We start from the raw sequence: 218,987 nt of genomic DNA on the forward strand, positions 1-218,987 counted from the left end.
TTACCCCCACATATGGGGTATCAGCGTACTCAGGAGAAACTGGACAACAACTTTTGGGGTCAAATTTCTCCTGTTACCCTTGGGAAAATAAAAAATTGCAGGCTAAAAAAAATCATTTTTGAGAAAAGAATTTTTATTTGTTATTTTCATGGCTCTGCGTTATAAACTTCTGTGAAGCACTTGAGGGTTCAAAGTGCTCACCACACATCTAGATTAGTTCCTTTGGGGGTCTAGTTTCCAAAATGGGGTCATTTGTGGGGTATCTCCAATGTTTAGGCACACAGGGGCTCTCCAAACGCGACATGGTGTCCGCTAATGATTGGAGCTAATTTTCCATTTAAAAAGCCAAATGGCGTGCCTTCCCTTCTGAGCCCTGCCGTGCGCCCAAACAGTGGTTTACCCCCACATATGGGGTATCTGCGTACTCAGGACAAACTGGACAACAACATTTGTGGTCCAATTTCTCCTATTACCATTGGCAAAATAGGAAATTCCAGGCTAAAAATCATTTTAGAGAAAAGAAAAATTATTTTTTATTTTCATGGCCCTGCATTATAAACTTCTGTGAAGCACCTGGGGGTTTAAAGTGCTCAGTATGCATCTAGATAAGTTCCTTGGGGGGTCTAGTTTCCAAAATGGGGTCACTTGTGGGGGAGCTCCATTGCATAGGCACACAGGGGCTCTCCAAATGCAACATGGTGTCCGCTAACAATTGGAGCTAATTTTCCATTCAAAAAGTCAAAAGGCGTGCCTTCCCTTCCGAGCCATGCCGTGTGCCCAAACAGTGGTTTACCCCCACATATGAGGTATCGGCATACTCGGTAGAAATTGCTCAACAAATTTTAGGATCCATTTTATCCTATTGCCCATGTGAAAATGAAAAAATTGAGGCGAAAAGAATTTTTTTGTGAAAAAAAAGTACTTTTTCATTTTTACGGATCAATTTGTGAAGCACCTGGGGGTTCAAAGTGCTCACTATGCATCTAGATAAGTTCCTTGGGGCGTCTAGTTTCCAAAATGGGGTCACTTGTGGGGGAGCTCCAATTTTTAGGCACATGGGGGCTCTCCAAACTTGACATGGTGTCCGCTAAAGAGTGCAGCCAATTTTTCATTCAAAAAGTCAAATGGCGCTCCTTCCCTTCTAAGCCCTGCCGTGCGCCCAAACAGTGGTTTACCCCCACATATGAGGTATCAGCGTACTCAGGACAAATTGGACAACAACTTTCGTTGTTCAGTTTCTCCTTTTACCATTCGGAAAATACAAAAATTGTTGCTGAAAAATCATTTTTGTGACTAAAAAGTTAAATGTTCATTTTTTCCTTCCATGTTGCTTATGCTGCTGTGAAGCACCTGAAGGGTTAATAAACTTCTTGAATGTGGTTTTGTGCACCTTGAGGAGTGCAGTTTTTAGAATGGCGTCACTTTTGGGTATTTTCAGCCATATAGACCCCTCAAACTGACTTCAAATGTGAGGTGGTCCCTAAAAAAAATGGTTTTGTAAATTTCGTTGAAAAAATGAGAAATCGCTGGTCAAATTTTAACCCTTATAACTTCCTAGCAAAAAAAAATTTTGTTTCCAAAATTGTGCTGATGTAAAGTAGACGTGTGGGAAATGTTATTTATTAACTATTTTGTGTCACATACCTCTCTGGTTTAACAGAATAAAAATTCAAAATGTGAAAATTGCGAAATTTTTAACATTTTCGCCAAATTTCCGTTTTTATCACAAATAAACACAGAATTTATTGACCTAAATTTACCACTAACATGAAGCCCAATATGTCACGAAAAAACAATCTCAGAACCGCTAGGATCCATTGAAGCGTTCCTGAGTTATTACCTCATAAAGGGACACTGGTCAGAATTGCAAAAAACGGCAAGGTCTTTAAGGTCAAAATAGGCTGGGTCATGAAGGGGTTAAACCTTCTTTCCTCCAGACGTAGAGGATGCCCCCTTGTCCCTGTCTCAGGTCTATGATTAAAAAGATCATCAGAGAGGTCTTTGTACTGTCCCCTCATATATTTATACATTAAAATAAGATCACCCCTTAGTCTTCATTTTTTCCAGACAGAAGGAAAACTCACGTGAATGTTTTACTACAAGCTCATGGGGCACCTGAGCTGCCAAAAGATGCCGACATCTCTGCCTCCTATATCACTGGGGCTGCCCTCAGTCAGTATGGTGGGGTGTAGTCATAGAAGCAGGCGTCACTGTAAGTACCTGTAAGTCATTTCCTTCATTAGCCAAATTTTTGAATTCTGACCAATGTCACTTTATGGGGTAATAACTCTGGAATGCTTCAACAAATCCAACTGATCTTGAGACTGTTTTTTTTCGTGGCACATTATAATTTCTAATAATGATAAATTTAAGTTGATATGTTTTGTGTTTATTTATACAAAATATCAGAAATTTGACAAAAATGTAAAAAAAAATTCAAACTTTGAATGATTATTCCTTTAATCCAGATTGTCATACCACAGAAAAATATTAACAAATAAGATTTCCCTCATTGTTGTGAATTCTGTGGCTGAATTCACTCCTGTGGTCACAAGTGGTACTGCAGCTTCTGAGCTTCCTCCCTCAGGTGTTCTGGTGAGCTCGTTGGCTGCTTTGTTATTTAACTCCGCCTGATTCTGTCTTCCTTGCTCCTGGTCAATGTTCCAGTGTTGGATCTGAGCTTCTGGATCTTTCTTGTGGCCTGCTGCTCTGCTTAGATAAGTGCTTCTTTGTTTTTGTTGCTACTTTTTCTGTCCAGCTTGTCAATTCGTTTTGCTGGAAGCTCTGAGACGCAAAGGGTGTACCGCCGTGCCGTTAGTTCGGCACGGTGGGTCTTTTTGCCCCCTTTGCGTGGTTTTTGCTTTAGGGTTTTTTTGTAGACTGCAAAGTTCTCTTTGCTATCCTCGCTCTATCTAGAATATCAGGCCTCACTTTGCTGAATCTATTTCATCCCTACGTTTGTCTTTTCATCTTGCTAACAGTCATTATATGTGGGGGGCTGCCTTTTCCTTTGGGGTATTTCTCTGAGGCAAGTCAGGCTTGTTTTTCTATCTTCAGGCTAGTCAGCTCCTCAGGCTGTGCCGAGTTGCATAGGTAGTGTCAGGCGCAATCCACAGCCACCTTTAGTTGTGTTTAGGATAGGTTCAGGTTTGCGGTCTACAGAGATTCCACGTCTCAGAGCTAGTTCTATTGTTTTTGGGTTTTGTCAGATCACTGTATGTGCTCTGATTTTTAGCACACTGTGTCACTGGATTGCCTTCATAACACCTCATGTCTGCTTTACATCAGCACCATTTATAAAATGTTATTATGGTGCTTGAACCTCCTAGGTTCAATCACCATATTGTAATCCGATTTCTTATATTTATAGTGCTTTGGCACAAAGCACTATATTGTTATTCCACCGTGGTTAACTTCTTATTCTTATTCAGTCCGCAATTAATGCGGCCCGAACCGCTGCACGCACAGACTCCAGTGAGGTGTCATTTCGAAGCCAGCGTCCCCAAGAGGTGTGCTAAGTATTTTTCGTGTCGATCGGATTTGTAGTTTTGGCGCAATTGGCGTTTGAAAATTTTGTCTCAATGCATTTCAATGCGGAAATTGTTCCAATAGGGTGTAATGGCTGATTTCTGAGGCAATTTCAAAATAACTGCCAACTGCCACCTGGCTGATTAGCTCATTGATATGCGAAGTCAGACCCAGTTACTATGCCAATGCCTACGAACTCTACATGACCCCACCAGGACAGTTTTGCCAAATAATATCAGCTCTTAAAGTGACCCTCGCACCAAATTGGCACCTGAGGTGCCCCGTCCACCAAATTGGACCGAGAGTGACCCCGTCCACCAAATTGGACCCTGAGGGGCCCCGCCAACCAAATCGGCCCCTGAGGGGCCCCGCCCACCAAATCGAACCCTGAGGGGCCCCGCCCTCCAAATCGGACCCTGAGGGGCCCCTCCCACCAAATCGGACCCTGAGGGGCCCCCCCACCAAATCGGCCCCTGAGGGGCCCCGGCCACCAAATCGGCCCCTGAGGGGCCCCACCCACCTAATCGGAACCTGAGGGGCCCCGCCCACCTAATTGGACCCTGAAGGGCCCTGCCCACCAAATCGGACCCTGAGGGACCCCGCCAACCAAATCGGACCCTGAGGGGCCCCGCCAACCAAATCGGCCCTTAAGGGGCCCCACCCAACAAATCGGCCTCTGAGGGGCCCCGACCACCAAATCGGACCCTGAGGGGCCCCGCCCACCAAATCGGACCCTGAGGGGCCCCGCCCACCAAATCGGACCCTGAGGTGCCCCGCCCACCAAATCGGACCCTGAGGTGCCCCGCCCACCAAATCGGACCCTGAGGTGCCCCGTCCACCAAATCGGACCCTGAGGGGCACCGCCCACCAAATCGGACCATGAGGGGGCCCACCCACCAAATCAGACCCTGAGGGCCCCGCCCACCAAATCGGCCCCCGAGCGGCCCCACCCACCAAATCGGACCCAGAGCGGCCCCACCCACCATATCGGACCCTGAGGGGCCCTGCCCACCAAACCAGCACCTGAGGGGCACCCAAGTGTGAAATTCTTGCAGGGGCAGCCCGCTCACCATTCCAAAGCACTATCTATAGTTCCTTCAGGAAATACCCATCTAGTTTATTATTCTTCTTCTCCATATTTTCCGCAATGAATGCGTCCCGAACCGCTCGGCGCAGAGACCCCGTTCAGGCGGCGTTTCGAAGCCCTCGGTGGGGAGAGGTGTGCTATGTATTTTTGGAGTCAATCCGATTTGTAGTTTTTTTTTTAAATCGCATTTAAAAAAAAAAATTTCCCATAGGAATTAATGGCGACCTGTCCATTACTCCCAACTTGACCTTCCAAAGATGGCAGCTATGCAAATGTACGGTGTCCATTTTAGGACATGATCATTTATCAAAGTCAAACATCAGAATAAAGTGACTGACACCCGACACCCAACATTTCGACACTAAGTGCCCCCCGATCCCGTGTGTGAAAAGTAAGTGCACCCCCGGTCCCATGTGTGAAAAGTAAGTGACCCCCCCGGTCCCGTGTGTGAAAAGTGCATCCCCGGCCCCGTGTGTGCAAAAGTAAGTGCGCCCCCGGCCCCATGTGTGCAAAAGTGCACCCCCCGACCCAGTGTGTGATAATTAAGTGCTGCTGTAAAGCTAGCAGCTCTGTTCAAGCACCATGTATTTCCTTCAGGAAATGCCCATCTAGTTTTATTTTGTTAGCCTTTTAGGAAGTTTTAAAATGTAAAAGCAATTTTTCATTTTTTCATGGAAATTTATAAAATTTATTTTAAAGGGAACCTGTCACTCCAAAAATCCAAGATGAGCTAAGCCCACCGGCATCAGGGGCTTATCTACAGCATTCTGTAATGCTGTAGATAAGCCCCTGATGTAACCTGAAAGATAAGAAAAAGAGGTTAGATTATACTCACTCAGGGGCGGTCTCTCTGCGGTCCAGTCCAATGGGCGTCGTGGGGCCTCCCATCTTCCTAGGATGACGTCCTCTTCTTGTCTTCACGCCGCGGCTCCGGCGCACTTTGTCTGCCCTGTTGAGGGCAGAGCAAAGTACCGCAGTGCGCAGGCGTCGGGGCTCTCTGACCTTTCCCGGCAACTGCGCACTGCAGTACTTTGCTCTGCTCTCAGCAGGACAAACGAAGTATGCCTGCGCCGGAGCAAGAAGATAAGAGGACGTCATCCTAGGAAGATGGAAGGCGCCGGACAGGACCGCGACCCCCATCAGATCGGACCACACCCCCAGGTGAGTATAATCTAACCTCTTTTTCTTATCTTTCAGGATACATCGGGGCTTATCTACAGCATTACAGAATGCTGTAGATAAGCCCCTGATACCTGTGGGCTTAGCTCATCTTGGATTGTTGGGGTGACAGAGTCCCTTTAAGTGACTTTGGGGGTCCTATCTATTGGAAAAACCCCAAAAGTGATACCATTTTGAAAACCGCACCCCCCGATATATATTGAAAACTGCTGTCAGGTAGTTCATTAACCCTTCAGGTGGTTTTAAGGAATTAACCCCTTTACGTGGGCCAATTTTTACAATTCTGACCACTGTCCCTTTATGAGGTTATAACTCTGGAATGTTTCAACGGATCCTGATGATTCTAACATTGTTTTCTCATGACATATTGTACTTCATGATAGTGGTAAAATTTCTTTAATATTACTTGCGTTTATTTGAGAAAAAAAATGGAAATTTGGCGAAAATTGTGAAAATTTCAATTTTCCAACTTTGATTTTCATGCCCTTAAATCACAGAGACATGTGAGTCGCCCCACGGGCAAGGGGTACTCACTACCGGGTCCAGCAGTTCACAGGGGATGTCACGGTGGTGACCCGGTCCGTGGCCCTGGGCGCCCATGTAAAAAGGGGAAGGTCTTTAAAGGGATAAAGTTTATGTTTGTGATGCCACCTGTGGTATTCTGTCAGGGTGACCGACTCTGCTTTAAGGGGTCCTCTGGGGTGATGTTATGGCAGCTAGATGGTATACCTTTCCACAGGTGAAGTATGTCCCCAGGGCTTCCCAGTATGTAGATGGCAGAATGGTGAGAGGTGCAGTGAAGAACGAGGACACAGGTTTGCAGTCTCTTTACCTTGTTTACTGTTGGTTTCAGCAGCCACAGTCCAAGGCACCGGCAAACGGATCCACTTAGAAGTCCGGACAGTCCAGAAACAAGCAAGTTCCCCTGGGTACGTCAGGTGGGAGCCTACCACTCTGCGCTCTCTGTCTCCAAGTCCCTGCTGCCACTAAGTGTCCCAAAAAGGTCTTTATTCGTTCTGCTGTCCTGGGACAGGTACCTGTATGGCAGGCAGCATGAGCCGTGTGTTCTGGGGTCCGTTCTCGGGGACTCCAAGTTCCTAGGTGCTGCTGTGCCACAGGTGATTATGGGCAAAGTCTTGGTAGTACAATGCCCTCCGGTTCTGCTCCGTGTCGTAGAGTCCACGTAAGCCTCGGGCTCCCGGCTACTTGCACTATAATTCTTTAGAGGCCTGCTCGTGGCCTCCTGGAGCTCTCACTTTCCTCTGTGCTCCACTCCTGTCTGTCCTCGCACACAGACTCTCTGCACTAACTGACCTTACTCCGCCTCCAAACCAAGATCTTTATGGAGGGAAGCTGCCCTAAAACAGGGCTTGGAGCTCCCTCTCCTGGCCTGGAATTGGAAGTTGTGTGTGTAACCTTACCAAAGGAAATCTCACTTGTCTCTGGACATAGCACTACTATGGTACCCGAACTCCTGGGGTGCCACACATGTTAGACAAAACACTTAATAAGTAACATTTCCCACAGGTCTACTTTACATCAGCACAATTTTGGAACCAAATTTTTTTTTGTCGGAGTTATAAGGGTTAAAAGTTGACCAGTGATTTCTCAATTTTACAACACCATTTTTTTTAGGGACCAAATCACATTTGAACTCACTTTGAGGGGCCTATATGATAGAAAATAGCCAAAAGTGACACCATTCTAAAAACGGCACTCCTCAAGGTGCTCAAAACCAATTTAAGAAGTTTATTAACCCCTCAGGTGCTTCACAGGAATTTTTGGAATGTTTAAAAAAAATATATGAACATTTAACTTTTTTTTCACAAAAAAAATTACCGTATATACTGGAGTATAAGCCGAGAATTTCAGCCCATTTTTTTTAGGCTGAAATTGCCCCTCTCGGCTTATACTCGAGTCATTCCCAGGGGTCGGCAGGGGAGGGGGGAGCAGCAGCTGTCTAATAATACTCACCTTGCTCCTGGCACGGTCCCTGCACGTCCCTGATTCTACGGGCGCCGGTAGCTTCTTCCTGTATTGAGTGATCACATGGTACCACTCGTTACAGTAATGAATATGGACCTGGAGAACCTGGGACTGCACAGCGCCAGGAGCAAGTGAGTATAATGGGGGCAGTGCGTGATATTCACCTGTCCCCCGTTCCACTGCTGGCCGCTGCTGTATCTTCCCCGTCCTCTGAAGTGACGCTCAGGTCAGAGGGCGCAATGACGCGATTAGTGTGCGCACCGCCTTCTGCCTGAACGTCAGTGCAGAGGACAAGGAAGACGCAGCAGTGCCCGGCGGTGGAACGCGGACAGGTGACTATAGCAAGTGCTGGGGGCCTGAGCGACGAGAGGTATGTGATTTTTTTTTTTTAAATCGCAGCTACAGCATATGGGGCAAATGTCTCTATGGAGCATCTTATGGGGCCATAATCAACGTTTGTGGAGCATTATACGGGGCAAATGTGTCTATGGAGCATCTTATCCATAATCCGCATTTGTGCAGCATTATATGGGGCAAATGTCTCTGGAGCATCTTATGGGGCCATAATCAGCATTTGTGCAGCATTATAGGGGGCAAATGTCTGTATGGAGCATCTTATGGGGGTTTGACATGAGCGATTCCTCATAAACTCATGCTGATATGGAGTTAAACAGTTAATCTCATTGAGATAATCCAGAATAACATCCCTATGAAACCCTTCAAATATTTTACCAACAATAGAGGTTAGACTAACTGGCCTATAATTTCCAGGTTCACTTTTACAGTCCTTTTTGAATATTGGTACCACATTTGCTATGCATGTATGTGATTTTTTTTCTTTTGTTTTTTTTCGCAGCAACAGCATATGGTGCAAATGTTTACATGGAGCATCTTATGGGGCCATAATCAACATTTGCACAGCTTTATATGGGGCAAATATCTTTATGGAGCATATTATGGGGTCATGATCAATATTTGTGCAGCATTGTATGGGGCAAATGTCTGTATGGAGCATCTTATGGGGTCATAATCAACATTTGTGCAGCATTATATGGGGCATATTTTAATATGGAGCATCTTATGGGGACCATCAAACTTCATGGAGCATTATATGGGGCTCCTGATTCAATATGGATATTCAAAAACACAACCTACTGATGTCTCAATTAATTTAACTTTTATTGGTATCTATTTTTATTTTTGACATTTACCGGTAGCTGCTGCATTTTCCACCCTAGGCTTATACTCGAGTCATTAAGTTTTCCTAGTTTTTTGTGGCAAAATTAGGGGTCTCAGCTTATACTCGGGTCGGTTTATACTCGAGTATATACGCTAATCCAGATCCAATTTGTTTTATTTTACCAAGGGTAACAGGAGAAATTGGACCCCAAAAGTTGTTGTGCAATTTGTCCTGAGTACGCCGATACCCCATATGTGGGGGTAAACCACTGTTTGGGCGCATGGCAGAGCTTAGAAGGGAAAGAGCACCGTTTGACTTTTTCAATGCAGAATTGGCTGGAATTGAAATCAGACGCCATGTCACGTTTGGAGAGCCCCTGATGTGCCTAAACAGTGGAAACCCCCCACAAATGACCCCATTTTGGAAAGTAGACCACCTAAGGAACTTATCTAGATGTGTGGTATGCACTTTCAACCCCCAATTGTTTCACTAACGTTTATAATGTAGAGCCGCGAAAATTAAAAAATATATTTTTTTTTCTCACAAAAATGATATTTTAGCCCCCAATTTTTATATTTTCCCAAGGGTATCTGGAGAAATTGGACCGCAAGAGTTGTCCAATTTGCCTGATTGCGCCAACACCCCATATGTGGGAGAAAATTACTGTTTGGGCACACATCGGGGCTCGGAAGGGAAGAAGTGGCGTTTTGGAATGCAGACTGTGATGGAATGGTCTGCGGGAGTCACGTTGCAGAGCCCCTGATGTACCTAAACAGTAGAAACCCCCCACAAGTGACCCCATATTGGAAACTAGACCACCCAAGGAACTTATCTAGATGTGTTGTGTGAACTTTGAACCCCCCAAGTGTTTCACTAAAGTTTATAATGCAGAGCCGTGAAAATAAAAAATCATTTTTTTCCCACAAAAATGATTTTTTAGCCCCCAAATTTTTATTTTTCCAAGGGTAACTCAGCGTACTCAGGACAAACTGAACAACAACTTTTGGGTCCAATTTCTCCTGAGTACGCTGACACCCCATAAGTGGGGGTAAACCACTGTTAGTGTTACCCTTGGGACAATACAAAACTGGGGGCTAAAAAATAATTTTTGTGGGAAAAAAAAGGATTTTTTATTTTCACGGCTCTGCGTTATAAACTGTAGTGAAACACTTTGGGGTTCAAAGTTCTCACAACACATCTAGATAAGTTCCTTGGGGGGGGGTCTGGTTTCCAATATGGGGTCACTTGTAGGGGGGGGGGGGTTTCTACTGTTTAGTTACATCAGGGGCTCTGCAAATGCAACGTGACGCCTGCAGACCAATCCATCTAAGTCTGCATTACAAATGGCGCTCCTTCCCTTCCGAGCTTTGCCATGAGCCCAAACGGTGGTTCCCCCCCACATATTGGGTATCAGCGTACTCAGAACAAATTGAACAACTTTTGGGGGTTCAATTTCAACTGTTACCCTTGGAAAAATACAAAGCTGGGGGCTAAAAAATTATTTTAGTGGGAACATTTTGTTTTTTTTTATTTTCACGACTCTGCATTATAAACTTCTGAAGCACTTGGTGGGTCAAAGTGCTCACCACACATCAAGATAAGTTCCTTAGGGGGTCTACTTTCCAAAATGTTGTCACTTGTGGGGGGTTTCAATGTTTAGGCACATCAGTGGCTCTCCAAACGCAACATGGCGTCCCATCTCAATTCCAGTCAATTTTGCATTGAAAAGTCAAATGGCGCTCATTCCCTTCTGAGCTCTGCCATGCGCCCAAACAGTGGTTTACCCCCACATATGGGGTATCAGCGTACTCTGGACCCCAAAAATTGTTGTACAATTTGTCCTATTTCTTCTCTTACCCTTGGTAAAATAAATAATTAGGGGCGAAAAGATCATTTTTGTGAAAAAAAGATTTTTTATTTTTACGGCTCTGCATTATAAACTTCTGTGAAGCACTTGGTGAGTCAAAGTGCTCACCACACATCAAGATAAGTTCCTTAGGAGATCTAATTTCCAAAATGGTGTCACTTGTGGGGGGTTTCAATGTTTAGGCACATCAGTGGCTCTCCAAACGCAACATGGCGTCCCATCTCAATTCCAGTCAATTTTGCATTGAAAAGTCAAATGGCGCTCCTTCGCTTCCAAGCTCTACCATGCGTCCAAACAGTGGTTTATCCCCACATATGGGGTATCGGCGTACTCAGGGCAAATTGTACAACTTTTGGGGTCTATTTTCTCCTGTTACCCTTGGTAAAATAAAACAAATTGGAGCTGAAGTAAATTTTTTGTGAAAAAAAATTAAAATGTTCATTTTTATTTAAACATTCCAAAAATTCCTGTGAAACACCTGAAGGGTTAATAAACTTCTTGAATGTGGTTTTGAGCACCTTGAGGGGTGCAGTTTTTAGAATGGTGTCACACTTGGTTATTTTCTATCATATAGACCCCTCAAAATGACTTCAAATGAGATGTGGTCCCTAAAAAAAATGGTGGTGTAAAAAAATTAAACATTGCTGGTCAACTTTTAACCCTTATAACTCCCTAACAAAAAAAATTTTGATTCCAAAATTGGGCTGATGTAAAGTAGACATGTGGGAAATGTTACTTATTAAGTATTTTGTGTGACATATCTCTGTGATTTAATTGCATAAAAATTCAAAGTTGGAAAATTGCAAAATTTTCAAAATTTTCGCCAAATTTCCGTTTTTTTCACAAATAAACTCAGGTAATATCAAAGAAATTTTACCACTATCATGAAGTACAATAGGTCACGAGAAAACAATGTCAAAATCACCAGGATCCGTTGAAGCGTTCCAGAGTTCTAACCTCATAAAGGGACAGTGGTCAGAATTGTAACAATTGGCCTGGTCATTAACGTGCAAACCACCCTTGGGGGTAAAGGGGTTAAGTCCGAGTCACGTGGTGTTCTGTGCCTGAGTATTTTGTTCTGCTGGCTCCTGAGCATCTGCCTGATTGCTGGTTAACTCCCTGCTTCTGCTGCTCACTACTCGGTGGTCTGCCTCACCTCATTCAGCTACCTCTCGCCTCTGGAACTGCTGTGACGGTCAGCACACTAGTGGAAGGATCTCCTTTGTTTTCAAAACTTTTCCCAGTGTTGTGCCTCTTTGCACAACCACACCAGGACGTCATTCACATTACGCACCATCTGTGAATCATTGGACTCTTACTAACAAGTACTGTGCACACGTGTGATCAAGTTTTGCTGGACTTCATCATTTAAGTACTGTGTGCATTCGCACTAATAATCTTATTGGACTTCCTCTTTTAAGTGTCTTGTTTGCTTCCACGTCATTTCTTTGCTGGACTGGTTCACATTAGCGGTCGCGCCCCGCTACTCAGTTTGCTGTGATTTTCTATATAGACCTCAGTACAAATATTCCTGCAATAGTAACATGTTTTGTTCGGTATCCTGTTGGCTATTTTCTATACAGAGCTGATGACCTCGTTACAATTTCAGAAATATCTGTGTTAGTTCTGTTTACATTTCTGTTTTTGAGTAAATACATCTTTTGCTGCAACTTTGCTCTCAGACTGGCTTCATCTCATGCTATCAGATTCCATAGTACGTTTTTTACTGCGGAACCGCAGCGTTTTTGCCGCTGCGGTTCCGCAGCTGTTTTCCATGCAGGGTACAGTACAATGTACCCTATGGAAAACAGGAACCGCTGTGCACATGATCCTGAATTTAAAAAAAAAAAAGCCGCGCTGAATAGCTGCGGGAAAAAAGAAGGAGCATGTCACTTCTTTTTTCGGAGCCACAGCGGTTCTGCACCCATAGACCTCCATTGTGAGGTCAAACCCGCAGTAAAACCCGCAGATCAAAAATATATCTGCGGGTTTTATTGCGGTTTGTGGTGCAGAACCGCTGCAGCAGGAAGTACGGGGAAGCGGGCGGAAGTGCGTGGGCGGAGTGTGGCTGCCCCGATCCCACCCCCCATGCTCCGATGCCCCCTCCCGTGCTCCGATGCCCCCCCCCGTGCTCCGATGCCCCCCCGTGCCCTAATCTCCCCCCCCCTTATATTTACCGGGACTCCCGGTGTCCGTCCGGCCGTCTTCTCCCTGGGCGCCGCCATCTTGCGCCGGCAGATTCGTTCCAAAGTGCATTTTGATCACTGAGATATAACCTATCTCAGTGATCAAAATAAAAAAATAGTAAATGACACCCCCCCCCCCCCCCCCCTTTGTCACCCCCATAGGTAGGGACAATAAAAAAATTAAGAATTTTTTTTTTTCCACTAAGGTTAGAATAGGGTTAGGGTTAGGGTATTTTCAGCCATTTTAACCCTAAAAAACTTCCTAGAAAACACACAGACTCTGCATAGAAAACTGCATAAAAAAAAGGATCAAAAAACGCATAAAAAAACGCACCAAAAAAGCACCAAAAAAAGGACCTGCGTTTTCTGCCAAGAGCTGCGGTTTCAGTCCTGAAAAAAAAAAAGAGGGAAATCAGGAACGTGTGAACATACCCTAAGGGTATGTTCACACGTTCCTGATTTCCCTCTTTTTTTTTCAGGACTGAAACCGCAGCTCTTGGCAGAAAACGCAGGTCCTTTTTTTTGGTGCTTTTTTGATGCGTTTTTTTATGCAGTTTTCTATGCAGAGTCTGTGTGTTTTCTAGGAAGTTTTTTTAGGGTTAAAATGGCTGAAAATGCCCTAACCCTATTCTAACCTTAATGGAAAAAAAAAAAAAAAAAAAAAAAAAAATTCTTAATTTTTTTTTATTGTCCCTACCTATGGGGGTGACAAAGGGGTGGGTGTCATTTACTATTTTTTTTATTTTGATCACTGAGATATAACCTATCTCAGTGATCAAAATGCACTTTGGAACGAATCTGCCGGCCGGCAGATTCGGAGGGCGCACTGCGCATGCGCCCGCCATTTTGCAAGATGGTGGCGCCCAGGGAGAAAACGGCCGGACGGACACCGGGAGGCCGGGTAAGTATAAGGGGGGTAGATTAGGGCACGGGGGGGAGGGGGGGGCATCGGAGCATGGGGGGGTTCATCGGAGCACGGGGGGGGGGGGGGGGGCGCATCGGAGCACGGGGTGGTGGGCATCGGGGCAGCCACACTCCGCCCACGCACTTCCTGCTGCAGTGGTTCGGCACCACGAGCCGCAATAAAACCCGCAGATATATTTTTAATCTGCGGGTTTTACCTCACAATGGAGGTCTATGGGTGCAGAACCGCTGCGGCTCCGAAAAAAGAAGTGACATGGTACTTCTTTTTTACCGCGGCTATTCAGCGCGGCTTTTTTTCCCGATTCCCGCATCATGTGCACAGTGGTTCCTGTTTTCCATAGGGTACATTGTACTGTACCCTGCATGGAAAACAGCTGCGGAACCGCAGCGGCAAAAACGCTGCGGTTCCGCAGAAAAAAACGCACTGTATGAACATGGCCTTACACCCACATGACTCTTCTAGTCTTCTTCCGGGACAGGTCCTGTTTGTACTGCACATGGCAGCCATTTTAGCGCATGTACAGTACAAACTTCAGGGGTGGGGAAGGAAATTCACTGGACGTTGTTTATTTACGCTACAGACGGCAGAGAAAAGCATCAGGTTTTTATGGACTGTCCGTAAATTTACAGACTGTTGGCAACTATGATGACCTTGGTGCAAGCTCAATAACTGAGCCCACGTCTCTGCCAGCAGATGATGGATGATATTCAGAAATCATCTGCCTCTAAAATTGCAAAACTGGAAAAAAACAGCTCACCCCTGCTATACGAGTATGATACGAGGGGAAGCCACTCTTGCTACACTCCATGCTGTACAGATCTAAAAGAAAGAAATCCTCCAGACAGATAATCCAGGTATAAAATAGAAATTTATCCCAGTGCGGTTAAAAAGTGAATGACATCTTCAATTCCATCCAGCAATATAGTATAAATTTCCTACGCATTTCTGACTATACACCAGTCCTTAATCATGGATACTAAAATTAAATAAACTCTATTAGGGTTGGGTGAAGCCATTTATTGTCACACTACTGTGTTTTCTCTTTCTAAATCAGAATGACAACTCAAAACATCCTAATGACCCTGATCAAAAGTTCACATACCCCATTTCTTAATACCATGTAGTGCCCCCTCTAACATCAATGACAGCTTGAAGTCTTTTGTGGTAGTTGTGGATGAGGGTCTTTATTTTCTCAGCTGCCCACTCTTCTTGGCAAAAAGCCTCCAGTTCCTGTAAATTCCTGGGCTGCATGAACTCCCACATTCCAAAGACATACTGATAGGGAATGTAGATTGTGAGCCCCATCGGGGACAGCAATGATGTGTGCAAACTCTACAGCGCTGCGGAATATGTTAGCGCTATACAAAAAACGGTAATTAATCTTACCGATAATTGTATTTCCAGGAATCCATCCTGACAGCACCATGGAGGACTTCCTTCTTATCCACAGTGGGACAGGAAACCACGAGAGTTTAAAAGGACCCTCCCCCTTCCACCCTTCAGTGATTTTCCAAAGTAACACATCTGGATGGATGCAAACAGAAAATTTATTTTGAACATAGCAAGATTAATATAAATGTTACTTCACATAAGTATAACACATATTTGCATTAGGGAGGGAACTATCCGTGCTGTCAGGATGGATTCCTGGAAATACAATTATCGGTAAGATTAATTACCGTTTTCCAGGTCACCACCTGAAAGCACCATGGAGAAGTACCAAAGGAGACTTCCTGGTTTAGGGTGGGACTACCGCTTGAAGCACCTTCCTGCCAAAAGCTAATTGGGAAGAGACATCTAATTTGTAGTGTTTTGAAAAGGTGCTAATGTTAGACCAAGATGCTGCCTTGCAAATTTGATCTATCGAGGCCCCCCCTTTTTCTGCCCAAGACGCGGCCATAGCCCTAGATGAGTGAGCTTTAAGGCTATCTGGAGGATCTTTTCCCTGTGCCTGATAGGCTAGGCTAATAGTGGATCTAATCCATCTGGCAATAGTGGATTTTGATGCTTTCTTCCCCTTATTAGGACCCCCGTACAAGACAAAGAGATTATTATCCTGTCTCCAGGCCCTAGTCATGTCCAAGTATTTAAGTACCGTCTCCCTGACATCTAAGTTATGGAAGAAAGATTCTTTTTGATTTCTAGGGAACTGGCAAAAAGACGGAAGAACAACATCTTGGTTAATATTTGAAACTGAAGCTACCTTGGGAAGAAACCCTGGGTCAAGCCTTAAAACCAACCTATCAAATATCTGTAGATAGGGGTTCTGGATGGATAGGCCCTGAAGTTCCCCCAATCTCTTGGCTGATGTAATGGCCACTAAAAAAACTGCTTTTAGGGAAAGATTAGCAATATTTATCTCTTTCTCTATATCAAAGGGCTCTTTACACAATTCATTAAGAACTAAATTAAGGTCCCAAGGGGGGACAGTCTTCCTGATTAGAGGTCTCAGCCTCATAACTGCTCTAGAAAACCGAGCGATCCAAGGGTGAGCAGCAAGGGAAGAGTCGTAAAATACGCTGAGGGTTGCTATCTGAACCCTCAAAGTACTCGGTCTGAGCCCCTTCTTGAATCCCCGTTGTAAGAAATCAAGAATCCTAGGTATGTTAGGGTGATCAACATCGATTGTTGTGTCTCCACAAAAACTGCAGAATTTCTTCCAGATTTTGAGGTATATTGTCGAAGTCACCGGCTTTCTACTCGCTTGTAGGATGGAAATCACTTCTTCTGATAGGCCTCTTGCCCTTAGGATCTGCCGTTCAGGATCCACGCTGCTAACCGCAGCTTCTCTGGGTTCTGATGAAGGATCGGGCCTTGAGAAAGTAAGTCCCTCCTGACAGGAAGATGGTAAGGACTGTCCACTGCCAGCTTCCTTAGAAGGGGGAACCAGCTCCTTCCGGCCCAGAAAGGGACCACCAAGGTCACCCGAGCTCTGTCCTCGCAAATTTTTCTGAGTACCCTTGGTACTAATGCCAGAGGGGGAAAAGCATATAGCAGACCCGTGCTCCATGACAGAGAGGGCATCTACCCCTGCCGGATTCTCCTGAGGATTTAGTGAGAAAAAGGTTCTTATTTTTGCATTTCTTCTGGTTGCGAATAGGTCCACAGTCGGGGTTCCCCAGCGCTGACACAGTGTATCGAAAATTTTGCTGTTCAGTTCCCACTCTGTGGGTGATAGTTTTTTTCTGCTCAGAAAATCCGCAACCTGGTTTCTTGAGCCTTCTAAATGAACAGCCAAAATCGAAAGTACCGATCTTTCTGCCCATGCGAAAAGTAGCTTCGGATGCCTTGGGCCCCCCTGATGGCGAAGGAAAACTACCGCTGTCCGATAAGATCTTTAGATGTTTGTTCTTTAATAGGATCCGGGCTGAACACAAAACCTTCCAAACCGCCTGTAGCTCTCGGTGGTTTGAGGAATTGTTGCTCTCTTCCGAATTCCAGTCCCTGGTAGTATCTTCCGAGTACCTGGCCACCCCAACCTTGTTGACTTGCGTCCGTGGTTACCATGACTGCTGGGGTCTGGATCCATGGGACCCCCACCTGAAGGTTCTCTGACACCGTCCACCATCGTAGGGATTTCCTGACTCGATAGGATAGGACAAACTGTCCAACGAAGACTGTCTTCTGTCCCATGTTGTTAGAACCGCTCTCTGTAATTGACGGGAATGGAATTGGCTCCAGCTGACGCATGGGATACAGGCTGTCATTAGGCCTAGGATCTTCATTGCATCTCTTATTGTTACCCGAGTTCTTGCAAACTGTCGAACCCTCTTTATCAGGTCTGACCGCCTTTTGTCCCTAAGAAACGATTTCCTGATCTTCGAGTCTAGTATTACACCTAGAAACTATCTCTTTGATCTTGGGGTTAGGTGTGATTTTTCCCAGTTCAACACCCATCCTAATTTCTGCAGTGTGGAGATCACCAACTGAGAATCGATCTTGAGTTGCCCCACCGAGTCTGCCACTAACAGGAAATCGTCCAGATAGGGTATTATAATGATATCTCGCTTCCTTGAATAAGATACGATCTCTGTGATGAGTTTTGTAAAAACTCTTGGAGCCGACACCAATCCGAATGGAAGGCAACGAAACTGATAGTGGAAGATTGAACCCTCCTTTTCTATTGCAAATCTTAGGTATTTTTGATGGTGTGAAAAAATTGGCACGTGATAATTTGCACTTTTTTAAGTCCAAAGTGCACATTACCACGTCTTTTCCCAACAGGGAAATTGTGAAGCGAATGGACTCCATCTTGAACTTTTTGTACAACAGCCATCTGTTTAGCGCTTGAGATTTATAATGGTTCGGGATTCTCCTGACGGTTTTATTATAGAAAAGAGACCCGAATAGTGACCTGTACCTATTTGTTGAGGAGGTACGGGAGATATTGCCTCCATCCGGAGGAGATCCTGAATGTCTGACCACATTGGTGAGATCGAAGAGAGACGGGCGTTGGAAATGACATATCTTTCTGGGGGAAGGGAGTCGAACTCTATCCTGTACCCGAGATATAACCTGAAGGACCCATGGACTTGAAGTAATTTTCCTCCACTCTCCCAGGTAATTCAACAACCGGCCCCCTATCCTGGTGGCGTCATTTCCTCCGGAACTCAGACCTAGGATTGGAGGGACCTGGATCTCTATTTCGGTTCCTATTTTCTCCCCCTTTCTGATAACTCCATCTCCCTTGTTTACCCTTACCCCTATAGTCTGATCTCTGACTGTAATAGGGTCTACAAAAGGGCTGGAATTTTTTATTTTTTCTCTTCTGGAAACCCCTTTTCATCAGAAGCTTTCTCCAGAATATCATCTAATACGGGCCCAAAAACTCTGCCTCCTGAAAAGGGAATGGAACATAATTTGTTCTTAGAAAGAACATCTCCCGACCAGCTTTTTAACCATATGGCCCTACGGGCTGCATTTGATGATTGACCTCTAGCTGTGAACCTGACAGATTCAGCAGTATCATCTGCAAGAAAACCCGTAGCTAGTTTTAGTAAAGGGATAGCATTGATAATAGTCTCCCTAGAAGTTTTGGCTGACAATTGATCTTTTAAGTCGTCAACCCATAAATGCATCGCTCTCGCCACAGATGTCGCCGCTATATTTGTGCGGATCACTGCGGCCGAGCTTTCCCAAGCTTTCTTTAGGAGACCATCTGCCTTTCTGTCCATAGGCTCCTTTAAATTCGAGGAGTCCTCAAATGGTATGACAGTTCTTTTAGACACCTTCGCTAGTGGGATGTCAATTTTCGGTATATCTTCCCAGTCTTTAACCTCCTCATGGTCAAAGGGAAGACGGAGCCTAAAGTCTCTCGGAATCGATATCCTCTTCTCTGCCTCCTCCCACTCTTCCAAAATCATTGAGCTGCGGGAAGAGGTTTAGAAGGGGTTAACAGCTGCAATCTATGAGCAAAGCCGAGACTGAACTCGGACTAACCGAATGTGGGCATTAACCAGAAAGACCTTTGAAGTCTGCGAACGCAGCCCCCCAAACATCTCATCTTGGATAGACTGAGAGGTCGAAGGTTCTTCAATTTGCATAGTTTGACCGCACCCAGCAGCTCATCGTTATCGTTGGAAGAAAAATACTTTTTCCCCTTATGAGGAGGGTCTCTACACACTTCCTCCTCTTCCTCCATATCAGATTCGGACGGACTGTCTTCAGATGACAGATCTGACTCCCTCTGCCTTTTCCTAGACCTGGGAGGATCCTGGAACTCAGACTGGATCGACTGGGAGGCAGATAAGTTAGATATTGAAGCCAGCACTTCTTCTCTAACCATAGCTCTCATGCTTGTTATTAGGGAGGCCTGTTCCTCTCCTACAATACAAGCGGTGCAGGACTCGCAAAGAGGCTTTTGCCATGAGACATTAAGCTTTGTGGCACAGATAGGACACCTCTTAGTCCTGCCCGTCTTCTTATCCCCAGATGAAGGACGCCCCTGGAATAGATAAAAAGACCGCTGATGGTACCTTTAACCCCTTCACGACATGCGCCGTACTAGTACTGCGCATGCCGTGAATCCCCCTTTGATGTGGGCTCCGGCAGTGAGCCCACATCAAAGTCGCGACATGTCAGCAGTTTTGTACAGCTGACATGTGCGCGCAATAGCGGCGGGTGAAATCGCTATTCACCCGCCGCTATTAACCTGTTAAATGCCGCTGTCAAACACAGACAGCGGCATTTAACTACCGCATCCGGCCGGATATGACGTCATCGCCGACCCCCGTCACATGATCGGGGGTCGGCGATGCATCAGGAAGGTAACCATAGAGGTCCTTGAGACCTCTATGGTTACTGATGCAGGCCTGCTGTGAGCGCCCCCCTGTGGTCGGCGCTCACAGCACACCTGCATTTCTGCTACATAGCAGCGATCTGATGATCGCTGCTATGTAGCAGAGCCGATCAGGCTATGCCAGCTTCTAGCCTCCCATGGAGGCTATTGAAGCATGGCACAAGTAAAAAAAAAATGTTTTTAAAAATATGAAAAAAATATAAAAAATATAAAAGTTTAAATCACCCCCCTTTCGCCCCATCCTAAATAAAACAATAAAAAAAAAAAATCAAACCTACACATATTTGGTATCGCCGTGTTCAGAATCGCCTGATCAATTAAAAAAAAGCATTAACCTGATCGCTAAACGGCGTAGCGAGAAAAAAATCCGAAACGCCAGAATTACTTTTTTTGGTCGCCGCGACATTGCATTAAAATGCAATAACGGGCGATCAAAAGAACGTATCTGCGCAAAAATGGTATCATTAAAAACATCAGCTCGGCACGCAAAAAATAAGCCCTCACCTGTCCCCAGATCACGAAAAATGGAGACGCTACGGGTATCGGAAAATGGCACTTTTTTTTTTTTTTTTAGCAAAGTTTGGAATTTTTTTTCACCACTTAGATAAAAAATAACCTAGTCATGTTAGGTGTCTATGAACTCGTAATGACCTAGAGAATCATAATGGCAGGTTAGTTTTAGCATTTAGTGAACCTAGCAAAAAAGCCAAACAAAAAACAAGTGTGGGATTGCACTTTTTTTGCAATTTCACCGCACTTGGAATTTTTTTCCCGTTTTCTAGTAAAAGACATGGTAAAACCAATGGTGTCGTTCAAAAGTACAACTTGTCCCGCAAAAAATAAGCCCTCACATGACCATATTGACGGAAAAATAAAAAAGTTATGGCTCAGGGAAGGAGGGAAGTGAAAAACGAAAACGCAAAAATGAAAAAGGGTCGCGACTTGAAGGGGTTAATAGGGCTATAGAGAATCGCACCACTTAGAGGGGACTCACATGTGCCAGGGAGTCCTGCTTTCCCGGGACCTCCGTGCTGACTGCAGGTATAGAGCTTTGTTCCTCCATCCTAACACTGCTGCTGCGGTGCCTGGTGCATACTACCTAGCCCCCACATACCTTTTATTATTTGCTCTGTGTCCCAGCACTCCCACAGGAGCGAAGAAGATGACCGCCCCTTGCTGCCGACCGCGACCCGGAAGTGACGCGGCAGCGGTGAACCGGAAGTTCATTGCACCCATGCTTGCCGCCGAAATACCTGATGTCCGGCGTTCTCTCTAGCGCTCTGCCGAACCTGCTTCCTCCTGGCACCGGAACACCTGCGAAGGGTGCACTCTTGCAGGGACAATAGGCAGGTACGTCTGGGCCGTCATCCAAGGTCGAGAGCCCCCCCCCCCCCCCAGGGTGAAGCGACCTTAGGGTACCGTCACACTATACCATTTTGATCGCTACGATGGTACGATTCGTGACGTTCCAGCGATATCGTTACGATATCGCTGTGTCTGACACGCAGCAGCGATCAGGGATCCTGCTGAGAATCGTACGTCGTAGCAGATCGTTTAGAACTTTCTTTCATCGCTGGATCTCCCGCTGTCATCGCTAGATCGGTGTGTGTGACACCGATCTAGCGATGCGATCCAGCGATGCGTTCGCTTGTAACCAGGGTAAACATCGGGTAACTAAGCGCAGGACCGCGCTTAGTAACCCGATGTTTACCCTGGTTACAAGCGTAAAACTAAAAAAAAAAAAACAGCACATACTTACATTCTGGTGTCCGTCAGGTCCCTTGCCGTCTGCTTCCCGCACTCACTGACTGCCGGCCGTAAAGTGAAAGTGAAAGCACACCCGCTGTGCTCTGCTTTCACTTTACGGCCGGCAGTCACAGTGCGGGAAGCAGACGGCAAGGGACCTGACGGACACCAGAATGTAAGTATGTGCTGTTTTTTTTTTTTTTAGTTTTACGCTTGTAACCAGGGTAAACATCGGGTTACTAAGCGCGCTCCTGCGCTTAGTTACCCGATGTTTACCCTGGTTACCCGGGGACCTCGGCATCGTTGGTCGCTGGAGAGCTGTCTGTGTGACAGCTCCCCAGCACCCCACTACGATTTACCTACGATCACGGCCAGGTCATATCGCTGGTCGTGATCGTAGGTAAATCGTATAGTGTGACGGTACCCTTACTCACCAGGAGCAGCGCTGCACTGGTGCTGCTGAGGGACCCGATTACTAGGGTGTCAGCAATACAGAGGACATCCAGTGGGAAGGAAGAGGCCGAGCCCCCCCGATCCGCACACTCTGCAGGGACAGCGAATCTCTCATCGTTCCCATCCACAGTGGGACAGGAAAAACACTGAAGGGTGGAAGGGGGAGGGTCCTTTTAAACTCTCGTGGTTTCCTGTCCCACTGTGGATAAGAAGGACGTCCTCCATGGTGCTGTCAGGTGGTGACCTGGAAATAAAGATTATTATTACCGTATATACTCATGTATAAGCCAAGTTTTTCGGCACATTTTTTTGTGCTGAATATACCCCCCTCAGCTTATACACTTAAGTCAATTGTCCCAGAGTGCTGGGGGGGCTGCAACGACGGAGCAGCAGGTCACAGAGGCAGGAGCCGGCGGCTGTAACTGTGCTCGCTGCTAAAGAGAAGTGAATATTCATTTCACTTATAGCGCACAGTGACAGCCGCAGCCGCCGGCTTCCAGAAGGCATCCTACAAACCTTCCTGCGTGCCCTTGCTGCATCTCGTTGGTTAAGGCGCCAGCAGCATTTGCGGCCGAGCGTTCACATGGCCCCCACTCATTCAGGTAATGAATATGAATGCCTCTCCACTCCCATAGGAGTGGAAAGCATATTCATTACCTTAATGAGTGGGGCCAAGTGTTCCCTCGGCAGGAAGAGCTGCGGGCGCCGGAATGAGATGCTGCGAGGGCGCGCAGGCAGGTAAGTAGGATGTTTGTTTGTTTTTATTAATAGAAAACATGCATACAAGGACAAGGACGGGGAGCCATGCATACCAGAACAGCGACGGGGGAGCCATGCATGCAAGGACAGGACGGGGGAGCCATGCATGCAAGGACAGGACGGGGGAGCCATGCATGCAAGGACAGGACGGGGAAGCAATGTATACAAGGACAGGACGGGGAAGCCATGCATACAAGGACAGGACGGGGGAGCCATGCATACAAGGACAGGACGGGGGAGCCATGCATACCATGATAGCGATGGGGGAGCCATGCATAGCAGGACAGTGACGGGGGAGCCATTCATACAAGGACAGGAATGGGGGAGCCATGCATAGCAGGACAGTGACGGGGGAGCCATGCATAGCAGGACAGTGACGGGGGAGCCTGTTATGATCTGGTGGTTTAGGAACAATATGAGACAAGCTCTGAAGGAGGTGGTATCTGTACTGACCGCAAACCCTGAACCTAGCAGCGCAACTAAAAATAGCTGTGGGGGGTACCTGACGCTCCCTAGACCCCTCGGCACAGCCTAAGATCTAACTTCCCCTAAAGATGGAAACGGAAACCTATCTTGCCTCAGAGAAAATCCCCAAAGGAAAGATAGCCCCCCACAAATATTGACAGTGAGAGGAGGGGAAAACAACATACGCAGAAATGAAATCAGATTTTAGCACAGGAGGCCAGTCTAGCTTGATAGATAGGACAGGAAAGGATACTGTGCGGTCAGTATAAAAACTACAAAACAATCCACACAGAGTTTACAAAATCTCCACACCTGACTAAAGGTGTGGAGGGTAAATCTGCTTCCCAGAGCTTCCAGCTAACAGAAAAAATCCATACTGACAAGCTGGACAAATATAGAATGCACAGAACAATAAGTCCACAACATGTGGACTGAAAAGAGCAAAGCCAGAACTTATCTTTGCAGAAATGGTCAGGAAACCAGGAGAATCCAAGCAGAGATGTGAATCCAGCCAGGAAACAATGACAAGTGGCACAGGCTGAAGATAGAGCCAGACTTAAATAGCGGACGATAAGTGGAGGCAGCTGATGACAACTAACTCCAAGGAGCAGCCATGCCACTAGAAACCACAAGAGGGAGCCCAAGAGCAGAACTCACAAAAGTGCCACTTACAACCACCGGAGGGAGCCCAGGAGCAGAATTCACAACAGTACCCCCCCCCCCCTTGAGGAGGGGTCACCGAACCCTCCCCAGAGCCCCCAGGCCGATCAGGACGAGCCAAGTGAAAAGCACAAACCAAATCAGTAGCATGGACATCGGAGGCAACAACCCAAGAATTATCCTCCTGGCCATAACCCTTCCACTTGACAAGATACTGAAGCCTCCGCCTCAAAAAACGAGAATCCAAAATCTTCTCAACCTCATATTCCAACTCTCCCTCAACCAACACCGGGGCAGGAGGGTCAACCGAGGGAACAACGGGCACCACATATCTCCGCAACAAAGATCTATGGAAAACATCATGAATGGCAAAAGAGGCAGGAAGAGCCAAACGAAAAGACACTGGATTAATAATTTCGGAAATTTTATAAGGACCAATAAACCGAGGCTTAAACTTAGGAGAAGAAACCTTCATAGGAACATGACGAGAAGACAACCAAACCAAATCCCCCACACGAAGCCGGGTACCAACACGCCGACGGCGGTTAGCAAAACCTTGAGCCCTTTCCTGAGACAACGTCAAATTGTCCACCACATGAGTCCAAATCTGCTGCAGCCTGTCCACCACAGAATCCACACCAGGACAATCAGAAGGCTCAACCTGCCCAGAAGAAAAACGAGGATGAAAACCAAAATTACAAAAGAAAGGTGAAACCAAAGTAGCCGAACTAGCCCGATTATTAAGGGCAAACTCAGCCAACGGCAAGAAAGACACCCAATCATCCTGATCAGCAGACACAAAGCATCTCAAATAGGTCTCCAAGGTCTGATTAGTTCGCTCAGTTTGGCCATTAGTCTGAGGATGAAACGCCGAAGAAAAAGATAAATCAATGCCCATCCTAGCACAAAAGGCCCACCAAAACCTAGAGACAAACTGAGACCCTCTGTCAGACACAATATTCTCCGGAATGCCATGCAAACGAACCACATGCTGAAAAAACAATGGAACCAGATCCGAGGAGGAAGGCAACTTAGGCAAAGGTACCAGATGGACCATTTTAGAGAACCGGTCACAAACAACCCAGATAACAGACATATTCTGGGAAACAGGAAGATCCGAAATAAAATCCATGGAAATATGCGTCCAGGGCCTCTCAGGGACCGGCAAAGGCAAAAGCAACCCACTAGCGCGGGAACAGCAAGGCTTGGCCCGGGCGCAAGTCCCTCAGGACTGCACAAAAGCAAGCACATCGCGCGACAAGAAAGGCCACCAAAAAGACCTAGCAACCAAATCTCTGGTACCAAAAATCCCAGGATGACCAGCCAACACTGAACAATGAACTTCAGAAATTACCTTAGGGTACCGTCACACAGTGCAATTTTCATCGCTACGACGGTACGATCCGTGACGCTCCAGCGTCGTAACAATATCGCTCCAGCGTCGTAGACTGCTGTCACACTTTGCAATCTACGACGCTGGAGCGATAATTTCATGACGTATGTGCGATGTAGAAGCCGTTGGTTACTATGCGCACATCGTATACGATATATGTTACACCATGCAATCATGCCGCCACAGCGGGACACTAGACGACGAAAGAAAGTTTCAAACGATCTGCTACGACGTACGATTCTCAGCAGGGTCCCTGATCGCAGGAGCGTGTCAGACATTGCGATATCGCTCGAACGTCACAGATATATCGCTCGAACGTCACGAATCGTGCCGTCGTAGCGATCAAAATTTCACTGTGTGACGGTACCCTTACTTGTCCATCTATCAGGAACAAACAGCTTCCCCACTGGACAGCGGTCAGGCCTATCAGCCTGAAATTCCTGAAGCACCCACCGCAAATCGGGGAGATAGCAGAAAGAATCACCCCCTCCTTAAGAATGCCAACCGGCTCCAGGAGTCCAGGAGAATCAGGCGAAAAACTCCTAGAGAGGGCATCAGCCTTAACATTCTTAGATCCCGGAAGATACGAGACCACAAAATCAAAACGGGAGAAAAACAGGGACCATCGAGCCTGTCTAGGATTCAGTTGCTTGGCCGACTCGAGGTAAATCAGATTCTTATAATCGGTCAGGACCACAACACGGTGTTTAGCTCCCTCAAGCCAATGTCGCCACTCCTCAAACGCCCACTTCATAGCCAACAACTCCCGATTGCCGACATCATAATTGCGTTCTGCAGGCGAAAACTTTCTGGAAAAAAAAGCACACCGTTTCATCAAAGAACCATCAGACTCCCTGTGAGGCAAAACGGCCCCTGCCCCAATCTCAGAAGCGTCGACCTCAACCTGAAAAGGAAGAGAAACATCCGGTTGACACAATACAGGGGCAGAAGTAAATCGGCGTTTAAGCTCCTGAAAGGCCTCAACAGCCTCAGAGGACCAATTCATCACATCAGCGCCTTTCTTCGTCAAATCAGTAAGGGGCTTAACCACACTGGAAAAGTTGGCAATGAAACGGCGATAGAAATTAGAAAAGCCCCAAAATTTTTGAAGTCCCTTCACAGATGTGGGTTGGATCCAGTCATGAATAGCTTGGACCTTAACAGGATCCATTTCTATAGACGAGGGAGAAAAAATAAAACCCAAAAAAGAGACCTTCTGAACTCCGAATAGGCACTTAGACCCCTTCACAAACAAAGCATTATCACGAAGGATCGAACGCCATCCTGACCTGCTTCACATGAGACTCCCAATCATCGGAAAAAATCAAAATATCATCCAAATATACGACCATGAATTTATCCAGATAATTGCGGAAAATATCATGAATGAAAGACTGGAACACAGATGGAGCATTAGAGAGCCCAAATGGCATCACAAGGTATTCAAAATGGCCTTCGGGCGTATTAAATGCAGTTTTCCATTCGTCACCCTGTTTAATACGAACAAGATTATATGCCCCTCGGAGGTCAATCTTAGTAAACCAACTAGCCCCCTTAATCTGAGCAAACAAATCAGTAAGCAGAGGCAAGGGGTATTGGAATTTAACCGTGATCTTATTAAGAAGACGATAATCAATACAGGGTCTCAAGGAGCCATCCTTCTTAGCAACAAAAAAGAAACCCGCTCCCAATGGTGACGAAGAGGGCCGAATATGCCCTTTCTCCAAAGATTCCTTAACATAGCTCCGCATGGCGGCATGCTCAGGTACAGACAGATTGAAAAGTCGGCCCTTAGGGAACTTACAACCAGGAATCAAGTTAATAGCACAATCGCAGTCCCTATGTGGAGGAAGGGAACTGGACTTGGGCTCATCAAATACATCCTGGAAATCCGACAAAAACTCAGGGACCTCAGAAGAGGGGGAAGAGGAAATTGACATCAAAGGAACGTCACTATGTACCCCTTGACAACCCCAACTAGTCACCGACATAGTTTTCCAATCTAGCACCGGATTATGTTCCTGTAACCATGGAAATCCCAGCACAACAACATCATGCAGGTTATGCAACACCAGAAAACGGCAATCTTCCTGATGTGCAGGAGCCATGTACATAGTCATCCGAGTCCAGTACTGAGGTTTATCCTTGGCCAAGGGTGTAGCATCAATGCCCCTCAAAGGAATAGGGCTCTGCAAAGGCTGCAAGGAAAAACCACAGCGCCTGACGAATTCTAAGTCCATTAAGTTCAGGGCAGCGCCTGAATCCACAAATGCCATGACAGAAAAGGACGACAATGAGCAAATCAGGGTCACAGATGAGAGAAATTTAGGCTGTATAGTACTAATGGTAACAGACCTAGCGACTGTCTTAGTACGCTTAGGGCAATCAGAGATAACATGAGCCGAATCACCACAGTAAAAACACAGCCTATTCTGACGTCTGAATTCCTGCCGTTTTATTCTAGTCAAAATCCTATCACATTGCATAGGTTCAGGACTATGCTCAGAGGATACTGCCATATGGTGCACAGTTTTGCGCTCGCGCAGACGCCGATCAATCTGAATGGCTAAAGACATAGATTCGCTCAAACCGGTAGGCGTAGGAAAGCCCACCATAACATCTTTAAAGGTTTCAGAAAGACCTTTTCTGAAAATAGCAGCCAGAGCCTCTTCATTCCATTTAGTGAGCACAGACCATTTTCTAAATTTCTGGCAGTATAATTCTGCCGCTTCCTGACCCTGACACAGGGCCAACAGTGTTTTCTCAGCATGCTCTACAGAGTTAGGTTCGTCATACAATAATCCGAGCGATTGAAAAAATGCATCTACATTAAGCAATGCCGGATTCCCTGACTCAAGTAAGAATGCCCAGTCGTGAGGGTCGCCACGCAGTAGAGAAATAACTATCTTTACTTGCTGAACGGGGTCACCAGAGGAACGGGGTTTCAGAGCAAAAAACAATTTGCAATTATTTTTAAAGTTCAAAAACTTAGATCTATCCCCGTAAAACAAATCCGGAGTAGGAATTCTAGGCTCTAAGGCCGGAGTCTGAACCACATACTCTTGAATACTCTGTACTCTTGCAGCCAGTTGATCCACACGAGAAAACAAACCCTGAACTTCCATGCCAAAACATATATCCTGAACCACCCAGATATCAAGAGGGAAAAAAAAAAAGACAAACCAAAGCACAGAAAAAAAAAAAAAGGTTCAGAACTTTCTTTTCCTTCTTTTGAGATACATTTAATTCATTTTCGGCCACTTGTACTGTTATGATCTGGTGGTTTAGGAACAACATGAGACAAGCTCTGAAGGAGGTGGTATCTGTACTGACCGCAAACCCTGAACCTAGCAGCGCAACTAAAAATAGCCGTGGGGGGTACCTGACGCTCCCTAGACCCCTCGGCACAGCCTAAGATCTAACTTCCCCTAAAGATGGAAACGGAAACCTATCTTGCCTCAGAGAAAATCCCCAAAGGAAAGATAGCCCCCCACAAATATTGACGGTGAGAGGAGGGGAAAATAACATACGCAGAAATTAAATCAGATTTTAGCATAGGAGGGAGTCTAGCTTGATAGATAGGACAGGAAAGGATACTGTGCGGTCAGTATAAAAACTACAAAACAATCCACACAGAGTTTACAAAATCTCCACACCTGACTAAAGGTGTGGAGGGTAAATCTGCTTCCCAGAGCTTCCAGCTAACAGAAAAAATCCATACTGGCAAGCTGAACAAATATAGAATGCACAGAACAATAAGTCCACAACATGTGGACTGAAAAGAGCAAAGCCAGAACTTATCTTTGCAGAAATGGTCAGGAAACCAGGAGAATCCAAGCAGAGATGTGAATCCAGCCAGGAAACAATGACAAGTGGCACAGGCTGAAGATAGAGCCAGACTTAAATAGCGGACGATAAGTGGAGGCAGCTGATGACAACTCCAAGGAGCAGCCATACCACTAGAAACCACAAGAGGGAGCCCAAGAGCAGAACTCACAAAAGTGCCACTTACAACCACCGGAGGGAGCCCAGGAGCAGAATTCACAACAGGAGCCATGCATAGCAGGACAGGAATAGGGGAGCCATATATATCAGGACAGGGACAGGGGAGCCATGCAAGCAAGGACAGTGATTGGGGAGCCATGGATACAAGGATAAGGGCTAAGGAACCATGCATACCAGGACAGGGATGAGGAGACAATGCATACCAGGCTTATACTCAAGTCAATAAGGTTACTCAGTTTGTCGAGGCAAAATTCGGTGCCTCGGCTTACACTCGAGTATATACGATATTTTCATTAGCTCCTATTCATCAAAACCAGCAATTTTCTCTCTGATCTTGATGAGTGGGAGAATTGGAGCAAACGCTCCTGATTCATTAAGGGGTGTACTTCATAAATCAGGCGAGGTGCGTAGCAGTGTGCACCTCACTGCAAATCTTACTCCAGTCCCTGCTGGAGTAAGACTTGTGGTGAAGCGACCACTACAAGTCATGAATTTGACGAGTGGGAGCAGCCACGTCCCCACCCAATCCCACTTTTTTTTTTTTTTTTTTTTAGAGCTGGGTGACAATGGAGTGAGGACGCCAAAAGTCGTACGTTTTTTTTTTCTTGAGCAACCGTTTTGTGACAAAACTTTGATTAATCGTTCCCTTTGCTTGAGAAGCCCATTTGAGAGACCTACTTTGATGCGGTCCCCAGCCTGATCCAGGTGATTGACAGGTCTCTTGTGCGTACATAGGGAGAGACCTGTCAGTCATCTGAAGCCGGGTGAAGTCAAACTAGATTTTGTCAGAAACGCAGCAGCATTTTAGAGTAAAATATACCTGGCTGCACAAACAATGCAGCGAGGTGCCTTGATGTGAATACACTTAAAAATAACTACAAACATTATAAAACTGGCACAAAAACGGGCATCAACGTGGGCACCAAAGGGCATTAATGAAAGGGTTAAATGCCTTTTGGCCACGGATACCACACTGCAGACATATAGAACATGGAGCCCCACAGCAAAACCAGGTCCCTCCAGCCTCGCCCAAATAGGTTCGGAGCATCAGAACTGGCATCAAAGTGGGAAAACAGACAATTTTTACAGATATGAATAAGTAACTGAAGTTTTAAGAGGTTAAATGACTTTGTGCCACTGATATCACACTGCAAACATATAGAAGAGGGAGCCCCATATAAAAACCAGGTCTCTTCAGCCTGGCCCAAATGGGTTCAGGGCATCAGAACTGGCATCAAAGTGGGCAGTCGATTTTGGCCATGTGAATAAGTAGCTGGTGTTTTTAAGTGGTTAAATGACTTTGGGACACTGATCTCACACAGATAGTGATGCCCTACATCAAACCCAGGTCCTGCCAGCCTGGCCCAAAAGGGTTCTGGCATCAAAGTGGGCAAAGAGACATTTTTTTACAGATTTTGAATAAGTAGCTGTTTTTAAGGGGTTAAATTACTTTGGCTCACAGACATTGATGTCGCGCATCAAACCCAGGTCCCTCCATCATGGCTCAAATTGGTTCTTGGCATCACAGTAATCAAACAGCCCATTTGTAAGTAACTGATAGCTGATGATTTAAGGGGTTCTATGACTTTGGGCCACTGATCTCACACTAAGAACACACAGATAGTGATGCCCCGCATCAATCACAGGTCCCGCCAGCCTGGCCCAAATGGGTTCTGGGCATCAGAACTGCCATCACATTGGAAAAACATCTGATTTTCACAGATTTGAATAAGTGACTGCGGTTTTAAAGGGTTAAAGGGACACTGTCACCTGAATTTGGAGGGAAAAATCTTCAGCCATAGGGGCGTGGTTTTCGGGTGTTTGATTCACCCTTTCCTTACCCGCTGGCTGCAATATTGGATTGAAGTTCATTCTCTGTCCTCCATAGTACACGCCTGCGCAAGGCAAGATTGCCTAGTGCAGGCGTGTACTATGGAGGACACAGCATGAACTTCAATCCAATATTGCAGCCAGCATGCAGCCAGCGGGTAAGGAAAGGGTGAATCAAACACCCGAAAACCACGCCCCTATGGCTGAAGATTGTTCCCTCCAAATTCAAGTGACAGAGTCCCATTAAATGAATTTGGGCCACTGATCTCACACTAAGAATATACATCTGTATATTCCTGTGTGAGATCAGTGGCCCAAAGTCATTTAACCCCTTAAAACATCAGTTACTTATTAGTGATGAGCGACTATATCCGCTGCTCGGGTTTTCCCAAGCATGCTCAGGTGGTCTCCGAGTATGTGACTGCTCGGTGATTTAGTTTATGTCGACAGCAGCAGACAGCTTGAATACATGAGGGAATTAACTAGCAACCCGGGAACCCCCACATGTACTCAGGCTGGCTAGCAGCCGTCAATCATGCAGCTGCTTGGACAAAAGCTCTCTAAGCACTCACAAATACTCAGAGACCACCTGAGCGTGCTGGGGGAAACCAGAGCAACAATGCTACTTCTATATGTCTGCAGTGTGAGATCAGTGGCCCAAACTCATTTAACCCTTTCCTTAACGCCCTTTGGTGCCCACTTTGATGCCCATTTTTGCACCACTTTTATAGTTTTTGTAGCTGTTTTTAAGTGTATTCACATTACGGCACCTCGCTGCATTGTATGTTATATTGTGATGCTTATTTTTTGTCGTTAAACCTATAACAAAAATACAGAAAAGAAAAAAAAACTGCCGAATAAGAAACCAACTTCAGCCTCATTAACAACTCACTATACGAGTGGTTGTAACCATGGATACTTAGGCTAGGGTCACATTGCGTTAGTGCAACCCGTTTAGCGCTAGCGGGTTGCGCTAACGCAATGTTTTTAATGTGGCCGCGTCCCGGTAACGTCCCCGAGCAGCGTCCGCGGCGCGCCAGGAAACACCGGCGCGTCGCGTTCCCATTGCCATGAATGGGCGCGCTAACGGACGCGTTGCACGGCGTTAATTTCGCCGTGCAATGCTGTCCGTTAGCGCTTTCCCATTAACGCAATGGGAACCAAGCCTTACACTACTGCAATGCCTGCACATGAGGTATGCCCTGCGACATAGCTAATCAGAAGAACTGTACTATATGTCTAACTGGAGGTATTAGCTAATATTATTCCATACTGGGGCAGGATCTCGGAGCCGGAATACCCCTATAATCAGGCTCTAGCCCCCCACATGGAGAATACATTACTAGCAGATGGCCGCAGTGTATGGGGCACAGAACAGACGGTGACAACTGGAAACATCACTAGAAACAGCACAAATCCCCGCTAATATCCGCCCACAGCTGTGAGGAGAGGCCTCCAGATTAGATGGCGCTTATTACTGCAGCATTTCCTTCTTCACACTATGAGGAATACAGCGCCATCTAGTGGGAGCAGCGCGGTGTGGGGGGAGATCCGGCCAGGAGGCCCGGGCACCGGCCCGGGCACCGGCCCCAGCACGTCCCCTGTACAGCCGGGCAGGATGGTGCTGCAGCCCCGGGGAGAGCTCCGGCCTCACGCCCGCCCGCTCAGCATTATCACATCATATGGGGACGAGAAACAGAAAATCCCCGTCACCCCCAGAAGGCGCCATTCACAAATCTCACCGTGGTGATCACCGCATAACTACAGGCCGACACTCCGCCCCAGCACCAGAAACGGACACTGGAACCTTCCGCCGTCTTCCGCGCAGCACACATCCCAGAAGCCTTTGCGCGAGTGACGAGATCTTCTCTACATCCCAGATAAAACCTTCCAATCTAATCGCTCATAATGTAATAATAACCCAGATCGCTGATAATAATCGTCACCATCTCCGTAATTCGTACGTTAAACCTCTGCAGTAAAGCGATTTGCATTGGGAGGGACTATATTGTGTAGCGGATGGATACTACTTGTAGGAACATAACTATAGATTGTCTTATGATGTCAGCAGCCTGCGACGGCAGCGTCAGAATGACGTTCTGCAATCCCAATGGCTGTCGCCGAGTCTGGTTAGAAAGCGCTAATAAAGCTTGGTTGCAGAGTCATAAAGTTCTTTATATAATCTATCTACCTATATAATTGTCTAAGGGTCACTTCCGTCTTTCTGTCTGTCACGGAAATCCCAAGTCACTGATGGGTCGCGGCAAAACAGCCACGACCAATCAGCGACGGGCACAGTCCGGTGGCAAAATGGCGGCTCCTTACTCCCCGCAGTCAGTGCCCGCTCCATACTCCCCTCCAGTCAGCGCTCACAGGGTTAATGGCAGCGTTAGCAGACCGCATTATGCCGCGGGGTAACGCACTCCGTTAACGCTGCTATTAACCCTGTGTGACCAACTTTTTACTATTAATGCTGTCTATGCAGCAACAATAGTACAAAGATCTAATGTTAAAAATAATTAAAAAAATAAAAGATCATTATATACTCCATACCTCCCAACTTTTGAAGATGGGAAAGAGGGATAAAGTTTGAGGCGCGCAACGCGCGCCGCGGCAAATTTTAGGCCACGCCTCTGACCACACCCATTCACTAGTCACACCCATATCCACGTCTCAACCACACCCATTTAGCACTGCTGATCAAACTGTTCATAAAGAATAATTATAAACAAAAAAATATGGCCACACAGGATGCTCCATACTGTATAATGGCCACACATGATGCTCCATACTGTATAATGGCCACACAGGATGCTCCATACTGTATAATGGCCGCACACGATGCTCCATACTGTATAATGGCCACACAGGATGCTCCATACTGTATAATGACCGCACATGATGCTCCATACTGTATAATGGCCGCACACGATGCTCCATACTGTATAATGACCACACATGATGCTCCATACTGTATAATGACCACACATGATGCTCCATACTGTATAATGGCCACACATGATGCTCCATACTATATAATGGCCACACATGATGCTCCATACTGTATAATGGCCACACATGATGCTCCATACTGTATAATGACCACACATGATGCTCCATACTGTATAATGGCCGCACATGATGCTCCATACTGTATAATGGCCGCCAGGGCCGCCATCAGGGCATTACAGCCATTACTGCTGTATGGGGCCCGGTCAGCAGCAGTACACAGAGGGGCCCGCAGATCCGGGGCCCCACTGTTGTGCTTCTACTGATCGGGCCCCATCATGCAGTAAAATACTGTGCACTGCGGCGCTGGGGCCCGGGAGCCTTTTTGGAGCTGTGCACGGCCGTCTCACCTAGTCGGCTGCACAGCTCCTGCTCGGCTGTGGCTAGAATGTATGGGCTCCCTGCAGGTCCTGACTACAGCCCATACATTCTAGCCGTCTCAGTAGTGAATGTGCTAGAATGTAGGGGCTCCTGTCAGGTCCTCTCAGCAGCCCATACATTCTAGCTGCTGCTTCACTGCTGGAAACACTAGACGCCCCGGGAACGACTGAGGTAAGTATAAAAAACATTTTTGTTTTTTTAATAGGTGAGGTGAGGTGGGGGGGAGTGAGACTGCAGATGATGGGGTGTGTTTTAGGGAGTACTGTACATGATGAAATAATAGGGGGCTGCAAATGATAAAGTGTATTTGAGGGGGTACTACACATGAAATGATTGGGGCTGCAAATGAAGTAAGGGGGACTGCAGATGAAGTGAAGGGGGGATAGGGGACTGCAAATGATGATGTGGGGGTGATGGGGACTGCAAATGATGTGGGGGGACTGCAAATGATGATGTGGGGGTGATGGGAACTGCAAATGATGTGGGGATGATGGGGACTGCAAATGATGATGTGGGGGTGATGGGGACTGCAAATGATGATGTGGGGGTGATGGGGACTGCAAATGATGATGTGGGGGTGATGGGGACTGCAAATGATGTGGGGGTGATGGGGACTGCAAATGATGTTGGGGGACTGCAAATGATGTGGGGGTGATGGGAACTGCAAATGATGTGGGGATGATGGGGACTGCAAATGATGATGTGGGGGTGATGGGGACTGCAAATGATGATGTGGGGGTGATGGGGACTGCAAATGATGTGGGGGTGATGGGGACTGCAAATGATGTTGGGGGACTGCAAATGATGTGGGGGTGATGGGGACTGCAAATGATGTGGGGGTGATGGGGACTGCAAATGATGATGTGTGGGGGATGGGGACTGCAAATGATGTTGGGGGACTGCAAATGATGATGTGGGGTGATGGGGACTGCAAATGATGTGGGGGTGATGGGGACTGCAAATGATGTTGGGGGACTGCAAATGATGATGTGGGGGTGATGGGGACTGCAAATGATGTTGGGGGACTGCAAATGATGATGTGGGGGTGATGGGGACTGCAAATGATGATGTGGGGGTGATGGCAACTGCAAATGATGTGGGGGGACTGCAAATGATGATGTGGGGGTGATGGGGACTGCAAATGATGTGGGGGTGATGGGAACTGCAAATGATGTGGGGGTGATGGAGACTGCAAATGATGTGGGGGTGATGGAGACTGCAAATGATGATGTGGGGGTGATGGGGACTGCAAATGATGTTGGGGGACTGCAAATGATGATGTGGGGGTGATGGGGACTGCAAATGATGTGGGGGTGATGGGGACTGCAAATGATGTGGGGGTGATGGGAACTGCAAATGATGTGGGGGTGATGGAGACTGCAAATGATGATGTGGGGGTGATGGGGACTGCAAATGATGTTGGGGGACTGCAAACGATGTGGGCGTGATGGGGACTGCAGATGATGATGGGGGGTGATGGGGACTGCAAATGATGTGGGGGGACTGCAAATGATGATGTGGGGGTGATGGGGACTGCAAATGATGTGGGGGTGATGGGGACTGCAAATGATGTGGGGGGGATGGGGATTGCAAATGATGTGGGGGGGATGGGGATAGGTAATGATGTGGGAGTGATAGGGACTGCAGATGATGAAGTGTGTTTGAGGGGGTTCTGCACATGATGAAATGATAGGGGGCTGCAAATGATGAAGTAAGGGGGACTGCAGATGAAGTGACGGGGGGATAGGGGACTAAATGATGATAGGGGACTAAATGATGAAGTGGGGGTGATGGGGACTGCACATGAAGTGAGTGTGAGGGACGTGGACAGCAATTGAATTGAACTTGGGGGTGGGAAGAGCAAATGATGTATTGAAGGTGGGGAGAGCAAATAATGAATTTTGAGGGTGGGGAAGATCAATTGATAATGAATAGAGGGTGGGAGAGAGAGAAGACGTGGCAATGAATTGAGGCAGAAGGGGCATGTAACTATAATGAATTGGGGTAAGGGTTAGAGCGGGAGGTACATAGTGGGTTCGTTGAGGATAAAGTAACTGGTAATAAATTGGAAGAATACAGGTGCTAATTAATTTATATATTAAATGAGGAAAGTGGCTATATACAGATAGTGGGGGCACAGTGGCGGATTATAATTTATATTTGGAATGGTGGGTTGCATAATAACCAATTATATATTAATGGTGGGTGAACGTCTGTAGTCAGATGTGTAGTGTAGAAGAAAGGGAAAAAATGGGGAATGTGCTCTGGAAGCGGTGCTCTAGATAACTGTGTTATTTTATGCAGATGAGACGAGTCCTGGCAGAAAGAAGTGATAGCGGTCTGCGCTGGATTAAAAAGAAACGCAAAGATGAAGGACTTTAGCTAGAGACGTCACTGGTGAGTATGTTACCTGTACACTGACACCATACACTGTATACTGTATACAGTGCTCCTGTGTATAATGTCACTGGTGATCACTATACTATCTGTACACTATACACTATATACAGAGCTCCTTTGTATAATGTCACTAGTGATTGCTGTATTACATGTACACTGTACCCTATATACAGAGCTCCTGTGTATAATGTCACTAGTGATCACTATATTATCTGTACACTATACACTATATACAGAGCTCCTGTGTATAATGTCACTAGTGATCGCTGTATTACATGTACACTATACACTATATACAGAGCTCCTGTGTACAGGGCCGCCATCAGGGCATTACAGCCATTACTGCTGTATGGGGCCCGGTCAGCAGCAGTACACAGAGGGGCCCGCAGATCCGGGGCCCCACTGTTGTGCTTCTACTGATCGGGCCCCATCATGCAGTAAAATACTGTGCACTGCGGCGCTGGGGCCCGGGAGCCTTTTTGGAGCTGTGCACGGCCGTCTCACCTAGTCGGCTGCACAGCTCCTGCTCGGCTGTGGCTAGAATGTATGGGCTCCCTGCAGGTCCTGACTACAGCCCATACATTCTAGCCGTCTCAGTAGTGAAATGTGCTAGAATGTAGGGGCTCCTGTCAGGTCCTCTCAGCAGCCCATACATTCTAGCTGCTGCTTCACTGCTGGAAACACTAGACGCCCCGGGAACGACTGAGGTAAGTATAAAAAACATTTTTGTTTTTTTAATAGGTGAGGTGAGGTGGGGGGGAGTGAGACTGCAGATGATGGGGTGTGTTTTAGGGAGTACTGTACATGATGAAATAATAGGGGGCTGCAAATGATAAAGTGTATTTGAGGGGGTACTACACATGAAATGATTGGGGCTGCAAATGAAGTAAGGGGGACTGCAGATGAAGTGAAGGGGGGATAGGGGACTGCAAATGATGATGTGGGGGTGATGGGGACTGCAAATGATGTGGGGGGACTGCAAATGATGATGTGGGGGTGATGGGAACTGCAAATGATGTGGGGATGATGGGGACTGCAAATGATGATGTGGGGGTGATGGGGACTGCAAATGATGATGTGGGGGTGATGGGGACTGCAAATGATGTGGGGGTGATGGGGACTGCAAATGATGTTGGGGGACTGCAAATGATGTGGGGGTGATGGGGACTGCAAATGATGTGGGGGTTATGGGGACTGCAAATGATGATGTGTGGGGGATGGGGACTGCAAATGATGTTGGGGGGACTGCAAATGATGATGTGGGGTGATGGGGACTGCAAATGATGTGGGGGTGATGGGAACTGCAAATGATGTGGGGGTGATGGGAACTGCAAATGATGTGGGGGTGATGGAGACTGCAAATGATGTGGGGGTGATGGAGACTGCAAATGATGATGTGGGGGTGATGGGGACTGCAAATGATGTTGGGGGACTGCAAATGATGATGTGGGGGTGATGGGGACTGCAAATGATGTTGGGGGACTGCAAATGATGATGTGGGGGTGATGGGGACTGCAAATGATGTGGGGGTGATGGGGACTGCAAATGATGTGGGGGTGATGGAGACTGCAAATGATGATGTGGGGGTGATGGGGACTGCAAATGATGTTGGGGGACTGCAAATGATGATGTGGGGGTGAGGGGGACTGCAAATGATGTGGGGGTGATGGGGACTGCAAATGATGTGGGGGTGATGGGAACTGCAAATGATGTGGGGGTGATGGAGACTGCAAATGATGTGGGGTGATGGAGACTGCAAATGATGATGTGGGGGTGATGGGGACTGCAAATGATGTTGGGGGACTGCAAATGATGATGTGGGGGTGATGGGGACTGCAAATGATGTTGGGGGACTGCAAATGATGATGTGGGGGTGATGGGGACTGCAAATGATGGGGTGATGGGGACTGCAAATGATGTGGGGGTGATGGAGACTGCAAATGATGATGTGGGGGTGATGGGGACTGCAAATGATGTTGGGGGACTGCAAATGATGATGTGGGGGTGATGGGGACTGCAAATGATGTTGGGGGACTGCAAATGATGATGTGGGGGTGATGGGGACTGCAAATGATGATGTGGGGGTGATGGCAACTGCAAATGATGTGGGGGGACTGCAAATGATGATGTGGGGGTGATGGGGACTGCAAATGATGTGGGGGTGATGGGAACTGCAAATGATGTGGGGGTGATGGAGACTGCAAATGATGTTTGGGTGATGGAGACTGCAAATGATGATGTGGGGGTGATGGGGACTGCAAATGATGTTGGGGGACTGCAAATGATGATGTGGGGGTGATGGGGACTGCAAATGATGTGGGTGTGATGGGGACTGCAAATGATGTGGGGGTGATGGGAACTGCAAATGATGTGGGGGTGATGGAGACTGCAAATGATGATGTGGGGGTGATGGGGACTGCAAATGATGTTGGGGGACTGCAAACGATGTGGGGGTGATGGGGACTGCAGATGATGATGGGGGGTGATGGGGACTGCAAATGATGTGGGGGGACTGCAAATGATGATGTGGGGGTGATGGGGACTGCAAATGATGTGGGGGTGATGGGGACTGCAAATGATGGGGGGATGGGGATTGCAAATGATGTGGGGGGGATGGGGATAGGTAATGATGTGGGAGTGATAGGGACTGCAGATGATGAAGTGTGTTTGAGGGGGTTCTGCACATGATGAAATGATAGGGGGCTGCAAATGATGAAGTAAGGGGGACTGCAGATGAAGTGACGGGGGGGATAGGGGACTAAATGATGATAGGGGACTAAATGATGAAGTGGGGGTGATGGGGACTGCACATGAAGTGAGTGTGAGGGACGTGGACAGCAATTGAATTGAACTTGGGGGTGGGAAGAGCAAATGATGTATTGAAGGTGGGGAGAGCAAATAATGAATTTTGAGGGTGGGGAAGATCAATTGATAATGAATAGAGGGTGGGAGAGAGAGAAGACGTGGCAATGAATTGAGGCAGAAGGGGCATGTAACTATAATGAATTGGGGTAAGGGTTAGAGCGGGAGGTACATAGTGGGTTCGTTGAGGATAAAGTAACTGGTAATAAATTGGAAGAATACAGGTGCTAATTAATTTATATATTAAATGAGGAAAGTGGCTATATACAGATAGTGGGGGCACAGTGGCGGATTATAATTTATATTTGGAATGGTGGGTTGCATAATAACCAATTATATATTAATGGTGGGTGAACGTCTGTAGTCAGATGTGTAGTGTAGAAGAAAGGGAAAAAATGGGGAATGTGCTCTGGAAGCGGTGCTCTAGATAACTGTGTTATTTTATGCAGATGAGACGAGTCCTGGCAGAAAGAAGTGATAGCGGTCTGCGCTGGATTAAAAAGAAACGCATAGATGAAGGACTTTAGCTAGAGACGTCACTGGTGAGTATGTTACCTGTACACTGACACCATACACTGTATACTGTATACAGTGCTCCTGTGTATAATGTCACTGGTGATCACTATACTATCTGTACACTATACACTATATACAGAGCTCCTTTGTATAATGTCACTAGTGATTGCTGTATTACATGTACACTGTACCCTATATACAGAGCTCCTGTGTATAATGTCACTAGTGATCACTATATTATCTGTACACTATACACTATATACAGAGCTCCTGTGTATAATGTCACTAGTGATCGCTGTATTACATGTACACTATACACTATATACAGAGCTCCTGTGTACAGGGCCGCCATCAGGGCATTACAGCCATTACTGCTGTATGGGGCCCGGTCAGCAGCAGTACACAGAGGGGCCCGCAGATCCGGGGCCCCACTGTTGTGCTTCTACTGATCGGGCCCCATCATGCAGTAAAATACTGTGCACTGCGGCGCTGGGGCCCGGGAGCCTTTTTGGAGCTGTGCACGGCCGTCTCACCTAGTCGGCTGCACAGCTCCTGCTCGGCTGTGGCTAGAATGTATGGGCTCCCTGCAGGTCCTGACTACAGCCCATACATTCTAGCCGTCTCAGTAGTGAAATGTGCTAGAATGTAGGGGCTCCTGTCAGGTCCTCTCAGCAGCCCATACATTCTAGCTGCTGCTTCACTGCTGGAAACACTAGACGCCCCGGGAACGACTGAGGTAAGTATAAAAAACATTTTTGTTTTTTTAATAGGTGAGGTGAGGTGGGGGGGAGTGAGACTGCAGATGATGGGGTGTGTTTTAGGGAGTACTGTACATGATGAAATAATAGGGGGCTGCAAATGATAAAGTGTATTTGAGGGGGTACTACACATGAAATGATTGGGGCTGCAAATGAAGTAAGGGGGACTGCAGATGAAGTGAAGGGGGGATAGGGGACTGCAAATGATGATGTGGGGGTGATGGGGACTGCAAATGATGTGGGGGGACTGCAAATGATGTGGGGGGACTGCAAATGATGATGTGGGGGTGATGGGAACTGCAAATGATGTGGGGATGATGGGGACTGCAAATGATGATGTGGGGGTGATGGGGACTGCAAATGATGATGTGGGGGTGATGGGGACTGCAAATGATGTGGGGGTGATGGGGACTGCAAATGATGTTGGGGGACTGCAAATGATGTGGGGGTGATGGGGACTGCAAATGATGTGGGGGTTATGGGGACTGCAAATGATGATGTGTGGGGGATGGGGACTGCAAATGATGTTGGGGGACTGCAAATGATGATGTGGGGTGATGGGGACTGCAAATGATGTGGGGGTGATGGGAACTGCAAATGATGTGGGGGTGATGGGAACTGCAAATGATGTGGGGGTGATGGAGACTGCAAATGATGTGGGGGTGATGGAGACTGCAAATGATGATGTGGGGGTGATGGGGACTGCAAATGATGTTGGGGGACTGCAAATGATGATGTGGGGGTGATGGGGACTGCAAATGATGTTGGGGGACTGCAAATGATGATGTGGGGGTGATGGGGACTGCAAATGATGTGGGGGTGATGGAGACTGCAAATGATGATGTGGGGGTGATGGGGACTGCAAATGATGTTGGGGGACTGCAAATGATGATGTGGGGGTGAGGGGGACTGCAAATGATGTGGGGGTGATGGGGACTGCAAATGATGTGGGGGTGATGGAGACTGCAAATGATGTGGGGGTGATGGAGACTGCAAATGATGTGGGGTGATGGAGACTGCAAATGATGATGTGGGGGTGATGGGGACTGCAAATGATGTTGGGGGACTGCAAATGATGTTGGGGGACTGCAAATGATGATGTGGGGGTGATGGGGACTGCAAATGATGTTGGGGGACTGCAAATGATGATGTGGGGGTGATGGGGACTGCAAATGATGTGGGGGTGATGGGGACTGCAAATGATGTGGGGGTGATGGAGACTGCAAATGATGATGTGGGGGTGATGGGGACTGCAAATGATGTTGGGGGACTGCAAATGATGATGTGGGGGTGATGGGGACTGCAAATGATGTTGGGGGACTGCAAATGATGATGTGGGGGTGATGGGGACTGCAAATGATGATGTGGGGGTGATGGCAACTGCAAATGATGTGGGGGGACTGCAAATGATGATGTGGGGGTGATGGGGACTGCAAATGATGTGGGGGTGATGGGAACTGCAAATGATGTGGGGGTGATGGAGACTGCAAATGATGTGGGGGTGATGGAGACTGCAAATGATGATGTGGGGGTGATGGGGACTGCAAATGATGTTGGGGGACTGCAAATGATGATGTGGGGGTGATGGGGACTGCAAATGATGTGGGGGTGATGGGGACTGCAAATGATGTGGGGGTGATGGGAACTGCAAATGATGTGGGGGTGATGGAGACTGCAAATGATGATGTGGGGGTGATGGGGACTGCAAATGATGTTGGGGGACTGCAAACGATGTGGGGGTGATGGGGACTGCAGATGATGATGGGGGGTGATGGGGACTGCAAATGATGTGGGGGGACTGCAAATGATGATGTGGGGGTGATGGGGACTGCAAATGATGTGGGGGTGATGGGGACTGCAAATGATGTGGGGGGGATGGGGATTGCAAATGATGTGGGGGGGATGGGGATAGGTAATGATGTGGGAGTGATAGGGACTGCAGATGATGAAGTGTGTTTGAGGGGGTTCTGCACATGATGAAATGATAGGGGGCTGCAAATGATGAAGTAAGGGGGACTGCAGATGAAGTGACGGGGGGGATAGGGGACTAAATGATGATAGGGGACTAAATGATGAAGTGGGGGTGATGGGGACTGCACATGAAGTGAGTGTGAGGGACGTGGACAGCAATTGAATTGAACTTGGGGGTGGGAAGAGCAAATGATGTATTGAAGGTGGGGAGAGCAAATAATGAATTTTGAGGGTGGGGAAGATCAATTGATAATGAATAGAGGGTGGGAGAGAGAGAAGACGTGGCAATGAATTGAGGCAGAAGGGGCATGTAACTATAATGAATTGGGGTAAGGGTTAGAGCGGGAGGTACATAGTGGGTTCGTTGAGGATAAAGTAACTGGTAATAAATTGGAAGAATACAGGTGCTAATTAATTTATATATTAAATGAGGAAAGTGGCTATATACAGATAGTGGGGGCACAGTGGCGGATTATAATTTATATTTGGAATGGTGGGTTGCATAATAACCAATTATATATTAATGGTGGGTGAACGTCTGTAGTCAGATGTGTAGTGTAGAAGAAAGGGAAAAAATGGGGAATGTGCTCTGGAAGCGGTGCTCTAGATAACTGTGTTATTTTATGCAGATGAGACGAGTCCTGGCAGAAAGAAGTGATAGCGGTCTGCGCTGGATTAAAAAGAAACGCAAAGATGAAGGACTTTAGCTAGAGACGTCACTGGTGAGTATGTTACCTGTACACTGACACCATACACTGTATACTGTATACAGTGCTCCTGTGTATAATGTCACTGGTGATCACTATACTATCTGTACACTATACACTATATACAGAGCTCCTTTGTATAATGTCACTAGTGATTGCTGTATTACATGTACACTGTACCCTATATACAGAGCTCCTGTGTATAATGTCACTAGTGATCACTATATTATCTGTACACTATACACTATATACAGAGCTCCTGTGTATAATGTCACTAGTGATCGCTGTATTACATGTACACTATACACTATATACAGAGCTCCTGTGTATAATGTCACTAGTGATCGCTGTATTACATGTACACTGACACTATATGAAGAGCTCCTGTGTATAATGGCATCGGCGACCACTGTATTACCTGTACACACACTGCATACTAAGTACAGATCTCCTGTGTATAATGGCACTTATGGTGATAGTATTTTTTTTTTTATTAATGATCAGTATTGTACTATTCAGTCACAATGTGGTGGTAATATGTTGTCCGGCCATGGTGTAGCGGTATTTGTTCCTTGTATGTGCTATTATTCGGTCACTGTGTGGTGGTAATATGTGGTCTGTTCATGTTGTGTTGGTATTTGTTCCTTGTATGTAGTTGGTCACCATGTGATGGTAATATGTGGTCTGGACATGCTGCGGTGGTATTTGTCCCTTGTATGTGATATTGTTCAGTCACTGTGGTGGTAATATGTGGTCTGCACATGGTGTGGCGGTATTTGTTCCTTGTAGATAGTATTATAGGTCACTATGTGGTGATAATATGGTGTCTGGTCATGGTGTTGTGGTATTTGTCCCTTGTATGTGGTATTATTGGTCAATTGAAAAATAAATAAAAATACACCTAAATTGTATTGCATATTTTAACAAATGTTTAATAGATTAGAGTAGAGTAGTGCTCGGCCAAAAGAGTCTACCTTGTTGTCGTCTCAAATTTAAAAAAACCTTTTGGCCAAAACAAAAGCTGCTGGCTATGTGTTTGATCTGGTAATGGGAACTGTTAATGTGTGATTTGTGAGAAGTGGAGTTTTGGCAAGAGACAGCGGTGGGGCTGTTGACAGTTCGAGGGGTGGAGGCGGGGCTGGGGTGGAGCCTGGGCGGAGTCTTAAGGGGCCCTGAAAATTTTGCCAGTATGGGGCCCTGAAATTCCTAGTGGCAGCCCTGATGGCCGCACATGATGCTCCATACTGTATAATGACCGCACAGGATGCTCCATACTGTATAACGGCCACACACGATGCTCCATACTGTATAATGGCCGCACACGATGCTCCATACTGTATAATGGCCACACAGGATGCTCCATACTGTATAATGGCCGCACACGATGCTCCATACTGTATAATGGCCACACAGGATGCTCCATACTGTATAATGACCGCACAGGATGCTCCATACTGTATAATGACCGCACATGATGCTCCATACTGTATAATGACCGCACAGGATGCTCCATACTGTATATTGGCCGCACATGATACTTTGTACCGTATAATGGCCACACATAGCTACTCCTACACACACGGCTCCGCTCCATACATCTCGTACACACACGGCACTACTCCGTACACCTCGTACACACACGGCTCCGCTCTATACACATTGCACACGCTCCGTATACTTTGAGCACGCATGGCTCTGCTCTGCACACCTCATACACACGTGGCTCTGCACTGTACACCTCGTACACACGTGGCTCCGCTCCATACACCTTTCACACTCTGCTCTGATCCGCACACCTCTTACACACATGACTCCGCTCCGTACACCTTTCACATGCTGCTCCGCTCCGTACATCTCGTACACACCCGGCTCAGCTCCGTACACCTCGTAAACACGCGGCTGTGCTCCGTACACCTCGTAAACACGCGGCTGTGGTCCGTACACCTCGTACACACGTGGCTGTGCTCCGTACACCTCGTACACACGCGGCTGTGCTCCGTACACCTCGTACACACGGCTCTGTACACCTCTTACACACGATTCCGCTCCGTACACACGCGGCTGTGCTCCATACACCTCGTACACACGCGGCTGTGCTCTGTACACCTTGTACACATGGCTCCGTATACCTGTTACACACGACTCCGCTCCGTACACCTTTCACATGCTGCTCCGCACACCTCGTACACACACGGCTGTGCTCCGTACACCTCGTACATATGGCTCCGTACACCTTTCACAGTACGAGGTGCACCGAGCGGAGCCGCGTGTGTGTACGAGGTGCACCGAGCGGAGCCGCATGTGTGTACGAGGTGCATCGAGCGGAGCCGCGTGTGTGTACGAGTTGCACCGAGCGGAGCCGCGTGTGTACGAGGTGCACTGAGCGGAGCCGTGTGTGTACGAGGTGCACCGAGCGGAGCCACGTGTGTGTACGAGGTGCACCGAGCGGAGCCGCGTGTGTGTACGAGGTGCACCGAGCGGAGCCGCGTGTGTACGAGGTGCACCGAGCGGAGCCGTGTGTGTACGAGGTGCACTGAGCGGAGCCGCGTGTGTGTACGAGGTGTACCGAGCGGAGCCGCGTGTGTACGAGGTGCACCGAGCGGAGCCGCGTGTGTACGAGGTGCACCGAGCGGAGCCGCGTGTGTATACGAGGTGCACCGAGCGGAGCCACGTGTGTGTACGAGGTGCACCGAGCGGAGCCGCGTGTGTGTACGAGGTGTACCGAGCGGAGCCGCGTGTGTACGAGGTGCACCGAGCGGAGCTGCAGCTTGTAATTAGCACATGATGATACAGTGACTGACTGTCATAGGGGCTTAGGCTTAGCACTTTTATGCCTGGGGAAATAAAGCAGCCACATTGATGTGTTGTCACTCTCTCCCAGGAGGCTGCAGCTGCTCCTCCTCCACAATGCACTGGACGGAGGAGTCATCCCTGCGACATCCACTACTCACTGATCTGCATCTGTCCCGTTAGCAGCCCCAGTCCTCTCATGGTCTGCTGCTTACATTGCCCCCGACACCCAGGCTGTGTCCGGCTGTGTTATGTCCCCTCAGGTGTCCCCTCTCTCTGAACTGTGAGGCACACTGGAAGACTCAGGAACGTACCGACGGGGAAGGGGCGTGGCCTAAGAAAAGGGGGCGTGTGACAGCAGCTTCAACTGTTCTGTCTGCGGGAAGCTCTGCGTCCCGGGCAGGACAGACGGGGCAAGCATGAAATCCGGGGCAGTCCCGCACAATGAGGGACGGTTGGGAGGTATGTATACTCACCCTCCGTCGGCCCCCGGATCCAGCCGAGGCCTTTCACGCTCCACGTGACGTTTCGGTGACCGGTCCATGCATTGCGGTCTCACGAGTTGATGACGTAGCGGTCTCGCAAGACCACTACGTCATCTCGAGAGACAATGCACTCTTGGGAGCGACAGGCAGAGTCCGGGCGCGAAATGGCCGCTCCCTGCACTCAGTACCTATTCTATACTCCCCCCCCCAGTCAGCGCCCGCCACCCACATAGCGTTGTAGCAGTCCGTTAAAGCAACTGCGTTACACCGCGGCATAACGTGGTGTAACGCAGTGTGTTAACGCTGCTATTAACCCTATGTGACGAACTTTTTACTATTGATGCTGCATCAATAGTAAAAAGATGTTAAAAATAATTAAAAAAAAAAAATCGTGATATTCTCACCTTCCGTCGCCTCCGCAGCACCTTTTCCTGCAGCTCGCGATGCTCCGATCCCACCGCTTCGCTGATTGGTCGCGGCCAGCTGGTGCGATCAATCAGCGACATTGCCGCAGGATTTAAATCACACTTCGCTGTTGGTCACGGTCAGCTGGCCCGACCAATCAGCGACATTGGCGCGGGATTTAAATCACGCTTCGCTGATTGGTCGCGGTCAGCCGGCCCGACCAATCAACGACATTGCTGCGGGATTTAAACCACGCTTCGCTGATTGGACACGCCAAGCCGGCGCGATCAATCAGCGACATTGCTGCGGGATTTAAATCACACTTCACTGGTTGGTTGCAGCCAGCCGGCACGACCAATCAGCGACATTGGCGCGGGATTTAAATCCCGCAGCAACGACCAATCAGCGACGGGCACGGTCCAGCGGCAAAATGAACGCTCCATACTCCCCTCCAGTCAGCGCTCATACAGGGTTAATGATAGCATTAACGGACCATGTTATGCCGCGGTGTAACGCACTCCGTTAACGCTGCTATCAACCCTGTGTGACCAACTTTTTACTATTGATGCTGCCTATGCAGTGCTATATACTACATCTCTGTGCTGTATACTATGTGGCTGTGCTATATACTATGTGGGCTGTGCTATATACTATGTGGCCTGTGCTATATACTACATGGCCTGTGATATATACTACGTCTTTGTTATATACTATGTCTCTGTGCTATATACTACGTGGCTGTGCAATATATTACGTGGCTGGGCAATATACTATGTGTATGTGCTATATACTACGTGTCTGTGCTATATACTACATGGCTGGGCAATATACTATGTGGCTGAGCAATATACTACATGGCTGGGCAATATACTACGTGGCTGGGCAATATACTATGTGGCTGTGCAATACACTATGTGGCTGTGCTATATACTATGTGGGCTGTGCTATATGCTATGTGGGCTGTGTTATATACTATGTGGCTGTTATAAACTACGTGGCTGGGCAATATAATACGTGGGCTGTGCTATATACTACGTGGCTGGGCAATATACTACATGGCCTGTGCTATATACTACATGGGCTGTGTTATACGCTACTTGGCTGTGCTATATTTCTCTGCTGTATGTGTGCATCATGATTCGTGGTATGTGTTAAAGAGGGGGACCCACAGAGAGCGAGACCGCTACATCATCACGGGTTATTGCCGCAAGGCATTACTGGGAACGGAGCGTCGCGAGGAGCATCGCTAAAGGCCTGGGCTGGATCCAGGGGCCGCCAGAAGGTGAGTATATAACTATTTTTTATTTAATTCTTTTTTAACAGGGTTATGGTGCCAACATTGCTATATACTACGTGGGCTGTGTTATATACTACGTGGCTTGTTATATACTGCGTGGGCTGTGTTATATAAGTCGCTGTGCTCTACACTACGTGGGCTATGCTATATACTACGTGGCTGTGTTTTATACTACGTGGGCTGTGTTATATACTGCGTGGGCTGTGCTATATACTACGTGGGCTGTGCTATATACTATGTGGACTGTGCTATATACTACGTGGGCTGTGTTATATACTGCGTGGACTGTGCTATATACTATGTGGCTGTGCAATATACATGGCTGTGCTACATACTACGTGGTTGTGTTATATACTACGTAGCTGTGCTATATATTACGTGCCTGTGCTATATACTACATGGCTGTGCAATATCCTATGTAGGCTGTGCTATATACTGCGTGGGCTGTGGTATATACTATGTGTCTGTGCTATATACTACGTGGCTGTGCTATATACTATGTGACTGTTATATACTATGTGGGCTGTTTTATATACTGCATGGGCTGTGCTATATACTATGTGGGCTGTGTTATATACTGCGTGGGCTGTGTTATATACTGCGTGGGCATGCGTTATATACTGCGTGGGCTGTGCGATATACTACGTGGGCTGTGTTACATACTGCGTGGGCTGTGCTATATACTACGTGGCTGTGCTATATAATACGTGGCCGTGTTATATACTACGTGCCTGTGCTATATACTACGTGGGCTGTGCTATATACTACATGGGCTGTGTTATATACTGCGTGGGCTGTGCTATATACTACGTGGCTGCAATATACTACATGGCTGTGCTATATACTACGTGGCCGTGTTATATACTACGTAGCTGTGCTATATACTATGTGCCTGTGCTATATACTACGTGGCTGTGCAATATACTACGTGGGCTGTGCTGTATACTGCATGGGCTGTGTTGTATACTGGGTGGGCTGTGCTATATACTACGTGCATGTGCTATATACTACGTGGCTGTGTTATATACTACGTAGCTGTGCTATATACTACGTGCATGTGCTATATACTACGTGGCTGTACAATATACTACGTGGCTGTGTTATATACAACGTAGCTGTGCAATATACTATGTGGGCTGTGTTATATGCTACGTGGGCTGTGAGACTCTTTTGCCCGGGACCCTCAAAAACCTGGAGCTGGCACTGGCTTCACTGATTGGTCACGCCTGGCCGGCCGCGAACAATCAGCGACTGGCGCAGTACAGCCGCGGATTGGTGCGGGATTTGAACCACGCTTCGCTAATTGGTCTCGCCCGGCCAAATCCTGTGTATTCATTGCATTATTCTGAAATCTTCATAAATAAACTACATACATATTCTAGAATACCCGATGCCTTAGAATCGGGACACCATCTAGTCAGAGATAATCGAGAATGAAAAGTCATTAATAATATCGCGACCAGACACTTTTTTTCTATTTTTTAGATTTGTTTTCTTAAATCCTTTTTTTTAATAGCTCTAAATGTTTTCTCATTTCAGTACCCAAATAATTTTTGTCTTTTTTCAGTGACTCCTTGTTTGAACTTTAGTTTTATGCTTTTTTGTCATTTTTATATTCTTATCTTTTTTAAATATTTTTTTCTTTGATATCAAGGGAAAGTGTGGAAAAAAAAATATCTGGCTTGTTCTCACGCATTTTTTTTTTCAGTATTTTTTTCATATTTTTTCTTAATTTTTTTCATTATTTATTTATTTTACTTGCGAATATCACGCCTTTAATTCCACAGCACTTTACAGACATTATCATTTTTTTCATACATTGTACCCCACTGAGGTCATAAAAGACCTTTGGGGGGTGGTCAAGTCAATATTTATACATTTCAATTAATTGGTAAACATATAACCCCAGCCCATTCTCCTACACATAGGGTGGGCAACACTCCGTCAAATATGTAAACATACTGACCATTTGGCCATTAAACCAAATTATAACAAGAAGTGTCATTAATTTTTTTTCCATTAAAAAAATCAACCTTTATTTACACATTTAAAAAAAAATATACACACAATAAAATAGTGCCTCCAAACCAATGACTACTATCTCTTAAAGGTCAGCTGAGCCGTATGCATATAAATATCAATAAAAAAGAATTGGGACCAAATAATTCTTTACTGCCCCTACAGTCATTTCATGATACTTATTGACAATATTGGTGATATTCATCTACTATAAATATTGTTTATGAATTGTTCATAAAATAATCCGTATTTCTGAAAATAACTACTTGAAATAAACTGTCTATCATAAGGAGCAGACAAAAAACATTGAGAATGCAATATATGCAGAGCAAATATACAGTATACCAATTATGACAAAATCATGCTAATATGTGGCAACTCCAATGCACATGTGAACCTGCTCCCAAACACCTTTGATACACTGCAACCACGCCGATCACAGACTATACTGAACGGCTTGCTAGGGAAAAATAACCCCAATCGATCCACTACTACATCTCACGGTGCACCGCATCATCACTGGTCATGGAAATGCTAGAAAGTTTAGCAAGATAAAGAATCCCAATCAATACATATTACCTTAATAAATGCACGGCTTCCCGAATAAAGTGCCAAGTGACACGCTGAACCTCCTGCTGCCCGACGCGCGTTTCGCATGTGCTTCTTCCTGGGGCCGTGTCTATGGATAGGACGTCATGGAATTTAGCTACTCATATGACCAATCCCTAAGCGCATGCCACAGCGATTAGGGATCAGCTGACACCACACAGTCTGAAGGAGGAGGGAGATGAGTGAGAGGCGAAGATATGCACTGCGCATGCCTATGAATTCCAGCCACGCAGTGTGAATAAATCAGAAGACACTGCGGGGCGGGATCACGGGCAGCGCAGCTGCACAGGCGCAGTCAGCCTAATATCAAATGATGTCAGAAGACGGGCAGCGCTAACTGCGCATGCCCAAGGGATAACACAACAGCGCAGGCTCCGGGACAGATTCAAACAATGCTTCGGAAGCCGCGCCCGGCGCCAAGGGGGTATGGTATGAATGACAGCTGTGGTGCGTCTCATTAAGGAAAGTCCGACTTCCGGGACGGGTTGACGGTATGAGGGGGCCCATTTTATAAGTATTTACTTCCCCGTGTGCCAGGAACATGATTAAATGAGCCACCTTTTCCTTGTGCAGCATTAGTGCTGCACAAGGTTGCTCTTTTAGTTACAAACGCCTGGGTGGTGAAAGGTTCCCTTTATACTTGCGCCAATGAGGCCTCTGCCTACACTCTGTTTCTCTTGTAATCCCTGGGCTCCAACACCGCCAGCTGCTGCTCGGAAGTGCCGTCTGCACAGTCAACACATGCTCCAATGTTTTGGGGTTCAGTAACATAAGCTGATCCCCAGCGGTATATGCGGCAATTTCTCCTGCTCCCTCCACATTGACACTACTACAGATTTTAAACTTGCTCCAATTAGGCCTCAGCCTACACTCTGTTTCTCCTGTAATCCCTGGGCTCCAACACCGCCAGTTGCAGCTCAGAAATGTCTTTGGCACAGGTACTACCTCCTGCCCAGCCTGGTTCCAGGACGCCAGCTGTTTCCGGGTACTGTCAAGGTCACTTTGCCTCCAATACGTTGTCCTGTCAGGTTGCGGTCGGGTTAGCCAACTCTATGGTGCCTGCAGTTTAGGTGCTTCCTATGTGGGCTGCGGGATCTGGCAATCAAGGCTGGTTCCATAGTGCCAATAGGACAAGCTCCCCCTGTAGGACTGTGGGTTTCGGTAACTGCGGCCGGCTCGCGGCCTTGCTTTTTTTTTTTTTCATGTGGACCTTCTGCTGACTATCTGAGTTCCAGCACCATTAGCTGGTTCTTTAAAAGTCAATCTTGAATAGGTCCTCCTGGGTTCCAGTACCGTCAGCTGGTTCCAGGCAGAGCCTTTAGCTTAGGTGCCTCCTTCTCGGTATCCGAGTTCCACCAACGTCTGGTGGTCCTTGGTTGTGCTTTCTGGCACGGGTACCTCCTGCTTAGTAACCGGGTTCCAGTACCATCAGCTGGTCCTCGGTAGTTCCATTGGCTCTTGTACCTTCTGCTACCCATCCGGATTCCAGTACTGTCAGCTGGTTCTCGTCAGTGTCTTTTGCTCTTGTACCTTCTGCTACCCATCCTGGTTACAGTACCGTCAGCTGGTTCAAGGCAGAGCCTTTGGCTTAGGTGCCTCCTCGGTATCCGAGTTCCACCAACGTCTGGTGGTCCTTGGTAGTGCTTTCTGGCACGGGTACCTCCTGCCTAGTAACCGGGTTCCAGTACCGTCAGCTGGTCCTCAGTAGTTCCATTGGCTCTTGTACCTTCGGCTACCCATCTGGGTTCCAGTGCCGTCAGCTAGTTCTCGGCAGTTCTTCAGCCTTCTTGTACCTTCTGCTACATTTCCAAGTTCAAGCTTTTTGAAATAGTTTTTGAGTGGGAATTGGAGTAATTACTGGGTCTGTATTTGTTTTCTAATACAGACCCAGTAATTACTCCAATTCCCACTCAAAATCGTTTTGAGGTACTCGACACGATAATAGAGCAATCATCAGGTAACAACAACACCCCAGAACCCCAGGCTAGCACGGCAGCCAGAATACAAAGCAGTGCCATCACTAGAAATCAATCAGGAGGCCGTAATAATACCCATCCGTTTTTTCAGTTAGGCCACAAAAGAAACGGTTCAGAGGGTGTAGGGGTGGGAAACTCACCCAAAAAAAGAAGACCCCTAAAGAAATAAACAGTGAGAACCAAAAAATCTTCAACCTCAGCACATATACACTAAAAGACAATGAAACAAAACTACTACAAAAGGGACTGAAATTTGCACCAGCCGTCAGATTTAACAAATTTCAAGCATTTATTGGGGTCAAGCAATTTATGCGCAAACTAGCTATTAAAAAGTACTTTATAAAGAAAAATTTAGACAAACAACCCAATATGAATACAGTAACTGAATCGAATGAAATACAACCTAATGGTTTCACTAACTTAAGGGCCAAATCTAAATTTAACCCACTTAATGAGTACTCAGAGTCATTTGAAGCTTTTCAGAGAAATGTGATAGCGGATATAAAAAAAGTCAGTGAGAAAAAATGTTCAAAGTTTAGATACAATCTAGTAAAAAAAGAGAGGGACGCTATCCGCTCACTACAACAAAAGGAGGGGATCATCATCCGCCCCGCGGACAAAGGAGGGGGCATTGTGGTTCTTGATCAATCAAATATCGAAAAGAGACGCAACGCCTCCTAGGGGATGTCAGAACTTATATGAAACTAACTAGTGACCCCTCGGCTAAATTTACCGAGGACCTAAAAAACCTATTAAACAAAGGTCTGGATGAAGGACATATCAATAAACAGGAATTTGAGTACATATACACACCGCACCCAAGGATGTCTGTTTTTTATTATCTTCCTAAGATCCATAAGGATACTAACAACCCACCAGGCCGCCCGATTATTTCGGGCATTGGTAACCTGACATCCAACCTGTCGCATTATGTGGACTGTTTCCTACAAGATATAGTCCCCTCTTTACCTGCCTACCTGAAGGATACGAAACATATCTTACAAATACTAGGGAACCTCCAATGGCAAAACCATTATATTCTGGGGACTTTAGATATTGCATCGTTATATACGGTATTACAACACGACAAAGGGACAGAGGCAATGGGACACTTTTTAAATAAGTCCCAGAATTTATCACAAAACAAAGTGAATTTTACTAAAGAGTGTGCCACTTTTATTCTTACTCATAGTTTTTTTTAAAAACGAGACGGACTACTACACCCAGCAATGGGGTACAGCCATGGGGACCAGATTCGCGCCCAGCTACGCTAACCTGTACATTGGTAGATGGGAAGAATTACATATCTACCCGGGAGGTGTGCTGCGCGCGGGTCTGGCCCTATGGCTGCGCTTTATAGACGATATTTTCTTTATTTGGGAAGGGAGGGATGAGGATTTGAAAGATTTTTTAACGGATTTAAATAAAAATGAATTTTATCTATTATTTACCGCCCACATTAGCAAAGAAAGGGTACAATTTCTAGATCTCAACATCACAGTCAGCGAGGGCATACTACAGACATCTACATATACGAAACCAACAGATTCCAACAGTTTTATTTCCATGAGTAGTTGCCACCTGCCCAGATGGTTACTTAATGTTCCCCGCAGTCAATTCATACGTGCCAACCGCAACTGTACAAATAGTGCGGATTATGATAAGGAAGCGGATGTACTGATCCAAAAATTTCTAAACAAGGGATATGACCAGGAATCATTGCTTGTGACAAAAAGGATGTGCAAAAAATCCCCAGAATTAAACTTCTGGAAGAAAATGACAAAATCAAAGATAAAGATAAGAATACAACAAAAGATAGCTCTCCCTCCGACCTACAAGTTCAGTGTGCAATACCAATCATCACTCAGTATAACTCAAATGTCTATATACTGAGGAAAATTATCAATAAACACTGGGGCATTTTAAAGGATGACAAAGTAATAGGAGATATCTTACCAAATTATCCGTGCTTCGTTTTTAGGAAAGCGCGCAATTTAGGTGCCATCATTGCCCCTACGGTACGTAATCCCAAACCCGCAGGTAATGAAAAGGGCCCCTTTAAACAAATAATCTAGGGCTTCTTTCCTTGCAAGAAATGCAGTATGTGCAAATCAGTACAACCAACAAAGCAAAAATGTGTAATATCAAAGGCAGGCAAAGAAATCCGCATCACAGATTTCATAACATGTAGGACACAAGGGGTCATCTATGTTCTGGAATGCCCCTGTGGGAAACAGTACGTAGGGCGCACCAAACGTCCCCTATATATAAGGATCAATGAGCACCTTAGGAACATACGCAACAAATATGACGCACACCCATTATCTAAACATTTTCTTATTCATCACGAAGGATCTGTACGGGGCATTAAGGTCATGGGAATTAAGGTAATTCAACAGGACTGGCGTAATGGTGACTTTATCAAGCAAATGTCCCGGGAGGAAACCAGGCACATCTTTGAACTGGATACATTAAAGCCAAGGGGCCTGAATAATGAGGTGGAACTCTTTGCATTCAACTAAACCTATGGGATAGGAGACCATCGCTATAAAAAGCCAGCACGCGCAGAGGGAGCCAACCCTGATGAAGGAAACCGAAGCTTTTCCGAAACGCGTTGGTTTTTGGCTCCCACAGCGCACCATAGCATCACCCAGTGCACCACATGACTCATGAGCACGTGACCCGAACTTCACCGCAGGTCCTGCACAGCATCGTACAGGACTCTACACAGGCAGCGCGAGCGCTCGTCACCGGCCGGGACGGCGCCTGCATAAGCTGCCTGAGGGCTGCTCAAGATAACGCTCAACTAAGCTAAGTAAAACGCCTCTACTCTGCTACCATACCAACAAGTTACGGACATTTTTAGTGCTATTTTGTACCTGATTCCTCCCTGTGGTAACTCACATGACAGGTACTGGATTTTTACTTACTATATACCTGAAGCACTTATTGGAGCTACGTATGTACATACACCATCTATGTCAGGTTGTGCACTGCCCGGGGTGGTAGTTCACTAGCCCCCCCACCCCTTTATGTTTTATAGCTTTATATGAGAGACTTGCCATATAGGCACCATATAGTACTGCAGAGCGCAGACTTTTTCGATTGTGCTTTTAATATTAGTATCACTATACTATTTTATTCATAGTGGCCCATTATCTGTGATTTTATTTATATACTTTGACATTATTACAATTCTTTGTATTATTCCCCACTCTAGTCTCTACATACGAGCAATCCCAGCTGTGTCACGCATGCCCTAGACGGACTCCCTATTATTCTCTTCACCTACCAGGTAATCACCAACCGTGTATGTTTACTATAGAACACTGTTAGGTTAAGCGCAGGTACATACAGGTCCTTCTCAAAAAATTAGCATATAGTGTTAAATTTCATTATTTACCATAAAGTAATGATTACAATTAAACTTTCATATATTATAGATTCATTATCCACCAACTGAAATTTGTCAGGTCTTTTATTGTTTTAATACTGATGATTTTGGCATACAACTCCTGATAACCCAAAAAACCTGTCTCAATAAATTAGCATATCAAGAAAAGGTTCTCTAAACGACCTATTACCCTAATCTTCTGAATCAACTAATTAACTCTAAACACATGCAAAAGATACCTGAGGCTTATATAAACTCCCTGCCGGGTTCATTACTCAAAACCCCCATCATGGGTAAGACTAGCGACCTGACAGATGTCAAGAAGGCCATCATTGACACCCTCAAGCAAGAGGGTAAGACCCAGAAAGAAATTTCTCAACAAATAGGCTGTTTCCAGAGTGCTGTATCAAGGCACCTCAATGGTAAGTCTGTTGGAAGGAAACAATGTGGCAGAAAACGCTGTACAACGAGAAGAGGAGACCGGACCCTGAGGAAGATTGTGGAGAAGGACCGATTCCAGACCTTGGGGAACCTGAGGAAGCAGTGGACTGAGTTTGGTGTGGAAACATCCAGAGCCACCGTGCACAGGCGTGTGCAGGAAATGGGCTACAGGTGCCGCATTCCCCAGGTAAAGCCACTTTTGAACCATAAACAGCGGCAGAAGCACTTGACCTGGGCTACAGAGAAGCAGCACTGGACTGTTGCTAAGTGGTCCCAAGTACTTTTTTCTGATGAAAGCAAATTTTGCATGTCATTCGGAAATCAAGGTGCCAGAGTCTGGAGGAAGACTGGGGAGAAGGAAATGCCAAAATGCCTGAAGTCCAGTGTCAAGTACCCACAGTCAGTGATGGTGTGGGGTGCCATGTCAGCTGCTGGTGTTGGTCCACTGTGTTTCATCAAGGGCAGGGTCAATGCTTTATGGTGATGAAGATTTCATTTTTTCAGCATGACCTGGCACCTGCTCACAGTGCCAAAACCACTGGTAAATGGTTTACTGACCATGGTATTACTGTGCTCAATTGGCCTGCCAACTCTCCTGACCTGAACCCCATAGAGAATCTGTGGGATATTGTGAAGAGAAAGTTGAGAGACGCAAGACCCAACACTCTGGATGAGCTTAAGGCCGCTATTGAAGCATCCTGGGCCTCCATAACATCTCAGCAGTGTCACAGGCTGATTGCCTCCATGCCACGCCGCATTGAAGCAGTCATTTCTGCCAAAGGATTCCCGACCAAGTATTGAGTGCATAACTGAACATTATTATTTGATGGTTTTTTTGTTTGTTATTAAAAAACACTTTTATTTGATTGGATGGGTGAAATATGCTAATTTATTGAGACAGGTTTTTTGGGTTATCAGGAGTTGTATGCCAAAATCATCAGTATTAAAACAATAAAAGACCTGACAAATTTCAGTTGGTGGATAATGAATCTATAATATATGACAGTTTAATTGTAATCATTACATTATGGTAAATAATGAAATTTAACACTATATGCTAATTTTTTTGAGAAGGACCTGTATACTGTATAATACAGTTCTTTTGTGTAATCACTCTGGATCTCCCTGACGACGACGACCCTAAAGATGACGACCCTGAAGACCCCCCGAAGAAGACGACGACCCCGGAGACGACGACCCTGAAGACCACCCCGAAGAAGACGACGACCCCGGAGACGACGACCCTGAAGACCACCCCGAAGAAGACGACGACCCCGGAGATGACGACCCTGAAGACCACCCCGAAGAAGACGACGACCCCGGAGACGACGACCCTGAAGACCACCCCGAAGAAGACCAAGAAGCAGAAGAACAAAAAGCAGAAGAACATTAAGCATAAGACTAAAAATCAGAGCAAAAGATAGTATCTAAATTATAAGCAGAAGAAGACTAAGCAGTGTATAGGGGTGAGGCCGTTCCTCCTCATGGTGCCCCTGGATAAAACCTGCTGCTGTAGGTCAAACTGAATGCGGACAAATCCTGTTGTAAATCTTTTGTGACAGGCCGAACGGAAGGTGTAATCTTCAAAGTTTTATAGATAACAACTACGGGAATGCCTGTCACAAATAAGAATATGATGAATAAGAATATGAAGAAGATGAAGTAGAATATGAAGAATAATAATAGTTGAATAAGAAGAATATGAAGAATGTAAAAAAAAGAATAATAGGAAGAAGGTGAAGAAGAAGATGAATAAGGTGAAGAAGAAGTTGATTAAAAAGATGCTGCTGCTGAGGATGATGAAGGAGAAAGTGTGGGAGAAGTAAAAAAGAAGGTGAAGAGCATGGAAGTAGTGAAACATAAATATCTGACAAAATATAAAAAAGTTTAACATAGTCAATATTTTTGTAACTCCGAACGTCTTAAAAAAAATAAATTACTTCCTGCTACAAGGGTTTATTTTAATTCCGATATTTGTGTCCCATTGACTTGCATTGGTTTCCGGTATCGGCGATATCCGATATTTTTTGGATACTGGCCGATCCAATCCGATAACGATATTTTCGGATATCGGAAGGTATCGCTCAACACTAGTAGTGATAGAAGACACAAAAGAGCATAAAAAAAACAAAAATACTCAGTTTAAAAAAATCACAGTAATCCGCAAGTGCTAGTAAAAAGATGTAAAAAACAGGGTATTTGGTTGATACGTTTTTTGCAAAAAATGTATACTAAGCTGCTCCACCAAACGTCAAGGTATACCCATATAGAGCAGTCCTAACTGATGTATGCAATCCCTATCTGATGTATTTAAAAACCTGATCATCTGTATATTACCTTTGTGAACAGGGTTCAGAGAGGAAATGTTCATGTGGACACGCAGAGTGGAACAGCCTTTGTGCAGATAGCCCACAAGGAGTGGTGGGTAACTCCCTAGTCTTGTAGACACAAGAGAACAATTTGGAAACAGGAACACATGGGCTACTTGCACAGTGAACAAGTCTGTAGGAACATGTTCACACACCACCAAGAATCTTGAAGACACAAAAGAGCATAGTAAAACCAAAAATACTCAGTTTAAAAAAATCACAGTAATCCGCAAGTGCTAGTAAAAAGATGTAAAAAACAGGGTATTTGGTTGATACGTTTTTTTTTGCAAAAAATGTATACTAAGCTGCTCCACCAAACGTCAACGTATACCCATATAGAGCACTTGCGGATTACTGTGATTTTTTTAAACTGAGTATTTTTGATTTTACTATGCTCTTTTGTGTCTTCAAGATTCTTGGTGGTGTGTGAACATGCTCCTACAGACTTGTTCACTGTGCAAGTAGCCCATGTGTTCCTGTTTCCTAGTAGTGATAGAAGCAGGCATCACTGTAAGTAACTGCATGATGGCAAAGTCATTTCCTTCATTAACCCCTTAGGCTACTTTCACACTAGCGTCGGAATCTGCCCGTCGCAATGCGTCGGGCTGAGATTGCGACGCTAGCGTTTGATGCGCCGCACAATGGGTGCAGCGGATGCATTTCTCCGGCGCATCCGCTGCCCCATTATGAGGTGCGGGGAGGTGGGGATGGAGTTCCGGTGCGGTCGGAAAACGGTCCGTCGGCAGCAAAAAAAACGTTACATTTAACATTTTTTTGCTCCCGGCGGTCCGCCACAAAACGGCGCAACCGTCGCACGACAGTTGCTACATGTGGCAATGCGTCACTAATGTTAATCTATGAGGCAAAAACGCATCCTGCAAACAACTTTGCAGGATGCATTTTTTGCCATAAACGACGCATTGCGACGTATTGCAAAAAACGCCAATGTGAAAGTAGCCTTAGTGACCGGGCCAAATTTTTGAATTCTGACCAATGTCACTTTATGTGGTAATAACTCTGGAATGCTTCAACAAATCCCACTGATTTTGAGACTGTTTTTTCGTGGCACATTATAATTTATAATAATGACACATGTAGGTTGATATACTTTGTGTTTATAAAAAATATCAGAAATTTGACAAAAATGTAAAAAAAAATTAGCAATTTTCAAACTTTGAATGATTATCCCTTTAATCCAGATAGTCATACCACAGAAAAACATTAATAAAAAATATTTCCCACATGTCTGCTTTACATCAGCACTAGGGTTGAGCGAAACGGATCTAACAAATTCAAAAATCACGCCTTTCGGTAAAGTGGGGTTACATGAAACCCGACCCGATCCAAGTGTGGGATCGGCCATGAGGTCGGCGATCAGCGCGCCAAAGTCGCGTTTCGTTTGATGCTTTCAGCTCCATTTTTCAGACAATGAAGGAGGACGCACCTGAATTTGAAACTGGTAAAAAATAATAATCAATAATTCTGTGAAGTGTCTGGTGTGTGCTGAAATACTGTACATATATTTTAATAAAGCAGGAGGTAAGGTCCTGGATGGCAGATGCATGTCACCAATGTGGTTGGTCCCGTGAATGTAAAGTCTGTACCAGTTCACTGGGCTACTGAGAGTTTTAATCATGCTGGATTTTGGGTCCTGGATTTAGGAGCAACGAAAATATCCTGGGCGGAACAGCTCGCTCCTATACTCCAGCCAGGGTCTTACAAGCCTAATAACAGAAGCTGGATTAGCTCAGCAAAGGTAAGTTATGAAGTTTGTGCTGGAGCTGAACAGAGTGTGTTTGTTTGGTGACCATGCTTAAAACAGCTTGATCTGCTATTGCCTGGAAAACAGAGATTGGTCTGGTTGCTACATTTAATTTGTTTCATTGTGCCTGAAGAAAGGACTGTTTATGTTTTTCACTTGTACTTTAGAAAAACTGTTTACGCAGTTATGGTCGAAAGTGTTGAAAATTTCCAGAAACTGCAGTATTTCTCCCAGAAAATTAGTGAAATTACACATATTTTCAGTCAAGTAAATAAGGCAGCACACTGCAGCACTGAAACATGCAAACATGAAACATGAAAATTGAACTGCATTACTGCACTAGAAATATGAAAAATGAGAGCGTTTAGCGCAGAAAAATGGCCAATTTTATGTGTACCTGGTAACCACTTTAGGGCATCTCTCGTATACCATGACCTACACTTTCCTTTCCTCGCTGAGAATAAACGTCTCCATCTGAATGGGTACCTGTGAAACCTCTTCTTAGACTAAAATGCTCTCTCTCTGGAGGGGTAATGGACCTGTTGCGATTAAAACATCTCTCGTATACCATGACCTACACTTTCCTTTCCTCGCTGAGAATAAACGTCTCCATCTGAGAGGTTTGGATGTGACGGTCAGTATTTTGAAATGTATTCTTTAGCCTTCTGACCGAGCACTCCGCCTCTTAGCTACAGGTGTTTTAATCGCAACAGGTCCATTACCCCTCCAGAGAGAGAGCATTTTAGTCTAAGAAGAGGTTTCACAGGTACCCATTCAGATGGAGACATTTATTCTCAGCGAGGAAAGGAAAGTGTAGGTCATGGTATACGAGAGATGCCCTAAAGTGGTTACCAGGTACACATAAAATTGGCCATTTTTATGCGCTAAATGCTCTCATTTTTCATATTTCTAGTGCAGTAATGCAGTTCAATTTTCGTGTTTCATGTTTGCATGTTTCAGCGCTGCAGTGTGCTGCCTTATTTACTTGACTGTATACGAGTTGGTGACTCTAGGTTCACACTTAGTCTATGTTTGGATGTTACGGTCAGTTTTAAATTAATTACACATATTTTGCCATACACGGGTTTATTTCCTTTATATGCATTGGAACAACACAAAAAACAAGGTAAGAAAGGCAAATTGGACATCACTTCACACAAAATCTAAAAAATGGGCAGGACAAAATTGTTGACATCTTTCCAAAATTGTTTGTAAACAATTGTGTTTCAAGCATGTAATGCTCGATCAAACTCAACTGTGGCAAGTAACATGTGTGGGCAATATGAAAATCACATCTGAAAACAGATAATAAGGGGAGAAATTGACTCAATCTATGCATTGTGTCTTTCTTTGCCACATTAAGCGAGAAGAGAACTGTCTGAGGACTTGAGAACCAAAATTGTAGAAAAATATCTCCAGAGATATTGATGTTCCTTAGTCCACGGTGCGCAACATAATCAAGAAGTTTACAACCCATGTCACTGTAGCTAATCTCCCTGGACATAGAAAGAGAAAATTGATGAAAGGTTGCAATGCCGGATAGTCCGGATGGTGGATAAGCAGCCCCAATCAAGATCCAAAGAAATTCAAGCTGTCCTGCAGGCTCAGGGTGCATCAGTGTCAACTATCTGTCGACATTTGAATGAAATGAAACCCTATGGCAGGAGACCCAGCAGGACCCCCTGCTGACACAGAGACATAAAAAAGCTAGACTACAGTTTGCCAAAATGAACACAAGTAAGCCAATTCCTTCTGGGAAAGAATCTTGTGCACAGGTGAAACCAAGAAAAAGATTTTTGGTAAAGCACATCATTCTACTGTTTACTTAAAATTGAATGAGGGGTACACAGAAAAGAACACAATAACTAAAGTCAAATATGGTGGAAGTTCAAAGATGTTTTGGGGTTGTTTTGCTGCCTCTGGCACTGGTCACCTTGACTGTTTGCGAGATATCTTGGAATCTGAAGATTACCAACAGATTTTAGGTCACAATGCAGTGTCAGAAAGCTGGGTTTGAATCCAAGGTCTTCCAGCAGGACAATGACCCCAAACATACAATTATGAGCAAAAGGGTAACAATGTTTTGAACTTTTGACTTTCAGGCTCCATATCTCACCATCCAATACTACTTTGAATGTGAGACAACTATCATTTTATACACAATCATCTTGGCTATCTCATACATAAATTTAACTTGCAATTATTTAGCATATGATTAGTTATGCAGATTCTTGTCATGTCACTGCATTGTTACTGTTTTGCTTCTGAAAATCTAAATTGCAATCTTTGTTATATTGTAAGTAGTTCATAACTTCACCTGTGGCTTTCAACACTGCCTGCATCCTTCTGGGCATGGTCTCGATCGGATTCAAACATGTCTAGACCGAAATCTGATCTAATCTACACATTCCCAAAGTTGGTGCATACTGGTCAACTCACGTGGGTATGTATACAGTTTTTTATTCAACTCTATCCACAAGTGTTTCATTGGGCTGAGGTCTGGTGACTGGGGAGGGGGGGCAATCCAGCACCTCTACTTCATTGTTTTAGCTTTCAAAAAATATTTATATATCACCTTTGATAGAACAGCTAGCTGTGTCAATAAAGTGGTGCAAGCATGTCCTGATTGCCACAATAAAGAACTTTTAATCCTGGAAACGGTGAGTACTGCTTTTTGTCTTTCTGTGGAATGGATCAACCATATTATCAGGCTTCCTCCACCAAACTATACAATTCCCTCAATTTCTCAATCCGTTAGCCCCTTTTTCCCTTGTTACCTCAGAAAGTGGCACTGGTCAGAATTGAAAAAAAAAATGTTCTGGTCAGGAAGGTGAAAACAGGCATGTGGGTGAAAGGCTTAAAATAGCACCCCTTTAAGAGGAATCCCCAATATATTAGCCCTTCAAAGTCACTTCAAAACTGTGAACTGCGGCATATGTGGAGGGAGATCCCCGACGGTCCAGCGGTGAGTTCATCAGATGCTGCAGCCGCCTTGCACGGCTCCCGGGCTTCCCTCCTCCTGCTGAGCGCTCACCCTGCCCCCTTCCCCAACGCCTGGAGCATCTGAGCCATGGACTGCTCATTGCCTCTGTCCCCGTGCGGTGCTCCCCCCGGGTGTACCACCCACCCTCCTCCAGCCATAAGCAGCATACCTGTCCAAGATTGGTCTCATGAATCCTCTGTGCTGAACGTGGTGGTTGCTTCTGCTCGGATCGCTCATTTCGGTGGTAGCTATGGTGTTGTGGGGCTGGCGCCCTGTTCGGCTTCCCCACGTGCTGGATGTCCCCTCCAGCGCCATTTTGGAGGGGGTGAGTGAAGCCATTGCCGACCTGTTGAGATCCGGGAGGGGGCGGCAGAGGTGCACTGGGCTAGAAGAAACAACCAGCTAGAACTTCAGTTTTCAGCATAATTGCTCTGGTGGCGCTCTACTGACATCTGATGACTGATTAAAGGGAACCTGTCACCCCGTTTTTTGAGATTGAGATATAAATACTGTTAAATAGGGCCTGTGCTGTGCATTACTATAGTGTATGTAGTGTACCCTGATTCCCCATGTATGCTGAGAAATACATTACCAAAGTCGCCGTTTTCGCCTGTCAATCAGGCTGGTCAGGTCGGGTGGGCGTGTTCACAGCGCTCTTTTCTTCCCCAGATTTCCGTTGGTGGCGTAGTGGTGTGCGCATGTCCAAGGTCCGGATTCCCTGCGCCCACGTGAAGACACAGCGCGCGATCTGCGCTGTCATCCCTTTCATCGGTGGGGGCGGCCATCTTCCTGGGGCCGCGCGTGCGCAGATGTAGTGCTCTGCTGCACGGGGCTTCAGGAAAATGGCCGCGGGATGCCGCGCGTGCGCAGAAGAGATCGCGGCGGCCATTTTCCCAAAGCCGAGATGCAAACTCGGCTTTGGGAAAATGGCCGCCGCGATCTCTTCTGCGCACGCGCGGCATCCCGCGGCCATTTTCCTGAAGCCCCGTGCAGCAGAGCACTACATCTGCGCACGCGCGGCCCCAGGAAGATGGCCGCCCCCACCGATGAAAGAGATGACAGCGCAGATCACGCGCTGTTTCTTCACGTGGGCGCAGGGAATCCGGACCTTGGACATGCGCACACCACTACGCCACCAACGGAAAGCTGGGGAAGAAAAGAGCGCTGTGAACACGCCCACCCGACCTGACCAGCCTGATTGACAGGCGAAAACGGCGACTTTGGTAATGTATTTCTCAGCATACATGGGGAATCAGGGTACACTACATACACTATAGTAACGCACAGCGCAGGCCCTATTTAACAGTATTTATATCTCAAAAAACGGGGTGACAGGTTCCCTTTAATGTTACTGCTCTCTATTAAAGCTCCTCTAACTGACCTAATGACAACTTTGCATTAAACTTAAATTAAGCTACCTAATTGGAGCCGCAGGCTTGGAATCCTGAGAAAGTTTTGAACAACTCCCTGGTGCTAGCTAAAGGGTTAAAATCCTACGGACTTGCAGATTATAACGCACTGCTGCCACCTAGTGCCCCCTTTTGAGAACTGTGCCTGTTGCACGCAAATATGCAGGAAAAATAGAGGAATGACTTGGTAATCCTTTTTGCTATTAATATCGGAGCCACTACCACTACTTTGTGAAGGCATACTGAATAATCAGCCATAAGACTTATCCTTATATTTCATACATATCTTGGGAAGACATCATGAGTCCTGGCAAATCGCAATCTGCAGCTGACAAGCTGAGGGTCTACGCCAGGGGAGCAAATTCAACGACCATGTAGAGACCCTCAAATAAATCAACTCACAAAGAGGCATCAATGTTACAGGAATCAGAGAACATGGCTCTGGAGCCCACTCTGAAACAGGTATCTGCACAACTACTAATGCCCATCCAAGGCAGTACAGCTTCCCTAACTGGGAACATTGAAAAGGTCAAAACTGACCTGGGACTCCTTCGCAATAACATGTCTAACCTGGGAGAGAAAGTCCGACAAGCGGAGGACAAAATCTCGTGTCTGGAGGACCAAACTGCGCCTCTGCCTGAGCGTATCAGAGTGATAGAACAAAAACTGGAACTATGCGTACAAAAGCATGATGACCTGGAGAATAGACTGAGGCGGGACAATGTCTGTATAATTGGATTGCCGGAAAGGGCAGAAGGAAAAAACGCTAGCGACTTTGTGGAAAGATGGATCCACAATCTATATCCGGAAGCCACCTTCTCTGCCGCGTATGCAGTGGAGAGGGCACACCGCGTACCTTGGAAACCAAATCCTCCAGGAGCTCCTCCTAGGCCCCTACTTGCCAGATTTCTTAACTGGAGAGACAGAGACTATATCCTGAAATTGGCACGAAAAGCCCAAGTAATTAAACATGAAGGCGTCACTGTAATGTTGTTTCCAGATTTTTCAGCAGATTTGCAGAAACGAAGAGCCTCATTTACTTCGATTAAGAGACGCCCGAGAAGTTCCAATGTGGTTTACTCAATGGCGTACACTGCCAGACTTAGGGTGGTGGATGGTGAGAGGGTAATTTTCTTTCAGAACCCAAGGGAAGCAGAGGAGTGGATATCTGTTATGATGCGGTGGTCTAGGAGCAACATGGAACGAGCTCTGAGGGAAGTGGTAACTGTACTGACCGCAGACCCTAAGCTCAACACAAAACTAGAAGCAGCCGTGGAATGCTCCTAACTCTCCCTAGGCATCTCGTCACAGCCTAAGAGCTAACTACCCCTGAAGACAGAAGCAGGAAAACTATCTTGCCTCAGAGAAAATCCCCAAAGGATAGATTAGCCCCCCACAAATAATGACTGTGAGTGGAGAGGGAAAAACATACACAGAATGAAACCAGGATGAGCACAGGAGGCCAGTCTAGCTTGATAGATAGGACAGGATGGAACACTGTGCGGTCAGTATAAAACACTACAAAAATCCATGCAGAGTAAACAAAAAATCTCCACACCTGACTAAAGGTGTGGAGGGTCACTCTGCTTCCCAGAGCTTCCAGCAAGACAGAAAATAATTCAAACGGATAATGCTGGATAAACAAAGAGAGCACAGAATGGATAAGTCCACAAACTATGGACAGAAAATGTAAGCAAAAACTTAGCTTAGCTGAACTGGTCAGGATAACAGGGAACTCCAGAGAGATGTGAATCCAACCAGGAACCATTTACAAGTGGCACTAGCTGAAGGAACAGCCAGGCTTAAATAGGCGAGAGAGGAGACGATAAGTGGAGGCAGCTGAATACAGCTAACTCCAAGGAGCAGCCATACCACGTGAAACCACCAGAGGGAGCCCAAGAGCAGAACTCACAAAAGTGCCACTTACAACCACCGGAGGGAGCCCAGGAGCAGAATTCACAACAGATCTCCAAGAGAAAAATACCCCAGCCAAAAGTGGTAATGATGATGCATGTCAATATGGGATTTTTCAAATATGATTTTGTGCGCAGGAAATTTTACACTCCTGATTGTGAAGCTTTGACTTGAGCCTAACATACTGTGGCTCTTAGTCTCTAGCTATATTTGTGCTCATGCCCGGACTAGGTCACTGTAATGGTTAATTGTTACACTTTCATTATTACTTGTTCCCATGTTAAATTGTTACTGATCGAGCTGATGTTGTCATATCTTTCCCCCTTCTGAATAGACTTCCCTGTGGGGCTGTGGTAATATCCTGAGTATATAGCCATCCAAGCCCCTGCCCCTAGGGAGGTTAACAGAAAATCTGTATTGGAGGGATGACGGGGCGCCCATCTCTGGGCGCTAACGTCAGGCTTCTTGGCCCGAAAACCTGGTTACCCTTAGGGTTTAGTAAAAACTAGGGGATTGGACCAATAATTCTTTGAGTATCCTCCTCGGTATGAGAGGGAGAGATGGAGGGGGGGGGGGGGGAGGGAGTTGGGGAAATTACTTTAAGGTATGCACTACATCCGATACATTTTCTATTGGTGGTTCGGATTGATTTAAAAGAGTATAAGACTTCTCATTATGCCTGTGCTTCAGTTTGGAGACGTTTATAGGCATCTCTTGTTGTACTTTTATGATCATTACTGGTCAATGTTTCTTAATTCAATTGGAAATTTAGTTAATAACCGGCATTGCACTTATATTTTACCGTCCGGGAATGGTTTGTATGTGATGGATCTGACCATTCTAAAAGTGAATATTACTTTTGATAAGAATTTTCTACAAAATCTACATGGCGTCATTTAAACTCCTATCATGGAACATTAGGGGACTGGGGACCGCTAGGAAACGAAATATGATATTCCCTCAAATAAGTAAAACACAGGCGCAAATAATATGTCTTCAAGAAACCCACCTAACACCAGACACTATATCCAGAATGAATAAACCATGGATTCAATGGCAGAAATATGCTACACACACGTCCTATTCTAAGGGGGTGGTCATTATGGTACACAAGTCTTTGAGATGGTCGGCTCAAATGGTTAAAAGAGATCCGGAAGGTAGATTTATTTTTATTTATGCATTTAGAGATATGGTGCCTTATGTATTGCTTAATATTTATAATCCGCTGCCAGCTAAGATGAAGGTACTTCATCAGGCTGCGATTTTTGTATCGCAGTATCCTGATGCTGAGATGTTATGCATGGGTGACTTCCATATGGTGCTTAACCCCTTCATGACCTTGGGATTTTTCGTTTTTCCGTGTTCGTTTTTCACTCCCCTCCTTCTCAGAGCCATAACTTTTTTATTTTTCCGTCAATTTGGCCATGTGAGGGCTTATTTTTTGCGGGACGAGTTGTACTTTTGAACGACATCATTGGTTTTAGCATGTCGTGTACTAGAAAACGGGAAAAAAATTCCAAGTGCGGTGAAATTGCAAAAAAAGTGCAATCCCACACTTGTTTTTTGTTTGGCTTTTTTGCTAGGTTCACTAAATGCTAAAACTGACCTGCCATTATGATTCTCCTGGTCAGTACGAGTTCATAGACACCTAACATGACTAGGTTATTTTTTTATCTAAGTGGTGAAAAACAATTCCAAACTTTGCTTAAAAAAAAAAAAATTGCACCATTTTCCGATTCCCGTAGCGTCTCCATTTTTCGTGATCTGGGGTCGGTTGAGGGCTTATTTTTTGCGTGCCGAGATGACGTTTTTAATGATAGCATTTCGGTGCAGATATGTTCTTTTGATCGCCCGTTATTGCATTTTAATGCAATGTCGCGGCGACCAAAAAAACGTAATTCTGACGTTTTGAATTTTTTTCCCGCTACGCTGTTTAGCGATCAGGTTAATGCTTTTTTTTAGTTAATAGATCGGGCGATTCTGAGCGCGGCGATACCAAATATGCGTAGATTTTATATTTTTTTTATTGATTTATTTTGATTGGGGCGAAAGGGGGGCGATTTAAACTTTTATATTTTTTTTATTTTTTTAACATTTTTTTCAACTTTTTTTTTTTACTTTTGCCAAGCTTCAATAGCCTCCATGGGAGGCTAGAAGCAGGCACAGCACTATCGGCTCTGCTACATAGCAGCGATCTGCTGATCGCTGCTATGTAGCAGAAATGGAGGTGTGCTGTGAGCGCCGACCACAGGGTGGCGCTCACAGCCACCGGCGATCAGTAACCATAGAGGTCTCAAGGACCTCTATGGTTACAATGGAGACGCATCGCCGACCCCCGATCATGTGACGGGGGTCAGCGATGACGTAATTTCCGGCCGCCCGGCCGGAAGCGGTAGTTAAGTGCCGCTGTCTGCATTTGACAGCGGCATTTAACTAGTTAATAGGTGCGGGCAGATCGCGATTCTGCCCGCGCCTATTACGGGCACATGTCAGCTGTTCAAAACAGCTGACATGTCCCGGCTTTGATGCGGGCTCACCGCGGAGCCCTGCATCAAAGCAGGGGATCTGACCTCGGACGTACTATCCCGTCCGAGGTCAGATAGGGGTTAATATCTATTTGGATAGATTGAGTGCTGCAGACTTGAGGTCTAATAGCCAGGACATTACTATATTGAAGGCTTTTAACGGAGATGGGCTGGATTGATTTGTGGAGACAGTAACATCCGCTTAAAGAGAATCCTGTATTCGGGAGCAGAGACTGGCTGAGGAATGTAAATTGTTCGAAGTTGAATATATCAATAACCCCTCTGATGATTTATTGCATAGGTGGCTTGGTAGAGGAAAGGAGTACCTGACGCATTTGAAGGAGAAAGCCCAGAGAAAACTTTTTTTCTCTAAACCGGCATATTTTGAATTGGGAAACCAATCGAGTAAATTCTTGGCATATATGGTCCAACAAAATCAAACGTCCCCATCCATTCTTGCCATCAATGCGGTGGAAGGAACTCCACTGCTTAAGTCTGACCAAATTGCAAACAAATTTGAAGAATATTTTAAAGAATTATATAGTTCCCAACTAAATCATACTATAGGAGAAATTGACGAATATTTGGACCATATACAGTTTCCTAGACTTTCTTATGAAGATTGGGCCTTTTTGGATAGAGATATCATAGACATTGGAGGAAATTCGGGAGGCAGCCATGTCTCACTCTAGTGGGAAAACTCCAGGCCCTGATGGCATATCCACAGAACTATATACAAGATATCTAGATCAGATAGGGCCGGTTCTGATGCAGACCCTTACTGAGGCACTTGCAAGACATTCACTCCCCCAATCCTTTTGATGCCACCATAGTGGTAATACCAAAGCCAGATAAAACTGTTGAGGAGTGTGGCTCTTACTGTCCTATATCTCTGCTCAATACATATTATAAAATACTCACTAAACTAATAGCCAACAGCCTTAAAGCAGTAATATTAAGCATAGTACATGAAGATCATTCTGGCTTTATGCCAGGAAGATCCACCTCTAATATTAGAAGGGTGCAGGTTCTAACTCAGATAGGGCGCAAGTATGAGAAGTCTTGGGCGATAACCTCTCTAGATACTGCGAAGGCTTTTGATTCAATGGAGTGGAAGTTTTTGGAAATTTGGTTTCTCAGACAAATTTTGCAAGTGGATTGAAGTACTTTATTACATGCCCAGAGCTAATATTCTTGTTAATGGCTTGCTGTCGGGTTATTTTGACCTTGGTAGGGGAACTAGACAGGACTGCCCACTATCCCCAATGCTCTTTGCTCCTGCAATCGAGCCAATTGCGCTTGCAATTAGACAGGATCCTATAGTGGAGGGAATCAATATCAACTCTAGAGTGGATGAGGTCGGATTATATGCTGATGATCTAGTGCTCTTTCTGGATAACGTACAGCAATCTCTTCAAAGAGCAGTTGATCTTATTAATTATTTTGGGGAACTATCTGGTCTTAAAATTAATTGGAGTAAGTCTGTGATCATGCCATTAATAGAGAACATAACTGAACCCGTGCTATGTGGTTTAAAGGTAGTACAAAATTTTAAATATTTAGGCATCGTAATTAATTAAAATCTGATTAAAGACCTTAAAGATAATTATATACCCTTTGGAAGATCTGATGAGGAATAAGTTTGGTATCTGGTCCCGAATTCCCTTATCTGTTGTGGGAAGAATTGGATTAATTAAAATGATAATTCTTCCTAAATGCTTATATATACTGGAACACACATCATTAACGGTCCCTAAAACTTTTTTTTTTTTTTAGAAAAATGCATAGTATGATGGCAGCATTTATATGGAGTCCGTCAAGACCTAAATTAAGTATTGGATCCCTGCAGAGGCCCAAAAACCAAGGTGGATATGCGGTCCCTAACTTATATTTGTATTATCTGGCTGGTCAGCTGCACTACTTAAAATGCAATACAGGTTTGGAGAGAAAGTAAACACATTTTGAAATTTACTGATCAAATTGGGGAAAATCAGATATGTGATAATCCCGAATTCCCGCACCTTCAAAATTTACAGGACCCGGTTTTCTGGAAACAAAATGGAATAATAACACTTAGTCAGTTTTTTGAAAATGAAACTTTATTATCGTTCAAACAAATCCATGTCAGGTTTGGAATTCCCCACAGAGACTTTTATGGATATTTGCAATTAAGACACACCATAATGTATCAGTTCCCATATCCTAGAATGAGAATATCTAAATACCCACTGATAGTAATACTTTCGACCCAAGGACCCACATAAGTATTTTCCTCCTTTTATACCTTTTTGTTAAACTTTAAAATCGCATCCACTCAGCTCGCTGTGGAGAGTAAGTGGTGACACCTAATCCCCTCTATCACTGATGATTAGTGGAGCGATATCCTAGAAGCACATACGATGGTGTCACCTGCTGCAAATAATAAGTTAATACAGTTGTATATTCTTCACCAATCCTATCTGACCCCAAGTAGATTGTCTAAATTTGTTAGAAGGGCGACTGATGAATGTCACAGATGTAGGGAATCCGGGGCTGATTTCTGGCACCTTATTTGGAACTGTAGGATTATTCGGAGATACTGGAGTGAGGTCGAAGCTACAGTGCCTTGCAAAAGTATTTGACTCCCTGGAACATTTCAACCTTTTCCCACATATCATGCTTCAAACATAAAGATAGTAAATGTAAATTTTTGGTGAAAAATCAACAAGTGGAACACAATTGTGAAGTTGAACGACATTTATTGCTTATTTAAAATTTTTGTGGAAATTGAAAAACTGAAAAGTGGGGCGTGCAATATTATTCGACCCCTTTAACTTAATACTTTGTTTCACCACCATTTGCTGCGATTACAGCTGCAAGTCGCTTGGGGTATGTCTCTATCAGTTTTGTACATGGAGAGACTGAAATTCTTGCCCATTCTTCCTTGGCAAACAGCTCGAGCTCAGTGAGGTTTGATGGAGATCGTTTGTGCACAACAGTTTTCAGCTCTTTCCACAGATTCTCGATTGGATTGAGGTCTGGACTCTGACTTGGCCATTCTAACACCTGGATACGTTTATTTGTGAACCATTCCATTGTAGATTTTGCTTTATGTTTGGGATCATTGTCTTGTTGGAAGATACATCTCCATCCCAGTCTCGTCTTTTGCAGACTCCAAAAGGTTTTCTTTAAGAATGGTCCTGTATTTGGCTCCATCCTTCTTCCCATCAATGTTAACCATCTTCCCTGTCCCTACTGAAGAAAAACAGGCCCACACCATGATGCTGCCGCCACGTTTGACAGTGGGGATGGTGTGTTCAGGGTGATGAGCTGTGTTGCCTTTACGCCAAAGATATCGTTTGGTATTGTTGCCAAAAAGTTCGATTTTGGTTTCATCTGACCAGAGCACCTTCTTCCACATGTTTGGTGTGTCTCCCAAGTGGCTTGTTGCAAACTTTAAACAACACTTTTTATGGATATCTTTGAGAAATGGCTTTCTGCTTGCCAATCTTCCATAAAGGCCAGATTTGTGCAGTGTACGACTGATTGTTGTCCTATGGACAGACTGTCCCACCTTAGCTGTAGATCTCTGCATTTCATCAAGAATGATCATGGGCCTCTTGGCTGCATCTCTGATCAGTCTTCTCCTTGTTTGAGGTGAAAGTTTATAGGGACGGCCGGTTCTTGGTTGATTTGCAGTGATATGATACTCCTTCCATTCCAATATGATCACTTGCACAGTGCTCCTTGGGATGTTTAAAGTTTTGGAAATCATTTTGTATCCAAATCCGGCTTTAAACTTCTCCACAACAGTATCACGGACCTGCCTGTTGTGTTCCGTGGTCTTCATGATGCTTTCTGTGCTTGAAACAGAACCTTGAGACTATCACAGAGCAGGTGCATTTATAAGGAAACTTGATTACACACAGGTGGATTATATTTATCATCATTAGGCATTTAGGACAACATTGGATCATTCAAAGATCCACAATGAACTTCTGGAGTGAGTTTGCTGCACTGAAAGTAAAGGGGCCGAATAATATTGTAATATTGCACGCCCCACTTTTCAGTTTCTGAATTTCCACAAAAATTTAAACTAAGCAAAAAATTTCGTTCAAATTCACAATTATGTTTCACTTGATGTTGATTCTTCAGCAAAAATTTACATTTGGTATCTTTATGTTTGAAGCATGATATGTGGGAAAAGGTTGATAAGTTCCAGGGAGCGGAATACTTTCGCAAGGCACTGTACATTGGAGCGGATAATGGGGATACCGATCCAATGTGGACCGGAATTGTAAATTCTGGGGGTCGTGGATGAAGAGATGTGGGTCCACCATGATGGAATATTTCTTCGGGAAGCTCTATTTATGGCTAGAAAAGCAATAGTATTGAGGTGGATGGAGGGAAATCCCCCACCTATGTGTACCTAGGTGTATGGTATTTAGGGATTTAAGCAAAGCTGTACATAAGATCCCTTGAATAGGACAGCTTCTATGGTGGCGAATAGAGAAATATCCACCTAGTTGACTACATAAGTATATGGCAGCGCGAACTGTGCACTGACCGTAGCGCCTAGTGTACTGTTGGGGATCCCGTGACCCTGTAACCGGACACTGCGCAATTGAGCTAGCGCATTGCCCTGTGCGTGTCAGCAACAGGCGATGACGCGAGCGTTCCAACACTCACTGTTTGCGGCCCAATAGCCGGAAGTGACGTGGATGCAAACATCACATGATGCGTGTGTACCGGAAGCGATTTACCGGCGTCCGGAACTACGCGTCTTAGAGACATGGATTCAGTCTATATAAGGCAGGTAAAGAGAGGACTAGTTTAGCAATGCTCGCTGAATGATGATTGTCGCTATCCCCCTGATGATTCAAATGATGAAACGCGTCAGGAGACATCAGTTTCTGCTAGGATGAGACGGCATGGTAACACTGAAAACGGCCGGTCATGAGATCCTGGACACTCTGAAAAGGCACCGCTTAAATACCTGGTCCCATAGATGAGTATAAATGGGTTTCTTTTTATTAATGCCTTTTTGAGTCACACACTGAACATATGCAAGTATGGACAGTTTCTGAGGGGAGGCATATATGTATTCTGGTGAAATCTTTGGGCAAAACAGTTTGTTATAGAGACTTGTTGAGCTTGCTGCTAAATTGTACTACGGCTTTTCTGCTATGTTGATGGAGGTTATGGTGGCTAATCGCCGGGCTATCAGTAATTAGTATAAGCTCTTGGTGTATGGTTGGATTGCACTGAGCTTTAGGTCTTGGGTGGGATTGGCGTCTGTCCTCCCCCTTGGCATGTTATAAAATAAGCAGTAAATATACCAGTGGATGTTTTCATTGTATAAACTTGATACGGGAGCATTCAATACATATAGGTCATAGACCTGTTCGAACTGGTATAAATCCCTCTAAATTGGAGGGTCAGCGTGACAATACATGATAGCTACATAATATTACCTCTGAAAGGCAGACACAAGTGGTATGTACAAGTGTGTGTGGTCTGTCTTTTACTTGCACTATGTGGTCTTAGCACAAGCACTTTTCTGCACCTATCTTGCACTTTATAGTTTTTAATAAATAGGTTAAAGGTTAAGTTTTATGGATATGCTTCCAATCAGCTGAGAGTTACAGATTGAAGGTTGGTTTTTGTGATTTGTCCTTGCTTAAAAATGCTATGGTCTCTTCAATCTTGCGATATGGTCCCTAATGCGTAATATCTATTCTGGATTATGAATGTCATGATCTATGTAGGATTAATAACATGTGTCTATTATAACCTGATCTGATACAAGCTTTAAAACATTTATAAAAACTTTGCTGATTATCAAGTGCAATGCTCGGTAAAATATATTATACTGAAGGTTATGTTTTATTTGTATACTTTATTATTGAAGGTATTTTGTCATATCTATGTCAATGTTGATATATGGATTATTTTGACGTTATGATATCATATGTTTATCTTATTTTGTGGAATCCTTCAATAAAAAGTGTTTAAAAAAAAGAGACTGACACCCTGTGTCTCTGGCTGTCTTAGGCTACTTTCACACTAGCGTCGGAATCTCCCCGTCGCAATGCGTCAGGCAGAGATTCCGACGCTAGCGTTTGACGCACTGCACAACGGGTGCAGCGGATGCATTTCTCCGCCGCATCCGCTGCCCCATTGTGGGGTGCGGGGAGGTGGGGGCGGAGTTCCGGCCGCGCATGCACGGTCGGAAAAAGCGGTCCGTCAGGAGCAAAAAACGTTACATGTAACGTTTTTTGCTCCCGGCGGTCCACCTCAACACGGCGCAACCGTCGCACGACGGTTGCGACGTGTGGCAAAGCGTCGCTAATGTTAATCTATGGGGCAAAAACGCATCCTGCAAACAACTTTGCAGGATGCGTTTTTTGCCATAAATGACGCTTTGCGACGTCTGGCAAGAAACGCCAGTGTGAAAGTAGCCTTATGTTTACCCGGCTGCAATCAGGAGGATCTACAGTCATGGCCAAAAGTTTTGAGAATGAGACAAATATTAATTTTTCCAAAGTCTACTGCTTCATTTTTTCTAATGGCAATTTGCATATACTCCTGAATGTCAGAGTGATCAGCTTAACAGCAATTACTGTACTTGCAAAGTCAATATTTGCCCAGAAAATGAACTTTAACCCCCAAAACACATTTCAACATCATTGCAGTCCTGCCTTAAAAGGAGCAGCTAACATAGTTTTAGTGATTGATCCATTAACACAGGTGTGGGTGTTGATGAGGACAGGGCTGGCGTTCAATCAGTCATGATTAAGTAAGAATGACATCACTGGGCACTTTAAAAGGAGGCTGGTGCTTGGTATCATTGTTTTTCTTCAGTTAACCATGGTTATCTCTAAAGAAACACGTGCAGCCATCATTGCACTGCACAAAAATGGCCTAACAGGGAAGAGTATCGCAGCTACAAAGATTGCACCTCAGTCAGCAATCTATCGCATCATCAAGAACTTCAAGGAGAGAGCTTCCATTGTTGTCAAAAAGGCTCCAGGGTGCCCAAGAAAGACCAGCAAGCGCCAGGACCGTATCTTCAAACTGTTTCAGCTGTGGGATCGGACTACCAGCAGCGACGAGCTTGCTCAGGAATAGCAGCAGGCTGGTGTGAGTGCTTCTGCATGCACTGTGAGGCGGAGACTCTTTGAGCAAGGCCTGGTTTCAAGGAGGGCAGCAAAGAAGCCACTTCTCTCCAGAAAAAACATCAGGGACCAACTGATATTCTGCAAAAGGTACAGGGAGTGGACTGCTGAGGACTGGGGCAAAGTCATTTTCTCTGATGAATCCCTTTTTCGATAGTTTGGGACATCTGGAAAACAGCTTATTCAGAGAAGAAGAGGTGAGCGCTGCCACCAGTCTTGTCTCATGCCAACTGTAAAGCATCCTGAAACCATTCATGTGTGGGGTTGCTTCTCAGCCAAGGGAATCGGCTCACTCACAGTCTTGCCTAAAAACACAGCCATGAATAAAGAATGGTACCAGAATGTCCTCCAAGAGCAACTTCTCCCAACCGTCCAAGAGCAGTTTGGCGCCCAACAATGCCTTTTCCAGCATGATGGAGCACCTTGCCATAAAGCAAAGGTGCTAACTAAATGGCTCATGGAACAAAACATAGAGATTTTGGGTCCATGGCCTGGAAACTCCCCAGATCTAAATCCCATTGAGAACTTGTGGTCAATCATCAAGAGACGGGTGGACAAACAAAAACCAACACATTCTGGCAAAATGCAAGCATTGATTATGCAATAATGGACTGCTATCAGTCAGGATTTGGTCCAGAAGTTGATTGAGAGCATGCCAGGGAGAATTGCAGAGGTCTTGAAGAAGAAGGGTCAACACTGCAAATATTGACTTGCTGCATTAACTCATTCTAACTGTCAATATAACCTATTGGTACTCATAATATGATTGCAATTATATTTCTGTAAGTGATATAAACATCAGACAAACACTAATAAAAACCAGAGGGCAGCAGATCATGCGAAAATATAATTTTGCTGTCATTCTCAAAACTTCTGGCCATGACTGTAGCGTGCAGTCCACGGCATGAGTAAAGAGACTTGGTACCGGCATGCGGTCACCCAGGGAAACTGGACAAAGGGAAGTCAGGCCTGTTTAGGGACAGCAAACTAAAGCCGTATACTTGGTATTTATAATGGACTGTGTGAAGACGCCATGTACTGTGTATTTCCAATGGTCTGGGTGAAGAAGCTGTGTATTGTGTATTTCTAATGGACTGTATGAAGTAACATATTAATGGAACGTTTTGTTTGAACTTGCTTGGGTCACTGCCATTTCACTGCGAACGGTGCTACCGCAGCATCACAACATTCAAAGCTGGAATATTGCATATTTTTATTTATTACATTTATTACCAAAATAAAGCACAACATAAGGAAAAACATTTTTTCAGAATTACTGGGATATGAGACGTTCCATCGTTATTACTGCAAAAAGTGACATGTCAGGTTTCAAAAATTAGGTTTGGTCACTAATTGATTACAATGCCTTCTTCCCCAATGAGAGTTCTCTCATGTCTAACAAGTTGAGACTTAAATAAAAAAATATCCCACATTCAGGACTTAAAATGGCTTCTCTCCTGTGTGAACTCTCTCATGTGTAACGAGATGTGGTTTTTGAGCAAAACATTTTCCACATTCTGAGCATGAAAATGGCTTCTCTCCTGTGTGAATTCTCACATGTCTAACAAGATGTGATTTATCTGAAAAACATTTCCCACATTCCAAACATGAATATGGCTTCTCTCCTGTGTGGACTCTCTCATGTGTAACGAGATATTTTTTTTGAGCAAAACATTTTCCACATTCTGGGCATGAAAATGGTTTCACTCCTGTGTGAACTCTCTCATGTGTAAAAATATGTTGTTTGTCTTTAAAACATTTTCCACATTCTAAACAAGAAAATGGCTTCTCTCCTGTGTGACTTCTCTCATGTTTAACAAGATATGATTTTTGAGCAAAACATTTTCCACATTCAGAGCATGAAAATGGCTTCTCTCCTGTGTGAATTCTCACATGTTTAACAAGAGCTGATTTATCTGAAAAACATTTCCCACATTCCGAACATGAAAATGGTTTCTCTCCTGTGTGAACTCTCTCATGTGTAACGAGATGTGGTTTTTGAGCAAAACATTTTCCACATTCTGAGCATGAAAATGGTTTCACTCTCGTGTGAACTCTCTCATGTGTAAAAATATGTGGTTTGTCTTTAAAACATTTTCCACATTCTAAACAAGAAAATGGCTTCTCTCCTGTGTGACTTCTCTCATGATTAACAAGATATGATTTTAGAGTAAAATATTTTCCACATTCTGAGCATGAAAATGGCTTCTCTCCTGTGTGAATTCTCGCATGTTTAACAAGAGCTGATTTCTCTGAAAAACATTTCCCACATTCCGAACATGAAAATGGCTTCTCTCCTGTGTGAATTCTCACATGTTTAACAAGAGTTGAGTTCAATGAAAAACATTTCCCACATTCCGAACATGAAAATGGCTTCTCTCCTGTGTGAATTCTCTCATGATTAACAAGATATGATTTTAGAGTAAAATATTTTCCACATTCTGAGCATGAAAATGGTTTCTCTCCTGTGTGAATTCTCTCATGTGTAACAAGAGTTGATTTCTCTGAAAAACATTTCCCACATTCCGAACATGAAAATGGCTTCTCTCCTGTGTGAATTCTCTCATGTGTAACAAGAGTTGATTTCTCTGAAAAACATTTCCCACATTCCCAACATGAAAATGGCTTCTCTCCTGTGTGAACTCTCACATGTTTAACAAGAGCTGATTTCTCTGAAAAACATTTCCCACATTCCGGACATGAAAATGACTTCTCTCCTGTGTGAATTCTCACATGTTTAACAAGAGTTGAGTTCTCTGAAAAACATTTCCCACATTCCGAACATGAAAATGGCTTCTCTCCTGTGTGAATTCTCACATGTTTAACAAGAGTTGAGTTCAATGAAAAACATTTCCCACATTCCGAACATGAAAATGGCTTCTCTCCTGTGTGAATTTTCTCATGTGAAATAAGAGAAGATTTCTTTTTAAAACATTTTCCACATTCTGAGCATGAAAATGGCTTTTCTCCTGTGTGAATTTTCTCATGTGAAATAAGAGAAGATTTCTTTTTAAAACATTTTCCACATTCTGAACATGAAAATGGCTTCTCTGTGTGAATTCTCTCATGTTTAACAAGAATTGATTTTAGAGCAAAACATTTCCCACATTCTGAACATGAAAATGGCTTCTCTCCTGTGTGAATTCTCACATGTTTAACAAGAGTTGATTTCTCTGAAAAACATTTCCCACATTCCGAACATGAAAATGGCTTCTCTCCTGTGTGACCTCTGTCATGTGTAACAAGTTGTGATTTCTTTGTAAAACATTTCCCACATTCCGAACATGAAAATGGCTTTTCTGCTGTGTGAATTTTCTCATGTGAAACAAGAGCAGATTTATTTATAAAACATTTCCCACATTCTGAACATGAAAACGGCTTCTCTACTGTGTGAATTCTCTCATGTGTAACAAGATTTGATTTCTGTGTAAAACATTTTCCACATTCTGAGCATGAAAATGGCTTTTCTCCTGTGTGCATTATCTCATGTCTAACAAAAGTTGTTTTTTCTCTAAAACATCTCCCACAATCTGAACATGAAAATGGCTTCTCTCCTGTGTGAATTCTCACATGTTTAACAAGAGCCGATTTATATGAAAAACATTTCCCACAATCTGAACATGAAAATGGCTTCCCTCCTATGTGAATTCTCTCATGTCTAACAAGATATGATTTATCTGAAAAACAATTTCCACATTCCGAACATGTAAATTGCTTCTCTCCTGTGTGAATTCTCACATGTGTAACCAGATTTGATTTTAGGATGTAACATTTCCCACATTCTGAACATGAAAATGGCTTCTTCCTTGTGGGAGCTTTTTTATTTTCCAAACTTCTGTGACTTTTATAATGTTTAACAGTCAGTGATGAAATAGGGCATTGTACTTTAAAAGGATCCATGTCTGAGATGTTAGCATGTTCTTCATATGGGTCTTGTGCAATGCTTTTTTGGATTTTGGAGCTGCTGGTACGACCATCTGTCAAGAATATAACTGATGTGATTTTTGAGTCAAATAACCTTAATACTTATATCTATCTAAATATAAAAAGTAAAAATAAAAAAAATACATAGAAATTGAAAAGTGTGTAGCAAAGTGCTATTATTAACTGACTAACGGTGTAATTTACATGATGTGATGATTTCACAAAGAATCAATTGTGCTAATGTTAATTCCCAATGGTTGGCCAGAGGAAACATCAAAAAATAAAACATTTGTCATTGGTCGCATATTTTATATGAAAATAAAAACGATCGTTGTTGACAGCACATTATCCCCTTTGTGTGAATTGAGGATGCTCTGCAATAATAAAAAAGCCAAGAGATAAGGAAACAAATCATCATTCCTTCATCAAAAAGAAAGCTAATAAGCTGCAATCACCTTTTATACCATCAATCACTGCTCATTGTTGAAATTATATTCTACTTGCAGCTGCTGGATTTTATTCTTCAGGGGACCTAGAGGGTTGTAGCAGTCACCTCTCTGTGTTAAGAGCTTCATGCACCACCTCAAGCACTTTAAGCGAGCGGCTGCAAGGGATATATTTCAATTTCACCTGGTACCTGCTCTCCCAGTAAAACAGCCTAACATGCTTTAAATGCTATTTAAATACAGGTTACCAATATATGTGAATGTAAATAGCATTTTTGTAGCTGACAGGTTCTCTTTATGACTTACACCGGCAGATATTGGCCTGTAACAAGCACCGATTCATGATATGGGAGCAGCTTTGTTCTCTCTCCCCATGGAAAATAGATGAATGATTGGCCGAACCGTCATGGCTATGGTGGATTTCGGAGACAGTGCAGTCAGCAGACTGAGGTACAAGTAATGTCTATACTAACATCTATAATTACTTGTCTATGTCTGTGGTCTGTACTTGTTTTAGAATAATAAAGCATAATTGGTTTCCATACTGCTTCCTCTAATGAGTGCTATGGAAATTATGTCTATTCTTCACTGAACACTTCACATCGACCACTGGCACACAATCCTCCATGTGAAGAGCGCAGGACTTGCTCATATTGTGTCAGAAATGCTCAGGTGTCAGTACTACTAGGTGGTGTCTGTCTCACACAATCGCTGACCGCTACATGCAGAACAGAGGAGCCGTATGGTTGTGTGTTAGGAAGTCATGGCCATGGAGAAATATAAAGATGGATAAGCACAGGCAATTCTCTGCTTTCTCTTATAATCTACTCCTGGCTGTGATTATGAGACAATTACCTTAAAACTGTTTTTTTTCTAATCTCCAGCTAGTTCAGTATATCAAATAGGTTACTTAGGTTATATATTAATCCTGGAACCAGAACCATGATGGATATGATGTAAAACACTAAATTAGCTACTTTGCCAATGAGGTTTGTCATGCTTCTTTGATGATCTATCATCGCAGTCTTTTCTTAAATCCATATTATAGATATACAACCAGTCTTATTACATGTTGCAATATCACAATGTCAACCCTATGTAATCTGTATTTTAACCGAATGGGGAAATCTGTGGCCAAAAAAAAGCACACAAATTGTCTCTTCAGAGAGGAAGAGAATTAGAACTCTAATGCCACCTATTGGAAGAAGCAATCCTAAAAGTCAATGTCGACCCTTTAATGAGCCTTGTCACACGACTTAGGATAATAGCCAAACAAGAATCTCAATTTGCAGATACTGTGTTTCAGGGTACTGAAGTCATGTGACGAGGCTCGTTAAAGGGTTGACATTGACTTTTAGAATAACTACTTCTAATAGTTAGCAAGATAAGTGAAAGCAGTCAGAGGGGAGCGCAGAGGAATCGACCCAGGGAAGGGGAGATAAAAGGGAGTTGTCGAGCACCACCGCAGCTCCAGCTGAATACCTCCAAAGGAGGATAAGAGCATGTGTCAAACAGAAATCAGTCCCAGGAGCGCTGAAGGAAACTCAGACAACATATGCCGTTTGCCACAACGCGTATCGACGGTAAACACCGTCTTCTCCCACCTGAAGAAGACGGTGTTTACCGTCGAAACGCGTTGTGGCAAACGACATATGTTGTCTGAGTTTCCTTCAGCGCTCCTGGGACTGATTTCTGTTTGACACATACTTCTAATAGTTGGCACTAGAGTTCTAGTTCTCTTCCTCTCTGAAGAGACAATTTGCATATTTCCAGGAGGAGCATTGCGGCTTTAAGTCTCCTCATCTCGGCATGCTTAGCATGTCAATGTCCGCAAGGAGAAACGATACTTCTTGGATATAAAAAAAAACACATAACATAAAACTTCAATTGTTCGGTCCGGTGAATGAGGAGATATTGCGTCTTCTCTGTTTTATTTAGTGGTGACTCCTCACTGGGGCAGTTACCTGTAGGAACGTCCTCTTTGCACCACTCATCATCCCGCACATCACTTTCTGATTTCTCCATTACAGCATCAGCTTTGATATTCTTCAGATATTTTCCTGGATGTCAAAGCTGTGAAAGTAATAATAATTTTTAATAATAATTTTTATTTATATAGCGCCAACATATTCCGCAGCGCTTTACAAATTATAGAGGGGACTTGCACAGACAATAGACATTACAGCATAACAGAAATAGAGTTCAAAACAGATACCGGAGGAATGAGGGCCCTGCTCGCAAGCTTACAAACTATGAGGAAAAGGGGAGACACGAGAGGTGGATGGTAACAATTGCTTTAGTTATTCGGACCAGCCATAGTGTAAGGCTCGGGTGTTCATGTAAAGCTGCATGAACCAGTTAACTGCCTAAGTATGTAGCAGTACAGACACAGAGGGCTATTAACTGCATAAAGTGAATGAGAACATAATGCGAGGAACCTGATTATGTTGTATTTTTTTTTTGTTTGTTTTTTTAATGGGCCACACAGGGATCATTAGGTTAATGCATTGAGGCGGTAGGCCAGTCTGAACAAATGAGTTTTAGGGTACACTTAAAACTGTGGGGATTGGGGATTAATCGTATTAACCTAGGTAGTGCATTCCAAAGAATCGGCGCAGCACGTGTAAAGTCTTGGAGACGGGAGTGGGAGGTTCTGATTATTGAGGATGCTAACCTGAGGTCATTAGCGGAGGGCATGGGTAGGGTGGTAGACTGAGACCAGAGAGGAGATGTAGGGTGGTGCTGAGCCATGGAGTGCTTTGTGGATGAGGGTAGTAGTTTTGTACTGGATTCTGGAGTGGATGGGTAAACAGCGTAATTACTGGCACAAGGTAGAGGCAGAGGTATAATGCAAAAGTCACAGACAGAAGGAAAACTCACATGGAATGTTCTAGATGGAAGCTTTTACTACAAGCCCATGAGGCACCTGAGCCGCCAAAAGATGCTGACATCTCCGCCTCCTATATCACTGGGGCTGCCCTCAGTCAGTAAGGCGGCTTGTAGTGATACAAGCAGGCATCACTGTAAGTAACTGCATTATTACAAATGTACAAGCATTTTTATTTTTGCATTATTTAAGCAATGTTTTGTCTGGAGATGTTGTATTTTTGGGATTCATGCTATTTTTTGTGAGGTTGGAAACATTTTTTATTTTTATGGCATTCATTTCTGATATACCGTATATACTTGAGTATAAGCCGACCCGAGAATAAGCCGACCCCCCTAATTTTGCCACAAAAGACTGGGAAAACTTAATGACTCGAGTATAAGCCTACTCGACTATAAGCCGACCCGAGCATAAGCCGACCCCGCTAATTTTGCCACAAAAAAACTGGGAAAACTTAATGACTCGAGTATAAGCCTAGGGTGGAAAATGAAGCAGCTACCGGTAAATTTTAAAAGTAAAAATAGATACAGTACCAATAAAAGTAAAATTAATTGAGACATCAGTAGGTTAAGTGTTTTTGAATATCCATATTGAATCAGGAGCCCCATATAATGCTCCATACAGTTCATGATGGGCCCCATAAGATGCTCCATATTAAAATATGCCCCATATAATCCTGCATAAAGGGTAATAAGGGCCCCATAAGATGCTCCATAGAGATATTTGCCCTATATAGTGCTGCACAAGCGTTATGGCCCCATAAGATGCTCCGTACAGACACTTGCCTTATTATAATGCTGCACAAGTGTTATGGCCCCATAAGATGCTCCGTACAGTCACTTGCCCCATTATAATGCTGCACAAGCGTTATGGCCCCATAAGATGCTCCGTACAGTCACTTGCCCCATAGAGTGCTGCACAAGTGTTATGGCCCCATAAGATGCCCCGTACAGTCACTTGCCCCATTATAATGCTGCACAAGTGTTATGGCCCCATAAGATGCTCCGTACAGTCACTTGCCCCATTATAATGTTGCACAAGCGTTATGGCCCCATAAGATGCTCCGTACAGTCACTTGCCCCATAGAGTGCTGCACAAGTGTTATGGCCCCATAAGATGCCCCGTACAGTCACTTGCCCCATTATAATGCTGCACAAGTGTTATGGCCCCATAAGATGCTCCGTACAGTCACTTGCCCCATTATAATGTTGCACAAGCGTTATGGCCCCATAAGATGCTCCGTACAGTCACTTGCCCCATAGAGTGCTGCACAAGTGTTATGGCTCCATAAGATGCCCCGTACAGTCACTTGCCCCATTATAATGCTGCACAAGTGTTATGGCCCCATAAGATGCTCCGTACAGTCACTTGCCCCATTATAATGTTGCACAACCGTTATGGCCCCATAAGATGCTCCGTACAGTCACTTGCCCCATAGAGTGCTGCACAAGTGTTATGGCCCCATAAGATGCCCCGTACAGTCACTTGCCCCATTATAATGCTGCACAAGTGTTATGGCCCCATAAGATGCTCCGTACAGTCACTTGCCCCATTATAATTCTGCACAAGTGTTATGTCCCCATAAGATGCTCCGTACAGTCACTTGCCCCTTATAGTGCTGCACAAGTGTTATGGCCCCATAAGATGCTCCGTACAGTCACTTGCCCCTTATAGTGCTGCACAAGTGTTATGGCCCCATAAGATGCCCCGTACAGTCACTTGCCCCATTATAATGCTGCACAAGTGTTATGGCCCCATAAGATGCTCCGTACAGTCACTTGCCCCATTATAATGCTGCACAAGCATTATGGCCCCATAAGATGCTCCGTACAGTCACTTGCCCCATTATAATTCTGCACAAGTGTTATGTCCCCATAAGATGCTCCGTACAGTCACTTGCCCCTTATAGTGCTGCACAAGTGTTATGGCCCCATAAGATGCTCCGTACAGACACTTGCCCCTTATAGTGCTGCACAAGTGTTATGGCCCCATAAGATGCTCCGTACAGTCACTTGCCCCTTATAGTGCTGCACAAGTGTTATGGCCCCATAAGATGCTCCGCACAGCCACTTGCCCCTTATAGTGCTGCACAAGTGTTATGGCCCCATAAGATGCTCCATACAGTCACTTGCCCCTTATAATGCTGCACAAGTGTTATGGCCCCATAAGATGCTCCGTACAGTCACTTGCCCCTTATAATGCTGCACAAGTGTTATGGTCCCATAAGATGCTCCGTACAGTGACTTGCCCCTTATAATGCTGCGCAAGTGTTATGGCCCCATAAGATGCTCCGTATAGTCACTTGCCCCATTTGCTTTTGCTGCGATAAAAAAAAAATCACATACTCACCTCTCTTCGCTCAGGACCCGGGCACTTTCAATATTTACCTGCTCCTCGTGCGTATCCGTCTTCGGCACTGACGTTCAGCAGAGGGCACGCACTGACTACGTCACAGCGCCCTCTGACCTGAGCGTCACAGCCAGAGAACGCTGAAGACGGAGCCCCACTGGAACGAGGAGAGGTAAATATCGCGCAGCGCTGCGCTCCCCCTCCCCGTATACTCATCTACTGCTGGCGCTGTGTCCCTGCTTCTCCCGTCGCTGCATCTTCTTCCTGTATTGAGCGGTCAGTTACCGCTCAGTACAGAAATGAATATGCGGCTCCACCTCCCATAGAGGTGGAGCTGCCTATTCATTTCTGTAATGAGCGGTACCATGTGACCGCTCAGTACAGGAAGAATCTGCAGCGCTGGAAGAAGCAGGGACGTCCAGGGACCGCGCCGGGAGTAGGTAAGTATAATTACACAGCCCCCGCTCCCCTGCCGACCCCCGGGTATGACTCGAGTATAAGCCGAGAGGGGGACTTTCAGCCCCAAAAAATGGGCTGAAAATCTCGGCTTGTACTCGAGTATATACGGTAAATGTCATATGTCAATGTCTGGCCTGCGGGCTAAATCTGTTTGGCAGGGTGATTATATTTGGCCCACGATGTTCGCATCACCCCCTCTCCGGCATCACTCCAACTGTTCAGCATCCTGGATTCTGATACAGTTGAAGGTAAAAATGAATGAGGGATCTCAGCCATAATTCTCCTTCTGCATCTAATGTCTCAGCGCAGCAGGTGCAATAACTTCACTATTTCGCTCCAGCTGTGCTGAGCAGTGACGAGCTTCAGAGTACTCGCTGTCGAGTCTGGAGCACTTGGGATAGCTGAGTATTTTTAATGTGGGAACCATTATGTAATATGGAGTATTTCTTGGGGCCATTATACTGTATGGAGGACTACATGGAGGTATTACACTGTATGAAGGACAATTTGGGGCCCATTATAATGTATGTAGGTGTCACGCTAAGACAGATGTAAGGGAGAGGGGCCTAAAACAGTCCCTGGAACTGGGTCCCTAACTATCCCTGTCTCAGGGGTAGTCTTGATGTTAGGTAGAGAGGCCTGGGTCTCCAACATTACTATGATCTTGTCCAGCAAGGGCCACTGGTGTAGATGGCCTTGACAGTACAATGGAACGGGAAACAGTGGCTATCCTGGAGGAACTTTAAAGGGAGAACACCACCCCTGCCCAAGGTACCTTTCCTGCATCCATTCTGTCTAGGTCTACCACATTCTCCTTCTTTTCTTTATGTCCACATATCGAGATTTGTGTTGGCAGATATTCAAAATATCCCGAGTTAAAGGAGGAGGGACAATTTAACTAGGGCACATCGACAGGTTCTGAAGGAATTAAAATTGATGAAGGATGTGGTTATTAAGCCAGCGCACAAGGAAGGGGGGGGGGGGGGTTGAATGTGGTCATCTAGCTGACAGATGTTAGGTGTCGAGTTCCCGCCTCTGCACAGGGGGAATATCAACCGTCTCCGCTGCGGTCTCCCATTCTTCTCCTGCCGCAGTGGAGTCTGCTCAGCAGAGACGTCGGTCCCAGCGTCTTGCTCAGTCTCACTCTGTGCATAGGGTTACTGCTGCTTTTCCAGCTTCTGCCATTGAAGCCAATGCTAAGCAGCGGCGAGCAGACGCTTTTGGGACTAAGTCCTGCTTTTCCCCTTCTGAGCATGCCCAGGGCAAGATCTCCCATTGGAGATCGAAGGTCACATGCTCAGATACTGCAGCAGATCCCATTGGTCCTCCAGGAAGGTCCTGAAGGTGCTCAACTTCTGTGGCAGCTTCCCATTGGTCCTTCTCGGAAGGTCCTGTACATGCTGCATCTATAAAAGGTTCGCATGACCGCACGGCCATGCGCTAGTGTACATTTGTATACGTGTGTGTGTTGATGAGTGCAAGTCATTCTTAAATATCCCCTCCCTTTTGTATGACTGCTCGCGAAACGTGGATGCTTGCTGTCTAGCGCCCGACTAAGCTGTCAACATAAAGACACACGATACAGCGTCTACTGCTGTTGCCGCCAGTGTGGTGCCGTGCGCTTATAGAGTGCTTCCCTATCCCAAGTCTGGGTGGTTAGTGGCGTCCGCCAAAGCGGCACAGCACGCACTCTTGTGCTTTAAGTTATATTTTTCTGTTACTTTGACACCCCAGTTGCGGTGTCGAGCGCAAGTGGTCTGAAAGTATTCTAATCCTGTGTCTTGGGATAGAGTCCTGAGACTCCTTGCTTGCGCTCTTGGTGCGGTACCACGGCCCTGTGACGCAACAGGGTTTGCTTCCTTCACACAAGGTGAAGTTAACCCATGTGTGTATCCACACTGTACCGCCATATAGTCCGTCATTACTCAGCAGCAGGTTCCATCACTGCACAGTGGACCCCGGGCTGCGAACGCACCTTATACTATCTCTCTTATAATTTGGTGCGTTCCGCTAGCCCTAACAGACAGATCTGTATGAAAAATGAGACATTTCATTATCTAAAAATCCTGTTGGTTATTTCCCTGCAATCCTTAGTGGGATATTGGAAAAAGCTTTTCAACAGGGCATCATCCCCAAGAAAATCTGAGGGCCTTGTTGTCAAAAATACGGTTATCCCTACTTTTTACTTGCTGCCTAAGATCCACAAGGATCCCCTAGTTCCGCCAGGGCGGCCTATTGTTTCTGGCATCGGAGGGCTATGTGATCCAACATGTAAATTCATTGAATATTACCTTCATCCATTGGTGGAGATGCTGCCCTCCTATATCAGGGACACTACAGACATCCTGGTGAAATTAAGTGGCTTAACCCCTTCATGACCCAGCCTATTTTGACCTTAATGACCTGGCCGTTTTTTGCAATTCTGACCAGTGTCCCTTTATGAGGTAATAACTCAGGAACGCTTCAATGGATCCTAGCGGTTCTGAGAATGTTTTTTCGTGACATATTGGGCTTCATGTTAGTGGTAAATTTAGGTCAATAAATTCTGCGTTTGTGATAAAAACGGAAATTTTGGGAAAATTTTGAAAAATTCGCAATTTTCACATTTTGAATTTTTATTCTGTTAAACCAGAGTTATGTGACACAAAATAGTTAATAAATAACATTTCCCACATGTATACTTTACATCAGCACAATTTTGGAAACAAAATTTTTTTTTGCTAAGAAGTTATAAGGGTTAAAATTTGACCAGCGATTTCTCATTTTTACAACGAAATTTACAAAACCATTTTTTTAAGGGACCACCTCACATTTGAAGTCAGTGTGATGGGTCTATATGGCTGAAAATACCCAAAAGTGACACCATTCTAAAAACTGCACCCCACAAGGTGCACAAAACCACATTCAAGAAGTTTATTAACCCTTCAGGTGCTTCACAGCAGCAGAAGCAACATGGAAGGAAAAAATGAACATTTAACTTTTTAGTCACAAAAATTATCTTTTAGCAACAATTTTTTTATTTTCCCAATGGTAAAAGGAGAAACTGAACCACGAAAGTTGTTGCCAATTTGTCCTGAGTACGCTGATACCTCATATGTGGGGGTAAACCACTGTTTGGGCGCACGGCAGGGCTTGGAAGGGAAGGAGCGCCATTTGACTTTTTGAATGAAAAATTGGCTCCACTCTTTAGCGGACACCATGTCACGTTTGGAGAGCCCCCGTGTGCCTAAAAATTGGAGCTCCCCCACAAGTGACCCCATTTTGGAAACTAGACGCCCCAAGGAACTTATCTAGATGCATAGTGAGCACTTTGAACCCCCAGGTGCTTCACAAATTGATCCGTAAAAATGAAAAAGTACTTTTTTTTCACAAAAAAATTATTTTAGCCTCAATTTTTTCATTTTCACATGGGCAACAGGATAAAATGGATCCTAAAATTTGTTGGGCAATTTCGCCTGAGTACACCGATACCTCACAGTGGGGGTAAACCATTGTTTGGGCACATGGTAAGGCTCGGAAGGGAAGGAGCGCCATTTGACCTTTTGAATGAAAAATTATCTCCATCGTTAGCGGACACCATGTCACGTTTGGAGAGCCCCTGTGTGCCTAAATATTGGAGCTCCCCCACAAGTGACCCCATTTTGGAAACTAGACCCCCCAAGGAACTTATCTAGATGCCTAGTGAGCACTTTAAACCCTCAGGTGCTTCACAAATTGATCTGTAAAAATGAAAAAGTACTTGTTTTTCACAAAAAAATTCTTTTCACCTCAATTTTTTCATTTTCACATGGGCAATAGGATAAAATGGATCCTAAAATTTGTTGGCCAATTTCTCCTGAGTACGCTGATACCTCATATGTGGGGGTAAACCACTGTTTGGGCACACGGCAGGGCTCGGAAGGGAAGGTGCGCCATTTGACTTTTTGAATGGAAAATTAGCTCCAATTGTTAGCGGACACCATGTCGCGTTTGGAGAGCCCCTGTGTGCCTAAACATTGGAGCTCCCCCACAAGTGACCCCATTTTGGAAACTAGACCCCCCAAGGAACTTATCTAGATGCATATTGAGCACTTTAAACCCCCAGGTGCTTCACAGAAGTTTATAACGCAGAGCCATGAAAATAAAAAAATAATTTTTCTTTCCTCAAAAATTATTTTTTAGCCTGGAATTTCCTATTTTGCCAAGGGTAATAGGAGAAATTGGACCCCGAATGTTGTTGTCCAGTTTGTCCTGAGTACGCTGATACCCCATATGTGGGGGTAAACCACTGTTTGGGCGCACGGCAGGGCTCGGAAGGGAAGGCACGCCATTTGGCTTTTTAAATGGAAAATTAGCTCCAATCATTAGCGTACACCATGTCACGTTTGGAAAGCCCCTGTGTGCCTAAACATTGGAGATCCCCCAGAAATGACCCAATTTAGGAAACTAGACCCCCAAAGGAACTAATCTAGATGTGTGGTGAGGACTTTGAACCCCCAAGTGCTTCACAGAAGTTTATAACGCAGAGCCGTGAAAATAATAAATACGTTTTCTTTCCTCAAAAATAATTATTTAGCCCAGAATTTTTTATTTTCCCCAAGGGTTACAGGAGAAATTGGACCCAAAAAGTTGTTGTCCAGTTTCTCCTGAGTACGCTAATACCCCATGTGTGGGGGTAAACCACTGTTTGGGCACACGTCGGGGCTCAGAAGAGAAGTAGTGACTTTTGAAATGCAGACTTTGATGGAATGGTCTGCGGGTGTCACGTTGCGTTTGCAGAGCCCCTGGTGTGCCTAAACAGTAGAAACCCCCCACAAGTGACCCCATTTTAGGAACTAGACCCCCCAAGGAACTTATCTAGATATGTGGTTAGCACTTTGAAGCCCCAAGTGCTTCACAGACGTTTACAACGCAGAGCCATGAAAATAAAAAATCATTTTTCTTTCCTCAAAAATGATGTTTTAGCAAGCATTTTTTTATTTTCACAAGGGTAACAGGAGAAATTGGACCCCAGTAATTGTTGCGCAGTTTGTCCTGAGTATGCTGGTACCCCATATGTGGGGGTAAACCACTGTTTGGGCCCACGTCGGGGCTCGGAAGTGAGGGAGCACCATTTGACTTTTTGAATACAAGATTGGCTGGAATCAATGGTGGCGCCATGTTGCGTTTGGAGACCCCTAATGTGCCTAAACAGTGGAAACCCCTCAATTCTACCTCCAACACTAACCCCCCCACACCCCTAACCCTAATCCCATAACTGTAGCCATAACCCTAATCACAACCCTAATTCCAACTCTAACCCTAAGGCTATGTGCCCACGTTGCGGATTCGTGTGAGATTTTTCAGCATCATTTTTGAAAAATCCGCGGGTAAAAGGCACTGTTTTTTGTGCGGATTTCACCTGTGGATTCCTATTGAGGATCAGGTGTAAAACGCTGCGGAATCCGCACAAAGAATTGACATGCTGCGGAAAATACAACGCAGCGTTTCCGCGTGGTATTTTCCGCACCATGGGCACAGCGGATTTGGTTTTCCATAGGTTTACATGGTACTGTAAACCTGATGGAACACTGCAGCGAATCCGCTGTGGATCCGCAGCCAAATCCGCACCGTGTGCACATGGCCTAATTCTAAAGGTATGTGCACACGCTGCGGAAAACACTGCAGATCCGCAGCAGTTTCCCATGAGTTTACAGTTCAATGTAAACCTATGGGAAACAAAAATCGCTGTACACATGCTGCAGAAAAACTGCACGGAAACGCAGCGGTTTACATTCCGCAGCATGTCACTTCTTTCTGCGGATTCAGCAGCGGTTTTACAACTGCTCCAATAGAAAATCGCAGTTGTAAAACTGCAGTGAAATGCGCAGAAAAATCGAGGTAAAGCCGCCATAAATCCGCAGCGGTTTAGCACTGCGGATTTATCAAATCCGCAGCGGAAAAATCCGCAGAGGACCAGAATACGTGCGCACATACCGAAACCCTAACCCTATTCTAACAGTGAAAAAATAAAAAAAAATACTTATTTTATTATTGTCCCTACCTATGGGGGTGACAAAGGGGGGGGGGGGGGGGTCATTTACTATTTTTTTTATTTTGATCACTGTGATATAACCTCAGTGATCAAAATGCACTTTGGAACGAATCTGCCAGCCGGCAGATTCGGCGGGCGCACTGCGTATGCGCCCGCCATTTTGGAAGATGGCGGCGCCTATGGAGAAGACGGACGGACCCCGGGAGGATCGGTAAGTATGATGGGGTGGGGGGGCCAGGATCGGAACGCGGGGGGAGGGGGGGATCTTTACGCGGGGGGTGGATCGGAGCACGGGGGGTGGATTGGAGCACGGGGGGGTGGATCGGAGTGCAGGGGGGTGGATCGGAGTGCAGGGGGGTGGATCGGAGCACGGGGGGTGGGATTGGAGCACGGGGGGAGCGGACAAGAGCACGGGGGGAGCGGAGCACATGACGGAGGGGAGCCGAAGCAGTGTACCGAACAGATCGGTGGCTTGGGGGGGCGATCGGTGGGGGGGGGGGCAGACCAGTGTTTCCAGCCATGGCCGATGATATTGCAGCATCGGCCATGGCTGGATTATAATATTTCACCAGTTATAATAGGTGAAATATTACAGATCACTCTGATTGGCAGTTTCACTTTCAACAGCCAATCAGAGCGATCGTAGCCACGGGGGGGGGGGGGGGGGGAGGGGGTTTGAAGCCACCCCCCTGGGCTGTACTACCACTCCCCCTGTCCCTGCAGATCGGGTGAAATGGGAGTTAATCGGATTGGCACCGACTTTCATGACGCCTATGTGGCGTCAATGGTCGGGAATTGGTTAACTATGGAACCAGACATGCTCCTGGCCACAACTGATGTGGAGTCGCTCTATACGAGTATTGGACATTCGAATGGCTTAACGTCAGTAAGATTTTTTCTTGAAACCAGCAATCTAGACCCTGATCTGTGCTCTCTCGTCCTGGAACTGCTGGAATTTGTGCTGACACACAATTTTTTCACTTTTAAGGACAGGTTCTTTCTCCAGCAACGCGGCACTGCGATGGGCACGGAGTGTGCACCATCGTACCTCTTTCTCGGATTCTGGGAGAGGGAGGTTCTTGGTGATGGAGCTCGCGCTGCTTCCCATGCACAGTGCTGGTATCGGTATATAGATATTTTCATCGTTTGGTAGCGTCCCGAGCCTGGGCTTCGTGATTTCATCCATGAGCTAAATCAGAATCACTATAACATCAATTTAACGTATAAAATCTCAGTAAAACAAAATTGATTTTTTTGGACATCAGAGTTATGATTGATGATATGGTGCAGACCGACGTATTCCGTAAGGAATTCATTACTACATGTGTCTAGTGCACGTCTCCTCTACAATACGAGCTGTCCCAATCGGGCAGTTCCTACGGATGAGGATTTGCTCAGTGGATGGGCAATTCGAGGCCTAGGCTCATGACCTCTCCAGCAGATTCCGGGATCGAGGTTACAGCAATAGGAGCATTAAACAGGGTTACCAATGGGCCAGGAAAGCACCAAGAGATCAACTTATCTGTTCAACAAAGACCAGCACTAAAAAAGGATCTGCCTTTGCATTTTAATACAATTAACAATCAATGCAAACTGTAAAGCGCTGCGGAATATGTTAGCGCTATATAAATTAGCGCTATATATTATTAAGGTGCATTGTGGTACGAGAGATGGGATTTGAAACGGGTCCTGGCGCAGCTTGAATGCCATTGAGAAATTATCCTTTGTTCCTTTTTTACACTGCTGCATTTCCTTCATGGCCTGTCACTAGTTAGCATTATTTATGCTCACATATGTAGCTCTTTCTGTTTTTGGTTTATAGATGGTTTTTGCATTTCCTTTTTCTTTTCTCCCCCACTGTGTTTTTATTTTTTCTCTTTTTTATGTTCTTTTTAACAGTGTTATATCACTAGGAACATCTAGGGGATTTTCACCACATCATTAGATGATTCTCTATTCCTAATTATTGAAAGGACTTCAGTAATCATGTAGTGGACAGACATCGTATGGAACAGTGAAGAAGATATTTATTAATTTATGTGCTGAGGACTTTATCTTCTGTCTTTCATGATCTATGTTCATTATATTGTTGTTCCTTCATTAATTGTTGTTCCTTCATTAATTGTTTTTTAACTTTTTCATATATATCCTTCGCACACTATATTAATATACTTACCAGACATGCTTTAATTTATTGCCCACACTCAAAACGGCGCAGCATTGAGCGCATGAGCGGTGGGTCCCTTGCCGCCTCGCGTCATTGAAGGCGTCCTGTTGGCTCGGCCCGGGTAGATGACGTCGCAGGAAGTTTTCTCCTTACACTCTCCATAGCCTGGACAGCCGGAGGTGATGTGCTTTTCGGCTGGGACCACACTGCGCATGTGTTAAATATTAATTATTCTTATTTTTATTCTGTACTGAGCACATTGCTTCTTGCTGACACTATGAAAAGCTATTTCTGTGTATGTAGCTCAGAGTATAAGTTAACTCCATATACAGAAGACACGTGATCTGTAGAAACCATATAAATAACATCTCTAAGGAGGGTGGGGGGCTTTTTGTCACGTGGGACGGTCACCTCCCTTCCTTCACCATCATTCTCCATGGACATGAGACAAGACACGAGGAACAACAGCTGTTAGCTACTCCACGCCATGATGACTTCAGACTTTCACACAGACAGATGACTTCTACCATTCAGGACCTTGGAAAGATGAGTAACAGGAGAAGCGCTGATATCTACACATGGACACTCTGTTTGTAATTGTTTCATCTACCTTTTATGTTTTTGTTGCGATGGTGGATAACTCAATAAACCACTATACTTTCGTCAGAATATCATGACATTTTTATTTTAAGAATAACGCACCTGGTTAAGTCTTGATGAGATATTTTTGCTCAATAACGATTTTTAACATTTGGCCTAGCCAGCCAGTTTTGATTTTTTGTGCTATTTTTGCGTGAATTTCCTTCTTCTTGCACACGGGGGAAGACAGAAGAGTTCTGCTAGATTGTGCAAGTATTCAGGAATTCCACTTCAAAATTTCAAGTCACAAAGATCTCACAAGAACCTACGAATGACGGAGACTAACAGGTGTTGTACGGATTGACAGCAAGCACTGGTAGTGCTGAAGATAGATGAGCTAAAAATAGCCGTGCTGAAGTCCGGAGCCCAGCGTTGTAAAAGCAAAGGGATTACAAGCTGAGATTTCAAGGTAAGACAAATGGATTTGATAAATTCATATGCTAAATCAAGTCAGATAGACTTTGTAAGTTTGTACGGATCTAGCTTAGAAATATTTTGGTCTAATTTATTTTCAGAATGCAGAACCGCGAATTTGAATTTAGATTGTAAGCTAATGTCTAAGAAAAAAGAAAAAGAGCAACTTAAAAATATCTTACATATGGTTTATGTATTTAACGAGTTTGTCATAGAGAAGTCCAAAAAAGACAGTGTAGAAAGAATTTCTAAGGAAACGAATGATGTTCCCAAGATTGACTGTAATGAGAAGAGTGAGAAAGATGTGACGCACGTATCTGTAATGACGATGACCACCCAAAGTGACATTGACTTTGTGACACAAGATGAAAAACAAGATGGAGGAAGTGAAGGAGACATGACAATTGACAAAGATGATCTACGAGGGACAGATGTACCATTGCCCTTAAAAATAGACGACTCAGAGGCCCAACTCCAACTTAAATCTAGGAAAATCCTGCTAAAATTATGCAAAATCATTCCTGCATATGATGACAAAATCCATGTGTACAGAAATTCAGAGATATTTGAAAGTTTTGCTGATAAGTTTGATTTGACTAATCAGGAGAAAAATAATTTGTTTAAAATTTGGCTGCCAGTAACTTTTATGAGAAGATATTCATTAGAAATGCAGGATGAGTTCCACGAAAAGATGACTGATGTAGAAAGATTAAGAATTTTGATTTTCTGTGGATTGAAAGAAAATTATCCAGATCTTGATATTCTTCTAAAATTGAAGATTGGCCGGGAAGAATGTACGTTTACTTTTATGGCCATTTTTGAAAGGATTTATAAATTGGTCTGTACGAATTTGAATCAACAATCCATGATAAATTGTTTTGTAAACAAATTTAAATTCTTAAATCCTGTATCTCGTATAATTGCTACACAGAAAAATTCTTTATACGAATGCGCCCAATCCCTTGATTTTTCTAGAAAACACGAGAATCTTGAAAGGAAAACACATTTTACTAAGTTTTTGAAACCAGTCAGAATTCAATCTTATCAAAAGCCAAAATCAAAATCTTCAAATCTGATCCAAAATCAAATCTATGAAGTACGAAGAAAATTACATATTTGTTACAAACTGTATGAAAAGATTCAGGAGTCTATTAAAGAAATTTCTCTGAAAGATTTAACCCCTTCAAGACCCAGCCTATTTTGACCTTAAAGACCTTGCCGTTTTTTGCAATTCTGACCAGTGTCCCTTTATGAGGTAATAACTCAGGAACGCTTCAACGGATCCTAGCGGTTCTGAGATTGTTTTTTCGTGACATATTGGGCTTCATGTTAGTGGTAAATTTAGGTCAATAAATTCTGCATTTATTTGTGATAAACACGGAAATTTGGCGAAAATTTTGAAAATTTCGCAATTTTCACATTTTGAATTTTTATTCTGTTAAACCAGAGAGATATGTGACACAAAATAGTTAATAAATAACATTTCCCACATGTTTACTTTACATCAGCACAATTTTGGAAACAAAATTTTTTTTTGTTAGGAAGTTATAAGGGTTAAAATTCGACCAGCGATTTGTCATTTTTACAACGAAATTTACAAAACCATTTTTTTTAGGGACCACCTCACATTTGAAGTCAGTTTGAGGGGTCTATATGGCTGAAAATACCCAAAAGTGACACCATTCTAAAAACTGCACCCCTCAAGGTACTCAAAACCACATTCAAGAAGTTTATTAACCCTTCAGGTGCTTCACAGCAGCAGAAGCAACATGGAAGGAAAAAATGAACATTTAACTTTTTAGTCACAAAAATTATCTTTTAGCAACAATTTTTTTATTTTCCCAATGGTAAAAGGAGAAACTGAACCACGAAAGTTGTTGTCCAATTTGTCCTGAGTACGCTGATACCTCATATGTGGGGGTAAACCACTGTTTTGGCGCACGGCAGGGCTTGGAAGGGAAGGAGCGCCATTTGACTTTTTGAATCAAAAATTGGCTCCACTCTTTAGCGGACACCATGTCACGTTTGGAGAGCCCCCGTGTGCCTAAAAATTGGAGCTCCCCCACAAGTGACCCCATTTTGGAAACTAGACGCCCCAAGGAACTTATCTAGATGCATAGTGAGCACTTTGAACCCCCAGGTGCTTCACAAATTGATCCGTAAAAATGAAAAAGTACTTTTTTTTCACAAAAAAATTCTTTTAGCCTCAATTTTTTCATTTTCACATGGGCAACAGGATAAAATGGATCCTAAAATGTGTTGGGCAATTTCTCCTGAGTACACCAATACCTCACATGTGGAGGTAAACCACTGTTTGGGCACATGGTAAGGCTCGGAAGGGAAGGAGCGCCATTTGACTTTTTGAATGAAAAATTATTTCCATCGTTAGCGGACACCATGTCGCGTTTGGATAGCTCCTGTGTGCCTAAACATTGGCGCTCCCCCACAAGTGACCCCATTTTGGAAACTAGACCCCCCAAGGAACTAATTTAGATGCCTAGTGAGCACTTTAAACCCTCAGGTGCTTCACAAATTGATCTGTAAAAATGAAAAAGTACTTTTTTTTCACAAAAAAATTCTTTTCGCCTCAATTTTTTCATTTTCACATGGGCAGTAGGATAAAATGGATCATAAAATTTGTTGGGCAATTTCTCCCGAGTACGCCGATACCTCATATGTGGGGGTAAACCACTGTTTGGGCACTCGGCAGGGCTCGGAAGAGAAGGCGCGCCATTTGACTTTTTGAATGGAAAATTAGCTCCAATTGTTAGCGGACACCATGTCGCGTTTGGAGAGCCCCTGTGTGCCTAAACATTGGAGCTCCCGCACAAGTGACCCCATTTTGGAAACTAGACCCCCCAAGGAACTTATCTAGATGCATATTGAGCACTTTAAACCCCCAGGTGCTTCACAGAAGTTTATAACGCAGAGCCATGAAAATAAAAAATAATTTTTCTTTCCTCAAAAATGATTTTTTAGCCTGGAATTTCCTATTTTGCCAAGGATAATAGGAGAAATTGGACCCCAAATATTGTTGTCCAGTTTGTCCTGAGTACGCTGATACCCCATATGTGGGGGTAAACCACTGTTTGGGCGCACGGCAGGGCTCGGAAGGGATGGCACGCCATTTGGCTTTTTAAATGGAAAATTAGCTCCAATCATTAGCGGACACCATGTCACGTTTGGAGAGCCCCTGTGTGCCTAAACATTGGAGATCCCCCAGAAATGACACCATTTTAGAAACTAGACCCCCAAAGGAACTAATCTAGATGTGTGGTGAGGACTTTGAACCCCCAAGTGCTTCACAGAAGTTTATAACGCAGAGCCATGAAAAAAAAAAAAAAAATTATTTTCTCAAAAATGATCTTTTAGCCTGCAATTTTTTATTTTCCCAAGGGTAACAGGAGAAATTTGACCCCAAAAGTTGTTGTCCAGTTTCTCCTGAGTACGCTGATACCCCATATGTGGGGGTAAATCACTGTTTGGGCACATGCCGGGGCTCGGAAGTGAAGTAGTGACGTTTTGAAATGCAGACTTTGATGGAATGCTCTGTGGGCGTCACGTTGCGTTTGCAGAGCCCCTGATGTGGCTTAACAGTAGAAACCCCCCACAAGTGACCCCATTTTGGAAACTAGACCCCCAAAGGAACTTATCTAGATGTGTGGTGAGCACTTTGAACCCCCAAGTGCTTCATAGAAGTTTATAATGCAGAGCCGTGAAAATAATAAATACGTTTTCTTTCCTCAAAAATAATTATTTAGCCCAGAGTTTTTTATTTTTCCCAAGGGTAACAGGAGAAATTTGACCCCAATATTTGTTGTCCAGTTTCTCCTGAGTACGGTGATACCCCATATGTGGGGGTAAACTACTGTTTGGGCACATGCCGGGGCTTGGAATTGAAGTAGTGACGTTTTGAAATGCAGACTTTGATGGAATGCTCTGCGGGCGTCACGTTGCGTTTGCAGAGCCCCTGATGTGCCTAAACAGTAGAAACCCCCCACAAGTGACCCCATTTTGGAAACTAGACCCTGAAAGGAACTTATCTAGATGTGTGGTGAGCACTTTGAACCCCCAAGTGCTTCATAGAAGTTTATAATGCAGAGCCGTGAAAATAATAAATACGTTTTCTTTCCTCAAAAATAATTATTTAGCCCAGAATTTTTTATTTTCCCAAGGGTTACAGGAGAAATTGGACCCCAAAAGTTGTTGTCCAGTTTCTCCTGAGTACGCTGATACCCCATATGTGGGGGTAAACCACTGTTTGGGCACACGTCGGGGCTCAGAAGGGAAGTAGTGACTTTTGAAATGCAGACTTTGATGGAATGGTCTGCGGGTGTCACGTTGCGTTTGCAGAGCCCCTGGTGTGCCTAAACAGTAGAAACCCCCCACAAGTGACCCCATTTTAGAAACTAGACCCCCCAAGGAACTTATCTAGATATGTGGTGAGCACTTTGAACCCCCAAGTGCTTCACAGACGTTTACAACACAGATCCGTGAAAATAAAAAATCATTTTTCTTTCCTCAAAAATTATGTTTTAGCAAGCATTTTTTTAGATTCACAAGGGTAACAGGAGAAATTGGACCCCAGTAATTGTTGCGCAGTTTGTCCTGAGTATGCTGGTACCCCATATGTGGGGGTAAACCACTGTTTGGGCACACGTCAGGGCTCGGAAGTGAGGGAGCACCATTTGACTTTTTGAATACGAGATTGGCTGGAATCAATGGTGGCGCCATGTTGCGTTTGGAGACCCCTGATGTGCCTAAACAGTGGTAACCCCTCAATTCTAACTCCAACACTAACCCCAACACACCCCTAACCCTAATCCCAACTGTAGCCATAACCCTAATCACACCCCTAACCACAACCCTAATTACAACCCTAACCCTAAGGCTATGTGCCCACGTTGCGGATTCGTGTGAGATATTTCCGCACCATTTTTGAAAAATCTGCGGGTAAAAGGCACTGTGTTTTACCTGCGGATTTTCCGCGGATTTCCAGTGTTTTTTGTGCGGATTTCACCTGCGGATTCCTATTGAGGAACAGGTGTAAAACGCTGCGGAATCCGCACAAAGAATTCACATGCTGCGGAAAATACAACGCAGCGTTCCCGCGCGGTATTTTCCGCATCACGGGCACAGCGGATTTGGTTTTTCATATGTTTACATGGTACTGTAAACCTGATGGAACACTGCTGCGAATCCGCAGCCAAATCCGCACCGTGTGCACATAGCCTAATTCTAAAGGTATGTGCACACGCTGCGGAAAACGCTGCGGATCCGCAGCAGTTTCCCATGAGTGTACAGTTCAATGTAAACCTATGGGAAACAAAAATCGCTGTACACATGCTGCGGAAAAACTGCACGGAAACGCAGCGGTTTACATTCCGCAGCATGTCACTTCTTTGTGCGGATTCCGCAGCGGTTTTACAACTGCTCCAATAGAAAATCGCAATTGTAAAACCGCAGTGAAATGCGCAGAAAAAAACGCGGTAAATCCGCCATAAATCCGCAGCGGTTTAGCACTGCGGATTTATCAAATCCGCAGCGGAAAAATCCGCAGAGGACCAGAATACGTGTGCACATTCCTAACCCTAACCCTACCCCTAACCCTACCCCTAACCCTAGCCCTAACCCTAACCCTACCCCTAACCCTACCCCTACCCCTAACCCTACCCCTACCCCTAACCCTAACCCTACCCCTAACCCTACCCCTAACCCTAACCCTACCCCTAACCCTAACCCTATTCTAACATTAGTGGAAAAAAAAAAATTTCTTTATTTTTTTATTGTCCCTACCTATGGGGGTGACAAAGGGGGGGGGGGGGTCATTTATTATTTTTTTTATTTTGATCACTGAGATAGATTATATCTCAGTGATCAAAATGCACTTTGGAACGAATCTGCCGGCCGGCAGATTCGGCGGGCGCACTGCACATGCGCCCGCCATTTTGGAAGATGGCGGCGCCCGGGAGAAGACGGACGGGACCACGGCTGGATCGGTAAGTATGATAGGGTGGGGGGGGACCACGGGGGGGGGGATCGGAGCACGGGGGGGGGGGATCGGAGCACGGGGGGGGGAATCGGAGCGCGGGAGGGGTGGAACGGAGCGCGGGGGGCGTGGAACGGAGCACGGGGGGGCTGGAATGGAGCACGGGGGGGTGGAACGGAGCACGGGGGGGGGGGGTGGATCGGAGTGCAGGGGGGGTGATTGGAGCACGGGGGGGTGATTGGAGCACGGGGGGAGCGGACACGAGCACGGGGGGGAGCGGAGCACAGGGCGGAGGGGAGCCGGAGCAGTGTACCGGCCAGATCGGGGGGGTGGGGGGGCGATCGGAGGGGTGGGGTGGGGGCACACTAGTATTTCCAGCCATGGCCGATGATATTTCAGCATCGGCCATGGCTGGATTGTAATATTTCACCCGTTATAATGGGTGAAATATTACAAATCGCTCTGATTGGCAGTTTCACTTTCAACAGCCAATCAGAGCGATCGTAGCCACGAGGGGGTGAAGCCACCCCCCCTGGGCTAAACTACCACTCCCCCTGTCCCTGCAGATCGGGTGAAATGGGAGTTAACCCTTTCACCCGATCTGCAGGGACGCGATCTTTCCATGACGCCGCATAGGCGTCATGGGTCGGATTGGCACCGACTTTCATGACGCCTACGTGGCGTCAAAGGTCGGGAAGGGGTTAAAATCTGAAGGCTCAGATCTGTCTCTAAAGATGGCGGAGACTGACAGACGGAAGCAGGTGAGTATCCCAGGGGGAGCTCAGCTGAACACTCCATTATCACAGCAGCTCTTCAAAGAGTCCATAGGGTTAAAACTGACCTTACTAAATACAGCATTTCAGATAATCGACAGAGAGTTACATTTTGGGATAGGAATTGGCTAAATATGTAATTATATTATATGATGAGTTATACAATGTATTATTTATTAATATGTAATTATTTTATTCAATATAATTCTGCAGATATATATATTAATATAGTATACAGTAAATACTGTAGCATATTTGTATAAATAGAGATTATATTAACTGCATTTTTATATATATAGCGAAATAATTAAAATATACTCCAGTAAAAAATATTTAGAATTACAATTAAATACATTTATTAAGTATATACATATGTATAAGATATCTAAATTATTTTGTTTTGAAATAAATATGAAAATAACCTTTATCTTTTATTTTCCCTTAGAATTTTACTTTCAAAGTGAGGATTGAACAAAAAATACCTGTTTCATGAATTTATGTCTTATTCACACAGGAAGCTATATTAACTGCATGATTTATATATATATATATATATATATATTTAACACTTAAAATAATATATCTAATAACCTAAAAATGTGTGTACTACATGTTTTTCTGTAACATTATGGTTTTTTTCCTCCCACTGCATGGTGCATGACGTGACAGCTGTGAGTTAAGGAATATCATATAGCCTTGTTTTATTTTAGTTTTAGGAATTTTCCTCAGCCTATACATTCAAATGGTTTCAGTAACAGGCTTGTACCGAAATAGTGTTAGAACATTCAACTCAAGTTTCTTGTAAATGAGTCCAGTCCTTTCTATAGTTTAAAACATACTGATACTGTTAAATAATATTTGGGGAATATTCAAAGGAATATTAGAATACTAAATTTAATAGATTACAATGCGCATTGATTGATAATTAGGATACAATATTTTGGGTTAATATACATGTTTTTTATTCTTTGTATGTGAAATGTATTGTGAACGTCTATGTGAGTCACATGTGACAGGTGAGAGAACATATGAGCAGCTGCTGAGTGAATTTGACATGAGATGTGATGTAAGAGTGACCAGAGCGTGGTATGTGGAATGTGGAATGTGGATGCACAGTTTGACTGAGGCCTCATGATTTATGGTATGTCAGAAAAAAAAAAAAACCCAACAACTGTGTGTTTAAAAAAAATAATAATAATAGGATTCAGTTAAATTATTAGAATATTAAGATATATTTAAATATTATTATTCAACATGTAAGCAACATATATTTCTTTAGTTATTATTATTATTTAATAAGTACAATAACACATCAATATGGTTTATCAAGGAAACCTACATTTAGAACATTTTTTCCTAATGATAATTTTTTCATATTTCAGTGTTTTTTTATATTTACATAGATGAGTATACATCTTCAAACAAATATATGGCACAAGTTGATATGACAGTTATAAAAAATAATGATTTTTCACTTGGGTTTTTACAAATTAATTTTTTCATAAAATAATATTTTTTGATATTAAGGGGGAAATGTGTTTTTGATCCTGATCACATCATCACATTTCATCAATACCTCTTCTTCACACATTTTAATAAAGAAGAAATATTAATAAGGTATTATTGCGTATAATAACAATAAATATTATAAATATCATTTTTTTCTCTAATGAAGGGTATTATATGCAAAGCTGCATAATTTCAATATTTTGGTAATCCAAGGTTATGACAACATCTACATGAGGAAAATATTAAGGAAATGTGTTACTGAGACATAATCTCAGCATTTGTCATCAACATATAAAGGCCTTATTTTTATTTTTTATTCTCATTTTTATTTTTCATTTTTTTTCCACTTTTCTTTCAATTTTTATTTTTCATTCTTATTTTTCATCAAGGAAAAATCAATATTTAATAGAGTAATGTCTACAAGCATATTGCTTTATCAAATATAGTGATCATATGGTTTCATTATATAAGAAATGTTTCAATTCCTGAGTTAAATACAACAATTCTTTCACTCATTCATTCATTTATTCATATATATATTCTTATTTTGGTTCATGACTATACATACTTACATATTATTGGTTTACTGAACATAAATTAATAAAGTTTTAATAATAAATATCAGCACTTGTTACATAAAAGACATACTGACATCTATGGGTTCAAGAAGAAATTACACCTGTGACATAAAAATGTCCTATCACATGAAGAATATGGTTAATAATATACTATCATTTATCATTATTATTATTATTATTATTTTATTTTTTTCAAATATAAATTCCATTTTAATATCATTTAATAATTATATGGATATTATTGATTGCTATGGTACGCTGTGATATTATAAGTTAGGGAAATTACCAGATTTGGTATAGAATAGGGAATGAAGACTTCAATCAAGATACCGGAGATACGTTAATAAAGATTTTATATTTTTCTAAATTCAATTGATTCTTAAAAGTTGCAAGAAGAAAAGCCTTTATCCAGAAGTTCCACAAGGTAACAATGCTATGATTTCTGAGTAATAATAGACTGTGTCAAATACAATTCATGTCACCACTGACAACAACTACAGCATCCATCACTGACTATGAGTACAGTATCAAAGATGAACTGTGTTATTACGTTCCAGTGGTTTCCTATCACCTGTAAGACTTCCATGAAAGCTGGTGAACACTCAGGTAATTGTCAGGACGCTACAACCCTGACATGTGTCCTGTGCACTAAGGACTGGTTATGGTGCTATGTTTGGCAAGGAAGAGTCAATGTAACCCTTGCTGTGCTGACCAAAGAGATCACACCTGTCCCAAGACCAGTGCGGACGATATGAGGATTCCAGATGATTTCCAAGGCGAGCCAATGTAAGTCCAGGTCTCTAAAGGTGACACTGCACAGATATTAAAGCGACATTTCATCTATGGACTTTGTTTTCTTATCAACATTTGAATTTATGGACTTTGATTGACACATGACACACGGTCTCTACATATCTACATGTTATCATCTATTACAAAAGACATATTAAAGATTGTTTGAAAGAACCAAGAAGAAGAACCAAGATGAAGACCAGATGACATCAGATGACATCACACCTGAGATGCTTCAAGTAGATATAGGGAAGTATAATATATATTTTATATGAATATTAGTCACGGCCTACCATGACATGAATTTACATATCATTATATTATTGAGAACATATAACAATATTATTATTGATATTATTTATTACATCATTTTGCCAAAGAAGAAAAGAAGATTCTATTATTATTTTAATTTGAGGGTTCCAATCAATGTCTGTCACCCTCAAAAGGGGGAATTGTTAAATATTAATTATTCTTATTTTTATTCTGTACTGAGCACATTGCTTCTTGCTGACACTATGAAAAGCTATTTCTGTGTATGTAGCTCAGAGTATAAGTTAACTCCATATACAGAAGACACGTGATCTGTAGAAACCATATAAATAACATCTCTAAGGAGGGTGGGGGGCTTTTTGTCACGTGGGACGGTCACCTCCCTTCCTTCACCATCATTCTCCATGGACATGAGACAAGACACGAGGAACAACAGCTGTTAGCTACTCCACGCCATGATGACTTCAGACTTTCACACAGACAGATGACTTCTACCATTCAGGACCTTGGAAAGATGAGTAACAGGAGAAGCGCTGATATCTACACATGGACACTCTGTTTGTAATTGTTTCATCTACCTTTTATGTTTTTGTTGCGATGGTGGATAACTCAATAAACCACTATACTTTCGTCAGAATATCATGACATTTTTATTTTAAGAATAACGCACCTGGTTAAGTCTTGATGAGATATTTTTGCTCAATAACGATTTTTAACAGCATGCACCGCAATTAATGCGGTGCTAATTTCGAACACTTGTGACTATATATATCTCGCATGCACAGGTGGTCTATACCGCCCCCTGAGGAAGCCAACTACATGAAACTCACGTCCGGGTTAGCGTGCACTCCTCACTCGACACATGGGTAAGCACTATAGCATCTCATGCAATGTGAGCAGCTGTTTCTTTCCCTGATCGTATCAAGCATACGGCAAATGGGATTAATACCCCTTACACGTCCATATAATCTTTACTATATCTGATTGGGGTAAGTTCTTTTTGTGACATTTTTCCCTGTTCGACAATACTTCTCTCTGCAGTTTTACTACACACGCACAGCGTTCATTATTCAGCTTAATCCTCATTTGCTATCTTTGTATGTTGTTATGGAGGTCTCCTGGTTGTAGTGACACCTGGTTTCCTTTTCCTTCCTCAATTTTAACTTGTGTCATTTTTGTTGTTAGTGGGCTATATGCCCGATTAATTTATGTAAGTGAGCTGTTTTGACTAATAAAGACATTTTGTATTTTAATATAACTGATTGTTTCATCTCACTTTCATGTTTCACTCAGAGCTGTTGCTCCTTTTTCTTTGTAGGATCATACATATGATCCTGTTAAATCCTAATCTGTCCCCTCCCCCACCCCATGTGGCTTGGTACAGAAATGTAAGGGAAAAAAAAGACACAAATACAAAACAGGGATAACTGAATACCACTATCATACAACAGCACTTACCAAAATAGGCAGGAGGATAAGGAAAGGGAGGAATACACAAACCATCAGATTGATCCATCAATCTAATCCTTATTCAGACCAATACTACATCCACCATGACTGCAGTTTATGGGTTAGAGTCTCTATCCCTAGGATACACACTCATCACATCTGCGATCTAAAACTAACACATAGCTTCCCCAACAAGTTTTGCCTAACATGCTTCCTCATAGGGTTGGGGCTATACATTTTTTTTATAGAGATTATAATAGTGAGATTGTATTGATTGAGGTGTTTATTAATTTATGTACCACTATTTTTTTATCAAAGTATAATAAAATCCATGTTTTAATGCCTCCTTAATTTGGGCTTATTTACTCTCTGGGTAATTTGGTATTATGAATTCTCAATCCCCATGGGTCACATATAATGTTCTATACAGAATAATGGCCTCATACAGTTGTGCTCAATGTGGTACACACAAGGACACAGGACAGAGGTTGAGTCAACTTTAATCCATGTCAACTGGCTGCAAGTGTGATTTAGTTATTGCCAACACCTGTTAGGTGCCACAGGTAAGTTACAGGTGCTGATAATTAAACAAATTAGAGAAGCATCACATCATTTTTCGAACTGTGCCAATACTTTTGCCCACCCACTTTTTATGTTTGGTGTGGAATTATATCCAATTTGGCTTTAAGACAATTCTTTTTGTGTTTTTTCATTTAAGACAAATTAAATGAAGATAATAATACCAAACAATTTGTGATTGCAATCATTTTCAGGAAGAAACTGAGTATTATCTGACAGAATTGCAGGGGTGTCAATACTTTTGGCCACAACAGTATAATGTTCCATACAGAATAATGGACCTCATATATTGCCCCATATAATGTTCCTTAAAGTATAATGGCCCCATACATTTCTCAACACAGAATAATGGGCCCCATATATTGCTCCATTTATAAAAAAAAATACTAATTTCTCCCATACAATGCTGCATACAGTATACTGGCCCCATATAATGTACCACACAGTATAATGGAACCCATATGAATCTACATACAGAAAAATGGACCCCCATATAATGTTCCATACAGAATAATGGACCCCGTATAATGCTGCATATATTATAATGGCCCCATATATTGCTCAACACAGAATAATGGGCCCCATATATTGCTCCATTTATAAAAAATAAATAAACAAATACTCCTTTCTCCCTGTTGTATTCCCCGCTACCAGTGCTCCAGAGTCCACTGCTCCGGTCCGGTCTCCTCAGCACATTCTACGTTCTGACTCCCTGTGACGTCTCAGCACAGAGAACGCGCTGTAGTGACAACAACGTGACCTCTGCACTGAGACGTCTCAGATAGAATGACGCTAAACAGACTGGAACAGCGGACACCAGCGCGCTGGCATTGGATTAGGGCCCCCTACCTGTAGTGCACCGAGTCCCAGATCATCAGCCCCCCTAGCCAGGAGCAGCAGCAGGAAGGTCTGCAGCAGAATTCTGCCATTTTCTGCCACCACCCTTCAGGCTCCCACATGACTCTTCTAGACTTCTTCCAGGACAGGTCCTGTTTGTACTGCCCATGGCAGCCATTTTAGCGCATGCACAGTACAAACTTCAGAGGTGGGGAAGGAAATTCACTGGATGGTGTTTCTTTCTGCCTGAGGCAACGGACAGCAGAGAAAAGCATCAGGTTTTTATGGACTGTCCGTAAATTTACAGACTGTTGGTAACTATGACCTTGATGCAAGCTCAATAATTGAGCATCTCTGCCAGCAGATGATGGATGTGAGATTCAGAAATTATCTGCCTCTAAAATGGCAAAAATAGAAAAAAACAGCCCACCCCTGCTATACGAGTACAATTCTCAGTGCAGGGGAAGCCACTCTTGCTACACTCCATGCTGTATAGATCCAAAAGAAAAAAAAATCCTCCAAACAGAAATTCCAGGCATAAAATAGAAATTTATATCAGTGCGGTAAAAACTGGTCCACCATCCCACAACCTCAACTGCTACCCTACCTCACATCAAAACCATTCTAACCTTATTAATATTACTTGCACTCCCTCATCTCCTTCTTTTAATTGTGCCCTTTGGAATCCACGGTCTGTATGTAACAAGCTTCCTTTCCTGCACAACTACTTTCTGAACAACTCTCTAAATCTATTGGCCCTCACTGAAACCTGGATCCAGGATTCTGACACGGTCTCCCCTGCTGCCATTTCCCATGGTGGCATACAATTCTCCCATTCCCCGAGACCCACAAACAGACCTGGTGGTGGAGTCGGCATACTCCTCTCCCTACAATGCACCTTCCAGGTCATCCCACCAACTCCTTCACTTTCATTCCCTTCTTTTGAGGTCCACACCATCAGGCTCTTCCGTCCCCTCTCCCTAAGAGTAGCGGTCATATACCGGCACCCAGGCTCACCCACCCACTTCCTGGACCATTTCTCTGCCTAGCTGCCGCACTTCGTGTCCTCTGAACTCCCCAACCCTTATCCTGGGAGACTTCAACAGAAACAACATCCCCATCAACAGCTCCACTTCTACATCTGCATCCCAGCTTCTATCACTAACCACTTCGCTCGGCCTCTCACAGCTCTCAACGTCTGAGACACACAAAGACGGTAACACCCTTGACCTGGTCTTTGTCCGGCTGTGTTCAATCTCCTACCTAAATAACTCACCACTTCCCCTCTTTGACAACAACATTCTCTCCTTCATGCTCACAAATCCTCGCTCACCCCAGGACCCTCCCACCTACCATTCAGTCAAAAATCTACAAGCCATTAACCCTCATACACTTTCAGACTCCTTACACTCATCACTGTCCCCAATCTCCTCTTTTTCCTGTCCTGATCTTGCGGTACATCACTACAATGACACTCTTAGAAGCACCCTTGACCAAGCAGCTCCCCTCACCCTCAGAGCCTCCAAACACAGAGTGAAACAGCCCTGGCTCACATCACAAACCCGATTTCTCCAGCGATGCTCTAGGAGTGCTGAACGCTTATGGAGGAAAACTCGCACACCAGAAGACTTCATACACTTCAAATTTATGCTAAAAACCTATAACTCTGCCCTTCACATCGCCAAACAGACCTACTTCACCACTCTGATCTCCTCACTATCCAACAGCCCCAAGAAACTTTTTGACACCTTTCACACCCTCCTCAGGCCAAAAGCTCAAGCCCCTATCACAAGACATTTGTGCTGATGACCTGGCCTCCCACTTTATAGAGAAAATAGACAATATCCGTCAGGAAATCCGCTCCCAATCACCAAGTTCAGTGACTCCCATCCCTCCCTGCATCTCCCCTGGCTCACTCTCCGCATTTGATCCCATCACAGAAGTCTACAGGCTCCTCTCTTCTTCTCGTTCGACTACATGCACTACCGACCCCATTCCCTCACACCTCCTCCAGTCGTCACTACTCACCTAACTACAATCTTTAATCTCTCACTCTCCTCAGGCATTTTCCCGTCCTCCTTCAAACACTCTATCATTACTCCATTAGAAATCCGCCCTCGACCCATCCTGCACAAATAACTACAGCCCAGTCTCTCTCCAGTCCATCCAGCTAATCGTTACTCAAACGCGTCCGCTCTTCGCCAGTCATTACACTGGCTGCCCATTCATTACAGGATACAATTCAAAGTACTTGTTCTCCCCCACAAAGCTCTCCACAGTGCGGGCCCCCCTTACATCTCCTTCCTCATATGTTCAGAGCGGCCTATCATGTTCCCTAATCAGTTATTTTATGTTTGTGTGTAGCCCATTCACTACTTCCATCTATCCCCCACTCCCTGAAGATGGCTGGACCATCATTGTAAATACATCATTGTAAATACACACCTGTACTTTGTATCTCCCCCACCTCAATGTAGATTGTAAGCTCTCACGAGCAGGGGCGGCTTATGTTGCTTTAATTATTACCGTATATAATCGAGTATAAACCAACCCGAGTATAAGCCGACCCCCCTAATTTTGCCACAAAAACTGGGAAAACTTATTGACTCGAGTATAAGCCTAGGGTGGAAATGCAGCATTTACCGGTGAATTTCAAAAATAAAAATAGATCATTATTTCCCCATAGCTGTGCCATATAGTGCTCTGCACCGTTCATTATTTCCCCATATCTGTGCCATATAGTGCTCTGTACCGTTCATATTGCCCCATATCTGTGCCCCATATATGCTCTGCACCGTTCATTATTTCCACATATCTGTGCCATATAGTGCTCTGCACCGTTCATATTTCCCCATAGCTGTGCCCCATATAGTGCTCTGCACTGTTCATATTGCCCTATATCTGTGCCCCATATAGTGCTCTGCATCATTCATTTTTGTCCCATAGCTGTGCCCCATATAGTGCTCTGCACCGTTCAGTATTGTCCCCATAGCTGTGCCCCATATAGTTCTCTGCACCGTTCATATTTCCCCATAGATGCTCCACATAAATCTGTGCCGCTGCTGCTGCTGCTGCAATAAAAAAAAAAGCCATACTCACCTCTCTTGATTGCAGCTCCCAGCGTCCGGTCCCGGCGTCTCTCCGCTCTGACTGATCAGAGGGCGGCGCGCACACTATATGCGTCATCGCGCCCTCTGACCTGAACAGTCAGAGCGGAGCAACGCTGGGAAGATGGAGCGGCGCCTGGCGGCTGGAACGTGGACAGGTAACTATGCGATACTTACCTAGTCCCAGCGATCCTGGCGCTCCCCTGCTGTCCCACGGTCTTCTGTGCTGCAGCCTCTTCCTCTATCAGCGGTCACCGGCACCGCTGATTAGAGAAATGAATAGGCGGCGCCACCCCTATGGGAGGTGGAGCCGCCTATTCATTTCTCTAATGAGCGGTCCCACGTGACCGCTGAAGAGGGGAAGAAGCTGCAGCACAGAAGACCGTGGGACGGCAGGGGAGCGCCAGGATCGCTGGGACTAGGTAAGTATGCCTCAGCGCCCTCTTCCCCTCACCCGCCGACCCCACCGCTACCGTGACTCGAGTATAAGCCGAGAGGGGCACTTTCAGCCCAAAAATTTGGGCTGAAAATCTCGGCTTATACTCGAGTATATACGGTATATTGTTAACATTGTTACTTATGACTGTTGTGTTTGAAGCTGTTAAATTGTAAAGCGCTGCAAAATATTCTGGCGCTACATAAAGATTATTATTTAACGGGTCATAAGCATTGAGAAAGCTGGACCGCGAAACGCGCGTCAGGGAGTTCGTGGGATTCACTCCAGAACATGGGTAAGCCTCTTTGATCACTTCACTGTATCTTGAGACAGGCGGTATTTTATTATTCATGCAATTGTGCAATAGACTTATTGACAGGCTGTGTCTCGTTCATTTTGTGCAGTGGCACGTAAACCAGGCTTTTACCATGACGAACTTTACCTCTGCTCCCACCTACTCCCTGATAAACCACTAGTTTGTTCCTTGAATTTTTCCTGTATTTATTGTATTATGTTTATTGATATATATATAACACGTTTGTTACATTTACTAAATAAATGAAATCTCTTATGATTCGTGAGATTTTGTGCTTACTCCACGTGTTTGCTTTTGAAAGATTATTATTATTATTAAAAGTGAATGACATTTTCAATTCCATCCAGCAATATAGTATAAATTTCCTACGCATTTCTGACTGTACACCAGTCCTTAATCATGGATACTAAAATTAAATAAACTCTATTGTGGTTGGATGAAGCCATTTATTGTCACACTACTGTGTTTTCTCGTTTTAAATCATAATGACAACTCAAAACATCCCAATGACCCTGATCAAAAGTTCACATACCCCATTTCTTAATACCGTGTATTGCCCCCTCTAACATCAATGACAGTTTGAAGTCTTTTGTGGTAGTTGTGGATGAGGGTCTTTATTTTCTCAGCTGCCCACTTTACTTGGCAAAAAGCCTCCAGTTCCTGTAAATTCCTGGGCTGCATGAACTCCCACATTCCAAAGACATACTGATAGGGAATGTAGATTGTGAGCCCCATCGGGGACAGCGATGATAATGTGTGCAAACTGTACAGCGCTGCCGAATATGTTAGCGCTATATAAAAATAAAGATTATTATTAGCTCCGATTCATCAAAACCAGCCATTTTCTCACTGATCCTGATGAGTGGGACAATTGGAGCAAACGCTCCTGATTCATTAAGGTGCGTACTTCATAAATCAGGTGAGGTGCGTAGCGGTGTGCACCTCACTGCAAATCTTACTCCAGTCCCTGCTAGAGTAAGACTTGTGGTGAAGCGACTGCTACAAGTCATGAATTTGATTAGTGGGGGGCAGCCACTTTTTCAAAGCTGGGTGACAATGGAGGACGCCAAAAAGTCACAATTATATTTTTTTGAGCAACCGACTTGTGAGAAAACTTTGACGAATCGTCTCCTTATCTAACAACAGGTTCTCTTTAACCCCTTTCTGCCAGCTGACGGGATAGTACGTCGGCTGGCAGACTCCAGCAGTGAGCCCACCTCAAAGCCGCGATGTCAGCTGTTTTCAACAGCTGACATGTGAGCGCAATCGCTACACTACTGCAATGCCTGCACATGAGGTATGCCCTGCGACATAGCTAATCAGAAGAACTGTACTATATGTCTAACAGGACGTATTAGCTAATATTATTCCATACTGGGGCAGGATCTCGGAGCCGGAATACCCCTATAATCAGGCTCTAGCCCCCCACATGGAGAATACATTACTAGCAGATGGCCGCAGTGTATGGGGCACAGAACAGACGGTGACAACTGGAAACATCACTAGAAACAGCACAAATCCCCGCTAATATCCGCCCACAGCTGTGAGGAGAGGCCTCCAGATTAGATGGCGCTTATTACTGCAGCATTTCCTTCTTCACACTATGAGGAATACAGCGCCATCTAGTGGGAGCAGCGCGGTGTGGGGGGAGATCCGGCCAGGAGGCCCGGGCACCGGCCCCAGCACGTCCCCAGTACAGCCGGGCAGGATGGTGCTGCAGCCCCGGGGAGAGCTCCGGCCTCACGCCCGCCCGCTCAACATTATCACATCATATGGGGACGAGAAACAGAAAATCCCCGTCACCCCCAGAAGGCGCCATTCACAAATCTCACCGAGGCGATCACCGCATAACTACAGGCGCGACATTCCGCCCCAGCACCAGAAACGGACACTGGAACCTTCCGCCATCTCCCGCCCAGCACACATCCCAGAAGCCTTTGCGCGAGCGATGAGATCTTCTCTACATCCCACATAAAACCTTCCAATCTAATCGTTCACAATGCAATAATAACCCAGATCGCTGATAATAATCGTCACCATCTCCGTTATTAGTACGTGAAACCGTTGCAGTAAAGCGATTTGCATTGAGAGGGACTATATTGTGTAGCGGATGGATACTTCTTTTAGAAAATAACAATAGTAGTCTTATGATGTCATCAGCCTGCGACGACAGCGTGACAATGAGGTGCTACAATCCCATTGGCTGTCGCTGAGTCTGGTTAGGGAGCGCTAATAATGCTTGGTTGCAGTCGTCGTTATGTAACCGTTTCGGAACCAGACACTTTTTTTTCTTCTATTTTTTTAGATATTTTCTTTAATAGCTCTCAAATATTCTCTAATTTCAGCACCCAAATAATTTTTGCCTCTTATGAGAGATCGACATAAGAGTATCGCAATAATTACAGCAAAGCAGTGCAGTGTACAAGCCATCGATGGATCGCAGGTTAGAGGCCCATTTTGTGATCCAATAAAAACATACAAAGAACAAACAAAGAAATGTTTTACATTTTTTTTTAGATATTTAGTATCACCATATATACAAGTTCAAAAGAATAAAATATAATATTTATCCCATAAGGTGAGCGCCAATAATAAAATGAATACAATGAAAAATAAAATTGAAACCACTATTTTTCGGTCATTTCACCTCCCCTAAAGACAAAGCAGTAAGAGATAAGAAAGCTCATGGGCCCCAAAATGGTTATAGTACAAACTACAGATTGGGCCTAAAAAAAAAATCAAGCCCAGATGCAACTCTATGGAACAAAAAATGAAAAAAGGTACAGATGTCGGAAAACAAGGAGGAAAAATCAAAAGTGAAGAGGGGCCCAATGGGACTTATCAACCTGAAAACTGTAAGTTAGGAAGCCTCAAGTTTTCAGGATCTGCTCTTGGGGCCAGATATCACGGGACACCATGAGACGTCTGGTGGAGTCCCTGCCTTGATAGATCACAGCAGTTTTCGGAGCATTAGGCGGACCTACACAATATTAGTCAGGTGGTGCTAATGTTGTGACTGATCAGCCTTAGTATTGGTTTACTTTGCCCATGCATTATCATTGGCAGTCCCGCCTCTGAGGGGTCTTACCACCATTATATATGTACTATAATGCAGCTCACTTTATTTATATTTTTATGAAATTAACTTTTTTAAAACCTGATCAACAAGATTATGCGGTGGGAACCTCATTGCGGCATATTAAAGTTAAAAAAAAAAGAAGTTATTACAAGGAGTTTTGCCTCTGTCTCAATGTCTCTGTGCAGTTCCACCTACTTCCACTAGAGGGTGACAGCACCCTGGTACAGAGGAGGAAGATGATGCTGTCATATTATGTGACTGCACAAAGCTGCTCCTGATCTTCCCTGCTCCCTACATAGGGGTGTCATGGCCTCCAGCTTCACGCCTGTGATCCACTGCCTTCTTTTCCTGACTGCTGCCACGTTTGGATGTAAGTAACCCATTGATACCCTGGGGATGCGTTACTGGCTGTCGGGTATATTGTAGGGGCTGTCACTGCTGTATCTGGGAATGGCCATGTCGTGCAATTGTATTTGTAGGGAGAAAATCTAAGTAACGTAAGATCGGGTAATTACAAATATTCTGCCCCCCGAGGGCCGGGGATGTGTGGAAGATTTCATTGGCATTTTAATGCATAGTTCGGCCTGATGTGGGAATATCTCAGCTGTCATTGATATATTGCAGTATCATTTATCTGTTGACATTTTTAGGGACTTTTTGTTTCTTAAAGGGAACTGGCCAGGTCCCCAGACCGCCCCCGTAGGCTGCACAGCTTTAGTCCTGCATTATAATGATGTGATTCTTGCATTATATAAATTCACCTCCTTGTGTATATAGCACGCAGACGTTCTGTGGACTAGTCCGGGGGGCGTTTACTCCCCCAAATTAACCCTTCCATCAGTAGGTTCATCCACACCCCAGTGGGCCTGATTGAGGTTCCTTACTCCGCCTGCGTCCTCTCGTCGGCCCCTGTATACATATTACTATGATATTTGTATACATAGAAGGGAACACTAGTGGCTAATTAGTGGCATCAGCACCAAACACGTTTTACGAGACCGTTGACTTTGGGTTGAGAGACCCGCGACCGGTCCGTACATCACCGTCCGTTCTGTTTTATGCTACATTGAGACTGATGTATAACTATGAACCTATACTGAGAGACAAATATATTGGAAAAATAAGATATGCAAAGAAAAAGTTTCACTTCCGTAGAACTCATAGGGAATTTGTCAGCAGGTTTTTGCTATGTATTCCGAGAGCAGAAAAATGTAGGGTCTGAGAGCCTGATTCCAGCGATGTGTCACTTTTAGGGCTACTTGCTGCAGTTTTGATAAAATCAGTTTTTTTTCTGCGGCAGATCTACCAAGTCTCTATATAACGCCGCACACACCACTGATTGGCAGCTTTCTGCCTATGCACAGTGTACACAGAAAGCTGACAATCAGTGGTGTGGGTGGGGTTATACAGAGCTTAGCATTCCGAGAAGGCGGTTCCCCAGCCCGGCTCTAATGGCATATATCCAGATCTTAGGATCTATGGATACGTCCTTTCTATACGCTGGTTGATTTTCCCGATGTATATGTTGGATGTACAGTATACACCAAGCAGCCTTAAAGGGTTATTCCCAAAATATTACTTTACCTCCAATCCATAAGATGGTGGCTAGCTTACTAATCACTGGTGGTCTGACCATTGGGACCCCCAGTGATCCTGAGAACCAAACAGCCTTAACCCCTTCATGACCTTGGGATTTTCCATTTTTCCGTGTTCGTTTTTCACTCCCCTCATTCCCAGAGCCATAACTTTTATTTTTCCGTCAATATGGCCATGTGAGGGCTTATTTTTTGCAAAACCAGTTGTACTTTTGAACGACATAATTGGTTTTAGCATGTCGTGTACTAGAAAACAGGAAAAAAATTCCAAGTGCGGTGAAATTGCAAAAAAAAAGTGCAGTCCCACACAGGATATTAATTTGGCTTTTTTGCTAGGTTCACTACATGCTAAAACTGACCTGCCACTATGACTCTCCAGGTCATTATGAGTTCATAGACACCAAACATGACTAGGTTATTTTTTATCTAAGTGGTGAAAAAAAATTCCAAACTTTGCTAAAAAAAAAAAAAAAATTGCGCCATTTTCCGATACCATTCCCATTTTTCATGATCTGGGGGTCGGGTGAGGGCTTATTTTTTGCGTGCCGAGCTGGCATTTTTAATTATACTATTTAGGTGCAGATACGTTCTTTTAATCACCCGTTATTGCATTTTAATGCAATGTCACGGCGACCAAAAAACTTAATTCTGGCGTTTCGAATTTTTTTTCTCACTACGCTGTTTAGCGATCAGCTTAATGCTTTTTTTTATTGATAGATCGTGCGATTCTGAACGCGGCGATACCAAATATGTGTAGGTTCGATTTTTTTTTTAATTATTTTGAATGGGGCGAAAGGGGGCTGATTTAAACTTTTCATATTTTTTTACTATTGCCATGCTTATATAGCCTCCATAGGAGGTTAGAAGCTGGCACAACGCGATCACTGCTATGCAGCAGAAATGCAGGTGTGCTATGAGCGCCGACAACAGGGTGGCACTCACAGCTACCGGCGATCAGTAACCAGAGAGGTCTCAAGGACCTCTATGGTTACTATTCAGAAGCATCGCTGACCCCTGATCATGTGACGGGGGTCAGCGATGCGCTCTTTTCTGGCCGCCCGGCCGGAAGCACCGGATAACACTAGAAGTCCCAGAACTTTCGAGCTCCAAAGGTTCCAAAGGTAGAAATGTTAAATGACCCCCTCTCTGGGACTTCTAGTGTTAAATGCCGCTGTCAGCGTTTGACAGCGGCATTTAACTAGTTAATAGCGGCGGGTGAATTGCGATTTCACCCGCCGCTATTGCGGGCACATGTCAGCTGTTCAAAACAGCTGACATGTCCCGGTTTTGATGCGGGCTGACCGCCGGAGCCTGCATCAAAGCGGGGGTTTTGACCTCGGACGTACTCTCCCGTCCGAGGTCAGAAAGGGGTTAAAGGGTTATTCCCAAGATATTATCTTGCCTCCAATCCATTAGATGGTGACTAGCTTGCTAATCACTGGGGGTCCGACCAATGGGACCCCCAGTGATCCTGAGAACAGTCCTCTTGAACCCTGGAACCAAACTCTTCAACTCTAATGAATTGGAATAAGGAGGAAATCAGCTCCTCCATCCAAGAATAGATAAATTTATTAAAAATGTATTGGAAAATTTTTAAAAAACATGGATTCCAAGCTGCTTTTCCAGGTTTGTGTCGGCCAGGAGAGGAGAGCAGTCAACTTTTTGTCATAATAAGTTTTGTAAATCATATACATTACATAGGAGACGCTGAGACAGCTGTAAATACACCACATAGGAGACGATGGGACTGCGGTATATACGTCACATAGGATACACTGTAACTGCTGTCTATATATCACATAGGAGACCCTGAGACTGCTGTATCTATATCACATAGAGCAGGGGTGTCAAACTGCATTCCTCAAGGGCTGCAAACAGGTCATGGTTTCAGGATTTCCTTGTACTGCACAGGTGATAATTTAATCACCTACACACATAATGATTACAGCACCTTGTGCAAAGCTAAGGAAATCTTGAAAACACGCATGGTTTGCGGCCCTCGAGGAATGCAGTTTGACACCCCTGACATAGAGGATGCTGAGACAGCTATATATACATCACATAGGAGACGGAGGGACTGCTGTATATACAGTATATCACACAGGAAACACTGCTGTTCAAAAAGACAAATAGCGCTGCTTCCCTTGCGAGCCCTGCCATGCACCCAAACAGTACTATTCAATCACATATGGGGTCTAGGCGTGCTCAGGAGAAATTGTACAACACATTTTGGAGTGCATTGTTTCACTGTTAAGGTACCGTTACACTAAGCGACGCTGCAGCGATATAGACAACGAGCAGATCGCTGCAGCGTCGCTGTTTAGGTCGCTAGGAGACGTCAAACACGGCAACAGCAGAACGATGCAGGAGCAATCCAGTGACGTACTTATCGTTCTCGCTGGTTGTTAGCTCCATGAAAAAACATTGCAGGCATCGTTGCTTTTGCTGTCAAACATGACGAATCACGCCGACCTGACAACGAAATAAAGTTCCGGACTTCTAGCTCCGACCAGCGATGGCACAGCGGGATCCTGATCGCTGCTGCGTGTCAAACACAACGAGATCGCTATCCAGGACGCTGCAACGTCACGGATCGTTGTCGTTCTCGTTCTAAAGTTGCTCAGTGTGAAGGTACCTTTACCCTTGTGAAAATAACATTTGGGTCTAAAGTAACATTTTTGTGAAAAATTTTAAAATGTTCATTTTTTACTTCCACATTCCATTAATTCCTGTGTAGGTCCTGAAAGGTTAATAAACGACTTGAATGTGGTTTTGAGCACATTGAGGAGTTCAGTTTTTAGAATGGTGTCACTTTTGAGTAGTTTCTGTCATATATACTCCTCAAAGTCACTTCAAAGGTGATGTGGTCCATAAAAAAAGGTTTTGTAAAATTTATTGTAAAAATTAGAAAATCGCTGGTCAACTTTTAACCCATCTAACTTCCTAACAAAAAAAAAAAAGTTTCAAAAATTGTGCTGATGTAAAGTAGACAAAAATCTTTATTTATATGGCGCCAACATATTCCGCTGCACTTTACAATTAATCAATAATAAGGTAATGAGTGCAGAGTAAGAGGGATTCTTAAAGAAAAGTGAACAGATCTGTGAGAGACAGGCTGGCAGGTAGGTGATCAAACGCTTATTTTATGCAATAAAATGCAATTTAAATATTTAAAAATCATTCAATGTCATTTTCTGGTTTTTATTTTTAGAATCTGTCTCTCACAGTTGAAGTTTACCTACGATAATTACAGACCTCTCCATTCTTTGTATGAGGGAAAACTTGAAAGATCAGCAGTGTATCAAATACTTATGTTCCCCACTGTATGTCAGTATGTCTCAGAATCAGTGGGATCCATTGAAGCATTCCATTATTACCTCATAAAGTGACACTGGTCAGAACTGAAAAAAAATTGTTCTGGTCAGGAAGGCGAAAACAGTCATGTGGGTGAAACGGTTAAAATAGCATCACTTTAAGAGGAATCCCCAATATATTGGTCCCTCAAAGTCACTTCAAAACTGAATAGGTCCCTAAAAAAAATTGAACTCTGCACATTGCCTTAAAATAATGAAAAATTATTAAACTACTAAACTTTTAACCCTTCAAACAAAATAAAAGGATGTTTGAAAAATTACTGACATCGAAGACAAAGTAAATGTTTCTGTAAATTTTTTTATGTAATATAAATATACGGTTTACAGGTATAAACATTCAAAGCTGGAATATTGCATATTTTTACTTACATTTATTACCAAAATAAAGAACGATATATATGGAAAAAAATATTTCCAGAATAACTGGTATATGAGACTTTCCATAATTTTTTCTTACTTTAAGTGAAAAATATACATAAGAACAAACACATTTCCATGTCCATAAACAGGAGAACACTTTGTTATTACACTGGTTTATAAAATTAAAAGCAACATTGTATGAATCAGTAGCGCTCATTCCCATGTCTGGTCATAAACAGTCCAGCAATGTTACACTGTGGTTATATATTTCACATACATCTAACCACACATTCTACCTTGGTATCTCAGGATACATTTATTGGATCGCATATAACGTCGACCTTGAAACTTGATCTCAGTGTTGGGTGTGAACTACCCATCCATCTCAGAGCAATTAATTTCCTGGCCAAAAATAGAATCTCTTGGAGAAATATTTTAATATAAATGGTCCCAATTATCTTCTTCCACAACCCCAAACAGGCACACCAAGGGATCCAGTAGAATTGGTATTGCTATTAGGGATGACAAGAAGGTGGTAACCTCCTACCAGAATGTATATATTACTGGACACATCCACATCATGTGTATGAAGTCGGCCTCCAACTCATGACACCTCGGACATTCTGAGGTGTGAGAACGGCCCATTTTATCTAATTTAGCTGGTGTAAGATATGCTTGATGGATTATATATAATTGGGTCATTTATTTGTTAGCTGATGGGGAAACCTTGATTTGAGGACTGCAGCATCTCCTCCCAGTCCTCCTCCTGAATGTTAGGAATCAAGGGTTGCAATTTTGCCTTAACCGCCAAAGGGGTAGAGTCCATGTTTGCTGACAATAGATAGGTGTATAGAGTGGAGATAAGACCTTGTGGTCCCTGTGATTTAAGAATGCCGATCAGTGGGAGAGAAGATATGTGTGCCTTTACCTATGTGGGATTGGATCGCTGACCCAAGTTGTAGGTACCTGAAGAATTGAGCTCTTGGGACTGCGTACTGATTCTGTATCTGTTCAAAAGACATTAGAATGTTTTGATTATATAAGTCTTTTACTTTCACTACATTTCTGGAGCTCCAGAAAGCAGAGGAGGGATGTTCTTGTAGAGAAGGGAGGTATGTGTTGTGCCAGAGTGGCATTTCTGCCACAACATCAGTGAAATCACCTACTTTTTTAGCTTGTCTCCAGATTGTGCGGGCAAGCTTAAGAGGTAACATTCTAGGAACGTTTGGTTTATGTATCCAGAAATCCCAATAAACAGTTCGTCCCTGCTGCTTGTGCCAAGTGATTCTCTGAGTCCAGTGATTAATGAGCTAAGAGTTGAAAAGAACTTAGGACTGGGTACCCCACTATGCTGAAATATATAGCTAAATTAAGGAGTAGAATCATTTAACTGGATTTATCCTTCCAGTAAGTGAAAGTGGTAATTTGCTCCATTGTGTGAATTTAAGTTTAGCGTGGTCAAGCAGAGGGGAGATGTTAGAACTCATTTCTGCTCTATCTTTCTGTATAATAATATCCAGGTATTTAAGTTGAGATACAGTTGGGAGCGGAGATAGCCGCTTCAAATGGACCCCTGCTGAATGTTGGAGGCATTAGTGCCGATTTATCCCAATTTATGTAGAGTCCAGAATATTTGTTAAATGTGTCTATAATGGATATGAACTGTGGTAAAGTTTATTCAACCTTGTCCATAAATATTACCATATCGTCCTCGTATAGGCCAATAGTATCAGTTCGGTCTGCTATGGTAATGCCCATAATTGTTATTGTAGAGAGTACACTACCGTTCAAAAGTTTAGGGTCACTTAGAAATTTCCTTATTTTTGAAAGAAAAGCAGTTTTTTCCAATGAAGCTAACATTAAATGATTCAGAAATACACTCTATACATTGTTAATGTGGTAAATGACTATTGTAGCTGCAAACATCTGGTTTGTAATTCACTACCATCACTCCAGTGTTCTTATAGTACTTTGTTTGCTAAGGCTACGTTCACATTTGCGTTGTGCGGTGCTGCGTCGGCGACGCAACGCACAACGCATGCAAAACGCAGCTTTTTGTGACGCATGCGTTCATTTTTTCATGATTTTTGGCGCAGAAAAAACGGCATCATGCAGCTTTTTCTGTTGCGCCAAAAAGACGCATGCGTCACAAAACGCAAGACAACGCATGTCCATGCGCCCCCCATGTTAAATATAGGGGCGCATGCATCGCCCCGGCTGCGCCCGACGCAGCCCCGCACAACGCTAATGTGAACGTAGCCTAAATGTGTAAGAAGGCTAATGGATGGTTAGAATACCCTTGAAAACCCTTGTGCAAGTATGTTAGCACAGCTGAAAACAGTTTGGCTAATTAGAGAACCTATAAACCTGACCTTCCTTTGAGCTATTAATCCCATAATCCTATTTACATTGGCAACAAAAGCAGTTCAAATTGTCAATATATCACATTATCTACCAAAAAAGGTATGAAGCGACTAAGAGGTAAATGAATAAAATAATTCTTTATTGAAACAAAGGTTGAAATAGTTTAAAAAGACAGGGAAAAGATGGAAAAGGGATCTCCAAATGATATCAGGGAATGGTACAGTCAGATGGAAAACATACATATACATTTAAAACAGTGTTTTCCTGAAAAAGTATATGGGCCTGTTAAATAGAGTGGACCACAGTGTCATATCCTTTTTTGCACCCCTTTTCAGAAAATATAAATACAGTCACATAACAGGAATGAAAAGTATATATATTAAGATAAAACCAGTAGCAGCCTGCTAAGTGGGATAATGAATCACTATGTATCTCAGTAAACCCTTGCTATTCAAAAAAAAAAGAAAATTATATATATAGAATACCCGATGCGTTAGAATCGGGCCACCATCTAGTGTAAATTATATATATATATATATATATATATATATATATATATATATATATATATAATCTATGAACAGTAGCAGCCTGCTGAAAGGGATAGTAGATCGCTATATATATCTAATTAAACCGTTTCGGCTATTTCCAGACAGCCCACTGGAGGGCTGTAAATGTCTAATCAAAGAATGGAATGGATAATATAAGCAGTGGCTGTTGAAAGCTTAAAGCTGTAAAAAGAATCTGGTCTTAGAAACATCTCTTTACCTGACGTTAGATGCTGAAGTAATATGCAGTGTGGAAGGAGGACTGTACCAAAACCCTGTGCCCGATGAGCACCGTTTCGCTATATAGCTTCTTCACAGAGGGGGCGTTTCACATCCAGAAATTGGGCGTGTTGTTTTCATAGGTCCACCGAGAAGTCATGAAATATTGAGATTGTGGAGTTATCATGCTTGATGGGGATTTTTTGTGTCGCCAAGCGTAGAGTGGTATCTCGGTCCTTACAATTTAGAATACATGCAAGAAATGGACGTGGAGGTCATCGGGTGGGAGAGGTCTGGTCGGGATTCTATGCTCTTTCTACCGCAAACTTGAAAATTTGTCCCCAAGTGTGTTCTAGAGCTACTCCTCCGAGTATTTATTAGAGTTCGGAGATTTAGTTTTCATCGCCGCAGCTGAATGATTTACAGCAACTAGCCAGGCTGAGTACATGTGGGGGTTGCATGGTTGCTAGGAAATCCCCACATGTAATCAAGCTGGCTAACAGATGTAAATCATTCAGCTGTAGCGATGAAAACTAAATGTCCAACCACTAACAAATATTCGGAGACCACCCGAGCAACGAGTATACTCGCTCATCACTAATCACAATGTTTCATGAGCTCTACACTTTTTTTTTCGTGAATCATCTTTTCTTGTAAAGTGGAATTGTCAATTTTGGCAACTTCTCAGAAATCGCACAAAAATAGGGGAGTCCTGTCCAACCTCGCTGAATGTTTTTCTGTATGTGATATTGGGTTGTCCTATCATTAGAGCTCTGCTATCTAAGAACATCTAGGGTGCGTGGAGGGGCGATAACTGAAAATGAGGTGCGGCTGTGAGCAACAAGTATATTTGCGCATCACTAATCCTAACACTTTTGTTAGTTTAGTGGCCATCCACCCTGTCCTCCAAGCTCCACAACCTATTTTCGGCCTCTGTTATACAGCCTCTCAGGGCCTGCACATCTTGCCGGAGAAGCCCCACTTCAGAATGTACCTCCTCAATCTTCCCTGACAGGGATGTTTTCCAGCTAGAGATAGCGTGTAGAAGCTGTTCAGATACTTGCTTCACAGTCTCATCCTCTTGATTTTCATTCCCCTCATTATCGCTTATTTGAGATCTGCTCTTGTCTGTATTTTTAGCTGTTGAGGTATGTTATTCCCTTGAGGCTCGGGGGAGTCAGCTTGTTCAGTCCTGGCCAATTTTTTTAAGCTTTTCTGCCAGATTTGAACTCTTCCCAGGACTCATTTTGTAGGCGGTGTGAGCATTCTTTTAATAAATTGAGTTCAGTTAATGGCTTAGGCCTCTTTCACACTTTAGTCTTCTGGCGTCAGTCAAAATCTGTCGTCGTGACGGAGACGTCAAAAATAGTGAAAAACGGATCCGGTTTTTCGACAGATCCGTATACCGGATCTGTCGAAAAACCAGATCTGTTGCATCAGTCTTTTCAACCGTTTCTTCAAAAGATCCGTTGGCTGGCAGGCCTCTTGCTGGCTGGCAGGCTTCTTGCTTGTATACTTCTTGCTGGCACATTGAGTAATGGAGCCACATGGCAGGTTTAGATTTGGGGCTGTCTGGCCAATTGGCTACTAAATACAGATTTGGAGCATGCTCAGTGTAAAAAAACGGAATCCGTCGCTGAATTCCGTTATTTGACGGACAGCGACGGACCCTTCGCCCATAGGCTTCCATTCTAGCCAACGACGGATGGCACTGGATCCGTCGCTGTCCGACGTTTCGACGCAGACAAAAAACGTTATTTTGTCAGTCCTCTCCAGACGACGGATAAAACAAATTCCGACAGATCTAGCGCAGCACAGATGAAACGTGAGGCCATCCGTCGTAATGAGAAAAAGACGGATCCAGCGGGCAAATTAGCTGGATCCGTTTTTTTCACAAAACAACAGATTTTTACTGAAACAAAAAGACTGAAGTGTGAAAGAGGCCTTAGGCGATATAGGACTTTGCTCACTGTTTGGGGTATTCTATATTCCTTGTTAACAGCCTGGTCCATTTATTTGCAATGCCTGTGGGGGTTTTTTATGAACTGTGGGACCTGTGACACTCGGCCTGTGTCTATTGTTTGATAGAGAGTTAAGGTACCTTCACACATAACGATATTGTTAACGATATCGTTGCTATTTGTGACGTAGCAACGATATCGTTAATGAAATCGTTATTTGTGACAGCGACCAACGATCAGGCCCCTGCTGGGAGATCGTTGGTCGCTGAATAAAGTCCAGAACTTTATTTCGTCGCTGGACTCCCTGGAGACATCGCTGGATCGGCGTGTGTGACACCGATCCAGCGATGTCTTCACTGGTAACCAGGGTAAACATCGGGTAACTAAGCGCAGGGCCGCGCTTAGTAACCCGATGTTTACCCTGGTTACCATGCTAAAAGTAAAAAAAAAACAAACACTAGATACTTACCTACCGCTGTCTGTCCTCCAGCGCTGCGCTCTGCACTCCTCCTGTACTGGCTGTGAGCCGGAAAGCAGAGCGGTGACGTCACCGCTCTGCTTTCCGGCTCCCAGACAGTACAGGAGGAGAGCAGAGAAGCAGAGCGCAGCGCTGGAGGACAGATGGCTGTAGGTAAGTATCTAGTGTTTGGTTTTTTTTACTTTTAGCATGGTAACCAGGGTAAACATCGGGTTACTAAGCGCGGCCCTGCGCTTAGTTACCCGATGTTTACCCTGGTTACCGGCATCGTTGGTCGCTGGAGAGCGGTCTGTGTGACAGCTCTCCAGCGACCAAACAGCGACGCTGCAGCGATTCGGATCGTTGTCGGTATCGCTGCAGCGTCGCTAAATGTGAAGGGGCCTTTATAAGGCTTGCTATCAGTTCCTTATCACAGGGCTCTTAATACAGCTTACCTCTGTGCCTGCTGAGAGTCACAATCAAAGTTTTCCACTGCCAGTGAACTAATCTCTGGGAGGAGGGTGAGAGAATCTCCTCACTGAATCAAGATCCCTACTTAGCTCCTGTGTCCAGCAGAGAAACGCTGGCTGTGGGTCCCTTATTCAGGGCTCTGCACCACAGCTCCCAGGCTGTATCTGAAAAAGTTCATATCCCACAGTAGGTTGTGAAAACTTTCACTGCTCTCTCTCTCTGTACCTTAGAGCAGGGGTGTCAAACTGCATTCCTCGAGGGCCTCAAACCATGAGTGTTTTCAAGATTTCCTTAAGGTACCTTCACACTGAACGATATCGCTAGCGATCGTGACGTTGCAGCGTCCTGGATAGCGATATCGTTCAGTTTGACAGGCAGCAGCGATCAGGATCCTGCTGTGATGTCGTTGGTCGGAGCTAGAAGGCCAGAACTTTCTTTCGTCGCTGGATCTCCCGTAGACATCGCTGAATCGGCGTGTGACGCCGATTCAGCGATGTCTTCACTGGTAACCAGGGTAAACATCGGGTTACTAAGCGCAGGGCCGCGCTTAGTAACCCGATGTTTACCCTGGTTACCATCGTAAAAGTAAAAAAAACCAAACACTTCATACTTACCTTCCGCTGTCTGTCCCCGGCGCTGTGCTTTCCTCCACTGGCTGTGAGCGCCGGCCAGCCGGAAAGCACAGCAGTGACGTAACCGCTCTGCTTTCCGGCCGCTGTGCTCACAGTGAGTGCAGGAAAGCACAGCGCACAGTGTTTGTTTTTTTTACTTTTACGATGGTAACCAGGGTAAACATCGGGTTACTAAGCGCGGCCCTGCGCTTAGTAACCCGATGTTTACCCTGGTTACCGGCATCGTTGGTCGCTGGAGAGCGGTCTATGTGACAGCTCTCCAGCGACCAAACAGCGATGCTGAAGCGATCCGGATCGTTGTCGGTATCGCTGCAGCGTCGCTGAGTGTGAAGGCACCTTTAGCATTGCACAGGGTGCTGGAATCATTCTCTGCAGGTAATTAAATTATCACCTGTGCAAGGCAAGGAAATCCTTAAAACCTGACCTGTTTGCTGCCCTCGAGGAATGCAGTTTGACACCCCTGCCTTAGAGCGTGGACCCAAGATGGTCGCTGACACCTCCAGAGCTGTATTCTGTGTGGTTGATTTGAAGCTCCCTGCCCAACTGAGGCTGAACCAAAACAGCCCCTCTGGAGCCAGGCTAAATCCACCCCAGGATGAAGTTTACAGGCTTACCAGAGCCACAGATGTCAGGTATGATGCAGGATAATGTATGGATGGCTGGAGCTCCTCTCAGATGCAACTTCTCAGTGCTTACATAGCCACGGCCCTGAGACATTCCATCATTATTACTACAAAAAGCGACATGTCAAATTTCAAAAATTAGGTTTGGTCACTAAAGAATTACAATGCATTCTTCCCAATGCGAGTTCTCTGATGTCTAAGAAGTTGACATTTAGATTAAAAAATATCCCACATTCAGGACATGAAAATGGCTACTCTCCTGTGTGAACTCATGTGTAACAAGAGTTGATTTCTGTGTAAAACATTTTCCACATTCTTAGCATGAAAATGGCTTCTCTCCTGTGTGAATTCTCTCATGTGTTAAAAGATGTGATTTCAGAGTAAAACATTTCCAACAAGCTGAACATGCAAATAGTTTATCTCCTGTGTGCATTCTCATGTATAACAAGAGTTGATTTCCGTGTAAAACATTTTCCACATTCTGAGCATGAAAATGGTTTCTCTCCTGTGTGAATTCTCTGATGTGTGACAAGATTGTTTTTCAAAAAAAAATTTTCTCCACATTCTGAACATGAAAATGGCCTCTCTCCTGTGTGAACTCTCATATGTTTAAGAAGAGTTGATTTCTCTTTAAAACATTTTCCACATTCTGAACATGAAAATGGCTTCTCTTCTGTGTGAACTCTCATATGTTTAAGAAGAGTTGATTTCGTAGTAAAACATTTTCCACATTCTGAACATGAAAATGGCTTCTCTCCTGTGTGAATTCTCATATGATTAAGAAGAGTTGATTTCCCTGTAAAACATTTTCCACATTCTGAACATGAAAATGGCTTCTCTCCTGTGTGAATTCTCATATGATTAAGAAGAGTTGATTTCTCTGTAAAACATTTTCCACATTCTGTACATGAAAATGGCTTCTCTCCTGTGTGAATTCTCTCATGTATAACAAGACTTGATTTTGTGGCAAACCATTTTCCACATTCCGAACATGAAAATGGCTTTTCTCCTGTGTGAATTCTCTCATGTCTAACAAGACGTGATTTTACTGTGAAACATTTTCCACATTCTGAACATGAAAATGGATTCTTCCTTGTGGGAGCATTTTTATTTCTCACACTTCTTCTGTGACATTTATTTTGTTTAACAGTCTGTGATGAGTTAGGACAGTGTACTTTAAAAGGATCCATGTTTGAGATGTTGGCATGTTCTTCATATGGGTCTTGTGCAATGCTTTTTGGGATCTTGGAGCTGCTGGTACAACCATCTGTCAAGAATATAACTGATGTGATTTTTGAGTAAAAAAAACCTCAATACTTATATTTATAATACTAAATATAAAAAAACATTAAGTAAAAAAATATATAGAAATTGCAAAGTGTGTAGCAAAGTTCTATTATTAACTAACTTAGGCTAGTGCACACATTTAGGATTTCTTGCAGAAAATTCCTGAGAAAAACCTGAAATCTGCATGCATTTTTGGTGTGTTTTTGATGTGTTTTTTTTCCGGACATTTCCCAATGCATTTTATAGTGGGAAATCCACAAAAAAAAAACCCACAAAATTAATGAACATGCTGCGTTTTTTACCGCGATGCGTTTTTTTTTCGCGGAAAAAAACGCATCATGTGCACAAAACATGCGGAATTCATTCTAAATGATGGGATGCTTATTGTATGCTTTTTTTTGCGGTTTTATAGCGTTTTTATCACGAAAAAAACGCAAAAAATCAGCAATGTGTGCACACAGCCTAAAGGTGTAATTTACATGATTTGACAAATAATCAATTGTGCTAATGTTCATTCTCAATCATTGGCCAATACAAACATCAAATAATAAAACATTTGTCATTGGTCGCATATTTTATATCTTAGAATAAAAATGATCGTTATTGACAGCACATCATCCCCTTTGTATAAATTGAGGATATTCTTCAATAATAAAAAAGCCATGAGATAAAGAAACAAATCATCATTCCTTCATCAAAATGAAAGCTAGTAAGCCCCAATCACCTTCCTATACCATCAATCACTGCTTATTGATGAGATTATATTCTCCTTCCAGCCACTCGATTTTATTCTTCAGGAGAAGTAGTGGGCTGTAGCAGTCACCTCTCTGTTAGAGCTCCATGCACCACCTCAGTGACTTTAACCCCCAGAGCTTTTTTCAGTTTTGCGTTTTCATTTTTCACTCCCCTTCTTCCCAGAGCCATGACTTTTTTTTTTTTCCGTCAATATGGCCGTGTGAGTGCTTGTTTTTTGGAGGAAGAGTTTTACTTTTGAACAACGCCATTGGTTTTACCATGTCGTGTACTAGAAAATGGGAAAAAAATGCCAAGTGCGGTGAAATTGCAAAAAAAAAAGTGCAATCCCACACTTGTTTTTTTGTTTGGCTTTTTTACTAGGTTCACTAAATGGTAAAACTGACCTGCCATTATGATTCTCCAGGTCATTACGAGTTCACAGACACCAAACATGTCTAGGTTCTTTAGTATTTAAGCGGTGAAAAAAAAAAATCCAAACTTTGTTTAAAAAAAAAAAAATGCGCCATTTTCCTATACCCGTAGCGTCTCCATTTTTCGTGATCTCGGGTCGGGTGAGGGCTTATTTTTTGCGTGCCGAGCTGACATTTTTAATGATACCATTTTGGTGCAAATAAATTCTTTTTATCGCCCGTTATTCCATTTGATTGCAATGTCGTGGCGACCAAAAAAAATGTAATTCTGACATTTAGATTTTTTTCTCGCTACGCCGTTTAGTGATCAGGTTAATTCTTTTTTTTATTGATCGGGCGATTCTGAATTCGGTGATACCAAATATGTGTATGTTTGATTCTTTTTGTTTTATATTGAATGGGGCGATTTGAACTTTTTAAAAACATTTTTTTTTATATTTTTAAAAACATTTTTCTTTTTACTTTTGGCATGCTTCAATAGTCTCCATGGGAGGCTACAAGCTGCCACAACCCGATCGACTCAGCTACATAGAGGCGATGAACAGATCGCCTCTATGTAGCTGAATTACTGACTTGTTATGAGCGCCGATAACTGAGTGGCGCTCACAGCAATCCAGCACTGACAACCAAAGAGGTCTCCAGGAGACCTCTGGTTGTCAAGCTGATGAACCGGTAACCCCTGATCACGTGACGGGGGTCACCGATGTGCGTATTTCTGGCACGAGTGCAGGAAGCGCCATTTAAATGCCACTGTCAAGAGTTTGACAGCGGCATTTAACTAGTTAATAGAAGCAGATGAATCGCGATTCCACCAGCAGATATTGCGCGCACACGTCAGCTGTTCAAAACAGCCGACATGTCCCGGGAAAGAGGTGGGCTCACTGCTGGAACCAACATCAAAGATAGTCAAGGATACTGACATCGGCGGACCATTACACTCAATGTCAGTAAGGGGTTAAGCGAGTAGCTGCAAGGAACATATTTCCATTTCTCCTGGTAGCCGCTCTCCCAGTAAAACAGCCCAACGTGCTTTAAATACTATTTACCTACAGATTACCAATATACCTGCAAGTAAATCACATTTTTGTAGCTGACATGTTATCTTTAGGGCTTCATTTACACAGGCAGGTAATGACCTGTAACAAGCACTGATTCATGATATGGGAGCAGCTTTGTTCTCTCCCCCCATAGATAATAGATGAATGATTGGCCGGACCCTCATGGCTATGGCAGATTTCAGAGACAGTGCGGTCAGCAGACTCAGGTACAAGTAATGTCTATACTAACATCTATAATTACATGTCTATGTCTGTGGTCTGGACTGTTTTAGAATAATAAAGCAAAATTGGATTCCATATTGCATCCTGTGGTGTGTGCTGCGGAAATCTATATCCATCTATCTAATGAGTGCGTGTGTGTGTGGGCAACCAATCACTAAGCATGTGTGTTTGTGTTTATCAGCCACACCCACTCCACATAGCAACCAATCACTAAGCAGCTTTCATTTCACCAGAGCTGTTTATAAGCTGAGCTGTGATTGGTTGCTATGAGCAACAGTTTTCCTTGTAGACAGTTGTGGTAACAGAGGCCTATTATTCTTATCATTTCTATGGTGTTAGGCTATGTGCACACGTAGGCCGCTCCTCTGCGGGTTCTCCCGCAGCAGATTTGATATATCTGCAGGGCAAAACCGCTGCGGTTATCCCTGCAGATTTGTCACGGTTTGTCTTGCGGTTTCCGCTGCGGGTTTCACTCCTGCACCGGTTTTACTATTGATGCTGCATATGCAGCATCAATAGTAATGTTAAAATTAAAAAAAATGGTTATACTCACCCTCTGACGTTCCGATCTCCTCGGTGCTGCAGGCGGCGGTCTGGTTCCAAAGATGCTATGCGAGAAGGACCTTCGTGACGTCACGGTCATGTGACCGCGACGTCACCGCAGGTCCTGCTCGCATAGGAACCGAGACCGGACGGCCGCGTACAGCGCTGGGAGGTGAGTATATCATTATTTTTTATTTTAATTCTTTTTTTTACCACAAATATGGTTCCCAGGGCCTGGAGGAGAGTCTCCTATCCTCCACCCCGGGTAGCAACCGCACATTATCCGCTTACTTCCCGCATGGTGGGCACAGCCCCATGCGGGAAGTAAGCGGGTCAATGCATTTCTATGTGTGCAGAATCGCTGCGATTCTGCACAAAGAAGTGACATGCTGCGGATTGTAAACCGCTGCGTTTCTGTGCGTTTTTTCCCGCAGCATGTGCACAGCGGTTTCCCATTGGTTTACATGTTTACTGTAAACGAAATGGAAACTGCTGCGGACCCGCAGCATCAAAATCGCCGTGGTTCCGCGGTAAAAACCGCAACGTGTGCACATAGCCTTATTGTCCCTCTGTAAAGCTGGAAATAAAACACAATTTATTACCGTGCTGACACAGACCACCCTCTGACACAGACGCAGGCGGAGCCCAGTATCACAAAGGATATGATTAGATAAACGGCTCAGCAATCAGTATCACACAGGATAGGATTAGATACACGGCTCAGCAATCAGTATCACACAGGAGAGAATTAGATACACGGCTCAGCAGACTCGCACAGGATAAGATTAGGTACATGGCTCAGCAGAGTCACACAGGATAGGATTAGATACATGGCTCAGCAGACCGTAGCACACAGGATAGAATTAGATACACAGCTCAGCAGACAGTATCACACAGGATAGGATTAGATACACAGCTCAGCAACAGAATGTGCCAAAGGAGAGGACCTTTTCATTCCAAGAATTCCTCTGATTCCATCTGAATTGACTTTAGACTTTAAACACCTCCAGTTTCCAGTTGGACTGGCATTTGCAATGTCCATTAACAAGGCTCAGGGACAGTCCTTGAAAGTAGTAGGGATCGATTTGCAATCTCCATGCTTTTCTCATGGGCAACTTTACGTGGCCTGTTCAAGAGTTGGAACTGCCAAAAATCTATTAATCTTTGCACCGGAAGGAAAAACCAAAAATGTTGTTTATCCAAAAGGCTCTTGAATGAGTTGAAAATAAAATACTATCAATGCTTGCGTAATCGTTTAGTTAATTTGTGTAGCAAATCTGTATATATTGAGTATATGATGCAAAATGTTTTTATGTGCAATATAATCATTGTAATTAGTTATAACTAACCACAGTTAGTTACTGTGCTCGGGCAACGCCAGGCTCTTCAGCTAGTCATATCTATTCTTCAGTGAACATTACATATCGACCACTGGCACCCCATCTTCCATGTGACAGAGTGCAGAACTTGCTCATATTGTGTTACTTGTACCTAGGGAAATGCTCAGATGTCAGTACTACTAGGTGGTGTATTAGGAAGTCATGGCCATGGAGCAAATATAAAGCTGGATAAGCCCAGGCAATTCTCTCCTTTCTCTTATAATCTACTAATGGCTGTGACTGAGACAATTGTCATAAAACAGTTTCTTTTAATAGAGCAAAAGAAGGGAGAAGCCAGCGCAGCCTAAGGTTAAGACGCAATACATAAAGTGCAAATGCACATATTAATTTCTAACTGTATTTTCAAAATGAGACATTTAGCAAACAATTGATCAATTCTTTGAGCCACCCCGCCTCTTCACGGCAATCTCATATTGGGGCAGTCCTACACTACGTTTTTTATATTCGCTGTGCCATAAAGGCCTACTAAATGAACTAAAAGCAAGACCACATTAAAAGCATGCTGTACCTGGAGCATTAGGCTACGTTCAGATTAGCGTTGCGCGCCGCTGCGTCGGCGACGCAACGCACGACGCACGAAAAACGCATGCAAACGCACGCAAAAACGCTGCGTTTTGCGACGCGTGCGTCGTTTTTTGACGAAAATCGGACGCAAGAAAAATGCAACTTGTTGCATTTTCTTGCGTCCGACGCTAGCGTCAAAAACGACGCACATGTCGGAAAACGCAACAAGAAAAACGCATGCGTCCCCCATGTTAAACATAGGGGCGCATGACGCGTGCGTCGCCGCTGCGTTTCCCGACGTAGCGTCGGGAAACGCTAATCTGAACGTAGCCTAACTGAGTCACCCCCATGGCGCCAGAGTAGGCAAGCGAGGATAAAGGTTGACCAGGTCCAGACAGACATTTCAGATCCAACCTCCACACTGCCCATCCAGAACCACAGATTGCATTTGCACTTTATGTATTGCGTCTTAACCTTAGGCTGCGCTGGCTTCTCCCCTTTTTTGCTCTGTTATTGGTAAGTGGCTGAACACCACTGTTGCCGTGCGCCGCGCCTGGTTATGTGCGCCATTCTTTCTGTGTCTCAGTGATTGATAGGCTGCTGTACACACACACAGCAGCCCTGCCCTGCCTCAGGCTTTGTTTAATTATGCCTGTGCCTCAGCCTGTCTCACTCTTCATCTGTGGTTCTGGATGGGCAGTGTGGAGGTTGGATCCGAAATGTCTGTCTGGACCTGGTCAACCTTTATCCTCGCTTGCCCACTCTGGCGCCATGGGGGTGACTCAGTAATGCTCCAGGTACAGCATGCTTTTAATGTGGTCTTGCTTTTAGTTCATTTAGGAGGCCTTTATGGCACAGCGAATATAAAAAACGTAGTGTAGGACTGCCCCAATATGAGATTGCCGTGAAGAGGCGGGGTGGGTCAAAGAATTGATCAATTGTTTGCTAAATGTCTCATTTTGAAAATACAGTTAGAAATTAATATGTGCATTTGCACTTTATGTATTGCGTCTTAACCTTAGGCTGCGCTGGCTTCTCCCCTTTTTTGCTCAGTTTCTTTTAATCTCCAGCTAGTGCAGTATATCAAAAAGGTTACTTAGGATATATATTAATCCTGAAACCAGAACTCTGATGGATATTGTTACAGAACCCCAGCACCAAGAATATGTTATGCAGTATATATTATGTATAATAGGTTCCATGTGAAATGCATCAGTCCACAGGCTGCGCCCCTGGGCAGAGAGGACAAGATATCCCCCTTCTGTCCTCCCCCACCTTTGTAATTCCCACAGTAAATATCAGCAGGCTCTGGCCCCCTGCGGCTATTGTAATGTATGTCTGGCCTGCTTTTTCTATTGGCCTGCCCTGTTTATCTGTGTTATATATTCAGTGTGCTGTAAATAAAGTGTGTTCTTTTAGACTGGAAATTCGTGGAGTAGCAGTCAGCTTTTATATGCTCTCACGTAACCAAGGAATTCCAGCCAGCGTCCTTCATTCAGAATCCAGCAAAAGCAGAGTGGACCTCCTGAAACACAGGGTGGTACGGTAAGAGGTACCCCAGCTTGGTAGACCCCGTTACACTGGTGGCAGACAGCGGGATCTGATACCCCTTCTACAGGAGGAAAGGAATGAATGGAAGACAACTACCAGAAGTTAAAGAGGACTACATTAAAAGATCTGGTGGAAGCCCGAGGGTTAATCGCCATCAACAAAACAAAAGCGGATTTGATAGCAGCCATCATGGAACATGACAGTGCAGCGCCCCCCAATGTGAACGTGGAGGAGACTGAATTCCAGAGGGAGGTAAAGAACAGACTGGCGTTCTATGGCCCAAACCCTGCAGTAGAGATCATACGAGAGGTGATGGCTGATGTGCGTACTGATCTGAAGGAAAAGATAGCCGAGCAGACCAGGATAGAGCTAGCCAAGATGGAGATGGCAGAGCGGAGAGAGGAGAGTCAGTGAGCAGGGGGAGCTCTGGCTTCTGCCCAGGTACCTTCAACAGTAAGCCACAAAAAGATCCAGTATAATGCCTTCCGACAGTTGGGGGAGGCAGAGGAAGACATTGATGGCTTTCTGCAGGACTTTGAGCGGCAGTGTGCCCTTCATCCAGTGAAGCCGGAGGAATGGGTTCAGATTCTGGCCAGCAAGCTGACAGGCCGGGCAGCGGACACCTATCGCACGGTACCTGATGAGGACTGTATGGACTATGAGGGGATCAAAGAAGTGATCTTGGCCCGGTATACGCTGACACCAGAGGCATAGCGCCAAAAGTTCCGCGGACTTATAAAACGAGTAACCGATACCCACGCTAAATGGGCCTGTAAATTACGGCGGTCACTGCTACAGTGGGTACAAGGAAGCCAAGCAACCACTAAGGAGGACGTCCTCCAGCTCTTCTTGTTAGAACGATTCTTTAATGGACTAAACCCCGAGACACAGGAATGGCTTCGGGACAGGCGGCCAATGACTCTTGAGGAAGCCGCTCGTCTGGCCGATGAACATCATGATGCCGGGAGGCCTCAGTTGTCCGGATCAAAGATGGTCACTAGGGGTCCGCCCATGGACCTGGAGGGCCCCAAACCACCGAAAATTGTAGGGGGACCAACTAGAAACCCGGCCTACCACAGTTCCCCTGGGGCTCGATGCCACACCTGCCGTCAGCTGGGCCACCTGCAAAGACAATGTCCCAACCGGACTCAGCATACCCAGTGGCCAAAGGCGGGAACAGCTACCTTCCGCCGGGCCGCTGTACACTGCTACCAAGGCGAAGCTGACCCGGCATTGGGGGCTACAACTAACCAAGGGGTGGAAGACATGGAGGAAGTGCTGCATGAAGTAGACCCCGTGCAGGCAGCCCGGGCAGATAATCGACAACAGCATTGACAGGTCGTGTGGGTTAATGGGAAACGCATGCAGGGACTAAGAGATTCCGGAGCAACTTTGACCCTTGTAAAGCCTCATCTCGTCCGGGACCAAGAGAAGACGGACCGGACAGTGGCAGTCCGTGTAGCAGGGGGAGCCATACATCGACTGCCCACTGCCAGGATTCACCTGAACTGGGGAGTTGGGGATGGCCTTGTTGAGGTCGGCTTGATGGAGGATTTGCCTGCAGACGTTTTGCTGGAAAATGACTTGGGGCCCATTTTGTCTGCCTTCTCGGTTGCCCCTCTGGCTGAGACATATCCTGTGACCACCCGGAGACAAGCTCGAGCTGTGGAGGTGGAATCACACTCAGAGGAGGCCCAGGTAAGACATCCCAGCCCTACACGTATTCCCATAGCCATACACATTTCTTGGGCCACCCCAGATGAATTTAAGAGGGAGTTACTTGAGGATCCTTCATTGGAGGGATATCGTGGGAAGGCACAGGAGGGGAGAGGGGTACTGGAAGGGGAACAGTTTATATGGAAGCAGGGACTCCTCTACCGGATCACAGAGCAGCACCACACAGGGACGAGACCCACTATAAAACGACAGCTGGTAGTTCCCAAGAAGTATAGGCAGGAGTTACTGCGAATCTCTCATGACATACCCTTGGCCGGGCACTTCGGTGTCAGTCGCACCAGGCATCGTCTGACGCAAAACTTCTTTTGGCCGGGGATAACCTATGATGTTCGTCAATACTGCCAGACCTGTGACAGTTGCCAGCGCATTGGCAAGAGGGGAGATCGATGCAAGGCCAAATTACGCCCCCTCCCCATTGTGGAGGAACCATTTAGCCGAGTAGCGGTCGATCTGATAGGGCCGTTAGCCAAACCCAGTCCGTCAGGGAAAAGGTATATATTGACAGTGGTAGATTATGCCACACGGTATCCAGAGGCGGTTACGTTACCTAACATACTGGCAGAGACAGTGGCGGCTGCCCTGCTCCAGGTTTTCTCACGGGTTGGATTTCCCCGGGAGATTATCTCAGACCAGGGTACCCAGTTTACAGCAGAGGTGACCAACCAACTGTGGAAGCTGTGCGGCGTAAAGTCCATTAGAAGCGCCCCGTACCACCCGCAAACCAATGGGTTGTGTGAACGCTTTAACGGGACGTTAAAAACTCATTGAGACTTTTACCAGGACCTACAGGGACTGGGAGAAATTCTTGCCTCACCTCCTGTTTGCCTATCGAGAGGTGCCCCAAGAATCCACGGGGTTCTCCCCGTTCGAACTGGTATACGGGAGACGGGTAAGGGGACCCCTAGACTTAGTGCTAGAACACTGGGAAGGGGAGGGCATCATAGAAGGGGTACCTATTGTATCCTATGTGCTGGAATTCCGGGACCGCCTACAGGCGCTGACCCAGGCTGTACGTAAGAACATGCAGGTGGCCCAGCGGTGCCAGCGCGTATGGTACGATCGGAGGGCCAGAGAACGCACCTTGGAAATAGGACAGAAGGTCCTGGTGTTAGAGCCCACTAGGCAGAACAAGTTCCAAGCTGCATGGCAGGGGCCCTACCAGGTAGTGGGGAAAATAGCCGACACCACCTATAATGTCGCCGATTGTGACGACCCCAGGGTTATCCGCATGTTCCACGTGAATATGCTGAAGCCCTATCGGGAGCGCCCTGAAGAGGTAGTGGCCATCTGTGCACCTGAAGCAGAGGATTTAGCCGGACTTCCCTTGCCTGATGTCTTAGGGGAGAGGACTCAGTCTAAAACATGGGACCAGGTACACTGGGGTGAAGATTTAGGTCCCCGGAAGAGACAGCAGGCGGAGGAGTTGTTGAGGCAGCGTCAGAAGAGGTTTTCGGGTAAACCCGGGTACACTCACCTGGCACAACACAAGGTTGAGACCCAGGATCAGACCCCCCTGCGACAACCCCCCTTCCGCGTCCCTGAGTCTGTACGAGAAGGGATGCGACAAGAGATACAAGAGATGTTGCGTTTAGGGGTCATTGAAGAGTCAGATAGTCCCTAGCCATCCCCCGTAGTGTCAGTGCCCAAGAAGGATGGGAGTACACAGTTTTGTGTAGACTATCGTAAGCTCAATGAGAAAACAGTGACTGATGCGTATCCCATGCCGCGTGTGGATGACTTGTTAGACCTGCTGGCAGAGGCAAAGTATTTGACCACCATCGATCTATGCAAAGGCTACTGGCAGATTCCCCTTAGTCCTGATGCTATTCCCAAGTCGGCATTTGTCACCCCGTTTGGCTTATTCCAGTTTCGAGTTATGCCATTCGGGATGAAGACTGCCCCGGCGACCTTCCAGAGGCTGGCTGACCGGCTTCTGGATGGTCTCCAGGACTATGCGTGTGCCTACCTGGATGACATCGCCATCTACAGCGCGACATGGGAAGAGCATCTAAGTCACCTAGAGACAGTATTAGACAGGATCCACAAGGCCGGAATCACCCTGAACCCAAACAAGTGTCACGTGGGCAAAGCAGAGGTTCAGTATTTAGGGCATTGGGTGGGAAGTGGGAAACAGAGACCAGAACCAGCCAAGATTGAGGCCATAGCCAAATGGCCCACCCCACGTACTAAAATCCAGGTCATGGCATTTCTAGGGACAGCGGGGAATTACAGGAAATTCGTTCCCAATTACAGCAGCGTGGCCAAGCCCCTCACTGATCTGACCCGTAAGAACCAACCCCGCCAGGTAACCTGGACCCCAGAGTGTGAGGAAGCCTTCCGCCAGCTAAAGGACGCCCTCACCAATACCCCTGTATTGGCCGCACCCGATCCAACTAAACGTTTCCTTGTTCACACAGACGCTTCTATGTTTGGATTGGGGGTAGTACTAAGCCAAGTCGGGCCGGACGGCCAAGAACACCCGGTAGCTTACCTGAGTCAGAAACTACTGCCCCGTGAAGTGAGCTATGCGGCCATCGAGAAGGAGTGCCTGGCAATAGTATGGGCACTCAAAAAGTTACAACCATATTTGTATGGACGACAGTTTTCCCTCCTAACGGACCATAATCCCCTAGTCTGGCTTAATCGGGTCTCCGGAGACAACGCCAGATTACTGCGGTGGAGTTTAGCGCTACAACCTCTGGACTTCACCATCCACTACAGACCCGGAAACAAAACGGTAATGCCGATGGACTAAGTCGACAAACGGAACTTGTACCAACCCCATAAACTTTGGTCATCCCCAAACCGATCCGTTAAGGATCAGACTGTGTATGCCGATCGCGTCGCTGAAAAGGGGAGCCGTGTTACAGAACCCCAGCACCAAGAATATGTTATGCAGTATATATTATGTATAATAGGTTCCATATGAAATGCATCAGTCAACAGGCTGCGCCCCTGGGCAGAGAGGACAAGATATCCCCCTTCTGTCCTCCCCCACCTTTGTAATTCCCACAGTAAATATCAGCAGGCTCTGGCCCCCTGCGGCTATTGTAATGTATGTCTGGCCTGCTTTTTCTATTGGCCTGCCCTGTTTATCTGTGTTATATATTCTGTGTGCTGTAAATAAAGTGTGTTCTTTTAGACTGGAAATTCGTGGAGTAGCAGTCAGCTTTTACATGCTCTCACGTAACCAAGGAATTCCAGCGAGCGTCCTTCATTCAGAATCCAGCAAAAGCAGAGTGGACTTCCTTAAAAATATAGTTCTTACCGATAACGGTATTTCTCTGAGCCCCCATGACGGCACCACGGAGAGAGGGGATCCGCCCACCAAGGACAGGAAACCTACAGATAAAAAGGCGGTACCACTCTCCCGCATCAGTTGTTTACATAGAGAATGATGGGAGACTACTTAAAGCTTGTTAGTTTTAACATTACTTAGTATAAACAAGATACCGCGTGACTTAATAACAAAACTATGGCACTATGCTGATATGTACACCCACAAGTGAAGGGAGGAAATGTATGGGTGCCGTCATGGGCTCAGAGAAATACCGTTATCGGTAAGAACTATATTTTTCTCTGTCGCCTATGATGGCACCACGGAGAGATTTGCATAGATAGTACATTCAGGGAGGGACCACCGCTTCCAGAACCCTTTACCGAAGGTAAGGTCTGAAGAGGAGATTAGGTCCAATCTATAGTGCCTATAGAATGTAGATGGTGAGGACCAGGTAGCAGCTCCACATATCTGGTCAATAGAAGCTCCGGCCTTCTCCGCCCGAGAAGTTGCCACTGCCCATGTCGAGTGAGCCTTGACCTCCCCTGGAACGGACATTCCACTTGCCGAGTATGACAGGCTGATGGCGTCCGTGATCCATCTTGCAATAGTGGCCTTGGAAGCTTTTTTCCCCTTTCGGGGACCCTGGAACCATACAGAGAGGGATCCTCCCTACTCTCTCTAGTGACATCTAAGTATTGTAAGAGGCATCTTCTGACATCTAGTGTATGTAATATTTGTTCCTCATTTTTTGGGTTGTGACAGAAGGAGGGGAGCGATATCTCTTGAGACCTGTGAAACTTGGAAGCCACTTTCGGGAGGTATGCTGGGTCTATCTTTAAAATGACCCTATCTTCTAAGAACTGTGTGTAAGGGGGGTTAGCTGAAAGTGCCTGTATGTCGCTAACCCTATGGGCAGATGTGAGGGCGACCAACAAGGCGGTTTTGAGAGACAGGTTTTTTATTGAAGTTTCGTTTAATGGTTCAAAGGGTGGTTTAGACAGGGCTTTGAGGACCAAATTTAAATCCCATTGAGGAACAGCTTTCACTGGAAGAGGTCTTGATCTCCCAGCTGCTCTGATAAACCTGGAGACCCACCTATTTGAAGCTAAATTAAAATTAAAGGGACACGGTCACCTGAATTTGGACTCTTTGGAGGGAACAATCTTCAGCCATGGAGGCGGGGTTTTTGATTCACCCTTTCCTTACACGCTGGCTGCAATATTGGATTGAAGTTCATTCTCTGTCCTTCATAGTACACGCCTGTACAATCCAATATTGCAGCCAGCATGCAGCCAGCGGGTAAGGAAAGGGTGAATCAAAAACCCCAAAACCCCGCCTCCATGGCTGAAGATTGTTCCCTCCAAATTCAGGTGACAGTGTCCCTTTAAATAGTGCTCCCAATGCTGCCACATAAACTTTTAGGGTACTTGTAGCTAACCCCATCTCCAACCTGTTTTGCAGAAACTCTAATATGGAATTAAGGGGAATTTCTTTCCCTATTTTCGCACCTGACGATGAAAGAAACTTTTTCCATATCTTTCCGTACTGTTTTGTTGTAACCGGTTTTCTACTTTGCAATAGAGTTGAAATTAACCCCGGAGAGAACCCTCTGCCTTCTAATAGCTTCCTTTCAAGAGCCAAGATGTCAAGTGCAAGCTCTTGACCTGCGGGTGATGAACTGGGCCCTGCGACAGTAGGTATTGGAGGTCTGGTAATACCCAAGGGTCGGATATTGACATTGTCCAAGAGAACCAAGGTCCCTTCGGCCAGAACGGGGCTATTAGGATGACAAGCGCCCCGTCCTCCCGAATCTTCCTCAGCACTGCCGGAATCAGAACGAGAGGAGGAAAGGCGTAGACCAGCTGATGCCCCCACGAAATCAGGAATGCATCCACTACTACTGGGTTCCCCAGGGGAGCTAGGGAGCAAAAGGAGTCTATTTTTTTGTTTAGGTGATTTGCAAAGAGATCTATTTTGGGTACACCCCATTTTTGTGTGATCTGGGTAAAAATCGCCAGATTTAGTTCCCATTCTCCCTGTTTTAGGCTGGAACGACTGAGGAAGTCTGCTTTGCGATTGTCTACTCCCTTTATATGCAAGCTTGTCAGGGATAGAAGGTTGCTCTCGGCTATTTGTAGGATTGACTTGGTCACTTCCATTAGATTTTTGGAACGAGTGCCCCCTTGGTGATTTAGGTAAGATACCACCACCCGGTTGTCTGACATCACCCTTACGTGGTGAGAGTGAAGGACCCCCAAGAACTCCTGAAGGGCAAACTTGACTGCAAGAAGTTCCTTCATGTTGGAAGATTTGTTTGCTAGCATTGAAGACCAAGTACCCTGGGCAACTAGGTCGCCCAGATGAGCTCCCCACCTTGTGGGACTCGCGTCCGTAGTTAGGACCTTTGAAATTTGGATTACCCACGAGACTCCCCGGGAAAGATTTTCCTGCGATGTCCACCATGTTAGAGCGGGATTGGTGCGAGGAGATAGTGTTAACCGCCCTTCTAAATGCCCCCCTAGATGGACCTGTTCTGACAAGATCTGCCATTGGAGGTCTCTTGAGTGTAGCTGGGCCCACTGGACTGCAGGGATGCATGAAGTCATAGAGCCTAAGAGGGACATGGCTTGGCGGAGAGTTATGGAGGGGAGAGATTGAATTCTTACTACTAGACTTTTTAGCTTTTGTATTTTGTCCCTCGGGAGTCGACATTCCATTTTTATGGAGTCTAGGGAGAGACCTAGGTACTCCTGGACCTGGGAAGGCATTAGCCTGGATTTTTTTTAGGTTTATTAGCCAACCCAACTCCTTTAAAGAATGTATTACTATTGCCAGCTGATTCTCGCAATGTTGCGGAGAGGAGCCTATCACCAAAAAGTCATCCAGATATGGTACAATCAGGGTGTTTTGTTCCCCGAGGTGAGCCATTACCTCCGCATTTAGTTTTGTGAAAATTCTCAGGGCTATGGCTAGACCAAATGGTAGAGCTGAGAATTGGAAGTGACTTAAAACTCCCCTGATGTGAACAGCCATCCTGAGAAATCTCTGGTGATCCTTGTGTATTGGGACGTGGTAATACGCGTCCTTCAGGTCTAGGACCACCATGAAGCATTGAGGAAACAGCATTTTGATAGATGACTTTATTGTTTCCATCTTGAATGCTTGAACCTCTAGGTAGTCGTTTAGGTTTTTCAAGTTTATGATGGTCCTGAAGGAACCGTCTGGTTTTTTTCTCAGGAACAGAGGGGAATAGTACCCCTGCCCTCTTTCTTGTGGGGGAACCTCCAGGAGTACTCCCTTCTGAACTAACCCGATGACTTCGTTTTCTAGCGCCAGTTGTTCTTCTGCTGAAGACCTTATAGACGTCATCGTAAAAGAGGGACGAGGGTATCTTTTGAATGTTAGTTTCAGTCCTGATTCTATTATTTTCAATATCCATTGACTGGAGGTAATCCTTTCCCAGGCCGGGAGAAAGAGAGACAACCTCCCCCCCCCACCTGGGGCGAACCTTCATTGTGAAGATTTTTTGTTAACGTTGGGGCTTTTGTTAAAGATGAATCCCTTATTTTTATTTCTCTTATCTTCCCATTTCCCCTGGCCTCTTCCCGGTTTCTTATGGAAAAACCTCTTGCTCCGAAAGGGCTTCCGATAAGAGTGGAGACCCAGGGAGGAAAAAGACTTTTTGCTGTCCCCTGCTTTTTCCAGGATGTCGTCTAGTGTAGAACCGAACAAAAATTCTCCTTCGCAGGGGATGGTACACAATTTTGTTTTCGTTTGTAAATCACCTGGCCAGCTTTTAAGCCAGAGGGCGCGCCTAGCCGCATTAGCAAACACTGCTGATCTAGCGGCTAGTCTGATGGAATCAGCCGAAGCGTCAGCCAGAAATGCCGCTGCCCCCCTCATTACGGGTAAGGTGTTCAGTATTGAGTCCCGGGAAGATTTCCCTTTTAATTGGCCCTCTAGTTGGTTTAGCCAAATCATTAGGGGGCGGGATGTACATGCGGCTGCCATTGCCGGTTTTAGACCTCCTCCCGCTGCTTCCCAGGAGCCTTTGAGGAAGGCGTCCGCCTTCTTGTCCATAGGGTCCCTTAGGACCCCCATATCTTCAAAAGGGAGGGCGAATTTCTTTGATGCCTTAGCTATGGCGACATCTAACTTGGGAGCTTTCTCCCAAAAAGAACAGGACTCGTCCTCAAAGGGGTATTTCCTTTTTGTAGTTAACAGTGTCTTCTTCATGGGTTTTTTCCATTCTTTTTTAATTAGTGCCGCTATCGCATCATTAAGTGGAAAAGCCCTTCTCTTTTTTTGTTCTAGCCCCCCGAACATGATGTCCTGAACCGATTTTTTGGGGTAAGAATCTACCAGCCCCATAGTGCTTCTCACTGCTTTTATGAGGCCATCGGTGTCTTCTAAGGGGAAACAATTGTGCCCCCCCGAGGAAGAAGAGGATGATGATGACGATGAGGAGGAGATAGAGGATACTGAACCCGAACTATCACTGTCTGTTTTTGATGCCGGAGACGGGGACCTGTGTCTGGTCTTTCTCCGTTTTTTCCCACTTTTTAGGGATCTAAAAGGGTCTTCCACTTGCTCTTTGATCAAGTTTTTTAGATTGGCTGCAAACCCGGGAAGACTTTCAGATACTGTCTGCTGTATGCATGTATTACATAGTCTCTTCTCCCAGGCGGGTGGAAGATCTTCTCTACATATGGCACAGACTTTATTCTTAGATTTACCTAAGCTTTTCCTCCCCTATAAAAGAGACAAAAGATAATCTTACTGTTTCTGACTTTCACGAAGATCAACTTACCACCTCAAGGACCCATAAATACTGTTTGGGGATGCTCTGCATCTGTCTTTTTCCCCGACGCCATGCTGGACTCCTTACTATGTTGGGACCTTTGGCGTTCTTTACCGGTGGTGTCCTGGTATCCTTTCTGCTGTCGCCGTTTTTGCTGCTGCTGCGGCGATGGAGGTGGTGGTGATTTTGGCAAGGGTAATGCCGGGTCGCTCATACTGCGGCTGGTCTGCGGCGCTTTGTTAATATGCACTGCGCTGGGGCGACTGGTGCTGCGGCCTGAGGCTCTTGCTGCGGAGCCACTAGGAGCTTGTAACCACTCCCATTTAAACAAGGATTTCCCGCCGCTTTATTCTGAATTGACGCCTGCGCAGGAGTCCCCACAGCGTCGGCGAGGAGCGCCGAACGCCGGTGCAGATGAGCCCATCGGCGGCGCCTGCGCAGATGGCTCGATCCCCGGCGCCCAAGCTACCGCCGGCGCCTGCGCCCCGCAGCCATCGCGAGACCAGCAAGTCCCGGGCATGCGCCGTACTTTCCAAGATGGCGCCCGGGAATGCAGACATGGCGCTGCTCACCGGGACTCCCGGTCCTATGCAGCCTGCCCCTAACGCGCGGCTCTGCACGCCGGGTGGCAGTGCAGTGTGCAGGCTGACGCTTTCTTGGGAGGGCCGCGCCGCTCCTCCCGCAACCACAGAGGGACCCTCCTGGATGTTGCCGCTGCTGCATCTTACCTGGGGAGGTGACCGCGAACTCCTTGTCATCTCCCCCGCACACCCTAGAGGCCCACTAGCCCCCAGCGGTGGCGCTTCGGGTGACTACCCCAGCCGAGGCAGAGGGACCCCAGCTGCCTGAGTCGGACTGGTTGGCCCCGGAATCCCACGTCGATCCTGGTAAGTCCGTAGGTCTCTCATCAAGGACAGGAAACCAACTGTTGCGGGAGAGTGGTACCGCCTTTTTATCTGTAGGTTTCCTGTCCTTGGTGGGCGGATCCCCTCTCTCCGTGGTGCCGTCATGGGCGACAGAGAAACACGGGGTGGTACGGTAAAAGGTACCCCAGCTTGGTAGACCCCATTACAGATATGATGTAAAACACTAAACTAGATACTTTGCCAGCGAGGTTTGTCACGCGTCTTTGATGGTCTATCATCCCAGTCTATTCTTAAATCTATATTATAGATACACAACCGGTCTTATTACATATTGCACCATTACATTGTCAGCCCTATATAATCAGTATTTTAGCTGATTAGGGAAATCTATGGCCAAAAAAGCTGAGAAAACACATAACATAAAACTTCAATTGTCCAAACTGGTGAATGAGGAGAATGTGACTCTTCTCTGCTTTATTTAGTGTTGACTCCTCACTGGGGCAGTTACCTGTAGGAACGTCCTCTTCGCACCACTCATCATCCCACACATCACTTTCTCCTTTCTCCATTATGGCTTCAGCTTTGATATTCTTCAGATATTTGCCTGGATGTCAAAGCTGTGAAAGTAATAATGTAAAAGTCACAGACAGAAGGAAAACTCAAATGGAATGTTCTAGATGGAGGCTTTTACTACAAGCTCATGGGGCACCTGAGTCGCCAAAAGATGCTGTCCTCTCCGCCTCCTATAAAAAGTAGTTTCCTTCATTAAACTCAGTGACCGGGCCAAATTTTTTAATTCTGACCAATGTCACTTTATGGGGTAATAACTGTGAAATCCTTCAACAAATCCCACCGATTTTGAGAAAGTATCTTAGTGGCACATTATAATTTATAATAATGATACATTTAGGTTGATACGTTTTGTGTTTATTTATAAAAAAAAATAAAAATTTGACAAAAATGTAAAAAAATAGCCATTTTCAAATTTTGAATGATTATTCCTTTAATCCAGATAGTCATACCACAGAAAAACATTAATAAATAACATTTCCCTCATGTCTGCTTTACATCGGCACCATTTGTAAAATGTTATTTTATTTTGTTAGCCTTTTAGGTTTAAAAATGTAGCAGTAATTTTTTCAAGGAAATTTACAAAATATATTTTTTGAGGGACATATCCAGATTTGAAGTGACTTTGGGGTCCTATATATTGGAAATACCCCAAAAGTGATACCATTTTGAAAACATCACCCCCCGACATATTGAAAACTGCTGTCAGGTAGTTTATTACCAATGCAAAATGGCATAACAGGAATGAAAAGGTGTATTTTTACCACCTAAATGTTGCTAACTTCTGAACAGGCCGCTATAGCCGGGAGACTCTAAAGGTACCATCACATTTAGCGACTTTAGAGCGGTAACGGTAACGATAGCGATCCGTGACGTTGCAGCGTCCTGGATAGCGATATCGTTGTGTTTGACACGCAGCAGCGATCAGGCCCCTGCTGTGACATCGCTGGTCGTTGCTGAAAGTCCAGTACTTTATTTCGTCGCTGGATCTCCCGCTGACATCGCTGAATCAGCGTGTGTGACGCCGATCCAGCGATGTCTTCACTGGTAACCAGGGTAAACATCGGGTTACTAAGCACAGGGCCGCGCTTAGTAACCCGATGTTTACCCTGGTTAACATTGTAAAAGTGAAAAAAAAAACCACTACACACTTACATTCCCGTCACGTCCCCCAGCATCAGCTTCCCTGCGTCCCCCAGTGTCAGCGCCGGCCGGCCGTAAAGCAGAGCACAGCGGTGACGTCACCGCTCTGCTTTCCGGCCAGCGCTTACACAGTGCAGGGAAGCGGACGCTGGGGGACGTGACAGGAATGTAAGTATGTAGTGTTTTTTTTTTTTTTTACTTTTACAATGGTAGCCAGGGTAAACATCGGGTTACTAAGCGCGGTCCTGCACTTAGTAACCCGATGTTTACCCTGGTTACCCGGGGACTTCAGCATCGTTGGTCGCTGGAGAGCTGTCTATGTGACAGCTCTCCAGCGACCACACAACGACTTACCAACGATCACGGCCAGGTCGTATCGCTGGTCGTGATCGTTGGTAAATCGTTAAGTGTAACGGTACCTTAAGGCCGCTATTTGGCCATGAATTGCCATGACAAACATCACAATCATGATGTCAGGGTGTCGATCAGATTAAAGTGGAAGCGCCAACAATCTGATAACCATTTATATGATGTAGTCACTACTGACAGCAGCATCTAAGCGGATAAACATATGGACGGTGCCAACACTGATCGTGGCTGATACAGCAAGTTCTCAGCAATAGTAGACAGCCAACAGCTGCTGGATTGTCACCTGTATGGGGATGCTAGTCTCAAATATCTCAGGTCAGTAAAAAAGACATATTAAAGGGTTAAATGCACTAGCAGTTTTATTTTTGCATTATTTAAACAATGTATCGTCAGGAGATGTTGTATTTTTGGGATACACGCTATTTTTTGTGAGGTTGGAAGCATTTTTTCTTTTTATGGCATTCATTTCTGATATAAATGTTATGTGAGAAAAGTTGTCCACCCATTTTTTAATATTTACATGAAGTCCAGTATGGTTTGAACCACATATGTCAAACTCTGGCCTGCGGGCCAAATCTGTCCGGCAGGGTGATTATATTTGGCCCACGATGTTCGCACCAATCCCTTCCCCCTTCCCAGCCTCACTCCTTCAACTGTTCAGCATCGTGGATTCCGATACAGTTGAAGGTAATAATGAATGAGGGATCTCCGCAAAAATTCTCCTTCTGCGTCTGATGTCTCAGTGCAGCGGGTGCGATAACATCACTATTACACTGCAGCTATGGTGAGCAGTGACGAGCTTCAGAGTACTCGCTCATTATACTATATGAAGGGATATGTGGGGCCTATTGTACTGTATGGAAGATGTGGGGCCATTATTCTGTGTGGAGGACTGTGTGGGGCTCATTATATTGTATTGAGGACTGTGGGGCCCAATACACTGTATAGAGGACTATGTGGAGTCATTACACTGTATGGATGACTATGTGGGGCCCATTATAATGTATGGACTAAGTGCGGCCATTATACTGTATAGGGGACTATGTGGGGCCATTATATACTGTATGGACGACTATGTGGAGTCATTACACTGTATGGATGACTATGTGGGGCCCATTATAATGTATGGACTAAGTGCGGCCATTAAACTGTATAGAGGACTATGTGGGGCCATTATATACTGTATTGAAGACTATATGGAGGTATTACACTGTATGGAGGACAATTTGGGTCCCATTATACTGTATGTAGGTGTCACGCTGTGACAGACATAAGAGAGAGGTGCCTAAAACTGTCCCTGGAACTGGGACCCTTACTATCCCTGTCTCAGGGGTTCTCTTGATGGTAGAGAGGCCTGGGTCTCCAACCTTACTATGACCTTGTTAAACCCCATGGGGCTTGGTACAGAAATGTAAGAGAAACAAGACACAAATACAAAACAGGGATAACTGATTACTACTATCATACAACAGCACTTACCAAAATAGGCATAAGGATAAGGAAAGGGAGGAATACACAAACCATCTTATTCATTCATCAATCTAATCCCTATTCAGAGCAATACTATATCCACCATGACTGCAGTTTATGGGTTAGAGTCTCTATCCCTAGGATACACAGGCATTACTTTTGCTATCTAAAACTAACACATAGCTTCCACAACAAGTTTTGCCTAACAAGCTTCCTCATAGGGTTGGGGCTATACATTTTTTTAAAGAGATTATAATAGTGAGATTTAACAGGCACACTGCTGGGTGTTTTTTTATTTTTTATTTATGTACCACCATTTTTTAACAAAGCATAATAAAATCCACGTTTTAATACATCTCTTAATTAGGGCTTATTTACCCTCTGGGTAATTTGGTATTCTGAATTTGCCATCCCTATGGGCCCCATATAATGCTCCATAAAGAATAATGGCCCCATATAATGTACCATACAGAATAATGGACCAGATACTGTATATTGCTCCATACAGAATAATGGACCCCATATAATGCTGCATACAGTATAATGGCCCCATATATTTCTCAATACAGAATAATGGGTCCCATATATTGCTCCATTTATTAAAAAAACAAAAAAAAAACAACAAATACCTACTATATATACTCGAGTATAAGCTGAGATTTTCAGCCCACTCTTTTGGGCTGAAAGTCCCCCTCTCGGCTTATACTCGAGTCATACCCAGGGGTCGGCAGGTGAGGGGGAGCGGGGGCTGTCTAATTATACTTACCTGCTCCTGGCGTGGTCCCTGCAGGTCCCTGGCTTCCCGGAGCCAGCAGCTTCCTCCTGTACTGAGCGGTCACATGGTACCACTCATTACAGTAATGAATATGCGGCTCCACCTCCCATAGAGGTGGAGCCGCATATTCATTACTGTAATGAGCGGTAACGGTGACAGCTCACTACAGAAAGAAGCTGCAGCGCCGGGGAAGCAGGGACTGCACAGCGCCAGGAGCAGGTAAGTATAACGGGGACGGGGAGCGCTGCACGATACTCACCTGCTCCTCGTTTCGGCGCCGCTACATCTTCAGCAGTGGCGCTCAGGTCAGAGGGCGCGGTGACGTGGTTGGTGCGCGCCCTCAGCCTGAACGCCAGTGCTGAAGATGGAGCGGCGCCGGAACGAGGAGCACGTGAATATTGAAAGTGCTGGGAGCATGAGCAACGGAGAGGTGAGTATGTGATTATTTTTTTTTATCACAGCAAACGGGGCAAGTGTCTGTATGGAGCATCTATGGGACCATAACGTTTGTGCAGCACTATATGGGGCCATAACGTTTGTGCAGCACTATATGGGGCAAGTGTCTGTATGGGGCCATAATCAACGTTTGTGCAGCACTATATGGGGCAAATATCTTTATTGAGCATCTTATGGGGCCATAATCAGCATTTGTGCAGCATTATATTGGGCAAGTATGTCTATGGAGCATCTTATGGGGCCATCATAAACTTTACGGAGCATTATATGGGGCTCCTGATTCAATATGGATATTCAAAAACACAACCTACTGATGTCTCAATAAATTTTACTTTTATTGGTATCTATTTTTACTTTTGACATTTACCGGTAGCTGCTGCTTTTCCCACACTAGGCTTATACTCGAGTCATTAAGTTTTCCCAGTTTTTTTTGTCAAAATTAGGGGGGGTCGGCTTATACTCGAGTATATACGGTACTCATTTCTCTTCGCTGTGTTCCCTGCTGCCAGTGCTCCAGAGTCCACTGCTTCGGTCAGGCCTCCTCAGTATATTCTAAGTTCTGACTTTCTGTGACGTCTCAGCACAGAGAGCGCTGTAGTGACAACGTGACCTGTGCACCGAGACGTCTCAGATAGAATGACGCTAAGCAGACTGGAGCAGCGGACAACAGCGTCCTGGCATCGGATTCGGGCCCCCCTGCCTGTAGTGCACCGAGTCCCAGATCATCAGCCCCCCTAGCCGGGAGCAGCAGCAGGAAGGTCTGCAGCAGAATTCCACAATTTTCTGCCACCACCCTTCAGGCTCCCATATGACGCTTCTAGTCTTCTTCCGGGACAGGTCCTGTTGGTACTGCACATGGCAGCCTTTTTAGCGCATGCACAGTACAAACTTCAGGGGTGGGGAAGGAAATTCACTGGACGGTGTTTATTTCTGCTGGAGGCAATGGACAGCAGAGAAAAGCATCAAGATTTTATGGACTGTCCGTAAATTTATGGACGGTTGGCAACTATGACCTTGATGCAAGCTCAATAATTGAACCCACATCTCTGCCAACAGATGATGGATGTGATATTCAGAAATCATCTGCCTCTAAAATTGCAAAAATAGAATCATTCATAATATAACGCTGGGAGCGTCACTCTGTCCGAAGCCTTTATAGACTGCGCAAGCGCCGGCGCAGTCTGGGCCTCACAGAGTGACGCTCCCGGGAGATCGCGGTATGCGTTAACACTGAACACACACCGCGATCTCCAACAGAGAAGCAGGGACCGCCAGGAGGGTGAGTATCAGCTATATTCACCTGGCCTCCGTTCCACAGCTGCACGCCGCCATCTTCCCGGTCCTCGGCCTGTGACCTTCAGTTCAGAGGGCGCGATGACGCGCTTAATGTGCGCCGGCGCCGCCCTCTGACTGACTAGTCACAGCCAGAGGACCGGGAAGATGGCGGCGCGCAGCGGTGGAACGGAGGACAGGTGAATATAGTAAGTGCTGGGGGGGCCTGAGCTGGCGGCGATACCGGCACCTGACCCCCACAGCGCACCGGTGTCCCCGCCTGCTCAGGCCCCCCAGCACTCGGCGCCCAGCGACAATAGGGGAGTATGTTTTTTTTTTTTTTATATATTGCAGCAGCATACGGGGGCATATAGAATGGAGCATGTTAAGGGGGCCATCAACCATAATGGAGCAGTGTACGGGGGCATATAGTATGGAGCATCTTATGAAGCCATAAACCATAATGGAGCAGTGTACGGGGCATATAGTATGGAGCATCTTATGGGGGCCATAAACCATAACGGAGCAGTTTAATGGGGCATATAGTATGGAGCATCTTATGGGGGCCATAAACCTTTATGGAACAGCGTACAGGGCATACACTATGGAGCATCTTATGGGGGCCATCAACCTTTATGGAGCAGTGTACGGGGGCATATACAATGCAGCATCTTATGGGGCCATAAACCATAATGGAGCAGTGTACGGGGGCATATACCATGGAGCATCTTATGGGGGCCATAAACCTTTATGGAACAGCGTACAGGGCATACACTATGGAGCGTCTTATGGGGGCCATAAACCATAATGGAGCAGTGTACGGGGGCATATACTATGGAGCATTTTATGGGGGCCATAAACCTTTATGGAGCAGTGTATGGGGCATATGGATGGGAGCAGCAAATTAAAGAACGGTGGCGCAGGATGGGAGCAGCACATGACAGAACGGGGGCGCAGGATGGCAGCAGCACATGACAGAACGGGGGCGCAGGATGGCAGCAGCACATGACAGAACGGGGGCGCAGGATGGCAGCAGCACATGACAGAACGGGGGCGCAGGATGGCAGCAGCACATGACAGAACGGGGGCGCAGGATGGCAGCAGCACATGACAGAACGGGGGCGCAGGATGGCAGCAGCACATGACAGAACGGGGGCGCAGGATGGCAGCAGCACATGACAGAACGGGGGCGCAGGATGGCAGCAGCACATGACAGAACGGGGGCGCAGGATGGGTGCAGCACATGACAGGACGGGGGCGCAGGATGGGTGCAGCACATGACAGGACGGGGACGCAGGATGGGTGCAGCACATGACAGGACGGGGACGCAGGATGGGTGCAGCACATGACAGGACGGGGACGCAGGATGGGTGCAGCACATGACAGGATGGGGACGCAGGATGGGTGCAGCACATGACAGGATGGGGACGCAGGATGGGTGCAGCACATGACAGGATGGGGACGCAGGATGGGTGCAGCACATGACAGGATGGGGACGCAGGATGGAGCAGCACATGGCAGGATGGGGACGCAGGATGGAGCAGCACATACCAGGATGGAGACCATATACCAATATAAATGCTCGCCACCTGGGCGTAGAACGGGTTCAATAGCTAGTTCTCATATAACAGGGGTGAGCTGTTTTTTTTCTCAGTACAGGAGAAGCCACTCTTGCTACACTCCATATACAGATCCAAACGAAAAACTCCTCCAGACAAAAAAATCCAGGCATAAAATAGAAATTTATCCCAGTGCGGTTAAAAAGTGAATGACATCTTCAATTCCATCCAGCAATATAGTATAAATTTCCTACGCATTTCAGACTGTACACCAGTCCTTAATCATGGATACTAAAATTAAATAAACTCTATTGTGGTTGGGTGAAGCAATTTATTGTCAAACTACTGTTTTCTTTTTTTAAATCATAATGACAACCCAAAACATCCAAATGACCCTGATCAAAAGTTCACACACCCCATTTCTTAATACCGTGTATTGCCCCCTGTCACGGATCGTCGGTGACCTTTGGCCAGCACACGGCTATAACATTTGCAGGGGGGCTTATCTTAGTAATCCCTCCACTGTTACAATGTGATGAAAACACAACCAAGGCTACTGACCTATCAATTTACCGCAGGAGCTTATTTTAGTTCTCACTGCTGCTACAATATATCACGAACTGCAGGGATTCATGTATATTCCGCTTTTCAGTTCCGCTTCAAAACTTGCAGCTCTCCGGCGCCCCCCCCCCCCCTTACCCTCAGGTCAGTCAGGGAACTACACCTAGGATAATTAGTCGCCGGATGGGACGCTTCACTGTGGACTGGCTAGCAGGCACGCTGCAGCGAGGGAATTATAAATGCTCAAGCCGCAGCCAGACAATAGCTTATAAAACCCTGTTCCATTTCAGGCTAACCATGCTGGTGGGCGGAGCCAAATGTCCCAATTCATCAGGGAGTCTTTCTGTAGTGAGGTCCCAGGCAAGAATGAATGCTGGGTTGAGAGCCGTGCCTTATACTTGCAGGCTTGTGACATCACTAAAGGAGCTGGTTTACCTGCACCCTCCCCTAGCTGCCCGGGTGCACATTTTGGTACAAAAACTTATAATACTCCTAAATGTGCTTGCATACCTAGTAGAATAACGACACCCACATCACTCGTCTTCTATTGAAATTAGCTTTCTAATGGGTCTACGCTTGGGCTAGCTATTCCACACAGTTCAGGAGAAATCCATTTCTCGGGTTCCTGGGGGGTTTAGGAGTTTATCAAACGACGCCGCAACGAAGCTCTATCAAAGCCCGTTCCGAATATGTATCTGTCATATCTCTATCATTGATTGGGCCTGAGATATGCCCTTTTTACTATCTCCCTTATATACAAAGGAAAGCACGTTTCTTTTTAGACAAAGGAATTCCTTCCTAATTAACATTCCTAGCTTTGAGGAGGAGGGGGGGGGGGGGGGGGTCAGAGCCCCACACTGAGTTTCAAGTTACACAGGGATTGTGCCTAGCCAAGCGAAGGTTTGAGAAAAGAGGAAGGGCGGGTCGGAGCCCGCAGCGTGTGTGGTAACAAGGGAGAATGAAACGTCCGCGATTTTATACATTAATGTGACACCTCCCCCTTTTGGACTGCGCTATGGAGGAAGAACCGCTCGGTACTCCTCCATGCGCATCTCAGCAGGTTCACCCCGGCGGGATAACCCATCCGCATTGCCATGCTCCCTGCCTGTTTTGTGCTCAATGGTAAAGTCATACTGCAGGAGGGCATGGCTCCAGCATAGCAACCTTCCGTTGGTCCCACACATGGCGTGTAGCCAGCGCAGACGGTTGTGAGGGCCAGGCACTCCTTCTCGATGGTGGAGAAGGCCACTTCCGTCGGCAGAAGTTTCAGGCTCAGGTACAACACAGGGTGCTCTTGATCCTCCGAGTCAACCTGGCTGAGCACAGCACTGAGGACAAACTCGCTGGCGTCGGTCTGCTCCAAGAACAGTCGACTGCTGTCAACTGCTTTCAACACAGGGGCATTGCACAGTGCTGTTTTCAACGCCTGGAAGGCCCCCCTCACAGCAGTCAGTCCAGTTGACGATGTGCGGCAGCTTCTTCCTGGTGAGGTCCGTCAAGGGTTTTTCCAGGCTACTATAGTTCTGTACGAAGCGCCTATAGTAGCCTGCAGTGCCCAGGAAGGACATCACCTGTTTCTTGGTCCTGGGGGTGGGCCAATTCACGATCGCGTCCACTTTCCCAGGTTCCGGTTTTATGGTCTTCCCACCTACCCAGTGCCCCAGATAGTGGACCTCTCTCATGCCCATCTGGCACTTTCCCGGCTTGCTGGTCAGACCGGCTCGGTGAAGCCGCCTGAGCACCTCCTCAAGATGCTGCAGGTGTTCACCCCAAGAGGAACTGAAGATGGCAATGTCATGCAAGTACGCCACCGCGTACTTCTCCAGTCCCTGAAGCAGGTGGTTGACCATCCGCTGGAAAGTGGCAGGGGCATTCTTCATGCCGAAGGGCATGACCGTGGACTCATACAGTCTGAAGGGTGTGATAAAGGCAGACTTCTCCTGTGCCTCGGGGCTCAGGGGAATCTGCCAGTATCCTCGACTCAGATGCATTATGGTCAGGTATTTTGCTCCAGTTAACTTCTCAAGCAGCTCCTCGATGCGCGGCATTGGGTGGGCATCAGAGGCTGTGATGGAATTGAGCCCCCTGTAGTCCACGCAGAACCTGGTGGTCCGATCCTTCTTTGGCACGAGGACTACAGGTGAAACCCACGCCCTCTTTGACCGTTGAATCAACCCCAGCTGTAACATCTCATCGATCTCCTGGCGCATAGCCTGCTGCACCTCGTCAGAGATCCAATAAGGTGCTCGCTGTAGTGGGGCATGATTCCCGGTGTCCACCTCGTGGACCGCTAACTCAGTCCTTCCAGGTCGGTTAGAGAACATGGCCCGGAATGGTTCCAGCTTGGTACACAACTGCAACCGCTGAGGTTCGGTTAGCGAGGCGCTTACCTCCATGTCCTCAATGGACCCACTGACCTTGGCTTGGGCCGGCATGTCCAGGAGGGGTTCTTCCTCCCCGTCTTCGGGCAGGCTGCAGACAAGTTGGACAAACGGTTCACGTTCATGATGAGCCTTCATCATGTGGACGTGAAAGGCCTTTCGCCTACCCCGAGCGTGGTCAAGCGTGACCACGTAGGTGACCGGGTTGAGCCGCTGGTGGACGAAGTATGGGCCTTCCCAGGCTGCCTGAAGCTTATCTTTTGGTACGGGGACCAGCACCCACACCTTTTGACCCACGTGGTAGGTCCGCTCCCGGGCGTTCTGGTTGTACCAGTGCTTCTGATCAGCCTGAGCCTGCGTCATGTTGTCATGCACCAACTGCGTCAAGGTCTGCATCTTGTCACGGAAGCGCATGACATACTCCACTATGAACACTTCAGAAGGGTTTGGCTCCTCTCCCCAAGATTCCCTTACCAACCCAAGGGGTTCCCAGACTCGCCTGCCGTACAAGAGCTCGAAGGGGGGAGAACCCCGTCGAGGCCTGCGGAACCTCTCGGTAAGCGAACAGCAGGTGTGGGAGGTACCGCTCCCAGTCACATCTTTGGGTCTCAACCAGCATGCAGAGCATCTGTTTGAGGGTACGATTGAAGCGTTCACACAAGCCATTGGTCTGTGGGTGATACACACTCGATACCAGATGCTTCACCTGCATTCACTTACAGAGAGCCTCCATTAGGCGAGACATGAATTGGGTCCCTTGAAGCATCTCCCTGGGAAATCCTACATGTGAAAAGTTAGCCAACAGTGCATCCGCCACCTTATCTTCCCTAGTTGAGGACAGAGCCACTGCCTCTGGGTACCGGGTAGCGTAGTCTACCACAGTAAGGATGTATTGCTTTTCAGAGCTGCTGGGGACGGCCAGCGGGCCCACAATGTCCACCACGATCCTCTGGAAAGGCTCCTCTATCACTAGCAACTGCAGGCCCCGCCTTCCCCACTCTGACAGGTGACACAGGAGCGTCAGTAGTTTGACACATCTGTCCCCATCTTGGGCCAATAAAAGTGTTGAGACAGCTGGGCCCTAGTTTTGCTGATCCCCAAGTGTCTAGCGACCGGGATCTCATGGGTCCCGCAACAACTCACTCCGGAATTGCTGCGAGACGACCAGCTGTCTTTCCATCAACCACTCCTTTTGCGATTTTCTGGGTACTGTCTCCCGGTACAACCTCCCTTGTTCCCAGAATACCCTCTCCTTATCAGTCACGGAGGTGGGCGTCTCAGCAAGTTGTCTCAAATTCTCTAGGCTCGCATCTGCACGCGGAGTGGCCTGAAACTCCTGGCTAGGGGAAGCCGGAAGCAACGTCAGGGTCCCTTCCCCACGGGAACCCTCTGGGTCATCTCTGGTTCAGTCACGACGGTGACTGAGGAGAGTCAGGAAGGCAGACCGTTATCTGCATTCCAGGCACTCTGAATGCGGATGACAGCAGCAATGTAGGCTGTCTCCCCGGGGATTTCCACAGACCCATCAGCCGATGCTGCTATGGGTACTACCTCCCCATCCACCCCCATCACCTCAGGAGCAGTGCTACTTATGGGCCAGTTACCTTCCTCGGTGGCACTGGTCAATTGCATGGCATCACCTTCCTCCTGGTTCGCATGCACCTCCCCATTTCCTTGAGCACCGATGCTTGCTCCTGTTAGGGGTTCCTCAGCCATCCCACCCCGCGGAGTGACGTGGCTGAGCACTCCTGCACCTGTGGACACATCAACCTTTGTGGAAAAATGGCTATCAGGTTCAACAACATTCCTAGAGAAAAAATGGTTAACACAAAGTCCCAGAAATTTCGAGCTCCTCCCGGTTACAATGGTAGAAATGTTAAATGACCCCTCTCTGGGACTTCTAGTGATGCATCATTACTAGATAAAGCATGGTCAGGTAACACATGCGATTTCTCATTGCTATCATCAGCATTCGATCGGGGAGAGGAGCCAGGGACATAGTATGCAACCATTCTCCCCAAATCAGTCCCCAATAAGACATCAGTGGGCAAGTTATCGGACAGCCCTACTTCCTTCACCCCGCTCCCGGCACCCCAATCTATATGCACCCGGGCCATTGGCAAGGGACAGCGGATGCCCCCAATCCTGGTGACAGTCAGGGTTTTCCCCGCAATAATCTTTTCAGGGGCCGCCAGTTCGGGTCGGATGAGGGTTCGTTCAGCCCCGATGTCCTTGAGGCTGGCCCCCCATGGTGACATGCTGCACGTTGTCACACACCCTCCCAACTGTCCCACCCACCAAAAGAACGACTGCATTAGGCCATGGGGCCTTGGCTGGGGGGTTCCTCTGCTTCTCTGGACACAGGGCGCTGATGTGACCAGTTCGCTTGCAGGAAAAACACTGGCAAGGGTTGGTGGTAGGTCTGATGCTGTTGGCAACAGGATCAGGGCCTCTTGTGTGTTGGCTGGCAAAGGTACTGATGTTGGTTGCAAGTTTACCCACTTTCCAGCTGGCGGTGACTGGCTTCTGCACTTGGGACTTACGGTTGGCCTCATAGGCATCAGCAATCTGCGCTGCTTTTGTCACATCTTTGGGCTCTCTGTCCATTACGAACTATCCCACCTCAGCTGGGCAAAGATATAAGAACTGGTCTTTGATCATCAGGTCCCGCAGCTGTGCAAAGGTGGTCACTGACAGTCCTTGGGTCCACTGGTAAAAGTGGGTCCCGAGTCCATGCGCCACATCACTGTAACTGTTGTGTGGGTCACGTTGGAGGTTCCGAAACTTTCTATGGTAAACCTCAGGTGTAATCTGGTACTTGGTTATCAGGGCCTGCTTGATGGCCTCATAGTCACCATCTTGCTCTTGAGAGAGAGCAGCAAACACCTCCAGAGCTTTGCCACTTAGCCCTGGGGTCAGGTATCGGGCCCATTCTTCTGTAGGCAGCTGGTACTGTCTGCAGGCTTTCTGAAAGGCCCGCAGAAAAGTGTCCCCGTCCCTTTCCATCACCGTTAAGTTCTCTGGCCGGGGTTTTGGGATCTGGGCACTGCTGGACTCACAGCTGGACTGGGATGACCCCTGCATTTGGAGTCGGGTTAACTGCAGCTGATACTGCCGCACCGCTTGCCGCTCGGCTCTGTCAGCCTCCCGCTGGGCTCTCTCCGCCTCCCGCTGGGCCAGTTCGAAATGCAGGACCAGCTGCAGATGTCTCTGTGTCATCTGGGGAGCATTGTTGCAGAGCCAGCTGCAGGCGGAGGTCCGCGCTCCCCTGGTTGCAAGTAGGGCCAGCATGTAGCGGTTGGACCTCGGCAGCAGCACCACCTGCGCTGGTGCTGGCTTCTGCGTCTCCTGGGCTCTGAGGGCCAACTTGATCGGCTTCGAATTGCACCAGTTCTGTGACCATTTGAGCCTTGATTTTGCCCTGGGGGTCCAGGCCGTGGTACATGCATACTCCAGCAAGAGTGTCCTTCTTCTACTGGGTGTACCAGGCTTCTCCTTTTGCAGCCATGGTTGCCAAATAAAAAATAGGATAGAAAAACAAAGAGAAGAGTAGGGGATAATTATGAGTACACACAATTGTCTCAGGACTAATAAACACTGAGTTCGGTCTCCAAACTATTGCTGCAGGGTCCTTGGAAGAACCATGCTAGTTTTAGTGAGAGGAATGATTGCTCAAACCAGATCACTAATGCTCTATGATCCCACCGCTCTGCCACCAATATGTCACGGATCGTGGGTGACCTTTGGCCAGCACACGGCTATCACATGTGCAGGGGGGCTTATCTTAGTTATCCCTCCACTGCTACAATGTGATGAAAACACAACCAAGGCTATTGACCTATCAATTTACCGCAGGGGCTTATTTTAGTTATCCCACTGCTGCATCAATATATCACGAATTGCAGGGATTTATGTATATCCCGCTTTTCACAGTTTTGCTTCAGAACTTGCAGCTCTCCGGCGCCCCCCTAACCCTCAGGTCAGTCAGGGAACTACACTTAGGATAATTAGTCGCCGGATGGGCCACTTCACTGTGGACTGCCTAGCAGGCACGCTGCAGTGAGGGAATTATAAATGCTCCAGCCGCAGCCAGACAATCTATATATATAATTGCTTAAGGGTCACATCCGTCTGTCTGTCCTTCTGTCACGGTTATTCGTTCGCTGATTGGTCTCGGCAGCTGCCTGACATGGCTGCCGCGACCAATCAGCGACGGGCACAGTCCGATTACTCCCTTCCCTACTCCCTTGCACTCACTGCCCGGCGACCGCTCCGTAATCCCCTCCACTCACCGCTCACACAGGGTTAATGGCAGCGGTAACAGCCCGCGGTGTAACGCACTCCGTTACCGCTGCTATTAACCCTGTGTGTCCCCAACTATTTACTATTGATGCTGCCTATGCAGCATCAATAGTAAAAATAGGTCATATTAAAAATAATAATAAAAAAAACCTGCTATACTCCCCCTCCGCCACTTTTCTCGCTCCTCGCCACGCTCCCCGGACCGCTCCATTGCAAGCGGCAGCTTCCGCTCCCGTCCCAGCGCTGGTGTGCGACAAGAACCTGCCATGACGTCACGGTCATGGGACCGCGACATCATCATAGGTCGTCTGCGATTTTATACATTAACGTGACACCCCCTCTAACATCAATGACAGCTTGAAGCAGGGTGGATTTGATTTAAATCTAACTGATTTAAATCACGATTTAAATCACTTGTCAGTAAGGCTTGATTTAAATCAGTGATTTAAATCAAAGCTTCTACCTAACTGAATTTGACTCCGCAGAGGTCCCAGCCTCTTCTTCACGGCAAAAATGTTACAACATGAACAGAGTTGAGAAAAAGACCTTAATCCTATTGTTCTACAAACCTATGAATACAGAATCAACCCCTTCAGTGCCAAGTCCAAGAAGTTAGACAATATGTTTCTGATTGTTTGGAGTGGAATAGATCTGCACAACACAAGAAGAATGTGAATCTAAGTGCGAGGAGGAGGAAGGGCAAGCAGACAAGAAAATGAAAGTGAAACTTTGAGCACAATACTGCAGCATAGCCACAGACAGACAAGTCTGGATCTGTTTGTGCTTACGATCTGAGGTTTATTACATTCTTTCCTTATAATGGCAGCAGGCCGTAAAAGAGACCCAGTTTGGGAATATTTTAATGAAGCTCCTTCGCCTATCGGTAAGGCAGGCATGCGTGCAAAATGCAAACGATGCAACAAAGAGATGCAAGGCCTGGTGGCGCGAATGAGGCAACATCATGAGAAGTGCGGTGATGAAGATGACTGATGCATTTTGCACGCATGCCTGCCTTACCGATAGGCGAAGGAGCTTCATTAAAATATTCCCAAACTGGGTCTCTTTTACGGCCTGCTGCCATTATAAGAATGTAATAAACCTCAGATCGTACACACAAACAGATCCAGACTTGTCTGTCTGTGGCTATGCTGCAGTATTGTGCTCAAAGTTTCACTTTCATTTTCTTGTCTGCTTGCCCTTCCTCCTCCTCACACTTAGATTCACATTCTTCTTGTGTTGTGCAGATCTATTCCACTCCAAACAATCAGAAACATATTGTCTAACTTCTTGGACTTGGCACTGAAGGGGTTGATTCTGTATTCATAGGTTTGTAGAACAATAGGATTAAGGTCTTTTTCTCAACTCTGTTCATGTTGTAACATTTTTGCCGTGAAGAAGAGGCTGGGACCTCTGCGGAGTCAAATTCAGTTTTGAGAACTGCGTAAGTAAAGCGAGCGTCTGTGATAATATAGGAGAGAAACTGCCACCTAATCCTACAGAAACCTCTGGAAGAGCATGGCATTGTGAATGTTACACATATACAGCCTTTATTCTACTGAGTTAAACAACTCCGCTTTATCTCATGATGGAAGAACCTTTGGATGGTAAAATATTTTCCTCAAAAAGCAGTTTATTGAAAAAAATCCGATTTAAATCAAAAAAATCCGATCAAAAAAATCCAATTTTTTTTTAAAAAAAAAACATTGATTTTTATCCACCCTGGCTTGAAGTCTTTTGTGGTAGTTGTGGATGAGGGTCTTCATTTTCTCAGATGGTAGAGCTGCCCACTCTTCTTGGCAAAAAGCCTCCAGTTCCTGTAAATTCCTGGGCTGCATGAACTTCCACATTCCAAAAACATACTGATAGGGAATGTAGCTTGTGAGCCCCATCGGGGACAGCGATGATAATGTGTGCAAACTGTACAGCGCTGCCGAATATGTTAGCGCTATATAAAAAGATTATTATTATTAGCTCCGATTTATCAAACCAGCAATTTTCTCGCTGATCCTGATGAATGGGGGAATTGGAGCAAAACGCTCCTGATTCATTAACCCCTTCAAGACCTTGCCCCCATAACTTTTTTACTTTTCTGTCAGTATAGCCATGTGAGGGCTTGTTTTTTGCAGGACAAGTTGTACTTTTGAATGGCATCATTGGTTTTATCATGTCGTGTACTAGAATCCGGGAAAAAAATTCCAAGTGCGATGAAATTGCAAAAAAAGTGCCATCCCACACTGGTTTTTTTGTTTGGCATTTTTGCTAGGTTCACTAAATGCTAAAACTGATCTGCAATTATAATTCTCCAGGTCATTATGAGTTCATAGACACCAAACATGTCTAGGTCATGTTTTATCTAAGTGGTAAAAAAAATTTCCAAACTTTGCTAAAAAAACAAAAAAACGCAATTTTCAGATACCCATAGCGCCTCCACTTTTCGTGATCTCGGGTCGGGTGAGGGCTTATTTTTTGCGTGCCGAGCTGACGTTTTTAATGATACCATTTTGGTACAGATACTTTTTTTTGATCGTCCGTTATTACATTTTAATGCAATGTCATGGCGACCAAAAAAATGTAATTCTGGCGTTTTGAGTTTTTTTTCTTGCTACGCCGTTTAGCGATCTGGTTAATACTTTTTTTTTTTTTATTGATCGGGCGATTCTGAACGCAGTGATAACAAATGTGTAGGTTTGATTTTTTTTTTTATTGTTTTATTTTTAATGGGGCAAAAGGGGGGTGATTTAAACTTTTATATTTTTTAAAACATTTTTTTTCTACTTTCGCCATGCTTCATTAGTCTCCATGGGAGGCTAGAAGCTGGCATAGCCTGATCGGCTCTGCTACATAGAAGCGATGCTCAGATCGCTTCTATGTAGTATTGTAGATCTGCTATAAGCGCCGACCACAGGGTGGCGCTCATAGCAATCCGGCATGAACAACCATAGAGGTCTCAAGGAGACCTCTGGTTGTTATGCCAACGCATCGCTGACCCCCGATCATGTGACAGAGGTTGGCGATGCGCGCATTTCAGGCCGCGGGGCTGGAAGCGGTAGTTAAGTGCCGCTATCACTGTTTGACAGCGGCATGTAACTAGTTAATAGTGGCGGGTGAATCGTGATTTCACCCGCCACTATTGCGCGCACATGTCAGCTGTTCAAAACAACTGACTTGTCGCGGCTTTGAGGTGGGCTCAGTGCTGGAGCCCACATCAAAGCAGGGGATCCGACCTCTGCCGTACTAGTATGGTGGAGGTCGTGAAGGGGTTAAGGGGGTACTTCATAAATCAGGTGAGGTGCGTAGCGGTGTGCACCTCACTGCAAATATTACTCCAGTCCCTGCTGTAGTAAGACTTGTGGAGAAGCGACCGCTACAAGTCATGAATTTGACGAGTGGGGGGCAGCCGCGTCCCCACCCAATCCCACTGTTTCAGAGCTTGGAGACAATGGAGTGAGGACGCCAAAAGTCACAATTTTATTTTTTTTTAACCAATCGACTTGTGACAAAACTTTGACGAATCGTCTCCTTTGCTTGAGAAGCCATTTCAGAGACCAGAGGTCCCCAGCCTGATCCAGGTGATTGACAGGACTCATGTGCTACATAGGGAGAGACCTGTCAATCATCTGAAGCGGGTGGAGTCAAACTAGATTTGTCAGAAACACAGCAGCATTTTAGAGTAAAATATACCTGGCTGCAATCATGTAGCCATACTTATGCTGCTTGTGATTCAGGCAGAATGAATCTATGGACAGGTTCTCTTTAAAAGGGGTATTCCCATCTCCAAGACCCTATCCTAATATATAGTAAGCGTAGTAATAATAATATTAGCAAATACCTCCAATTCGAAATATAGTTCTTCTGATTAGCTATGTCGCAGGGCATTGTAGTAACTTTGGTATCCATGGTCATGACCACTAACAAGTCACTACATGAGTGGTCGTAGCCGTGGATACCTACACTACTGCAAAGCCTGCACATGAGGTATGCCCTGCGACATAGCTAATCAGAAGAACTGTACTATATGTCTGGAGGTATTAGCTAATATTATTCCATATCGGGCAGGATCTCGGAGTCGGAATACCCCTATAATCAGGCTCTAGCCCCCCACATGGAGAATGCATTACTAGATGGCCGCAGTGTATGGAGCACAGAACAGACAGTGACAATTGGAAACAAGACTAGAAACAGCACAAATCCGCGCTAATATCCGCCCACAGCTGTGAGGAGAGGCCTCCAGATTAGATGGCGCTTATTACTGCAGCATTTCCTTCTTCACACTATGAGGAATACAGCGCCATCTAGTGGGAGCAGCGCGGTGTGGGGGGAGATCCGGCCAGGAGGCCCGGGCACCGGCCCCAGCACGTCCCCTGTACAGCCGGGCAGGATGGTGCTGCAGCCCCGGGGAGAGCTCCGGCCTCACGCCCGCCCGCTCAGCATTATCACATCGTATGGGGACGAGAAACAGAAAACCGCCTGATCCCCGTCACCCCCAGAAGGCGCCATTCGTAAATCTCACCGTGGTGATCACCGCATAACTACAGGCGCGACATTCCGCCCCAGCACCAGACACGGGCACTGGTGACAGTAGAGGCTAAATCCAAGTCGGCTAAAGGACCTCTGCTGACGTTGTGCCCATGTGACCGGAAGGGGCGGCGCTTCTTCCTCCATAGAGCAGACATGAGGAAGCTGTGGATGTCATGGCGGGATTTCGTGCAGGATGTAGATTTTGAGTGTTTTGTGCAGGATCTGCCTCTTCCTCCATAGAGCAGACAGGAGGAAGCTGTGGATCTCATGGCGGATTTCGAGGATTTTGTGCAAGATTTGGAGTGTTTTGGGTCGTTCTCCATAGTCACAGATCAGGTAACTGGGAGTCTGCCTGGGGAGAAAGGGGTGATGTTGCATGGGGCTGCATGTGCATGCTGGACGGGGGTCTGCCTGGAGAGAAGGGGTTGATGCTTGCATGGGGCTGCATGTGCATGCTGGACGGGGGGGGAAATACTAAAACCCTATGTGACGTATTTGTCTATGCCTATGGTAGATTTTTACCTATGCCTATGGTAGATTTGGGACGGACTAAACTGCATATTGGGATGATGGGATGAGGGGATGATGGGCTGCAATACTAGACTCCACCACTAGATGGCAGCACATTTTACAAATGCAGCCCAGGAAATGACTTCTTGTAATATAGCAAGAAGGGAATATGAGTATAACTATTGTTCTGTATGGGGATTATGGGTGAAATATCACAAATACACATGCCCAGGAACATATTTCATCTACTTCTGATAGGAATATGGGTATAATTATTGTTCTGTATGGGGATTATGGGTGAAATATCACAAATACACATGCCCAGGAACATATTTCATCTACTTCTGATAGGAATATGGGTATAATTATTGTTCTGTATGGGGATTATGGGTGAAATATCACAAATACACATGCCCAGGAACATATTTCATCTACTTCTGATAGGAATATGGGTATAATTATTGTTCTGTATGGGGATTAAGGGTGAAATATCACAAATACACATGCCCAGGAACATATTTCATCTACTTCTGATAGGAATATGGGTATAATTATTGTTCTGTATGGGGATTATGGGTGAAATATCACAAATACACATGCCCAGGAACATACTTCATCTACTTCTGATAGGAATATGGGTATAACTATTGTTCTGTATGGGGATTATGGGTGAAATATCACAAATACACATGCCCAGGAACATACTTCATCTACTTCTGATAGGAATATGGGTATAATTATTGTTCTGTATGGGGATTATGGGTGAAATATCACAAATACACATGCCCAGGAACATACTTCATCTACTTCTGATAGGAATATGGGTATATCTATTGATCTGTATGAGGATTATGGGTGAAATATCACAAATACACATGCCCAGGAACATATTTCATCTACTTCTGATAGGAATATGGGTATATCTATTGTTCTGTATGGGGATTATGGGTGAAATATCACAAATACACATGCCCAGGAACATATTTCATCTACTTCTGATAGGAATATGGGTATATCTATTGATCTGTATGAGGATTATGGGTGAAATATCACAAATACACATGCCCAGGAACATACTTCATCTACTTCTGATAGGAATATGGGTATAACTATTGTTCTGTATGGGGATTAAGGGTGAAATATCACAAATACACATGCCCAGGAACATATTTCATCTACTTCTGATAGGAATATGGGTATATCTATTGATCTGTATGAGGATTATGGGTGAAATATCACAAATACACATGCCCAGGAACATACTTCATCTACTTCTGATAGGAATATGGGTATAATTATTGTTCTGTATGGGGATTATGGGTGAAATATCACAAATACACATGCCCAGGAACATATTTCATCTACTTCTGATAGGAATATGGGTATATCTATTGTTCTGTATGGGGATTATGGGTGAAATATCACAAATACACATGCCCAGGAACATATTTCATCTACTTCTGATAGGAATATGGGTATATCTATTGATCTGTATGAGGATTATGGGTGAAATATCACAAATACACATGCCCAGGAACATACTTCATCTACTTCTGATAGGAATATGGGTATATCTATTGTTCTGTATGGGGATTATGGGTGAAATATCACAAATACACATGCCCAGGAACATATTTCATCTACTTCTGATAGGAATATGGGTATAATTATTGATCTGTATAGGGATTATGGGTGAAATATCACAAATACACATGCCCAGGAACATACTTCATCTACTTCTGATAGGAATATGGGTATATCTATTGATCTGTATGGGGATTATGGGTGAAATATCACAAATACACATGCCCAGGAACATACTTCATCTACTTCTGATAGGAATATGGATATATCTATTGTTCTGTATGGGGATTATGGGTGAAATATCACAAATACACATGCTCAGGAACATATTTCATCTACTTCTGATAGGAATATGGGTAGATCTATTGATCTGTATGGGGATTATGGGTGAAATATCACAAATACACATGCCCAGGAACATACTTCATCTACTTCTGATAGGAATATGGGTATAATTATTGATCTGTATGGGGATTATGGGTGAAATATCACAAATACACATGCCCAGGAACATACTTCATCTACTTCTGCTAGGAATATGGGTATAATGGTTCTTTGTGGGTATTATAGGTGATATATCATGAATACACATGCCCAGTGTCATATTCGATCAATTCCTGGTAAGAACACGTATGTGTACAATTATTGTTTTATATGTTGATTATTGGTAAAATATGATGAAACATTTCATTAACTTCCGGTAAGAATATGGGTATATTTATTATTCTATATGGGGTTATGGTCAGAATGCTATGGATATACAGATCCTGTAACCTATTTGCATCTGACAGGATTACATGTCCATTGACTTCTCCCACCCCTGGGAGATGTGAGCCCTGGCATCATAGGTCTTTGACCCAGTGTTCCCACCTCCTTACTAGGCCGGCCATGTCATAGAGATGAGCAGTCTTGCACCATACTTCTTGCTTATATACCTATATTATTCTCAATACATTGTTCTTTATAGGATGTTGGATCTTTTGCAGGATTTTATTGGTTACTTAGGTTTGTTGACATCAATAACTTTTAATGGAGATATATAGAATTTTTTTAAAATAACTTTTAATAAAATAATAGGTTTTATCTTAACAAAAATATTTGGAAATGGAACATGTATTTTAGTGTATACTGGTCTCTAGGTTAATACGAAGGCTATCATAACAAATCCAACAAAATAGCTTTCATGGAACAATAAATGATCCTGCTTACGTTCACATGTCTGATATAGGACTCGGTATTGCTTCTTCGTCAGTAGGCAAGGCATAATTGAATCTTATGTGCCTGTTTTCCATCCAGGTTCACTTGAATGGGAATGGAAACTTTCATATTGTTCCCCGCTATACAGGGCAGATTTTTTTTTTTTTGTGTGGCTGTTTCTGTGCTGCCACTATCATGCTCTGCTGTGCTTCGGAAACCCAGGTCCAGTGCGTGGCATATTTCCTTCTACTTCTTCAAGAGAATTCTGACCTCTGCTGGAACACTCATGTGGAGGGGTGGACATCAGAGGAGGATGATGTCTGCCTGACATAGGTCACAGACATCATCCTCCCTCTCCACTGCAATAGGGATTGGCGGTGGGCAGACCTACCCACCCCTCTCCCTCTGCCCTCACTGCCTCCCTGATTGCACAGTTTAGCTGTGCCACCATCACAAAGTCCTATGTTCAGCACATTCGTTCCTGATGTACAGAACACACATCATGCCAATTCAGAGCCTTTATATACTCTTTACTGTATTTTATGGGCACTTAAATGTACATATAGGTATTCATTTATTATGGAGCTTAGGTGCCCACAAGTTTTTAAAGATATTTTTTCAAACAAAGCTGCAAAATTATTTGGCCTCTGTAAATATAATATTTCACATTGAATTACCATGGAGGTGAATAATTCTATTCATATTATTATGGGAAATTCATCAAATGTGGTACTGGGCATGACTATTTGGGATAAATATATATGTTCTTAAAACAATGATAAAATATGTTCCTGGGCATGTGTATTTGTGAAATTTCACCCATAATCCCCATACAGAACAATAATTATACCCATATTCCTATCAGAAGTAGATGAAGTATGTTCCTGGGCATGTGTATTTGTGATATTTCACCCATAATCCCCATACAGAACAATTATTATACCCATATTCCTATCAGAAGTACATGAAGTATGTTCCTGGGCATGTGTATTTGTGATATTTCACCCATAATCCCCATACAGAACAATTATTATACCCATATTCCTATCAGAAGTACATGAAGTATGTTCCTGGGCATGTGTATTTGTGATATTTCACCCATAATCCCCATACAGAACAATAATTATACCCATATTCCTATCAGAAGTAGATGAAGTATGTTCCTGGGCATGTGTATTTGTGATATTTCACCCATAATCCCCATACAGAACAATAATTATACCCATATTCCTATCAGAAGTAGATGAAGTATGTTCCTGGGCATGTGTATTTGTGATATTTCACCCATAATCCCCATACAGAACAATTATTATACCCATATTCCTATCAGAAGTACATGAAGTATGTTCCTGGGCATGTGTATTTGTGATATTTCACCCATAATCCCCATACAGAACAATTATTATACCCATATTCCTATCAGAAGTACATGAAGTATGTTCCTGGGCATGTGTATTTGTGATATTTCACCCATAATCCCCATACAGAACAATAATTATACCCATATTCCTATCAGAAGTAGATGAAATATGTTCCTGAGCATGTGTATTTGTGATATTTCACTCATAATCCCCATACAGAACAATAATTATACCCATATTCCTATCAGAAGTAGATGAAATATGTGAGCATGTGTATTTGTGATATTTCACCCATAATCCCCATACAGATCAATAATTATACCCATATTCCTATCAGAAGTAGATGAAATATGTTCCTGGGCATGTGTATTTGTGATATTTCACCCATAATCCCCATACAGAACAATAATTATACCCATATTCCTATCAGAAGTAGATGAAGTATGTTCCTGGGCATGTGTATTTGTGATATTTCACCCATAATCCTCATACAGATCAATAGATATACCCATATTCCTATCAGAAGTAGATGAAGTATGTTCCTGGGCATGTGTATTTGTGATATTTCACCCATAATCCCCATACAGAACAATAATTATACTCATATTCCTATCAGAAGTAGATGAAGTATGTTCCTGGGCATGTGTATTTGCGATATTTCACCCATAATCCCCATACAGAACAATAATTATACCCATATTCCTATCAGAAGTAGATGAAATATGTTCCTGGGCATGTGTATTTGTGATACTTCACCCATAATCCCCATACAGATCAATAGATATACCCATATTCCTATCAGAAGTAGATGAAGTATGTTCCTGGGCATGTGTATTTGTGATATTTCACCCATAATCCCCATACAGAACAATAATTATACCCATATTCCTATCAGAAGTAGATGAAATATGTTCCTGGGCATGTGTATTTGTGATATTTCACCCATAATCCCCATACAGAACAATAATTATACCCATATTCCTATCAGAAGTAGATGAAATATGTTCCTGGGCATGTGTATTTGTGGTATTTCACCCATAATCCCCATACAGAACAATAATTATACTCATATTCCTATCAGAAGTAGATGAAGTACAGTGGGGCAAAAAAGTATTTAGTCAGTCAGCAATAGTGCAAGTTCCACCACTTAAAAAGATGAGAGGCGTCTGTAATTTACATCATAGGTAGACCTCAACTATGGGAGACACACTGAGAAAAAAAAATCCAGAAAATCACATTGTCTGTTTTTTTAACATTTTATTTGCATATTATGGTGGAAAATAAGTATTTGGTCAGAAACAAAATTTCATCTCAATACTTTGTAATATATCCTTTGTTGGCAATGACAGAGGTCAAACGCTTTCTGTAAGTCTTCACAAGGTTGCCACACACTGTTGTTGGTATGTTGGCCCATTCCTCCATGCAGATCTCCTCTAGAGCAATGATGTTTTTGGCTTTTCGCTTGGCAACACGGACTTTCAACTCCCTCCAAAGGTTTTCTATAGGGTTGAGATCTGGAGACTGGCTAGGCCACTCCAGGACCTTGAAATGCTTCTTACGAAGCCACTCCTTTGTTGCCCTGGCGGTGTGCTTTGGATCATTGTCATGTTGAAAGACCCAGCCACGTTTCATCTTCAATGCCCTTGCTGATGGAAGGAGGTTTGCACTCAAAATCTCACGATACATGGCCCCATTCATTCTTTCATGTACCCGGACCAGTCGTCCTGGCCCCTTTGCAGAGAAACAGCCCCAAAGCATGATGTTTCCAGCACCATGCTTTACAGTAGGTATGGTGTTTGATGGATGCAACTCAGTATTCTTTTTCCTCCAAACATGACAAGTTGTGTTTCTACCAAACAGTTCCAGTTTGGTTTCATCAGACCATAGGACATTCTCCCAAAACTCCTCTGGATCATCCAAATGCTCTCTAGCAAACTTCAGACGGGCCCGGACATGTACTGGCTTAAGTAGTGGGACACGTCTGGCACTGCAGGATCTGAGTCCATAGTGGCGTAGTGTGTTACTTATGGTAGGCCTTGTTACATTGGTCCCAGCTCTCTGCAGTTCATTCACTAGGTCCCCCCGCGTGGTTCTGGGATTTTTGCTCATCGTTCTTGTGATCATTCTGACCCCACGGGGTGGGATTTTGCATGGAGCCCCAGATCGAGGGAGATTATCAGTGGTCTTGTATATCTTCCATTTTCTAATTATTGCTCCCACTGTTGATTTCTTCACTCCAAGCTGGTTGGCTATTGCAGATTCAGTCTTCCCAGCCTGGTGCAGGGCTACAATTTTGTTTCTGGTGTCCTTTGACAGCTCTTTGGTCTTCACCATAGTGGAGTTTGGAGTCAGACTGTTTGAGGGTGTGCACAGGTGTCTTTTTATACTGATAACAAGTTTAAACAGGTGCCATTACTACAGGTAATGAGTGGAGGAAAGAGGAGACTCTTAAAGAAGAAGTTACAGGTCTGTGAGAGCCAGAAATCTTGATTGTTTGTTTCTGACCAAATACTTATTTTCCACCATAATATGCAAATAAAATGTTAAAAAAAACAGACAATGTGATTTTCTGGATTTTTTTTTTTCTCAGTTTGTCTCCCATAGTTGAGGTCTACCTATGATGTAAATTACAGACGCCTCTCATCTTTTTAAGTGGTGGAACTTGCACTATTGCTGACTGACTAAATACTTTTTTGCCCCACTGTATGTTCCTGGGCATGTGTATTTGTGATATTTAACCCTTTTCCCCATATAGAACAATAATTATACCCATATTCCTATCAGAAGTAGATGAAATATGTTCCTGGGCATGTGTATTTGTGATATTTCACCCATAATCCCCATACAGATCAATAGATATACGCATATTCCTATCAGAAGTAGATGAAATATGTTCCTGAGCATGTGTATTTGTGATATTTAACCCTTTTCCCCATACAGATCAATAGATATACCCATATTCCTATCAGAAGTAGATGAAATATGTGAGCATGTGTATTTGTGATATTTCACCCATAATCCCCATACAGAACAATAATTATACCCATATTCCTATCAGAAGTAGATGAAATATGTTCCTGGGCATGTGTATTTGTGATATTTCACCCATAATCCCCATACAGATCAATAGATATACCCATATTCCTATCAGAAGTAGATGAAATATGTGAGCATGTGTATTTGTGATATTTCACCCATAATCCCTATACAGATCAATAATTATACCCATATTCCTATCAGAAGTAGATGAAGTATGTTCCTGAGCATGTGTATTTGTGATATTTCACCCATAATCCCCATACAGAACAATAGATATACCCATATTCCGATCAGAAGTAGATGAAGTATGTTCCTGGGCATGTGTATTTGTGATATTTCACCCATAATCCCCATACAGATCAATAGATATACCCATATTCCTATCAGAAGTAGATGAAGTATGTTCCTGGGCATGTGTATTTGTGATATTTCACCCATAATCCCCATACAGATCAATAGATATACCCATATTCCTATCAGAAGTAGATGAAATATGTGAGCATGTGTATTTGTGATATTTCACCCATAATCCCCATACAGATCAATAATTATACCCATATTCCTATCAGAAGTAGATGAAGTATGTTCCTGGGCATGTGTATTTGTGATATTTCACCCATAATCCCCATACAGAACAATAGATATACCCATATTCCTATCAGAAGTAGATAAAGTATGTTCCTGGGCATGTGTATTTGTGATATTTCACCCATAATCCCCATACAGAACAATAATTATACCCATATTCCCTTCTTGCTCTATTACAAGAAGTCATTTCCTGGGCTGCATTTGTAAAATGTGCTGCTATCTAGTGGTGGAGTCTAGTATTGCAGCCCATCATCCCCTCATCCCATCATCCCAATATGCAGTTTAGTCCGTCCCGTAGATTTTTACCTATGCCTATGGTAGATTTTTACCTATGCCTATGGTAGATTTTTACCTATGCCTATGGTAGATTTTTTTAGTCATATTTGTCTATACCAATGGTAGATTTTTTACAGTGTGCGGGAAATCCACGATTCCGCAAAATTAATGAACAAGTTTTTTTTTGCGGAAAAAAATCGCAACATTTGCACAAGTTTTGCGGATTTACATTGAAATGATTGGGAACCATATGTAAGCGTTTTTTTCACGTTTTTACTGAACGTGTGCACATAGCCTTACAACTCCCTTCTTTGTGTACCTGAACTGAGAGAGGGAGGGGGATGTTTTGAATGAGATAATATTAAGGCTAGGTTCTCATTTCGTTTTCGGGTGAGCGCTAACAGACAGCGTTGCACAGCGAAATTAACGCCTTGCAACGCGTCCGTTAGCGCTCCCATTGCCAGCAATGTTAAAGCGCGTTGCTAGCGCATGCCATTTTCGGCACGCGCTAGCGATGTGCCGTTCTTTTGTGGCGCGCCTCGGACGCTGCTTGCAGCTAGCGCTAGCGGGGACGTTTAACGCGACCCCTAAAAAGACACTGCATTAGCGCAATCCGCTAGCGCTTAGCGCTAAACGGATTGCCGTAACGCAATGAGAACCTATCCGCCTAATATTGTCTACCATGAGATAGTTTATAAACCCTCCTCTCACACATCCAGTACCCTAGCAACCACAGAATGCAGATAAGTGGACATGCTAGCTGGGGCATATCTGAAGTCAAGCTGCAACACCAGGCTCTCCCACCATCACTTTGGTAAGTATTACGAGTAACGGTTTTGAGCTCCGTTTTTTTTTATTGGAATATGTTCATATTAGTACAACAACGTTATCTTCCAAGTTTCATTAAGATCTTTTTAGGGATTCAGTCTTTATGCGCCATATTCTTCCATACCTATGCCTACAGTGTTATCACGGTTGGAAACGGAAAAACGGTTTTGAGCTCCGTTTTTTTTATTGAATTAGTTCATATTAGTACAACAACGTTATCTTCCAAGTTTCATCAGGATCTTTTTAGGGATTCAGTCTTTATGCGCCATATTCCGCCATACCTATGCCTAGTGTGTTATCACGGTTGGAAACGGAATAACGGTTTTGAGCTCTGTTTTTTTTTATTGGAATACGTTCATATTAGTACAACAACGTTATCTTCCAAGTTTCATTAGGATCTTTTTAGGGATTCAGTCTTTATGCGTCATATTCTTCCATACCTATGCCTACAGTGTTATCACGGTTGGAAACGGAAAAACGGTTTTGAGCTCCGCTTTTTTTATTGGAATATGTTCATATTAGTACAACAACGTTATCTTCCAAGTTTCATTAGGATCTTTTTAGGGATTCAGTCGTTATGCGCCATTTTCTGCCATACCTATGCCTAGTGTGTTATCACGGTTGGAAACGGAAAAACGGTTTTGAGCTCCGTTTTTTTTATTGGAATTAGTTCATATTAGTACAACAACGTTATCTTCCAAGTTTCATTAGGATCTTTTTAGGGATTCAGTCTTTATGCGCCATATTTTGCCATACCTATATCTATGGTAGTTTTTTTTTCTAAAGTTGAATTTTTTGAATCTATTTTTCCTTTCCACTTCACTCTATTTAAAAATAAATTAGCGGAGGTTAAACTTTAATTGCGTTTTCAACAAGGCAAACCCATACATTTCTATATAGTAACTTTACATTTGAAATAAACACTGAATCCCTAAAAAGATCTTGATGAAACTTTGAAAATAATTGTCATTAATATGAACTTTTTCCAGCAAGAAAAACAGAGCTTTAGGCCGGCGTCACACTCAGCTTAAGATAATACGGTCCGTATATTACGGCCGTAATACGCTGAGAAGTCCCCAAAATAGTGGTCCGTAGCTCCTCCGTAGGCAGGGTGTGTCAGCGTGTTTTGCGCATGGCATCCTGTGTATGTAATCCGTATGGCATCCATACTGCGTGTTTTTCTCGCAGGCTTGCAAAACCAACATACAAGGATATACAAGGGATCCATGTGTTAAAAAAACAAAAAAACAAAACATATATACTGTAATATATATATATATATATATATTAATATTTCATACAGCGCGAAATAGCTTTAAAGCCGGTAATTCAATTGCCGGCTTTTGCTATCTCCTTCCCAAACCCGACATGATATGAGACATACAGTAAACTATCTCATATCCCCATTTTTTTTGCATATTCCACACTACTGTTAGTGTGTATATGCAAAATTTGGGCGTTCTAGCTATTAAAGGGTTAAATGGCGGAAAAAATTGGCATGGGCTCCCACACAATTTTCTCCGCCAGAGTAGTAAAGCCAGTGACTGAGGGCAGATATTAATAGCCTGGAGAGGGTCCATGGTTATTGGCCCCCCCTGGCTAAAACCATCTGCCCCCAGCCACCCCAGAAAAGGCACATCTGGAAGATGCGCCTATTCTGGCACTTGGCCACTCTCTTCCCATTCCCATGTAGCGGTGGGATATGGGGTAATGAAGGGTTAATGTCACCTTGCTATTGTAAGGTGACATTAAGCCAAATTAATAATGGAGAGGCGTCAATTATGACACCTATCCATTATTAATCCAATACTAGTAAAGGGTTAAAAAAAAAACCCGCATTATTAAAAAGTATTTTAATGAAATAAAAGCAAAGGTTGTTGTAATATTTTATTCTACACTCAATCCATCTGAAGACCCTCGCTCTGTAACAAAGAAAAATAAAATAAACCAACAATATACATACCTTCCGAAGATCTGTAACGTCCCACGATGTAAATCCATCTGAGGGGTTAAAATATTTTACAGCCAGGAGCTCTGCTAATGCAGCGGTGCTCTTGGCTGCAAAACCCCGGGGAATGAAGGTAGAGTAGGTCAATGACCTATATTTACCTTCATTTGCAGTGAGGCGCCCTCTGCTGGTTGTTCCTTGAGAGTGGGAACTTTCCTAGAAAGCTCCCAGGCTCGAGTTCATATGAGGGCGCCCTCTGCTGGTTGTCCTCATATGAACTCGAGCCTGGGAGCTTTCTAGGAAAGTTTCCACGCTCGAGGAACAACCAGCAGAGGGCACCTCACCGCAAATGAAGGTAAATATACAGTGCCTACAAGTAGTATTCAACCCCCTGCAGATTAAGCAGGTTTACACATTTGGAATTAACTTGGCATTGTGACATTTGGACTGTAGATCAGCCTGGAAGTGTGAAATGCACTGCAGCAAAAAAGAATGTTATTTCTTTGTTTATTTTTTTTTTAAATTGTGAAAAGTCTTTTCAGAGGGTCATTTATTATTCAACCCCTCAACCCACCAGAATTCTGTTTGGTTCCCCTAAAGTATTAAGAAGTAGTTCAGGCACAAAGAACAATGAGCTTCACATGTTTGGATTAATTATCTCTTTTTCCAGCCTTTTCTGACTATTTAAGACCCTCCCCAAACTTGTGAACAGCACTCATACATGGTCAACATGGGAAAGACAAAGGATAATTCCAAGGCCATCAGAGACAAGATCGTGGAGGGTCACAAGGCTGGCAAGGGGTACAAAACCCTTTCCAAGGAGTTGGACCTACCTGTCTCCACTGTTGGGAGCATCATCCGGAAGTGGAAGGCTTATGGAACTACTGTTAGCCTTCCACGGCCTGGACAGCCTTTGAAAGTTTCCTCCCGTGCCGAGGCCAGGCTTGTCCGAAGAGTCAAGGCTAACCCAAGGACAACAAGGAAGGAGCTCCGGGAAGATCTCATGGCAGTGGGGACATTGGTTTCAGTCAATACCATAAGTAACGTACTCCACCGCATTGGTCTCCGTTCCAGACGAGCCCGTAAGGTACCTTTACTTTCAAAGCGTCATGTCAAGGCTCGTCTACAGTTTGCTCATGATCACTTGGAGGACTCAGACTGACTGGTTCAAGGTTCTCTGGTCTGATGAGACCAAGATCGAGATCTTTGGTGCCAACCACACACGTGATGTTTGGAGACAGGATGGCACTGCATACGACCCCAAGAATACCATCCCTACAGTCAAGCATGGTGGTGGCAGCATCATGCTGTGGGGCTGTTTCTCAGCCAAGGGGCCTGGCCATCTGGTCTGCATCCATGGGAAGATGGATAGCACAGCCTACCTGGAGATTTTGGCCAAGAACCTCCACTCCTCCATCAAGGATCTTAAGATGGGTCGTCATTTCATCTTCCAACAAGACAACGACTGTTGTGAATTCTGTGGCAGAGCTCCCTCCTGTGGTCACAAGTGGTACTTCTGCTGATTCTCTCTGTGAGCTTCCGTTGGTGGAGGGAAGTGGTACTGCGGCTTCTGAGTTTCCTCCCTCAGGTGATGTGGTGAGGTCGTTAGGTGCTGCTCTACTTAACTCCACCTAGTGCTTTGATCCTGGCTTCCTGTCAATGTTCCAGTATTGGACTTGTTTTCCTCCTGGATCGTTCCTGTGGCCTGCTGCTCTGCATAGCTAAGTTTTCCTTTGCTATTTTGTTTGTTTTTTTTTCTGTCCAGCTTTTCTATTTGTTTGCTGGAAGCTCTGGGACGCAGAGGGTGTACCTCCGTGCCGTTAGTTCGGTACGGAGGGTCTTTTTGCCCCCTTTGCGTGGTTTTTAGGGTTTTGTGTTGACCGCAAAGTTACCTTTCCTATCCTCGCTCTGTTCAGAAAGTCGGGCCTCACTTTGCTAAATCTATTTCATCTCTACGTTTGTCTTTTCATCTTAACTCAGTCATTATATGTGGGGGGCTGCCTTTTCCTTTTCTGGTATTTCTCTGAGGCAAGGTAGGCTTATTTTCTATCTTCAGGCCAGCTAGTTTCTCAGGCTGTGCCGAGTTGCATAGGGAGCGTTAGGCGCAATCCACGGCTGCCTCTAGTGTTTGTTGGAGAGGTGTTATGGCTGGCAATCAGGCAACACAGCGTGCAGTAATCAGCGCACATACAGAGATCTGGCAATAACCAAAAACAATAGGACGAGCTCTGAGACGTGGAATCTCTGTAGACTGCAGTACCTGATCTATCCTCACACAACTGGAAGCAGCAGTGGATTGCGCCTATCACTACCTATGCAACTCGGCACTGCCTGAGGAGCTGACTAGCCTGAAGATAGAAATACAAGCCTGACTTACCTCAGAGAAATACCCCAAAGGAATAGGCAGCCCCCACATATAATGACTGTTAGCAAGATGAAAAGACAAACGTAGGAATGAAATAGATTCAGCAAAGTGAGGCCCGATATTCTAGACAGAGCGAGGATAGCAAAGAGAACTATGCAGTCTACAAAAAACCCTAAAACGAAAACCACGCAAAGGGGCAAAAAGACCCACCGTGCCGAACTAACAGCACGGCGGTGCACCCCTCTGCTTCTCAGAGCTTCCAGCAAAAGTTAATAGCAAGCTGGACAGAAAAAACAGAAAACAAACTAGAAGCACTTATCTAGCAGAGCAGCAGGCCCAAGGAAAGATGCAGTAGCTCAGATCCAACACTGGAACATTGACAAGGAGCAAGGAAGACAGACTCAGGTGGAGCTAAATAGCAAGGCAGCCAACGAGCTCACCAAAACACCTGAGGGAGGAAGCCCAGAGACTGCAATACCACTTGTGACCACAGAAGTGAACTCAGCCACAGAATTCACAACAGTACCCCCCCCTTGAGGAGGGGTCACCGAACCCTCACCAGAACCCCCAGGCCGACCAGGATGAGCCACATGAAAGGCACGAACAAGATCTGGGGCATGGACATCAGAGGCAAAAACCCAGGAATTATCTTCCTGAGCATAACCCTTCCATTTGACCAGATACTGGAGTTTCCGTCTAGAGACACGAGAATCCAAAATCTTCTCCACAATATACTCCAATTCCCCCTCCACCAAAACAGGGGCAGGAGGCTCCACAGATGGAACCATAGGTGCCACGTATCTCCTCAACAACGACCTATGGAATACATTATGTATGGAAAAGGAGTCTGGGAGGGTCAGACGAAAAGACACCGGATTGAGAATCTCAGAAATCCTATACGGACCAATAAAACGAGGTTTAAATTTAGGAGAGGAAACCTTCATAGGTATATGACGAGAAGATAACCAAACCAGATCCCCAACACGAAGTCGGGGTCCCACACGGCGTCTGCGATTAGCGAAAAGCTGAGCCTTCTCCTGGGACAAGGTCAAATTGTCCACTACCTGAGTCCAGATCTGCTGCAACCTGTCCACCACATAATCCACACCAGGACAGTCCGAAGACTCAACCTGTCCTGAAGAGAAACGAGGATGGAACCCAGAATTGCAGAAAAATGGAGAGACCAAGGTAGCCGAGCTGGCCCGATTATTAAGGGCGAACTCAGCCAACGGCAAAAATGACACCCAATCATCCTGGTCAGCGGAAACAAAACATCTCAGATATGTTTCCAAGGTCTGATTGGTTCGTTCGGTCTGGCCATTAGTCTGAGGATGGAAGGCCGAGGAAAAAGATAGGTCAATGCCCATCCTACCACAAAAGGCTCGCCAGAACCTCGAGACAAACTGGGAACCTCTGTCAGAAACAATATTCTCAGGAATGCCATGTAAACGAACCACATGCTGGAAGAACAAAGGCACCAAATCAGAGGAGGAAGGCAATTTAACCAAGGGCACCAGATGGACCATTTTAGAAAAGCGATCACAGACCACCCAAATGACAGACATCTTTTGAGAAACGGGAAGGTCAGAAATGAAATCCATCGAAATATGTGTCCAAGGCCTCTTCGGGACCGGCAAGGGCAAAAGCAACCCACTGGCACGTGAACAGCAGGGCTTAGCCCTAGCACAAATTCCACAGGACTGCACAAAAGCACGCACATCCCGTGACAGAGATGGCCACCAGAAGGATCTAGCAACCAACTCCCTGGTACCAAAGATTCCTGGATGACCGGCCAGCACCGAACAATGAAGTTCAGAGATAACTTTACTAGTCCACCTATCAGGGACGAACAGTTTCTCGGCCGGACAACGATCAGGTTTATTAGCCTGAAATTTCTGCAACACTCTCCGCAAATCAGGGGAGATGGCAGACACAATGACTCCTTCCTTGAGGATACTCGCCGGCTCAGATAACCCCGGAGAGTCGGGCACAAAACTCCTAGACAGAGCATCCGCCTTCACATTTTTAGAGCCCGGAAGGTATGAAATCACAAAATCAAAACGAGCAAAAAATAACGACCAACGGGCCTGTCTAGGATTCAAGCGCTTGGCAGACTCAAGATAAGTAAGGTTCTTATGATCAGTCAAAACCACCACGCGATGCTTAGCACCCTCAAGCCAATGACGCCACTCCTCGAATGCCCACTTCATGGCCAGCAACTCTCGGTTGCCCACATCATAATTACGCTCAGCAGCAGAAAATTTCCTGGAAAAGAAAGCACATGGTTTGAACACTGAGCAACCAGAACCTCTCTGTGACAAAACCGCCCCTGCACCAATCTCAGAAGCATCAACCTCGACCTGGAACGGAAGAGAAACATCAGGTTGACACAACACAGGGGCACAGCAAAAACGACGCTTCAACTCCTGAAAAGCTTCCACGGCAGCAGAAGACCAATTAACCAAATCAGCACCCTTCTTGGTCAAATCGGTCAATGGTCTGGCAATGCTAGAAAAATTACAGATGAAGCGACGATAAAAATTAGCAAAGCCCAGGAATTTCTGCAAACTTTTTAGAGATGTCGGCTGAGTCCAATCCTGGATGGCCTGAACCTTAACCGGATCCATCTCGATAGTAGAAGGGGAAAAGATGAACCCCAAAAATGAAACTTTCTGCACACCGAAGAGACACTTTGATCCCTTCACGAACAAGGAATTAGCACGCAGTACCTGGAAAACCATTCTGACTTGCTTCACATGAGACTCCCAATCATCTGAGAAGATCAAAATGTCATCCAAGTAAACAATCAAGAATTTATCCAGATACTCACGGAAAATGTCATGCATAAAAGACTGAAAAACAGATGGAGCATTGGCCAGTCCGAACGGCATCACCATGTACTCCCTGACAACCCCAGCTGGTTACCGACATAGAGTTCCAATCCAATACTGGATTATGGGTTTGTAGCCATGGCAACCCCAACACGACCACATCATGCAAATTATGCAGTACCAAAAAGCGAATAACTTCCTGATGTGCAGGAGCCATGCACATGGTCAGCTGGGCCCAGTACTGAGGCTTATTCTTGGCCAGAGGTGTAGCATCAATTCCTCTCAACGGAATAGGACACCGCAAAGGCTCCAAGAAAAATCCACAACGTTTAGCATAATCCAAATCCATCAGATTCAGGGCAGCGCCTGAATCCACAAACGCCATGACAGAATATGATGACAAAGAGCACATTAAGGTAATGGACAAAAGGAATTTGGACTGTACAGTACCAATAACGGCAGAGCTATCGAACCGCCTAGTGCGTTTAGGACAATTAGAAATAGCATGAGTAGAATCACCACAATAGAAACACAGTCTGTTCAGACGTCTGTGTTCGTGCCGTTCTACTTTAGTCATAGTCCTGTCGCACTGCATAGGCTCAGGCTTACTCTCAGACAATACCGCCAGATGGTGCACAGATTTACGCTCGCGCAAGCGACGACCGATCTGAATGGCCAAGGACATAGACTCATTCAAACCAGCAGGCATAGGAAATCCCACCATTACATCCTTAAGAGCTTCAGAGAGACCCTTTCTGAACAAAGCCGCTAGTGCAGATTCATTCCACAGAGTGAGTACTGACCATTTTCTAAATTTCTGACAATATACTTCTACATCATCCTGACCCTGGCATAAAGCCAGCAGATTTTTCTCAGCTTGATCCACTGAATTAGGCTCATCGTAAAGCAATCCCAGCGCCTGGAAAAATGCATCAATATTACTCAATGCAGAATCTCCTGGTGCAAGAGAAAACGCCCAGTCCTGTGGGTCGCCGCGCAAAAAAGAAATAATAATCAAAACCTGTTGAATAGGATTACCAGAAGAATGAGGTTTCAAGGCCAAAAATAGCTTACAATTATTTCTGAAGCTCAGGAACTTAGTTCTGTCACCAAAAAACAAATCAGGAATCGGAATTCTTGGTTCTAGCATCGATTTCTGATCAATAGTATCTTGAATCTTTTGTACATTTACAACGAGATTATCCATTGAGGAGCACAGAGCCTGAATATCCATGTCCACAGCTGTGTCCTGAAGCACTCTAATGTCTAGGGGAAAAAAAAGACTGAAGACAGAGCTAAGAAAAAAAAATGATGTCAGGATTTCTTTTTTCCCTCTATTGGAAATCATTGAATGGCTCCTTGTACTGTTATGGCTGGCAATCAGGCAACACAGCGTGCAGTAATCAGCGCACATACAGAGATCTGGCAATAACCAAAAACAATAGGACGAGCTCTGAGACGTGGAATCTCTGTAGACTGCAGTACCTGATCTATCCTCACACAACTGGAAGCAGCAGTGGATTGCGCCTATCACTACCTATGCAACTCGGCACTGCCTGAGGAGCTGACTAGCCTGAAGATAGAAATACAAGCCTGACTTACCTCAGAGAAATACCCCAAAGGAATAGGCAGCCCCCACATATAATGACTGTTAGCAAGATGAAAAGACAAACGTAGGAATGAAATAGATTCAGCAAAGTGAGGCCCGATATTCTAGACAGAGCGAGGATAGCAAAGAGAACTATGCAGTCTACAAAAAACCCTAAAACGAAAACCACGCAAAGGGGCAAAAAGACCCACCGTGCCGAACTAACAGCACGGCGGTGCACCCCTCTGCTTCTCAGAGCTTCCAGCAAAAGTTAATAGCAAGCTGGACAGAAAAAACAGAAAACAAACTAGAAGCACTTATCTAGCAGAGCAGCAGGCCCAAGGAAAGATGCAGTAGCTCAGATCCAACACTGGAACATTGACAAGGAGCAAGGAAGACAGACTCAGGTGGAGCTAAATAGCAAGGCAGCCAACGAGCTCACCAAAACACCTGAGGGAGGAAGCCCAGAGACTGCAATACCACTTGTGACCACAGAAGTGAACTCAGCCACAGAATTCACAACAGAGAGGATCAGGGATTGCGGTCAACAGAGTTCCCACGTCTCAGAGCTCGTTCTATGTTTTTGGGTTATTGTCAGATCACTGTATGTGCTCTGACCTCTATGTCCACTGTGGTACTGAATTGCCTAGTCATAACAAACGACCCAAAGCACACAGCCTGGTTCAAGAGGCAAAAAATCAAGGTGTTGCAGTGGCCTAGTCAGTCTCCTGACCTTAACCCAATTGAAAACTTGTGGAAGGAGCTTAAGATTAAAGTCCACATGAGACACCCAAAGAACCTAGATAACTTGGAGAAGATCTGCATGGAGGAGTGGGCCAAGATAACTCCAGAGACCTGTGCCGGCCTGATCAGGTCTTATAAAAGACGATTATTAGCTGTAATTGCAAACAAAGGTTATTCCACAAAATATTAAACCTAGGGGTTGAATAATAATTGACCCACACTTTTTTATGTTTAAAATTTATAAAAATTTAACTGAGCAACAAAACTTTTTGGTTTGTAAGATTTATGCATCTGTTAATAAATCCTGCTCTTGTTTGAAGTTTGAAGGCTCTAACTTATTTGCATCTTATTAAACCTGCTAAATCTGCAGGGGGTTGAATACTACTTGTAGGCACTGTAGGTCATTGACCTACTTTACCTTAATTCCCCGGGGTTTTGCAGCCAAGATCACCGCTGCATTAGCAGAGCTCCTGGCTGTAAAATATTTTAACCCCTTCAGATGGATTTACATTGTGGGACGTTACAGATCTTCGGAAGGTATGTATATTGTTGGTTTATTTTATTTTTCTTTGTTACAGAGCGAGGGTCTTCAGATGGATTGAGTGTAGAATAAAATATTACAACAACCTTTGTTTTTATTTCATTAAAATACTTTTTAATAATGCGGGTTTTTTTTTAACCCTTTACAAGTATTGGATTAATAATGGATAGGTGTCATAATTGACGCCTCTCCATTATTAATTTGGCTTAATGTCACCTTACAATAGCAAGGTGACATTAACCCTTCATTACCCCATATCCCACCGCTACATGGGAATGGGAAGAGAGTGGCCAAGTGCCAGAATAGGCGCATCTTCCAGATGTGCCTTTTCTGGGGTGGCTGGGGGCAGATGGTTTTAGCCAGGGGGGGCCAATAACCATGGACCCTCTCCAGGCTATTAATATCTGCCCTCAGTCACTGGCTTTACTACTCTGGCGGAGAAAATTGTGTGGGAGCCCATGCCAATTTTTTCCGCCATTTAACCCTTTAATAGCTAGAACGCCCAAATTTTGCATATACACACTAACAGTAGTGTGGAATATGCAAAAAAAATGGGGATATGAGATAGTTTACTGTATGTCTCATATCATGTCGGGTTTGGGAAGGAGATAGCAAAAGCCGGCAATTGAATTACCGGCTTTAAAGCTATCTCGCGCTGTATGAAATATTAATATATATATATATATATATATATATATATATATATATATATATATATATATATATATATATATATATATATATATATATATATATATATATATATATATATATATATATATATATATTACAGTATATATGTTTTGTTTTTTTGTTTTTTTAACACATGGATCCCTTGTATATCCTTGTATGTTGGTTTTGCAAGCCTGCGAGAAAAACACGCAGTATGGATGCCATACGGATTACATACAGAGGATGCCATGCGCAAAACACGCTGACACACCCTGCCTACGGAGGAGCTACGGACCACTATTTTGGGGACTTTTCAGCGTATTACGGCCGTAATATACGGACCGTATTATCTTAAGCTGAGTGTGACGCCGGCCTAAAGCTCTGTTTTTCTTGCTGGAAAAAGTTCATATTAATGACAATTATTTTCAAAGTTTCATCAAGATCTTCTTAGGGATTCAGTGTTTATTTCAAATGTAAAGTTACTATATAGAAATGTATGGGTTTGCCTTGTTGAAAACGCAATTAAAGTTTAACCTCCGCTAATTTATTTTTAAATAGAGTGAAGTGGAAAGGAAAAATAGATTCAAAAAATTCAACTTTAGAAAAAAAAACTACCATAGATATAGGTATGGCAGAATATGGCGCATAGAGACTGAATCCCTAAAAAGATCCTAATGAAACTTGGAAGATAACGTTGTTGTACTAATATGAACTAATTCCAATAAAAAAAACGGAGCTCAAAACCGTTTTTCCGTTTCCAACCATGATAACACTGTAGGCATAGGTATGGCAGAAAATGGCGCATAACGACTGAATCCCTAAAAAGATCTTAATGAAACTTGGAAGATAACGTTGTTGTACTAATATGAACATATTCCAATAAAAAAAACGGAGCTCAAAACCGTTTTTCCGTTTCCAACCATAACACACTAGGCATAGGTATGGCAGAAAATGGCGCATAACGACTGAATCCCTAAAAAGATCCTAATGAAACTTGGAAGATAACGTTGTTGTACTAATATGAACATATTCCAATAAAAAAAAAAAAAAAATCAAAACCGTTTTTCCGTTTCCAAAAAATTTGACCCCTACATTCTTGTATTGCAACTTTATGTCAAATAAATACATATATAAATAAATTGGTTACTCTGCTTCAAATGGAGTGAAGTGGAAAGGAAAACTAAATTAAGAAAATGAAACGGTAAAAAAAAAATCTAAAATAGGCAGAGGTGTAGATGAATACAACTAAAATATCTACCATAGGCATAGGTAAATTTGCCACATAGGGTTTTAGTATGCACCTGGAGGGGGTCTGCCTGGGGAGAAGGGGGTGATGTTTGCATGGGGCTGCATGTGAATGCAGGACGGGGGGGTCTGCCTGGGGAGAAAGGGGTGATGCTTGCGTGGGGCTGCATGTGCATGGGACTGCATGTGCATGCTGGAGGGGGGTCTGCCTGGGGAGAAGGGGTGGTGATGTTTGCATGGGGCTGCATGTGCATGCTGGAGGGGGTCTGCCTTGGGGGAAGTGAGTGATGTTGCTTGCATGGGGCTGCATGTGCATGCTGGAGGGGGGCTTGCATGGGGCTGCATGTGCATGCTGGAGGGGTCTGCCTGGGGAGAAGGGGGTGATGCTTGCATGGGGCTGCACGTGCATGCAGCACGGGGGGGTCTGCCTGGGGAGATAGGGGTGATGCTTGCATGGGGCTGCATGTGCATGGGACTGCATGTGCATGCTGGACGGGGGGTCTTCCTGGGGAGAAGGGGGTAATGTTGCTTGCATGGCGCTACATGTGTATAGTGGAGGGGGGTCTGCCTGGAGAGAAGGGGGTGATGCTTTCATGGGGCTGCATGTGCATGCTGGAGGGGGGTCTGCCTGGGGAGAAGGGGTGGTGATGTTTGCATGGGGCTGCATGTGCATACTGGAGGGGGTCTGCCTTGGGGGAAGTGAGTGATGTTGCTTGCATGGGGCTGCATGTGCATGCTGGAGGGGGTCTGCCTGGGGAGAAGGGGGTGATGTTTGCGTAGGACTGCACGCTGGAGGGGCCTGCCTGGGGACAGGGGTGATGCTTGCATAGGACTGCACGCTGGAGGGGCCTGCCTGGGGACAGGGGTGATGCTTGCATGGGACTGTGTGCTGGAGGGGCCTGCCTGGGGAAGGGGGTGATGTTGCTTGCCTGGGACTGCGTGCTGGAGGGGCCTGCCTGGGGAAGGGAGACTGCATGCTGGGGGTCTCTGTTGGAAGGGGGTCATGTTCCTTGCGAGCGGGGCTGGGTGTCTGTTGGGAAGGGGGGCAGCGTGCTGGGGGTCTCTGGGGAAGAGAGGCTGTGTGCTGGAGTCTCTGTTGGGAAGGGGGTCATGTTGCATGCGTGGGGGATCTGTGTGCAGGGGGGTCTACCTGCTGAGTGGGGCTGATGTTATTTGCATGGGTCTGCATGGTGTGGGGGGCTGTTGTCACATACTGTGCAGGTCAGTGTGTGATGTCACTTGCGGTGGGGGGGGGTGTAGGGAAGAATAGTGCTACGTGTGAGGGGGCGAACAGGGGAGGGGATGAATGATGATGGAGATCTGAGGGATTGATATTACTTAACATGAGAATCTCTGCCTGATGGTGAGTCGGTCCTGTTGTGTTTTTTTTTTTTTTTTTTAAATAAAACTTTCTCATTAATATTATTGGGCGCACATGACGTCAGGATGATGACTGACCTATGACCTCTGGGAGCAAAACTGCGTGATGTCTCCAGATCCCGGGCTTTATTCTCTCCTCGCACGCTATTCTGTTCAGTATTAAATAAAAGCTCACCGACACAAAAAGAGGACTTACAAATCCTCCAAAAAATTAAAAAAAAAAAAAAAATCACAGCAAAAAGCAGAGATGTTTTACCTGCTGAAGCCTCCAACTGAATGCACCAGCAGGGCGCAGCGGACCTGATGAATGATGGCAAACACACAGGTGCAAAAAATACCGATGAAACAACCACTTTCAATCCAGTGTTGGCTGTTTGGCATTAGTGCACAAAAAGATAAGAGATACTAGTCTGTATATGGCATAATTCACACACGCAATGCAAGGCATCTGGTTTGCAACCTATTAGTAACGCACATACAGGCGGGCTGCCCAGTGCTACAAAATGCATGCTGTGTGAACAGAGGCCAATAGTTTACAGAGCCATCATGGTCCGACTGCGCCCTGCAAGATAAAGTGCAAAAAGAAAACCACATATCGATGTATGTAAGGTATTAGTTTATATTGGGGCCTCAATACGTAAGCTGGCAACCCACGTCACGGGTCCTTACAATTTGCCAGTCCTAACGCTAAACATTGAATAAAAGCTCACCGACACAAAAAGAGGACTTACAAATCCTCCAAAAAATTTAAAAAAAAATCACAGCAAAAAGCAGAGATGTTTTACCTGCTGAAGCCTCCAACTGAATGCACCAGCAGGGCGCAGCGGACCTGATGAATGATGGCAAACACACAGGTGCAAAAAATACCGATGAAACAACCACTTTCAATCCAGTGTTGGCTGTTTGGCATTAGTGCACAAAAAGATAAGATAATGTTTAGCGTTAGGACTGGCAAATTGTAAGGACCCGTGACGTGGGTTGCCAGCTTACGTATTGAGGCCCCAATATAAACTAATACCTTACATACATCGATATGTGGTTTTCTTTTTGCACTTTATCTTGCAGGGCGCAGTCGGACCATGATGGCTCTGTAAACTATTGGCCTCTGTTCACACAGCATGCATTTTGTAGCACTGGGCAGCCCGCCTGTATGTGCGTTACTAATAGGTTGCAAACCAGATGCCTTGCATTGCGTGTGTGAATTATGCCATATACAGACTAGTATCTCTTATCTTTTTGTGCACTAATGCCAAACAGCCAACACTGGATTGAAAGTGGTTGTTTCATCGGTATTTTTTGCACCTGTGTGTTTGCCATCATTCATCAGGTCCGCTGCGCCCTGCTGGTGCATTCAGTTGGAGGCTTCAGCAGGTAAAACATCTCTGCTTTTTGCTGTGATTTTTTTTTTTTTTTTTTTTCTGTTCAGTATTAGCCTGGTGGCCACTGGTGTCAGCCACTACTTGAGTTTTCTGCATGATTTTTTTCTGTTTTATTCTAGGTATTGTGGCTTTTCCCCATCCTGTGTCCCCCAGAGCAGTGACCTCCCTGCAGATGTCATTTCATCACTGGACTTCTCTTCACCAAGTGGAATGCTTGTGCCCCCACAATCCATGCGAGGACCCAAAGTGATGGCACTGTGGGTGTCTGATAATGTCAGATAGATGAGTATATTTCCTACAAAAAAAACCCAAGAAAGCAAAACCTCCCTCTGCCTCCCCGGCCCCGTCGGGCCCCTCTGCCTCCCCGACCCCGTCGGGCCCCTCTGCCTCGTCGGTCCCCTCTGCCTCCCCCCAAAATTCAAGTTGAGCTAAGCCCACCAGCATCAGGGGCTTATCTACAGCCTTCTGTAATGCTGTTGCTGTAGATAAGCCCCCGATGTATCCTAAAAGATGAGAAAGAGGTTACATTATACTCACGCAGGCAGTCCGATCTGATGGGCGTCGCAGTCCGGTCCGGGGCCTCCTATTTTGATAGGATGACGTCCTCTTCTTGTCTTCACGCTGCGGTGCGCAGGCGCCGGAAAAGGTCAGAGAGGCCTGGGGCCTGCGCACTGCAGTACTTTGTGCTGGAGCCACAGTGTGAAGACAAGAAGAGGACGTCATCTGATGAAGATGTGAGGCGCTGGACCGGACCGCGATGCCCATCAGACAGGATCGGGACTGTCCCTGGGTGAGTATAATCTAACCTCTTTTTCTCATTTGTTTAGGATACATCGGGGGCTTATCTACAGCATTACAGAATGCATTACAGAATGCTGTAGATAAGCCCCTGATGCTGGTGGGCTTAGCTCACCCTTGATTTTGGGGGTGACAGGTTCCCTTTAAGCACCACAATACAATTTTTGCAGCTAAAGCACAGGGGATTTTGGTACAAAATGTGTTTTGCTTTTTTGTCATTAGTCTGTCTTTAATGTTTAATTTATTGTTTTGATTTCTTAAACTCTTTATTATTCATTTGTATGTATGCATATATTTATATATCTTTTTTATTTCTAACTATTTGACTTGTAATAAACTTGTTTGACAGCTATGAGTTGAATTTTAATTTCTATAATTCTTAAGCGCGGGGTGATATTAGTGGAGGGTAACGCAGTTGGATCTGTATCAGGCTGAGTTTACACATTGCAGGTTATTGGGGAAACGATCTGTAGGGACGTCCTCACCAGTAGACCGGACCCGCACTTCCATGTAGCCCATACAGCCGGACTAGCTGTATGTTGTTTTTTTTTTTTGTTTTTTTTAAAGTCCATAATTGTTTTTTCTTTAAAATACATAAGCTGGTTTTCTATGAGGGTTTCACTGCTGCTGCCACCACTGATGGGACAGGCTGTGACATATTTTCCAGAGGAATAATGTATCTCTGGAATGTTAGGCAATATTCACATTTTAATTTTTTTGTACTAATGGTTTACAAAATTCTGACGACCTGTGACACAGCTGGAATGAATGTGTCGCATGTATTTGTCTTGCTCCATCAATTAAGGAATGTTTCCCTCAGACCTCCTGGAGACTTCACAACCCTGGATCAGACCTAAATCACAGGACAATAAAACCTCATACTCCTTATCTATGAACTGCTGCAATATTTCTGGCCACAACTGTTTCCCCCTCCCATATTGATAGTTCTGCATCACTTGTCTTATTTATGGCCAGTTCTGTATAATATGTGACTCTTCACATTTTATCTCGCTTTTGTTAGCATAAAAATCGGATGAGTTCAATCCTGTAAATGTCGGCCTGCCCTCGGAGCAATGTTCTATCAGGCTGGGCAGATCTGTATTCAGCTGCAATTTGACTGAAATCAGATGGGTGTGAGCAGAAAACATTGGATGCCATACGGCCCATCAGTGCGACATAAAGATACAATTCTGTAATATGGAAAACTGGAAATGGTCCTGTAAGATTAATAAAAACTGGGCTAGTACACCAATGAGAAGTGGGAACAAATCATCGTGGATCCGTTCTCCTGGATGAGAGTGGGAGCGCTTTCTGTATCCACTGCTGTAAGCCTTCTCCTATACTGAGCCTGATAAAGACCGGAGGAGACTCCCAAGACGCTGGCTACAATCATTGTTTTACTTCTCCTTTAAGGCCGGTTTCACACGTCCAGATAATTCCAGTACCGTATAAAAACGGTACTGGAGTTATCCGTGTGTCCGTGCTCTCACGTGGCACATCAGTGTGGCACACGTGTGCCCACTGGGTACCACACACACCGTGCATGAGACAGCGCTGTCCCAAGCATCGTGCTGAATCGGCGATTAATATCTTCCCTGCAGCAGCGTTTGCTGCAGGGAAGACATGAATAATAGTCTTTAAAATAAAGATTTATTTTCTCCCCCCCCCCCCCCGCTGTGCTGAAAATACCCAGCTCGTTCTCTCGCCGCCGCAGCGTCCTCTCCTGGCCGCAGGTTCTCCTGTATGCGGTCACGTGGGGCCGCCGATTACAGTAATGAATATGCGGTTCCACCCCTATGGGAGGTGGAGCCGCATATTCATTACTGTAAATGAGCGGCCCCACGTGACCGCATACAGGAGAAGCCGCGGCTGTTTTCTGGGGGGGGGCAATAACCATGGACCCTCTCCAGGCTATTAATATCTGCCTTCAGTCACTGGCTTTACTACTCTGGCGGAGATATGAAATAGGAAACATCTATCCGATGATTTCTAGGTAACTATAAAATACACTTAAGATTATATACTTGTGATGTTCACTGTTCACCTTGGTGTAGTATTTCATCTGATTGTGAGGAACTGTTTTAATATTTATATGTTTTATGTATGTTAAATAAAGATTTTGTCTTAAAGAATACACTTCGTGACTAGGGTTTATTACCTTATGGTCAATATGTTTATATTGAGCTTGGAGTGTGGCCCATTGGTAACTTGAGGAAATGGGTTGGTGCGTTTTGTTCATTCATTGTATGTAAACCATATCTCTCATCATGTCAGGTTTAGGAAGGAGATAGGTTTAAAGCCGGTAATTCAATTGCCGGCTTTTGCTATCTCGCGCTGGATGAAATATTATTAATATATATACATATACAGGTCCTTCTCAAAAAATTAGCATATAGTGTTAAATTTCATTATTTACCATAATGTAATGATTACAATTAAACTTTCATATATTATAGATTCATTATCCACCAACTGAAATTTGTCAGGTCTTTTATTGTTTTAATACTGATGATTTTGGCATACAACTCCTGATAACCCAAAAAACCTGTCTCAATAAATTAGCATATTTCACCCATCCAATCAAATAAAAGTGTTTTTTAATAACAAACAAAAAAACCATCAAATAATAATGTTCAGTTATGCACTCAATACTTGGTCGGGAATCCTTTGGCAGAAATGACTGCTTCAATGCGGCGTGGCATGGAGGCAATCAGCCTGTGACACTGCTGAGATGTTATGGAGGCCCAGGATGCTTCAATAGCGGCCTTAAGCTCATCCAGAGTGTTGGGTCTTGCGTCTCTCAACTTTCTCTTCACAATATCCCACAGATTCTCTATGGGGTTCAGGTCAGGAGAGTTGGCAGGCCAATTGAGCACAGTAATACCATGGTCAGTAAACCATTTACCAGTGGTTTTGGCACTGTGAGCAGGTGCCAGGTCGTGCTGAAAAATGAAATCTTCATCTCCATAAAGCATTTCAGCCGATGGAAGCATGAAGTGCTCCAAAATCTCCTGATAGCTAGCTGCATTGACCCTGCCCTTGATGAAACACAGTGGACCAACACCAGCAGCTGACATGGCACCCCACACCATCACTGACTGTGGGTACTTGACACTGGACTTCAGGCATTTTGGCATTTCCTTCTCCCCAGTCTTCCTCCAGACTCTGGCACCTTGATTTCCGAATGACATGCAAAATTTGCTTTCATCAGAAAAAAGTACTTGGGACCACTTAGCAACAGTCCAGTGCTGCTTCTCTGTAGCCCATTTCCTGCACACGCCTGTGCACGGTGGCTCTGGATGTTTCCACACCAGACTCAGTCCACTGCTTCCTCAGGTTCCCCAAGGTCTGGAATCGGTCCTTCTCCACAATCTTCCTCAGGGTCCGGTCTCCTCTTCTCGTTGTACAGCGTTTTCTGCCACATTGTTTCCTTCCAACAGACTTACCATTGAGGTGCCTTGATACAGCACTCTGGGAACAGCCTATTTGTTGAGAAATTTCTTTCTGGGTCTTACCCTCTTGCTTGAGGGTGTCAATGATGGCCTTCTTGACATCTGTCAGGTCGCTAGTCTTACCCATGATGGGGGTTTTGAGTAATGAACCAGGCAGGGAGTTTATAAAAGCCTCAGGTATCTTTTGCATGTGTTTAGAGTTAATTAGTTGATTCAGAAGATTAGGGTAATAGGTCGTTTAGAGAACCTTTTCTTGATATGCTAATTTATTGAGACAGGTTTTTTGGGTTATCAGGAGTTGTATGCCAAAATCATCAGTATTAAAACAATAAAAGACCTGACAAATTTCAGTTGGTGGATAATGAATCTATAATATATGAAAGTTTAATTGTAATCATTACATTATGGTAAATAATGAAATATAACACTATATGCTAATTTTTTGAGAAGGACCTGTATGTGCCTAGCCCCCTGGATAAAATGGTCCAAACAATTTATCCAACATGTATACCAAGTAGCAAAAAAGAAGGCAGCACTCCAAAAGTTTCAGGTGAAAAAAAGGTGAAGTTTTAATCGACCCACATCACTGCGCGACGTTTCGGCTCACTGAGCCTTTTTCAAGCTTGAAAAAGGCTCAGTGAGCCGAAACGTCGCGCAGTGATGTGGGTCGATTAAAACTTCACCTTTTTTTCACCTGAAACTTTTGGAGTGCTGCCTTCTTTTTTGCTACTTGGTGTGTGTGTGTGTGTATATATGTATATGTATATATATATATATATATATATATATATATGTATATGTATATGTATATATATATATATATATATATATATATATATATATATATATATATATATATATATATATATATATATATATATATATATATATATATGTTACGATTTTTTGAGCACATGGATCCATTGTATGTCCATATGTCGGTTTTGCTAGCCTGCGAGAAAATCTCGCAGTACAGATGCCATACGGATTACATATGGAGGATGCCATGCGCAAAATACGCTGACACACCCTGCCTACGGAGGAGATATGGACCACTATTTTGGGGACTTTTCTGCGTATTACGGCCGTAAATTACAGACTGTATTGTCTTACGCCGAGTGTGACGCCGGCCTAAGGGTGGCATGGAAGCCACCACCTGTGAGGTCAATGGAGATTACAGTTTGCGGTTATTACAGAACCCTCTGAGCTGTCAACTGTCACTTGAGGTGAACTCAATTAGCACAGTGACCGGCAATATGCATAACCTGGCGGAAACATTGTAGTAGGTTGGATTGCCGGACTGCCCCCTGCGTGACACAGGGGCACTACAGTACGGAAGTCCAACAGTGAACCAGTGGAATCATTACAGTGCATCAGATGGTGAATCACTGTTGGACTGCGTTGCCCACTAGAATTTGTTACATACAGCAAGCTAAATCTAAGTGGGCAGAAGGACCTGGTGTTTTAGCTTACTAAGGCTAGGGTCACATTGCGTTAGGGCAGTCCGTTTAGCGCATAGCGCTATGGACTGCGCTGATGCAATGTCCCAAAAGGGATCGCATTAGCCGATCCCGCTAGCGCAGGTCCCCGATCTGTGCTAGCGAGGAACGGACCGCAAACGCTGCAAGCAGTGTTCGCGGTCCGTCACTCAAATGACGGCACATTGCTAGCGCACGCCCAATGTGGGCGTGCGCTAGCGATGCGTTCGCCATTACAGGCTATGGCGGCGTTAACTGACTACGTTACACCGCGTTATGCTGCGGTGTAACAGTCCGTTAATCGCGGTCACATAACGCAATGTGACCCTAGCCTAAGTCTGGTATTAAACCACTTCAAGGGACCTGGTCCTTTATCCCACTTGGATTTAGCTTTCTCACAGTGAGCAGGCTAAATTCAAGTTGGCAGAAGGACCTGGTCCTTTAGCCTGCTAGATCTAGTAGATCATCTTTCGTCGCAATGCGTCGGGCCGACGGACGTTGTGAAAGTTTTGCACGACGTGGGCAGCGGAGAGAGAGAGAGAGAGAAAAAAAATCCCATTGCCTTTGCATTGGGTTTCGTGTTTCGGTCGATCCTCGACTTTTCGCCATAATCGGCCGATTTCACCCGACTCGACTCTTGAGATAGTCGGGTTTCGCGAAACCCGGCTCGACCCTAAAAAAGTCAAGGTCGCTCAACCCTACCTGGTCCTTTAGCCTCCTATAGTATTAAAACACGAAGAGGGACCTGGTCCTTTAGCCAACCAGGATTTAGCTTTCTCACAGAGAGCAGGCTAAATCCAAGTTGGCAGAAGGACCTGGTCCTTTAGCCTCCTATAGTATTAAAACACTCACAGGGACCTGGTCCTTTAGCCGACCGGGATTTAGCTTTCTCACAGAGAGCAGGCTAAATTCAAGTTGGCAGAAGGACCTGGTCCATTTGGCCAATAATTACAGTATTAACCCCTTCACAACGCATGATGCAGTTACGTCATATATCATCGAAATATAAGAAAAAAAATATTGCTTTTGCTCAATTAAAAAAAATACACAAATTTGGACTTGTCGTGTTCAGAAAGGTCTGACCAATCAAAATGTAAAATAATCTGATCAGTAAACGGCATAGCGAGAAAAAAACTCGAAACACCATAATGACTTTTTTTTTGGTCGCCGCAACATTGCAATAAAATGAAATAAGAGGTGATCAAAACATGGTATCCGTGCCAAAATGGCATCAATAAGAACATCCCGCCAAAATAAAAAAAATTCCCAACAGCGATGTGGATGGAAAAATAAATAAGTTATGGGAAGGAAAAAAATTTTTTAATAAAAGGAAATTCGCCCGAGGGTTAAAACACTCCTAGGTGCATGCATGTAAAAAATTTGTGGTTGTATGATCTACAAAAATGATCACCAGTAAATAAAACGGGACGCAGATGAGATTGGCGCAGAGTATTGTACACACTGGGATTAAGGGGAAAATTCTTGCGTATACACATTTATTTATATGTGACAATTAATCAGATGTCATATTTAGTCTGCGGCTCAATATTACTGCAAAAAAATGACATGACAGTATTGATATATATCTATATACAATAAGGGTCCTTCTATCTACTGGGATTTAGCATTCTTATATAGAGCAGGCTAAATCCAAGTCGGATAAAGGACCTGGTTCCTCTGTAACCGGGAAATATCCGACTGTGTGAGAAAGCTAAATCCCAGTGCACAGAGGGACCTGGTCCTTTAGCCGACTGGGATTTAGCTTTCTCACAGAGAGCAGGCTAAATCCAAGTCGGCAGAAGGACTTTGTCCATTTGGCCAATAGTTATAGAATTGACCCCTTCACAACGCATGATGTAGTTACGTCATATATCATAAAAATATTAAAAAAATCACTTTTGCTCCATTAAAAAAAAAAAAAAAAAAATTGGAAATTTGGAATTGACGTGTTCAGAAAGGTCTGACCAATCAAAATGTAAAATAATCTGATCAGTAAACGGCACAAAGAGAAAAAATCTCAAAACGCCATAATGACTTTTTTTTGGTTGCCGCAACATTGCAATAAAATGAAATAAGAGGTGATCAAAACATGGTATCCGCGCCAAAATGGTATCAATAAGAACATCCCACCAAAATAAAAAAAAATCCCAAAGGCGATGTGGATGGAAAAATAAGTTATGGGCAGGAAAAAAAATATTAAAAAAAATGAAAATCGCCGGAGAGTTAGGGTATGTTCACACGTTCAGGATTTCCATCCTTTTTTTTTTCAGGACAGTTTTTTTAAAAAACTGCAGCTCTTGGCAGAAAACGCAGGTCCTTTTTTTGGTCCTTTTTTTGTCCTTTTTTGATGCGTTTTTTTATCCTTTTTTTATGCAGTTTTCTATGCAGAGACTGTGTGTTTCCTAGGAAGCTTTTTAGGGCTAAAATGGCTGAAAATACCCTACCCCTAACCCTAACCCTACCCCTAACCCTACCCCTACCCCTATTCTAACCTTAGTGAAAAAAAAAAAAAATTCTTAATTTTTTTTATTGTCCCTACCAATGGGGGTGACAAAGTGGGGGGGGTGTCATTTACTATTTTTTTATTTTGATCACTGAGATAGGTTATATCTCAGTGATCAAAATGCACTTTGGAGCGAATCTGCCGGCCGGCAGATTCGGCGGGCGCACTGAGCATGCGCCCGCCATTTTGCAAGATGGCGGCGCCCAGGGAGAAGACGGCCGGACGGACACCGGGACGCCGGGTAAGTATAAGGGGGGGAGATTAGGGCACGGGGGGGGCATCGGAGCACTGGGGGGGGCATCGGAGCACGGGGGGGGGGGGGCATCGGAGCACGGGGGGCGGGATCGGAGCACGGGGGGGCAGCCACACTCCGCCCACGCACTTCCGCCCGCTTCCCCGCACTTCCGCCCGCTTCCCCGCACTTCCTGCTGCAGCGGTTCTGCACATCAAATCGCAGTAAAACCCGCAGATATATTTTTGATCTGCGGGTTTTACTGCGATTTTGACCTCACAATGGAGGTCTATGGGTGCAGAACCGCTGCGGTTCAGGAAAAAGAAGTGACATGCTCCTTTTTTGCCGCAGCTATTCTGCGCGGCTTTTTAAACGAATTTACGGACCATGTGCACAGCAGTGACTGTTTTCCATAGGGTTACATTGTTATGTACCCTGCATGGAAAACTGCTGCGGAACCGCAGCGGCAATACCGCTGCGGTTCCGCAGTAAAAAACGCACTGTGTGAACATGGCCTTAAATCACTCCTAAGTGCATGCATGGAAAAAAAATCTGTGGTTGTGTGATCTACAAGTTACGTCATATATCATAAAAATATAAGAAAAAAAAAATATCGCTTTTGCTCCATTAAAAAAATAAAATAAATTGGGAATTGACGTGTTCAGAAAGGTCTGACCAATCAAAATATAAAATAATCTGATTGGTAAACGGCATAACGAGAAGTAAACTCGAAATGCCATAATTACGTTTTTTTTTGTCGCTGCAACATTGCCATAAAATGAAATAAGAGGTGATCAAAACATGGTATCCGCGCCAAAATGGTATCAATAATAACGTCCCGCCAAAATAAAAAAAAAAATCCCAACGGCGATGTGGATGGAAAAATAAGTTATGGGAAGGAAAAAAAATGTTAAAAAATGGAAAATCGCCCGAGGGTTAAAACACTCCTAGGTGCATGCATGGAAAAAAATCTGTGGTTGTGTGATCTACAAAAATGATCACCAGTAAATAAAACGGGATGCAGATGAGATTGGCGCAGAATATTGTACACACTGGGATTAAGGGGAAAATTCTTGCGTATAATCGTCACATATAAATAAATGTGTGATCAGATGTCATATTTAGTCTGCGGCTCAAAAAAAAATCACATGACAGTATTGATATGTATCTATATACAATAAGTCCTTCTGTCTACTGGGATTTAGCCTTCTTATATACAGTAGAGCAGGCTAAATCCAAGTCGGCTAAAGGACCTGGTCCCTCTGCCAACTAGGAAATAGCCGCCTCTGTGTGAGAAAGCTAAATCCCAGTGCACAGAGGGACCTGGTCCTTTAGCCGACTGGGATTTAGCTTTCTCTATACTGAGCCGGCTAAATCCCAGTGCACAGAGGGACCTGGTCCTTTAGCCGACTGGGATTTAGCCACAACCCAGTGGTGACTGGACCCTTCCGCCGTCTACCGCGCAGCACACATCCCAAAAGCCTTTGCGCGAGTGACGAGATCTTCTCTACATCCCAGGTAAAACCTTCCAATCTAATCGCTCACAATGCAATAATAACCCAGATCGCTGATAATAACCGTCACCATCTCCGTTATTCGTACGTGAAACCGTTGCAGTAAAGCGATTTGCATTTTGGGACTATATTGTGTAGCGGAGAGATACTACTTGTACAATTACCATAGTTTGTCTTATGATGTCATCAGCCTGCGACGGCAGCGTGAGAATGACGATCTGCAATCCCATTGGCTCTCGCTAATTCTGGTTAGAGAGCGCTAATAAAGCTTGGTTGCAGAGTGATAAAGTTCTTTATATAATAATCAGTGATAATCGAGAATCAAAAATCATTAACCATATCGCGACCAGACACTTTTTTTTTTATTTTTTAGATTTTTTTTTCTTAAATGCTTTTTTTAATAACTCTAAAATGTTTTCTCATTTCAGCATCCAAATAATTTTTGCCTCTTTATTTTATGACTCCTTGTTTGAACCTTATTTTAATCTATTTTTTTTTTTTTCATTTTTATATTCTTATCTTTTTAATATATTTTTTTCTTTGCTATCGAGGGAAAGTGTAAAAACAAAAAGAGGAAATATCTGGCTTGTTTTTCACGTTTTTATTGTTAGGCACCAAATGGGAGCCGTATCATATATTCTGAATTGGGTTCCCGTTAGGTAGCAATTATTTTTATACATTGAATAGTTGGAGGACGGAGGGTTCGGCGGGGCTAGAAACAGGGATACAGATTGGCCTTTAATTTTTTTTATTATTTTGTTGGTATTTTTTTCATTTTTTATTTTTATTTTTTCATTATTTATTTACTTGCTAATATTGCACCTTTAATTTCACAGCACTTTACAGACATTATTATTTTTCATTTATTTCATACATTGTACCCCATTAGGTCATAAAAGACCTTTGTGGGGTGGACAATTCAATATTTATACATTTCATGTAACTGGTGATTTCCCCTGTAACTGGTGCTGGCACATTAGGGTCGGTTACAGGGGTAATTCAGCCTCCGGCCTGCACTTGTAGAGATAATCTGGGATTAATAACACCACACAGCTCCGGGGTCCGGCGATCGTATGATCTCTGTGGTCCGGAGGAGGAAGCGCTGTTTCTGCTTCCTATACTTGTTTAGTGCTGTCTCTGCAGTGATGAGGAAGGCAGAGATGGTAATAAGTCATCTCTGCCTTCTCTATGGGGATTCTGGCTGTTACTGACAGCAGCTGTATGATTTCCCTGCAGCTGCTAACTCTGCAGTTTACTTTTAAAAAGTCCTTGCAGTTATATGCAGACCGCCCTGAGATTTTAAGAAGTTGGGTGATTTGCAAGTATTTAAAAATAATTCTTAGTTGACGTCTTTTTTTTCTGTAGGTTTATCGATTCCTTTGAAACCAGAATTTTCATCTGAGCACTTCCCATGGATCTAACGGAGCATTTGTGAGGTGAGCTGTAAGCGCATAATATTTTCTACTGGTGAATACATTAAGAAAGGCGTCACAATGTTTCATGAGCTGTACACTTTTTTTTTTCGTGAATCATCTTTTCTTGTAAAGTGGAATTGTCAATTTTGGCAACTTCTAAAAAAATCGCACAAAAATAGGGGAGTCCTGTCCGACCTCGCTGAATGTTTTTCTGTATGTGATATTGGGTTGTCCCATCATTAGAGCTCTGCTATCTGAGAACATCTAGGGTGCGTGGAGGGGCGATAACTGAAAATGAGGTGCGGCCGTGGGGAATACAGATCGATCAATGTTTCTAGAGCGACATCGCTAAAAGTATGTTGTAACCTGTGGGCCTGATTGGCACAGAAGTCAGGAAAATACACACCAAACATAAGATAAAAGCAAGATGTGAACCCGTGCTGTGATTTTGGCAGATCAGTACCTATTCTCTGTAATTCTTGGATATATTCACACTTTGCACTTTTTAAGGTCATGTGATACTTTTTTTACACACACATTTTCCTAATTCGCTAGGTGTCACCTGTCCTCAAGAGAGGCTATAGTTGTATGATTGCTGGGGGTCTCGCTGCTGGGACGTCCATCATTCTCAGGAGTGAGGATCCAAAAGTCACCTGTGTAAATGTAATAGAAGCGATTATGTACCACTATTGTACCATTCACTGTCTGTAGAAGTGGTGGTCACACATGCCCACTCCTGCCCCATTCACATAGGGGGCTTCAGGTCTTTCCCGCATAGTGGGAGTCTCAGCAGCCGTACTTGAAATGAGAGAACTTTTATGATGGCTTACAGTCATATACTCAGTACCCTCTTGACTAAAATGACTGTTGAGAAGTTTCCAGTCTGCCCGCAATGACTATCTCTGGGTCTTGCATAGAAATATTAGGCTAATCGTTCTCTCCCAAAAAGTGCCAGATGCTCTACTTTTCAGGGTCTCTACAGGCCTTGTGCCAAACTTCTTGGCCTCCAGCCCACCATCTTCTGCAATGGACAAGCCACTGTGACCTTTGGTCATCAATGCTACCGTGAGGAACGAGCTCACTTAGGCCGTCAGTTCACAAGCGCTCCTCCAATGAAGAGGCCAAAAGCTGGCCTTACCCATTAGAAGCTGACAAATGATCGTTTAGCTGACATCTTCCTCCCGTCTCCTAAATACACAACACTCAGCTCAGCCTTCCTGTGTTTCTATATGAGGGAACCGCTGCTGAGAATCATCTCCCGTGTAAACAAAAGCATCAGGAGAATAATTTTCAAACACCCGATCCTTATTTACCTCAACATCATCTGTTCATGTAGATTTTCAGTGGAAATCAACCATTTTTGGAACAGGATTCTTAGGATCATGTGTAACTTTCGCATGTTGGCTGGTTGGCGCGAGCGTGGGAGGTGTGGCCGCACTGGACCACTAACCAGACTACCCTGGGAGGCCGTAACTAAGCACCTATCTTGAGCTGCCAGGTGCCACTCCAGGGTGGTGTTTGGCTGTGGCTACTGATCCCATCGGGGGACGGAACACAGGTAAGAAGGCAGTCACAGCTGAGACACTGGCAGGCAGACGGGTATGGCTGAGACACTGGCAGGCAGATGGGCACATCTGAGACACTGGCAGGACAGGCAGACAGGGCTGGTACTCTGGCAGGACAGGTAGGCACTGGAATTCAGGCAGGTATATGGAAACAGGTAGAAACCTGTTCAGACAAAAAGGAATATGGGAACAGGTAGGAGCCTGACCCTCAAGTTACTGAACGGAGGAAGAGCAAAACTGCAAGAGCGGATGCAAAGCAGAAACACAGGAGGAAGAGCCAAGAGCTGAGAAGAAGGAGGTGGAGCAAAGAGCTGAACCGCTGAAGGCAGAGCCAAGAGCGGAACCGCTGGAGGCAGAGCTAAGAGCTGAACCAACAGAGGGGGCGACGAGAGCAGGAAGGCGCAGAGCCACAGGTGGCAGAGAGCAGAGAGGTGCAGAGCCACAAGTTGCGGAGAGGGAAGCAGTCAGGCGCAAAGCCACAGCTGGTGGCGAGCAGAGCATAGAGGCGCACAGCCACAGGTTGTGGCGAGCAGAGCAGAGAGGCACAGAGCCACAAGTTGAGCAGAGCAGGAGGGAGAGAACACAGAGGTACGCACAGCAGAGTGGGAAAGGTAAACAAGCAAGGAACAACAGGAACGGACATAGACCAGAGTACTGACAGGGACAGACACGGATACATGAACTCGACATGGATATAGGCCTGGGTATTGAAGCCCCCAGAAAGCAGAGACAGGACCTGGCAGCTCAGTAGCAAGATACTGAGGGAAATCATTTGCTCAGGCATCCTACAATGGGTGAGGATGCCTTAAGTATCAGAGGCCTCTAGGCAATTGGCCGGGGACAAGTTAGGGAGGTGCACACAGTCTCAATAAGAATCTGGAATTGCCAGTGCCGCCCCCTATGCACACAGCCAGGAAGCATGCACAGAGCAGGCAGACAACATGAGGCACACAGTATGGAGCTGGCAACAGACAGAACTCACAGCATGGCCCGGAGTGCGTAAGTTGATGTATCAGGCAGGTGGTGGATGGGAGGCCATGCAGTGATGCCAGCAGGGTTGTTACAGTATGCCATCTGAGAAAAGTGATGCTAATCTTTAGAAATATCATGGCACCCATTACCAGCCATCAAGCCCATCGTCTATTTTTACAATCATCCATTGCATCAGCTTCTGAATTGTAATGACCTGGGGATGAGAGCACCAGAATGCACTATGACGAGGAGCCATACTGCTGCACTGGATAAAGCTCTGCTGCGAAACCTTGGATCCTGGCATTCACATGGATGTGACATATATCAGCTACCTAAATAATGGACAGACCGAGTAACACCCTTTGTGGTAGCAGAGACCTCTTCTAGCCGGATAATGTGACATACCACTCTGAAAAAAAAAGCTCAGAAACTATTTGAGGATCACGACAAAGGATTTAAGGTTTCTCAGACCGATAGAACATCTGTGAGAGGTGCTGGAAGAACAAGCCCTACCTGTCACAGATGGCACCAGCACCTGGCATACCTGGTCAAGTGTCAGGGTCCACTGTACCAAGGGGTGGAGGGGCGGACACTCAGCCCAAACTTCCACTCATGATACATGCTGTATACGCGCACTGCATCTATGGAGCAGGCTCCAGAGCTGAGCTTGCTCCATACAGCATGGATGCCGGCTGTGTTATACAGTGTAACTGCTGCAATCAAATTTATTTGAACCGCCCAGAAGCCTCTGTCAGTAGTGAGATTGACATTTACGAGTATCGGAATAATTACAGCAAAGTAGTGTAGTGTACAAGCCATCGATGGATCGCAGGTTAGAGGCCCATTGGGTGATCCAATAAAAACATACAAAAAACAAACAAAAAATGTTTTAAAAAAATAATTTGGATATTTAGTGTTACGTGTTACGGAACCCCTCAGCACCCAGAATATGTTGTGCAGTTATATGTATGTATAATAGGTTCCATATGAGATGCATGTCCCTAATGCATCAGCCCACAGGCTGCGCCCCTGGGCAGAGGGGACAAGATATCCCCCTTCTAACCTCCCCCACCTTTATAATTCCCACAGTAAATATCGGCAGGCGCCATCCACCTGCGGCTATTGTAATGTATGTCTGGCCTGTGGCTTTTCAATTGGCCTGCCCTCTGTATCTGTGTGATATATTCTGTGTTCTGTGAGTAAAGTGTTGTCAGACTGGAAATACATGGAAATGCAGTGAGCTTTTATATGCGCCCATGTAATCAAGGAATTCCAGCCAGCGTCCTTCATTCAGACTCCAGCCAAAGCAGAGTGGACCTCCTGAAACACGGGGTGGTACTGAAAGAGCTACTCCAGCACGGTAGACCCTGTCTACAGGAGGATAGGAATGAATGGAAAACAACTACCAGAAGTTAAAGAGGACTACATTAAAAGATCTGGTGGAAGCCCCAGGGTTAATCGCCAGCAACAAAACAAAAGCGGATTTGATAGCAGCCATCATGGAACACGACAGTGCAGCGCCCCCCAATGTGAATGTGGAGGAGACTGAATTCCAGAGGGAGGTAAAGAACAGACTGGCGTTCTATGGCCCAAACCCTGCAGTAGAGATCATACGAGAGGTGATGGCTGATGTGCGTAGTGATCTGAAGGAAAAGATGGCCGAGCAGACCAGGATAGAGCTAGCCAAGATGGAGATGGCAGAGCAGACCAAAGGGGAGCTGGCCAAGATGGAGATGGCAGAGCGGAGAGTCAGCGAGCAGGGGGAGCTCTGGCCTCCGACCAGGTACCTTCAACAGTAAGCCACAAAAAGATCCAGTATAATGCCTTTTGACAGTTGGGGGAGGCAGAGGAAGACATTGATGGCTTTCTTCACGACTTTGAGCGGCAGTGTGCCCTTCATCAAGTGAAGCCGGAGGAACGGGTTCAGATTCTGGCCAGCAAGCTGACAGGCCGGGCAGGGGACGCTTATCGCACGGTACCTGATGAGGACTGTATGGACTATGAGCGGATCAAAGAAGTGATCTTGGCTCGGTATGCGCTGACACCAGAGGCATACCGCCAAATGTTCCGCGGACTTATAAAACGCGTAACCGATACCCACGCTGAATGGGCCTGTAAATTACGGCGGTCACTGCTACAGTTGGTACAAGGGAGCCAAGCAACCACTAAGGAGGACATCCTCCAGCTCTTGTTAGAACGATTCTTTAATGGACTAACCCCCGAGACACAGGAATGGCTTCGGGACAGGCGGCCAACGACTCTTGAGGAGGCCGCTCGTCTGGCCGCTGAACATCATGACGCCAGGAGGCCTCAGTTGTCCGGATCAAAGATGGTCACTAGGGGTCCGCCCATGGAACTGCAGGGCCCCAAACCACCGAAGATTGTAGGGGGACCAGCTAGAAACCCAGCCTACCACAGTTCCCCTGGGGCGCGATGCCACACCTGCCGTCAGCTGGGACACCTGCAAAGACAATGTCCCAACCGGACTCAGCATACCCAGTGGCGAAAGGCGGGAACAGCTACCTTCAGCCGGGCCACTGTACACTGCTACCAAGGCGAAGCTGACCCGGCATTGGGGGCTATGAATAACCAGGGGGTGGAAGAGATGGAGGAAGTGCTGCATGAAGTAGACCCCGTGCAGGCAGCCCGGGCAGATAATCGACAACAGCATCGACAGGTTGTGTGGGTTAATGGGAAACGTATGCAGGAACTAAGAGATTCCAGGGCAACTTTGACCCTTGTATAGCCTCATCTCGTCCGGGCCAAGAGAAGACGGACCGGATAGTGGCAGTCTGTGTAGCAGGGGGAGCCATACATCGACTGCCCACTGCCAGGATTCACCAGAACTGGGGAGTCGGGGATGGCCTTGTTGAGGTCGGCTTTATGGAGGATTTGCCTGCAGACGTCTTGCTGGGAAATGACTTGGGGCCCATGTTGTCTACCTTCTCGGTTGCCCCTCTGGCGGAGACATATCCTGTGACCACCCGGAGACAAGCTCGAGCTGCGGAGGCGGAATCACACTCAGAGGAGGCCCAGGTAAGACATCCCAGCCCTACACGTTTTCCCATAGCCAGACACATTTCTTGGGCCACCCCAGATGAATTTAAGAGGGAGTTACTTGAGGATCCTTCATTGGAGGGATATCGTGGGAAGGCACAGGAGGGGAGAGGGGTACTGGAAGAGGAACAGTTTGTATGGAAGCAGGGACTCCTCTACCGGATCACAGAGCAGCACCACATAGGGACGAGCCCCACTATAAAACGACAGCTGGTAGTTCCCAAGAAGTATAGGCAGGAGTTACTGTGAATCTCTCATGACATACCCTTGGCCGGGCACTTCGGTGTCAGTCGCACCAGGCATCGTCTGACACAAAACTTCTTTTGGCCGGGGGTAAACTATGATGTTCGTCAATACTGCCAGACCTGTGACAGTTGCCAGCGCATTGGCAAGAGGGGAGATCGATGCAAGGCCAAATTACGCCACCTCCCCATTGTGGAGGAACCATTTAGCCGAGTAGCGGTCGATCTGATAGGGCCGTTAGCCAAACCCAGTCCGTTAGGGAAAAGGTATATATTGACAGTGGTAGATTATGCCACACGGTATCCAGAGGCGGTTGCGTTACATAACATACTGGCAGAGACGGTAGCGGCTGCCCTGATCCAGGTTTTCTCACGGGTTGGATTTCCCCAGGAGATTATCTCGGACCAGGGTACCCAGTTTACAGCAGAGGTGACCAACCAAGTGTGGAAGCTGTGCGGCGTGAAGTCAATTAGAAGCGCCCCGTACCACCTGCAAACCAATGGGTTGTGTGAACGCTTTAGCGGGACGTTAAAACAACTCATTGGAACTTTTACCAGGATCTTCAGGGACTGGGAGAAATTCTTGCCACACCTCCTGTTTGCCTATCGGGAGGTGCCCCAAGAATCCACTGGGTTCTCCCCGTTCGAACTGGTATATGGGAGACGGGTAAGGGGACCCCTAGACTTAGAGCTAGAACACTGGGAAGGGGAGGGCATCATAGAGGGGTGTTATGTCTGCTAATGAGAGGTGTTATAAAGGCAATCCAGAGACACAGTGTGCCTAGCGATCAGAGCGCACACAGTGATCTGACAAATACCCAAAAACAAAAGAACGAGCTCTGAGACGTGGAAACTCTGTAGACTGCACACCTGATCCTATCCTAAGCACAACTAAAAGCGGCTGTGGATTGCGCCTAACAACTACCTATGCAACTCGGCACAGCCTAAGAAACTAGCTAGCCTTAAGATAGAAAAATAGGCCTGACTTGCCCCCAGAGAAATACCCCAAAGGAAAAGGCAGCCCCCCACATATAATGACTGTGAGTAAGATGAAAAGACAAAACGTAGGGATGAAATAGATTCAGCAAAGTGGGGCCCGATATTCTAGACAGAGCGAGGACAGTAAAGTGAACTTTGCAGTCTACAAAAAACCCTAAAGCAAAAACCACGCAAAGGGGGCAAAAAAGACCCACCGTGCCGAACTAACGGCACGGCGGTACACCCTTTGCTTCTCAGAGCTTCCAGCAAAACAAAAGACAAGCTGGACAGAAAAAAAGCAACAAAATAGCAAAAAAGCACTTAGCTATACAGAGCAGCAGGTAACAGGAACAGTCAGGAGAAGCTCAGATCCAACACTGGAACATTGACAAGGAGCAAGGATAGCAGCATCAGGCGGAGTTAAGTAATGAAGCAGTTAACGAGCTCACCAGAACACCTGAGGGAGGAAGCTCAGAAGCTGCAGTACCACTTGTGACCACAGGAGTGAATTCAGCCACAGAATTCACAACAGAGGGGTACCTATTATACCCTATGTGCTGGAATTCCGGGACCGCCTACAGGCGCTGACCCAGGCTGTACGTGGGAACATGCAGGTGGCCCAGCGGCGCCAGCGCGTATGGTACGATCGGAGGGCCAGAGAACGCACCTTGGAAATAGGATAGAAGGTCCTGGTGTTAGAGCCCACTAGGCAGAACAAGTTCCAAGCTGCATGGCAGGGGCCCTACCAGGTAGTGGGGAAAATAGCCAACACCACCTATAATGTCGCCAATTGTGACGACCCCAAGGTTATCCGCATGTTCCACGTGAATATGCTGAAGCCCTACCGGGAGCGCCCTGAAGAGGTAATGTCCATCTGTGCACCTGAAGCAGATGATTTAGCCAGACTTCCCTTGCCTGATGTCTTAGGGGAAAGGACTCAGTCTAAAACATGGGACCAGGTACACTTGGGTGAAGACCTAGGTCCCCGGGAGAGACAGCAGGCGGAGGCGTTGTTGAGGCAGCGACAGAGGATGTTTTCGGGGAGACCAGGGTACACTCGCCTGGCACAACACAAGGTTAAGACCCAGGATCAGACCCCCCCCCCCCTGCGACAAAACCCCTTCTGCGTCCCTGAGTCTGTACGAGAAGGGATGCGACAAGAGATACAAGAGATGTTGCGTTTAGGGGTCACGGAAGAGTCAGATAGTCCCTGGGCATCCCCCATAGTGTTAGTGCCCGACAAGGATGGGACTACACGGTTTTGTGTAGACTATCGTAAGCTCAATGAGAAAACGGTGACGGATGCGTATCCCATACAGCGTGTGGATGAGTTGTTAAACCAGCTGGCGGAGGCAAAGTATTTGACCACCATCGATCTATGCAAAGGCTACTGGCAGATTCCCCTTAGCCCTGATTCTATTCCCAAGTTGGCATTTGTCACCCCGTTCGGCTTATTCCAGTTTTGAGTTATGCCATTCGGGATGAAGAATGCCCCAGCGACCTTCCAGAGGCTGGCTGACTGGCTTCTGGATGGTCTCCAGTACTATGCTTGTGCCTACCTGGACTACATTGCCATCTACAGCGCGACATGGGAAGAGCATCTAAATCACCTAGAGACAGTATTGGACAGGATACAAAAGGCCGGAATCACCCTGAACTCACACAAGTGTCACGTGGGCAAAGCAGAGGTTCAGTATTTAGGGCATTGGGTGGAAAGTGGGAAACAGCGACCAGAACCAGCCAAGATTGAGGCCACAGCCAAATGGCCCACCCCACGCACTAAAACCCAGGTCATGGCGTTTATAGGGACAGTGGGGAATTACAGGAAATTCGTTCCTAATTACAGCAGCGTAGCCAAGCCCCTCACTGATCTGACCCGTAAGAACCAACCCCGCCTGGTAACCTGGACCCCAGAGTGTGAGGAAGCCTTCCACCAGCTAAAGGACGCCCTCACCAATACCCCTGTATTGGCTGCACCCGATCCAACTAAACATTTTCTTGTTCACACAGACGCTTCTATGTTTGGATTGGGGGCAGTACTGAGCCAAGTTGGGCCAGACGGCCAAGAAACCCGGTAGCTTACCTGAGTCGGAAACTACTGCCCCGTGAAGTAAGCTATGCGGCCATCGAGAAGGAGTGCCTGGCGGTAGTATGGGCACTCAAAAAGTTGCAACCATACTTGGGCCATAATCCCCTAGTCTGGCTTAATCGGGTCTCCGGAGACAAAGCCAGATTACTGCGGTGGAGTTTAGCCCTACAACCTCTGGACTTCACCATCCACTACAGACCCGGCAAACAAAACGGTAACGCCGATGGACTAAGTCGACAAACGGAACTTGTGCCAACCCCATAAACTTCGGTCATCCCCAAACCGATCCGTTAAGGATCAGACTGTGTATGCCGATCGCGTTGCTGAAAAGGGGAGCCGTGTTACGTGTTACAGAACCCCTCAGCACCCAGAATGTTGTGCAGTTATATGTGTGTATAATAGGTTCCATGTGAGATGCATATCCCTAATGCATCAGCCCACAGGCTGCGCCCCTGGGCAGAGGGGACAAGATATCCCCCTTCTGACCTCCCCCACCTTTGTAATTCCCACAGTAAATATTGTCAGGCTCCTGCCACCTGCGGCTATTGTAATGTATGTCTGGCCTGCCGCTTTTCAATTGGCCTGCCCTCTGTATCTGTGTGATATATTCTGTGTCCTGTGAGTAAAGTGTTGTCAGACTGGAAATACGTGGAGAAGCAGTGATGTTTTATATGCGCCCATGTAACCAAGGAATTCCAGCCAGCGTCCTTCATTCAGACTCCAGCCAAAGCAGAGTGAACCTCCTGAAACACGGGGTGGTACTGAAAGAGGTACTCCAGCACGGTAGACCCCGTTACATTTAGTATCACCACATATATACAGTACAGATCAAAAGTTTGGACACACCTTCTCATTCAGGGATTTTTCAGTATTTTCATGACTAAGAAAATTGTACATTCACACTGAAGGCATCAAAACTATGAATTAACACATGTGGCATTATATACTTAACAAAAAGTATGAAACAACTGAAATTATGTCTTATATTCTAGGTTCTTCAAAGTAGCCACCTTTTGCTTTGATTACTCCTTTGCACACTCTGAAATTCTCTTGATGAGCTTCAAGAGGTAGTCACCGGGAATGGTCTTCCAACAATCTTAAAGGAGTTCCCAGAGATGCTTAGCACTTGTTGGCCCTTTTGCCTTCACTCTGCGGTCCAGCTCACCCCAAACCATTGGGTTCAGGTCTGGTGACTGTGGAGGCCAGGCCATCTGGTGTAGCACCCCATCACTCTCCTTCTTGGTCAAATAGCCCTTACACAGCCTGGAGGTATGTTTGGGGTCATTGTTCTGTTGAAAAATAAATGATGGTCCAACTAAACGCAAACCGGATGGAATAGCATGCCGCTGCAAGATGCTGTGGTAGCCATGCTGGTTCAGTATGCCTTCAATTTTGAATAAATCCCCAACAGTGTCACCAGCAAAGCACCCCCACACCATCACACCTCCTCCTCTATGCTTCACGGTGGGAACCAGGCATGTAGAGTCCATCCGTTCACCTTTTCTGCATCGCACAAAGACACAGTCGTTGGAACCAAAGATCTCAAATTTGGACTCATCAGACCAAAGCACAGATTTCCACTGGTCTAATGTCCATTCCTTGTGTTCTTTAGCCCAAAAAAGTCTCTTCAACTTGTTGCCTGTCCTTAGCAGTGGTTTCCTAGCAGCTATTTTACCATGAAGGCCTGCTGCACAAAGTCTCCTCTTAACAGTTGGTCTCTAATCTGAGCTGCTGTTAACCTGCGATTTCTGAGGCTGGTGACTCGGATAAACTTATCCTCAGAAGCAGAGGTGACTCTTGGTCTTCCTTTCCTGGGGCGGTCCTCATGTGAGCCAGTTTCTTTGCAGCACTTGATGGTTTTTGTCACTGCACTTGGAGACACTTTCAAAGTTTGCCCAATTTTTCGGACTGACTGACCTTAATTTTTTAAAGTAATGATGGCCACTTGTTTTTCTTTACTTAGAATTTGTATTATGGCAAGAAAAAAGCAGCTAACAGTCTATTCAGTAGGACTATCAGCTGTGTATCCACCAGACTTCTGCACAACACAACTGATGGTCCACACCCATTTATAAGGCAAGAAATCCCACTTATTAAACCTGACAGGGCACACCTGTGAAGTGAAAACTATTCCCGATGACCACCTCTTGAAGCTCATCAAGAGAATGCCAAGAGTGTGCAAAGCGGTAATCAAAGCAAAAGGTGGCGACTTTGAAGAACCTAGAATATAAGACATAATTTCAGTTGTTTCACACTTTTTTGTTAAGTATATAATTCCACGTGTTCATTCATAGTTTTGATGTCTTCAGTTTGAATGTACAATTTTCATAGTCATGAAAATACAGAAAAATCTTTAAATGAGAAGGTGTGCCCAAACTTTTGGTCTGTACTGTAAGTTCAAAACAATAAAATATAATATTTATCCCATAAGGTGAGCGCCAATAATAAAATGAATACAATGAAAAATAAAATTGAAACCACTATTTTTCGGTCATTTCACCTCCCATAAAGACAAAGCAGTAAGAGATAAGAAAGCTCATGGGCCCCAAAATAGTGATGGTAAAAACTACAGATTGGGCCTAAAAAAAAATCAAGCTCAGATGCAACTGTATGGAAAAAAAAATGAAAAGAGGTACATATGTTGGAAAACAAGGAGGAAAAATCAAAAGTGAAGAGGGGCCCAATGAGACATATAAACCTGAAAACTGTAAGTTAGGAAGCCTCAAGTTTCCAGGATCTCCTCTTGGGGCCAGATATCACGGGACACCATGAGACACCTGGTGGAGTCCCTGCCTTGATAAATTAGAGCAGTTTTTGGAACATTTAGGCGGACCTACACAATATAAGTCAGGTGGTGTTTATGTTGTGAATGATCAGCCTTACTATTGGTTTACTTTGCCCATGCATTACCATTGGCAGTCCCACCTCTGAGGGGTCTTACCACCATTCTATACAGTATGTACTATAATGAAGTTCAATTGATTTTTTAATGAAATTAACTTTTTTAAAACCTGATCAACAAGATTATGCGGTGGGAACCTCATTGCGGCATATTAAAGTAAAAAAAAAAGTTATTACAAGGAGTTTTGCCTCTGTCTCAATGTCTCTGTGCAGTTCCACCTACTTCCACTAGAGGGTGACAGCACCCTGGTACAGAGGAGGAAGGTGATGCTGTCATATTATGTGACTGCACAAAGCTGCTCCTGATCTTCCCTGCTCCCTACATAGGGGTCTCATGGCCTCCAGCTTCACGCCTGTGATCCACTGCCTTCTTTTCCTGACTGCTGCCACGTTTGGATGTAAGTAACCCATTGATACCCTGGGGATGCGTTGCTGGCTGTCGGGTATATTGTAGGGGCTGTCACTGCTGTATCTGGGAATGGCTATGTCGTGCAATTGAAATTATACGGAGAAAATCTAAGTGATGTAAGATCGGGTAATTACAAATATTCTGCCCAGAGGGCCGGGGATGTGTGGAAAATTTCATTGGCATTTTAATGCATATTTTGGCCTGATGTGGGAATATCTCAGCTGTCATTGATATATTGCAGTATCATATATCTGTTGCCATTTTTAGGGAGTTTTGGTTTATTAAAGGGAACTGGTCAGGTCCCCACACCGCCCCCGTAGGCTGCACAGCTTTAGTCCTGCATTATAATTATGTGATTCTTGCATTATATAAATTCACCTCCTTGTGTATATAGCATGCAGACAATCTGTGGACTAGTCCGGGGGGCATTTACTCCCCCAAATTAACCCTCCCCTCAGTAGGTTCATCCACACCCCAGTGGGCCTGATTGAGGTTCCTTACTCCGCCTGCGTCCTCTCATCGGCCCCTGTATACTCATATTACTATGATATTTGTATACATAGAAGGGAACACTAGTGGCTAATTAGTGGCATCAGAGCCAAACACGTTTTACGAGACCGTTGAGCTTGGGTTCAGAGACCTGCGACCGGTCCGTACATCACTGTCCGTACGGTTTTATGCTGCATTGAGACTGATGTATAATTAGGAATCTATATTGAGAGACAAATATATTGGAAGAATAAGATAGCCAAGGAAAATGTTTACCTTCCGTATAACTCATTAAAAAATTGTCATCAGGTTTTTGCTATGTATTCCGAGGGCAGAAAAATGTAGGGGCTGAGAGCCTGATTCCAGCGATGTGTCACTTACTGGGCTACTTGCTGCAGTTTTGATAAAATCAGTTTTTTTCTGTGGCAGATCTACCAAGTCTCTATATAACGCCGCACACACCACTGATTGGCAGCTTTCTGCCTATGCACAGTGTACACAGAAAGCTGACAATCAGTGGTGTGGGTGGGGTTATATGGATCTTAGCATTCTGAGAAGGCGGTTCCCCAGCCAGGCTCTAATGGCATATGTCCAGATCTTAGGATCTATGGATACGTCCTTTCTATACGCTGGTTGATTTTCCCGCTGTATATGTTGGATGTACAGTATACACAAGCAGCCTTAAAGGGTTATTCCCAAAATATTAATTTACCTCCAATCCATAAGATGGTGGCTAGCTTACTAATCACCGGGGGTCTGACCATTGGGACCCCCAGTGATCCTGAGAACGGTCCTCTTGAACCCTGGAACCAAACTCTTCAACTCTAATGAATTGGAAGAAGGAGGAAATCAGCTCCTCCATCCAAGAATAGATACATTTTTTAAAAATGAATTGGAAAATTTTTAAAAACATGAATTCCAAGCTGCTTTTCCAGGTTTGTGTCGGCCAGGAGAGGGGAGCAGTCAACTTTTTGTCATATTAAGTTTTGTAAATCATATACATTACATAGGAGACACTGAGACAGCTTTAAATACACCACATAGGAGAAACTGGGACTGCTGTATATACATCACATAGGAGAAACTGGGACTGCTGTTCAAAAAGACAAATAGCGCTCCTTCCCTTGCGAGCCCTGCCATGCACCCAAACAGTACTATTCAATCACATATGGGGTGTAGGCGTGCTCAGGAGAAATTGCACAACACATTTTGGAGTGCATTATTTGTCTGTTACCCTTGTGAAAATAACATTTGGGTCTAAAGTAACATTTTTGTGAAAAATTTTAAAATGTTTAATTTTTACTTACACATTCCATTAATTCCTGCGTAGCTCATTAAAGGTTAATAAACTACTTGAATGTGGTTTTGAGCACATTGAGGGGTTCAGTTTTTAGAATGGTGTCACTTTTGAGTAGTTTCTGTCATATAGACTCCTCAAAGTCACTTCAAAGGTGATGTGGTCCATAAAAAAAGGTTTAGTAAATTTTATTGTAAAAATTGGAAATCGCTGGTCAACTTTTAACCCTCCTAACTTCCTAACAAAAAAAACTAATGTTTCAAAAATTGCGCTGATGTAAAGTAGACATAAGGGAAATGTTATTGTTAACTATTCGGTGTAACATGACTCTGATTTAAGGGAATTTAAAAAATAAAAGTTTGAAAATGTGAAAACTGTTCTACATTTTTTCCAATTTTTTTCACAAATAAATGCAAGTCATATCGAAGAAAGTATACCTCTATCATGAAGTACAATACAGTGGGGAAAATACTTATACACTCATAGGCCGGACTCACACACAGTGTATAAAAAATCTGTCCGATTTTGTCTGCTGAGAATAGCACAAATGTTCTCCGCATGGTGATCCGTAAGTCATCCGTGTGCAATGTGATGATGCGATTTTTTTTCTGTGTGTGTCATCCGTATGGCGAGATTTTCTCACACACTTGCAAAATGAGCAAATGAAGGATCCCTGGCCTGAAAATCATTACAAAATTAATGTTGGACCCTATTTATTGGCTCAATTACAAGTCCTCTCCTCCTTGCTTGGCTTGAGTTTTTGATGGTGTATTTTGTGAGCTGCTGATTTGTCTGCAACATGTCATATAGGCTAACCTTTAACCACACTGAACAGGTGCTTTTACACTGGGTTTTGTCACAGCGTTTTGGGGCACCTTACCCTGTGATTGTGGATCCGAGGAGGCGGAGAAGAATGTGGGTCCATCCACTTATGAAGAAACGGGTGACAATAGGCCATTTTCATAGTCTCTACACTTCACTCCGCAGCCATCCAGACAAAAGTTACCAATATACTCGGATGAGCCTGGCCACATTTGATATTCTTCTTGAGACTTTGCGGCCTGGTATCACCTATAAGGACACCTTGATGCGCAAGGCTATTTCCACTGAGGAGCGGCTTCTACTTAATTTACGGTATGTTCAAAAACTGTATGTTTCGTATGTATTTGATGTATTTTATATACATACATTGTTTTTTTTGTTTGGCGGCTTATTTTAAAATTTAAACAAGATAATTATGGCTTTCATATTACTTGCTCATTGTTTTTATTCTATGTTCCTTAGGCATTGTATACGTGCTGTAACTTGTTGAGGCAGGGCATAGTTTGCACTCTCCATTGTAAATGTTATGTTGACGTAACCTTTGTATGATGTTGGCTGAATATGTCCTAAAAATGTTTTAATTTTTTCTTCTAGCAACTGGCCTGTCCTATGCGGCACTACATTTGGAGTTCCTAATCGGAAAAAAAACAATTTCAGGCATTGTACGGGCTCACAAATTTGGTCACGATTGCATCAGTCGGTCATGCCTGAGCCAAAACAGCAAGACTGGCTGCATATTGCCCATGGGTTTGAGGAGACATGCCAGTTTCCTAACTCTACCGATGCTAGTGTGAAAGAGGCCTAAGGAAAAAAATATTTTCAGAATAACTGGGATGAGACATTCCATAATTTTTCTTACTTTGTTAAGTGAAAATATACTTAATAACAAACATTTCCATGTCCATAAACAGGAATACACTTTCTTATTACACTGGTTTACAAAATTAAAAGCAACATTGTATGAATTAGTAGCGCTCATTTCCATGTCTGGTCATAAACCGTCCAGCAATGTTACACTGTGGTTATATATTTCACATACATCTAACCACACATTCTACCTTGGTATCTCAGGATACATTTACTGGATCGCATATAACGTCGACCTTGAAACTTGGAGATCAAAACCCAATAACTATTTACATAACTAAAAATTAACATTTTTGCTGGAAAAACCGCTGCACCTGTAAATGTGGTTTGGGCCCCCTCCCCCCCCCCCCTCACACACACGTTAATATTCTTAGCCACTGGTTAGTGATGAGTTCCAGAAGTCCCATATTTTATAGAATTTCTCAGGGCACCCTCTATTTTGATAGACCGTGCTTTCATATGGAATCACTGAATTGACAAGTTCTACCCAAGATCTCAGTGTTGGGTGTGTTAACTACCCATCCATCTCAGAGCAATTAATTTCTTGGCCAAAAATAGCATCTCTTGGAGAAATACTTTAATATAAATGGTCCCAATTATCTTCTTCCACAACCCCAAACAGGCACACCAAGGGATCCAGGGGAATTGGTATTGCTATTAGGGATGACAAGAAGGTGGTAACCTCCTACCAGAATGTATCTATTACTGGACACCTCTACATCATGTGTATGAAGTCGG

The 218,987-nt window shown here is 44.8% G+C and overlaps 1 protein-coding gene and 2 long non-coding RNA genes across 4 annotated transcripts; 2 read left to right on the top strand and 1 right to left on the bottom strand.

Moving 5' to 3' along the window:
* Window positions 1-78,882: 78,882 nt before the first annotated feature.
* Window positions 78,883-167,185, bottom strand: LOC138645804 (zinc finger protein 850-like). 2 transcript variants are annotated; one of them, XM_069735317.1, is made up of 4 exons: window positions 167,086-167,185; window positions 148,226-148,334; window positions 129,865-130,569; window positions 78,883-81,300 (listed from the first exon to the last, which is right to left on the bottom strand). In XM_069735317.1, exons 2-4 carry the CDS (start codon window positions 148,284-148,286, stop codon window positions 79,127-79,129), a joined length of 2,940 nt encoding a protein of 979 aa, XP_069591418.1. In that variant the 5' UTR covers window positions 148,287-148,334; window positions 167,086-167,185; the 3' UTR covers window positions 78,883-79,126. The 2 variants fall into 2 exon arrangements, with proteins under 2 accessions (XP_069591418.1, XP_069591417.1); XM_069735316.1 differs by lacking the exons at window positions 129,865-130,569; window positions 148,226-148,334; window positions 167,086-167,185 and adding exons at window positions 84,021-84,129; window positions 115,452-115,626 and having other exon boundaries at window positions 78,883-81,663.
* On the top strand, window positions 116,941-218,464 carry LOC138645826 (uncharacterized). Its single transcript, XR_011314766.1, has 4 exons — window positions 116,941-117,068; window positions 202,512-202,582; window positions 217,548-217,694; window positions 217,977-218,464. It is a non-coding gene; the product is annotated as an uncharacterized lncRNA (long non-coding RNA).
* LOC138645824 (uncharacterized) lies at window positions 166,867-192,319 on the top strand. The gene is made up of 2 exons (XR_011314764.1): window positions 166,867-167,429; window positions 191,289-192,319. It is a non-coding gene; the product is annotated as an uncharacterized lncRNA (long non-coding RNA).
* Window positions 218,465-218,987: the final 523 nt, after the last annotated feature.

The sequence above is a fragment of the Ranitomeya imitator genome, chromosome 7 (assembly GCF_032444005.1).
Source record: "Ranitomeya imitator isolate aRanImi1 chromosome 7, aRanImi1.pri, whole genome shotgun sequence".
Lineage (NCBI taxonomy): Eukaryota > Metazoa > Chordata > Amphibia > Anura > Dendrobatidae > Ranitomeya > Ranitomeya imitator.

What these genes read in the sequence shown, in the direction of transcription:
- LOC138645804 (XM_069735317.1), bottom strand. Translation starts at nt 148,286, where the DNA reads ATGGAGAAAGGAGAAAGTGATGTGTGGGATGATGAGTGGTGCGAAGAG. An exon ending in CGAAGAGGACGTTCCTACAG is followed by an intron (nt 130,570 to 148,225) that starts GTAACTGCCCCA and finishes TATTCTTGACAG; the next exon opens with ATGGTTGTACCAGCAGCTCC. An exon ending in GCCATTTTCATGTTCAGAAT is followed by an intron (nt 81,301 to 129,864) that starts GTGGAGAAAATT and finishes TTTCATGTTCAG; the next exon opens with ATTGTGGGAAATGTTTTTCA.